The sequence below is a fragment of the Rattus norvegicus genome, chromosome 11 (genome assembly GCF_036323735.1).
Source record: "Rattus norvegicus strain BN/NHsdMcwi chromosome 11, GRCr8, whole genome shotgun sequence".
Lineage (NCBI taxonomy): Eukaryota > Metazoa > Chordata > Mammalia > Rodentia > Muridae > Rattus > Rattus norvegicus.
In genome coordinates this window covers 90,667,795-90,943,856 of record NC_086029.1, presented here as the reverse complement: position 1 = coordinate 90,943,856, position 276,062 = coordinate 90,667,795, and the positions used below count along the sequence as shown (strand labels likewise).

General features: G+C 44.0%; 3 protein-coding genes and 1 long non-coding RNA gene across 7 annotated transcripts; 2 read left to right on the top strand and 2 right to left on the bottom strand.

The window, feature by feature from the left end:
* Window positions 1-13,707: 13,707 nt before the first annotated feature.
* Window positions 13,708-16,224, top strand: Rtp1 (receptor (chemosensory) transporter protein 1). The gene is made up of 2 exons (NM_001105870.1): window positions 13,708-13,997; window positions 15,690-16,224. Exons 1-2 carry the CDS (start codon window positions 13,726-13,728, stop codon window positions 16,207-16,209), a joined length of 792 nt encoding a protein of 263 aa, NP_001099340.1. The 5' UTR covers window positions 13,708-13,725; the 3' UTR covers window positions 16,210-16,224.
* Window positions 16,225-33,934: 17,710 nt separating this feature from the next.
* Masp1 (MBL associated serine protease 1) lies at window positions 33,935-104,776 on the bottom strand. Of its 3 annotated transcripts, NM_022257.2 has the most exons (16): window positions 104,031-104,135; window positions 98,083-98,329; window positions 80,267-80,444; window positions 79,024-79,155; window positions 76,546-76,742; window positions 70,811-70,958; window positions 69,563-69,681; window positions 68,626-68,704; window positions 61,411-61,548; window positions 59,894-59,968; window positions 50,174-50,311; window positions 44,606-44,719; window positions 42,596-42,781; window positions 39,585-39,652; window positions 37,585-37,684; window positions 33,935-37,021 (listed from the first exon to the last, which is right to left on the bottom strand). In NM_022257.2, exons 1-16 carry the CDS (start codon window positions 104,033-104,035, stop codon window positions 36,831-36,833), a joined length of 2,115 nt encoding a protein of 704 aa, NP_071593.2. In that variant the 5' UTR covers window positions 104,036-104,135; the 3' UTR covers window positions 33,935-36,830. The 3 variants fall into 3 exon arrangements, with proteins under 3 accessions (NP_071593.2, XP_006248588.1, XP_008767026.1); XM_006248526.5 differs by lacking the exons at window positions 33,935-37,021; window positions 37,585-37,684; window positions 39,585-39,652; ... (1 more) ...; window positions 44,606-44,719; window positions 50,174-50,311 and adding an exon at window positions 53,442-55,826 and having other exon boundaries at window positions 104,031-104,776; XM_008768804.4 differs by lacking the exons at window positions 33,935-37,021; window positions 37,585-37,684; window positions 39,585-39,652; ... (3 more) ...; window positions 59,894-59,968; window positions 61,411-61,548 and adding an exon at window positions 64,943-65,515 and having other exon boundaries at window positions 104,031-104,746.
* Window positions 103,796-201,865, top strand: Rtp4 (receptor (chemosensory) transporter protein 4). Of its 2 annotated transcripts, XM_006248521.5 has the most exons (5): window positions 103,796-103,935; window positions 106,503-106,634; window positions 112,696-112,807; window positions 196,884-197,104; window positions 200,351-201,179. In XM_006248521.5, the coding sequence occupies exons 4-5, from the start codon at window positions 196,944-196,946 to the stop codon at window positions 200,925-200,927; spliced, it is 738 nt and encodes a 245-aa protein (XP_006248583.1). In that variant the 5' UTR covers window positions 103,796-103,935; window positions 106,503-106,634; window positions 112,696-112,807; window positions 196,884-196,943; the 3' UTR covers window positions 200,928-201,179.
* Window positions 195,981-198,516, bottom strand: LOC134481100 (uncharacterized). The gene is made up of 2 exons (XR_010056329.1): window positions 197,994-198,516; window positions 195,981-197,390 (listed from the first exon to the last, which is right to left on the bottom strand). It is a non-coding gene; the product is annotated as an uncharacterized LOC134481100 (long non-coding RNA).
* Window positions 201,866-276,062: the final 74,197 nt, after the last annotated feature.

The window sequence follows — 276,062 nt, the reverse complement described above, 5'->3', positions numbered from 1 at the left end:
ACAGTCACTCCTCCTAGCTGCTGTTCAAATGAGGGGGAGGGGCAGGCCAGAAGGCAACATGAGGGGATGCATAGCAGCATCTGCAGGCACGGAGCCTTGATGGACCATTTTTTTTTTTAAATTGGACAAATAGGAGAAAAAGCCCAAACAAACCAAGTCAAGCCAATGATATTTAAAACACAACCCAAATGGACTGAGTCAGAAGAAGCAGGATAACATTAAACATTCAAAGGCATTTCTGACTTTGACAAAGAAAGGTACAGCTATGCAGGCTTCCAATGCATCTTGTGAAGAATCTGCCTCCTTTAGTCTCTTTAGGGCTCCATTGTTTCTCCCACCCCCCACTCTTCCTTTTAAATGCACACGCAAACGCACACACACTCACGCACACACTCACGTACTCACACATACACACACGTACTCACACACTCACACACACACTTACACACACTCACACACACTCACACATACACTCATATTCACACACTCACACATACACACACATATACTCACACTCACACATACACACACATATACTCACACACATATACTCACACACACACACTCACACACAAACACACTCACACACGGACACACACACTCATACACACTTACACCTACACACTCACACACATACACTCACACACACACTCACACGCACACTCACACACACATTCACACACACATTCACACACACACACTCACACACACTAACACATACACACACATATTCACACACACATACACACTAACACACACACATATACTCACACACAGACACACACGCACACACAAACACACTCACTCACACAGACACACACACACACTCACACATACACACACTAACACACACACTCTCACACACATTCACACACACATTCACACACACATTCACACACACACATACACACACACACCTTCCTTCCTTCCCCTCCCCCATGGGTCTCATTTGCCCTATTCCTCCTGCTCCCGCTTTGAGGCATATAACCTTGTTATGGATGGACATGGGTGTTTTATCACGAACTCCTCTCATTTTGTACTCTGTGCTGTGGCAGAAGCCACAGGGACTGAAGCTGTAGGTCCTTTTGGTTCCCAGGCCTCCCCGGTGAAGCTTGTCCTTGTGGCTGGCTCTCTTGCAGCATCTGTGCTCACATCTTACATCAGCATCCCCTTGGTCCTGTGTTCATTTGCTGGAGCTTGTTAAGGAAAGCAAGGTGCAGCAGGTGTGTGGCAGTGACAGCATGCCCTGTGCAGTCTAAAAGTGCCACCGTTGAGTTTCCTGGACCGGCCTCTGGGACGAGGATGCCAGCCAGCTGGGAAAGTGCTCTGGAGAGCGTAACCCTGCGAGATGAAGAAGGCAGGATGGCTGCCAAGAGCTGAGGTGCAGTATGTTGCAGCTAAGCCTCAGCTCAAGCAGTGGGAAAAACTGAGATAACACTTCAGGGTCACCCCTAGTTAGGCACAAGGAATGCTCCCATTAGCCACAGGCCTTGTGGGGCTCTCACAGGAGAGCTGTGGTGGGCTCTGGAGGAGCTTGCCTTCACTTTCCCGGTAAACATGGCTGCCCACATACCACCTTCACTTCTATAGTTATAGAGTTTCTAGAGTCTGAAATCTCAACTTCCCAGCATGCCATCGGACGAAAAGGAAATCAGCACACAGGTATGCGGAAACAGGTGTATTTACAGTTTGGACCAGAACTAGGGAGAGAAAAGTTCTTGGTTTCTCTCCATCTTCCCAGGAGCAGCACTGTGATGTTTAAAAGCCAGGAACACACACATGTAGTTGTAGCTATAGGCTGGTCCATCAAGGTGGCTTATGGTGCTGCTCCTCCTCTGGTCCCCCGGCTTCAGCCTCTTCTCTCTCTGAGCATGGGGCTCTGGGGAAATTCTGTTTTTCATCGCTCCTATTATGGTGACTGTGATGAGCGAGGTACAGGTTTATCAGACATGCACAGCACAAAGAGATAATGACGAATTTAGTAAAGCAAAATATGGGCAAGTCTATGGGGTGTTGTGTGGCAAAACTATTCCTGGGATAATGCAACACAACAGTCTACTCAGCCCAGAAAGGGACCGCACAACAGACCAAAAAAACGGCCATCACCGAAGTCCAACCTGGAGAACCAATATGTTTTATTAGGGTTATTTACAGGGATCTGGATGGAGGGATACAGGAACGGAAATGACTCAAAGACAGCTACATCACCAATGCCCATCCTAGCATGGCCACTAACTCAAAGAGGTGGGAACCTGGAGCACACTGCGTAACCTGCAGGCCACTCAACAAGTGGGAAAGTGTCAAAGTTACTTGTCAAAACCTCTTCCAGGAAGGTTGGTGGTTTCTGTTTCTTCCAGGTAGAGGGTCTTAGAATCTTCTTTGCTGCTCAGCTTCATTTAGTCTGAGGGACTCTCAGCTTTTATTGTTTCATCTGGGAGAGAGGGGCCTAGTGAATCTAGTCAGTTTCAGGGACTTCCTTAAGCTATTTTGAGTTGTTTACTTTCCTGCTTAAGTACCTTCCCTGCTGTATGAAATGTTTTATTCTGGGAGGAAACTTAACAAAACTTGAGGAGATAGCTTTGTACTTAACCTGACAGGGGCATTTTTCAAAGGATAAAGATGAGAAGTCAGTTAAGAATGTAGACAGAGAGACTTGTTGAAATTCTCTGAAGTTGTATATAATCTCTCAGGAGCCAGAACACTATGAATAGGGAAGCCCTACTCTCTTAACAACTTGGGATAAAGCGTAGAATGAATAGGTCTAGGGTGGGTGGAAGAAAAGTGTCCAGTGAAGGTGTTCTCCTGTGTTAAAACTATGGCAGGAGGCTGTAGGTTGGAAGTGTTCCCCCCATAGGCTCTGTGCTGCATAGTTTTATGATAACTTGACACAAGCCATAGTCATCTGAGAGGAAGGAACATTAATAAAGAAAATGCCTTCATTAGATCAGGTTGTAAGCAAGTCTGTAAAGCATTTTCTTAATTTGTGACTGATGGGGGGAGGGTTCAGCCCATCATGAGTGGTGCCATCCCTGGGCTGGTGGTACTGGGTTCTATAAAAAATCAGACTGAGCAAGCCATGGGAAAAAAGGCAGTAAGCAGCACCCCTTCATGGCCTCTGCCTCAGCTCCTGCCTCCAGTTTCCTGCCCTGTTTGAGTTCCTGTCCTGACTTCCTCTAATGATGAACAGTGAAATGAGAATGTAAGCCAAATAAGCTTTTTCTCCCCAAGTTTCTTTTCTTTTCTTTTCTTTTTTTAAAGATTTATTCATTTACTATATATAAGTACACTGTAGCTGTCTTCAGATACACCAGAAGAAGGCATCAGATCTCTTTACAGATGGTTGTGAGCCACCATGTGGTTGCTGGGAATTGAACTCAGGACCTCTGGAAGAGTAGTCGGGTGCTCTTAACCACTGAGCCATCTCTCCAGCCCTCTCCCCAAGTTTTTTAGGTCATGGAGTTTCATCATAGCAATAGTAAATCAAATACCTCTCAGACACTCCCCGGTCTCTAGCATTCCACATTTTGTGGAATTTAGTCGCAGCGATATTTTCTGATCCTGACTTGAACTGGGGGTCAGGAAAGCTCTGAGCACCTTCACTGATTCTACCTTTAAACACTCAAAGCTCATGAAATAGTAGAGCAAGAGGGACTGTAAGTCAGACTAGTCCAGAAGGCAAACCTGAGGCCACTCTATACCTGAACTGGCAAAGCAAATGGTGCGACTCCCTGCGAGAGTTTAATAGGAGGTAGCCTGTGTCTAACCCTGGTAGCTTGTGAAGTCACGAGGGGCAGAAACTGCACACAGCCAAGTTTACTGATCTCACTCACTGTGATCAGAGTTGACTTAGAGATTTTAAAGCTCATTCTTGCTCAGAAGAAATGTAATAATAATTCATGTATACTTGACACTTCTCATGTAAGTCAGATATGATTCTGTGTATAGTCAAGACAGTTTCAAGAACTGTGTTTCTTTATTAAATACATGTAAGAAAATTAAGAGGGTCCTGCTTCCCTCCCACCCCCAAGACAGGGTTTTTCTGTGTAGTTTTAGCTATTCTGGAATTCACTCTGTAGAACAGGCTGGCATTGAACTCAGAAATTTGCCTGATTCTGTATTCTATGTGCTGGGATTCAAGGCATGGCCCCGTCACTGCCTGGCTGATTTGTTGGTTTTATAGGTGGGACATCATAGTGTAGGGAGATTATTCTAGTTTGTTTTCTACTGTTGTTTTTACCATGGCTAAAAGTAGCTTGGAGAGAAAAGGGTTTATTTCATCATGAGGAAAATCAGGGCAGGAACTCAAGGTAGAAACTGAAGCAGACGTCATCAAGGAACACTGCCTACAGTCTCGCTCCCATGTCTTGTGCAGCCTGCATATGTATATAACCCAGGACTACCTGCAAAGGGGTGAAGTTGCCCACAGTGGCATGAGTCCTCCAACATTAATCATCAAAGGATAAAATGCCCCGCAGACTTGTTACAGACCAATCTGATGAAGTCATTTCTCAGTTGTCTCAGATGACTTAGCCCATGTCAAGTTAATAATCAACTAACCAACACAGAGATCAAGTTAGCCAGTTGTCACATGGCCAGTAAAAGATAAAGCCAAGACTTAAACACAGACAGGCAGATCCCCCAGCCTTCGTGTTTTGTGACAGGTGTGAAACAGGAAGAACATGTACTAGGACAAGATCAGAAACAACGATAGACACTGTTGGCCGATTTCCCATCTGCTCAGTGACATACTTAGCTCAGTAATCTATGAAGTGTCTACAAATATTACCGCCCAAGGGACACTTCATTGCCTATTACCTCAGAGCAAAGAGATAATCAAACCCTTGACAGTCTGTTTCCAAGAAGCTTGTTCCTCAGCACGTACAGAATGTTTACAGATACCCTTCTTTGCTTCTCTTGTGAGGAGACACTCTTGTGAACATGTGATGCCATTTTGTGATCTGATGGGAGGGTGTCTGAAGGAAGGAAGTATAGTTGTGTTTCTACAGGTCCACCAGGCCCCTTTATGGCCCCTTCAAATTACCGTGGGTTTATTTATATTCAAGAGTACTGAGACCACATGATCCTGTCGTTAGATATGTGAATTATTGTTACCGTCATAACTCATTCATATCTGGCAAGTGTAATAGGGACTGCAGTGACCCAGGAGAGAGAAATTAGGTTTTCAAGGGACAGCTTTGTTACTCCCTCATTCTGTGACAGCCTCTTTGTATACTGAGACCCCACCAGCAGGTAAGCTGATATGGAATCTGTCCTCAGTGTGTTTACCCTTTCTTGGGGAGGACAATAGTTAATCCTGACATTACACGTCCCAGTGGTTAAGTGGGCACTACTACCAGAATGGCCCAGGTTCAAATCCCTCCAATTGGCCCATTGTCAGGTGACCCAAGGCAAGTTACTCAATCATTTCAAGAGGACATGATTGAATCACTCAGGAAAAACAAATGAAAGAAAACCAAAAGCCAACATCATAGAATTGGTCTGTGGAAAGAATATAAACCCAACAGAGTGACTGCTAGGCACAAAGACAGCGTTCAATAAGTACTAAAATGCTTTATAAATGCTGCAGTACAAAAACCAGAGTACTATAGAAAAACATAGGGGTTGGGGATTTAGCTCAGTGGTAGAGCACTTGCCTAGCAAGCGCAAGGCCCTGGGTTCGGTCCTCAGCTCCGAAAAAAAGAAAAGAAAAAAAAAAAAAAAAGAAAAACATAGGCACTCTCCCGTGCCACCCAACTCCAGTGTAGGAGAGTAAGCCTGGAGTAAGTGTGGAGATTCTGTTAAGAGGGAAACAAGTCAGTGAACAAAGGCATACACATAGGATCCTCCAGGTCTTCTCCTGGGCAAGGGAAGGCATCAGTGAGGTGGTTTGAATGAGGATGGTCCCCATAGGCTTATTAGAATATTAAGTTCCCATTTGGTAGAAGTATTATGAGATGTGGCCTTGTTGGAGAAGATGTGTCACTGGGGGTGCACTTGGAGGTTTCAAAGGACTCTTGCCACCCTCTAGTTTTCCTTTCTCTGTCTTTTGCCATTGGATGAGGAAGTAAAGCTCCAAGTTATTTGAGTTATTTTTGTGGCCATCATGGATCCTAACCCTTTGAAAATGAAAGGCGGAAATTAAACACTCTGTTTTACAACTTGCCTTGGTCATGATGTGTTATCACAGCAATGCAAAACTAACTAGTGCAGGTGTGTGTGTGTGTGTGTGTGTGTGTGTGTGTGTGTGTGTGCGTGTGTGTGCACATGCGCATGTGTGAAGTTGGAGTGAACCCAGTTCATGGAAGAACTTGAGTATCGTCAACACAAATGGAATGGGCCAGTGGGAGAGTCGGGTCTGGTTTTCATACTTAGGTTTTACCCTTTGCAGACCCTGTTGGGTTTCCATGGAACCAGAAAAGAGGCCACTTTAATTCAGGTAAAAATGTAGCCAAGAACTGTACCATAATGTGTTTTTTTATTATTATTATTAATTTGTTCATCTGAGAATTTGAGACAATTCAGAAAACTCTCTTTGCTCTTTGGGAAATACTTAATAAGAGAAAGTGAGTGATCTAGCGATGGAGGAGGGCCCAGCCACTCTCCCTGACAATAGTTCCGGCTGTATAAGAAAGGCATAAATATGAGCTGCAACTGAGCCAGCATGCAGCCTTCCTCCATGGTTTCTACTTCACGTTCCTGCTTGGGTTCCTGTCTTCCCTCAATGATGAACTGTGACCTGGAAGCTTAAACAAACCTTTTTCTTCTTGCGTTGCTTTTGGTCAGTTGTCTTAGGGTTTTCATTGCTGTGAAGAGACACTATGACCAACTTTTATAAAGACAACCATTTAATTGGGTCTGGCTTGCAGTTTTAGAGATTTAGTTCATCGTCATCATGGCTGGGAGCATAGCAGCATGCAGGGCAGACATGGTGTTGGAGGAGCTGAGAGTTCTACATTTTGATCTGAAGGTCACCAGGAGGAGACAGATTTCTGCAGGTAATCTTCCTTCAGGAGGAGGGTCTCTTCACTGGATAGAGCATGAGCATGGGACCTCAAAGCCTACCCACAATGACACACTTTCTACAACAGGGCCACACCTACTTCAGAAAGACCCTTAATAGTGCCATCCCCTGTAGGACAGGTATTCAAACACATGAGTCTATGGCGGCCAAACCTATTTAAATTACCATAGGAAGCATTATTTTTGTTGAGTTTCTTTAAGGATGTTTCCAAGTGGGTTGAATACTGTAATCTCCATTTGTATGGGCATCCAATCCTTTGAAGGCTTTACAGCCTCGAGGCATTATGACATGGTATTATTATGTACAAAGTTTGCACATTATAATTGAGCAATTGAGTTACAGAAAAAATAACCAAAAAGTTCTTTATGTTTTAAAGGAGTTTGTGGCATTTGGGGGCACAATATTTACACATGTCCTAGGGTATGTGCAGCCCTGTGTGCTGTAGATTAGACATGCCTGAGCAATGATAGCTCTAAATGGTAAAGGGAGATTCACTGTATTCCTTGAGGACTTCAGTTGGGTCTTCTGCAGCTCTCACAGTGACCCTCATGCCATTGATGTTACCCATTGCCCAGCATTTAGATCTGGAGGAAAGCCGTGCCACCAGTCTTTGTGAGTCTACATTGCCAACTTCTCAGTTTCAATAATCATATGGGCCGATGTTTGTTAGCATGGTAACGAATCATGAATGAGTTTCCCATGTGAAGTGGTCAGTATCAGTGATCACTGGCAACATGGCCTTGAAAGTAGAGGAGAGAAAGAGACAAGAAAACTGGGAAAAGAAGGGAAAGTTCTGGACCCACATTCTCTGTGAACACTCAACAATTCAATGGGAGTCTTTTTTTTTTTGGTTCTTTTTTTTCGGAGCTGGGGACCGAACCCAGGGCCTTGCGCTTCCTAGGTAAGCGCTCTACCACTGAGCTAAATCCCCAGCCCCTCAATGGGAGTCTTGATAGAAAACTAATGTTTTTGCTTTTTTATTCAACCATAATAAGACAAAGTGCCTTTACTCCCACCGAGACATTCCACAAGTCAGGTCATGAGAGCTAGTCAGCTGTATGCTCTCTTAAAGCCACCAGGGGAACTAATCTCCATGGGAAACTCACCTAAAGTTTAGGGCTTCATCGCAGCTCGTTTGGAGGTTCTAGCGGATGAGGCAGTTACTCATGTGACGTGGACTGGAGACTGATACCCCCCTATTATTGAGGTCTGCTTCTTTAAATGAACGTGCAGCTCTGTGGGGAGTATATACATGGAGTAGTGAGGCCAGAAGGAGACACCTGCCTACCCAGCCAGAACTGCCAAACTAACCCGGTGATCAATGGGGTGACGGACGTCATAGCCAGACAATCCTCACGACTGAAACTCACTGGTTTTACAATATGGAAGCAGCTAGCCCGAGTTTACACTGGGCCTGTCTTTGGGAGGCTCGTTAATAGATCTACCCGGGTGAGAATATCTTGTCAGGCTGGCACGGTATTCTCTGAGGTGCGGGGCATGCTCTGAATTAGCAATGAAGATATAGAGCTGCATTTTGTTGCTGTTGAGTCCCAAACGATTAAGGGACGAAAAAGGCATTCTCAAAGCTAGCTCCAACAGTATGCTGGAAAGGCTTTTCTCTGGATGGTGTGGAGAGCTCGATTCCCAGGAATAGGCTGTTTCTACTGAGGAAGAAACGTGATTCCTTCAAACTGAAACTTGAGAGTACTGACTGCAGCTTCCTCCTTGTGTCACCGCTGTGAAGAGGCCTACTGTTCTGCCTCAGTACCTGTGGAACTTTGGGGAGGGGAGAATCTTTGCTGCAGGATATGATCTTTGATCCCTGGCCACCGAGTGCCAGGATTAACTTTTGGTCTTGGGTACAGTCCCCAAATAAAGCCCCCAAAACCTTTATGTCCACAAATGCCATATAGAGATGGGAAACTTGTAGAGATGGTCAGGAGTTTGTTACGTTAAAATGGACAACACTTATTTTTTTATAGAACCTTGATGAACAATAGCAACATGATAAGCTGCATATTATATTTTCTGTTAAGCCTAATAAGTCAGAGGCACGGTTTTCTTTCTTTTCTTTTAATCACTGTGTTTTCTAGTAGGGATTTAATTTTAAGTCATCCGTGTGCTTAAAATATTACCATATATACTCAAAAGCTGAACCGAGAAGCTAAAGACTTCAAAGACCTTTAAATCCATGATCTGTGTGGACTTCATAGCATCAGAGCATATTTAACAAGGGCAAGGTACAAGATGTTATTTTATTTTCTTTTTGTCTTGGTAGGTTTTTAAAATTATTATTAAGCACTCTGCTGTACAGAAGGGTGCATTGGACTAGCCTCTGCGTTGTGAGCTCAGGTCTCAAATTAAACTTAATTTGTGCCAATGGGGATTGCATCAGCTGGCTAAGTGCACACACACACACACACACACACACACACACACACACACACACACTCCTGGTGTCTTATTTTTGGTATCCTTGTTTTTATCAGAATGTTTACTGTAGCAACAACTGCAAGGTACTTGTCCAAGGTTCATTCTGGATGTTGGTTAACATGCCGCACACTTCTCTTAGCTTTAGGTGATTTCCTAGGATCTTCTCCAGCCTCCAGCTCACCTTGGCCAAGAGCTGTCACTTCTAATGCTTCCATCACACTTTAGACGTGGGGTAAACCAGTTGATTTGTCTGAGAGTTGACCGCCTTAATCCAGAGACAAGAGCGCTGATTTAGAGTTAATTTGAGGAAATATCCCAACGCACTCAGAAGTCATTTCCAGTGTTACTATTCAGTGGTTCTAGCTTTAATTTCCACCCCTCTTGCCGTTTCTAGTACAAACCCAGTGAGTTGACATCTGCAAGAGAGCAGCAGCCTCTGGGTGGCAGGATCTACGCAGCAGACTCTATGAGGTAGGCTGCATATGGCAGGTTGTGTGTGGCAGACTCTATACTAAAGGCTCTGAGAGTCATCCCCTGGCTCCAGGCACCCCTGCACCCACCCTCTGAAGCTTTCTCTTCAATCCCATGACCTCACCCAACCTTTTGTCCTCCAACTAGTCAGGTTTCTAAGTCTAAAACTCTTTAAACCGTGCACAGCTGTAGTCAGCGGTATGACAGGTTCCCCACCTATCCTAACTTTTCTTCGAATGAATGCACAAATCAAGGTCAAGAGAGAGCAAGTAACTCACACAAGACCACAAAATCAGATGGCAGAAGGTGCTTGAATTCCTGACTCCAGACTCACAGCTCTTTCCACTGAGCCTGAGACCAGGCACCAAATGTCTATGATGCCACAGGGTTCTTGTGCACAGAGACAACTTTTTGCATTACATTTTCCTTGGAAAGGCTTCAGACTCTTTGCTCCCTATACTAAAATTAGGACCTTCCAGAGAGGGTCCCTAAGCAAGGGTGACATACGAATTGAAGAATCGTTCCAAATTTAGAGAAAGATTTTGGACTATACCCTCCTTTGTCTCCGAACTATTTATACTGAACATTGTGCGCTTGTGAATGCAAATGCTCTCTTGAATACAACAGTGAAGGCTGAGCCCTGGTAATACCAGAGAGCCTGGGGGATCACTTGCAGCGCGTTCTTTCATCCAGAGGAGCTCTTGCCTCAGTGTACCACGGTGAGCCTTTTGCTGAAAGGACACCGATTTGTGGTGTCTCCAGTCCTTGGAGACTGAAACAGGAACATCCAGTGGTGAGATGGGAGACACACAGATTAATTAGCAAGTATTATGTTCTAGATTCTACACTACACGGCACACTGGCTGAAACAGTCATCCTCATTCAAACCCAACTTCAACCGATGCTGAGTGATGAACTGTAGGCAGCTTATCTAACCTCTCAGTCACATAGGGATATAGTCACACAAAACAATGACACATTTTGCTACAATAAAAAGATAATACGACTATAACAGAATGCCTATGTAAAAGATATAAAGGGATTCAAGCCAAACCGACAACGAATGAGCATGGGTTCTGTGCTCGCAGTATCCCGTTGCTAACCAACTGAGGTTAAGCAGCATTCATCGGATCATTCTTCATTCAGGGTCAGTGGCACCTAGAGGACTGTGGTATCAGACAGAAAAATCTAGCTTTCAAGCCTTTTTTATTTTAATTTTTAAACTACGTTCTCAGTCCCCACTACCACTTTTTACAGAGCGTGCCAGAGCATGCATGCGGAGGCAGAGGACAGCTCTCAGGAGGCAGTTCTCTCCTTCAACCCTGTAAGTCCTGGGCTTGCAACTCAGGTTGTCAGGTGCGGTGGCAAAAGCCTTTACCACTGAGCCATCTTGTCAGCATAGGCCTTTCTTAACCTCCGATTTCAGGATTTGCAGGCAACCTGTATGTAATTCAGACCATTTGAAGGTTCTATAGCCCCAATGACACTTTGTGGAACAGTAGGGGGATGATTTTCTTTAATGGTGTCTTAAGACAGGCTGACCTTGAACTCCTTATATAGCTGAGGATGACCTCGAACTCAGTCCTTCTGCCTCTGACTCCTCAGTGTTGGGATTACAAGTGCATGCCACGATGCTCAGCTTAGAGATGTGCACAACGCTTGATTGAGAAGCATCGCTTCTGTTTCACTTGTTTGTTTTTCTGTGTAGCCCTGGCTGTCCTGAAACTCACTTTGTTGACTAGCCTGGTTTTAAAACTCAGAGATCCACCTGCCTCGAGAGGCATTGTTTCTGATGCTTGGAATTCAAGTTTTCAACACACAAGGGCTCACCTGTGCAGGGCTGAACTAAACTTTACTGCTCCCAAGAACAAGACGGGCTACATAAATTGTGCCCATTCATATAACAGAATATGTGCAACCTATAGAATAGTATTAATGACCTAGAAGAATATTCAAGGTAAGTTATCCTTTATAAAACCTATCAGAATGTCCTGTGATATTTATCTTAATACTAACAACAGTCATCTTGGGTATTATGGAAGAGTATTACCTTTGTTGAATTTTATCTTTACTTTGTAAGTTTTCTGTAATAAGCACACAATGAATTTTTAAAGGAAAACCAACTTGTTAAAAACTACAAACATGACCCCTAACAAACAGTGTGAGAAAGGCCCTAAGTTCCCACTGGCCATCAGAGGACAAAGGACCAACCATGTGCCCTTGGGAGCAAGCAACTGAAGGACAATGGGTTTCATCATAAACACCTGCCTTGAGGAAGCCCGGGGCTGCTCAGCCATTGCTGCCCACCTGGCAACTGTTGAGATGGGATCAACTACCCTCTTACTTGTTCCTCTTTGGAGCCTGGGTTGCTTCTTGATACCTTCTGAAGGCTTGGAGGACAAAGGGAGAAGGCAGAGATCAGCAGAGCAATATGTCACTCTGCCAGCTCAGGACACAGCAACTATGCCATTACCCACAGAGCATGTAGCCTCAGCCAGGCCAGGTCCTGAGCCCAGCTCTATCTGCTGATCTCTTTTCATCCAGGGTGGATCCTGTCTCCACCTCCCAAACTATCTGCACACTTAGCCTCTATCCTGGTTCTCCCTGCACAATGTCTGCCCCATGGGGCCAGCTTTAACCCTTTCCCCAGAGCCTGATCCAGCTCTTGCTTTTCCTAGCAGATGGAACTACCTCCCACCCTCACGCCCTGCACAATCACTTTAACCATTTCCCAAGTCCCCTTCAGAGCCTAAGTCCTTTGAGCACATTTTATTCTTTGCCTTCCTTGCACCAGCGTTCCCTGTTTAAACTTTGCCTTTTCTCGCCCCATCTTGTATTCTCCCCAATTGGTCTGAATGCTGTCCCAATTTGATTAGTGAGTTTGCCTTCTTTGGCTCCTGCTCTGTTTTATTTATCATCGAATATTTCCAATGCTCTAAATCAAAGCAAATAAGAAGCATTATTTTACTGTTAGAATGTAAACAATCTACAGGTTCATATGTGCAGGCAGTGTTGCCTCAGATGGTTCTCTTCTGCTGCTCTTCTGTAATCGACTTGGAAGGAGCCTTGTCTTGCTGCCTGGCTGATGCAACAGCTTCTACCTTGGTGCACAGGTGGCTGCTCTTTTAAGTGGTTCACACACTATGGAACTCAATACATTATTGTTACTTGCTATACATCCAGTTACAAGCACCTCGTGTAGGGCCTGACACATTAATATCCTTGAACTAGAAGAAATGAATGGGTTGGAATGATTCATCATCAACTCTGCCCTTTATAGGGTAAGGTAAGTCTGAGGCTCCATATTGGTAGTATGAATATGACTTATGAGATCTCAGATGATGTGTATCAAATGGCGGTGCTTCAGGTACAAGATGGGTGGCTAGGCAGAGGGAGATTATATTATGGTTCTACCTACTAACAAGTGTACATCTTCCCATCCCTTATTTCTCCTTGGCTCCCCAAGGCATAGTGGTTACCATAGCAGCCAGGTGCTGATGATGCCTCCAGGGGACATCAAGGTAAAATTGAGCCAGCTCTCAAGTCCTTACTTCTCCATGCTCTTACAGGCCAAGGTGAGATGGTCTGAAGTCTAGCTGTTTGTCAGGCCCCCAACCTATCTTGGATCATTTAGACTCATAAACCTTGCTTCTGTAGAGTGCAATCAGGGCTCTGAAGTACCCTTCCAGAGACTCTCCTCCCCAGGTTGTATCTCCTGGCACCTTGCCTGGTTGCCTTGGAAACAGGTTCCACTGCGGACAAAGGAGGGAGCTGGGTCCTGCTTCCTCCTGGTCCTGCCGATGAGGATTTTTAGACCGTGGAGACTGCGTTGCCCTGCCCTGCACTTACCCTCTTTCCCTACATTCTCTATAAAGTGGAGTTTGCCTTCTCTTCCCACTGACGAAGACATGTGTAAGAGTGTGACCACAGGTGAGTGGAAGAAGGTGTTCTATGAGAAGATGGAGGAGGTGAAGCCAGCGGACAGCTGGGACTTCATCATAGACCCCAATCTCAAGCACAATGTGTTGGCTCCAGGCTGGAAGCAGTACCTGGAACTTCATGCCTCAGGCAGGTGAGTACCCTGGAACTAAGGAGCCTATAGGCAGCCTGTGGAACCCTACCTAGCCCTGGGGCATCTTCTAAGGGGAAAGGACACGCAGAACCCATGTTTCCTTAAGTTTCACTGTTAGTCCAGTGTAAACTAGAAGACAGGTAGCCCCTCAAAGGGAGCCGGGGCACTCAGTTTGAATCTAGGTTTTCTGCTGATTGCCGTAGAACTTTTTCTTCTTGTGGCTTCTCCACTTGGCAAATAAAGAGGTAGATTACATTTATTAGTGTCTGACTCTGACAGCTTACACACTTTAGATTTTAATAATGTCTTTAAAAGTAGCTGTGACCTGAGAGAAGAGAGGCTTAGGTTCACCAGAGGACAAGGGATCTGTGCTCTTGTACTGGGGGAAGCTCAGTTTACATCTGGTTAATTCAGCTCCATTTGGTTTCAAGCAGTGAACACACGAATTGTACTAGAAACAGACTCTTCTGTTGGCTCTGCGATGTTGGGGCAATCCTCTCCTGCCTTTGGACTATGCTCTCCCCACTTGCTGAATGAAGGGTTAGCCTAGAGCTTCCCCTTGTACTCCAGGGATGAGTGACAGTGAGATCATCTATTGGGCCCCTTCCAGGTTCAGCTCTGTACCCCAATTTTAGAAGGCTCCCAGGTGATTTGTAGCTACAGAGATACTCATGAATAGCTACCTTCTAGCCCGTGGGCACAGTTGATGGGTCTTATGTTAAGACTTTACTTTGGGGACTTGAGTGAGGGCAGATAGGTAGTGCAGGCGACTGGGTCAGAAGCGAAGGCCTCCCTTCTTAGCTTGGCTCATTCTCAAGTTGTCTCTGACAGCATTGCTGATTCTGACTCTCACTAGCTGCGTGCACACCAAGGTCTCTTTTGCTGTGTCTTATACACAAATAAGCGATTTTCTGGGGCTTCTCCTGTTCTGATGTTTTTAAATCCAACTGAAGCTGGAATGAGAGAAAGAGCTGTTAAAGATCTGGATAAACCTAAAGGCTAAAATGTGGGGTGCCTTAATCAGACTAAGTTAGGAGGGCGCTGCTTCCTGGAGGTTCTCATGGGGTAGAGTGGGAGGGCTTTGTAGTTGAGACTTGGTTGCTGACTCGTGATCCCCTGCTGGCCTCAGTCAGGGGGAGACTCTGGCCCTTAAGGGAAGGAAAAATCACTTTGGGCTCACATGGCCTCCATTTTCAGGACGTGGGAATGCATTAGCTCTGGACCTGCTCTAATAGCTAATGGTGCTAATAGTTTATTTTCTCCCGATTTAGGCCTAGCCTGTTCAGTGTTGACAAATAGGCTTGTGTATCTCTTAGCCTGCAAAACTCTAATTTGCTACCAGACTTTCACATGGTGTGGGCACCCAGAGCATTTTATAGACGAGGAATGAGTTTGTTAGAGTTGGAATGAGGGGTAAGACCTGAAGGAACCAGGCTGAAGGCAGACACGGACTCTGGAAAGCAACCAGAGAGCAGACCAATACGAGATGCCCTGTGGCAAGTCTGGGAGACTGCTCTTGTCCCTTGGGCACTCACATAGAGCAAGGAGGAAACTAATAGACCCTGGGGACTGTCAGCACACTGCCCTACCTCCAGGCTCTGTTTCTTCCAGCCTCAGCATCTCCTCATTCTTTCCTGGCCTGTTTCCTCCCACCACATGATCCTCTCTTCTTTCTCTTTTCACCACTGGCAGGTTCCACTGTTCCTGGTGCTGGCACACCTGGCAGTCGCCCCACGTAGTTATCCTCTTCCACATGTACTTGGACAAGGCTCAGCGTGCTGGTTCGGTGCGCATGCGCGTGTTCAAGCAGCTGTGCTACGAGTGTGGCACAGCACGGCTGGACGAGTCCAGCATGCTGGAGGAGAACATCGAAAGCCTGGTGGATAACCTCATCACCAGTCTGCGCGAGCAGTGCTACGGCGAGCGTGGTGGCCACTACCGCATCCATGTGGCCAGCAGGCAGGACAACCGGCGACACCGCGGAGAGTTCTGCGAGGCCTGCCAGGAAGGCATTGTGCACTGGAAGCCCAGCGAGAAGCTACTGGAGGAGGAGGCGACCACCTACACCTTCTCCCGTGCTCCCAGCCCCACCAAGCCGCAGGCCGAGACAGGCTCAGGCTGCAACTTCTGCTCCATCCCCTGGTGCTTATTTTGGGCCACGGTCCTGTTGCTCATTATCTACCTGCAATTCTCCTTCCGTAGTTCTGTCTAACATTCCCATGTGGCTAGGAGTGGGGAGTCAGTTGGTGGGAAGGAGTGAAGTAAGACTTGACTTGGGGCCAGTCACATTCTAATGCGATGCGGTTATCGATTTAACGGGAACCCTGATTAATTTATCCATTTTTTCCTATATGTAAAATTAAGAGTATGGGCTGGATGGTTGATTTCTCAAAAGGGTTCCAAAGTCCTTCTAGGTACCTCAGGTATGTTCGATTTGGGAAGTAGACAATGAGTGAGTTGCTTTCTCTTAGTCCAATATCTGCCTCACCCCCAACCTCTGCCTTCTCCCTTGCTGTTATTAGAAGAGAACTACTTTCCATGGTGTTCCATGTAGGGCTTTGGTATGTACACATATAAAAATATATATATATGTATATATATATGTATATATACACACATATATACACACATGCATGGTATATATGTGTACATATATACATACATATGTGTATATTCACACAAACTTATATATACACACACATATATATGTATATATATATTTATATATGCTTAACTGCTTTAAAAAGAAAACAAGCTTGGAAATTATAGGACTGGGCTATCTTAAAGCCAAGGGATTGACTTTGCTCTCTTGGTATTCTCACCCTGTCCTCATCAGCTGTAGCTTTAAAGAACCTCTTTGCCTTCACTCTGAGCCTGCCTCGGGCACACACAGAAGTTTCCCTAAAGGTAGAGAGGTGGGGCCACTGGGCTGCTGGTTCCACTGCACACTGTGTTTCCCAGACTTGAAGCTCCTGGCATCATGTCCTTCAGGTGGATCCCAAGGGCTGCCTGCCTGACAGAAGAGTGGCAGGTGAGGTAGAGCCACAGGGTGAGGCCTCACACTCAGTGCTTGTGAGGTGGTACAATTTAGAGAGGTTTGGAAGACAAAAATCATATAGAATGGCTCCCCGTGGAGAGCCCCGTTGTCGTGGAGAGCTTTCAGGGTTCAGACTGTCAGGTTGCTAATGTCGAGAACAGGGGAACAGGGGCCTGGTTGCCTATGATTTTGCTGAAAGGGTAGCTGACTTTTTTTTACATTGGCTTTCTGGTCAAAGAGGCTTTCTACCTGGACCACAGGAATGGGACATCTTAGCAATAGTGAGTGCATTAAAGGTGCAAATAACTTGTTCGTAGAGAGTGTCCAGAAGCTCACCTTTCTTTCAAAATGGGGAACATTACAGTTTGCAGCCACGGTGGAATCGGAGATGCCCAATAATAGAGGGTATGGCTGGTGGGGAGAGGCAAAAAGCTGGCATGGGATGCTCCCTAGAGGCCCTAGAGGCCCTCATTCACTGTCTGTGTTAGTGACCAGCTTCCTCTCTCCTCTAGCCATGTCTATAGAAAGTCACACTGTTCGTACTGTGGGAAATAAGAAAGCCACTTACACAAAGACCTTCGGGGTGTCTGTCAGTAGTGCACCTTTGATAGTGACCCTACATGGTCCCTGATCTCTATCAGCCCTTAATGTCCCTTCTCAGTGTCCTGTCTTCTCTCTTACTGAGACTCTGTCCAGCTCCTGCTCTGGTAAGTGTCACCATGACCCTCGCTCTGACAGTAGCAGCTGTGACTTCTTCCTTCACAGTATTAATTTCTTTAGCCAGCCACACATTCTGGCACTGCTCTCTAGGAAGTTCTGATCTGGGTCAATACAGTTAGCACCTTGAGCCAGGTTTAGACTGTCAGAGTCATCTGCTCCCTTCAGGGCTTCTGCCCTACCTGGAGTTTAGGAACCTTGGGGAGCTTTTAAAGCCACAGTAGTGACCCAAACATCCAAGTTAGAACAAGCCTCTGCCCTGCCTCTGCTGCCTGCTATAATACCTCTAAGAGAGGGGCAGCTTCATTTGTCTCCAGTTTATAAATGATACCTGGCAATCTCCTCTGATGAACCTTTCTAGATTCTCCAGAACTCTAGGGCTCAGTTTCTCTCCTCAGTTGCCTTACCTCTCCTTCTGTGCCCTGGGAATACAATCCTCCCTACCCTTTCCCACCACGGAGCTGCTACAATGGCATTACCCTGCTCTTTGGTTTCTATCACTGAGTCTTTCTTGCCTTGCTAGAATACCTACCCATCTGACCCACTAAAATCTCTTAGTTTTGGATGTACTCCGCAATAGAATGTAAATTCCAGCCAGCACAGTCTCTGTATTTATTTCATCTTCACTGAGCACAGAACAAGAGCTCAGTAAGATTTTGTGGAATGACTAAATCAATAGCTAGACTATCTCTAGCCAGATCTTTGTTTCTGTGTACTGTTTGCTCATGGTAATATGTATAGTTTCCCTTTTCAGAGCACTAGCTATTTCCCTAGATCTTGTACCCACAAACTCCAAATAAAATATTTAAACCAAAACACTTAGAGGACAGGGTTGGTTTGTTTAAGATGGTAACATGGATTTAGACGAGCGATGCTGGACTTTCCAGGACCTGGAAGCTAGCGTTCTGTTGTAACTCTGGACTGATTACTCTGGGGGCTTTTAGCTATTCATCTTGTTTCTACCTCAGATGCCCTTTCTTGGACATTAAAACATCTCTAGTTCTTTCCTGGTCCCACCCTGAACCACATGAAGCCTTGTTCTTCACATGTCCTAATGCCAGTTTTCCCAGACTGCTTCTGAGCACCCAGATGACAGGGAGATCATCATTGTTCAAGGCAGCTCATACTGGCTTTGACTAGCTCTGTCCGGTAAAGAAGCCTGCTTCTTTTTGAGCCTCTTTCGAGGGATTTGTGCTTTTCAGTCACCAGTTCACAAGTGGAAGGACCCAGGAAATGCTCCTTCCTTCTCCCAACCCAGGTCTTTCTCAGCACTGCAGTTAGGGCATTCTTTTAATCCCAGTCAGGCTCTGCCATCCCTCCCCACTCTGTAAAAGCCAGAAATGGTGTGGTTCTAATGGTCTTATAACCCTTTTAGCATTTCCCCCCTTCCAAGACTGCACTGGCTTCCGGCTGTTCTTCAAACATGACTGTCTTTCATACATGTTGAAAACCCTCTTTCCTAGGGTCTGTTCTCTATTCCATCTGCCTTGGATATTCTCCAGAAAGGCTCCTGGCTCACCCTCTGACCTCTCTCAAGTCTTTCGTGAGTGTCACCCTTAGTCAGGCCTCCTTTGACATGCTATTTGATGCCATAACCTGCATTGGCGTCTCACTCTCCATTCATGATCTGCTTGCCTGTACATTTTGCTTTTTAGACATTTATTTATTTACTTTATGTTTATGAGTACACTGTGGCTGTCTTCAGACACACCAGAAGAGGGTATCGGATCCCATGACAGCTGGTTGTGAGCCACCATGTGGTTGGCTGGGACTTGAACTCATTTGAAGTATGGTGGCCAAGCTTTTCCATTATCTCTGATCTCTTTGGCTGAGCATAACTCCATGGAGGGTCAATTCACTCTAGGCAATGGCATCCTGAGACAATGGGTGCTGAAGAGATCTTCAAACAAGGTTTGTGTTCTTTCTCTAAGTTTCTTGGGGGTAAAAAATTCTAGTTTCTGATTTTTTCAAGCCCTGATCATGTCATGCTTCTTTATGAATTGGGTCCAGCTAGCACTCTGACTTCTGTCTTCAGGGGTAATTTGTCCCATATGAGATATAGTGCTAATGATGTTAAGGAGGTCTCTCTTTGTCTCTCAGCTGAGGAACATGTGAACAGACAGAGAGTGATCGGTATCTCAGTGACATTTAAAGGAATTTTTAAAAACTTGAAAAAGAGTTTATTTATTCCAGTGGTGGCCCCCATCATGATTTTAAGAGGTCTTTTATTCACATGCTGAGCACTGTGACTGTGTGTGTGACTGTGTGTGACTGTGTGTGACTGTGTGTGTATGTGTGTGTGTGTGTGTGTGTGTGTGTGCACGCACATACTTTCTGAATACATTCCCCTTTATCCCTATCCTTAGATCAGCTGCTCTGTGCGTTTTGATTAAGAGACTCTGACATGGGCACCAGGCTTATCCCCTGTGGAATGCTATGTGACATCTCTAAGAATGGGATGCAGCAAGGAGCTTTTGATGGGGACAGAGTTTCAGTGTGGGATCATTAAAAAGTTCTAGGAATAGCTAGTGATGGGGATTCCATAGGAATGTCGATGCACGTACCACCGCTAAATGGTACAACAGAAAGTAGTCAGGATGATAGACTTTATAGCCTTCCAGAAAGGAAAACAAACTTGCAATCCATGTGAATATGTTGGCTCTGAGAGTATGGAACTGTCACATGGAGATGCAGCGCAAGAGAAACGCCAGCGTACGAGTCATATGGGCTTCAAGACACAGCTTTTCCTAAGTCAACGGAGGCCTCAGAAGAGATGAGACGGTCCAGAAGATGTGGACAAATGAGAGAAGGGGGAAAGAAGGAAACTTGAGATGGGACCCTGAAGAATACCAACTCAAGAGGGGACCCTGCACAGCACCCACTAGAGAAGGGACCCTACAGACTACCCATTCAAGGGGGACTCTGCACAGCACCCACTCAAGAGGGGACTCTGCACAGCACCTACTCAAGAGGGGACTCTGCACAGCACCCACTCAAGAGGGGACCCTGCACAGCACTCACTCAAGAGGGGACCCTGCACAGCACCCACTCAAGAGGGTACCCTGCACAGCACCCACTAGAGAAGGGACCCTACAGACTACCCATTCAAGGGGGACTCTGCACAGCACCCACTCAAGAGGAGACCCTGCATAGCACCCACACAAGAGGGGACCCTGCACAGCACCCATTAAAGAAGGGACCCTACAGACTACCCATTCAAGGGTCCCTGCACAGCACCCACACACAGAAATCAGGGAGAAGCAGGAACCCTACAGAGAGGAAGGAAAGAGGAAACAGAAATGATAATGTGAATCAAGAACCATGTAGCCTTGAAACTAAGCTGAGATCAGGTTGGTCATTAGTGCTGAACTCTTTGGTGTGGAGTTACAGAAACAAGGTTTAAAAGAATGCGTTGTGTGTAAGATATCTGCTGGCGAACCAGGCGAGAGCTGCTCACTAGAGCTGTGGAGGTATAAGTTTCACATTCATGAAACATTTGGTCCTAAACGGAAGAAGAGACTGCATCTGGGAGGGTAGCATAGGCCAGTGAAGGAAATGAGAGAACACCGAGGACTCAAAGCCCAGGGCCCACGCACAGACCACATTTTTGTATGTTCTCTGAAGGACAGTGCCTTGCTTCTCATGTGTGTCCTGAATAACATTTCTGTGTACAAATACATGCTTGAATCCTTCCTTTAATCATTTTGGTTATTTCCATTGCTAAAAATGGAGCATCTGGTGCTGGCAGGATGGCTCAGTGGGTAAATGTGCCTGCCCCCTGAGTTTGATCGCCAGTACTTACACGAGAGAGAGAGAGAGAGAGAGAGAGAGAGAGAGAGAGAGAGAGAGAACACTAGAGCTGACTCTTGTAAATTGATCTTTGACCTGTGCTGGCTAGTTGATTATTATTATTATTATTATTATTATTTATTATTATTATCAACTTGATACAAGTTAGTGTCATCTGGGAAGAGGAAACCTCAATTGAGAAAATGCAGATTGGCCTGTAGGTAAGTACAGGGGGCATTTCCTTGATTAACAATAGTGTGGGAAGGCCCAGCCCAGTGGCTGGTGGTTCTGAATTATACAAGAAAGCACACCCAGTGAGCCATGGGGTGCAAGCCAGGAAGAAACATTCCTCTATGGTCTCTGCTACAGTTCCGGCTTCCAAGCTTCCTGCTTGAGTTCTTTTCCTGACTTCCCTCAGGGATGAACTGTGAGCTGGGATGTGTAAGCCAAATAAACCTCGGAGTTGCTTTTGGTCACGATGTTTACTGCAGCTGTAGAAAGAAAACTAGGATGGACCTCCATATATGTACTGTGACACGTGCTTGTGCCTTCACACACATCCACACACACACACACTGAATAAGCAAACAAACAAATAAAGTAATAAAGTCAGCATTTGGAAAAATAGCTCTACCGGTCTTTGCAGACTGACTTTGGGCCACAGAAGTTTTCCACTCACTGAGCATGTGAGACGTAAAAGCTGGGGTCTCCCCGAGTCCTCTCTGAGCACCCCTGACCTGAGCTTGTGGCCTTTCGAGTCCTTCACACGCACAGTTGCTGCCGAATCCCTTCATGTGGCAGCGTGTCTAAGTCAGGGTTGTTCCGTTTGATAATTCCATCTGTAATATCTTGCCCTGAGAATCAGTGGTTCTATAGTCTCTCTTCAGCCTTCCAGGGTGGCACTCCTGCTAAGACCCTAGCAAGACCAGGGCAGCTCCCAGACTGATTAGAACACTGCACATAAAGTGCTTGCTTTGTTCTCACAGTCCATTCCACTCCCTCTGGGAGAGGGGTGAGCTGAGGTGAGAAAAAACATGTTTCCTCCGGCTTCATAGGTTTGCCGATATTTGACTGATCTCAGCATGACGATAAGGTTACTTTAGTCATCCCACGGTCATTTTGTAATGTTCCTGAGGGGGAGCACACACTTGGAGCTGCCTGGTATTGTTATGCCAGTTTGCTACGATGGCTTCAACTGCTCCTCTTGTTCCTCGACTCAATAGAACAAGTGTTTGCACAGGACAGTACGGATGCTGCCACAAAACCAGACCCTGCACAGGGCAGTAGGGGAGATGCCATGGGACCAGAACCTCTACAGGCTGGTGGGATGCTGCCATGGGTCCAGCTTAGGATGTTGCCATGGGACCAGCCTCTGCACAGGATGGTGAGGATGCTGCCTTGGGACCAGTCTTTCCCCAAGGCAGTGAGGATGCTTCTATGGTCTCATTTATTTCCCTCTCTGCAGGTGAATGCCAACAATCTCTCATAGTTTCTGGTTTACATCTCGTCCTCTCCATTTCTTTCATGTGAGGATAGACTCAGTGTTTCTGATTAGAATGCTTGCTGTCTCCTCTGCTTTGGGTCTCATGGACCCTCTTTATAACTCTAAGGCATTATGTATGATTCTGAAAGGCTATTTAGCTGTGGGGGTCTCTGTAGACAGCATGGCCAACAGAGTGATGTGAGAGACAAGAAGGCAGCTTGCCTCAACGTGACTCGGTAGCTGATGTTGGTTCAAACTCTGAGAGTCTGTTAATTTTGGGCATTTTTAAGCACAGCACAATTTATATTAAAAAAAAGTTTCCTAGTGATAATTAACTCAATCCCATGTGCAAAGCAGAGCTTAGCACTTAACTGCAATGAAACTCTGTAAAGTACGTGGAACAACTTCTATAGAGACAGGTTCTATATATTAACTGAGAAAATAAGTTCAAGTTAAGGGAAAGAGATGTGGGGGGAGAGAGATCAGGTGTTGTCTTGCCATATAGACAGAACACAGGTCACCAGGGTATTAACCATGGCTGCTCCCGGCCTTCTGGGTGGAAAACAGGTTTTATATCTCTCCCTTTGGAGAGACAACCCTGCCTGCTTTGCATTCCTGTTTTCCCCATGTTTATCTGCGAGTACAAGGACCTGCATGCCTCCTACATTTAGGAAAGTAAACATTGGCAAAGCCTTGGGTGTGAGAGTTGCAAGACCCATTAAAGAATCGATTGCTTTATTAACCAGACAATAAAATGTCATCAGACTGTAGAAGTGTCTTGTGTCCAAACACGCAAAGAGATGCAGAGCAAGGAGACTGTCTTTTCCTGGAGAGACACACAGACAAACATCTCTTCAGCCCAGAGATGGCACTGAGGGCAGCCGGAAGGAACAGGGCCACCCAAGACTAGCTTAGTGAAGCACTGAGTTTATTGGGGAATTCCTTACGGAAGTGTGAGGGGCAGTTGCAGCTCTGAGAAGCCTGCTGCTCCATGAGGATGAGGACTCACAAATGCTGCGACCCTAGCACTACCTGGAGGCCCTTTGGCATGCCTTCTCCCCAGCACTTACTACTGCTTAACAGCTTGGCAAGGAGCCTTGTGCATCTTGGCAGTTTCAGAAATTTCCTGAAATTTGACAGTTTTGTCTACTTCCCAAGTTTGTACGTTTCATTTCCTTCCCGAGTTTCATGGGGCCTCAACTCCTAGAGAAAATGTTGGAGTTAGGTCAAAACCACTATCCACCAGAGTCCAACCCTTACCTACAGCTTTAGTCTGGACCTTTCCTAGGACTCTTCCTGCCATAGGAGATGCTTCTGATTTTCTTATTCAACCCTCATCTGTCTCCCCTGTTGTCCCCTGTACTTGTGACAGATAAGGAATTTCAGACTTGCTTGTGGAATGTTTGTCTCTGTAGAATTCTCCAGGTTGGTTCCACATGCCACACACCACATGATGAACTTGTTAGATGTACTCAAAGTGTTATAAATAAACTCCTCAGGGGACATTCCAGAAACATGGCCCTTTTCCCACTGGAGTGTTGGAGCACACAGAGTTTGGTGCTGTCAGTCAGAGGAGACCTGCAGGCACCACACGCAGCTCTAGAGACTGGGATCCTTAAGGTTCGGTCAGCAAGAAGTAATACTTGGTTGCATCCTGAAACCCACTGAGGGACAGGGCACTAGCCTTCTGGAGAACTCCCCTAAAGTCTTGAGAACCAAGAAACTTAACAGAAGGAAAATTAAGGCACCTGTAAAATAAATCAAAGATACCGGACTCATATCATATAGTTGAAGATCCAGACTGTAGACAGATTAAGAGTCTGACCAGCACAGTGCACCAAGGGTTCACAGAAGGTCAGGAAACACACAGGGCTGGGAATCACTTGAGGGCTAATCCTGCCTCTTACCAGTCAGTACCTGAGTACGTTGAGCTCATCCCTCCTTCCATCAAAATGAGGATAATGTTATATCATTCAGTATTGCTCGGGGCCATGCCTGCCAAGTGGCACATGGCGTACTAAATGGTCGTGCCCTTTCCCCCTTCAATTAAACTCCTCTCCTTTGAGCCCCGACAGACTCTGCCATGTGACTTCAGATAAATGCTGCTATCAATGCTTATGAAAAAAGAAAGTGATGGGGATTGATCTCCCAGCCCAGGTTTGGACCGGTGGTTTGGCTTCTTGACTTTCTATTTCACAACCATGACTTTGCTTTTCCAGAAGCATGGTGACCATACTTCATTCTTCAAAGATTGCTATTTTAAAAACTCAAACAGAAAACACCAGTGGTTTTCGGGCTCTATTCCTACTGGCTAGAATACCCCAGGAAGACTTTAATTCTTTTCCAAGTCTCATTCTGACTCTCTGTAAGACTCCCAACCAAGGAATTTCCTTTGGAGTCATTTCTGGTATTGTTTGTGTCCTAGCACATGCAGGGAGTAGATGAAAGCTGATTTTATTTTTTTCCCGAGGACCAGGTGGATGTGTGTCTGTGGTACAGAAGTCTCACTGGTCCAGAAGGTAGACACCTTTGCTCTACTTCTGTCTCTCTTTTACCTGTGCTGCTGGCCTCAGCTGACCTGGGTTTTCTCCTGCATAAAATTTCTGGTGTGGGCAATAACTGAAGGGTCCTACACATGTTGACCTTGCTCTGCTCTGTTCAACCATCTGTGTTCTTGGCCATTTCCAGGGGCATCTTGACCCCGACCTTTCCAGTGGCCTATAGAACTGTTACCCCAGGATTCCCTTATGCCTTTGTCAGTTTGGAGTTTGTCCTTCTTATCAGATAAATTCTAGCTTCTTCCTTCACTTTATACTTTTGATGCAAACTTCCATCAACCCAATGCCCCTGCTTCCTCTAAGGATGCGTATTTTGAAAGGCACATCCCTTGGAAGGTTTGGCCTCATGCAAAGACTTGGGTGGTGCTGGAGTTTCAGCTTGTGTTCTGTCCTCTCATTTCTTTTTTTTTTTTTTTAGCTCACTAAAAACAATTTAGAATTTTATACTCAAGAACTTTATTTATGTCATTTCCACACCACTCGTGTCCCCAACTCCTGCCATGTCTTCACTCCTATTCAAATTTTCTCTCTCTTTTTCAATTACAGTCACACACATATGGATATATAAAGGTAGCTTGATGAGTTCATTTAATGTGGCTCATATGCACTCATGTTTAGGACTGACCACTTATGAACAGATACTGTACTAACTAGAGAAGCCATTGACTTCCTATAACTCTTCCTGTAGGGGAAGGACCTTCTGAGATTTCCTACATCTATGTTGTTTGTCTTAGTTAGGGTTTTATTGCTGCGAAGAGACACCATGACCACAGCAACTCTTATAAAGGAAAACATTTAATTGGTACTGGACTACAGTTTCAGAGGTTTGGTCCCTTATTGGCACGTTGGGAAACATGGTGGTGTCCAGGCAGACAAAATGATGGAGAAGGAGCTGAGAATTCTACATCTTGATCCAGGCAGCAAAAAGGAGACTGTGTGCTACACTGGGTATAGCTTGAGCATAGGAGCCCTCAAAGCCTGCCCCCCTAGAGTGATACACTTCCTCCAACAAGACCACACCTACTAATGGTGCCACTCCCTGTAGCCAAGAGTTTAAACACATGAGTCTGTGGGGGCCATTTCTATTCAAACCACCATGGTTGCCATGCCTACCAGTGTTGTCATTGCGCAGGCCTTGTTTTGATGACCATATTGCTGAGATTTCACGGTTGCAGCTTCCCTGTCCTACATAGAAGATGCTACCTCACACAGGCATCCTGATCCTCTGTATCTTACAATCTCATTGCCTCTTCTGCAATGGTCCCTGAACCTTAGGTGAGAGATTGTGTTGCAGATGTATCATCCGGGGCTGGGCACCCTATGGTTGCTGTTCTCTACAATTTGACCAGCTGTGAATTTTGGGGATCATCTCTGCTGAAAAAGGAAACTTCTTTGATGAGAGTTGAGAGCTTCACCTGTCTGAAGGAAAAAGATAAATATTTAGAATGAAGTTAGAAAGTATATTAGTTTAGGAAAGTGGCAGTTTTATCTCCTGCCTGGTAAAGACTTTTACTTTGCCCCTCCCCACCCCCCCACAATGGATGTAGAAATACTCTGAGGTGTAATAAGGTATTTTTTATATGCAGGATTCATTTACTTAACACATGACTATTGAGTATATATTTTAATGAGCTAGACATTGTTCTAGGCATGCATTATGTTACAGAGGACTACCAGACCAAGTAACCCTTGTTGTTGATAGTAGACTAACTAGATAGTAAACAATATTAGATTTATTGTTTGGCATATTAAATAGGACTTTAAAAAACTATTAGAAGGATAATTAAGTATCATGAATAGGAGAAGAAGATGGAGTTACAAATTTAGGTTGTATAGCTAGGGAGGGTCTCAGTAACAAAGGAACATTCCAAAGAAAAACGATGGAGGCACTGAGAACACAGCTTGTGCCAAGGCCTCGAAACAAGAGCAAACTCAAATGCTCACTGTGATTGGATGGTAAAAGAGCTAGGAGTGGAGGGAGCTCTGAGCAAATAAATCACAGATCACAATCCCAGGTCACTGCTGGCATGATAGACAGGAATCCCCTGGAGTTTAACAATCAGTGTGTACATTATTTTCCTATTGTTGTGATTAAACACCAGGACCAAGGAAACTTACAGAAGAAAGGGTTTATTTGGGGCTTACAGTTCCAGAGGGATGAGGCTGTCACCATCATGACAAGGAAGCAGGGTAGAGGGGTAGCAGAAATCAGGCATGGCAGCAGGAAGATCTAAGAGCTCTCATTTCAAAAGCAAGCAGAAAACAGAGTGAACTTGAGAAGCCCACCCCCCCGTGACAAGGTTCTTCCAACTGGGCCACACCTGCTAAATGTTCCCAAGAAGAACCAACTGGTCCCTGGCAGGGGCTGTGTTGATGTCTGTGGCCCAAGTTACCACTCAAGGCCAGGTAGATGTCTATTGCCTGTGCTGCTGCCTGTAGTCATGTTGATGTGAATGGCCTGTGTTGCTACCTGAGGCAATGTTGATGTCTGTGGTCAATCTTACAGTTTCAGATGTGTGAATGCCCAGTGGTGCTCCCTCTAGAGGCAATGCTGATGCCCATGGTCCATATGTGTTACCACTGAAGAGCATGTGCATGTTCATGATTTGCGCTCCCACAGGAGGCCGTGTTGATGTTCATGGGCCTGGCTGCCTTTGGGCACCATATTGGTCCCCATGGCCCATGTTGTTCCAGAGGCCATGTTAATGTCTGTGTCCTGTGCTGCCCCCAAGGGCTAGGATTGTATCCACGGCCCATGCTGTGGTAGAGGGCAGTGTTGATGTCCACAGTAGGTACGATCATCAGAGACCATGCTGAGGTCTGTAGCACATGTTTATGCCTGTGGTCTGTGCTGTCACCAGAAATCATGTAGAAATCCACGATCCATGAACCAGCTGGCTGTAGAGGGCAAGGGAACTTCTTTTGCAGAGGCACTAGATGCTGTACACTCAAGCATGAGAAAGAGAAACATGGAAAGTTTTTCTGTGAACCCCTACTCCTCCCACCCCCCCTAAAAGTAGCAGGCTAGACAGGAAGCCATTGAAGAGAACTATTACAATGTGTGATAAGGATGTTGAGGTGATGCTCTCCACAGTGGATGGCTTCTGGTGGGGGTGGGTATAGGCTCAGTTTTCATTAAGGGTCTGGCCACTGGGAGTTTGACCATATTTCAGTGAGTATACGGGCAACACAGATTGGACTCTTTGTTCTTTTTCTTTTTAGGGAAGGAGGGGTGGTTACAAGGTGGGGAGCAGACCTGAGAGGACTGAGGTTGGGATGCATTAGGTGAAATTACCAAATAATCAATAAAAATATTGTGTTGGAAAAAGAAAAAAGAAACGGCAAGGTATAGGTAGTAGATCAGAGCTGGCACAGGGCTCTAGGCCTTCACTGTCAGCAGCAGCGCTCTCTGCCCTGGCATAGCCCACCTCCCCTCATGGCACCACCTCGATGCTTGGCTTGGGACCCTGTCGGGATTCCTCACACAGAGCACTATTTCATCACATCTGAGCAGGACATGGACTTGCGTCTATTTTTTTTCCCCAGTGTGTTTGAAGTATTTCATAATTTCAAAATGTACTGAAATAAAAAATGACTTAGTGGGAGGCCTAGACTGCCAATTAGGAATTGAGCACACAAGGTCACACAAAGACAGGAATGTGGAGTTGTTTAAAGGAACAAATTCAGTTGTCATGGGTCCTATTGGCAGGCCTTGGGCATGTATGGCATTTAATAGACATGGATTAAGTAAGCTGCATGGTTGTAGGAATTGGGAAAGATAATGTCACCTGATAAATAACCCAAGGGAAGATAAAAGTCCCCATTGTCTAACTGGGTCAGCAGCTTCAGAGACCTTGAACCTGGGCTGAGTCTGTATGGAGCCTGAGGACTCCAGGGGCTCACTCTGATTGGTGCTGGATTATCACTATAGACTGGAAGATCATAACTTCTGCATCAGCTAGCTTCATGTTACTGTAACAAAGTATATGATACAGGATACTTAAGAAAAGAAAGGCCTGGGGTTGGGGATTTAGCTCAGTGGTAGAGTGCTTGCTTAGCAAGCACAAGGCCCTGGGTTTGATCCTCAGCTCCGGGAAAAACAAAGACAAAATAAGAAAGGAAAGGCTTGTTTTGCTTAAGGTTCTAAAGGCTCAAGGGCATGGTGGTTCCTTTGACCCAGTTCTCACAAGGCAGTGGGCGACAACGGTAGAACATGTGTGTTAGAGTGAGTGCAAATATCTTAAATCGGCAAACAGAGAAAAGAGGTGAATGGATCACCATAATCTTTTGAGGCCACGACCACTGACTGAAGCATCTCTCACTAAGCCCTACCTCTTACAAATTCTCCTCCCTCTGAACAATGCTCCCCTGCTATCTCTTTTGTCTGTGTTTTATTGAGTAACCTCAATCCAACCCATAAGCCTGGGACAATCAGGCTCCCACATTCTTCAGAGGCTACATTCTGGCAGAATAGTCTAGAACAGTGGCTCTCAAACGATGTTCATTAGAACCACATGGACATCTTCAGAAACCTCCAGCCACCCCAAGAGCGAGCATGTGAGCAGGGCATTCTACCCACATCTACTCCACAGAGACCCCACTTTTGTAGGGGCTAGCACAGGACAAGCATAAGCAGTGGGGGAAGGGCATTCCTGTTTGTTCTGACCTGTTTGTCACTCAGCATGTGTGCCCTGGGCACCACTTGGACTAGACACACCTTCTCTTTGTCATAACATGCTTTGTCCCCTATTTCTCTGGGGGAAGTCCCTCGGAGCCTCTGTGATCTGCCCTGATGTTGAAACAGCCCTAGCTCTTCTTCCCTGTGATCAGAAGCGCACTGCTGGGAATTGAGCCTGTGCTTTTTGCATCCAAATGACATTTTCTTGATCTCTTTGAGGAAAAAGACCAATGCATACCAGATGCAGGAGAGCACTACAAAGGCCCTGTTTGTCTCCTTGTCTCAGGCTCAGAGTAACCCACCCTTCCTTTCTAGCGTGATGCCAGGAGACAGAGAAAAACCAGAGACCTGGAAAGCACCATTCCTCTTGGGGTTTGGTCCCTGCTCTGTTTCTACTTTTGCGAATTCTCTCTGAAGTATTCACAGAGGGTGAGATTAGCTAAAGACATCTTCTTTAGGACTGGCCCTAGGTTCTCAGCACTCCAGGTGCCCCAAACTCTCCTTCCTGTGGATTTGGCTTCACCGAGGGACAGTAGGTCTCTTGTCTGATGGTCTGAGGCCATCGTGAATCTGAGTTCATTCTTTACAGTGACACCTCATTTGAAGGATGAAATGATCATGCATCTCCTTGGCTCAGAAAGCTCAAGTCTTTCCTTCCCCCAAACCCAAAGCTTCTAGGGCCGTTCATAACCCCACAGCTCCACAGCCTCCCCAGACGGTGTGCTGTTCTTTCTTCCGTCATGTCTGTCTCTCAGGGGGAACTGCCCCAGCTATTCAGGGACACCATGTCACTCAGCTTCCTTCAGATATCCAGGGCCCTGTCATCTATTGTTCTCCAATATGTTGCTCTCCAGTTTCTGGGGTGGTTTCCTTGCCTTAGTTTCTTACTGTAAAAGAGTTCTGTTTAGGAAACACTACAGCAGAAATAGTAGCAATGACATTGTTATTGAGTCACAGCGAGGTCCTGGATCACAGGCTAGAACACCAGGGGATCTTGCCCCATCTTTGTTTCCTATCAGCTGAGTAAATGGAGTCAAAGGCTGAGGCCTGGGAAATAGTGGCTCTCATATTCTTCTGGGAGGGGCATGTTGTATGGACAGGAAAACTCAGAACAGCGATTCTCAGATTGGACGCCTGTTAGAATCTTGAATGGGTCTTCTAAGAAGCAAGTGTCAGACCTTACACCAGACAGGAGAAGGACCTGGGAGTCTTTGTGTCCTTAAGCCCCCACTTTGACCCCTGTGTGTTACCTCTTCTCAATAGTTGGTGTTCCTGTGTAGGGATTAAGTAAGCCCCAGAGTTCACTGGAAACTGGTTTTTCTACCTGTTTCTTCTACCACCTAGCTGACAGGTCACATAACGTTTCTGTTTTAGAATTGTTTTTCCTTTATAAAGGTTGTGATGATGGCACAGAGAGTTATGGTGTCTCCCACACTAGTCGTATCTGTTTCTGACACACGCGATATCGTTCAGAACAGTGGTTTTGCCCTAGTAAATGAGCCAACAAAGACAGATCGCTCACAATCAAATCCATACTTTGTTTGGATCTCAGTGTTTGCCTCCCCACCCCCACATTTCAGGATCCCACACAAGATGGAGTTTTTTGTGATGTCTCCTAGCTGAGGGTTTCAAACTAAGTGTTTTAAAGTGACAGGCCTTTAAGGTATGGTAAAGCCAGAGGCCTAAAATCAAGGTGTTACCTGTCCCTACCTGTTCCTGTCTTCTGGGATCTTAGTGGCAATCCTGGGCACTCCCCGAATTGTACCTGCAGGATTCCGTAGTGACTGACCTGGAGTTTTCCTCTGTGTGTTTGTGCCTTCTTCTCCTATGAGGATAATGGTTGCTCTTGCTCTAGGATGACCTCTTCTTAATTAATTACATTGATAATGATGCTATTTCAAAATAATTCACATGTGGAAGCACTGTAGTTTAGAGGTGTCAATATCTTGTGAGGGAGTGGGGCACAATACAACCCATTCTAAACTTCTGTGGGCGGTGACATTTTTTAACGACATCCCTGCCCCCCTCCTTTTGATATCCTGAACAGTTTGGGGCCTTATTGGTCAGATACCTTGCAGAAGACTCTTCAGTTGCAATTTGTGGAGAAGAATGGAGAGGTGCAGAGCCCTGTTCGGTCTCGCTGTGGGTGCTTACTGTTGGTATCAACCTTGACTTCCTGCCTGGGGTAGGGTCCATTGCTGTAGGCTCTGTGGAGTAACGATGTTTTCCTCCCACACTGTTCTTTAGCTTCCATGTGTATGGTGGGGGATTGGACCTGATGTCTTGTGCATGTTAGATAAATGCTCTTCCCCTGAGCTGCACCTAGCCACATACCGTGCTTTCTGGGAGAAAACTATTGTGTACTGCTCACTCTCAAGGGATGGACAAGTTTCTTCACAGCAGGCTTGTCTACTCTCACAGTTTCTGTGTTCATTAGACGATTTGTTCATAAAGTATGTGCTCGTGATCATTTGTTTTATATTTTGGATTATTCTTCAATACGGCTTTTGTTCTGTGGCTCAGATTGTCCCAGCTTCGTCCACTGGGGCTCTTTGCGTTGGGTCTTTGCCATTTGGAGGTCCCCACTAGGGAGGATGTTTTTGAATGCTTCCTTAGTTTCAAGCACTCCAGGCTTGTCTGGTGTATTTCATGCCCAAGTTCTAGAACGAACTTCAAAGGGGCCTTGTTTACAGAGGATTATATGATACACCGGAGGTCTGGGCCTTGGCGTGTTTGTAGCTATGCAAGTTTTTGCTTCTAGGGTGCTTCAGTTGGCTTACCGTAAAATGGGGATCAGAGGAGTAATGTTTACCATGGGTTATTGTTGGAGTTCAACTAGAGAATGTGCATGGAAAAGCTTCATCATCAATGAGCTCACTTATGCTAACATTGTCTATGATTACTTCCAAAAGAACTTTTATATTTGGACTAAGTTTACAATTTCTCTGTATTTTCCTTTTCTGCTGACTCGTGGATTTAATAATCTCAAACAAAAGAAGGCAGGCATTTTTTTTTTCAGTTTAATGAATAGACTGAAGTCAACCTTTGCTGCTTCAGAGCTTGTCTCTTGATTTAAAGACCCATTCTAGACTGAGATTCACTGTGCTTCTGCTGTGAGTAACCCTGATTTCCTCTCTCTATAGATCTTGCTTACCTCTTGCATGAAAAACATCTTAGAGGTGATGAGTTTTTTGTTTGTTTGTTTGATGTTTAAGTCATGCCTTTGTAGAATAGATTAACTTATGGCAGAAAGAAGGTACATATTCCAGAATGTTGACTATGCCAGAGTAGACAGACATCAAGCATACAAACTAAAAAACAAAAACAAAAACCCTTTCTTATCTGGATGTGGGTGGTATTTGAGAAATATAATTTATGTGCTGAGGCATCGGCTTTATAGTATCCTGATAATTTGCAGGGACAATGATGTAGCTTGCTTTCTTTCTTTCTTTCTTTCTTTCTTTCTTTCTTTCTTTCTTTCTTTCTTTTTTTGTTTCAGAAAGAATGAATTCATAAAACCAGAGACATGCTTTCAAATCTACAAGTCAACTTTCCCATCAGTTTCTCTCTTTTCATGGTACACTGATCCTAATCAAATAGAACAAATTTTTGAAACATGTAAACAACTTAGCAGACCCATCAGTGCATGAAAAAGTACACAAGCCAAGCAGAGCTCTTTGACTCAATGCAGATGTTTATTGGAACGAATGTGTAGTTTCCCATAAGAACAACAACTTCTTTGACTAATGAATCCCAGGCACGATCATCACTGCTAATACCAGTACTCACGGTGTGAAATCACAGCTCTCATTATACAAATTAACTTCTCGGGAGGTAGATTTCAGTTGCCTGGAAGGCGGGCCTTCTTATGGGCAGCACATTTTAGAGTTGTTTAGGAACTGGCTGGATTCGAAGGTAGTGAGTTGGTTATGAATTTAGACAAGGAAGTCTCCATGGTTATACCATTCTTCCGTGTCTCTAGTTTCAAGTCATCAGTTCTCTTGGACCATAACAGCAACTAGACTTCTGTCTTAGTGTTCTATTGCTGTGAAGAGACACTGTGACCACACAACTCTTACAAAGGAAAGCACTTAGATGGGGTTGGCTCATCCCCTCAGGAGTTTTGTCCATTTTTCCCATGGCAGAGAGCATGGTGATAAGCAGGCAGACATGGTGCTGAAGAAGTGGCCAAGACTCCTACATCTTGACCCACAGGCAGCAGGAAGAGATAGCCTGCCTTGGGCTTTTGAAAACCTCAAAGCCCACTTCCAGGGACACTTATTTTCCACAAGGCCACTCCTACTACAAGGTGACATCTCCTAATCTTTTCAAATAGCAATACTCTCTGGTGAGCAAGCATTCAAATATATGAGCCAATGGGGGCCATTCTTATCCAAATCACCACATCATGTAACTGGTACTTGTGGGACGATGTTCAAGTTCCACGGGACATTTAGTTATTTTTTCAAGATAAAGATTAAGTCATAATTGGAGGAGAATAAATAGGATAAACTGGGCTCAGCCAGAAGTTGGTATCTGCATGGTAATTCCGAGGCATTTAAAGTGCTGAATATTCTGATAAGAATATTTATTTACTCTATTTTAGTTCCTGATGAAGAATTTTGGAAAGAGGCCGGTTTATATGTTGATTCTCATGCTTGAATGCTGGTTTCCTGGAAATATCATAACTGTGGGAGGAGCTGGTAGTATCTGAATGGAAGTGGACTCCCGTTCTTCTTCTAGAAGAGTTTCCTTGGCTTCACTTGTAGAAATGCACACTCTCCGAAGGTCAACTCCCTCTAGACTGATTCTTGGCATTCCCCTTCAAGTTACAGACAACATTAGGCTTTCTTCTATCTCCATGCCTCTTAAAATAGACTTGTCAGGGGTCATCCGCATATCGAAGTCACATGTGTGCCACAGCTCCACTAGGAATATCTTGAAGCCATGACCCGTACACTCCTCACTGCAGCAGGCTGCAGCAGCAGTCAGCATGACCTGGAACAGCAAGCTGTTCAGGAAGTGCTGGCAATGGGCAGGCTACATCAAAATTCTTCATCAGGAACTAAAATAGAGTAGCAGCTTGCTTGAGAAGTATCTGATTCCTGGCTCTGTGCCATCTCTTTGCATAAAAACCAAGCGTATAGAAATAGAGTGCCTTGCTCTGAGGGGTAGAGGGGTGAATTGTTGTCCCTGAGTGTGCAGCCTTGGGCTGAATGCCCACAAGTCCTTATTCCCCACTGTCTTCCTCATTTACCAGAGGTTCTTCTGGACTCTAGCAGCAGCAATGCAGGCCAAGGGGCAAAGTCTTCTATGAAGAACAATTCTCATACACAGAAACTCAGGGCTGGGCTTCTGTTTGTTTGAAAACCTTGTCTTGGATGAGGTCTCTAGAAGCTTCTTCAAAGACAAGTGTTCTCAGGTGGATGAGACAAAGGGGCAGGAATCAGAGAAATGGCAGGCTAAGCTGAGCTAGGATGTGGCGAGGGTGAAGGAGAGCAAGAGAGAGTCCAAGTGCTTGAGGCTGAGCCTGCCAGGGCCTGCCTTGTGCAGCCCATGCCTAGAGGGTGAAAAAGGGGATGGGACTCAGGAAAGCCACTATACTTAGAACAAGGGGAAGATCTTTGGCTGCACTTGGCTTTGGTTATGTCCTTTGGGACATGAGTATGCTGGATCACTGTGGGAATTTCAGGGTCAGGAGAATTTTGACCTTTGAACCTAATGAACATTTCCCTTTTGGATTACTTTGAATCTAACTCATCATAGGGGACGTGACTCCATTGGATTCTAGCGCTAACAAGCACCTTCAAAACAAGAAGAAAAGACTTATAGTGAGGGTCACATGAGAGATGGGGGCAGATGTCTGACTTCACAACCCACCATCCACCCAGCCCCTGCTTGTCTCAGACTCTTACCATTTGGTACTTAGCTCAAGTGCCAAACGACATTGCTGGGTGTGTCACTGGGAATCATGTCATAGGGCTAAGAACTTTATTTAGTTTACGTTTTTATGGGGGATTGGGGCTGGGCTTGGGAGGATGGTATTTGGTGATGAAGCTTAGACTCTAGGGGGCAGATTAAAGCAAGGGCTGAGGGTGAGTGGAGAGGTGGCACTAGTCTTCCCTAAAACCCAACCAAGAGTTTATAAGGGACCTCTACCTGCCTCATGGGCACAGATGTCTTTTGCTAAGTCACAGTTTTGGAACACGTAGTTTAGGTCAAACACCAGACTAAGTACTACATTATTATTAACTTTCTCCTCAGCATGCTTTTGTGAGGTAGATAAGGTCTGGGCCTTGCTTCTCATTGTTGAAGAATAGGCTCAAAGAGGCAGTCAGCTGTCTGTCATTATGAAAATCTTAAGTGATGGATCCTGGATCCAGCCTTCTGCTCTGACCCCACTATGCTACTCTGCCTCTATAAAGAGCGAGGAAAGGGGGACTCAATGAATTCCAGTATCACCCAGGAATGGACAGGGAAGACCGAGGACCCGGGGAGGAAAGGTTGCTTGCATTTGCTGATCTTCTGTTGGTGATTGACCATACAGTAGGTGCTGGGCTGGGATTCAAACTCAGTTCCTCACCCCAGTGACCCTCTGGATCCAATCCTTGTTGGGATAGATATAAGAATAAACTCCATAGCGATCTTTCTTCCCGCAATCTTCACCCCAGGACACCACGCCCACCAGGTACCATTGGTCTCTCTCTGCATCTTTGGTCACCATGGGGCCTCCAGAGTCGCCAGCACAGGCGTCTTTTCCCCCTAGATAAAAGGGAAATAGATAAAATAGAAAGCCCCTTTCCCAGAGCAAACCTGTGTCTGAACTTGTAGTTCAGACAATCGACCACTGGAGGGTGCAGCAGACCATTGGATCTAAACTCGTGCTCTGTAGATCAGGCAAGATGATTCCAGTAAGTGTGGGTTCAGGAAGGGATGCCAAAAGTTCTGTTTTTCCCCCATCTCTTCCCACTCTCCCACCCTCCCTCCTTCTCCCTCTCCCTCTCCCACCCTCCCTCTCCCATCCTCCCTCTTTCTCCCTCTCCCTCTCCCTCTCCCACCCTCCCTCTCCCTCTCCCACCCTCCCTCTCCCTCTCCCTCTCCCACCCTCCCTCTCCCTCTCCCTCTCCCTCTCCCTCTCCCTCTCTCCCTCTCCCTCTCCCACCCTCCCTCTCCCACCCTCCCTCTCCCTCTCCCTCTCCCTCTCCCTCTCCCTCTCCCTCTCCCTCTCCCTCTCCCTCTCCCTCTCCCTCTCCCTCTCCCTCTCCCTTTTTCTACTCCCTGTTCCAGATTGAAATCCCAAGATGGCTGTTGGGATCTTGTCTTACCTTCCTTTTCTCCAGCACAGATCATGTCCTGGGTCACTTTCTTCCCCAATGGGGTGTAGGCCTCTTGGCAGGTATGGTAGTTTACAATTGGGATTTCAATCTGGAACACAAAGCTGTGGTTGGTTCTCACACCTGGCCAAGGAGCCCTTGCTGTTTTGACAGCTCTGAGAGGGCCTCCAGCTACCTTACTCTTGGTTTCAGGAACTGCTGTGTGGTACAGGTAAAGGCTGAATGGAGAACTGGGGTCACCTGCTACAGCCTCAGCTATAGACTTGCTGTAGTTACAGACCCTGGTCAAGCAGCTTTGCCTGATTGAGATTCACTTAACTTGTCTGTAATGTGGAGACAATACTTGCCTAGCGTATACCAACTTCAAATATGACAGCGTATAGAAAAACCATGTCAGTTTGTATATGTTTCCTCCATCTCTGCTCTGGAACCTGGTGCATATGACTTTAAGAAAGAGAGATCTTACTTAGACCACTGAGACTCTCATACCTTATCTTAAAGACGGACCTCATGGTTTTTTGACAAACTAGTCACAAGTGGTTACTCAAAGGAAATGAACAATCGAGTGCTTTGACAGTGTATAGGCTTAAGTACTATATGCTCGGTATTTCTGAACATAAAGAATATTGTTTTTTGACACATGTGTGGTTTTGCCTGCATGTATGTTGTGTGCCACATGAATACCTGGAACCTGTGGAGGACAGAAGAGGACATTAGGTTCTCTGGAACTGGAGTTACAGACAGCTGTGAGCCAACAGGTGGTACTGGGACTTGAACCTGGGTCCTCTGCAAGAGTAACCATGTCTTTTACAGCTGTCCATGCCAAGTGCTAGGTACTTTGACAGCTTATCACACTTGCTCTGTAGCCAACTCTCATTATTTTCCCTCATTACAAGAACCGAATGGAACCTGTGCCCCAAGCACACTCTGTTGGTTCTTGTTACTATACTCCATGAAGATTCTCCTTGGGCTGGCCTTCCTAGGAAAGTGGAAAAAGGAAGCCAGGTCATGAGGACATGCTGTCAGCATGTGCTGGAGTCCCTGACTAACTACTATTCATCATATGACTATGGTCCTTTGGGAAGCCATCTTGAACCATCTCCCTTGTATATCCCAGAGCACCTTGCCCCTCTTCATCACCTTCATTGTACCAAAACTACTTCCTGTCTGCCCCCTGTGACTATAAACATAAGAAGCCCAGGAGACAGACCACTCCTTTTGTCCCCTCTTTTCCCTGGCAAATCTTGTAGCTAGTTCACAGGAGACAGCAAGTGACTACTTGGGAGTTCATGGATAAAAACAATGGATGGTTGCTACACGTTCAAATTTTTAAACTGTAATAAAAATATATGCTCAAGGATTTAAATATGCTGAAGGATTTAGAACCCAGGCCCATAATAGAACCCAGGAATGTCAGAGCCAGGCAGTTATTAGAGGAGATTTAGTAAGTTTGATGAGATCTCTAATCCCCTTCACCTAGAATGGTAAAATGACTCTTTCAGGGACTAAGGAAGTTCCTAGAGCCCCAGACTTGGAGCCATGGCTCCTTAGGTCAAGCTCAGGATTCATTTCTGAAATTACAGGGGAGTGGCTTTCAAGTGCAGTGATCGAATCCTCTACTGCAAGGGCTGTGCTTCTTGGAGCCTGGCCTGCTCTCGCTAATTTGGTGCGTAGTCTTCATGCTGCACGGATGAATCCGAGCCTGCTGGGTACCCACACTTGCTGTGTGCCGGGACAATTTCTGTATTCTGAGGTTTTTTTACACGCTGCCAGACGCACAGAGTGGTATTTAGAAACTGGAGCCTGTGACCAGTTAAACAAACATATCAAACTTCCTGGGACTTCGAGTCCCATTAAGTTTTGGAGTTGAGTCCCTGTCTTTTATCGCTTCCTTCCTCCAAGCCTCCAAATCCCAGAGCAGGCAGTACCCAGGGAAGAGACCCGACACAGGCCAGGTGATGGTTGTTTGTAGGATGTGAATTAAACCCCACCTCCATCAGGTTCTCTGGAAGCCTCTGTAGGAACTGCTTCCCCCAGCCGCTGACGATGACCATGGTTCCTGGAGGAGACAGTGTGAGGAGAGAGACTGAGGTGAGTGTGCTGAAAATTGCCCTGCCAGCATCATCACCCTCTGCTGGAGGAGAAAGGGCTGAATCCGCTACCTCAGAGAAAGGTAGCAGGCAAGGAGGAAGAGGGCAGGAGAGCTGCTGAGGTTGGGGGGGCATTTGCTCCTGTGATGGGTTGCCTGGTTTCTTTATCTACCTCACCCTCCTGGCAGCTGGCAAGGCACCGAGGCTGTGTGAGAGCTCTCATTTCACCCACCCTGTTCCCTGTTGAGTCCTCATGTGTGCAGTAGTGTTAGGGTGTAGGAAGGAGGTGCCTGGTCAGCAACTATGAATAAGTATGGAGCCCACCCAGCACACAGTCAGCAATGGGTTAGGCTACATTTTCTCTCCTTGCCTTGCTTTAAGCCTCAGACTCCACATCCAGGAAACGAAGGGGCTGGACTTGGTAATCCCTTAAACTAGCCATGATATCCTATAAGTTTATGAAATCACAGATGTGGGGACAATGTGGAACTGGCTAAGGGTAGAGAAAGCCAGTGCACTCTTATTTAATAAGGAGCCTTGGATACGGAAAACACTGCTACATTTAAGTTCTGAGACCCTCCACATCTGCAGCTAATGACACGCTGTGCCTCAGCTTTTCTCCTTCCTTTCTTCCTTTCTTCTCCCTCTCTTTCTTTCTCTATTCTCTCTTTCTTTCTTTTCTTTTCACATTGTGTTGGTTCTTTTTATGTCTTTTACAATGCATTTCGATCATATTCATCTCTCTCCACGTCCCGCTCACTCAACTTTGATTTCTCTTTTCCTTTCCTTTTCTTCTTTCTTTTCCTTCATTCATTTCTTCCATTCTTTCTCTTCCTTCCTTCCTTCCAGTCTTAAACCTGACAAATCCAATCTGTTTAGTCTATGCTACTCTTGGGTATGTGGCCTTACACTGGAGTGTGGTTGACCCTCCAGAGGCCACACCCTTAAGTTAAACTGACTCTCCCTTTCGCAGAAGCTATCGCTTGCTAATATCTCCTCAGTTAGGGGTGAAACTTTGTGCCTAGCTCTCTCCCCATGGTGGGATTTTGTCTGACTTGGGCTTCCAAAGGTCTTATGCATACAATCACAACTGCTGGTTCGTCATGTGTGCAGCTGCCCTGTTATGTCCCCGAAGACAGCCTCCCTGTAGGCATCCATCACATCTGGCTCGGACATTGTTTCTGCCCACCTCTTCCACAGTGATCCCTGAACCCTGGAAGGAGGGGTATGATGTAGATGTCTCATTTAGGCCCGGGCATTCTCCCAGCCTCTTACTCTATGCAACTGGACCAATTGTGGGTCAAGTTTTGGTTGATCTCTATCTTCTGAAGAAAGAAGTTTTTCTGGTGTGAGTTGAGAGGCGCAGTAATTTATGGGCATAGCGGTAAGCCATGCCAAACATTCTACAAGGCCTAGGGGGGCGTAAATAAGTTAGTGAGTGCCAGGAGCTGGTATGTGTGAAGTACACAGTGCCTGATTAGTGAGAGCCAGCTTTACCTACACATTTCCTGCTGGCTCACTTCTCTTAAACACTTCTCAGATTCCAGCTGTGTGTGTGTGTGTGTGTGTGTGTGTGTGTGTGTGTGTGTGTGTGTGTGTGTGATCTTTAAGCCTCAGGAAATGAGTGAGGATATGACACACTGAATTCCAAGGAAAAGGAGGCCAGTGGCCTGAGTTGGCCTCCTGCTCTGCTCCGGGTTGGACATGTTCTGATTATGGTATTTCATTTTAATAACACAGGCAGCCTGCTGGGGTTTTGTGCCCAATTTAGAGGTGAAGGACTTAAGCTTACTGAGACTGGTGGCATCCTCAAGGTGACTCACCAGGAAAGCCAGCGTTGTGATTGGAACTGTGCTGGTGATCAACTACTGTCCCTTAGCTGCAGCTTGTTCTGCCACCGTTTATTGGTTGTGTAGTGCTGGGGACTGAAGCTTGAGCCCAGAGCATACAGGGCAAGCATGCCATGCAAAGCTCTGTTGCCAGCTTGAGCCACACCCCCACCATCTTTCTCTCTCTATGCTACTTTGTCATACTGGGGCCTGACAGCATAAAATGGCAGGTTTTCTTGACTAACAGGACTTTCAGAAAAGGTTGACACTTTCTACTCTTCTACTCCCTAACTCCAGCCTCCTCCTTACCCTCCCCCAGACTACATGCAATAATTTCTTCCTGCAGGCACGTGTCTCCTTTCTCAGAATCTCCCCTGAACTTATTTAGCTCACTAATACAATAGGATGCTGCATCCTCTATTGTAGTCCCTAGGCTGGTTTTGTGGTTCCTATATGGAAAACACATATGCCTGTTTATCTTGTGCCAGATACAACTTGTGTCACCATGGAATTAGTTCCAATTTTGTTGTTGTAGGGGAAGCAGTGGGAAATCACACACACTCTGAGACAAGGTATCTGTCCTTCTATAGCCTCCGCAACTCTGGAGAAGATTGCCTGGCTATTGCTGCAGCTTCAGTACAGGATATGGTCACGAGAGAGATACTATGCTGGCTAGTCTTTATGCCAACCGATATAAGCTGGAGTTACCAGAGGGGAGGGCGTCTCAGTTGAGAAATACCCTCTATAAGACTGAGCTAGAGGCAAACTTGTAGGGCATTTTTAAAATTAGTGATTAATGGGGGAGGGCCCAGCCCATTGTGAGCGGCGTCATCCCTGCATTGGTCCTGGGGTCTATAAGGAAGCAGGCTGAGCAAGCTATGAGGAGCAAGCCAGTAAGCAGCACCCTCCATGGTCTCTGCATCAGCTCCTGGCTCTAGGTTCCTGCCCTGTGAGAGTTCCTGAACTTCCTTCAGTGAAAAACCAGTGATTTGAAGTGCAAGCCAAATAAACCCTTTCCTTCCTGGGTTGTTTTTAGTCATGGTGTTTCACCACAGTAACAGTAACCCCGACTAAGACAGGTACCTTCAGTGGAAGGGTGCTCAGGCAGACAGACAGGCATCACAAAGTCGTTCAGCCTTGGACTCTCTGACAGTTCCACCAGACCCAAGTCGTTCTCAAATGTGCTGGGGTTGTACAGCGGGTGGAGCATGATGTGCTTTACATGCAGATGCTGTTCGTCTTCATCTGAGCGGCGTCTCCAGTGCTTTCCTGGGCCACAGAAGGTGTGTGAGGCAGGAGTGAAGTGGGTGCTTGCTCCCTATCAGCCCCAGTCCCATCTAGTACCTGGTCCAGCCTTAAGACCTTCTTTCTGCTACTACCCTCTCAGCCATCCTGTTCTACCTTCCATACCCCTCATATTCTCATGGTTCCACCTCTAACATTATTATTAACCAGAGTGTCTTGTTGATAATAGTTACTCTTTATTGTCTGGGTCATATGTTGCCTGCTTAGGGAAGCCTCTCGGGTACTTCAGTTAGAGGATTTCCCTATGTGATAACCCAGGTTGAGAAAGACAACTACTGTATACTCTCTCTCACATGTATGTCCGAGCCTTGGACTGTTACATATGCATGTGTAGATAGGAGAATATATCGGCAAAGACCAGGAAACTAGAATGGAATCCACATGAACAGAAAAAGCCTCTAAGGGGATTGGGATAGGGAAGACAATAGAGCAAAGTGGATAGAGGAATATTGGGAGTAAAAAGGCATAGCAGGGAGACAGGTGAGCAGGGTGAAGAAGGGCAAGAACCAACCAAAATTGCGCGCGTGTGCGCACACACACACACACACACACACACACACACACACACAGCTTTGTAAACTAAAACTAATCTTAAAATAGAATAATAAATAAATAAAAATATTGAAAATATTTCTGAGCTATTTATTCCTGGTGCTATGTTTTGGGTTTTTCAAAAAGATTTTTTTGTTTTAGAGTGTGTGTATGTGTGTGTGTGTGTGTGTGTGTGTGTGTGTGTGTGTGTGTACACGTGTGCCATTCACATGCCCATGGGTACCTGTGGCGGTCAGAAGTGGATGTTCTGGGACTGGGGTTGCTGACACAGAAAAGGAACTCTGGAGCCCTGCAAGGGTGGGTGCTCTTACTGCTGAGTCATCTTTCAAGTCCTCTGAGACTGATTTGTAAGGCAAGTTAGGTCACAAAAGGAGAGTCTCTTAACTCCAAAAACAAAGTTTTAATTACTAAAGGTCTTGATGTGCATTAAAAAGTTATTTCCCTGTTGGGGATTGGTTCTAATGATTTGTCTTACTCAGCTCCCAGAATTACATGGGAATCTGTACATTCAGATGCTAAAGGAAGCCTGCCCTCAGTTGACTCTGATTGGGAAATAAAGTTGCCAACAGCCAATGGCTGGGCAGGATGATAAAAGCGGGACTTTTAGATTTCGAGGCCAAAGAATAGAGGAAGGAGAGAGGAGAATTGCCACGACTCAGAAGAACTGCAGGAAAGAGAGCTACCAGCCATGTAAGAATGTGGGAAAGTGACCAAAGGGACCACTCCCCCAATTGGGTCTGGCGTAGCAGAAATGAAATGTTGACTTAGCAAGTTGACTCAGGAAAGTTGGAGGGGTGAGTGTATGCTAGCTGCAGAGAGGATTAGAAATGCTCAGCCATTGAGCTAGTCAAGGCATACCAAAATTAGCTGATGTGAGTGTGTGTGTGCGTGTATGTGTGTGTGTCTCATTCACAGTCCAGAGAGTTCTTAGGTGCATGCTCTGCATGTGTGACCTGCTAGGAGCTAAAGTGGTTAACTAATTCACAGCTACATTTTCCTACAAATTCCCAAGGTTCAAAAATCCCTGCTTCCCTCTTGCAACAGACTATGCTCCCCTTATAACGTTTACAGGCTGCTATGTGTAGCCTTAGTTCTTAATTGGACCCGGACAGAGCATTAAATTGATTTGAGCCAGCAGGTGGTCTTTAGTCTGTAAAGGAGAGTCTTGAAAATTGTGGCAGTTGGACTCTCTTCCAAGAACCACAGCTGGCTTTAGAGACTTTGACCCGGACTCACCCATGATAATTTTGAAGTCAGAAGGGCTGAGCAAATGTGAGTTGTGTAAGATTGGCTCTTCTGGATCAAGTGGATGGTGGAGACAGTGAGCAGCCGTCAAAACCCAGTTGGAACCTGAAGAATAGAGCACACACATCCTATGTCCTGCCCTGTCCCATCCCACCTCCCAGTGAGTCAAGCTGAGGTCCTTACTGCTACTCAAGAGCACCATCTAAGACCCTGCAAGTGTCCAACCCCACCTCCATGTGTTCATGGTCCCAAGTCAGACACTCACTTCCTTATTTGAAGAAGAAGAAAAGTTGAGACTGTGATTCTAATTCCCTATTTCAATCTAGGCCAGGACTAGACATTTTAAAGAGGTTTTTGGGCTTTCTTAAAGCCCATGGCATGGGTAAGTATCAGCTAGTCATAAGTGGGTTCTCAAAATTCCGGGACAGGCAGTTTACAACTGTGCCTGGGAGCAAATTGTGTGTTCCAGCTCCCCATTCCTCCTCCACTCAGAGACAGCTTGAGCCCCAGGAATTCTGATACCACCAGGCTCACAGGTGAGTCCCATACCTCCACCCCAATACCTGGCCAAACTGGCACCCACGCCCCCACCCCAGGGTCTAGAGGACATAGGACCTCCTGCCCTGCTGTGGAAGATCACATCTTCCTTCTGGTCTGCAACTTCACCTGGGAACAGATTGGTTGCTCCAGCACACACTACCCTACCTACATCCAGACTAAGCTTGACTCCCAGGAGGTCTGCCCCAGCCAGGCTCACAGATTAGGCACATTCCTCCCACACTCAGAGGCAGCCAGATCCAAGGAGGACCAACATAACCAGGCTCATAGGAGGGATAGACTCTAGAGACAGCAAGGCCAGTTAACACCAGAGATAACCCGATAGCTAGAGGCAATCATAAGAACACAAGCATCAGAAAACAATTCCACTTGGCAGCATCAAAATTCAGCTCTCCTACCACAGCAAGCCCTGGATATCCTAACATACCTGAAAAGCAAGATTATGATTTAAAATCCTATCTCATGAGATGATAGATTACATTAAGGAAGACATAATTAACTCCCTTAAAGAAATACAGGAGAACTCAGGTAAACATATAGAAGCCCTTAAAGAGGAAATACACAAATCCCTTAAAGAATTACAGAAAAACACAACCAAACAAAGGAATTATCATTTTATAAAGGAATTAACAAAATGATCCAGAATTTAAAAATGAAAAAAAGAAACAATAAAGAAATCACAAAGGAAGACAACCCTGGAGATGGAAAACCTAGGAAAGGGATCAGGAGTCACAGATGCAAGCATCACCAACAGAATACAAGAGATAGAAGAGAGAATCTTAGGTTTAGAAGATACCATAGAAGACATTGAAACAATAGTCAAAAACAAACAAACAAACAAAAAAGTGCAAAAAGCTTCTAATCTAAAATGTCCAGGAAATTCAGGACACAATGAAAAGATCAAACCTAAAAATAATAGGTATAGAAGAGAATGAAGACTCCCAGTTCAAAGGGCCAATAAATATCTTCAACAAAATTATAGAAGAAAACTTCCCTGACCTAAAGAAAGAGATGCCCATAAACATAGAGGAAGCCTACAGAACACCAAATAGATTGGACCAGAAAAGAAATCCTTCTTGTTACATAATAATCAAAACATCAAATGAACAGAAGAAAGAAAAGAATATTAAAAGCAGTAAGGGGAAAAGGTCAAGTAACAGATAAAGGCAGACCTACCAGAATTACACCAAACTTCTCAACAGAGATTCTAAAAGCCAGAAGACCTTGGCCAGATGCCATACCTTAAGAGAACACAAGCACCAGCTCAGGCTACAATATCCAGCAAAACTCTCAGTTACCATAGATGAAGAAACCAAGATGTTCCATGACAAAACCAAACTTAAATAATATCTTTCCATTAAACCAGCCCTACAGAGGATAATAGAAGAAAAACTCCAGCACAAGGAAGGAAACTACACCAAGAAAAACAAGAAATTAATCTTCTCACAAGGAACACAAACAACAAAAAGAACAGAAACCAACAATCATTGGTCTTTAATATCTCTCAACATCAATGAACTTAATTCCCCAAATAAACAGACATAGCTTAACAGAATGGATACATAAATAGGGACCAGCATTTTGCTGCATACAAGAAACACACCTTAGTGACAAAGACAGATACTACCTCAGAGTAAAAGACTGGAAAAAAATTTCCAAGCAAATGTCCCAAGAAACAAGCTGGAGTAGCCATTCTAATATTGAATAAAATTGATTTTCAACCAAAAGTTATCAAAAAAGATGAGGAAGGACATTTCATAGTCATCAAAGGAAAACTTTGCCAAGATGAACTCTCAATTCTGAACGTCTATGCTCCAAATGCAAAGGCACAAAATTTGTAAAAGAAATGTTACTAAAACTCAAAACATACATTGAATCTCACAAAATAATAGTGGGAGATATCAGTACCCCACTCTCACCAATGGATAAATCATAGAAGGAGAAACTAAACAGAGATACAGTGAAACTAACAGAAGTTATGAAACAAATGGATTTAACAGATATCTACAGAACATTTCATCCTAAAACAAAAGAATATACCTTCTTCTCAGTACTTCATGGTACCTTCCCAAAAATTGACCATATAATCAGATACAAAACAAGCCTCAACAGGTTCCCAGGACCCAACAGGGATGACATTAGCTGAAATACCCAACAGTGGGGAGGTAGAACCTGAAGAGATCACCTCCAGTGGAAAGGCATGGACCCCAGTTGAGGGATGGGGCCACCCACCCATCTCAAAATTTTTAATCCAGATTGTTCCTATCTAAAGGAAACACAGGGACAAAAAATTGAGAAGAGACTGAAGGAAAGGTCAACCAGAGACGACCCCACCTAGGGATCCATCTCATCTACAGACAACAAACCCAGACATCATTGCTGATACCAAGAAGTACTCGCAGACAGGAGCCTAGTATGGCTGTCCTTTGAGAGGCTCCACCAGCATATGACTAAGATAGATGCAGATATTCACAGCCAACCATCAGACTGAGCCCAGAGACCCCACTAGAAGAGTTAGGGGAAGGACTGGAGGAACTGAAGGGGATTGCAATCCCATAGGAAGAACAACAATATCAACTACCCAGATCCCCCAGAGTTTTCAGGGACTAAACCACCAACCAAAGAGTATACATGGATGGATCCATGGCTTCAGCCACATATGGAGCAGAGGACTGCCTTATCTGGCATCAATGGGAGGAGAGGTCCTTTGTCCTGTGTGATTTGTTGCCCCTGTATAGGGGAATGCTAGAGGGGTGAAGTAGAAGTGAGAGGTTGGGGAAACACTCTCTTAGAGATATTCAGGAGGGGAGGTTGGGATGGGAAGTTTGCAGAGGGAGGACTGGAAGGAGGACAACATTTGAAATGTAAATAAATAAAATAATCAATTAAAAAAATTCTGGCGAGGACTTCCTTCATCCCCAGCCTTGCTTGTTTGGGTGTGGCCCTGATGTCAGTTTTAGCAGCACCTGGAGGTTCCCCAGAAATGAAAAATGTCTTTAGCAAGATCCCCCAAGTAGTTCCTGTGTACATGAAAACTTGGCAAGTCCTGAGGACTATGTTAGCAGCCGGCTAGATGATTGCACACTGGAATCACCTGGAAAATTAGGAAAGGTGTTAGCATTGTGATCTCTATCCAGGCCATAAACAGCAGAGGCATATGATAGGATCCTACCACAGTCAGGGCTGAGGACCACTGTTCCAAGCCAGCTCTGTTATTAACAACTATGGTCCCTCAGAACAATGGTGTGGCTGGAGTAACAGTGAGCTAGCGACTCTTGATTAGGGTCCTAGTGCACTTCTTGGCTGCCATCTTGCCCTGGATGATTGGGCTCTCGATCTTTGTCTAATGCAGAGTCAAGCTTTTAACCTTCCTTCAATGGAGATAACAGCAATAGCTGAGGCCTGGACACATCCAGTGGGAGCCAAACAGAAAAAAAAAAAAAAAGCATTGTAGACTGAGCTGGGCTGGGTTGGGGAGTGTGGATCAGTGATCTAGGCTCTAGTTCAGAGTCGAAGGTAGAAGGTTCTTTCTGGAACAGCTCCCAGAATCTACTTGTCCCTCTCAGAAGGAGTCACATGTTCTGGTTTCTGGTTCTGGACAAATCTCAGCACAGAACATCCTCTTTGCTCAGGCACACCCTGAGCCAGCCCATGGCTAGGGATTATTGGAGCAGTGGGTAAGGTGGGCTGAGGCACACAGGTTAGGAAATCCTGCTTTAGAGCAGGGCTTTCTGGATGAATCTATGTGTATGCTCTGGCTTGCCCAGAGATTAACTAAAGTTAATCTCTGAACTCTGCCAGCTCCCCACCCCCACTGACCCTCAGTGTGAGCACAGCCACAGTGTTCTGCCCCTTCCTAATTCTATTAGAACCCTTCTGGTCTCTGCTCTCTCCTGTCTACTCCACCTCTGTTCCAAAGAGGAGCAGCAGCAGAGATTGCAGATCTACAGAGCTGTGGTCAAGTGTGAAGTAGCTTTTTGCTGGGTCTATGGTAAAGTGAATTTCAGCTTTCAAACATAAACGTACAACCAGTTTCAATACTGGATGAACATTATTGACACAAAAAGTCAATGCTTGGAAAGCTACTTCAAAGTCTTAAAGCAATGGGTGAAGTCTGCTCTTCACTCCTCCTAAAGAAGTTGGGAACATGACAATTGGTCTCCCTTCCTTCCACCACCATGACTCTTGCTCTCTATCTCTGCCTCTTCTGTCCCTTCAATAGGATTCCGCCCTCCCTTTCTTCTTTCCTGACGTTTCCTCTCTCTTGGGTATCTCTTCTCATTGTCAGTTATCACCTTTATTTCTGTCTTATTCTATCCTCAGTTCTCTCCCTCTTACGTTCTAGGTCCCATGTTTACTGCCCCTTTTGTCTCAGTCTGTCACTGGTGTTCTCTGATTATCTGCTTTCCCTTCTTTCTTGGTCATGTCCTGTGCCCTGATCCCCACTGAACTGGCCAGAACGTGCTGAGAAATCTGCCTGTTTCTAGGATCTGATCTGAATTCTCAAGTACACATCCAAGGCCCTTTAAAGCCCGTTGTCCTTGATTTCCAAGGCTGCTGCTGCTGCTGCTGCTGCTGCTGCTGCTGCTGCTGCTGCTGTTGCTGCTGCTGTTGCTGCTGCTGCTGCTGCTACTGCTGCTGCTGCTGATGGTGGTGGTGGTGAGGGGGGTTGGGAGGGTGGGAGGGTAGGGGTGCATTTCTGGTTCTCTCTGCTCTGGCAGCTCAGCCACATTCCAGCTCTGTGTCCCATGTATGTGCATTGATTTGCAACTCACTTTCAACAGTCTGTCAGGAGACTGACCAGAACCAGGAAGTGCTCCATAGCTCAAGGAATTAGAACAGGCATATACCTGCCTCTGGTTCCAGCTGCAGCCTCCCTTGACCACACTTTTGGGGCAGTGATTCTTAAGGAAGAATCAGTCAGTTTTCAAGGGAAGGTTGTTCCTTAGTTTCTACCCTGTTTCCAGCCTTGGGTCTTTTGCCCCTTTACTTTCTTCTTACCTAAAAGGCTACCCCCACAGAAGGGTTGCCCATTCAGTTGTGACAGCATGGCAATCCATGGAGTGGTACCCTTCTGGGCTGGGCGTCCATTGAAGATCCTGGAGATGTGCTTCCGGGAGAACTTGGGGAGACCACACACTGTAGCCAAGGGAGGGAGGAACAGGTCATACTTTGTACTATGCCTTACCCATTGGGGTTACCAGCTTATCACTGTTGGATGGATGGAATGGAAATGAGGGCTGAGGCCAGTGTCACATCCCAGTGCTGAGCTCTGATAAGAAACCACCCTACTGGCTTTGGTCATAGTTTTTTCAGTTCTGTGAACGTGTAGATTCACCTCCCCCTTCTTTTTCTCTCCTCTTCCCTATTGATGTTGGTTTTCTGTGACTCAAAAATGTCAGACTCCTAATAAGAAGCTTTGTACTCCATCACTGGGGGCTCTTCCTCCGGGTCTGTGGAATTACACACTGCCACAGTGATGGTCTTTTTACTTATTCCCCTCATCCTCTGCCTTCCTTGCTGCTCCAACCTACGGCTGAATGCCCTTAGAAACCACCCAGTGTCTTCTTCCTATCATACACTTCAAGAAGTCAAAGTCTACAGAAAGTTTCTGGCTTGCCAAAGGTCACTCCATGGGGAAATGGCACAAATATAATTCTGGATCACCTGACCCCAACCCTGGGCTTGCTCCCCTCCAGCCAGCATCTTAACTCTGAGCAATACGACTTCCAGGACCCTTAGAACTCTCTGGATCCAGGCAGCCATGTGCCACTTTCAAAGCGAAGATTGGACTGAATCACTGGCAAATATCCTGCCTCCTTGCCAATCCTTAGCATCCCCCAGTGCTGCTTCAAGTAGTTTATGCACCAGCCCCAGCCAACATCCTGCTGCATTCCAGCAGACACTCAGGGCCCTAGGGATGGATGCCCTTCTATATTTTCCATCTCTTCTTCTTTTACAAAACAGGGTCAAGGCTTTTCATATGTGTGTGTGTACATGCACGCATGCACACACGCACGCACGCACGCACCCACACGGTATCAACCTCTCTTCATCTCACAGTGTTTCTTTTCCCTTGCAATCAAGCCCCTCTAAAACCCTTCAAATTCTTTCCTCTCTTTGGACCTGGATTTAGATGAAAGTGCTATTAACTGATTACACTTAGAAATAAGGCAGCCATTGGAATAATCTGTACACATATACTCTGGTAGCTTTGGGTCCTAGATAGAACCTCAACACCGATATTTCCAGATGTGGGAGAATGCTGGTTTTAAGATTGTTGTCTGATGTGTTCTCTCTATTCTTACAACTTCTTATCCCTGGATCCCCAACCACCTGAAGCTGGCTATCCTTTTAAGTGAAGGATAAGTTGACTTCAACTTCAAAGAGCAAAGGAGAAACAGAGGGAGGGGAAAACAGACCCTTGTTTGAAATTAGGAACTGTGGTAAGATTAAAAGATTTGTGTGTTTGAAGGAAGCCGAGCCGAGCCTGGGTACTGAACAAGACTTTTTCTGGATGCCACGGGGAGGGGACAATGCTACTGCAGCTTCCTGCCTCTGGGGGAAGAGTTGAAAGCCTTTCAGACTGGAGGGAAGGAAGGAGTTGCCTGAGAGGGAGAGAGAGGATAGAGGGAGACTGGGGTGTCAGGGGTGTCAAGCAGTTCAAACACAGGCAGCTTGCACCCCGACAGTCCCTCAGAAAGGACAATGGCAGTATGGATCCTACCTTGATGACTGTCTACCCCCGAGGCCTTTGCCAACACCCTCAGGCCACACCACATGGGTAACTACTTCACAGCTCTCCAGTCTCTCTCCTTGGCTACTGAAGCACTTTTCTCTTTGCCTTTAATCTTCTCTTTCATACCTTTGGCTTCATTTTGTATTTTGCAATCTTCCACCAGACAATACCTTCTATCTCCAGGCCTTACCCCACCTACTGCTAGTGAGTATCAATTCACGACTTCAACGTGGCCTCTCTTCTGAAGTTCCTGATTCCTTACCAGCTTCAAACTTTGCAAAGTTGAGTCCTCAACCCCATCGCCCACAAGCCTTCCTCCCTCTCCTGGTTAATCCAGACCTCTTCTGATGTCCGAACTGGCCACATTCTTGTCGCTTCCCTTTTCTTTCATGCCTGTCTCTTATCAGTCATTAAGATGACGGAAAACTAATAGATGTAGGCTAATATATCTCCCTGTTCCATGGCCCAGCAATAATGCACCAACCACAATACAAAGTCAACATCACTAATGGAAAATACAAATCAGAAATGCAAAGTTCAAGACATGGCAGTCTTTGAAACCAGCAGTATGTAGAGCTTTCAAAGGCTGATTTAGAATTGTTTTAGTTCTCAGCAGCATATAAAAGCATGACACACACCCAAAAGTATGATACAAACCCCAAATTAAGGCAAACCATGTGTACGCTCCATGAAGAAGCACCACTCTCACAGTGCACGATGCTGGCCCTGCATCCCCATTTGTGCAGTGTCTCAGGAGATGCCCACTGCTCAAGCTTTGCTAATGAACCACTTACCCAGGCCTAAGCCGCCTTGTCTGCATTATCATGCATGGTAGGATTCGCTATGTCTCACTAAGACACTCAGTAGCCCAGCCTTCTGTCACTTTCCCTGACACGATAGCTGTACTCAGATCTGCTGAACTTGAATTTCTGGGGGTGGGGGGTTGGGTATTCAGCAGTTTGCAGAGTTTAACAACTAGTACCACAACATGAATCCAACAGGATGTACTCAGAACCTCTGGCTAGAGGACAGGCCAGAGCAGGGCTTTTAAGCCTATGTGTCACTGTCCCCTGCATCTTTAGCCAAGGTTTTTCTCTCTTGTCCACTGTGCCCCTTCTCTGTCCTCCCCTGTGGTCTCTTTCACGTCTACTAAGTCACTCCGAGTCCCCATAGTTATACAGAGTTGTCCCTTCTTTTAATTACATCCTCACAATACTCAAATCTCATTCCTCTGGTGAAAGTTAGCTCACTTCACTTCTGTTAACATCTGTGAGGACATAGGCCTGTTTTGTCTGCTAGTTCGAGCTCTTTGGAGCCATGGGTATACATTGTGGGCACTTAAGTGATGGGAGTTACAGCCTTACTGCTGAGAAAGAAATATGTCAACAGATAGCAGGCACCACCTTTTCCTCCTTACCCTAGATGCCAGCAGCTGTGCCTGCAGTGGGGGTGGGGACCTAATGAATGTACTTGTCTTTTTAAAAGCTCAAAATGAGTGAGCACACTTCACAGCAAACTCTCAAACCAGGGTTGTTGGTTATCCACAGATTTATTGCCGCTGTAGACCCCTGACAAGAGAAAAGGAGTGCAGAGGCCCTTGTAGAGTAGCGGAGCCCGTGACATTAAATATACAAAATATAGTATCATTTATATGTGCCATTCATGGATATCGGAGTGTGATTTGATGACCCCAGTTCCCAGTTCCCTCCACATTCCCTCTCCAGGCCTTTCCAGCTGCTTCTGTCTGACGGACATTCCTGGGACGGTGAGCACTCAGCCTGTGAGGGCCACGGCCGATGCTAGCGATCAGGGAGGTGCCCGTTGAGAGCGTAGGGATCTTCTGATCTCACCTTCCAGATGAGCAGACTGAGGTTTGCAGGAGAAAATGATGGCAAAGGTCATATGGGCAGCTGAAGGGGGAGTTCGTGACAGAACCCAAGACTCAGGGCTCTCTATCTCTTCTAAGTGAGTGAGACTCTGTCCCTCAACCTTGACCCCCAGAACACCAAGGGGTAGATAGATTGGAGTACGCCACTTGGTACATTCTCCACCGAGCTCAGGCTCTGGGTTAAGTATAGTCTCAATCACATACTGAAGTGACCTGTCAAGTCTTGTGTCCATATTTCTTCTCTTTATCTGCTGAGAAGCAATGGGCACAGTGGGGCACCATGGGGCACTGTGGGGCACCGTGGGGCACAGTAGGGCAGTCTTCGCTTTCTTCAAGTAGTCACCAGTCGTCATACATATGGCTGGGGGGTAGGTCGTCTGTAGCTGACACTTTCCAGAGCTGGAAGGTTGCTCTGTGTTTGTGTGGAGTGGAAGGTGTTGAGGCCTGATGTGTCCTGAGTGGACAGCGTGTGTTGAACGGCTTTCGAGAGCTGCTGCTGCTGCTCTCCTCCCTCAGTCACCAGAGTCCTCATAATACCCTCTTGGTTGTCTGAAACTAACGGAGGGCACGAGGCACAAGCCTTGCACTGCAGGAAGCTTTTAAGAGACGTCCCAGGAACAAAAGTGCTCCCAGATACTGTTCTCTGGGGGACAGCTCAGGCTCTGATCTTGGTCTCCCAAACCTGAACTGTTATATCCTAGTTGAAGAACCAGACTCAGTGCAAGCCTAGAAACCAGGGCTGGGCAAATACACGGATACAGACTTTAGCTGAAGGAATCGTTTCCTAATTATCAGGACCAAGGTTTCTTATACATCAACACTGGGCTCCATGACCTTGAAAGGTGATTAGGAGTGGTTGACTCTTAGAGAGGATCCAAGCCTTCTGGAACCCCCAGCCCCACTGGAGAGGAGAAGCTAAGAGAGAGGAAGAGGCTTGGTTGAAGCTTTGGGTTGAATTCTCTTGCCTAGAGATTTCCCCTGCATATTACTCACCCCAGTCTTGGGGGTTGGGGCTATCTCAGGGGCACGAGTGCACTGCAGTTTATTTGGTCTGGTAAGTAACGTGGAATATACTGTTGGCAGTGTGTGGTACAACCTCACTTGAACTGGGGCCGGGTGGCAGCCCGGAGGAAGTGCTTGCCTTCACCGTTCCACCTGGAGCTCCCTGACACCCCTGGGGGAGTTCATCTCCTCCAATAGCCAGTCTACATAGTTGGAGACCTTTGTGTAGACTCCATATACTTGCTTGCTCCCACATTCTTCAGGTCCTCCCCAGGACACCAGGCCTTGGGCTACCCAGCGCTGGCTCATCTCATCGAAGATGACGAAGGCCCCACCACTATCCCCAAGGCATGTATCCTTGCCACCCTCATAGTAGCCAGCGCAGAACATGTTCTCTGTGACGCTGTAGTTGCCCGAACGAGATTCATAGCTGGCTTTGCATTCCGCATGTGACACCACGGGTAGTTTGACATACTGTAGGACATCTGACAAGGTTCGCGTGCCACTGATGATGATCTCATCCACTGTCACATTAGGGTTGGAGATGCCCCAGCCAGCTACCAGTCCCAACATGTGAGGGGCTGGACCCTCAGGCTCAGGTCTCGGGAGACAGATGGGCATGACGTGGGCTCCCAAGGGCACAGGCTCCTGCAGTTGTACCAGAGCTATGTCATGGTTGTAGTTCTGGATGTTGAAGTCTGGATGGAGTACCACTCGGGCAGCAGAGCTATTGACGGCTCCTGACTTGTCCCGCACATCATGTAGGCCCAGGTAGACAGTGACATGGTCCTTTGAGACAGGTATGACTGTGTTGTCTCTGCGCTGGGAACGCAGCACGTGGGCTGCTGTGAGTATCCAGGATTCAGAGAGCAGGGCCCCGCTCCCAAACCACTTGTCGTTTGGTATCCTTGATGTGTCTTCCACCACTATGAGGGCCTGCCACGGGAAGAGGCCAAGCTCAGCGTTCCGACCGCCGATAATTCTCTTCACCAGGTTTGGCAGGGCGCGGGAGGGCTGCCCACATACTATAAGAAGGAAGAAGTGGAAACAAAAGACAGGAACAGAGTCAGCCGTGTGAAAAGAAGCAAGAGAAATTCACACTGCCCCCACTGTGGATTATGCCACCGTGGAACCCCCACATGCCCGAGTCCTGCTGCTTTGGGAGAGCCCAGCTAGGATTCAGTTGCATCTAAATCTCTCTGAGTTGGTCTATGTCTAGGTTGGAACCTCATAACCAGAACCATTCCAGTACCGGATCATTTTATGTTTTGACCTCGTCCAACCTGAGCCACTTATGGCTAAGTCATTTTTGGACTGGACCATATTTAGCCAGATCACCATTAGCAGAGGATACCCTATACCCTTTTTTTTCCTCTAGAAAGGTATCTTATCTCTCAGAAGCCATCTCCCTGACAGGTACTTTCAGAGAACCACCTGGAGTTTTCTTTAGATGTCCACAGAGAAACCGAAAGAGCCTAAAAGGCCATCTATCAGACTATAGTAGTCAGATATCAAGCTTCTAACTCCCATTATGAGCTAGAGGACCTTAGGCAAGTTGTTCGACTTTCAGAAACTCAGTTTCCACATCTGTAAAATGGGCGTATTAGTAGTGTTTATTTTATGACTTATGCAGCATGTGGCACAGTTACTGAGTTCAGTGAGAATCTTGCAGATTTCATGCTAGACTGGAACACTTGGGTTCTTGACTTTTCCATGTTCTCGGTGAACTACATCAGAGCTCCTGTTTCTGGATTTCAACTTCTGAAAGATGATCTACGACTTTCAAATTTCTTGAATTACTTCTCTCTTTGCTGTGTCCACAGCTTATACCTAATTGCCATTATCTAGAGGTTGAAATTAGCTCAAGGTGACGTGGCTGTAAAGTCAGGTAGCAGAGCCTAAACTATGCTATGAGAAAGATGCTTCATTTGTGTCCCACACTGCCTTATCGCATGTCAGATTATGGTAATAGGCTTACATCCTTTCTCTGGCCTAGAGGGCTCTCTGGAGCATGTGCATTACGGCTCAGTGTTCACAGGGCATGGACACGGTGGCATAATCCACAGGCAATGATGCATGAGCCTTGCTCAGGATCACCCATCATTGCCCCCAGGGGTCCTTTAGTACCTTTAAGAGAGAAAACTTCGCTCATCTGAGTCACACCCTGAGCACACATGTCACCAGGCTCCCACAGCCAAACCCCTCTGGCTTATGAGCAGAGAGTCTTCAGTTGCAACCCCTTAATGGCTACGAACAGCCCCATATGGGCCTTCCCTGAGAAGGGTGTTTGAAGTCGGTGTGAGTTTGCGTCTCCTGTTGTCATGGTCAGGTTACCCTCTTGGGCTCCGAGCACTTAGAACAATTCTTTACAGACCAAGAGGCATCTGGGTTTCCTTGTGACTTCGGGAGGGTCACAACAGGCTAATGCTTTCGGATGTTCTTCTTCCTAGAGCCAAATGCTTCATCCACGATCCTCGGTCATCCTGCTATTTTCTCCAAGTCACATGTAAACAGACCTTCTAAGTTTCTCACCTGGTCTTTAATGTCGAGTGCCAGTCTCTCATTACAAAGAGCAGACAAAGAGGTGACATTGCAAGGCAGGTCTGGGACATGCTTTACATAAAAACTCATCTAGCAGACAAAGGCCATAATCGGATGAGGGACTAGATGACTCAGGCCACATCACAACAAAGACCATGCCCAGCAATGAATGATACATCTCCCCAACCAAGGTGTCAGTACATTCTGAGGTCACGGAAGGTCAGAGCCCAGAGAACATTAAAGGACAGCTAATTTATATATGGGGAAACAATGTTTAAGAGAAGGCAATTCACTTACTCAGAGTCACTATATTAAGAAATGAAAAGTATCTCACTTTTCTGAACTACCTTCACTTACCCATTACAATGTTTTACTTCTGATTTATCTTTGATTTTTCAGGGGGCCAAAATGATGCACCAGGTCTTTGGGGAAGTTTTCTAAGACAGGACTGTCTCCTCCTCTAACCCAGCCCCCTTCCCTGCCCTCTTGATTTTGCTTGAGCTTCCTTAGTGGGTGGGACTCAGCAGGTATGACTGAGACACAGCTGTTGGTGGGGATGGTCTCAGGTCCCATGCTTGGCGTCTCCCATGTTCCTCACAGCTACTCTTCTGCCAGTAATATTTTGGACAAAGGATGTTTTTAGAATGTTCAAAGCTTTGGCTACGCTGAAGCCAGATTTTTTTTTTAAGGTGGGTACTGAAAGAATTAGGTTCCTTAAAACACGAAGGTTATGTTCCAGATTCTGTATGCCTTTAGTTGAAATAAAATATGCCCTACCAAGGAAAGTGCAGCCCTGTGCATTAGACAGCAATGTTTCTGTTAGCTTCCATGTCAGCAAAAATAAAGTGGTGAATCCTGTCAGCTTACGACCCTCCACTCCTATAGGGTAGACACCGTGGTGCTAAGTGAAATGGGCTTGTCCACTCTGGCTCGCTACTCAGGCTTTCAGAAGGAATGAATTTGGAAAGTTCTAGTGAGGTTCAACGATACATTACAGTTCTGCCCAACTCTTCATGTTAAAAGAATTTCATAACTCAGTGTAGCCAAGCTGCTCTTTACACAGTGAGGTTGATGGCCACGAGGAAGCACAGTGTGAGCTGTCTCTTGGTCTTACTCACCCACCCATGAGGTATGGAATCCTAGCCACAGATAACACGATCACTTACTGAAGATGCCACCTACAAGCAGCAGCATTGGGCCTGGGGCCCAGGCTCTCGACTCCCCTCCTGGCATGTGTTCTCCAGTCACACATTGCATTGTGGCTTCCCAGCATGGGGACTGAGCTTGGTTCTCTTGGGCACAAAATCTTTCAGGCATATGGACATTTGAACCTCCAGCTTGCCACAGACCCACTCTTCTGCTCTTTTTTAAAGTCCTCCCAACATCGAGACCTTGATTATGCTTGTGGTCAGGTAAGTGAAACTGTTAAGTGTGGATGGTATGGCGTCTTCCTTGTCTTACCTTGCCTGCTGATTTCTGGGTGTCCCCCCTCCTACCCCCCGCTCCATTCCTGCACAAGCATATATCTTGACTTCTGCTTTCTAGCAGGCCCAGTGCACCCGTGATGGAACTGACTCATACACTGTTCTCCTCTTCAGGTCATGAGGGTCAATCTCAGGGACCTCCTCAGCCTAGCAATTGAATGTGTAACTTGCTAAGTGAATACCAAGGGCTACTAACATGCGCCACTCATACAATGTGCTCTCTCAGCTTGCTCAATATTTTCATTCAGCACAATGTAAAGGCCACGGGATGCAAAGCTGCTGCTCCAGGAGAGGCGCAGAAGGACTCAGGAAGGACAATAACATCTCAATGTCCCTTCGCTGCTCTCTTAAGTGCCTCGTCATTTAACAGCTGCTATTCTCGATTTTTAGAAATTTGAAACGTGTACATTGCAGCACTGTACATGTTGAAGTTAATGTCTGTGGGTTGTGTTTAGCCCTTTGGGGAGTCATTTTGGGCTGTGGTTCTCTAGTTGTTCATGGATGCATTCTGAGTGCAAAGCAAAGCATCTATACTTTTAAAGTCAAAGCAAATTCCCCAACATCTACACGCATTCAAACATCTCCTGCTACCACATAAACCTTCTTCCCACTTTCCAATGGAGACAGTGGCTGAAACACGGAGGTGGCAGAATCACAACTATTTGAGCACATTTGAGCATATTAACACTTTTGGGGTTCAATAGCACATTATAGATCAGTCTTACTTTGACATCTTCTTTGGGGTTTGGTGTGTGCCTAAGGACAGAGTGTCCATTTTCTTGACTTTCCTGACACAATTTCAGATGCATACATGAAGTGTTTTGGAAGAAAAACCTAGTGGAAAGGATTATTCTTGAACAGCAGAGAGATGGGGGAGGGAGGGCTTCTGGGATTCTAAAGTGGGCCAGAGTTAAGACACTGGTTAGTTTGAGAAGACCAGGTTAGACCTTTCTGACCTTTCACCTTCTGATGACATCATTTCAAAAGCAAAGCATTTCCTTCTCAACTTCACAGTAACAGACCTTGGGTGGGAGACTGTGAGACAAAGGACTTGGTGGGTGAGGTACCTGGAAGGCAGGTGGGCAGGCTTCTCTTGAGCACTTCATTTGTCCAGGTCCCATGAGCAGAACATGTATATACACCTGAGGGAAAAGGTAGGAGAAGGGAAAGAAAATGATTATTTGGAATATATAATATAGTCCTCTTCAGCTATGAATTACTGTCCCCAGAAATAAACACCACAGTCTTTGGCATGGCTCCATAGGTCCTCTAACTCTGACTTTGCTTTCCTGAGGGTAGTAGGTGCCGGTTCCTACATTCCCAGGCCCTGGCAGGTCTCTCCTTTTCATGGGTCATAGAACCTTCGTTCATAAAGCTTCGTGCAACACACATGCCTTTCTCTCCTTTCTTTAAACTCTGTAATAAGTCACTTTCATGTCCATTGGCCAATGTGGGCCTGAGGATAGCCCTGCGAGCTATAGCATGCTCTCTTTTTTAATTTATTTATTATCTGTAAGTACACTGTAACTATCTTCAGACACACCAGTAGAGGGCATTAGATCTCATTACAGATGATTGTGAGCCGCCATGTGGTTGCTGAGATTTGAACTCAGGACCTCTGGAAGAGCAGTCAGTGCTCTTAACCACTGAGCCATCTCTCCAGTCCTTGCATGCTCTCTTGTTTAAAGATGAGATTTGGAGACACAGGGAAACTATAGGACTATTCCTAGTATGCATGGGCAGAGGGTAGGTTTTCTGCTGGGTTGCTTTTCTGATGGAGACCATGAGTGTATTTAAGAGTATTGACAGTTTGAGGCCACAAGGCCTCACTCGCAGGAGAGGTGAGGTACGTTTCTAATGAACTTTCCTCTTGTTTCCTCCCACAACTTCACTGTGACCAACAGACTGGCTGTTCCTAATGCTTTAACCTGGGCGTACATGCTACCACCTGACCCCTGGGGAAGCCAGGAAACTCATCCAGAAATTGTGGAGAGGTCTGAACAGCAACAGCTGTGGCCGTGTTTGGGTCTCGGTCTGAGACATGTTGGATTTCCTGCTAAGACATGTCATCTGCTCGTCCTTCTCTCAGTCCGTCTGACTTTTGTGTGAGACCTGAGAATAAGCCTTGGAAAGGAGCCCTATAGCTCTACTCAGTGGATTTGGCCTGGTCAGCCAGAGGCAGAGACTGAAAATGGTGGGGTCAGCAGTAGCGGCCATTTTCTAGAAATCCTAGCCTTACCTCAGACATATGAAGGGATTTATTTTGGGAGGATCCAGACTTCCCCCAGGGTCTCAGTTCTTCTCTTGGTTCTGTGATGTGTGATCTTCCACCAACAGGCTCTTATTTACTAGAATTTTCTCAGAATTTCAAGTTAAAAAGGGGAAGCACTTTTGCTTTTGGTCCTGGAACTATTCGGTGTGTCGGAATGAACCTATTCACTTGAGCATATCGGGAGCAGGGATCAAATGATACGCCTTATGAGAGAACACTTTGTATCATAAGGCTTGGCACACATATAGGCAGCCAAATCCTAGAGTGGCTTCAGGCCCCAGCTCCGAGGCCCAGTAAGTATGGAGAGCTTACCTGTGGTATTGTGAAGCATCTTGTAATAGGGTTGCTGGCAGGAGTACCTTATCTCAGATTTGTACGTGGTGAGGTTGTTTCTTGTGGAGAAGGTTACTAGCCCATGTTTCAGCACTGCTGGAACTCCACAGTCTACAACTGAGAGAGAAGTGAGGCCACTTAGCTAATGTTTGCTCTTCCTCTTGTAGTCAGCAAGAGATCTGTCTTCCCTATATGCATAGTTTATACACTATGCATAACTCCAGGGAGAAATACTATTGTCTATTTGACTGGTGCCCCTGCAACTGCACAGTAGGCCACTAATAGGCTTTTCTGCTTTTGGCATCACTCCACTATATTCCTACAATATGGTCAACTTACCTACCCTGGTCAAATTCAGGGCAGGGACAGGTCTGTTGAGATTTATGCAGACCAAAGTTTCTGCCCAACTACAGCTTCTTTCTTAGACTTCGAGTTTGTTTTGCAATCTCCTCTGGTTCTGTTGTCTAGGCACGAAGCCCATAGCTCAATGAGAAAATTCTGGCTGACCTGAACCAAATAACCTTCCATTTTTTCCAGTCCCAACCACAGGCTGAAAAAGAACATTTAATGTGCTCACATTGGAGCTTAGTACTAAAATAACAAAACCGACCAAACAAAGAATCCTTAGTTCCTACGTAAGTATACAGCCCTACCCCACCCTGCTTCCTTGCTTCAGGGAGCTCATGAATCTGTCCCCAGAATGCAGGGAGAGTCAGGGGTAGACAGATTTCCAGACTTCACCGACTCTTTTTCTCCTTTGATGGTGACAGGGATACTGGAGCTGGCTATAATCTCAGTATAGGACATGACCAAAGATGCCTTGTCCTTAGGACACACTTTAGGAAGCTTGCTTGTCTAGCCACATCGTGGGTGAGTCGCTAGCATGGATGGACTCCAGCATGAGCTCAGTCAGTGTATCTTTCATGGCCTCTGCATCAGAGGCTGAGTACCCAATCTATTGGTTTCTATTTCTGTTAGGGAATAATGCTTGCTTTTAAGAAAACCCTAATCTTACATATGATAGTCGGTGCTAGAATTGGGGAGATATGAAATTCCACCATTGGAAAAGACACCAAAGCAGAGCATGGAGACATACTCTTTATGTGACAGATGACCCTAGAGAGGAGACACTGTTGGTCTAGAGTTACCTGGTGAATTATTCTTAGTGTGAGAACTAGACCTGACCTCGATTTCGGTGTTCTTCCAGTAAATGGTACTAGCTGTTCCTAGGTTTGTTTGTTTTGTTCTGTTTGTTTTTAATGTGTTTTCCAGTTAAATAGTAAGCATTCCATGGCTAGCATAGATAATAGTAGTCAATATTTCCAGAGTTCTGGTAGAATTTCCAAAATCTCTACCTCCCCTTAAATTTTACTGACACCTCTTGAGAAATACAGGAGGCCGTTAACCTCTCAGAGCCAGTCAGACATTTGGATCTTTAACCTAGAACTTCAAACTAACCTTTAGGATTGACTAGAGTTATCTACCTTACAATTTGTCTGATTCCAGAACCTTCCAGATTAGAAGAGAGGGGGAGAGAGGTTGAAGGAAGGAATACCATGTATTTCTTTCCCACAGGGCTCCTTGCCTTCAAGATCCTTAAACAAATCACTCAATTTGATTTGCTAAGCCAGAATATACATGCTCTTGTAGTTTGTGAAGTAAACTAAACCAGTCAAACCCATTAAACCTAATCCTAATTCTAACCAAAACCCCAATCCTAACTGTTACCCTGATCCTTAAATCTAACCCTAATTCTAATCCTAATCCTAACTCTAACCCTAATTTAAATCCTAACCCTAATCCTAACTCTAACCCTAATTCTAACCCTAACCCTAATCCCAACTCTAACCCTAGCCCTAACATAATGGTTAAGACTAGAATAACGTAAGATAGTAGTTGCTATTTAAAACTATAAGTAGACTTAAATGTACTCTCCTGATGAGACATGAAGATTTTTTTTTTTACCTTCAGGAAATCTCCTAAACAGGATACTGGTACTACTGGTGCTCCCCTGAGCTGTCTAGAAGTTCTTTTGGCCTCAATAATCCTCATGACCCAACTCTCCTGTCCCCAGTGGAGGAACTGAGTGTTTGACCCTGACCTTGAATGGTTGATGCTAGTAAGAGATATTTTCTAGGTAGAAGGCATGCTTTCTTGTCACCCCAGATAAGTCACAAGTCACTCTGCCCACTGATATGGCTGTCGGGGTGGGGGGTGGTGACAAATGGAAAACAAAGGGCTATATCAGCTTGATATTAGTCAGTGTGGAAGGAGCATCCTTCTTCCCATGTGCAGAATGACAGGAAGAAAGTCATGTTTCTTTGAGAGGAGACAACTTTCCCAAGAGCAGTCTTTGGTGACCAAATCAGTATGTGTCAGAAACTGTTCCCAGTTGACTTAGTAAGGGTATATCGCTTGTTCTATGTTTGTCTTAGGCCCCTCCTACAGCCTGGAGTCAGAAGGCTCTTCTCTTTCTGCAGTCTGCTCTGCTCACCACTCTCTGCCCCGTATCTTGTCTCTAGCCATTTCTTGCTGCCTTTTATGTTTCTTCTAATACATCTTTCTTGGCCTGAGCTCTAAACACACTGTTCTGCAAATCAAGGGCTTCTTGAAGAGCCACATGTAAGCATTTGAACCCGGTACTCAGGACCAAGGAGGAGACCCCCATGACCATCCTGGCCTCGTTCTCTTTCCCTTGGGTCACCTGTATGCCAATGTCATCAGACTCTCTCGAATGTCACTTTCCTCTTACAGGCACTGCCTGGACCATCCCTGAAATCTGGGCACTTTGTATCCATACCACCACCTCATGAGGTCTCGAGCAAACACTGCTTCTTCCTAAAACGTTTGTGAGACTGCTAATTGGGCGGGTCATGTTCTAGTGTCCTTGAAATCTTCATTCTTGTCTCTTAGGTGGTGTGTACCTTATGTTGTTTGTTTTTACAATTGTTTGGACACATATCAAATCTCCTTAAGCTATGAGTCCCTCTATCACCTTGAGCAAAATGATGATGAATACTCTCTGGGCTGTCAAACAAATGTTTGCCCAGTTGACATTTGTCTTTAGTGTCCATCTCATCTCCCCCATCAAGGGCATCTTTACCTCAAGATAGCAAGCACCTCGGTCTCCAGACTGTTCCTCCCCGACACTCATGGGATTCTGCCCTCACCAAGTGACCACCTGATCATCAAATTGGGTGTTCACTGACTAAGAGCTGGTCCCCCACGTCATGTGTGAACTCAGACAGACATTGCCTTTTAGGTACCAGGATGCACACTGCTGTTCTCCCGCCCTTTCTTCACCATTGTTTATGACCTAGTTATAGCCACGAGCCCAAGCTGAGGGCTGCTGCTTCCAGATGTGACGCTCATTTCTTTAAGGTTCCTCATAGTGGGTTTTAAAAAAAAACAAAGCTTGTAAACCCCAATAGTAAAGAACCTCAGATAGCAGAACTTCATCCCAAAAACATGTGAACGGGACACACATTCTCTGAATAAGAAAACACGCGGATTCGCCAGCATCCACACTCTGTTGTTATTATTCATTTTATAAACCCATGGTTGTGAAGACAGTAGCAAAGCCGGAGATTTGAAAGTCATTAAGTTGTTAGCACCCTGACCCATTTAAACTTATAGTACGGAGTGGACCAGTCACCAGGGCCCATATTGTTCTAGGTCATATGGTTGTATATTAAATTTGTGTTTTTTGAGCCAAGGGCCTATTTTCCTCTGAGAAGAGCACAGTTCACTTAGAGATTAAAATAACCACCCATGGTCTTTCATTGCTTTTGGGAGTAAGTTTGCATGGTGAGCGAGTCCTCGGGGGAGAGAGTTTGTTCCTAGGCAGGTAGCTGTGTCTGCTGAGGAGGCTCTGGCCTGGCTCAGCATCCGTTCTAATTCACACTGGAGTGGGCAATGGAGTGTCGGTGGATGGGGCAGGGTGGGGCGGCTCTGTAAGGGATTGGGTTCTCTGTAAGGAATCCGTTCTCAGATGTCTGCACTGTGTGGGGTTCCCTCCAATGCCAATCTTTTCACTCTGCCACTTGCTCTGACTCCAGCTCCTCCTCCAAATCGATCTCGCTTTCTGTCACCATGGTGAAGGCAAAGGAGGGTCAGGAGGCAAAGGGAGGAGAGCGGAGAGAGGGAGGGGGAGGGAGAGAAAGAGAGAAAAAAGGAAAAGAAAGAAAAGTTAGCAAGCCAAGCAGAAATAGTTCATGCAGGAAACACAGAAACCATTCCACCAGAACCGACCAAGAGTGCAGTTTGGGCACAGCCAGTGTGAAGGACAGTTTGGGACCGGCTGAATTTGTATTGTTCTGAAAATTTACACAGTCTTACATCCTGGCTCCCGAAGAAAGATACATTTCTACCCCTGGCTAGGAGCTTTGCATTCATCCAGCCCAAATGCTTATTTGACAGATGGCATTCAGAATATAGCAGGACTTGTCACCACTTTGTGGTGACAGGGCCAAGATTCCCATAATTCCCACTTCCTGTTCATCTTCATATTTTTTTTAATCATCTTTCTTTCTCTTTTTCTCTCTCACCCCCCTTTTTTTTCCTTTTGGAGACAGGGTGTTATGTGGCCTAAGGCTGGCCTCGAACTCACTATATAGCTGAAGATTACATTACATTTCTAATCTTCTTGTCTCCACACTCTTATCTCTGAAGTGCTGGGGTTACAAGCATGTGCTACCATGGGAGGTAGCACATTCAGTGCTGGGGACTGGATCCAGGGCCTTGTGCATTCTAGGCAAGCCACCACCTGAGCTACATCCCCGGTCTCTCTGCTGCATGGTCACGCCTTGCACACTTTCTGTCTGTCTCCAACCCCTCCCTTCACATTTCCAAGGACTCAACTTGTCAGTCTTCCCTAGGACCTAGCAGAGTACAAGGTACCCACAGATGCTCAACGATGCTGGCTGTGTGTTAACATGGGCTGGAGCAGCCCTAATATAGTTTAATGCAAATGAATTGGGTCAAATTTTCAGTATAAAATGTTAACATGTTCTGTGACTGTCTAGCATAGGTCATATAAAATAATACTATCTGGGGGCTGGAGAGAGGGACTAGCGGTTAAGAACACTGGCTACTCTTTCAGAGGATCTGGCTTCAGTTCCCAGCATCCACATGGCAACTCACAACTGTCTGTTACTCCAGTTCCAGGGGATCTGACACCCTCACACCAATGCACATAAAATAAAATTAAATAAATTATTATTTAGAAAAAACTATCTGATGTGGTAGTGACTTTCTCTGCCAAGGTGCCCATTATTATAACCTGCGTGTGTTACCAGGAAAAAGTATTACTAGAGCTTTCTGCTTTCCAAAACTATAAGGCAGAGCTACCAAGCCCCACCCACTGATGGGGACAGGCTGAGTATAACTAAGTGCTTACTACACTTGAATGTATTTCTGGCTCTTTACGGGTGTGCTGGGTGTAGGAACCCAGTTAGTTGTCACTACAATCTTGAGCAGGGAGGATGAGGCTAAAAGAATATGAGCAAATTACCTATGGCTAGAATCTACATTTAAAGCCACAACTTCCCACCAACAGAGTCTGTTTCAGTCCTGAACACTGAAAACCTCTGTTGATCTTCTTCAGAATGACCCTTGCTTTGTCCCTGCACAGACCTTGCTAGAGCCCAGGCACGCTGCCCACTGGGCCACCTACTGCAGGAACACATGAGGTCCTCAGGCTGGGACCTTGTCTTCTTCATCTGAATTCTCTACAGAACTCTGCAATGGCATCCAGTAAGTGCTGGGCTTATTACTGAAGCTATAAAATGGCAGTCTTTTCCCCTCCTGGGGGCCCAGACCACAGCCCATCACCATATGAAAAAGAACACAAGCTCCTTCTGATTGTAAATGCTGCCTGGGGTTTGCCTCCAGGGAGCCCTGCCACCAGGATTCCTTGGGCATAGTGGGAAAGGATCTGGCTGAAGGCCCTGTGGCAACTATTTATGGGAAAAGAAAGGGGACAGAATCCAAAGTCATAAAACGGGCATTGGGGTGGGGGTGGGGGCTATAATATCTTAATTTCTCATTCTCTATTCTAAAGCAAGTCACTGAGTCCTCCTCCCCTCCCTGGCTCTGCCAGCACGCTGTTACTATATATAGCTGCTGAAATCATGATCCTTAAAAGTTTTACATTTGAAATTACATGGGTATGAGAGTCATGGAGTAGTAGCTGGAAATCTATCTATCATCTATCTATCTATCTGTCTATCTATCTATCTATCTATCATCTATCTATCATCTATCTACCATCTGTCTATCATCTATCTATCATCTATCTGTCCATCTATTTATCATCGATCTATCATCTATCTATCCATTATCTATCATCTATCTACCTATCTATCTGTCATCTATCTATTTAATCTATTTTCTATCTATCTGTCATCTATCACCTATTATCTATCTATCTCTGTCTATATCTATCTACCTATCTATCTATCTGTCATCTATTTATCTAGCTAGTTAGCTAGCTATTTATCATCTATTACTTATCTGTCATCTATCTATTTTATCTATTATCTATTATCTATCTATCTATCTATCTATCTATCTATCTTATAAGACCCAATAGTTTATTTATGATCATTTCTCTTTAGAACAAGTGGCATATATTCTAGAATTAAAGTTACTCTAAATGCTCTATTTTACAGTCACAGTAAAAGGTCATGTAATGTTAAGAGCACACAAGGCAAGAACTCTGGGTCACCAGAGCTAATGAGGTTCTCTGTGCTGACCACACAGCTCTTCCTACACAGCCCTAAGTCATCAGCTACCCAGAAGACTTAGGAGTTGAGTGACTAGCACACAGGCACTCAAGACCACTGGAGTCAGAGCATGAGTGCCAAACTAGTTTCTCAAAGTAGCAATTCCTGAGCTCAAGCTCATTTCAGACACTGAGACATTCTTATATTCCTTTGGCACATTTGTACCCTGTCTGAAAGGTGTGTGTGTGTGTGTGTGTGTGTGTGTGTGTGTGTGTGTGTGTGTGTATGATTTCAAAATCTTATTTCTGAAATGGGCTCTTATATTTCTTGGTCTAGCTATTACCCAGTTATTGATTTCTGCCCACACCTCTTAGAGAGCTCTGTCAAAGCTTTTAATCCCTGGTTCTCATTACTTCAAGCCCACCATGAAGAAATGCATCATCGTAATTAATCCCTTTGGTTTCCTTACTTTTACAGGTGGGAATCTTGTTACTCCATGCACCATCCTTCAGACACTCAATTTGGAATGTGTCCATCACCTCGTTATCCTGAAGAGAAGCCAGAAAGGCGTGGGAAGGAGGAGGAAGTCGGTTAGTACATATTTACTAAGATAACTCAAACTTCAAACTTGGCTATCTTCAACTGGGAATTACCCCCATGAGTCTCAAAGGCAAACTTGCCCATGAACGTGTTATATGTCACATTGTTACCCGTGTTTACACTCTAGGCATGGGCAATTGTCTCTAAAGGAAAAATTATAGTTTTGACTCGAGTTTTAGAGCAGTGGTTTTCCAACTAAAGCAAGCAGTCAGCATCACCTAGAGAGGGCTAGTAGAGCCAGGCTGCTCGTCCCTGCCACCAAGATTTCAGTTCAGTACTTTTGGTCTACCCAAGGATTCATAGTTCTAACAAGCTCCCAGGTAATGCTGCTGCTGCTGCTGCTGCTACTGCTGTTGATCAGGCCCCTTCCCAAGGGCAATTCCTGCAGAGCACCGGGCCTCTAGCTTGGCTATACATTGGATTCACCTGGGGAGCATAACAATACCAATCCCTCGTTCCAGTCCCAAGTGCCCGCATGTGGGAACTTCGTTTTCTTACTCTGAAGGGTGGCTAGGTGGACTGCCACTTTGGAGGGAACAAAAGGGGTACCCATCTGCCACCTTTAAACCTGCTTCTCTTTTGGCACCATCCTCCTTCACCTCTGAGGAAGTTCGTTAAGGTTGTAGTCCCTAATTATTGAGCCATATGAAACCCTATTTAGAAAAATTCAGGGCAACGCATGCTCTGATAAACAACTTTTGTGTTGTGTCTTGAAGTGAGAGGTAATGTAACAGGATGCTTGGAAACACTTGACTGGCAGAGGTTTTCTGGCCCACTCGCTCCCCTTCCCAGGCAGCATTCTTCACCTTTAGCACTTTGTAGCCCGTGTCACAGCTGATGAGCACTTGGTCTTTGAAGGAGTACACGGCTTGCGAGGGTTCAATTTTCCCATACACGGGGGGTTGTAGCTTTGGGCACTCATTTCCTGGCAGGAAGCAAATGAAAAGACAGCAGGTGAGAAAACCAAGAAAAATGACAGCAAAGGGACACTGAGAAAATGACACCGAGGAATTGAGGCCTGAAATGAGGTGGAAACAACGTGGCGGGGTGTCTAGAAGAAGAGTTTTGAAAGCAGGGGCAAGTCAGTTTGTAACGTGGCCTTCCATCTCTTCATTGGTAAAGTGAAGGGGTCAGCCACACAGTTTCTTGAGCCCTCAGAGACTGGCCATTGTCTTACAGCAACAGGGCGCTCACCCCCAGGCCTGTACTCATGCATATTCCTATCCCAGTTTAATAAGCAAGGTCTTCCTAGTCGGTTGAAGTTTGTGCCCTGCCATTTTTCACTCATTGGCTACTCAGGATGACCGCAGCCTCACGTTCTTCCTAAGGCACCAAGGGACTGTAGTGGGATGCTTCTGCTTCTCCTCAGAAGGCTGGTCCTGACAAGTACCTCAGTGACAATGCCTGGCCCTGACACTTTCTCAGGGACAAACTTTCTTTTGTTAATTTTCTCACATCTCTCCTCAGGGTGCAGGCAGAGCCAGGCCTCCTAGTCCTATGAAGATGACTGGTCACTACTGGCTGGGGTTTACCGTCTTTTTTCTTCAGTTATTACAGACATATTGAGTCATATGACTCTCTCTGGGTTTGTTTGAGGACTAGCTGCCATGAGGCACTTGAAAAGGCTGTGCCGTGCCAGAGGCCAGCACAGAGACAGAACTCTACAGTGAAATCTCCACAGATCCAGAACTTCCAATCCACAAGCTCCAATCCCACACTTGGAGACAATCAGGGTTGGGAGGTTTTCTTAGCCTAATGAATCTCCATGTGAGGGAAAAAGAGAAGCAAATTTATTTTCAGTCTCTACAGAACGAAGCACAGCCAATCTTGAGTTTAAGTTCAATCTCTTTGGTGCCCACTCCCCATGTATAGATAGATGGGAAACTCACCCAGGAGAAGTATCTTGGTTCCCAGGTTTTCAGTCAGAGTTCTACTAGGTTCCCAGAGGAGTGATCCTCTAGCTAGGACTACATCCTGAATCCCTCAACAACCCTCCTTGTAAGCACAGAGAGAGCATAGTGGCTCAGTGTGGCCTGGGAAGGGGATAAGGTTACCTGCAGCCCTGTAGGAGAGCCTCCAGCCTCGGTTCTCTCCTGAATTGTCGCTGCGAAATAGGATCTGGATGCTATGACTCTGGGTGCTGATTGGTTCTGGGGATTTCTCTCCACAGAAGGGTCCCCATACTTTTGAACCAGCTTTAATCTAAAAGAGGCAACATATATGTAGGGAGAGAAAAGTCACATCTGAGTGGTGTACAGTCCTGCTTCAAGCAAATTAGTTCTAGAATTTTCTGGAAGTCTTAATATAAATCCATAGTATACAGTCTTGTTTTTTGTAGAATTACCAGTTACCAAATTTTTTTTGCCCATTTTTTTCATATTTCAGTGGTCTTTGGAGTTAACAAAGCAAATTGATAATGCTGTGATTAAATATAAACATTTTTGGGTGGTCCTGAACAGTACACAAAACAGGAGAGGTTCCCACTCTCAAAGAGTCTATAGTTTACTGGGGTGACTAACAATAAATAAACAAAATGACTATAAGCAAAAATATATAGTAGGAGCATGTACTGCATTTTACAATTCTAGTATTGAAGTATATATAATCTACATACACATATATAGACTATAATCTATAGATGTCATCATTTGTATGATAGAAACATAGTAACTAACAACTTTAGCTGATAAGAACAGTCCTACATAAAGTAGCATCAGATCTGACACATAAGGTGTGTAGAACTAAAAGAAGACCACTTTCCATGCAGATAAAACCCAGCATATGTAAAAATGAGAGGCAGCAGTGGGAAACGCCTTGGCAGGCGTGAGGACCAGGAGAAGCCAAGTGGCAGGAACGGAGGGAGTGGCATACCGTGAGATTGGAAAAAGTCATAAGGGTCTTGCTTGTTGAGGAATTGAGCTTAATTTCATGTATGGTCTTGGTCTGATTTCCTTGCTCTAACCCTCTACACTGTGGGAAAATAGATGAGGCAGGAGCAACAATGGAGGAAGAGCACCAGTTGGGAAAGATGCAGACGGGCAAGGCAGAGGTGAGAGGTTCGGACTGTAACGGAGGCAGTGGAGCAGAACAGACGGCAGGAATCACCACTGAGTTATTCAGAATCCCCACCTCCCAGTGCACCTCACCCCTTCCCTTCTCTCTCTGAGAGCCAGGACTCCTTTGTAAGCATTTGGTAGTGTCTCTAATCCTGGGTGACATCATTTTGCTGGTACAGAGGACAGGATACTTCAAAACACTCAGGACCTTGATGTAGATCCCATGCTGAGCTCCTAGAATTCAACTTGTAGTGATCCAAACCAGTCACCAAGTCCTGCTCCCCAAGCCTTTCTCTGTGACTAGAGGGACTTTGACATATTAAGGTTTTTTCCATTGGTAGAGAGTTTGACATACATGCAATGTGTCTTGATTATGATTGCCCCTCACATACTCTTCCACCCTCCCCAGATCCACCACGTCCCCCTATATGACCAATGTCCTCCTTCCATAATCGACTGCGTCACTTCACTTCCTGGTACCCAGGTAACGTAGGTACCGGGCCACTTCTGCAAGGAACATTTTATCACTGTATCTTTATCACCTGCTGAAGCTCCTCAGCTGGGAGCGAGCCTTTGTGACCCCCTCCCTCATCTATGCTGAGCTTTTGACTGGCCTGATATTGAACAATTCTTCTAGAGGCAACTACAGCTGCAGAGACACCGTTTGACGGGAGTCCTTTCAGAACTCTCTTCTCTCAACCCTTCCGTCTCCTTTTCTGCAGGGTTCCTTGAACTCTGTGAGGAGGGGTGTGATATAGATGACCATTTAGGGCTGAGGACAATAACTCATTTTCTGCAGTCTGACCAGGTGTGAGTCCACGTATTTAACCACAGGCCATTGTAAAACAAAGCTTCTTTGACACAGGTTGAAAGCTTCATTAGCCTCTGGGTGTAGAGGTGAGTGTTTAGAAGGCAGTTCGACAGTCTATCCACTTAGCGAAATGATAGCAGTGGGTTCTTTCCTGAGGTCTACGACCTACCCAGGCATAGGTTCTTTGCCAAATCTATAGGGCCAGGCATGAGTATTGTCCTGCGGTGTGGGGCTTAAATTCAACTATAAGGCTGTGGGTCACTGTAGGAGGAGTGAATCAGCAGGTTCTCACTAGCGCCCCCCCCCCAACAACAGCTCACGCATGAGCAGCAGGTGTTTCCACATTTCGCTAACCCCGGAATCTGTCTGACACCCAGAGATGAACAAAGACAGATCACGTGACTGGTGCTGGCTGGGCAGGAGAAATAGTTGGGGACCAAGGGGAATCATTAAATTCATTAAAAGAGTCTGCCTCTGCTTCTTACCTGGCTCCCGGGATCTGGGTCATTGATTCCTGCACTTTCTTACTCCCTATCCCCAGGGATCGTTTTTTGCAGAGCTCAGGGCTAGGGCAACAGGTCACCCCATAACTTTTATGCCACTATTGCACCCAAGGGCATATCTTGCAAAAATCCTATTATAGATCACAAGGCTTACACCTGGGTATGCCTATTCTCCCTCAGCAACCTCAATGGCACCACAGGTACCACGAAAGCTAGCCAAAAAGAAACTACTAGGTCAGGACCTGCTTGACTTCTCCATGACCTGTGAGTCAAGTGTAGGGTGTCTTCAGCAACAGAGTCTTACCATTTAGCTCTGATGGGTGGCAAAGAGCAAATGACAATAGCTTGTTTTGTTTATCAGGGTTCTAAGGGATCTCTCTGACTAACAACTTGAAGGGTAGTGTCCTACACCCGCCACTGGGTGTTTTGTTTGATAACCATGGCTTCTGGGAGGAGCATTATTTTCCCATTTGGGTGACTCCAAATGTATAAACCAACCAAACAATCAAACAAACAAACACACAAACAAATAAATAAAACCTCTAAAATGGCTCTTTCAAACATCTTTAGTGTTGGTTATTCCTCCTGTCTTAGTTAGGGTTACTATTTCTGTGCTAGCAAATCACCCCCAAAAGCAAGCAGGAGAGTAAAGGATTTATTTGGCTTATACTTTCATATCATTGTCCATTGTTGGAGGAAGTCAGGAATGGAACTCAAGCAGTGCAGAAACTTGAGGCAGGAGCTGATACAGGGGCCATGGAGGTTTGCTGCTTATTGGCTTGCAACCCATAGCTTGCTCAAGGCTGCTTTCTTATAGAACACAGGACCACCAGCCATTCACAATAGGCCGCCCATCAAACACTAATTAGGAAAATGTTCAACTGACTCGCTTACAGCCCAATCTCATGGGAGGCGTTTTCTCAGTTGGGGTCCCATACTTTCAGATGCCTCTAGCCCGTGTCAAGGTGACATAAGATTAGCTGGGACACCTCCCTAACCTCCTTTGCCTTACCCTCCTAACCCAATGCCCACTTGAACCTTTCTAGAACCTTCTTTCATCCCATACCACCTGTCCCCTGTTATCTGCCCTCCCTTAAAACCCCACTTCTCACCCTGCCATGGCCTCTTTCTAGTTTCCTGGCTTCTACAGTTACTCCAAAATAAACACGTACATCTCAAAATTCTAAGCTAGCATTCACAAGTGAGAGTGGACATGTGATACTTATCTTTCTAGGATTGGGTGACTTCACTCAATGATTATTTTCCCCCAATTCCATCTATTTACCTGAGAGTCTCACCTTTCTTTATTACTGAATAGAATTTCCTTGTATCTATGTCTGGCATTTTCAGTACCTACTCATTAGTTGATAGACATCTAGGAGACCATGTCCTCCTAGCTACTGTGACTAGAGCAGCAGTTGAAGATGGGCGATCGGTTATCTCTGTAGTAGGATATAGATCCTTTGAGCAGATACCAATGAGTGATAGATCTGGCTTGTTTAGTGACTCTGCTTCTAGTTCTTGAGGAACCTCTAGATCAGTGGTTCCCAACCTTCTTCATGTTGCAATCCTTTAATCCAGTTCCTCATGGTTTTTGTTCCTACCTCATAACTGTAATTTTGCTGCTGTTATGAATTTATGCTCCTGCTTTCTGTTGCTCTTAGATGACTCCTGTGAACCGTTGTTCAACCTCCAGTGGGCTCTTGACTCACAGGTTGAAAACCTCTGCTCTACACTGATTTTTTTTTCGACAGTGGCTGTATCAATTTATGCTCCCACTAATGGCTAATAATCTCAACCTCACAGAACTTGCTGTCACTTGTGTTCTGGATCTTGGCTATTCTGACTGTGGCAAGATAAAATCTCAAAGTAATTTTAATTTGCTTTTCTCAATGGCCAAGGCTGTTGAACACTTAAAATTTTTTTTGGTTGTTTTAATCACTTCTATTTCTTCTTTTGAGAGTTCTCTGTTCTGGTTCATTTTTTAAACATTGGGTTGTTGCCCTTTTTATGTTTAGTTTTTTGAGTTCTTTGAATACTTTAGACATCAGTCCTCTGTCAGATGTATAGCTGTTGGATGCCTCTTTACTATGCCTATGGTTTCCTCTACTGTACAGAGGCTTTTGAATTTCACAAGGCTAACAAGAGAGACTCCTCAGGGAGCAATACAGAAGAAACTGGGAGCAGTTTCTGGTACCAGTATGACACTTGAGTCCTGCAAAGGTCAGGAATAAAACTCTGCCACCAGCTCAGATAACCTTGGAAGTGGTTTGTTTCTCAGAGCCTCAAGGTAAGAGTCCCATCAAATCGATGTCTTGAATTTAATCCTATGGGACTCCAAGTAGAGAGCCAATAGAGCCTACTTGGGACTTCTGGTCTACCGAAGTGTGATAAGAGTCAATGCATGCTGTTGTGTTGGGAGCGCCTTATCCACAGCAACACCAGCAGGCCCGTGTTTCCTGCTGAGTCAGCTGCAGCCATGACCCCTCTTAGCTTCTGATTCACTAAGGAGCAAGCCAGATATCAAGTTCTTGAGCTTTCTCACAGGGGTTCCTGTGCTTCTCTGCTTCTGCCACTGCTCCCTGTGTCTACGTCTCAGAACTTGTGGGCCCCAGTTCCCATCTCTTTTGTTTTCTTGAACAGCTCAGAATCCACACAGCTTAAACCAGCACCTGTCTACACAGTCAGGGGCACCTATATTTCTCTTGGGTTCAGCATCTCCTGCGAAATCAAAGCCCAATATTCTGCTTCACTCAGACACTTCATGTAGGAATTTCTAGGTACTTCTAGTGCTCTAAGAACTTCTGATCATATTCCCTGCACATCTGAAAACCATTTCTCTTACCATTCCTAGCCAAAACTCAAACTTAAGTTACCTTGTGTTTGGCTGATACAATTAGAATAACTTCAAATGTTGCAGGTATTGGCCTTGGGCTCTTCTCCCTCATTATTGCCTTCATAATTATCTCATCCCTCAAACAAAACCACCAGCATAATGTGTGGGATCAGGTACAAACCAAAAATGTGAGCACGTTTTCCAGGGTGTATCATGAAGTTCAAGATGGCAACTACAACCCATTAATCCAAGCATGAGTCCTTTTTGAGGGCAAGGCCCCATGTGACTGCGCAGGGTGCACACTATAGTGCTGAATGTGTCTCAGGGGACATTCCTTAACTATTTGACTTTGTGATTCTTTACCTCATATTACCCTACTGGCTAGGGAGCCTGTTTGGGACCGGAGGAGATCCCAATCTGCATCTAATGACACCAAGATATCACTTTAAATAATCATTCTGGAAAGCAAGTGGCTCGGCTTCCAGACCTCGGAGAAGCTGTGAAGAGCCAAAATCCTGGCACTCTGACTTTTCCCAGTTGAGCCAAGATGCACCCTTGGGACAAACAGCTATTGCACAATTACCTTAATGTAGTCATAGGGACAGGGCACCTCGGGATGGTCTTCAATGTCAAAAATGTCCTCAAACTGCAGGGTAACCATGAAGCCCTCCTCCAGGTCAATGGTATAGGAACATTCAGAGCTCTTGGGGTAAGGGTTGGGGTAATCCGGGCTGGTGATTGTGCCTGTCCTCTGGGTAAAGAGATTGCCACTGCATTCCACTGTGGAAAACACAACAGAGAAAATGGCACACTACTGATACAGATCAAACACACACACACACACACACACACACACACACACGCACCCTGCTTCTCTGCCACTGTGTAATCTTTCCAGCGTTCCCAGGAGGTGGGCAGATAAGGAATTCCCATTTTCCTGGGACCCTGAAACTCTGCGGAAGGTTATGGTTCATCCACCATCACCGGTGGGAAAATCTGCAGTCAAGACTCAATCACAGACTTTCTAAGTCTCTCTCCAGGTGGGCTTACACTGGATGATGACCCTTGCCATGGGATCCTCTGGCAGAGGCAGGCAGCCACTCTGAGAAAGAACAGTTTTGAGATGGAGGGGTCAGACGCTGTGTCCAGACCTCTTTGGGTCTTCCTTCCTCCTTTGCCCACACTTCTTTCAGATTTCTGTTCAAAGTCACTCTTGGTCCTCATCTAAGAAAAGTCCTTCCTACTCTCTACTCCCCTCCACCTTCCCGACTCCCCTCTACCCCCACACCCTCAATGCCCAGCTCCTGCCTGTCTCTGGTTGGTCAAATAGCTCCGTCTTCTCTGACATCACGTCATACATTCTTTTACTGACTCCTTGCCATACTTAACAGAGCTTTCTGAACTACAGGATTCTGCTTTGTTCTGGCTATCCAATACCCTGGGAACCTATCCATGACTTAGCCCACTCTAGACTTCTGAGCCTTGGTCCTTTGGGCGGGCCCCTCCCAGGCCTGTCCTGTTCATGTTTTGTAAGCCTTTGTTCATTCGGTTCATTTTGCAAATGAAGAAACAGTAGCCCAGAAGGGCAAGCATGACTAATGTAAAGTTCCACCAGGAGCTGCAGAAACAAGGCTGCTTGACTCTCCATCTGTTTTCACTTTCTACCTCTAGCATCTTCATAGGGATGTGTCACCCGCCTGGGGGTTAGAAATGATTCTTGGGAAATCTTAACTCTCCTTATTCCCTGTGCACAGACAGATATGTAGTTCATAAGCATAGACTGATACCCGTAGCTTTCTAAAAACGGTTCTTGGGGTCAGGATGAAAAAAAGTCAGAATCCTTGACCCTGAGCTTTCATAATTTTCTTTGTGAAAATTTCCTTTTGATGCTACTACTTTATGATGATGGGCTAATATAGAAGGCATTCAACTTTAGTTAGCAAGTTTTGAAGGAGGAAGTAAAGAACTGTTGCCTGCAGCGTTGGCTTCCTCCAGTGAGCCCTCTCTAAGTTACCAGGGTCTTACCAGGGTCGTTCTAACCCATGGGCAAGTCCCCTAAATGTTCTAAGTTCTACCACCCCTCTGAGTTGCTTTAGAATCTGTTCTCCCTGTGTTGAGCGATGCTCCACAGTCCTTCACTTTGGGCAAGGGAAGCATCTCAGCTCCAACCTGAGCTGGCAAGCAGAAGCCACGATGCTAGAAGGTGATACAGCGAGAGAGCAAACGAGGCCCTTTTCTTGCTGTCTTTATCATCTTCCCTCCTCCGTCCTGTGGTCTGTGGTTCTCTCTGTTAGAGAGGGAAAGAGGAGCTGCTGACACCCAAAAGGGAAAGGCTTATGGCTCAGAGGGAATGGGCTGGAAAACCCATGTTTCTCATAACTGGCACAGGTTGGCTATTTGCAGGAGAGGAGACAGAAATGAATGGAACAGACTTTCTGCCCAGGAAAGACAGCTCAATTTCAGAGCCCCTCTGACAGTGGATCATGAGCTCCTAATGGGGAGTCAGTGCAGCAACTATACGGTGTATGTATTCTTGACTTCTTTTTTAAAAAATGTTCTTTGTGTTTCTCTCCTCTCTGTGTCTGTCTGTCTATCTGCGCCTCTCTCTCTCTCTCTCTCTCTCTCTCTCTCTCTCTCTCTCTCTCTCTGTGTGTGTGTGTGTGTGTGTGTGTGTGTGTGTGTGTGTGTAATACAGGGACCAGATGATACAGGGACCGGAGTTCGATGTCACTTGTTTTCCTCTCTTGCTCTCTGTCTAAGTTTGGGAGAGGGTTTCTGACTGAACCTAGAGCTGGCTCACTGTTTTGTTTCTGTTAGAGTGGGGAGCCAGCACACTCTTGGGAGTCTACTCATCTCTGTCCCCCCAGAGACATGCATCAAAAGGACCAGCCCATGAGTGCAGAGGTACATTTTCCTGCTTGTCCAGCAAGATCTTTACTCTGAGGGTTGTCTCTCCAGCCCTGACTTATTTATTTTTAATGGTTTACACTAAGATCTTACCCAACCTTATTGGAACATGCCACATAGCATGACACAGCACGGAATTATCCCGAGGCCCTACCTCGGCAGGTCCTGTTGTCTGTGTGGAGGATGTAGCCAAAGCGACAGGAGCAGTAGTAGCCGCCGATGTAGTTGTGGCAGTAGTGGTCACAGGACAGCTCCTCATCTTCCCTTTCCTTGCACTCATCCACATCTGTGGGGCAGCCAGAGCCTCCCATCAGCCACCACATGTGTGATGATTAAAGCCATATTTATAAGGGTCACACCTTTCTTGCATTTGATTCTGTGTAAAGCTCAGAGGTGGCCATTGTCACCATTCATCAAATGAGGTAAGTAGAACACAGAGAAGTTAGGCAACTTGCCCAAGATCTCAGAGAGCTAGGTTTGAACCTCACCAATCTGAGTCTTGGTAGAGGTAATTACCACATGGTTATGATAGTTGATAATTACCACCCTGGGTCACCAGCCTTATCCTGTGGATGGTGAAACTGAGACAGCTTGGCTCACCACCACACCCCATCCCCTCCGTCCCCTGATACAGATTGAGTCCTAGGTGTTTGAGCATCCGTTTCTCCTATAGGCATATAAGTGGCCAGTAAGTCTATAAAAAAGATGCCCACCATTATTAGTATCAAAGGATACAATTAAAGCCACACATATTCACCACAGTAAATAAAGATGAGGGGAAATGATTGACAGCATTTAATGTTGATGAGGACATGGAGCCACCATAAATGTCATACACTGATATTTTCTTTGGAGAAAATCTGGCAATTTCTTATAAGACTAAACACAGCTGTCCTCAAACCAGTGAGTCTCCTTATCTTATAAGGAGTGTAAAAAACTATGCAAAGCCTAGGTATCCCTCCATGGGGAATGCACAAAAGCATTACAGTGTATCCATTAACACTGTGGAGCACCGTTCTGTCCAGGGAGCTACAAAAACATGGACCAGTCTTAGCAACTTTATACTGTCCCCAACTGTATTATATTCTGATGTTCATTTCAAAATACAAGAAATGCATATGAAAGATTTGTACATTTTACTTTATATTCTACAGTGAAACAATACATTATTACTAGGTGTTGAACAAGGAAGCGATATAATGATGTCTGCCGTTACTTTGAATATATCAAAACAGGATTGTTGGCTGAGTGGTAGCTAACTAGACAAGTGGATCTGCGATACAAAAATGCAGGAAGTCACCGCAGGCAGAATCCACGGGTGGGTGTCATTAAGGCGAGAGCCCAAGGCAGTGTTCATCTCTAGAGACAAGGGGAGACCTGATGGAGAGGTGACTTACCTACAGCCATGTAGTGGGCGTCAAAACCTGTGAATCGTTCCTCATTGGAGAAATCTGACCGGAAAGTGACAGACATAAAGGAACCAGGCGAAAGAACCACTTCCTGGCCCGGGGTCTGCTCGGTATCGGTGGTCTCCCTGCCACAGAAGGTTGCCAGCACCTGGTCTTCGGTTTCTACCTTTGGGGTCAAATGAAAAGGGATAAAATGAGTGCTTTCCCATGTCAGCCTCTCTCTGGATCTCCGAGAAGACCGAGGACAGGGCTGGCCACAAGCAGATGAGGCAGCGTTGGAAACTCAAACAGAGGGAGCTAGGAACGGTCAGATCTTCAGACCACATGGGACTGGTGTAAGCGGAAATGTGGTCATGTGATCAGTTCCATTCGTTCTGTTCGATTCCCTCCGCAGGCACTTGGTGTGCGCAGCCTCACTGCCGTCTGAGTGAGTTATTCATTGAAAACAACTCCGTGGACAACTTGAAAAGAGCTAGATAGCCTCACAAGTGGATTCTACCGCGCTAACCACGCTAACAGGAAAAAGAAACACTAGGCACAGTAAGTCAGTCACAGAGCATCCAGGGTGTGCCTGCCACCGAACAAAGCGCGAGGAGACGGGGTGGTGAAAGCTCTGAGGGATGGTGGTGTTCTGCTGAGCAGACACAAGTGGGGCTGGAACCGTGTGATGAGCGAATTCACAGAAGCAGTCAGGGCTTGAAGGCTTCCCAGTGCAGCACAAGCTACTGGACAGTAAGAGTGCTTTGTTTTAATAGCCATTTCCCCAGCCCGCGGAATAGAACCTGGCACACAGTTATTTATCCAATAAATATTTGCTAACAAAAACTAAAACTTCAAGACACATTATGAGGACTCCAAGGAGCCAGAGAGTCGGTGAAAATTGCAGGAGGAGACTGTGTTGGAAAGGACATTGCAGCCCGTTGTGGTTGACCTTTGGTGACGTCAATGCTGCGAGTGGAAGACATTAACATTTTTTGAGCGAGAAGTCATGTACTCATAACTATATTTAATAGGTAGTCCTGAAACATTTAGAAACTGCTTTTGGAGGCGTCCGGAAATTTCATGCGTGTACATATTGAAATCAGACTCAATTTTTCCCTCCTTGATAAAAGAGTTCCTTACTTTGGAAAAGCCAGGGACCCTGTGAAAATATGGATAACAAAATAGAGATAATCTGTTGCTTGCCGAAAGTTGACTTTATGTGTCTGGTTTGGGGAAACAGCTGGTTGGCGGTGTTATTCGTCTATGTGCATTTAACCTGCTTCCTTACCCGAGCGACTTACAGCTCGCTTGACTCCTTTCAGCTTGTGTTTCTGTTTGTTAACATCTGCACTGATGTTTTAACCAACCTACAGGAAAAGATCCTATGGAGAATGGTTTCTGTCACTAAAAGAAAGTTCTCAAAGGCCGTCTGTCTTGAGTGGCTTCTAATGAGTCCATTGTTCTGTCCCATAGCTAGTATGGCAGAATATCTTGACATCTGACACTTCTGTTTTGAAACTAATGGTTTATTTATTTAAAATAAGAAGGAAGGCAATTTGCCCTGGCAACAAAACACAAGGACAATTAATCACTAATGTCGGGAACTGAAGTGTAAACAGAAGATGAGCTCAGGGCCTTGCTATTTGTTCTCTCCCTGCAGATAGTAGCGATCTCCCACAGACTCCAGGCTGCAGAATGTGCCTTTCTTTACACAGCTGAGCTGCCACTCCTCAGCCTTCCAGCTGCTATTGTGGTTAGTGGGGGGTTTCCAGATAACCGAAAGTTTTCTAACAGTAATCCTTAAAATCCTTTTCTATTAGGGGAGAGCGCTCGCTTTCAAATAAAAGGTTTTTTTTTATGTGAACCATTATTTTCTTAAGTAGAATACACTAAGCTCTCCTTGGTGAGCTCCAACATCACAAATGTCAAACGCCATTATACTACATTAGACTGGGACCCTCGGGATACTGAACCCATCTATTGTTTGCCCTGTTCGGCTGTAGGCCTCTGTAGGTTTTATATCTCTTTTACGAAGTGGTCTACTTAGTGTACAGAAGTAGCCTTACTTTCCATCTGCCCGTTTTTAATGTTATAAACTAGAACCCATTGATACTGCTCTTGTTGGAATTCAGTAGAAAAAAGATTTAATGGATTTAGAAGAAGGACAGGTGGAAGAGATTCTCCCATGGGTAAGTGCAAAAACCCCAATGTTCTAACCTGGCGTTAGTGGTTTCTAGCCCCGTAAGAGAATAGACCTGTAGGTCTGTGGACATCTCAACACACAGATCTACAATGACTGGTGAAGATCAGCGTGCTTACGAACCCTGTAGAAACCGTTGAAAATTGAACACCAATGAACTGTCAGGACTTAAGCAATAAGGACTCCAGCCCAGAAACCTTTCTGTAGCCTGGAAGTCCTGCAGCCTCTTGGGTTTTGCAGAGGGCAGGGCACAGGCTCTTTCAAGCAAAGTCAGCCACAGATAATCTGGGATAGAGAGCTACTGGGGACCTAGAATGACTTTCCTCCCTCCTCACAACTTTTGGGATTAAGGCTCTTTTCAAGACGGTAAGCGTTCACCACCCAAGGGCTACCCCAGGCTAGAGAACAGGAATGTATGCTCTAGCAGAAAGCCAAGAAAACTGAGTCACAGGGATTTGTAGAAGCAGACAAGAGGCAGCCTGAGGTCCTAAGAATTTAGCCTGCAGCCCAGAATAGAAGCGGGGCATCCTGCTGAAGAGGAGGACCTGCAAGAGATTCAGTTTCTCTTCTTCCAGAGGAAGCCGAGGCCCGGAGGGGAAGTGAGTGCAGAAGAGCAGAGAGATAACACTCCTGATATCATGTTTTGCTTTTGAGACAGTCCTGGGACTCAGGGAAGAGGCATCAACACAGGGAGTGTGACACAGAGTGTGACAAAGGACACAGACACTCAGCCAAACAACTTTCCTGGCTCTAGAGCCTCTTGCAACCTTATCTTCGGCTCATGTTTTTTTTTTTCCTCCCAGAGAGAATGTGGCTCGAGCCATAACCTAAATAGAAGTCTTGGTGACCCTGGTAAACATTTATATCCCACTGTTACAAAGGGCTGCAAGATCATTTGCCTCTGAGTATAGCAAGATTGAGCTGTGGCTTCTGTTTTGACTGTCCTTGTATCTGGGCTCATCGTATCAGTGTGTCGGGGGTAACTTATCATGTGAAAACATGGAATGCATAACTAGAGGCCCCTGTGACTGACGATCACAGACTCTGCACTTCCCATTTTGTAGGATGGCAACCGTCTTGTTGTGAGCCATTATTATTTAGGGCATGTGGCTGCGTGTCGTCAGTTTGGTTTCTTTTAACTTAATTGTCCTGATTTCTGTCTGGACTATAATATGAACACTGCTAAGAATTACTTATTCTGTTACATGAGCTAGCAAGCATGCATCCTGCCTTCGGGGATGTGAAATTTAGTAGGAAAATAATAGAAATGCTCAAATGAGTGCCCTATGATATTGCCAGGGTGTAATAACTGTACTTAAAACGGGCAGCCTTGGGCTTTAAGGAAGGAAAACAGATGTGTCCAGCTGAGAGGGTCCAGGAAACCTTTAGGGGCGACTAGACGTAACTCAGTTGTAGAGCACGCAAATGCGACACCAAAACCCTTCTGAAACCTACTCTGGGCCTGTGAAGAACATTTCATGATTATTTTAGGCAGACATCAGCATCCGTGCTGAAATACCTTATTAATAATTTAGCTGATCTGGGGCCCTAGGATTTCCTTCCTGTATAATTCTAGGACTGTTCCAAAGAGGAGCTTGTGCGAATCTGGAAGGCAGTAGCCGTAACTCTGATAATGTTGCTTTGGGCAAATGGAGAGGACCTAGTATGTTTTAACTTGTCTTCTTATTCCTCTACTCTATACCCAGCGCTCCCCTCCCACTATAGGCTCCGAGGAGCAGCAGGGGCCTGGAACTGCCATCAGATATGTGAATGTGGACCTTGAAAGGTGCTGTCGTCTTTGAGCCAAGAGTTCTAGAGATCTCCTTAATTAGATTCCTTTGTAGATGTCAACCTTTCCACCGAAACCAGGGCTTTAGGAGAACTGCTTGGTAGCTTCCTCTGTGTCCCTCAAACTTCCCACTCCCAACATTCTTCTCCCAACTCCCCTAATTATTCCTACAAATGAGCTCTAACATTCATGATCTTACATGCTCACAGAGACTCTGATTCAACTCTCCTGATTGAATGGTAACAGGCTGGAATGTCCATGGCCATTGGCTTGGGGGAATATAATGAACTCAAGAAGAGTGGTAAGGAAACCACTATTGGAGTCTTGCCAAAAAGAGCATGCGCGAGCCCTATGGTGGGGAATCAATTGGGAATTCAGTTGTGGTAGCTTAGAAGATGGAGCATTAGTACAGTGGGTTGGTATTTCTGGTAAGAAGACAGCAATGGAGTACTACGTGTGGGCATGCGCTGTTGGCTGTGCACGACCTAGTTATCAAGAAGAAGCAAGTATCCACTGAGCTTTCAGAAGTGTAATGACTTAGAGAAGGGAAGGGGTTGGGGATTGGTCCTTTCACTAGAAAGAAAAGTAGCTGCAAGGCAAGGGTGAGGTCAAAGGCGTGGTGTTAAGGACCTGTGTGTTGACCTCTGAAGGACTTGAGGCTGAGTGTGGAATGTCCTATCACCCAAACCAGAGGTCAGATATGACTCTTACAGACTCTGAAGTGCCTTCTAAGCACAAAAGCCACCTGGGAAAACAACCCTGCTTGTTATTGTTTGCTGTTGTTTTGTTGTTGTTTTATATAAAGAATTCTATTCTCGAATCAAGAAGACTCAAAAGAGACATTAAGGGGAATGTGCCAGCTTCAACTAGAAATGACGGGACAATTCAAATGAGATGAGGTTGGGTTCAAGTAGGTTGAGAGCTCCTGGGTGCAAACTTGAGCTCTGACTTAGGGGAAGGAAAGGATGTCGTTGAAGGTGAAGCCAGACGCAGAACCAAGACAGTAATCCAGAGCCACAGAGAGCATGGGACTGGGACTCCTGTTCAGAGAGCAGAACTGGGTCCATCCCTAAGATCTTGAGCAGACAACACAGAGCTGATATTTCCATCCCTCCCACTTTTTGGGGAGGACTTTACTATGTCCATATTCTTACATCACAAAGAGAATCAGACACTCCGGCACTGTGGGCCGAATAACTTTCCCTGCAGGTTCAGGGATCTGTGTCAAAGAGAAGCTGCACACACACGCCCGCTCTGAGTGTTTCATCCGCCCATAGACATGGTTTAGATTACGGGACCCCGAACTTCAAGCCTGATCCCACGATGCACTTAGACGAAATTCTGCTTAGTGTTTGGAAAGGGCATGAGTGGTTTTGTCCTGAGTCTGTGGTATATCGTTTCTCAGAGAACCTGCAGCTGGCGCCTCCCTTCCTGAACACAGAGCCTTCTGCCATGTGACTTTGATGCTCCTGGGCTGAGCTCCTGGACTGGTGACTGGTGCTGACAAAAGGACATTGCATGTTCGAAGGGACATGCATTTTCTAAACTGAGGCTGCACAGTTTTGTAGCTACTGACAAAGACTCTTTTCTTGTCTCAGCTTTAGTGAAGCTTCTGAGTTCTCCGTTAAGCCCATGTGTGCAAAATCCACTGTTAGCGAGATCCCTGCAAAGGCCATTTGGAATGGACTCGTCTGCCCATGCTCTTAGGTACCCTGATGCGTTTTCTTAGCCTGCACTGGTCTCCAGGGATGTTTCAGCACCCTGGCCTGGCTTCGGCAAGCAGCTTGTTCCATCAGATTATCTACAATACCTACCAACCCTGATGTTTCCCACTAATCGTTTTTTTTTTACCCTGTGAATTTCTCCTACCTCAGCTGTATTTGGAACAAACTCTAACGGTAGAAGTAGATACAATAGTTAAGTTCGTGTGAACTTAGTAAACATTCAGGAGTCCATTTGGTGTCGGATTAATTGAGAGTTAGCAAAAACCTGGAAATATTCTTAGGAAATTTTTAGCAAGGAAATCACCATCACTGTAGTTCTTAGACGGGGGTGATGTTCCTGAGTAGACCCTACATGCTATTCCTTTAATGTTATTCTTTAGTTGGTTTGGTTTTTGTTTGCTTGGTTGGTCGGTTGGTCTGTTGCTGTTGTTTTTGTTTTGTTGTTTTGTTTGTTTGTTTGCTTGTTTTAAGACAAGGTTTCTTCTCCATGTAACCTTGTCCTGGATCTTACTCTGTAGACCAGGCTGGCCTCAAACTCACAGAGATCCACCTGCTTCTGTCTCCAAGTGCTGGGATTAAAGGCTGTGCCACTGCTGCCCAGCATAATATATATATATATATATATATATATATATATATATATATATATATATATATAGTTAATTGACTCTTTTCTCTTATCACTATTTCACATCTGAAACCCTACTCTGAAGTCACCACAAGAAGAAACCTTAGGAGGCCCATTGGAGTATAAAAGTGATGGGGGCTGGCGATGCATTTTCTACAAGCAATTCCTAGAACACCCAGTTGACTCCCTTTAACCACCAGGTGAGTATGTGAGATAATTTTGTACCTATGAATCTCAGTGAATCTCTGAACAGTGTTGATGCTTAGTTGACCCTAAGCTAACCCAGGAAAGGACCATTCCACTCAGTCCAGATCAAATTCCTGACCACAGGAGTCTGAAGAAATGGAATGATATTCAGCTATGCAGGGCTGGGGTGGTTTGTTACACAGTGAAAGAGAATTTGTGGGGACAAGGCTGTGAAAGAAGTGTTTGGGGACGATGAGTAAATCTGACGTTTGTGAGTGGACATTTTGAGTATGACAATCTAGTAGATTCCTGGGGTCTTAAAAGCCACCCTCTTCATCTTTAGCCTTTTCTACACCCTTAACCATAAACCAAGGATACCCCCTATACTAGCATCTGAGGAAATAAGAAATGTGTACCTTCCAAGGCTGATCAGACCACTTGATTAAGTTATTCCTTGGTCTTCTACGTGGGATGTAACCTTGTGTACACACGTACGTACGTACACTGACTAAACACTGACTTAAACCAGAGTAAAAAGCAGAGGGAATTAGAGTCAAACTACAGGTAATTCTTCTTTGCTTTTAGACTTAAAAGAAACTTGGGCTTGAAGATACATTGCTCTAATAAGCCAGACTTGAATGATAAATATTTAATATATTTCCCTTCATAGGCAGAATATATATATGAACCCCAATGGACCCAAAAGTATAATGGGGCATTTGGTAAGAAGGGAACCATGTTCACCGGCAGGGACCAGGCCAGTGGATGACACACTAGTCTTGCAACTCTAACAAGTGGCTTCACATTTCAGTTAAAGAAAATGGTGGAAGCAAATTAAGTAAATGTAGCCGACATCAGACGATATCTTGACCCTGAAGGGAAAGGTGGTCTGGCGTGCCAGCGATCGTTAAAAGGCTCTTGAAAGCCAGTCCTGTAAAGTCACATAGCTGGGAGATTTTACTTGACTTCAGATAGATGTGCTGGGGTCAGGGGTGGACATGGGGGTGGGGGTGGGGGTGTCAATGCTTCAGTCCTGGCCCCACACCATGTGGCCTTAAAAAAACAAATGATGAACAGCCAGGAGTGGTGGCTCATGAAGGGGATCTCTGTGAGCTCCAGGATGAGGGAGCTACACAGCGAGACAACATCGTCTCAACGAATAAACAACTCCCTAAATAAAAACAAATAAGACGGTGACTCATCTTTATTCCCGTGCAACATCTTCAGCTCTGTGTTACTTCTCCTAGTCTTGAGTATGACTCAGAGAGACATCACGGTTTCAAGCAGAGACAGGTCATATGAATTCCTCAAAGGCTACACAGCCTGTGCGTAGCAAACCTGAGATAAAATTCACACGACTTCCAACTCTGGTCAAATAATTGGAATCAGACAAATTGTATCAACTGTCAGAGTTGGAAAAGAGAGTTGAAGTGTACACTTTTTATTTCCTAGGTGGGGAAACTGAGTCTGGTTTTACGTTACATCCTAATGGCCCTGGTGTACTGATATCCCCCCCACCCCTACCCCCCACAGTGGTCTTATTTTACTGTATTTTTCAGCTAACCACAGTAAAACCTCTTAACGGAGCTTGACAGCACCGCAGGAAGGTCCTGTCTCTGTGCAAAGGGCAGACACCATAAAGAATGAGGGGGCCTGAGAAAGAGCATCCAGGTCCTGAGAGACTGTGGCTGCCACCGGTGCCAGGAAGGATAGCGAACTGAAGAAACCAGCATGGGCAGGGAGAGAAGAAAGGACCGGCAGGGGAGGGGCCTGGCCCGGAGCCTGGGAATTGGTATCCGGGCTTCCCGCAGGTGGGAGGCAGCAGTGCCCCACATCTCGGTTGGAGGGCTGGAGCAGGCTGCAGTGGGGCAGGGAGGAGGTTCCGGGACAGTAGCTAGGAAGGAGAGCCATGGTGGATTTACAATCCGTCCAGTTTGTGAAGAACGGGTCAGAATCCTCCCTCTCACCTCTTCCTGGATTGGGGGCTGCTCATTCACATGCAAATCCCTGTAGTGTAGGGTGGTTGGGCCCCACGGCTCAGGGCAGGAAAACAGCTTAGGGACAGGATGAAACAAAGGACTGCTGTGTTAGATAGCACGGGCTACCAGGCTCAAGGTATGTCACAGTCTGGACTGGGGGGTGGCGGTGATCAGCCTGGCTTTGAGTAACCTCTCCAGCAGTTTGCAGGAGCGGATGAGCGATTATGTTCACTGCCACAGCTCAGAACCCTATTCCAACCAACCCTGTTTATATCCTCAAACCCTTGCACAGAAATCCTTCACCTGGACTGGCAATACCGATTCTAGGGCCCTGGGTCCTTGTCACAATTCTGCTGTGTTGTGCTGTGAATCCGGAAATGCCTATTAGCGTACAAGAGCCAACTGTCAACTTGTCTAGGATTTTGCCCAAATTGTTTAACAGTCACACAACCATCCTTAATTGCTAAGTTCCCCCAAATGACAATTAAACAAACTATATTATAAATAAATAAATTCTACGAAAACTCATTGTTTCTCATTTGTTTTACCATTGTTCCACCATTGTTTCTGGGGTTTTAATGTCCTTTGTATTCAAAAGAAGAATGAGGTGCCAAGATCCATCCCTTGTCCATCCCACGCCCCCTACTTTCCTTCAATTACGAATGCTTGTATCATTGTCCCCAGGCCTCAGCTTTCCAGAACATACAATCTGCATTAATTATTAATTAATTATTAATAAACTAATTAATATATTAGCCTCCGAGAGTCAGGGCAAAGGAGACATCGGGTGTAGAAGCAGCTGTCAGACTATTTTCATCCCTACAGCATCTTGCAAGAGCCCCATTCCCTAGCCTCCCTCCCTGGCCCATCTACCCTCTTGCCTTTCTAATTCCTTCTTCTTACACAGCAGACATTTCCCTTCCTGCGTGGGATGCTTTCTCTCCAGGAAACACAAGACTAAGATCTTCTTTGTTATCTTTGCTCAGATATTCCCTTGGCAATGAGGCTTCCCTGTCTCCCTTGTTCACGGCCCAGCACGCGCCTCAGCTTCCGCGGGCTCAGCTTCCGTGGGCTCATTACTCAGCGGATAAAATCCAGGAGCCCAGATCCTGTACCTTAAAATTGTACGCTTACCTAGGAAGCGCAAGGCCCTGGGTTCGGTCCCCAGCTCCGAAAAAAAGAACCAAAAAAAAAAAAAAAAAATTGTAGCTGCCTAGCATTTCCTGATTGCACACCTTTCCCACTTTCCTCGCCTGTAAGGAAAGTTTAACTTCTACCTTCTTGCCAAGCAGTTTCCTGTGGACACAAAAGGACACGGACGCGCACCCTGTACACAGTGCCCCAGAGAGAGAGAAAGAGCGTCTAGGTCACACGGGTCCATCCACATTCACTGGCTTTCCTGGACCGGTGTGAGGCTCTTCCTTCTGTTTCGTCTCACCACCCCAGAGCCTGCGTCGTTTGCATTTCCTGCTTAAAATAAGATCTGGTCACACTTTCTGAAGTTCATTTTCACTTCGTTCTCTTCAGTTAGCAGGCCCCCAGTGGGAAGAATCCAGCTTGGGCTACAATTATCACTCAAGAGAAACTTCATCCATTTCTCACTTCCTTCTGAGGCCAAGGCCTCCTGTTCAGTCCCAGAGAATGAGCAGAGCCACAGCAGTAGCTGGGGTCAGCATGGCCCAAGGTCATGAGCATGTTCTAAGTAAACACAGAGCTGCAATGAAGTCAGAGACTGAGGTCAGCGGCCTTCTATCTTAATTATGCAGCAGGATGCAAACTGACCCATGTGACTTGGGGAAAAAGACACTGGGTCTCAAAGCAGCAAAAATAGTAAGGTCATGGCAAAGCCAGCGGGTAGCCTCCCATTCCTGAGAAAGCTGCACCCTGAACACACTGGTGACTTGCCCAAGGTCTCGAAACCCTCGATGCCATATTACAAATTTCACTAAAATACCAGAATAGATAAACTGTTGCCTAAGAAATAAATGCATTGCTGAGAGACAAGCCTAGGCCCTTTCCAGACTAGAACCAGCCTGAGAGGTGCTCCAAGGGAAACAAAACCACATCTTTGTCCTGCAAAGACCAGGTACTGAGACTTGGCTTTTCCAGAGGGACTTGTGCAGGTCTGTTTGTGCCTAAGTTTCCTTCTTTGTAAGCTAGGTATAATACCTGTGTCTTTTTATTTCATCAGAAGAATTGCACGCGGCAGTCTACTGAAAATTGCTGTCAAAGTGTTGATGGTAATACACAGCCCCCTGCCTTTAAACAGTACTTTCAAAACACATAGTAGGAATTACCCAGAAAGCCTTGGGTGATTCAGCAAGGCAATGTGAATAGAGGATGGTTATATTCACGGAGCAGCAACTGATGCCAGATGTGTCCCTTGCTATCTTTCCTACACCATGGCCATCCCTGCCTGGCTTAGCTAATTTGCATTGGACATAGGTCTCTGAAGCCTTTTCCCCATTCACATTCCCAGTGAGCCCAGGAGAAGGGGATCATGAGATCGCCATTTTACAAGATACCATGCAGGAAGCAGCTGCCACAGGTCTCACCGTTTCTCAAACCTAGACTCAGACTACTGAGTCTCACTGCCATTTTTAGCACATTTCACTAAGATTACACCACCTCGGGCTGTGAGGAAGACTCTGTGCCCATTCTAGATTTTTTTTTTTTTAAAAAATGGACAAGCCCTAGCTAAGGGATGAAGAAGCTTGGCCAAGGGGTCTCATGTGTAGTGACTCAGTTGATTTCATTCTTATGTCTGGTTAAACCTCATCCTAAAATCTGGATTAGCACTTCCAGTTGTATTTCAGACTCAGTACTCATGCCCCATGCCTTCTAAACCTGCTGGCCCATGCAGGTTCCCAATCACCATGCCCAGGGACAGTAGTTACCGGAAGGTCAGAACCCGGGTTAGAAGCTCTCATTTCTTTTTCCTCTCCAACGTGCTCCATTTCCTGTAACGTACAGCTTTCTGTAGAGGCCTTGTGAGCTTCCTCCAGACACACGTTCTATCCAACTGACACACTCAATCTAGTCAGTAGGTTCCCATTATGGCCTCTACCTAAGTCCTGTATTTATGTATCTAGATCAAACTTACTCAAACATGCTGCTGACTATGTCACCTCCATGTCCCCTGTCCCCAGTTTATAGCTTCCCATTGGAAATCCTACACTCAGATGCCAGATGGTGTCACACTGAAAGTACAAAGGACTTTCTTTAGACAGAAACATATTTTGCACATTAAATGCAGACAGACATTCTTCATTCCACAAAGAATGTTTTCAAATAATTTTCCTTGAAATATACGCCTCTCTGGCACTTCTCTGTTTCCTTTTTTTTTGGGGGGGGTAGACTCCCTGGAGGGGAAAGTTTCACATTCTTTACTACAAGGGGGGTGCAAGCAAGAGGTGAGAATGTTTGGGCACTGGAGTGGGAGCTCTGACTACATCAACTCTATAGGCTGCCAGTCTCTCAATATTGCCAGCATTTCTAAGGGTAATGGTGATTTTTGTGTGAGATCGCAAAATCTATGTTTATATCATTTCTATTTTTGTTTTTGCTACTAATTTCTCTTTTCAAAACAGAGTGAGGTCATCTAACACCGACAAACACAATGTACTGATGAATCAAGTCAACCTGTTGATCACGTGTTTATGACCATGATGTGCACGCTAAAGTCTCCAAATCAACACAATTAGTTAGTCTTTTGTCTATCACTCTGGATGGTCATGTTTAAAGCCAAATTTACTGGATGTTTTCTTAGTCCCTCGCTACATAATTGTTCTAGGCTTTTCCTGTGTCTCTCCCTAAGACATTTCAGCCCTGACTATTCTCCCTGCTTCCACCAGTACATCCATTTCAATCTCCAAGCCCTGGTTAACTGCCGACACAGTTCTTCATGGAAGCGCCATGCTGGCCCTCTACTTAGCCTTATCGCAAACACCGAGATCTTCTGACCATACAGAAGTGGCCACTTACACACATGTGTGTTGCCTTGTGTCCCTTGTGCAGGTTTTAAAATTGTAATTATGTAATTGTCTTGTTACAGCCTTTGAAATTGTGAATTTCTGGTGGGCAGGACTATACCACTTGTCCTTGGGTACCCAGGTTTGGCAGTGTTCATCTTAGGGATAGGCTATCTATGGAATCCTTGGGCTTCAGAAGAAAATGTGTAGGTACAGAAAGATCGTGAGATTAGCACCAGCAGAGAGATACTTGAAGATGATGCCTCTGAATATCTACAGAGGGCAGACCTAGGGGAGAGATTGATATCTGACAGGTATTTAGGAGAACATTGCAATGTATTGGGGGAACCGACTTAAGGACGGGAGGCTAAAGGGCCCAGAGTAGAAGGGACACAAGAAATATTCATTATATAAGGGATGCAGGGTTAACAACAGAATGGGGCACTGCATATTTTGGACACTTAGTAGCTACTAACTAAGTTTTGGGGGTGGGAACTGAGAGAAAGCAATTGAGGAGAGAAACACAGACAGAAAGATAGATAGATAGATAGATAGATAGATAGATAGATAGATAGATAGATAGATTGATTGATAGACGCTGAGCTGAACTGGAGTGCTGCATGCCTTTTTCGTAACAAGGAATTGGTCTGAATGAACTTGGAATGGGAGGTGTTAATGGTGTGAACTTCTGTGCCTGAAGGTTTGCGTTCCCACAATTCTCACCTCATGATGCCTTTATAAGTCAATCATTTGATCTGATGCTCAGTTAAACTTAATTTGTTGCAATTTCTGGGGAAATCCTGTATTTTCTGTCTATATAATAGAATTTAACTGTAAGAGAGTTGTAACAATTTGACTACAGGTAACATTTGCTACATATTGCAACTTAAAACCTAGGTATTCATTAGATAGGACTCCTATAGCTTGATTAATTTAAAAGAAGAAAAAATAGGGTTTCCACATCTAACCTTATGCTCACCTGGAACTGGATATATAAGGCTGGCCTCAAACTCACAGTGATCCACCTGTCTGTGCCTCCCACGTGATGGACTCAAAGGTGTGCAGTACCACTCCAGACAAGATCAACAATTTTCAGATACTGCCCTAGGCCTGAGATGGGCCAGTTTATCCTTCCCCACTCTTTTGACATGATGATGATGGATTGGATTTTGGTTTCTAAGGTGTTTGAATACTGAGCTTAGGTGGATTTATGGACCATGTAAATCAACTTCCTGTTTGACAAGGGAAGGGAGGATGGACAAAGAGAGGTTCCTTCTAAAAGAAGCCACTTGCCTAAGGCTAATTTCGTAGTATGGAATGGTAAGCAGAATTGAGGCTTCAACCTCAGGGCTCAGCATCTCCACTGGGCCCTTCGTCTGCAGCACCCACCAGCTGTGAGTCATATGCCGCATCTGTGCACTGCAGGACTCCACAGTGACAGCACATTCCAAGGAAGCAGATGCTGCTGTGCAGATGTGCACATGTCCTGAAGACTGAGGACAGCAGGAAAGCAGACTGGCGAGGAATCCCCATAATTGTGAGCATCCGACTCACAGCGCTGAGGTCCTGTTTTGCCTTGGACTGATGACATGAGGTGTCAGCAGTTCCCTCACGGTCACTCTGAAGGACATGAGTAGCAAAAGAGCTCCATGGATGTGGGTTAGACTGGAAAGGGTTCATGTGAGTTGGGTGGTCTTTTAAACCGACCCCTTCACTCCAAGGAAAATTCAGCTATGGAGCAAAAAGCCCCAAAATAGTCTGAGATGTTATCTTGCCAAAGGAAACTGATGATATTTTAAGTTACTTGGTAAATATCAGCAGTGGTGTGCTATCTTTACACGTTCAATTCAGATAGTATCTCACTGAGGCATTCCCTGAAAATATGCAGGCTCTACTTGTGTACTAATAATGGCCATGGAACTTTAAGAACTGACTAAATAATATAGGATAATGAAGACTTGGAGAGGTCATCTGGAAAATTCAGGTAAGTAAGATTGGGAGGTTTAGGGATCATCTCATCCCACTTTTTTTTCCTTCAATTTTCTGCAGGCAGCAACACACTTTTCTGAAGGAAGCTCCTTAAGACTTAAACAAGTACACAAGGTTCAGGAAGTTACTGAAACTAACAAGATTCACTAGGCCTTTCAGGTCAGAAGAGAACCTCCCATCTTCTGAGATACCTTCAAGAGTCTTTCCAGCCTGTATCCAACAAGTCACACAAGGACCAAGAATGGAGCTGTCATGAGTTGTCACTCAAGCCAAAGTGGGTTTGGGGTGGCTCAGCTGCCTTTGAACCATTGTAACCCCTCCTCCATCATTCTGTAAGTAACCCCAGTGATCCCTGGTTCACCAACTTGGACTTAGGCAGAGTCATTCCTTTGATTGGTTAAGGGTTCCTAGCAGGAAGAGTAGACATTTGTTCATGCATCCCTGGGAAAAGTGATGCAATCCTCATTGAACAGATGAACAAATAGAATTTGGGAGAGTGGTGTTGACTTATCCTGGAGCCATGGGATATTTGTGCTTGCATTCAATTAGAAAGAGAAGAGACTCTGTCTCATTAACAAGTTAAACAATAAAATATGTACTGGCTATATACTAGAACCTGGGGTTGAAAGGCAGAACAGATTTCAACTCTGTGTGATACTTCTGGACTTGAGAGTTCAAAGGCAGAGTGTTAGATTTCCCTTTGAATTCTGATCTTCAATCTCTTCTTTTGGCCAATGAGCTACAAACTCAAGCACGGGGCCTCAAAGTGCTGCAGGGTGATCCAGGACAATGAGCAACTAGGGGGAGCTTTAAGGCTCACCCACACCCAACAAGTACACAAGGTTCAGGAAGTTACTGAAACTAACAAGATTCACTAGTTCCCTATCTGTGTTTTTCTGTACTAGGCAAACTTTAAGTTATTATATCATGTTTATGAGAGGACAAAATACTTAAATCACAGTAACATTCAGCATAATCCTATAAAATACAAGGATATGGACCTCTGCAGGCCCTGAAGCTTAAGTTTTGTGAGTTCTTATCTTGGAGGGCAACTCTATGGCACATATGTGGATGAGTACATAAGGCACTGTCTCTATATGAGTGCCAGCTGCGAGCAGATGTGACAGCATCTTGCAGTGGGAGACCTGTTCCTGCCTCACGAGTGCCAGAACCTCTGTAGGCCGCTGATACGGATGCTAGGAGGGTATTCCAGACAGTCAACCATGCAAACGCTCTCCCCCATATGAATCCATTTCCCGTAGAAATTAGACAAATGTGTCTATTTCACAAGGACTTCAACTCAGCAACTCATTCTGCAGGCTGTCTTAAGTACATTCCCAACTGCCCAGAGCCCATGTATTTTAGGCTGATCTTTCTTCTTGAGATGTCAGATCTTTTGCATCCCAATAGTCCTATTGTCCATAAAACAGGGCACCCACACAATGGCAACACCCCAAGCAGCAATGGTTCTGGGATCGTGTCAACATCTGTACACACTGGTGGTTAGGACAATCAGGTGAAATAACCACTGACATCTACTAAACAGAGGCCAGGGAATCTTCAGTGTTGTAAACCCTGCTTCTCAGCAATGTCTATGCTTGGCTCCAGACATCGACGATGCTAAGATTGAGAGCCTGGACATGGAACACCATGTGAACATTTGGTGCCATGCTAACGCTCTACAAATAAAACAATTTAAGGCAGGGGAGGGATTCACAGCTACTCTTGGCATTCCCTGTGCCTCTTGTGATCTTTCATATCCTGGGACTCAGGGGAGCATAGTTTGTGGACTGTTCAGTGTAGCTAAACAAACATGGAGTTCAAACTCACCTGACACGGGTTGGGATCTTGACCTGCCATCTGCCAGATGCACTGCCTTGAGTCACTTAACCTTTCTGGGTTGGTTTTGCTGTGAGATAGGATAGGTGTTCATATCTCATAAACTTTTCTGAGCTTTGAATGAGATTATATAGCTAAAGGGGGTATCTTGAAAATTCACTACTTTGCTGTTCATCGAATAGTCTGGTTAATACAAGGTTCACTGTTGATGAATGACAGGATATGGGAAGGTAAGAGTACACTAGAGTGTTAAAGTGTAGAAAGCTGACTTTGGGCCTATTTGGTGAGAACTCTTTTGAGGAAGTCAGAGAACTTTATAGGTACTTCATGAGGCCAGAGAAATGTTTTTCCAGAAGTCATGGGGCCAGCACCCACACAGCGGTTCACAACCAACTATAACTCCAGTTCTAAGGGATCCAATACTTTCCTTTGGCCTCTGTGGGCACTGCACACACATAGTTCACTTATACATAAAATACTCATACACATTAAAATATATACATACATATGTAAAAAGGTAAATCTTTTGGTTTTCATAACTTTCTGAAGTAGGTACTACCTTAATAAACCTGATCTCAGCATATTTTGAACCTTTTCACATCCACTTTATTATTATTAAAGTTTGTGGGGTTATTTTTACAGACATAATTTGAGTTTGTTCGAAGGCTTTGACCTCCCCCATTGTCCTATCCTTAGCTTCTATTATGTCCTGGAGTTAGAGACATGCCTGTCTTTAACTTTAAAGCTAAAATTTCTCTCCTACGGCAATTCCTAGGATTATTGCCCATATGTTGTGATATTTCCCTGCTTTCTTTATATATTTTTAATATTTCCTATTAACTCACTTCCCTTCTATGGCCGTGTCCTTTGCTAATAAAAGATAAACTTTTGACAAAACATCTGAGGCCTTTGGAATTACACACTAGCCTTCCTTCTTCAAATCTTGCCTCTTACTGTTGACTGCTGCATAGCCTATAATCTTAAAGCTTTGGTTGTTATTTAAGGAAGTTGGCAGTGCTTTAGAATACCTCAGTGTTGGGCTGGAGAGATGGCTCAGTGGTTAAGAGCGCTGACTGCTCTTCCAGAGGTCCTGAGTTCAAATCCCAGCAACCACATGGTGGCTCACAACCATCTGTAATGAGATCTGATGCCCTCTTCTGGTGTGTCTGAAGACAGCTACAGTGTACTCACATACATAAAATAAATAAATAAACCTTTAAAAAAAAAAAGAATACCTCAGTGTCTGACATAATTACCATTCTCTGTGGTTTGCTCATCCCTGGGTCTATACTCTTTCTTGGGAATGTTAGAGCAGTGGCTGTTGGATGCATTACAGACATTGAGATTAGAGTGTGGAGGAAGTTGTTGTGTCAGCTCTCATAGGCTGGAACTTGGCTAACCACTTCCATTACACCCTTCATTGCACCGTGTCCCTGAGAGTGAGTCTCCCTCACTAGACGCAACCCCATGAAGAAGAATGGTACCTATCCCCGGTTAGAGAGTATCGGAGGTCTCACCTTCACATAGTCATATTCACAAAGGTAGGAGGATTCCAAGTTGAAGTGCATGAAGTAAAGCTGGACCCGGAACCCCTCCGGGACAGTAATATTCCAGGTCACCTCCGAGTCACTCGGATAGGAATCCGGATAGCCAGGGGACTGGATCTGGCCAAACATTTCATTTAGCTCCACGGTATGGGCTGAAACCTCCGTCAGGGTGAGGCACAGAACATGGTAGAGGAGGAGCCGTCTGAAAGACAGGAACCTGAAAGACACGAAGGAGGTTTCACTCACATCAGTGATTGCAGGTTCCCAACTGCGGTAAACATCCGCTGGTCTACTTTTCTCTTCCAGGCCTCGCTCGCCTGCTGGCGGGATGTTTCAAGAAAGTAAGTAGATGATTTCTAAGATTGCTTCTAGCTTTGCTCTTTTGAAAAGTTGATGTGCATACTTAAGTTTTCTAGAAAGAATCCCACTTGGGCTGCTGAAGCATGCCGTCTTACTCTGGAAAGCATAACTATTACAATTAGGCGATAATTGGTATTACTTCTTCAGCTGCACCTCACTCAGGAACCATAAATTCTTTATGTAGCTTTAAAGCTATGATTAATAATTGCACTACTGGGATGAAGCTCACACTCAGTGGTAGAGTCTACAGACATTGAACACATTTAATATTCTGGAAAGAAAAGGTTGTTTCCTACAAAGCCAGTAAATGTATCCGAAATCTTGGATAAAAACAGAATGAAGAAAATAAGTCTTGGGGAATGTTTTTCTATAACAATCAAAAGTTTAGAATCCATTTTTGGAGAAGTAAAGTATCATGGACCGCTAAAAGAGAGTTGCACGGCAGGGTGGGGGATGGGAAATCCAGCATCACACATGGATGATGCAATGCTGTTGAGGCAGGATAGACAACTAAGGCTGGTCATAGTCCTATCGGTCAGGTCACAACCAGGTCACAGCATAGCACTTTCCCAGCAAGACCCAAGGACCTTGAACTCAAACAAGACTCACCCTTTAGCTTTTCTCCTACCAGGTTCCTGTGATTGTTTTTGATATTTTTAGTTCCTGTGGGTGTGTGTGCATGAGTGTGGAGGCCAGAGACCAACCTCAAGTGTTGTTCCGTAGGGGCCATCTACTCTGCTTTTGGAGACAGCATCTCGCACTGGGATCAACAGCTCACTGATTACGTTAGGCTGGCTAGCCAATGAGCCTCCCATCTTTGCCTCCCCATCTCCGAAACTACAAGCTGGTGTCCTTGCCTGTCTTATTATGTGGACTCTGGGGATGGAACTCAGGCTGTCACATTTGCACGGTAAGCACTCTGGACTCTGGCACCCCTCCAGCTCCATTTCTGAGTTCCTTTAGTGCTGTGGCTGCCTGCCAGTTCTCTGAGCCTGATGTACTACATGATAGTCACCAAGCCCTATTCATTCTATGCTTTAGAAACCCATCTCTTCTGTCTCCAGTCAATTACGTCATTTAAACTGTTACCATGACCTAAGTGATCTTTCAGTCCCTTCCCTCCTAGCTAAGTCTTCTACTCCGTTTGGTTCTAACACAGATGAAACCCTGCTGCTTAGGCACAGAATCTGCTCCTGAGGTGGCTGACCAGATCTGCAATTTTAGGCTGATCTTCTTCTGTTGCTCTCAAGACCACTTGGGATTCTTCGAACACCTCAGCCTCATGATACACATGCTCCACCCTTTCCAGACATTTACTTCTCCCTTTTTCTGCTTTCCCCTAGTTATGAACTCATCCCCCGCAGCTCCCACAGCCTGTGTTAGAGCAGCTAGCACACTGCTCTGCTTCTAACAAATCCTTAGGGGTTGAATGTTCCTGGGTACAAACCTCAGTTCCTCCTTTGTAAAAACCTAGTAACTTGCTTCCCCGTGCTCTGGTCCCTTCATACATAGATACTTCCTAATTTATAGGTCTCCCATCATTATTAAAGTTGATGCATATAAAGTATTTAGGAGGGAGCCTGGCATATAACAGATGCCAAAGAACAAGTAAAAGAAGGGCCACGGAGAGAGAGAGTCTTAAATAACCTAGACAGTCAAAGCTAGGGAACTCTGCCAAGAATTTGGATTAACAGTTATATCTTTGTTAATCAGGAAGTCAATTCTGTGCCAAGATCTCCTTCCCCTGAACTCAGATTCAGGTACATGTATGTATACTTATGAATTTTTCAGTGTGTAAATGGTGAATAAGCACATGTCCAGATTATCTAGGTGTTTTATGTAATAGATACATAAAAGGAAAACAGATGCATATAGAAAGGTCTGGAAGGACTAGCATGGCAGCCTGTAGAATATGAGTGCAAGTGTTTTCATTTTGTGTGAGTGGAATTTTATGTTGAGGGAATGCAGAGATGGCTCAGTGATTCGAAGCGCTTGCTGCCCCTGCAGAGGACCTGGCTTCAGTTCTTAGCACAGGACCTGGGTTCAGTTCTCAGCACCCACATCACATGGCTTACAAGCATTTGTAACTCGTGTTCAGGGGAGTGGAGTGTATGCTTTCCTCTGGTCTTCATGAGTACCTGAACATACTGGACACATACAGACAAGGTAGGTAGGCAGGCATATCCATCAATAAAAATTTAAAAAGAAAATATATTTATCGTGTATTGCTTTTACCCATAAGGAAAATAACATCAATCATTTAAAAATTTTCCCCTTGGCCCCTGCAGTTGCGACATGCAGGAGGCTAGTAGGAAAACATGTTTTAATCCAGGGGCCAAGGTCAATATTGTTCTAAAGCAGTCTGAAAAGGAAGGGCTTTGGAGGTAGAGGAAGGAGAAGGCACAGGTCCAAGTTACCTAGTGAATTTATAGGAAAAGGGAATTCAGGGGATAACTTTCAGGGCCCAGGTACCCCATTTCCGAATGATGAAATGTACTTTCGTTCCCTTTGCTGAAAGTGCCCAGCATGGAAAGATAGATTCAATTCTAGGCCTTGACTTCATTCTCCTACCCACTTTGGGGAAATCACAGGAACTCTCCATTTGCTTCCTCATCTCATACATGGTAATAAGAATAATGGCTTCCCACAGGACTCTGCTGCCTGGGGTCATTAGAATGAGCTTTAAGTATCCAGCCTGAGGCAAAGGCTTGTTCCGATGACTCTACCATGCCACATACTGAGAGGCATGTGCTTTGCCTCACAAACCCAACTTCTCTGTAATAGTGACAACTGGATTGCACAAGGCTGAAAGGTCGACTTTCTCCCCATGTGCCTTTTCCAGAACCCACAGAGGAGAAAGACTCTTCAGGTCAGTTCTGCTGAGGCTGACAACTGACTGACCCCTCAGCCCAGGCCTGAGGGCTGTGTGTGGTAGGAGGCTGGAGAAGTCTGTGGAGTGTTCTGTTCTTTGCATCTCGAGACAGACTTAGATTCATGAAGCAGATATCTCCGTTCGTGTGAGAGGCTGGAACATATGCTTGCTTGCTTGCTTGCTTGCCTGAGGGGCTGTGAATCAAAGGATGCGTACGGCAGCATTTGCTTCTCCTTGCCATCTGGTTTCGGCTTCTCCCGCACCAGGCTGTACAAGCCCTGACACCTGTTATCGATCCTCCAGCTGATCAAAAGAGTTGAGCTACCTGTGCTTGAAATGTCAAAAGTGATACAGAGAGCTGGGATTTTACAGTCTCTTGAGGTAAGAGCAGGCTCTCAGGGACTCATGAAGAAGCTGTGTGACTCAGACTGTAGAGTGAGTGGCACTCCCTAGCTTCTCCATTCGCTCCCCTCATTTCAATGTACATGCCAACCAACACTCCATTTTTAAGACTCAGAGTTGGAAGAGACTACAGAGCTTCCCTTACCCAACCAGGCTCACTTGACAGACGATGAAAAGTATATCCTAAGAGATGGCACATCATGCCAAATACCATATGGTGAATCAACTCCAACAGAAGAAAAGAATAACAAAAGCTCACAGAAGAAGTTGGGTCCATGCCCGTATCATGCCCAGGCATCTGGCCAAAGCAATTAATCCTGTGAAAAATAATTCTAAAAAACCCATAGCTTTATGTGGAAATTAAAAAAAAAATACTAATGTTTGATCCCCTCCTCTGTGCATGAAATTCTGTTCTCTTGCTTGGGGATTGGCATTCCTCGAGTACCATAGACCGCTGTAGTCTGCAGCTGGGAGTGAGAGCCTCATAGAGTATATCGGGAAAACCAGTGGAGCCCAAAGACACAAGAATGAGTCTGGGCCTTTTCCAGATCATCAGTGTGGCCCTGGGCAAGTTGCTTAACTGCTTCTATCTCATGTACCCATTAATCCTTAGGTCACACAAAACCGAAGTCGAGATGAAGCAATGTTCATGAAAGTGTCTTGCAAACTCTGAAGTGCTGTTGCCCTGGGAGTCCAGACCCTTTAGGGACAGGCGGCGGAACACTTTCCTAGAACTTCTTTTTGATATTCAGTCATTGAATCCGACTCTGTCAAGTTACTGAGTTTTTACTAGAAAAGGAATATTATGTTAGGTGCTGGTCACATGACCTTCTACAAAGGTGAAGATTGATTACATCCCTTGGAAGGGGAAGTGGACATTTGAATAAGTAGTTATGATGATAAGAAATATGGCCACAGATGAGAACAAAGGAAGAGGTGCCATGGCTGTGGGACCGAGATCAGAAAGGAGACAAGAGTCTGCCCAGTCAGTTTTGGGTGGTAAATACCTGGGAGGGCTGTCCCAAGCTGAGCGTTACACAGGTACCAGGGTGTGCTTGGGGCTGGCTGAGGCCCAGGTAGGGCAGGTTATCGTTCCATGTACGAAGGAAGAAAAGCCATTGTTTCAGAAGAAAGGAAAAACGAACATTTCTGGCAGGTTTAAAAACCAAACAACTTTACAAAGATCAGAATGATGGAATTAGCTTTTAGAGACTTAGTTGGCTCTTCCTCCCAGCCACAGGTAAATGGAATTTCAAAGTTACGCAGACTGAAGCCCGTTATTGGCCCCGGACTGAGCAAAGTTATCAGGTGACCGAAGAAAAGAAACAATTAGAAACAATTAGAAACTTTCCTGATTTAAAGGAAAATGAATGGGAAATAAGTGTGCAGGGACTTAACACATCTATAGAGTGTGTTTTTTTTTTTTTTTCTCGCTCCTTTTAAGTGTTTCTAGCAGCCTTGACACTTATAAGACTTAAAAATAATTAGGAATAGTTGGGGTTTCAGACTCTGGAAAAGCTTATAAGAAATGCCTAGTGAGGAGCATCAAGTAACACAGCAGACAGGAAAGGTTGAAGAGCTTCAAGCCCATTAGAATTTAAAGTGGTAGGTCTCCGAATCCCAAATGCTCCTTTAAAAAAATGTGGTGTCTCTTTAAGAGCCATTTGGTGCATTTCATAGCCTGATTCATGTCACCAGCTGCCTCTGATTTCAGTGAGAAATGCAGAATTTATAGGGAACTGTAAAATGGGGACAGGTTTCTAGTTTTCTAAATTGAGGTTTAACTGGCAAACTTCTGAAGACTCAAGAAACCACAAGCGAGGCTGTGAGGAACTGTTTTCTTTTCCGGTCAGGAAAAAAAATATAAACACACAAACACATTATCTAACTCTCAAAGTCTTGGGAGAAAGAAGTCACTGCTCTTTGCGGAGTAGCAAAAAGGAAGAATCAGTCTTGTGGGCAGGAGGAGGAGGAGGAGGATCACATTGGCCAGTAGGCAGCACCCTGTGCTGGCAGAAAGAGAAATCTGAGCCTCAGCCGCGCCAGGAACAGGCTTTGCACAAACTATCTGGTTTCAAGTTGCGAGTCTCCGGAGTCCCTGAAAAGGTGCCCCGGGAACAGGACTCCCTTTGCAGGGCCCCGAGGATTGATGAGAATCCCCCATCCCCAACCACCCAGAGGATAAGCAGGTGAGTCTGTCTAGAGACAAGGTCAGACCCAGCAGGCTGCTCTACTCTTGGTCTTGGAGAGGGAACCCGGTGTCTTTCCCAGACCGGGCACTCACCTCATTTTCCTGCCTTGTGTGCTCCTGGCTTTGGTCCCTTCTGCCCGACTTGTCTGTGAGCTCGTCCCAGTCCCCGGTGTGGTGTCAGCGATGCCTTATCTTTGTTCTGAGGTCCCTGTGTGTCTCTGGAATTGGCTGGCATTCTCCATTCAGGTCACGCCTTCCCCTGCCTGCAACAGATCCCCTCTCCCCCACTCCCTCTGGCTTTCCCTCTCTCCTCTCTCTGACTGAGCTTATGCACACTCAGAGGGACCTGACAGACTGTTTCTTTGGAAGATCTGCTAGCCAATCCCCTCCTTGGGAGGGACTGCAGCCCTTGAGAAAAAAAAAATCTGAGCGACTTAGAGGTGTGTGTGTGTGTGTGTGTGTGTGTGTGTGTGTGTGTGTGTGAGAGAGAGAGAGAGAGAGAGAGAGAGAGAGAGGGAGAGACAGAGAGAGACAGAGAGAGACAGAGACAGAGAGACACGAGAGAGACAGAGAGACACGACACAGAGACAGAAAGACACACAGAGACTAATTTCTCTTCAGCCTCCCTTGCCTGATGGCTGTAATTGTTCTACTTCAGAACCCCAGCAAAAGAACAATTAAACAGAAACAGCCAACTGAAAAGGCAATTTTAGGAGATTATAAAAAAGAATGCAGATTCCAAGCCTCAGCCTGTCTGTGGATATCCGCAGGTTTTTTCTGAAAACCTCGTGGCTGGCCCTGCCGGTGAGGGAGCAGCAGTTTCTGCAGTTGGTTACTTATTCTCCCCACTTGAAAGACTGCCACGTGGCGCTCTTTAACTGTGAGCATGCAGGGATCTAATTCACCCAGTTGGGAAAAAGGCTTCAGCAAAGTCAGAGAGCCAGGTGACCCGAGCATCTAGAAAGACCTGTGGGATGTCAATGCCCCAGGCCCATGGAGAAGTAAATCGTACAGTGGATCTCTGCTGAGCTGAGTAAGAAATAAGAGAGCCCTCTTCATAAAGACAGCACCTCATGTAACCCTCTCCACAATTAACTCCTACTGTAACTCCCACCACAGCATAACCTCTGCACTCTGACTTGTCTCCATGATGTGGCCCTCTCCACAGTAATAACCCAACACACAAAAATGGCAGCCAGCACTGAAGAGAGTGTGAGGGGTGGGGGTGTGGGGGGGTCATCATTTCATTGTCAGGCACAAATTCTATCTAAAATTACTTTCGCAAACTTCTGAGGGTTCTCTGTGATGTATCTTTTACAGGTGTGGAAATGATGGCTTAGCAAGATTATATGACTGGCCCAGGCATCCAGATAACCACCAGCACTCCCCGAGGCCATTGCCACTTCAAGCCAGCTGTTAGAATGTGTGCTAACCCTGTCCCCACTCATTCCTTCCAGCACCTTGTTCCGGTCAGTGGTGGCATTCTAACTCCACTTTCCAATAAAGAAACTACCCAGAGAAGGTGGTCATACACCTAGGAAGGGAGGAAGGAATCTATCTCTCGTGGGTTCTATGACACCACATCTCAGTAACATATCATAGTGCACGTGGCGTTTGCAAACCACGCACATCCACTGACAGAGAAATTCAGTTTTGAACCATTTCAAGAGCTTTAGACACTGATCCAGACTTCAGCTGTGATCTGTGTTTTCTGACCAAACTGCTGTGCTTCTTTCTGATCCTTGTTCTCTGTCTCCTTGTTCTCTGACTGCAAGCTGTAACAAGGCACGAGTGTGAGGGCTGCTTTTCAGTCAGGCAGCAGGCTACCTGCCACTTGAATCAAGGTGCCAAACACATTCCCCACCCTGCGATAGCTCTCCTTGACATACTTTTGGGGAGCAAAGATTTGACATTTACTGTCATCCCTGTCCATCTTTCCTCCAAGTTCTCCATTTCAGCTCTCCTGAGTGCCAGCCCTGTGTGATTGGCATGTTTGTGAGGCTCTGGCTGATAATGTAGTAAGAGTGTGTGTGATGAGGAGGAAGGTCTGAACGCAGGCATTGCCTGAGAGAAACGTTCCCTGTTGCAGGCAGGACAAGAAAGAAAAGCCTGTAAAATCTCCATTAAGTAGACTGTCAGGCTCTTTAGACATCAAATAGCCCTCACAAAACAACATTTTAATGATTTAAGTGTAAATGAATCAGAAACACATGGGCTGCATTGCTTTTGGAATACACAGGGTTTTCAAACCAAAGGAGAAAGAACTTGGCAAGATGTACCCAGTGCTCAGTGGCCTTGCCCAAGGAAGGAGTCCGGCAATTCTCCCTGCAGTTGAGTCCACCCTCTCTGGAGTTAGTGTATGTTAAAGAAAGACGTTCATTCTGGATCTGGGCACAGAGGGAAGGGTTTACAAAGGAAAGCCTTACGCTGCCCCTTGTAAAGTGTCACAGAGAGCAATTAGGTCTCTGGGAATAGCTTCCTGCTCTCGCTTTTTAAAGACTGCCAATGATCAATGGGAGACATTTGAAGGATATTCTGAGCTAACATTCTGGCAATTTGCAGCAGATCTGGTAGATGCCTTCCTTAGGAGTCAGCCAAGGCTCGGCTGGAGTTGCTGGAATGCATACAGCCACTGAGGTGCAATGGAGGCTCTGGTGACTTCTGCAGCTGCCCCCTGGCCTGCACTATGTTTTTGAGGTAAGACTCCCTGAGGTGTCCTCATCAGATCCAGGTGTGGGAGGATGGCCGAGCTGCTCTGGGGTTTGGAGCACTGGGCTCTTGGTTGGTAGTCCCAGTTGTTGCAGTTTCAGGCAAATCACCTACTTTCATGGAGTGTGAGCTCACTGAACAGGATGTAGGCTTGAGAAGATGCACAGATGGGAGGCTGCTTTGTCTGTGCTGAGGCCAGAAGAGCCTCACAATAGTGTCAGTTGCTTCCTCTGTGGTTCTGACAGTGTCGTCATTCATTATTCAGAATCCTATCACGGGTATTAAGAAAAATCATGTTTGGAAAGATTCAATTAGTCTTTTTAAAAGTTTGAAAAAAAAATGGCTTAAAATGCACACAAGGAACCAATAGTTCTTAATTCTAAGCAAAGAAACGGGGACAACAGGGGTGAGCTCAGAGCCCTAGCCCTCACATTACAGTCAGGAAGCCCTATCAGAAAGGCAGCTTTTGTGAGAATGATTCCTACAGTTCTCCTACCCAGGAACACTGGGGTTTACATTTTTTTACCAAAGTATTTATTTTGTATCATCGGAGTGAAAGTTTCTGGAATGCTACGAATGTGTCAGAGAATGTAAAGAATTTGGTCAATGGGTTGTTCTTTTGCAGGGCAGAGGTCAAAGCCTGAAATTCAGGCTTCCTCCTGAATATCTAAGAAACAAATAAAGAACTGAGGCAATTTAGAATTACAGATGTGGGGGTGCACAGCTATAGTCCCTGTTCCCAAAATAGAGGCAAGAAGACCGCAAATTCAAGGCTAGTCTAGGCTGCACAGTGACTCCTGAATCAAAAACCAACACAAAACAAAAACTAAAGGTGAGGCCGCTCCCTCAGCTCCTTGACCAGAAGTGTGCCCAATGCCATTAACTTCAGACTTTCCTGGTCTTCACAATAATGCGGGAAACTAAAAGAATGCCCATGCATCATCCAGGGAAACTCAAATTCACTTCTGCGTGGTTGCTGAATCCGAAATTGTGAGACTCTGCCTGCCCCGACTGTACCATTTTCGATGCATACTCATTAAAGCATTATTACAAGTGGGATCGTTTTTTCCTGATTCCTTCCTCAGCACATATAGGAAAGACACAGATTTGTATGTTGATTTTGCATCCTGCTACTTTGTGTTTGTCAGTTTTAAGGATTTTCTGACAAGTGCTTTGGGTCTCTCACATGTGATCAACATTGCTTGTTTACACATGTACTAAAAATAGACATTCTTCAACAAGTAGTTCCAGGAAAACTAGATGCCCACAAGTAGGGGAATGGAGTTAGATTTCATCTCTCATGCATGTAAAAAAAAAAAAAAACCAACTTCATGTAAGACCTGGAATTCTGATTCTATTAAAGAAAAGCATGGGGAAGGTGTGTCAAGATATAGACACAGGGAAAGACTTTCTGAAAAGGCCTCTAGCAGCTCAGAAAATAAAATCAAGAATTGACACATTGTTTTGAGAAATTAAAAGGCATCTACGCAGCAAAGGACATAATGTAATAAGACAGCAGAGAGAACAAGAGGAAATCTTTGCTAGCTACTAATCTGACAGAAACTCAATCCCTAGACTATATAAAGAAATAAAACCCAAAGACTATACATGGACTGACCTTGGGCTCCAACCTCATAGGTAGCAATGAATAGCCTAGTAGATTGTTGTGGGGAGGGTGGTAATGGGGGGAGGATGGGGGGGAATAGCAATATAGAGGGGGAGGGGGAGGGGGAGGGGTTAGGGGGAGGGGTTAGGGGGAGGGGTTAGGGGGATGTTGGCTCGGAAACCAGGAAGGGGAATAACAATCGAAATGTAAATAAGAAATACTCAAGTTAATAAAGATAACAAAAAAATGAAATAAAAAAAAGAAATAAAAACCCTAAACACTGTAAAGTCAAACATCCCAAGTAATCAATAAAGTGAACTGACAGTTCACCAACAGCCAAAGCACAAGTGGAGAAATATTCGGCACCCTTAGCCATCAAGGAAATTCATATTAAAATGGCATTTAGGTCCATTCTGTCTCACCTCAGTCAGAATGGTCATCATCATGAAAAGCTTAAACACTTTCGATTATTGCACTACAGTACAAAATTTATATACTTATGATGTATAATATAATTCAATTGGATATAAATATAATTAGATATGTGGAATGTATAGACTTAACAAATTAACATATATTATCTTCTAGAAGAGTACCTGAAAGATAAAAATTGATTCATGGTTTCACAAGGGACATGGAAGGTGGTACTCTGTAGTGGAGGGAACTTGCAATGTGATTTGTGACATTGGCATTCATAGGTAAAGGTAAGGGGGTCTGCCTCTATGATTGAAGGTTCACCCTTAAGTTTTCTTCTTTCAAATGTGGAAACTGTGATGGATATGGTCTTGGCCTTAGAGAACTTTTCTAATTGTCCTGGGACAGAGAAATAGGTTTCTCGGCACCTGCCTTGTCTGTAACTTTTTATTTTGCTTGTACTCTTCTCTTCATAAAGTTGCATATTTTATGTACTTTTTGCTCTATGTGTTGCTCTTTTTCACTGTACACCTGGAGAAGAGTGGTGAGCAATAACTCTACCAGAGCCTAAAACAGACTATTATTGAACTAATTATGTTGTGATTTTTGAATCCAGTCTCACTTAAGTTCTCAGGACTTGACCAAGATAAATCCAGTTTCTTTGATATAATGTAGCATGAATGAGCTCTAGTCAAGTTTCCTATTAAACACCTATTCCTCTCTGAAGCCATATGAGCCAGAACCCCTGTCATGTTTCTCTCAGAATTTGCATCTCTCAAATGCCTGTCAGAATGGAGCATTAAGCTCTGCTTTATAACACTCTAGAGTTTCTTTAGTCTGCAGCTCCAAGATCTTCCTGCTCCTCCCAGGTCTTCCTGACTCCTCCTAGGTCTTCCTGACTCCTCCCAAACCATTTTCAAAGGCCAAAGTACCATATGGTCAGATTTATGACAGCAGCAACCCCACTCCTGATACCAACTCCTGTATAAGTTACTTTTCTTGCTGTAATCAAATATTTTACAAGAAGTACTTTAAAGGATGAAGAGTTTACCTTGGCTTAAAATTTGGGGTTTACATTCACTGGGACTAGAAAGGCAGAGCCATAGGAGTTTGAGGTGGCTTGTTACTTTTTTTTTCATCTATATTAACTTTATTTACATTTCAATTGTTATTCCCTTTCCTGGTTTCTGGGCCAACATTCCCCTAACCCCTCCCCTTCCCCTTCCCTATGGGTGTTCCCTTCCCCATCCTCCCCCATTACCACCCTCCCTGCAACAATCACGTTCACTGGGGGTTCAGTCTTGGCAGGACCAAGGGCTTCCCCTTCCACTGGTGCTCTTACTAGGCTATTCATTGCTACCTATGAGGTTGGAGCCCAGGGTCAGTCCATGTATAGTCTTTGGGTAGTGGCTTAGTTCCTGGAAGCTCTGGTTGGTTGGCATTGTTGTTCATATGGGGTCTTGAGCCCCTTCAAGCTCTTTCAGTCCTTTCTAAGATTCCTTCAATAGGGGGGTCCCATTCTCAGTTCATGGTTTAATGATGGCATTCGCCTATGTATTTGCTGTATTCTGGCTGTGTCTCTCAGGAGAGATGTACATCCAGTTCCTGTCAGCCTGCACTTCTTTGCTTCATCCATCTTATCTAGTTTGGTGGCTGTATATGTATGGGCCACATGTGGGGCAGGCTCTGAATGGGTGTTCCTTCTGCCTCTGTTCTAAACTTTGCCTTCCTATTCCCTCCCAAGGGTATTCTTGTATTCTTGTTCCCCTTTTAAGGAAGGAGTGAAGCATTTGCATTTTGGTCATCCTTCTTGAGTTTCATGTGTTCTGTGCATCTAGGGTAATTCGAGCATTTGGGCTAATATCCACTTATCAATGAGTGCATACCATGTGTGTTTTTCTGTGATTGGGTTACCTCGCTCGGGATGATATTTTCCAGTTTCGTCCATTTGCCTATGAATTTCATAAAGTCATTGTTTTTGATAGCTAAGTAATATTCTATTGTGTAGATGTACCACATTTTCTGTATCCATTCCTCTGTTGAAGGGCATCTGGGTTCTTTCCAGCTTCTGGCTATTATAAATAAGCCTAAACAAAGAATTCACAGCTGAGGAATGCCAAATGACTGAGAAACACCTAAAGAAATGTTCAACATCTTTAGTCATAAGGGGAATGCAAATCAAAACAACCCTGAGATTTCACCTCACACCAGTGAGAATGGCTAAGATCAAAAACTCAGGTGACAACAAATGCTGGCGAGGATGTGGAGAAAGAGGAATACTCCTCCATTGTTGGTGGGATTGCAGACTGGTACAACCATTCTGGAAATCAGTCTGGAGGTTCCTCAGAAAATTGGACTTTGAACTACCTGAGGACCCAGCTATACCTCTCTTGGGCATATACCCAAAAGATGCCCCAACATATAACAAAGACACGTGCTCCACTATGTTCATGGCTTGTTACATTTTATCTGCAGCCAGGAAGCAAAGAACAAGCAATAAGGAGCCTGGGTTATAAAACCTTAAAGTCCACCATCACACTTTCTCCTGTGAACCTTCATCTCCCAGTGTTTCCCAGTCTTCTAAACAGCACCAAGACCTGGGGACCAAGTGTTCAAATTACCTGAGTCTATGGGTACATTTCACATTCAAATCATACCATTCATGCATTCCAAGGAGAAATCCTACCTCGTCATGTTGAATGGTCTCTTTAAAAATGGTTGAATTTTGTTTGTTAGTGTCCTGTTGAGGAGTTGATCCCTATGTCTATCGTCAATATTGGGCATATAAATTATTTTTCTTATAGTATTGTAGTCTGGCTTTGATCATAAAGAATGCTGACCCTACAAAATGAGTCTAGATGTTTTCTCTTCTTTTCAACTTTTTAGGAAGACTTTGAGGAAGATAGACATTAGTGTTTCAGTCATGAACTTTGGTTTTTATTTGTTAGGTAGTTTTTACTTATTATTGAACCTTTTTATGTATTACTGATAGGTGTTCAAAATTTCCCTTTCTTGGTATTAATTCTTTGTAGGTTGTTTACCTATTTATTTTATGTTGTTTAATTGATGGTATAAAATTTTCATAGCAGTGTCTTATGATCCTTCCTGGTTTTAGAGTATCAGAAATGTTCTGTCATCCATACTTTTACTTATTTAAAGTTTTTGCCCCTGGATGGATATTTGTAATTTGTTCACTTGTCTTTTTAGAAAGATAAATCTTAGGGCTTTTTTTTTTTTAGTTGAATGGTTTATTCCAATTATTCTTCTTTAGTATTTATTATTTCTTTCCTTGTGATAATATTGAAATTAGCTTACTATTGTCATTATTGTTGCTCTGGTTTGCTTCCTTGAAGTCTATTATTAAATCGTTTGTGATTCTTCTACTTTCCTCTTCGTTTGTTGGGGCTTGTTTTGTGTGTTGTTGTTGTTTTGCTTGCTTGTGATAAAGTCTTCCTATTCAGCACAGATTGGGTTCTGGCTTTTGAGCCTCTTACTGAAGTTTCTTCAGGGCTAGGGGGCAAGTGAGTATGATTATACCTAGTATTTATGTGACTGTGAGCACTTATTACTTCAAAATCTCATTTCAGGATCGTCTTTGTTGGTTTTCACAGCTTTGGGTATGCTTGCATTTCGTCTTCACTTTTTAGATGCTTTAAAATTTCTTTTTTGAGGGGTTGGGGATTTAGCTCAGTGGTAGAGCACTTGCCTAGGAAGCACAAGGCCCTGGGTTCGGTCCCCAGCTCCGAAAAAAATTTTTTTCTCCTTTGTCCTTTTCCTTCCTTAACTCACTGAAATTTTCATTGTTTAATTTCCACATGTTTTTGAATTTTAATTACTCCTATTATTTATAGGTTCATACTATTGTGTTTGGAGAAAAATGCCTGCTCTAAAGTTTTTTCTTCTAATTAAAAATATTCCTCTTATTTTTATTTCTCTCTCTCTCTCTCTCTCTCTGTGTATGTATGTATGTATGTATGTATGTATGTATGTATGTATGTATGTGGGGGCTCTGTATCTACATGTGTGTAGGTGCCATTGGAAGCCGGAAGAGACCCTCAGATCTACTGGGGCTGGAGCTACAGGTAGCCATGGATTGCCCCACGTGGATTCTGGGACTGAATTCCAGTTCTCTACGAAAGCAGTAAGTGCTCTCGATTGGTGAGTCATTGCTTCAGTCTCCCCAAGTTCACTTTAAAAAACATTTCTTCTCTAAGTTCTATAGCATCATGGAGAATACAACAGATTCACTTGAGTAAAAATGCATATTTTTTTTCCTTGGTGAAATATTTTGTGTCTGGCCTGTTTGGACAATGATATTATTCAAGCCATCGTTCCATTATTTCTCTTTCTGTCTGGTAATCTACCTATTGTTGGATGTGAGGCACCAAAATTTCCAGTATTATTGTACTTCAGCCTATTTCTCTCTCTAGATTTTTTTATCCTTCTGTGCAGATATTTTATGTCATCATAAAGTTTAAGGTCTGAAATCAAACTATTATAAGTTGTTGAGTATCCATATTTCAACTTGATTTTACTTTGTCTTTGAGGTTGGGCCATAATTACAAAATAATGCAGTTCTGAATATAATATCCTGAATATTGGAATCCCCAAAGATAAAAATTCTCAAAGTGTGACTTAAAATTTGTTGAGAGATTCATGTTTTAAAAGAAGATTTGAGAAACACACACAACCTTACACAGTGATATAGGCAATGAGGAAAGATGTAGATGTTACAGGCATCCTGCTCAAGCACTATGATCAAAGCATATCCGTTACCAAGGTGAGATTACAGTCACGGAGAAAACAGCTCAGAAGTGAAAGGTGTGAACAGGGATCACAGTGGCTGGTAACTGCTCATAAGGTTGTATGCACAGTCTTCTACAATGTCCTAGTGGATAACCTAAATCAGGAGATGTGTTGAAAACAGTGATTCTTGATCACAAGGCCAGCTAGCACACATCTCAGGCACTCTAAATAACAGAATGATGACTGACCCTAGACAATAAACTTCTGTTTTTTCCCCTGGTGTCGGGGATGTGGAAGTCAACCTGGTGAAGGAAAAAGTGGGAGGGAGAGAAAGGCACCCAGGCTCCTGTGACCCGTTGAAGGGTTCTGGTCTGCATTAGATATAACATGGCTCCCAGAACATGGGTGAGCCTCAAAAAGGAACTCAGGCTAGGGCGGTGGCTACTTCCCCCATCTTCATGGAAGATGCTGCCCCCAGCCCCACCCTGCCCTTCTGAGTTACCTCATCAGGCAGGGCTTTTATTGGGGCATGGTGGTGGTGTAGTGAGGTACAATTGGTGGAGGATTTAGGGGCTTAGGATTGGCTCAAACACTGTATATAATAAGCTTATGTGCTGAGTAATGAACTCAGATGTGCATCCTGATGCTGGTCTCAGGAGTCTGATTTCCCAGGATTCGTCATACCATCAAGTTGCCTCTGATCTCCCTCTGATCTCCCGTCCTTGATCCTATTCCCATACCCTCGTGCATACCTAGACAATGAATACAGCAGAGATAGCAAATGAGCCACATTCAGACCCTCCTCAGGTCAAAGAGCACAGTAGAGATTTACTGCATAGAAGGCTGGTGGTTGGGGCAAGATTCCTTTGTATGGACAATAGCAATGGCTGACCATCAGCAACCTTCAAGGCTATTGGAGCCAGTTAGGGCCTCAGTTCAGAAATGGGGCTTTTTCTGTGTTCTCTACCAACTCTCTAGTGTCTCAGAACTGCAGCTCTTCCTGCCTCCATGCAGCATTGTGTTGAGGTCTGAAACATTTCTGGAGTATCTCTTGGTTTTGGCACGAGGTTCCAACTCCTTTTGGGTAATGTTTGGAATATCAACCACATTTTGGACGTGTGAATGAGCCCACACAACTTTACTTGGCTTCTTGGCACTTGCACAAAATTGTCTCCTTCTTTCACAAAATTGCCTGGAACTAATAAAAGGAAGCTCAGTCACTGAAATAAATTCATGTTTTTTCACCACCAAATGTGAACTCAGACAAAATGTGATCGCCAGAAATTTTATGGTTCACAAATGTAGATATACAAAAAAGGCCTTTCTTTGTTTATTAAAGAGATTTCAATGTTTTTATAAACATGCAGAGTTCTTATACACAAAGCCAACTTTGTGATAATGTATTTTTATTTGTCTTCCTGACCCCCCCCCAAAAAAGAAGCATGAAATGAATTAGAACTCTCTAGAAGTCTTTACAATTTATAGTCTCTATAGTAGAATGCACAGCATAAAGAATTGTAAGACATGCTCCTTATTGAAAACAATAAAAAAAACTATGAAGTAAGATAAAGAACTAAGAAGAAATGTATAATGAAAAGTAGAGTCATAAATTGTGAGCAGTTCAATGAAATGGTCCGACTACCTAAGGCCACTGGTCAGTAGTCCTACATCATGACACATGACCATGACTGTTCTCAAAGAACATTCTCGTTCTACAATGCTGTTCTACTTGACATTTCTCCGTGAACTGATATCTACCAATGTGTACATCCCCTACATAATTTTTCCATTGTTGGGGGCACCTTTTGTTGTTTTGGGCACACAGAGACATCCTTCCCTATTTATTCATATACAGACCTCAGATTTTGTGGAAACAATACTGGTGACCAAACAATACCATTGCGCAAATGCCTTCTTGCCCTACCCTGCACATAATTACTTTCAAACTGGCCAGTGACTCTGCTGGCTTCTTGTAAATGTGGCTTGGATTCATTAAGAGCTCCTGGATTTTCATCAGCTGGAAGGAATGTCAATGCAGACCAATGACGCATTTTGACATTAAAATTTTTGTCATTATTCTATCATGTGGCCAATCCACTTATCGAAAATTTCCACCAAATGCGCTGGGTTGAATGGAAAAAAAACAAAACCCGATTGGTAACACATTGAGATTCACCTTCAGAATCAATCCTTGTTCATATCTGATTCTGTGTGTGTCGTTATAACCATGGAGTCAGACAAAATTCGTTTTCTCATTCAAAGTATGCAAAATATTTAGATAGCCATCCAGGATTCTCCACTTTCCTTTCAAATACAGAAACAAATGGCTAGGATTTATGATTTCCTCTGGTGGGACACACATTGTATGTGTCTGACTTAAGCATAGTGGGAGCAATTTTGAAAGTAAAACATGAACAGTTTGTCTGTGTTATATTCAGTGGTTATTGTAAGAAGTCTGTCTCTTTCAACAGCCAAGTCATTTACCAAGACTATACTCACTACTCAATCTGCTTTGTAACATGGGAGGAGACTCCAACTAGCAGATGTCTCCGAGCCAAATAGTTGCTACCCCTGACAAAGGGTGTGACACTAAGTATGAAAGGGATGTGAGCATGAAAGGGATTGAATGATTTGCCAGAACCAAAGGACTCATTACTTCTTCACCAGAACTCAGCTTTCTATGCCTTTTACTTTTGTTTTTCATGTGAATATCCATTTTCCAGCTTCAGGCTTTCAGAGCTTCAGCATTTGAAATATTAAATATTTTACTGTGATTTTTATCTTTAAGAGAGTTTGGGTCTCAGGACTTCAAGTTCTGAAAGGTTATGAAATTCAGATCTTTTCTTTTGGTATGTTGGTGGTTCCAGTTTACTTTCTTAGTGAGTTTTTATTTTCAGTTTTCATATTGCTATTTATTTTCATTTCATTGCAGCTCTAAGACTTCCATTTAGCATTTTTTGCATGTTAATGCCTTTCTTGTGAGTCACATAGAATGGTTGTAAACTCGCCCACATTTGTCTTTCATTCATTTCTAAAGGACAGTTTTACTGGGTATAGAATTCTTGGTTGACTTGGGTTTTTTTTGGGGGGGGGGAGTGTTGTTTCTGTTTTTTGCTATTTGGCTTTTAGTACTTTGAATATGTTATCCCATTGTCTCTTAAAATTTTAGCTGATAAACTAAGATTCTTGCATAGATTTTTTTCTCTTTTTGTTTTTTTTCCTCCATCTTTATTAACTTACATTTTTCTTATTTATATTTCCTTTCCCGGTTAATGGACCAACATCCCCCTAGCCCCTCCCCCTCCCCTTCTATATTGGTGTTCCCCTCCCCATCCTCCCCCATTACCACCCTGCCCCCAACAATCACGTTCACTGGGAGTTCAGCCTTGGCAGGACCAAGGGCTTCCCCTTCCACTGGTGCCCTTACTAGGCTATTCATTGCTACCTATGCAGTTAGAGCCCAGGGTCAGTCCATGTATAGTCTTTGGGTAGTGGCTTAGTCCCTGGAAGCTCTCTTTTTGGTTTTTTAAGATGCCCTCTTCTCTCCTTTACAATTTGTCCTGTGTCTCATGATATCACTATTTGACTCTTTTTCCTTTCCTTAGAGATATTTAAGCTTCAAGAATCTGGTTGTACACATCTCTCACACAATGTAGAAATTTTTATGTATTTTTTAAATTTAATTTTTATTTTTTAAACTTAAAATATATCCATAGTGCTTTTTACTCCTTCCCTTCTCTTCCAAAACTTCCCATAATTCATGTATTTGCTTACTTGATGTCATCCTATAAATACATTATGATTTTTCACTTTTCATTTTTGGTTTCTCTAATTGCATAATTATACTTGAAATTGTTTAAAACATTTAAAAAATGTTACTGCTCTTTCTTCTGCCTGGTTTCTGACTCTTTTTCACTGGTTTTGCTCTGTATCTTTCAGTTGTGTGGTTATGGTCTTCATCTAGGATTTCTATAAGTTTTCATATATCTATATCTATCTGTCTATTATCTACTATATCTGTTAGATATAGACAGACAGATAGATAGATAGATAGATAGATAGATAGATAGATAGATAGATAGATAGATAGATGGATCTTCTGGATGTGCACCATTTCCCTGATTTCAGTTGTGTGTAGCATCATGATTGCCTGGTTCTTTACTACCTCCATAACCTTGAGTTGGTGTCTGGTTTTTTTTTTTTTCTCTGAAGTTAAAAACCTCTTCTCTTCTTTGAAGACTGGTTTCAGCAACTAAAGGTCCCTTTCCTTTGGCTCTTTGTAGGGTTTATGGGGTAGTCTAATGATCAGTTGAGTGGAACTGAGTCACATAGCTGTTGCTGAATCTGCAGCTGGGTCTGTAGGATTTAATGCTCCTGGTAAGACACACTGTCTATTTATGGTTACTAAATTCTTAGAGTTGTAGAGTTATGAGCAAGGAGCTTCCTTTTCTCTCACTTGCCAATGCAGGCATTTACCTTTAAGATGAATATTACCATAACTGGATTTTATGTGTCATAATATTCCTTTCATTCTATCCGCCCTATCCTTTGTCCACTTCGTTCCTTCTGGGTTTTCTTTTCCTGACTTTTAGAGTAAATTAAATTAGAAATAGCATATCCATTGCTATTTCTTTCTACCTACAGCTATATTTGGTTTGTTATCTCACTGTTCATTTTATGGTTTAACTTGTCATTCTATAGCTTCTTCCTGTGTATTGTAAGAAACTTTTAATAATTTTCATTTTCTTGCTCCACATCTCTATATTATGGTGGTCATTCACTCTCAAGTATACATTATAATCCCACATCCTAGTGGTTTTATTTAAGTAAGTAGCCATCCATATTTTTAAAAACAGAAATAATGATGACGGCGATCCTAGATATTTAACTATATAGCTTCTATTTTAGGTAGTTCTGTTTCTGTATGCCTCATATTTCCTTAGATATTGTATTTCTTTGTCTGAATCACTATCTTCAGTATTTATTTTAATATGGGTTTGCTGGTAGGCAATTTTTTTTCAAATTTTATACAAAAATAAAACTTTGCTTTACTCCCGTGTTTTAAAGATCTTTTTTTTTACTAGAAGCAAAAGATTCTGTGTAATTTTGAGGTCTAGAAAAGGCGTAATTAAAGTAACAGCTTACATATGTTAAACTATAAGTAGTATTTGTGCTGTAAAGACTTGTAGACCAAGGCTCAAAGAGCCTGAGTTGTTGCTCAATTGTCATTCACCTTCCAAACAATGACATTTGCACAGTTGCATATTCTAGAACTGCAGCCACAGTGTCCTGTTGTCTATTAGAATAGAAGATATACCAATAAAGACTGTACTAATTACTTTTATGGTCACTGTAACTGTGACCCACTCTGCCCCTAGGGACCATCAGCCAGTAAGGGTCCACAAGGGGAAAGGGAGCAGAGATGATGGAATGGGGGTGGGGGCAGTTCTGAAAGCCCTGTGCATGGTAATGGTAATGGCATGGTAGATATGGCAATGATAACACCGAGACCAGCTGTAGGGAGACAGATCACTTTACTTGGAGTGATTCAAGCATTGTATAGTTTGGGGGATGGGCTCAGAATATCTAGGATGGGTAAAAAATCACTGGCTGGAGGTTTAAGGTACTGAGATGCCTCGTTAGCATAGAGAGGCATTCCAGGAATCTCAGGTGCTACCTGAATAGATTCTTATTGGGAGAAAGAAAGTAGAACTTTTAAGTTTAACCAAGGCTACATGACGTTCTGCAGGTAGAGGTGTGTAGGGATTATGGTCAGAGACAGGGACCCCATGCTAGTAAAGGAAGTCCTCGATTTTGTGTGGAGCCCAGAAGGCTATCCTGACAATGTTAGATTTTGGCCTTAATTAGCAGGGTTTTCCCATAGTAACCAAAAACCTTATGAAAGATTTTTTTTTTAAGATTTATTTATTTATTATATATAAGTAAAGTACACTGTAGCTGTCTTCAGATACACCAGAAGAGGGCATCAGATCTCTTTACAGATGGTTGTGAGCCACCATGTGGTTGCTGGGAATTGAACTCATGACCTCTGGAAGAGCAGTCGGGTGCTCTTAACCACTGAGCCATCTCTCCAGCCCCATGAAAGATTTTTGGCTCTTGTTTCAAGAGGGGAAAAGGAGAGGGCGAGCGGTAGCAGAAGTACAGGTTCTGCTTAGCAGGATTCCCTGTTTTTCTTTTTATTCAGTCCAAGATGGTGGTTCAAAGGATGGTGCTACATATATTCATGGGTTCTCCTTCCTCAGTGAAACCAGTCTGCAAACATCCTCACAGACACATCCAGAAGTATCTCTTCTGGATGATTCCAAATTGAGTTAGGCTGTGAAAGTTTACCCACATAGACTCCAGGAAATGATTCATGCTGGTATTTCTGAGGGGAAAAAAACCCCCAGCAATTTAAGTCATTCTTGAATTTATATTTGTTTCTTTTATTTTCTCTTCCTTCTTTTCTTCCTCTTCTTCATTTTAGACACAGTTTCATTTTGAAGGTCAGACTGTCCTTGAACTCAAACTGCTTAAAATGCCCCAGGGCTAGAATATCAGGCATGAGTCACAATGTCTGGCCCAAACCACTAGAGTCAAAAAGAAACTGTGGTGGCCTTATGATCCTATACCGCTTTCCCCAAATATACTGGGAATGAGCTCTTTTAAAGCTCCATTATGTAGTTATGGGGAACTCTACATCAGAAAGACACAGTGTGACTGTGACTTCCTGCAATATCAGAGTTTGTTGAATAACAATGAATTTTTACATTCCTCCCCCCACTCCCTGGAGCTGAGGACCAGGGCCTTGTGAACACTAGGCAAGCACTCTACCACTGAGCTAAATCCCCAACCCAACAATGAATTTTTAAAAAAATGTCAGTTTCAACGGCTGAATTTGCCTGATAATCTCACTTTCCTTGGTAATTTGGCTGAAGCAAATGCATCTTTTAAAATTTCAATCTTAATTACTACTATAACTCTACTATGGCATATTACATAGTAAATATCTGTCTGTCTATCTGTCTATCTATCTATTATCTGTCTATCTATCTATCTATCTATCTATCTATCTATCTATCTATCTATCTACACAGATAGAAAGACAGACAGATAGCTAGATATAGATGTCTACATGGGTTATAGACTGGATAGAAAGGATTAAAGAGGCCACAGTAGTATTTCAAGATGCTGTAGAAGGAGCCGATAGACATGTGGACACACTCTGTATGGATAAGATATGGAATCCAAGCAGCCTGCAGAAAAGAAGCTGCTGCTATGTGTTTATGTGAATGACAGGGTTGCGAGCAATGAAGCCTCGATGACTCCAGCCGAGAGGTAGAAGTGCAGGTATAGAAGGGACAGGTTGATGAATGGAGGTCTTGATGGGCAAACCGAAAGAGAGACAGATATCAGCTGAGTAAGTAAGCTATGTCAATAGTATGAACCGAGCAGAGCTGAATGCCCAGAGACAGTACAGAGTTCTCTGCCTGCTGGTCTTGGGAGCATGGACCAGTGTCATGTGACCGTCTAATGGGGCCATTGCCACTGGAGTGTTGACTGTCCCCATCTTTATGGGGTCTAGGGGAGGGGGTTATACTCTTTCCTTGGTCTAGTGTTTCCGATAAGTTCTTATACTTGTTTTCTCTGATATGATTTCAATACACATTCATGTGGCCCCCACAGTCTCAATTTACCCAAATAAATGTGAAGGGTACCTTCATATTTACTATTATAAATGGTCCCAAATCATGACCCAGCCAGTAACAAGATGGAGCAAAGGCTTGCGTTGAGGTCTTGTCTTTGGCCCTTACTGTGCTACTGTGAGAGTTTACAGATGGGGTCACCTCCTAAGTGTTAGAGCCTGTCTGTGTATAATGATAACAGCAGCTTCCCAAACACCCCTTCAGCTTTGCCTGCTCTTCTGTGGAGTGAACATTCCTGAATATTCTCTAGATTACTTTGTGGTTTGTCATCTCCCCCAGTATGCCTGTTGGACTCCTTCCTCAGCTCCTCCAGCTATAAGTATCTGCTTTGAAGTTTCAGAACCATCTTGCATTTGTTCTCTCTTAAAGTTGTCCATCTTTGTTACAGTCAATTATGTTCCGGCCTGGCACCTTCTGGCAAACTGTCTGAAGGATGTACCTATAACTACCTCATTTCTGGATCCCACGAGGAGACGTTTGTAATGCTTCACACATTCTGTAGTTCTTCGCAGTTCTTCACAGCCTGTATACTGTCATCTCACTAAAAGAATGTCTGCATGAATACTGTTGGGGGAAAATAACGACTTGAACACTTTAGAAAGCCCTTCTTGGACCCAGGTAAAGATCACTATTGAAATGTCCTTAACAGGGTTTCACGATCCTCACTTTTATTGGCTCTGGATATTTAAACAGTTGTTAGTATCATTGTGCTCTATGCTCTCTGGCCCACATCAGTACTTGAAATGCACTCTGAAACTCTTTAGGAATGTGAGGAACATCCTTAAGCATTCTCCACAAACCCAACATCTCTTCAGAATATATACTGAAGACCTCAAGAACTTTCTGTGGCATGTGTCTTCCTGTTGGCCTCCACTCCAGGTCTTAGCGGTGGGTGGCATTCATGATAAAATGTCTCCATGAATGAACCATGTCTTTGCTGTTGCTGTGATTAAAATCTTCACTGTGAAGTCTGGACCCTTTTGAGGGTCTGAACTGGCTTCTCTCTAGACTCTCACATTCTAATACGGTGTCTCTCAACCTTCCGAATGCTGTGACACGTTAATACGGTCTACCATATTCCAGTGATTTCCCCCAAACCACAACATCACTTTCATTGCTACTTCATAACTCTAATTTTGTCACTGTTAGGAATTATAATGTGATATCTGTGTTTCCTGATGGTCTCAGATGACCCCTGTTACAGGACCATGTGACCCCAAAGGGGGTTGCAATCTTTAGGTTGCTTTAGAAAGACCCACTTGGACACAGGTAAAGATAATTTCTGAAATGTCCTTAGCAGATTTAAATGATTCTCACCGCTCTAATCCACCTACTATTCCCACTGGCAATCCTTTTTAAATATATATCGGGAAGTAGTTATTGATAAGAATTGGAGACGTGGGCCTGAGGCCCAACATATCTGGTTGGGAATCTAGAGTCTAGCATTTCTTAGATGCTTGGCCTTAAGGAAGAGTCCTCCCCTCACTGAACCTCAGTTCTTACCTCATGTCACTGAGCCAGCTGAGGAAACTGTCATCGAACCCAGGTCCTGGCTTATCCCTTAAATATTGTTATTATACTACTTGTTATCTCTGTCACAATGAAATGTACGTGGCTTTTCACAAGTTACATTTTATCTTTAAATTACGCTGTTTTCCACATATGTGGATTATGATAGAATTCAGCGCTAATACTTGATAATAATTGTAGGACATGATAATAATTCAAGGGGCGAACTGTAACTTAGACTTGGACCTCATCATAAAAACCTATACAAGTTTTCTTTATTCTGACGCTCCAGAAATGCCCCCAACCTTTGACAGCTGACTCCCAGGTGCCTTTTGGTCCTCCTGTCTCTTCTGCCAAAAGCCCTGAGACTAAGTAGATGAAGTCCTCTTTAGAACTGTGACAAGAGACTCAGGACCTCAGCCCCTTCTGGTTTAGTGGGTGTTTTTGACTTATGAAACGGTGTGTGCTTCAGATCACTAGACGGTCTGCAGGGGCCCTCCCAACTGATACAATCCTTGTCAGGGCATGCTTATGTGAGGCAAGAGATGCCACCGAGGGAACAGGGAAAGGCTGACGGCATCTCTTTTCTCAGATGCCCTGTGGACATCACTTGTTGTGGGGCAGAGACCGGGGCCTGAAGGGTGGCCACAGTCCTTGTCCTTCACAATAATCAGAGCATTTTATGTAGCTTGCCTAGGTTCGTTTCTTAAATCTGCACTAAGGGAGTTCTGTTACTCCCCAGCCTACCGTTTGGCACCACGTACAGGTGGCCGATGCTTGTTGGTGTCATAGAAGTGTTACAGGATTCCACACAGAACTGTAATCAGAGCATTTTATACCAAACACCAATTGAAAAACCAATTACACCAAAATAACTTCTTTACACCAACTTAGAGTTTGGAACAGATATTATTTATAAAGTAGGGTTTGTTCCTGAGTATGTTTTGGTCTTCAGTTAAATTCTTTTTAAACTCAGGCTCCATGGTACAATGGCTCCGGAATTGGTAATAATAAAACATTAGTTACACTGGTGGGTAATGGCTTTATTTAAAATAAGATGAAATGTTAACTCAGTGTCTCCCAGGACTCTGTAAATGTCTTTAAGCAGCTATCCAGAGGCCTCAGCAGTCCTAGTACTCATTAGATGGGTAGCTGAGACACATTGACCAATTTACGTTTTGTGTCGGAGTTTCCCCTTGTTCTTATGTTTGAGCCTCACAATTCCTCTGGGGATCTTTCCTATAGCTCCTTTTACTGGCAGAGGAACTGAGAATCAAAGACATTTGTTTGCTTTAAATCCAAGCCTTCATAGGAAATAACAAAGCCCAGGAAGCTATGAAGCAACCCAGGGTTCAGGGCAAGGGTCTGCTGCCAGACATTATACCGTGTGGGCTCCATCACTACATTGAGTCAGCACACATGAATGGGAGTCAGGCTTACTTCATGGAGATAGGCTATGCAAAGTGTTTAGCGTGGGATTAGGCACTGACACGTAATGAACTTAGGCATTCTCCATCTTCCACTCCACTTTCCACTGGAGCACTTGGGTGTTGACAAACACAGCCACAGGCAGCTTACAATTTACGCATTTCTCCAAACCACCCAGGAACACGCTCCTCCTAACCCAGCCTGAAACTGGCTACATTGTCACTTCCCTCCCATCTTGTGTGCCCTGGGTGTTGGGAAGTTTTCTCCACTCTCCCTTCCCATTCCTCTGGCCTGGGAGTCAATGTTTCAACCCTTTGCCTTGCCCCAGATCTGGAACCTCTGGGAGTGGCAGGTGGCTGGGTAGGTGGGTGGGCTGTTACATTGTGTCGGAAAGGAAGAGAAGCGAAAAATGCTTGCAGTGAGAAGCTACTCATCCTCCCTGAGGCGTCTTTCCTTCACTTAGAGCCTTTGCTTCTGCCACCCTGGTCAAGCCCCCCTGGAGTAGCCTTTGTCCCGGATCTGGATAAGTACTTGTCCTGTGGGCGAGGCAGACTCCACCATCAGAGAAGCTGGCAGGAACACAAATTCACGTGTCTTCCACACTAGCCTACAGAATAAGAGTGCGGAAGCACTTTGTGCTCTTAGGAGTTCTGAGGGCAATTCTGATGTGTGTTCAGATTTGAAAATCACGCTTTTAAAGAAAGAGTGTGAAAGAAAGCAGAGAGCCTGAACATTCCACTTTGAATCCTGCTGAGCACTGGGCTAACCCTTTCTGGATTTTTCCCAAAGGCTATATGCTGGCCCTAGAGACCTGAGCCTGGAGCTGGGGGTACTCACCTTGCTAACTTTTGCTTTGTGGGACAGCAGGTGGTTAAAGAGGCATCTGGTCTGCTATTTGCCAAGGGCCGACCATTCTACACCCACAGTTTCATTTAATTTTTATTTTAACATTCTTGAAAGAGAATGTATCTGTATAGTTGGAGATGTCTGGAGTTGTGCTTTGAGAAGATTAGAGAGAAGGTGGAGGAAGTGGCGCTTCAGAGGACACAGACTCTCCATTAAGTAGGGGAGAGCTCACTTACTGACTCATGCTGCAGGGCAAACTAAGGGCTAGAAAGGAGAAAGGGCTTGCCCAAGACCATGCAGAAAGTCGATGTCTACCAATAACTTGCTCTGCCTATGCCTTATCAATAAACAAATGATTGCATTTTAAAACTGTTTTGAATTTTGTACATTAAGGTAAATTTGAGTTTATAGAAAAGTGGCAACAATAGCGTCCTCTGACTCTCCTTCTTGCCTTTTCTACCTTACCATCATTAAGACCACAGGGGATTAAGACCTTCAATCCTGCATTCTGAGTAATTGTGGATTTATGCTCAGTTATAAGAAATATTACAGATACTCCTGTGTAGTCTTAGGGATGTTTTGCCTGACAGGAACATCTCGTGCAGAACTTATATGGTTGTTTAAGCATTTTCTTTCCCTCTCTCTCTGATTTTATATTCAGGCTCAACCTTAGACCGATGCTCTCCGCACTCCCCTGAAGAGACACCTGAACTTTTCTGCAAGAATTTTCTAAGCCCCCATGGGTGCTGCTATCCATTGCACATGTAGGAGGTGGGAAGCTCATCCACACAGGGTTGTAGGAACTGACCCTTCTGAGATTGTCCTTGGAGAGATCTAGAGCCAATCTCTATGTGCTGGAAACACATCCTGTCTATACTGCTGAGCCGAGCACAGAATACTCTTTGTGCTCCCTTGTTTGATGCTGGATTCCTCCTTCCAGTAGGTGTTCACTTTAGCAACTAAGGGCATGGCTGAACGAATGAACTCCAGGTAGGTGTGTGTCACAGAGCAATCTTCATTCAACAGCAGCTTTGTTGCTAGGACACAAGGATAGCCAGTCTGGCCAGTCAGACACAAAGCCAAGAAGTGTGTGCCTTGCTGAGGGAAAGAGACCCTAAAAGCTGACATGGGTGGGTACACCAGAGTAAGTCTCTGGAACTGGGGCAATGGTAACTCTTAAGTTCTGTGAGTCCTGGGGCCCTGTGGCAACCTGTCTTCGCAGCTCTGACTTACTGTGTTCCTGAGTGAGCTGAGAGAAATTCAATTCATGCGTTCCTGGGCAATTTATATGATTTTCAGCAAAATGCCACAGTCATGTATTAGCCACTGGATGTCAACGGTAATGCTTTCTTTGTTCCTTTTGGAACTCAGTCCCCGATGGGAAGCCAGCTGGTCCATTACCGGACAATGAGCAAGAGCAGGGGGCACAGTGTCCGAGGGTGGTGTCTGCCAGAGCACTGCAGTGTCCAGTGAGAAGTGGGAGAGGTCATGAGCTGCCAGCTCTGCCAAGCAGGCTGGCAGGACCTGGGAGAGGTGCAAACAGCTTGGGGATTCGAAGGAGCTGTGAGGCTTCTGGTGCAGAGGAGAACAGGGATCACGAGGTAAACACTAGGCTTGCTTCTTGTTCAGCTTTGGTAAGTTAACTTTCTCCCCTAGGCCTTGTCTACCTCTTCTGCAGAATGCCTTACTGGAACCCATGATCTCTGTGGACCCAGATAGACTATTAACTTATTTTAACGAGACTTCGGTGTCTCACTATGAATATTATTTGGTGCTGCCTAAATAAATGTTTTTCCAAGAAATATTTTTTACTCTCACGCTCAATGAGAAATACATTTTACACAGTAGTCCGGTATGGTGCATGCAAACCATGTGACTGGAAGGAAAGTCCCATGGATCAACAGTTTCCCTTCCTGTAGGACATGTGATAAAACATTGCAGAAGCTGCCAAGCTTCTCTGGGGGAAAGAGCAGCCTAGGGAAGCTGGAACTGGTGAATTATAAGCTCCAAAGTAACAAATCTGGAGATGTCAGCACTTGGAGTGGTAGGCAGAATTTGTTAAAAAAAAAAAAAAGGGTTGCACCTGAAGAGAAGAGCTAAATATAACGAATGAATTACACATCCTTGTAAGACAGGCCAGCCACCCCCACGTTATTTTAAGTGAAGAAGCTAAACATCAAAGGCAGATATTTTATGGTTTCATTTATATGAAATTTCTACAAAAGCAAAACAATAGAGAGACTGGAAGCAGACCAGAGGCTTGCTGGGGTAAAGGAATGTGCAAAGGAGGAGGGGGTGGGTCTATGTGGGGGGGAGAGAGAGAGAGAGAGAGAGAGAGAGAGAGAGAGAGAGAGAGAGAGAGAGAGCTCTGAAACCTATGATGGCTGCCCATCTGCATAAAGTTAGCAAAGCCAGCTCACTGCACTCTGGATAAACACAGGACTGGAAGGCTGAGGCTATGGGAGGCATGGGGACGGACAAAACTATGCCTGTCACAGAGATGACAGATGATTCTCTTCACTTGTACTGTGTTCTTCAGGCGTGCTGAGTTTGGTCTAACCTCATTGTCTCCTCATACCGCATCCACAGCGTCATTAAATCACATGTGGTTCATAACTAGTTGAAAACCATAAGAATAGGTGAATGCTGCTTAGATTTATCTTGGAAGCCAAATTCTTTTATAAACAATGGGGTTTTACAAATCCAAGCAAATATTAGAGTTGGTTTTTTGTTTGTTTGTTTTTGTTTTATTTCGTAATGCTTTTTAAGGGCAAGGTCTTACTGTGCTGTCCAGGATGACGTTGAACTCTTGAGCTCAAGTGGTCCCCTTGCCCCAGCTTCCTGGGAGAGCTGGGGTTGTGACATCAGCTGCCTACATGCTTCTATACAATAACCAACAAATGCCATGAATAGACCTCAGCAGGCTGCGGTTTGGGGACACACGTTAGTCATGTTGGCGGCTGCTTCTGACTATGTGTGAAGCCCAGGGAAGGCAGTTTCTCTTTAGGCTTTAGGATGGGAACTAGCCACCTGCAGCCCAGTTTCCTGGGCTGTTCTGAGCAGCTCTGGTCTTGCTCCAGTTCCACCAAGAGCATCCTCTGACCTCCATGTCACAATGCAGAAGCAGAACTTCCCCTCTGGCATCTCAGTGCTCCATTCATACCAAGTACCTCCATGTGTCAGGATATTTATGAGCCTTTCTTGCAACCTTACCTTTTGGGTATTCAGTTTTGAGAGTAGTCCCTGTTAGCATTTCCTTTAGGCTCCTCCCAACAGTTACCTAGCAACAGCCAGATACCTCTGTATAAAAGGTACCTCTCCCTCTCCCTCTCCCCCTCCCCCTCCCCCCTCCCTCTCCTTCCTCCTCTCTCCCTTTCTCTTTCCCAGGTGTCCCTAGCCATCCTCTTCCCCTCTTTCTCTCTTCCTCTCTCTTCTCTCTTTCTGTCATTCTCTGTCCTCCTTCCTCTGCCTCTACCCCCTTCTCCAGGTCCGAAATGAACTCCCTTTTATATTTGGGCTGTCACATGACTTGATTGTTTAGGGTGCCACCTTGGTAGGGTCAGCCAAGGACTCCCCTCACTCAGCCATTTTATAAAACACATCAGTCCCACAGAACTGGCTTCGATAGTCAGGGTTTCTACTGCCGTGACAAAACATCAGGTCTGAAAGAGCAAGCTGGGGAGGAACGAGCTTATTTGGACTACACTTCCACAGCACTGTTCATTATTGCAGGAAGTCGGGGCAGGAGCCTGGAGACAGGAGCTGATGCAGAGGCTATGGAGGGGTGCTGCTTACTGGCTTGCTCTCCATGGTTTGTGCAGTCTGCTTTCTGATTAAACCCAAAACCACAAGCCTAGGGATAGTACCACTTACCATGAGCTGAGTCCTCCCTTACTGACCACTAATTGAAAAAATGCCTTATAGTTGGATCTCATGGAGGCATTTCCTCAACTGAGGCTCCTTCCTCTCTGATGACTCATGCTTGTGTCAAGTTGACACACAAAACCAGGCAGCAGTTCATGGCCCTAATTTATGATTGAAGTGCCATTGCTTACAAATTGTGTGTGTGTGTGTGTGTGTGTGTGTGTGTGTGTGTGTGTGTGTATGAGTATGTATATCAGACCAAGGGCTTTGTTTCAGTAATCACGGCCCTCATGGCTTCAAAGCTTCCGACGGGTGAAGTAGTAGATGGTAGGAAACCTAAAGCTCTGAGGATCTGTATGAGAGCCTCAATCTGTCTCCCAGACCCATTTAGTAAAATGGAAAAATGCCTCTGTTATTCTTACGTTGCTGTGATAAATTTGCTTAGAGGCAACTTAAGGAAGGAAACATTTATTTTGGTTCATAATTCCAGAGAAATCTCAATCCATCAAGGTAGGGAGGCCAGGCAGCAGTGTGGTTCTGTTTATGGGAGGAGAAGCAAGAGACTGTGATTGCCTTACAAAGTAGGAGCAGGAAATGAATAGTGTGCATGTGTGTGCGTGCACAGGCACAGACACACACAGACACACACACAGACACACAGACACACACGCACACACACAGAGACAGACACAAACACACAGAGACAGACAAACACAGACACACATGCACACAGACAGAGACAGACACAAACACACAGAGATAGACAAATACACAGAGACAGACAAACACACAAAAACAGACACACAGAGACACACACAATGACAGACAGAAACACAGAGACAGACACATACACAGAGACAGACACACAGACACAGAGATGTGAGATAGAAAGAAAGACAGAGAGGAAGAGACAGACACGGAGAGAGAGACACACACAGAGAGACAGGCACACAGAGACAGAGACAGAGACAGTCATACAGAAAGAGACACACATGCCCACAGAGACAGACACATACATAAAGACAGAGAGAGACAGAGATACAGAGAGACAGAGACAGACAGACACAGAGATACACACCCACAGAGATAGACAGACACACACAGAGAGACAGACACACAGAGAGAGACACAGAAAGAGACACAGAGAAAGAAAGACAGAGGGAGACACTATACTTTACACTTCTCAATAGATAGTGCCTTAATCTGGGAGCCCAGAGTATATAGCACGTGATCCTTTGGAGGATCTTTCGTGCTCAAACCACAACAGGGACTACCATCCCCTGATCTGAAGTTGTTTGGCTCTATTAATCAACCCAAGTCAGCCCTCTTGTTCTTGCACTTGGAACCCAGCAGCACCATTTGCTTTTGTACAGTTGAAGCCAACCTGTAGCTCTCCGCTCTAGATGCCCAGCATCTTCGAGTCTGCACTGTTATTGAATGCACACATGCCATCATTTCACCAAGCTGTGCAGCAACTCAAACCTCACTAGGTAAGCTTTTGCAGCCTGGCGTCTCTCACGCTTTAGTTAACCTTCAGATTGACTTGTGCACCCACTCTTCAATACCTGCTCACTGAAGCAGGAGCCTTTCCCTTGGGCTCAGGGTCCCTGCCCCAGCTCCAGCCCAGGGCATCCTCTTCCTCTCTGCCCTCTGCAGACACCGCTGTGGCTGCCCACCCCCACTGCACAGACACTTCGGTCTTCCTGACACAGTCTTCTCTGTCACTGTGCCCCCTTTCAGCTGCCCTGCAGCCTCCCTGCACTTTCTTCCTCAGTGGAGTTGCTGGAACAACGGTTCTCAACCTTCCTAATGCTGTGACCCCTTAATACAAGTCTTCCTATTGTGGTAACCCCAACCACAAAATTATTTTCGTTGTTACTTCATAACTGTAATTTTGATACTGTTATGACACATAATGTAAATATCTATATCTTCTGATGGTCGCAGGGGACCCCCATGAAAGAATCATTCAATACCCCTAGCGGACATGACCCACAGGTTGAGAACCACTGCTCTCGACAGAGGACTGCTCCCAGTGTTGGTCTCTCTCACCTGGATGGGAAGTAACCTCCACTTCCTGGCTTTTGTTCCAGACACCCTGAAGGATTCTGAGTTCCCAAGCTCTCCCAGTCATGTTCCTCAGATCGTGTTCTTTAACATTTCTCAACCCACCATCCCCATCACTGGTTCTCTCAAGACTTGTGTCATCTCTAGATATCACGGCATACATAGCCTATTGTAATCTGGCCCTTGTGCAGTTCTTGGATTGGCTCTCAGAGTGTTCTGTAACCCTGAGGTTAACCCTAAACACACACACACACACACACACACACACACACACACACACACACACGCACCCACACATGTGTACACATACACACACACTTACACATACACATACTCACACACACACTCATGCACACACACATGCACCCATGCTTTGTGCACACACACACACACACACACACACACACACACACACACACACTGGCTCATACTTCTGGGCATGACAGTTCCTCTTTTTTTTTTTAAACCAAAATGCTTTACACTAAAGCCCTTGTAACTCACCTTTACGGCTGTGCGTGGTGTCACATGTTTACAACCCCAGGATTGCTAGGCTACATCAGGGGGAAATGATGTAGTTTCAGTTCAACCTAGACCATACAGTGAGGCCTCATCTCAATACACCAAAAACTGAAAAAAGCAAGCAAACAATGAGAACACCCCCCCCCACACACACACACCACACACTTCGGACCTTGGAAGCTATATTGAGCTTCATAGCTTGAGCACAAAGGTCTTCTCTGTCCTTAAAGTGTCCTTGTTTAAGCCATACCCTCAGCGCTGTGGTCATCGAGGTATTTGCTGGGCTCAGGTCTGAGTGTAAGCTCAGCACACAGGGCCTCAGCCTGCTTGCCCCAGACTCCAGAGAACAGTCAGACAGCCAGCTGCACAGACAGATGTGACAGATGTGACAGCCCCTGGATGAGGGGCTCTTCTCTCACACAGGCATGCGTGCCAAGTGCAGGGTAAGCCCTGAATATAGTGTGAGCAGGGCTTCTAGGAGAGCAGAGGACACTGGAAGGTCAAGAGCGACCATTTTGAGTAAAGGAAGCTGCCTAGAGGGAAATTCCCGGAAAAGTGGGAGCAGAGAAATCACCCTTGTCCCCCTCTCTACTGTCACAGGAGAAGGTAAAGTATGGGAAGCTACAAGGAGGCACTGCACAGAACTGGAGAGAGCTGGGCAATGAGGAAGGAGATCTGGCCCTGTCTCTGTCGCCATTTTAACAGATTACAAAGCCTCTGGGCCCCAACACACAGGCTAGTACACATGAGTGGGGTTAAAAGTAATTTAAGAAAGAACTGGCACAAAGGTGTTGAGCAGGGTGCAGTGACACATGTTGGCCACCAGGTGACACTAGAGGATTTCCCTCAGCACAAAGCTGGCTTTGTCTCCGCTCTCTTTAGTGCCACTGGTGTCGCGCCTAATCTATAAGGAAGGCAATTCAGAGATTTGGAGAAAACCCTCAGTTTGGATGCAATGTAAGTATTCATTAGTTGTCTCTGAATGTGCAAATGTGAAAACCAGCCCCTTCCACAACCTTCAAAACGTGTAGAGGCTTAGAGGTTACCTCTGTGCCTTCTCCAGCAGCTTTGGCTCGGATCTCATACCCTGGGCACAGGCAAGGAAATGTTCTGAGCTGGTTCTCCCGGGACCTCTTGTTCCAGAGGGCGGGTATGGATGGCAAGATGTGGCATGGCTTGATACAGGTATCTGTCCCCTCTTCCTGAGCTCAGAGCAAAGGTGGAGCATGAAAAGGGGATTCTAGACGATTGTGAGTCTGGGTTTGAGAACCCTCTCTGACAATCTGGTGAATGCCACAGGCTCTCCCAGCCAGAATGTTCTTTATAACCATGCTCTTTTCACAGCTTCTTAGACACATTATATAGCCGTGCATGATTTCTGCCAGCTTTAAAAATGTAATGTCGGACAGTCACATTGTGTGACAGCCGCATGCCTGAGCAGCTTCCTCATTTGTAACCCGAGTCGACTGCACTCTCTAAGAAGAAGCTGGGGAGGTGAAGAGTCCCACCATTGCCTCGGTGGTGGTACCCAGTAGGTCACAGATTGGACTTGAGCGTTCCCAGGCGATGCCAGCCCGGAAGAGACGCTGAAGTTTGAAACTGCGTTGTAGCAGAAGCTAAAGACTCAGAATCTTTAGCCAGCAGCCGCCTCGGGGAATGGTACCCAGCCTGCACGGGAAGGACACAGCTTCTTATCAGCTGTGCATCTGTGTTTCTGTCTTCAAAATCCCCTGTGTCAGGGCGCTCCAGGCACTGTGCCCGCTTCTCTCTGTCTCCTAGAGCTGCGCCATACACGCACGCCTGAGGGATGCCCTGTATCCCAGAGCCAGAATCGGCATAGATCAAAGGACCTAGCAATGACCTTGGAGTTAAGAGCCTATGTTTGGTTCTCGCTGCCATTTATTAACCATGGTACTGGCCTCAAGTATGAAATGGGAATAATAACTCTTTTTTTTTTGGTCTTATTCAGTTTCTTTTAAGTACCCCATGATTATTTGTTTTCTTTAACACAATTGATTAATTAGGACATTGGGAAAGAGAATTCAATTCTAAAATGGGGAAAGTAAGGGGAAAGTTAGCTATGTAATATGGGAATGACTTTGAAAGATGGGTGTTTGAGCAAGAAGAGCCCTGAGTTCCCCACCTCCTCTGGCCATCTGTTATCCTGCTATCTTAGCATCTGGACACGAGTGCCCTACCTGGCTGCACAATGTGGTCACCAGATTTTATCTGCTTCCTGGCCACTCAGGCCCAGGCTCTATGATCCTGCTCAAGGAGAAGTTTTAACTAGCCTAGGATTAAGCTTTTTTTTTTTTTTTCTCTTGAATCCCTCTTGCCCAGTTCAAGTTTTTGCTGTGTGTTGACTTCCTAGTGTTCTTACCGCTAATTCTTATACTCATTCCCTAGTAGCAACAGTGTAGAAAACTCACTACGTTAGCTATCTGTGCCTCCACAGATACATTGGGTTTGCCTGGGAGGCTCGTAGCAGATCATTATCAAACTCATCCCCAGCAAAAGCTTTCAGACCCCTTTGCAGTTGCCACCAAGGCTGTGCTAGGCTGCGGGAAAGGTATGAGGGAAGTGTGGGAGAGACCTGACCACTAGGTTACCAGAAACCTGCAAGTTGACCATCTATAGACATAAAGTCAGGATTGGCCAAATCCTGATCAGAGTTTAACAGAAACACCCGGCTGATAGACTTGGGAAAAATCCCATAGACTTGGGAAAAGGCCCATAAACGACCAGTTTGACTACTTATAGGGTGGGTTGTTGTGTAGCAGGTCTTAGCCGATGTAACTGTGTCACTCAAGGTACTTTCCAGACACTGTTAGACTGTGGCAATGGTAATTCATGGACCATTCATTGCAGCATATCTCCTAGCTTGGAAGGTATGTTCTTCCATTTAAAACGCTATCCTGCTATCAGAATAAACGGAGTTATTACCTGCAGAGGTTAGAGAACCATCATGCCATTTCACTGATGAAGAGACTGTGGTGTGGAGAGGTGATGTGACTTGTCAACAAAGGCTCAGCACAGCGCCAGTCAGCCCCAAACAGGAAAACCAACTCTCTAGATTCTTCATGAGGCTCATCCCCTGCATGGCAGTCCACCTGGCTGTCACTAGATTGTCTGAGTCTCCTCGGTACTGATATCAGTCATGCTCCCATACTACGTGCACTCCTTCCCACAGTGTGCTCCCTCCCCTCCAGCCTAGATGAGGTTTCCTCCTGCTGCTTCATTCATTCGTTCCTGAACTTTCATCATTGTAAATATAAAGTGAAATTAAAGTAGTATCAGGCTCTGGGTGACCCTCCCATTCTTGACCCCCTTCCTGTTTGCCAAATCACCTCTTTTGGGCAAGCCTCACTGGCCAGGGTGCCGGTAAGCATCAGGAATCCTCTTGTACAAAGGGCCCCACTCATACATAGCCTTCGTGTTTATGAGTGTAAGAGATCATCCAGGATTTTTCCTGAAACCCCTTCAGTCATTAAGCTCTCCCCTTCCTCCTGTTGTGGTCACCAGGACTTTCAGACCAGCTCTTCAGGTTAAGGGTTTGTATCCATTCAGGAGGTGTGGACATGGCTGATTTGAATAACTCACTTCTGTAAAAATCCTTCAGGAGGAGTAACCTTCGAGCTTCCTCTTCCTAGAAGTGGCCAAAGGTGACCTGTGAAGATGGTTTGCTACTCTCTTGACCCAGAAAATAAAATCATGCAAAGCAAGAGGTTCAAACCTTCAGGTACACTTTAAGAACACCCAGTAAACTGCCCAGTCCATCAAGGGTATGCACATCCGCAAAGCCACCAAGTATCTGAAGGATGTCACTTTAAAGAAGTAATGTGTGCCATTCTGGCGGTATAATGGTGGTGTCTGTAGGTGCGCCCAGGCCAAACAGTTGGGCTGGACACAGACGGTGGCCAAAATATGGTGCTGAATTTTTGTTGCACATGCTTAAAAATGCAGACAGTAATGCTAAACTTTAGATTTCGATGTAGATTCTCTGGTGATTGAACACATCCATGTGAACAAGGCACCTAAGATGTGCTGACGAGCCTACAGAGCTCACGGCCGGATTAACCCATACATGAGCTCCCCCTGCCACATCGAGATGATCCTCACTGAGAAGGAACAGACTGTTCCAGAGCCAGAAGAGGAGGCTGCACAGAAGAAAAAGACGTCCCAGAAGAAACTGAAGAAACAACAACTCATGGCACGGGAATAAATTCAGCATAAATAAATGCAGGTAAAACAACAACAACAACAACAAAATTCCTTCAGGAAAGTCATTTATTCTGAAGAGAGTCAACACCAAGTCAGGGAGGATCTAATGGCTAAGGACTCTGAGGTTGGAACTTTTCTGGTTCCCAGGCCATAGGGGGAAAGTAAGAGTAGAAATGGACCTACTTATGTACAAAACAGTTTAGGGCAGCCTACATTGCTACAGCCACACAGTGCCAGGCACCAACAATGTGCCAAGGTCATGTGGGTTCCTTTTCCGTCAAATCCAAGTGCCTTTTGCCTCTTCCAAGAGCTTAGGCCCCAAACCGTGGTGTTGTGTGGGAAGCCCACGTTTTCCTCACACCAGAAAATCTCAATGGACTTTCCTTTAAGATGCATCTGGATTCATTCCAACCATTGCTTACCTTCACCATCGCATCTCATGTGAGGGTGGCTGCCGGTGCTTCTTAGCCTTCCTCATTCTTACCCTTGACTTCTAAATCCAGAGTTTAAAATCACAGTCAGACACGTTATGTAAAACAGCACTACCATTAGGCCAATTTTCTACACCCCAAAATATTAAAAATGGCTTCTATTCTCTGCTGCTCACTGGAATCCTGAGCCTGCCTGTCCTTGTTCAGAAGTGATAACCACTACCAGCTCTCAGGTTTGGGATTAATTTTCTCATATGGACTTAATGACCGAAAAACCCTAGGAATGAAGTAATAGCAAAACCAGGCTGAGGTTTCTTTGAGGTTATTAATTTTTATTTCCTGCTGGCTAAATTAGGCCTGTGGTTCTCCCAAGCAGCACAGAGCAGTGATTTCAAGTGATTTCAGCAGAACCCTGCCAGAGTGGGTTCAAGGGATTCATCCAAGCTTGGCCCAAGAGAGCAGTTGGGTGAAAACTCAAGGAGCTGCTACAGAGTCAACTGGAAAAATGAGTCTCAACTAAGCTTCATTAAACTGCAAGTGGTCCCTGCTGCTCTCCCTCACTCCTGGTCTTCACTCCAGGGTGATCTGCTAGCCATGTTCTTAGAGCTTTGCACTGCAAACTCTGGTCTGAGGAATGGTGGCTAATGATTATTAGCCATTTGGTTAATATTGACGAGTGTTAATATTGACACAGTTCTCAACATTTTTATTGTCAGTTATTCACCTGTTCTTTCATAAAACATATGTATACATCATACACACATGTGTACATATACAGCATATACATACACATACATATACTACATATATAACATATATAGAATATGTAGCATATACACATACATATACATTTACATATAAGCAATACACATATGGATATCCACACGTGTGTGTGTGTGTGTGTGTGTGTGTGTGTGTATGTTTGTATAATATTTCTTTCATCCTCAGAGAAAAGTTGATGCTGGCCCAGGGAGACAGAAAATGGATAGTAAACATAGGGAATAAATAGATGGATGTGTTGGGAGATGATGAGTGGTGAAAAGGGTGTTTGTGAGCAAAGGCTGCAGTATTAGTTGATTTCCAGTAAACCTCATTGAAGAAATGATATTGGAGTGGAGACACACGGTCAGTCCTCTTCAGACACCTATAGCAGAGTGTTTGGGGAAGAGGGACAAGCCAGAACAGCTGGATGCTCTAGGATGGTGAAGAAGTCTCGTGGCTGAAGGTGAGGGAGAAGGGGATAGCTAGGTAAGATGAGGCACATAGAGACCATGAGGTGGGTCTAGGGACCTCTCTAAGTCTAGGCTTTCTCTCTGAATCAACAAGGATCAAGAAGGAAGTTGCTAGAGGCTGCTGCGAGGGAACTGGGAGTGCAGCTTGCGTTTTACGTGATCTCTGTTGGGCTGAGAATAGGCTGCAAAGTGGCAGGGAAGAGAGGCCACACTGGTTCAGAGGCTGCTGTAATGGTAGCCTGGCACGGAGAGTGAGAAAAATTTAGATTAAAGAGATATTTTCAGTGTAGAGTGAACAGGACTCTTCTACTTAGAGAGCCTGGGGCAGTAGAGGAAGCAGATTTCAAATGATACCAGAGTATAGCTTGAACACCAGGGAGATGGAGTTGTCCTTTACTGAGCTGGGGAGAAGTGGTGAGTGTATATCCTAAGTGTCTTAGTGAGGGTCCCATTGCTGTGAAGAGATACCGTGACCGAGGCAACTCTTATAATGATAGACATTTACTTAGAGCTGGCGTACAGGTTCAGAGGTTCAGTCCATTATCATCAAGACAGGAAGCATGGCAACATCCAGGCATCCATGGTGCTGGAGAAGGAGCTAAGAGTTCTACATCTTGATCCAAGACAGCCAAAGGAGACTGTCAGGCAGCCAGGAGGAGCCTGGAATTCCACACAGGGCAGAACTTAAACCTAGGAGACTCCAAAGCCCACCCCTGCAGTGACACATGCCAATTCCAACAAGGCCACACATTCTTACAGTGCCATTCCTTGTGAGTAAAGCATTTTAACATATTAGTCTGTGGATGGAGACCAAACCTATTCAAACCATGACACTAAATTGTGAGCATTTACTAGAAGATTCATAGGCAATGTGAGCACAGGCTGACTACAGGCTTATGTTTGAGAGTCTATGAAACGTAGATAATAGGACAAATTTTGAGCCTGACTAAACTCACTAAGAAATTAAATAGGAACAAAGAAAAACCAAACTGGGGTTTCAAAAATCACTACTCTGCGAAAAGATATACCACCACCTGTTGCGGATTGGTTCTAATGTTATTTATGTTAATTTGGCTCCCGAAATCACACAGAAACCCACACATCTGTGCTGAGGGTCCCTGCCTCAGTTGGCTCTGATTGAGAAATAAAGTTGGTGGTGGCCAATGGCTGGGTAGGGAGACAGAAGCGTGAATTTTAGGATTCCTGGGCAAGAACACAGGAGAGAGAGAGAGAGAGAGAGAGAGAGAGAGAGAGAGAGAGAGAGAGAGAGAGAGAGAGAGAGAGGCAAAATCACCATGATAGAAAGACAGGTGGATCAAGCTTGAGAGAAGGAGAAGTGAGAGCAAATAGCCATCCGAAGGAGCCGAGAGTGCGGCCCAAGAGGTCTGCTCACCTGGGTCCAGGTAACCAAAGTAGAATATAGAATTTAGTAAATAATAATCCAGGAATATCAGAGGGGAGAGTGTGTTAGCCACAGGTAGGTTTGGAAGTGTCCAGCCATTGAGCTGCTTAAGACTTATTAAAATAGAAGGCCGTGTGTGTGTGTGTGTGTGTGTGTGTGTGTGTGTGTGTGTGTGTGTGAGTCTTTCATTCAGGAATCCAAAACATTTGGGTGGGTGGAGAGGAGGCATGCACTGAAGAGTTTAGAGCAGATTAAAAAATTACTGCTTCAATCACCCAATGGACAAGAGAATCAGGGCCACCAGAAACCATTGGAAGGAAGGGCCCCCAGGATGTAGCAGTGAACTATCATGTTGGATGTCCCTAGAGGAGTATGGTTGAGAACTGAAGATCATTGGTGATCTGGTGTAGAACCCTTTATATTGAGCAATGACAGGAGAACCTCATTTCATACAGTTAAGGGGAAATAGGAGAGGAACAGGAGACAGTGTGTGAATCAGCACAAGAATTATTGTTGAAAATGTTGCAGAGAAAAAAGGAAGTCCAGGGCAGAAGAAGGGTGAATGAGAGTTAAAACTTACTCGATGGGCCAGTCACAGCCCATTCAGATGCTGATGAGGACCACAGAGGGAAAGAGCTCTGTGCTGTTGGAGAAGGGCAGTGTGTAGTGCTGTGAAGGCTGAGGGTTAACCTCAGTGACTAAGGGTTAGCTTACGACGAGGCTGCCCTGTCCTAACAAAGAACAATAAACGGATTTGTAGGCACAAATTTTTTGCAGCCTATTTTAATAACGGTTCAGCCTCTCCTCTAGTCCATCACCCACCAAACCAATGCTTTATCTCCCACTGTCTGTGGGGTCAAACTTATATTTCTTCATTGGGAGTCCTTTCATGTGTCTGCTATAGTGAAAGATTCTTTCACCTCTGTGCCCCAGCAAAACATCATTTGACATAACCGACTTACCAAAGAAACCAGAAGTTGCCACTTCACAGGTTGGCCTACATGGCACCTGTCTGGTCTCCCAGTTCCAGAGGCCCAGAGGTCCAGATCAAGCCATGAGTAGGGCTGGTTTCTCCCTAGCTTCTGTTGGTTTGTTGGCAATCTTTGGTGTGCTTTGACTTTTAGGTACCTCTTTGAGATCTGAGCCTTCCTCTTCCTATGTGAGCCTTTTTTCTATGTAACTATCTGTAAAGATGCTGTCCCTCCTGGAACAGCCTTAGATCACAAGTGGACAATCCATCGTTAGCAACAGATGGCAAGGCACAGCAGTTGTTGGAAACTATGGGCGGGCCCATGGGTGTTTTCGTGAGAGGACGTAAACATCTTCTTTGGATTGCTTCAATTTTCTCCCAGTGGTGAAAAGCAGCATCCTTAGCTGGAGGTGGAAGTCATGGAAGACAGTTACAGGGACGTTGGGACATTGTTTCTACTGACTGAGAGAGGAGGCCAGAGAAGGAATTGCAATATGGCAGCCAGGCAGCCCAAAGGGCATACCCATGGTACATGGGCTTATTATGTCTGTGGAACGATGTGTGGTGCTGTATCAGTTGCTTTCCTATTGCTGTTCAGAAACACCGTGACCCCAAAAATCTAACAGGAGGAAGAGTCTAGTGCGGTCCACAAGGAGATATAAATTGTATGGGCCTTTTCTGTGTTCTCCAGGTTTCCAAATTAACCACTTGGAATTTCATTATGAATTAATGTCTAGGCCTTAAGGGAGGTTTGTTCCCCAACTAGCTTGTAAGTCAAGTAACCTGTGTATACTCTTCTATGTCTGCTACATGGCTGCTTACCTCTCCTCAGTTTCACGTGACAGCGCCCGTGCCACCACGGTACTGAGAACTGGGCGTAGGCATGGGGGATTTAGCAAATGACAGACTCGGGTCATTCGTCAAGAGAGAGTGACAAAGCTTTACTGAGGGTCGCGCAATATATACACCAAGTCCACTGGGTGGAAAGACCCTGGAGGCACAGTGGAAAAGCAAGTTTACATTTTCAGGATAAAAACAGGAGCAGGGGGATAACTCGGGACTTTGTTGTTTGGCTGTTTTAACCACAGCTGATACTTTGTGTGCTACAGCCTTGGACAACAAGCTAGAGGAGCAATTCATCCCACAGGGGTTGGGGCTGGGTCCAACATTCACATGTCGGATTTGCTCTGTATCTTGGTGGTGAATCCTCCCATACTGAAACTTTCCTCTCTTTCCTGGAAGTCCTGCCTCTACTCTCATTTTTCAGCTGGCCATTCAGCTCTTTAATGATAGGTGAATGCTTTTACACAGCACCCAAGAGATCGACCCTACCAGAGAGTCCATAACGGTGGGGGGGAGGCATAGCATTGGATGACAGAAACAGGAAGCTGACTGATCACGTCTTGACTTCACATGGAAAGTAGTTGAAAGGTGGTTGTAAATTGGAACCACGGCAAAGCTATAAACTCTCAGAGCCTGATCCCTGTGATCTGTTTTCTCTTTCAGTGTTGAACCTTCTAAAGGCTTCATAATTTTACCAAATAGTAGAAACTAGGAGTGGAGCAAGGGTTCAAACGCATGAGCATGTATGAAACATTGTTCTTTCTTTCTTTCTTTTTTTTTTTTTTTTGGTGTTCTTTTTTATTGAATATTTTATTTATTTATTTATTTATTTATTTTTTTTTTCCGGAGCTGGGGACCGAACCCAGGGCCTTGCGCTTCCTAGGTAAGCGCTCTACCACTGAGCTAAATCCCCAGCCCCAGAATATTTTATTTATTTACATTTCAATTGTTATCCTCTTTCTCAGTTTCCCTGAGGCAAACCCTCTATTCTATCCCCCTTCCCTCTGCTTCTATGAGGATTCTCCTCTCCCCACTAACCCACTCCTGCCTCACGACTCTAGCATTTCCCTACACTGGAGCATCCAACCTTCATAGGACCAAGGGTCTCTCCTCCCATTGCTGCCAGATAAGGCCATCCTCTACTACACATGCAGCTGGAGCCATGAGTCACTTCATGTGTACTCTTTGGTTGATGGTTTAGTCCCTGGGTGCTCTGGGAGAGGGGTCTGGTTGGCTGATATTGTGTTTTTTTCTATGGAGTTGCAAACCCCTTTGGCTCCTTCAGTCCTTCCCCTAACTCCTCCATTGGGGTCGCTGTGCTCGGTCTAATGGTTGGTTGAGAGTATCTACATCTGTGTTGGTCAGGCTCTGGCAGAGCCTCTCGGGAGACAGCTATATCAGGCTCCTGTCAGCAAGCGCTTCTTGGCATCAGCAATACAGTCTGGGTTTGGTGGCTGCATGTGGGATGGATCCCCAGGTGGGCAGTTTCTGGATGGTCTTTTTTTCAGTCTCTGCTCCACTCTTTGTCCCTGTATTTCCTTTAGACAGGAGCAATTCTGGATTAAAATTTTGGAGATGGGTGGTGACCCTATTCCTCAACTGAATATCATGCCTAATTTCTGGATATGGTCTCTACAGGTTCTCTCTCCCCTTTGTTGGGTATTTCAGCTAATGTCATCCCTGTTGGGTCCTGGGAGCCTCTTGCTTCCCTGTCATTTGGAACTTTCTGGTGGCTCCCCCCAGTTCCCCATCCCCCATTGCTACACACCTTTGTTCAATTTCCTGACCCTCTGTATATCTCCTCTGTCTCCTACCATACCTGATCCTGGCCCTCTTTTCCCTTCTCCCTCCTCTCTTCCTCCCAAGTCCCTCCCACCTTCTATCTCACTGAATTATTTTGTTTACCCTTCTAAGTCTACTAGATTTAGTGTATTTGGTTTATGTGGAGGTCCTTGATCCACTTGACTTGAGCTTTGTACAAGGAGTTAAGAATTTGCAAGTATCTACACTTTGGTTGTCCTTCTCTTGAGCTTCATATGGTCTGTGAATTTTATCATGGATATTCTGAGATTTTTGCCTAATATCTACTTATCGGTGAGTACATACCATGTGTGTTCCTTTGTGATTGGGTTACCTCTCTCAGGATGATATTTTCTAGTTCCATCCATTTGCCTGCAGATTTCATGAAGTCATTGTTTTTAAAAGCTGAGTACTGTGTCAATGTACTGCATTTTTCTGCATCCATTCCTGTGTTGAGGAACATCTAGGTTTTTTCCCCCAGCATCTGGCTACTATAAATAAGACTGCTATGAACATGGTGGAGCACGTGTCCTTGTTATATGTTGAAACATATTTTTGGTATATGCCCAAAAGTGGTAGCACTAAGTCCAGTTTTCTGAGGAACCACCGGACTGATTTACGGAGTGGTTGTAGCAGCTTGCAATCCAACCAGCAATGGAGGAGTGTTCCTCTTTCTCCATGACATCTGCTGTCACCTGAGTTTTTGATCTTAACCATTCTGACTGGTATGAGGTGGAATCTCAGGGTTATTTTGATTTGCATTTCCCTGCATTTCCCTGAAGACCAAGGATGTTGGACATTTCATTAGGTGCTTCTCAGCCATTCAATATTACTCAGTGGAGAATTCTTTGTTTAGTTCTGTACCCCATATTTTTTTTATAGAGTTACATGGTTATTTGGAGTCTGACTTCTTGAGTTCTTTGTATATATTGGATATTAGCCCTCTATCAGATTTAGGATTGGCAAAAATTTTTTCCAATCTGTTGGTTGCCATTTTATCCTATTGACAGTGTCCTTTGCCTTACATAGGTTATCAATTTTATGTGGTTTCATTTGTCAATCGTTGATCTTCGATCATAACCAATTGGTGTTCTATTCAGGAACCTTTCCCTTTTGCACATGTGTTCAAGTCTCTTCTTCATCTTTTCTTCTACTAGATTTAGTGTATTTGGTTTTATGTGGAGGTCCTTGATCCACTTGACTTGAACTTTGTACACGGAGTTAAGAATTTGCATTCTTCCTCATGCAGACTGCCAGTTGAACCAGCACCTTTGGTTGAAAATGGTGTCTTTTTTTCCATTGGATGGTTTTAGCTTTTTTGTCAAAGATCAAGTGACCATAGGTTTGTGAGTTCACTTCTGGGTCTTCAATTCTATTCCATTGGTCTACCTGCTTGTCTCTATACCAATATCATGCAGTTTTTATCATTGTGGCTCTGTAGTACAACTTGAGGTCAGGGATGGTGATTTCCCCAGAAGTTCTTTTATTGTTGAGATAAAGTTTTCCCTATCTTGGGTTTTTGCTTAGTACAAATGAATTTGAGAATTGCTCCTTCTAACTCTATGAAGAATTGAGTTGGAATTTTGACGGGGATTGCATTGAATCTGTAGATTGCTTTCAGCAAGATGGCAACTTTTACTATATTAATCCTGCCAATTCATGAGTATGGGAGTTCTTTCCATATTCTGAGATTTTTCTCCAATTTCTTTCTTCAGAGACTTAAAGTTCTTGTCATACAGATCTTTTACATGCTTGGTTAGAGTCATTCCAAGATATTTTATATTATTTGTGACTATTGTGAAGGGCGTCATTTCCCTAATTTCTTTTTCGGCCCATTTATCCTTTGAGTAGAGGAAGTCTACTGATTCATTTGAGTTAATTTTATATTCAGCCACTTTGCTGAAGTTGTTTATTAGCTGTAGAAATTCCCTGGTGTAATTTTTTGGATCATAAGTATACTGTCATACCATCTACAAATAGTGATATTATGGATTCTTCCTTTCTAATTTTTATTCCTTTGACTTCCTTTTGTTGTCTAATTGCTCTGGCTAGAACTTCAAGTACCATATTGAATAGGTAGAGATAGAGTGGGCAGCCTTGTCTAATCCCTGATTTTAATGGGATTGCTTCAAGTTTCTCTCCATTTAGTTTGATGTTGGCTACTGGTTTGCTACATATTGCTTTTACTATGTTTAGGTATGGGCCTTGAATTCCTGATCTCTCAAATACTTTTAAGATGAAGGGGTGTTGAATTTGTCAAATAATTTTTCAGCATCCAACGAGATGATCATGTGGGTTTTTTCTTGAGTTTGTTTATATACTGGATTATGTTGATGGATTTCCATATATTGAACCATTCCTACATTCCTGGGATGAAGCCTACTTGATCATGATGAATGATCATTTTGATGTGTTCTTGGATTCAATTTGCAAGAATTTTATTGGGTATTTTTGCATTGATATTCATAAGGGAAATTGGTCTGAAGCTCTCTTTCTTTGTTGGGTCTATGTGTGGTTTATGTATCAGTATGACTGTGACTTCCTAGAATGAATTAGGCAGTAATCCTTCTGTTTCTATTTTGTAGAATAATTTGAAAAGTATTGTTATTAGGTCTCCTTTGAAGGTCTGATAGAATTCTACACTAAAGCCATTTGGTCCTGGGATTTTTTTGGTTGGCAAACTTCTAATGACTGCTTCTCTCTCTTTAGGGAATATGGGACTTTTTAGATGGCTTATCTGATCCTTATTTAACTTAGTACCTGGTATCTATGAATAAAATTATTCTTTTCATCCAGATTTTCCAGTTTTGTTGAGTTTCATTTTGTCCTGGATTTCCTGGATGTTTTTAGTTAGGAGATTTTTGGATTTTATTTGACTGTTCTGTCAGTGTTTTCTATGGTATCTTCTATGCCTGAGGTTCTCTTCCTATCTTTTGTATTCTATGACTGATCCTTGCATCTATGGCTCCTGATCTCTTTCCTAGGCTTTTTATCTCCAGGGTTGTCTCCCTTTGTGTTCTCTTTATTGTTTCTATTTCCATTTTTAGATGCTAGATGATTTTCTTTCATTACTTTACCTCTTTGGTTGTATTTTCCTGTATTTCTTTAGGGGACTTATGTGTTTCCTCTTTAAGGGCTTTTGCCTGTTTACCTGTGTGCTCCTGTATTTCTTTCTTCCTTTTTTTTTTAATCTTTATTAACTTGAGTATTTCTTATTTACATTTCGATTGTTATTCCCTTTCCCAGTTTCCAAGCCAACATCCCCCTAACTCTCCCCCTCCCCTTCTTATAGGTGTTCTCCTCCCCATCCTCCCCCCATTACCGCCCTCCCCCCAACAATCACGTTCACTGGGGGTTCAGTCTTGGCAGGACCAAGGGCTTCCCCTTCCACTGGTGATCTTACAAGGATATTCATTGCTACCTATGCAGTGGGAGCCCAGGGTCAGTCCATGTATAGTCTTTGTGTAGTGGCTTAGTCCCTGGAAGCTCTGGTTGGTTGGCATTGTTGTTCATATGGGGTCTCAAGCCTCTTCAAGCTCTTCCAGTCCTTTCTCTGATTCCTTCCACGGGTGTCCCATTCTCAGTTCAGTGGTTTGCTGCTGGCACTCACCTCTGTATTTGCTGTATTCTGGCTGTGTCTCTCAGGAGAGATCTACATCCGGCTCTTGTCTGCCTGCACTTCTTTGCTTCATCCATCTTATCTAGTTTGGTGGCTGTATATGTATGGGCCACATGTGGGGCAGGCTCTGAATGGGTGTTCCTTCAGTCTCTGTTTTAATCTTTGCCTCTCTATTCCCTGCCAAGGGTATTCTTGTTCCCCCTTTAAAGAGCTCCTGTATTTCTTTAAGGGAGTTATTTATGTCATTATTAAAGTCCTCTATCATCATCATGAGCTTGATTTTAAATCAGAATCTTGCCTTTCCAGTGTGTTGGTTTATCCAGGGCTTGTTGTGGTGGGAGAACTGGGTTGTGGTGATGCCAAGTAGCCTTGGTTTCTGTTCCTTATATTCTTGTACTTCCCTCTTGCCCTCTGGTTATCTCTGGTATTAGCTGGTCTTGCTGTCTTTGACTGTAGCTTGTCCTCCCCTGTGAGCCTGTGAAACTGTGATCTTAGGTGTGTTAGAGATCCTGGGAGACCAACTCTCTCAGAGCGTGATTGGACTGTGGAAATCCCTGTCACTGGGTTAGCTCAGGGATGCAGAAAGAAACCAGAAGGATCATGTCCCTGGCTGCTCCGTAGTTCTTGTGTTCTGTGGGCTCTGGGTGGGTCCCACTTGGGCCAGGTATTGGAGCAGTAGTGGTGGTCTCACCTGTGATCTTAGGTTTGTCAGCACTCCTGCGAGACCAGCTTTCTCTCTGGGTGGGATTTGGTTGTGGAGAGCTTTGGCACAGGGTTAGTTTTGGGACACCGGTCAAAACATTTTTATTCAAATCACCACAAGTAATATGCTGCTTCCAAGCCCCACTCAGCAACATAGGGGCAGGAGCATCATGATTAAAGAGCTTTCGAGTCTTACAAGGTAAATGCAGCTCATGGGAGCCAACAAGAGGCAAAAGAGTTGAAAGCACATATAATAATATCTTGATGCCTTCTCAGAAATAAAAGTGAGTAATAGGGAAGAAGAGAAGTGCCCATGTGAGGATCCTGTAGTTGCTCTGGCTTTATAGATAAGGAAGCTGGTGTGTGGAGAAAGTCAGGTGTTCTAAGGTCCAAAACCAGACTCCAAACTTGAGGCATTATGGCTCAGATGTAGGCTCACTGTGAGAGATAAAGTACCAGAAGCCGTGAGAGAGACATAGGATTGGGAAGACGAAAGAACAAAAGCAGGAAGAACAGACATTGGGACAGACTGTCTCACACCGATTTACTGTGTATCTGTAAGTCACTCAGTCTGGATCTTTCCCCAACCCCCAATGTCCCAGGACCCTCTCAATATTTTCTCCTTTACTCCCATCTCATTCTCCTTGTTTGTTTTCTTTAAAAATTCCAGTGTTTCATTCTTCAAACAATTTGTTCATTTTCATCTCTCACTATGTGCCTCACTAAAGAGTTTTCAAGTCAACTGTTACTCTTCCTAACTTTATGATAGAACCATTTTGAAACAGGCTCGGAATCCTAAAGAGATGAACTGAGCAACTTGGTTAGCTGAAGGTCGGTCTGACCTTCCAATTTCAATCTCCAATGCCAGATTCAGCTCTTTTCATCATGCAAATTTCTTTAGAAAGAGGGTTCTCCTCTAGTTCATATTGGGATAATTGGAGGACAGATTTTTATTGATTCAGGGAAGTTTGAGCCTGGCATGAGCACTGATCTGAGATTCTATAGAATGCTTTCAATCAGTGATGTGCATAGGTATATGTGTTTGTCTATATGCAAGTGCACACAGGTGTAGATGCATGTGCATATGAACATTTGGTAGCCTGGGGTTCATGTCTGAAGTCATTCTCAGTCATTCTTCTACCTTTCTCATTGAAGAAGATATGTCAACCCAACCCAGAGATCATCAATGTTGTGCCTTGCTATTAAACTTGCTTTGGGGACCCCCTGTCTCTACCTTCCTGGGCTAGAATAACAGTTGGGTCATAATGCCCACCTGGCACAGGTTTCTAGGAACTCCCAACTCTGGTCATATTTTCACAGCAAATACTTAACTGCTGAGCCCTGTCCCCTGCCCACATACCTTCTGCCCTTTACTCTAGAATCACCAGGGAGTGAGTGTCTGTGTTAATAGAAGGAGCTGGTAAATGATTTAGCCATAGTGTACACAATTGTTTACATAATACTTAATGCAGTAGATCAAGCTGCCTTGTTTATTCCAGGGTCTGTATTTCTCTATCAATGCAATCACTTCTGAAATACCTGGGAGAGAGCCTTAGTGAGACTTATTATCCAAATATTGAAATTGTCACAAAGCAAACCTCTGATGGTCCCATCACTCAAGGAGTGGTCTCGCTGTCTTTAGTGTTGGACATTCATAATCTATCTGGTAAGACAGTTTTGTATATAAACAGCAACTACCTGTAAATATTGCAGGAGAGAGGTTCACTGCTGCCCAGGGAGCACTGAGCTGAGCTGGACAAACTTCCTGGATGGAGGAAGGTATTTCCTAGAGGAAGATTTTGTTCAGCACAGAGGATTTATAGCACCTGCCTAGGTCTTGAAGTTCTGGGTCCCAGAATGGTTTTGTCATGACCTCCACACATGTAATGACAAACAAGGGCATATCACACTAACTCGAAGGTGATCAAAAACCAGCTCCTCAACTCTGAGAGACCATGGAATTTAGGAGGCAGACACTACAGGCTAGGGATGGCCAGAGTAGAGGTTGGTTTGTATTGGTTTTAGCTGGCAATCTATCAGGTTTGAAGTCAATCATGTGTTTCTTCAACTAGCCGAAGAAAACATGGCTTTCTTGCTCAGAGCATACAGAGGCTCTGTGGAATGACAGTGATGTACTCCCTGCTCACTTATTGGCCCACCTTTCCTGCCCATCTTCAATTCCAAAGTTACAAAGTGAATATTTTTATAATCTTTTATTGAAAAGATAACCCAGATATTTTCATAAATTTGACCACATTTTCCTCTAGCCAGTTCCTCTCAGGTCCTTCCCACCTCTTTACCCTCCTAACTTATGCTTTTTCTTTCTATTTAAGATGAACAAAAAGAACAAAATCAAGAAACAGACACATACAAAATTACCCACAAAACCATAAAAATGAAGACCAAAACAAATAACCAAAGACTGATAAAACAAAAAAAATACTCAAACAAAACAAAATAAGACAGAAAGTGTACAAATATACTACTGAGTTTGTTATATATTGGCCAACTACTCCTAGGCATGGGACCTGCTCTAAGGTATGGTTAATATATCCATTTTGGATAAAACTTTTTCTCATTGAAGTGAGTATCGGCCTCAGATAATTTCTGAGTCCACGACAGCCCCTGAGTCTTGAGACAGATTCCTTCTGGCTTAACCATTTACAGGTCTTGTTTGTGTTGACGCAGTCTCTGTGAGTTCATGTGTGCATCAGTCCTGTTGTGTCTAGAGGGCACCGTTTCCTTCAAGCCATTCATCACCTCTGTCTCTTACAATCTTTCCATCTCCCCTTCTGGATAGCTCTCCCAGCTGTGAGGCGAGGGCTTTGTTGAGACATTCCATTTAGAGCAGAGTGTGGAACTCATACTGTTAATTGTCTCTGTTCTGTGAATTTGTGGGTATTTTCTTCAATATATTATTGTATCTTTCCCGTACTTTTCCCAACTTCTACAAAGGGTATGTGGAGTATCTGTATGGCTATTTACCATTATTTACTGGAGTCAAAAATCTCATTTGGGAACTCCAAGCTGGAACTAATTATATAGCTCAAGCTGGCCTGAACCCCAGGCCTCCTATCTCTATCTTGTGGGTACTAAGATTATTGGTGAGCAGGCAAAGTTTCCAGGTGAGGGATTGGGACATCAACCCAACCACTAAACCTTTGACCTACAATTTGTCCTGCTTGCAACATGTGCTGGGAAAAGATGACTCCAAAAGGGAATGCACAATCAATGACTGATTCAGCATGAGACCCATGCCACATGAGGGAGCCCATTTCTGACAATGACACTGCCTGGAGGGCCGGGAACCAGAGGTCAGGTAACCCAGAGACCTAGGAGAGAAGCAAGCAAGCCCAGGAAGAGGACACACACACACACACACACACACACACACACACACACACACACAGAGAGACAGAGACAGAGACAGAGACAGAGACAGAGACAGGCAGAGACAGAGAGACACAGAAAGGATTCCTAATGATATTCTGCTATACTCATAGATAGAAATCTAGCGTAACCATCATCAGACAGACTTCATCCAGCAACTGATGGAAACAGATTCAAAGATCCACAGCCGAACATGTTGGAGCTCAGAATCCTGCGGAAGAGGGAGAGGAAGGATTAAAAGAGTTGGATGGGTCATGGGCACTACAAGAAAACCCACAAAATCAACTAAGCAGTGCTCATAGAAGTTCATAGAGACAGAACTGACAATCAGAGACCCTGTATGGGTCTGACGTAGGTCCTCTGCATATATGTTAAGGTTGTGTAGCTTGGTCTTCTTGGCAGAACTCCTAACAGTGGGAGCAGGGCTGTCTGTGACACTTTTGCCTGTCTTTGGGACATTTTTCTTCCTACTGGGCTGCCCCATTCAGCCTTAATATGAGGGAGGTGCTTATCTTATTGTCATGTTTGACTGATATATCAGCGAGGCCTTTACTGAAAGGAAATGAGGAAGGAATGGAAGAAGGAAGGGGGTGAGGGACTTGGAGAAGAGAAGGGAGAGGAAACCGAGGTCAGAATGCAATCTATGAGAGAATAAATTAAAGTTCAAAAAGAGAGATTATAGGTGTGCATCACTATGCCTATCCACTAAAATCTTATTAACATTAAGCTATGTATACATCAATTAACCTTAAAACACAATGGTGTAGGAATTATAACGAATAATTTCTTTTTTTTTTTTCCTGTTGATTTGTACTTTAATATTATTGCAATATATTCGTGTTGGGAGCGATGCCCTTGAAGCCCTCCATTGTTGATGTTATTATTATGGTTAGAATTGAGTATGACTGGGCTCACGGAAAATTCCCAGCCAGCTGCAGAAGACTAATACCAATCTGGTGGTCAAAATGAATAATAATATGATACATCAAGATACCCAATGTGATGACCTGTAACCTTTCTGAAAAACCAACATCCTGATGACTAATAGATATGACAAACCTGTGACTTTTCTGACATCCTGTCAACATCAGCCGACTCCCTGACCACATGAATACTGTGTCCTTGGCCTGGGTAAATGTTTCACACTTCCCCCCTCCCTCTGTTACCCATGTTATGGTATAAATTCAGCCTTGGGAAAAAATAAAATTGTCGCCTTGATCAGACTCTTGTCTTGGCGTCCTTCTTCGTGTCTCTTGTCCCCCATTCTCTTCCAGGTACCTTCAGACCCCTTCGCTTACATATCCCTGTTTCAGTCCTATGGCTTGGTCAGCCATTCTCTGGTTGCTTTCCAGCTGTTAGAGTGTCTGAGCACTCAGGAAAGGCAACGGTAGGCAGACATCTTGGAAGTTCCCCTGTTAGTGCTGAGCTAACAGAACCAAACAGAGAAGCTAAGGGATGTAAGATCGCGGAGGTCATTGAAATGAGCCACTGACCAAGTCTTCTGTTTTCTGGGCACAATAATAAATACTTTGTTTGCTTTGCATCCATGAAATACAAGGTTCAGTATAAACTGCAAACACTCTGCTGGACTTTGCTGGCAGAAGACACAGCGTGTGATGGAAACCGTCCCTCCCCAATGAGAAAAAGCCTAAAGACCAATCAGTAAAATTGAACAGAAAGATAGAAGAAGGGAGAGAGGCAGGAACGCATGGAGACTAAGTTTCTTTCATAAATATTTGTTGAGCATAGTTGGTGACAAATTCTTTCCTTGTTGGCACAAGCTGATGTCTAGAGACTCCACTCAGAGGAAATTCACGTATGTTCCCAGACGGCACATCCATCAGGATCCCCTCTTCCCCCAGAACACGGAGACGTGGCTCACTGACAAATGTAAGAGATCAAGCTCCATCTGGGGATCGAATGATGTCCCTGGGGGATAGAGAGAATGAGATTCTTACTAAACACGTGTGATTGTCCACTGTTCCGGCCCCAGGAAAGCTTTCGGATGCACTCAGACTGTTAGTCCTGTTCCCAGAGCCAACCTGAGCCCAATTACGCGGTGCTGCCTAATTTGTTCCTCCACCACAAACTGGAGCGCAACTGTTTCTCTGTGCAATGTTTTGTGACCTATAACGAATAATTTCTAATCCCTTTACAAGTCGGTGCCAAAATTTACAATAATAGAGATACAGGAAATAGAGTATACGGTAGCCAGGCCTGTTCAATCTCAGAACTCAGGAGGCAGAGGTATTTCTCTCAGTTAGAGGCCAGCCTGGTCTAGGAGTTCCAGGATAGTAAGGGCTACATCATGAAAAGATATTGTAAAACAAACAGAACTAACCAACCAACCAGACAAACAACCCTAGACGGTGGGCAGGGTGGAGGCATGAGAGCAGGGTACAGCATTTAATGACTTGAATAACATAACTGATACTTACACCTTTGAAATAATTTCAATCAGAAATATTCCAAACGAAGATCCCAGAAATGGGGTGGGGAAGCAAGGTCAAAAGAGAATTCAGTACACGGCTGACAGAGTACACTGGATGTGAGAGGAGAGAAAGCTAGTGTGGTTGGATTGTGGTCAGACACAGTCTGGAAGTAGAGGACATGGGCCCATGCAGCATAGCCTGATGCATAGCCTGGCCATCTGTGTCCTTAGAGTGACCTTCTGGGAAAATCCAACCTACGGTTTTACGTCTTTATGTGACCAACATACATATTACGGAAACTCTGGACACTTCGGCCCATGCCTGCACCGAGGCCATTTGTTTTGTCTGACAAACAAGAGTTTATCAGCAGAAAACCATCAATAGCCCATACCCCACCGAGCAAGAAGCTCTTCTCTGCACCATCAGAGAAAGCTGGTGCCACGGCTGAGCCTCAGCTGACTATGGCTGACCCACAGCTGACCTGTGGCTGACCCACAGCTGGTGTCATGACTCCCTTGCCATGTGTGTGGATCACTTCTTAATAGAAGTCCTAGCTATTTCCATATTTACCTGTACCTCCTCACTTCTTTGAATAAGATGCCCAGAACCCAAGATACAATCGACTAGACAACAATCATTAGAAATACAAACAGAAGGAATGAGAGAGAAAAATAGATAGAATATAAGGAAATAATCTAGTGTGGAATTCTTAGAGTTGAAGACATAGACTAAAAGGGTATATGTGCGTGCATACACACACAGATATTAAGAGAAAGACACATACACACACACACACACACACACAAACGGGGGGGGGGTTGAGAAAAATCTTGGAAAAAAGAGGAGAAAAACAACTTAAAAGCTTCTGCAAAGAAAACTTCCAGAGTCTTCATCTCTAATGATAATGAGTTACAGGCTTCTGGCAATCAGTAACAGAGACCAGAGACAATGGAGTCACAGCTACCGTTCTGAACTAACCCACAGGGTCGCTGAGTTGGGAGGTCAAAAAGAGTGCACTTCGCACATATGAGGTTGGTACAGCAGCGTTAATTAATTACCAGAGCTTCAGAAGCTGCCAAAATGAGATTGGACTAAAAGGGAAAATCATCAGAGAACTTCCCCTAAGTAAAAAGCAAAACGCAAAACTTGTGATGAAATCTAAAACAATTCTTGGTAGATCTGAGACCCAAATGATCCTTTTGAAGGACGTGGGAGCCGGACTTTGTTACAGTGAATGAGAAAATTACACAATGTAACAAACCGGAAGCTGGGGCTAGCAGAGTGGTTCAATGGCTAAAGATTTCTCTGCCAAGCCTGATGACCCAAGTTCCACCCCTGGGGCCCTCACAGTGGAAGGAGAGAACCAATTCCTGAAAGTTGTCCTCTGACCTCCATATGTGCACATCGGCACTCACAAAATCAATTCATCTCAAAATACCCTGGAGCTGCAGGCAGCAAGTGGCGAGACATAGCTCGCTTTTGTCTTTTCTCTCCAGTGGAACCCTTGAACTTTTCCTCATTTCTTTCGGAAAACAAGCACAGGTTGCTTGCCGGGAACCATTTAGCGTGAGGTCGGCAGAGCTTGTTGTTTTGTTATTGACGGTTTGTCCAAAGAAGCTTGACAGAAGAGGAGCACTGTGGTTTGTGTTCTGCTGGTGAGGTCAAAGGGTAAGGCAGGATCGGTCTTCGGGGGACAAGGTTCTTGCCTCCCTTCCCTGCAGATATCGATTAGGTCAGGTTGGACCCAGTGCAGAGCACAGACCGGCCAGCTTAGAGGAGCCCTTTGTTTAGGGAAGTTACTCTTGGAGAAGAGAAAGACCTGAGAAAGGAAGAGTCTAGACTCGGGACAGTGTGACGGAACGGCTGAGGTGGGCTCTGAGTGGCCATGCCCTTGTATCCTGGCAGTCCCTGAGCTGTTGCCAGCCTCCTGTCAGATCAATGTATTTAACCTTGTGTTAACTAGATCGGTATGATATTTTAGCAGCTAAAATGTACTTTTTCAATTTCAACTCGGTTGTGACTTTAAGTTTGAAAATGTACAGATTATTTAGTTTTTATGTGTTTTTCTAGCCACCTCGAACAGCCTCGTATATTTTGTTTTTGGGAGACAGTGGTACAAGGAATTTGTTTCTGTTTTATTGCTATTTCCCACCAACATTCTAGGCCTTCGGATGTGGTGGCCAATGTCACAGGAGTGTTCAAAGTATAAAAAGTAATAAAAATAGATTTAAAAGTTCGGTTTTAGGGCATACAAAAAAATAGTTTAGTACATGATCTTGGCCACAGGATCTTGTTTGTAGTGTGGGAGGAAATTGGCAAGATGTGTCACATAGAAAAGACTCCAGTTAAAAAGGAAACAGACACACGTTAGCCGAAAGCTTAGATGCTGAGGAAATCTTATTTACTTTTTGACAGTCTTTGCCTGCATAGCCCCAGCTGACCCTGAGCTCAGTATGTAGTTGGGTCTGGCCTTAAGCTCACAGCAATCCTCCTGTGCAAGGCTCCTGGATACTGAGATTCTGGTTATGTGCTACCATGTCTGGGCGAATAACTCCTTGGTTTCTTTCTAAGTCCTGCTCACTGATTGTCTAACCCAGAGTAAGAATGGCCTCTCAACACCCAGCCCCATATTAATCAACGTGGCATCTCTGGGCATGGGGCTTATTCATCACGTTTCTAAAAATGCACCGAGGGATTCCAGTGTGTAGTGGACTTGGTCAAGCAGGAGAGAGGCCATGGGTTTAAGAGAGAAGGCTGTGTCACAGCAGAGGTTAGGTGGCAATAGCAGCCTTAGCTCCTGCACCAGCCTTTGTCTCTCTGAGAACTGTTATGGTGCCTACCACGGGCCTCACTAGAGAGGAACCGATTCTGCAGGACCAATCTCAGAAAGGTAAATTAGATCGCGTGGCTGCCTTTGTCTGTGCGCCACGCTGCATGAATACAGAGCTCTTTTCCAGGGTTCTGCCCCTGCACTGGCAGTAGAAGGTGTTACTCTTCCATTTCTCTGTCCTTTATCTCCATGTAACTGCTGGGAGGAGCACATTTAAAGTGTGTCTCCCTCACATTCCTGCCGAGCTCCATTTCCTTTAGGTTAATTTCTCTAGAGAGACCACAAGTTAGAGGATAGGTCACTGTTTTCACCTAAGACTACTACACTGCTCATGCCCAATAAACTGCCTAGTGTTTATTATCTAGCACCTTTTCTGCTGCTGTACTGAGATACTCTGATCAAAAGCAGCAGAAACAAAGGTTTATTTGGTGTATCCTTTTTAGCTGTTCAATCCATCACTAAGGGAAGTCTGGGCAGTTATTCCATGGGCTAATCTGATCTAGGTAATTTCTCCGTTAAGGTTTTCAGGTGACTCTAGGCCGTGTCAAATTGACAAGGAAGGCTAACCAGGAGAGCCAAACAAGCTTGAAGTATCCCACTTGAAAGTTCATTAAAATGTACATTCAATGACTTCAGGTCCAAGTGTTCTGAGTCGGTAGGATTAGAGCAAGGCTGTGGTGTTGAAACCTTCTCAAACTGAGGCACACCAATTCTTTCCAGGGCCTTGGAAATGTCAGTCCTTTTGCCCTCTCCTTGAGATTAGTCTAGAATGACAGGACAGGCTTCTGGACTTCTTTGGCATATTCCTTCTAGGATAGCTGAAAAGTCTAGCTTCCCCACAGGGTCCCATACCTATGTAAGGAACAATCTTTACAACCTAAAGCCCTTGGGGGTTGTGTCCTGAGCAGACTATGGCGTGCAGATGTGCAGACCTACTGTTCGGCAGATTTTCATTTGTGCTCACTTCTAAATCACGAGGAAGTGAGGAAATAGAGCCACATTTTGGCTATTGGGGTCCTGTCCACTGATTACTTTACTTTCTAATGTAAGTGACGACCCTGGTAAGAGCAGTCTGCCTTTTACCTTCAATTTTCCCTATAAATGAATACCAACACTGTTTCCTTTTAATTAATATTCATCATGGTAAAGGAATTATACTCATTCTCTTATAATTATACCCTTCTTCTGTAAACAGGCTTTTAATCACAGACCTTCTAGGGCGGGAAGAACTAGCTCTCTGCCCCCAGGTTTGTTGGATAGCAGAAAAGCAGCCTCTGCCCTGGGCCAAGGTCATCACGCGATGCTGCGCGGTGGGCACAGCTGTGAGTAGTCAGGTCTGCTGAATTCAAGCTCCTGCTCTGAGCTAATGCTTTTCCCTCCAGTCCTTCAGCCTTTGAATCTGAAAATGGAGATGGATAGCTCCCATCCAGGCCTGCACACTGGGAACATCCAGAGGAATTATTTTAAAACACCAAACCCGACTGTACTTAAAACCATTCAATGAGGGCTGGAGAGATGGCTCAGCGGTTAAGAGCACCTGACTGCTCTTCCAGAGGTCATGAGTTCAATTCCCAGCAACCACATGGTGGCTCACAACCATCTGTAAAGAGATCCGATGCCCTCTTCTGGTGTGTCTGAAGACAGCTACAGTGTACTTATATATAATAAATAAATAAATCTTTAAAAAAAAAAAAAAACCATTCAATGAAATCTCTATGGCCAGGGCTCAGCATTAAAAAAAGATTATCCATTAAAAAGCTACCCTAGCAGGGGCCTGGAGAGATGGCTCAGCAGGTACGTGCTGCTGGCCCAGTTCCATTACCATCAGACCCTGGTTGCTGTGGCTCCTGCTTGAGTTGGAGATTGCATAGGGCCCAGAGGAGGGCCAGCATGAGCCTCAACACTTGCTGGCCTCTGCCCTGTGCTTGCCTGTGCTAGGGGGTCCTCTCCTGGGATCAGCTTAGCTTACTGGGCTCTCCAAGAGGGGAAAGGAGATAATAACGTTCACTGATCCTGCTGTGTGTTGGGGAAAGCTTGTATTTTGCTGTTAGCAGTGTATATTGTAGGCCTGTTTTAGTTTACAGTTCTATTGTGAAGAGACATCGCGAGCCTGCAACTCTTATAAAGGAAGGCATTTAGCTGGGGCTGGCCTACAGCTCTGAACTTTACTCTGTTGTCATGGTGGAAAGCATGGTGGCATGCAGGCTGACATGGGCTGGAGGGACAGATCAGAGTTCCACATCTGGATTGGCAGCAACCAGGAAGAGAGAGTGAGGCTGGGCCTGGCTTGAGCATCTGAAACCTCTAAGCCCATTCCCATTGATGCACTTCCTTCAACAAGGCCACACCTACTCTAACAAGGCCACAGCCCCTAATAGTGCAAGCCCTGTGAGCTTATGGCGGCCATTTTTATTCAAACCACCACAAGGTCTAATATGCCAGGCATAGAAATTAAATAATAATGTTCAATGTAGTTTCATACCTTATGTAGCTTATGATTCGGAGAAAGACTTTTAGCCAATAATGAACAATTATTGCAGTATAAGGAGATGCCGAACTAAAATACAGATGACCATGAAACGGAGAACAGTAGTGATGGAATATTGAAAAGGGAATATTTGGGGGGAGGGGCTTCTATCCCTCCTTAGATCATTTAGTTCCCAAATAAAAGATACAAGCCATTATTTTTATAATGAGCCTTATTAGTACTAAAGCTAGGTCTCTGTGCTAGTTTGTCTACTTCCCTGTCACTAAGCCTGAGATATAACTTGCATGTTTCAGCCCGAGCTGCTTCTATTCCAACTGGCTGGCCCTAGTGGCCATATTCTCATGATCCATCTACCGCATGGCATCCTTTCTTTTCCTCTCTCTCTCTTCCCTTGTGGTCTCTGTCTCAGACCCCAAACCTGGGAACTGAAGTTCTGCCGACCTCTCTCTGCCCAGCTACAGGCTGTCGGCATCTTTGTTCAGCCAAGTTTTAAATTAAGGAGCAAGATTACGTCTCATCATTTGGTGCACACGAGGAGCTACTCATCAGGGGCAGCCTCATATCGAGAAGCCAGCATTTAGCGTTAGATGACAAGCAGCATCAGATCAACCCACTGGAAACTACCATACAGCAATGTCTAAGACCTGAGGCTGAAGGACAAGGTGGAGAGAGTTCACTTGGTAGGTGGCATGCTCCTTAGCTGTTTGTGGCTGTGAGAGAGAAAGCTGAAGAAGGAGGGGTTCCTTTTGGCTCATTTTTACAAAGGTTTCAGTCCCTGGTTGGCTGCTGCTGTCATGGGCTTGAGGTGACAGGAGTGTCTGCCTGCTAAGTGAGCACATTCGTAGAGTGGTGAGGTGCTAAGGCCTGACCTTCAATTTCAGGGGCTCTCTGTGGCCACGCAAGTTTACTTTCCCTGAGGATTCGTTCCAGCATTATCAAAGGTGCAGCCATCTTAATGAAACCTTCCAGGTAAATCTCATGTGTACTTCTGGCTGAAAGTCACTTTTGGACTGGTCTTCTTGGATATCAGATGAGGATCTAAGGCACAAGAAAATGTGGCTTGCCTAAGGTCATCGAAATATCAGTGGGACCAAGGAGATTTGAGCCATGTGTTATCCATTTACAGTCCAATACTCCCAAATGTTCACATTAGGAAATGACATTTATGGCCACAATAGCTCCTTAAGCTTCCTCACCATCTACGGGTCCCTTCTATGCATCTAACATCATCGGATCCCCATAATCACGGAGAAGCAATGGAAGGTTGTGTGAAGCGAAAGGACGTGCACACCCAAGATTGTATGTCTGAACTCGTCAGGAACTTATTCTTCATTCCTAATCCCAAGACCTTTCTCTTGCTCTAAGCACCAAATCACAAAGCTGAAACCCAGACTTTTCTCCCAGGGGCCAAGACCTGACCTTTTGTCAACCTGGATGGTCTAATGGCCTGCAATCCATTTCCTGTGCCTGTCACCCTAATGGAGTGTAGCAATAAGGTTAGAGAGGACCTCAGTAATTAGCAGCCCAGAGGCATGAATGACATTTGGACAACTGCCCTGCTGGTCACAGTGCATTTGGCACCCCAAGGACTCCAGAAACCAGAGCCAGAGTGCCAAACACATCAAACACAAGTGTCACCAAGGTCTGAGCTCAGCTGCTCCCTTAGCATTTGCAAAATGTCCCGCCCACCCGTCTCCTCCTCCCCTCCCTTGGCCATTTCCAAGGGAGTAGATGAGCTGAGGTTACTTGCAGCTGATCCCAGGGCTGGTTAATTAGCTTGGCCTGTAATTAGCTCTTCCTTTGCTGCTATGATTGCCAGCTCCCACAGTCAGTGCAGCAATTCTCCCTGCAGAGAACTAGTTGGAACGGGCTCCAAAGAGGCCATGAAATAAAAGTTTCTAGAAGTGACAACCTCTTGGAGACAGTCCATCGGCTCACTGTCCCATCACCCCAAGCCAAAGCCTTTGGTATCATCCCACACCTCTCTCTACCTCAGACTGGATATCAGTCCAAGCCAGCGTTCCCTCCTGGAGAGTTCTTAAAGATTTCTGCTCTCATCTTTGTGTTCTCTGATTTTGCTCAGTCCTCATTGTCTCTCATTTGGACTTCCATAGCATTTCTCTAATGAATCTTCCCCAACTGCTCCTGTGGACTTCTCCTCTGTAGTATAAGTAAAGTCTTTCTCTTCAGTCTAGACTTGTCACTGCGCTGCTGCTCAAATGCCAACCATGTTATTTTGGCATGCACTGTACTGGACAATACATCCTGCCTCTTTCCCACCACTTCTTGCATCTAGTGTTTAACACGAGTATAATTCCACACTGCTTTGCTTCTCTCTCACATGCACATCCCTTCACATACATACATGTGTATATCTGAAAGACTCAGTGCCTTGGCATCTATCCATCCACTCTGTCCCACCATTGTGAGAAAAGTGGGAAGGCTATGTGACTACCTTAGGCAAGTGTCCTAAGACCCAACACAAAGAAAGGCACTTGCTTGATGTATGTGCAGACAGAGCTAAAATCTATTAGCCTATCTTAACGTAGAAAAAAATGCCTGACAGCTGAGAGCGCTGGAAGTCCACTGCATCCCTGAACACCAAAATGTGGCTGCTGGAGGATTCTTCAGAGCATCTCTGAGGTGCTCAGGTGCAGGCCCTGTCAATCCACAATTGACATTTGAGTTTCAAGATTTTGTATATTAGATAATAAAACAAAACAAAACCAACTTTCTATTTCCAAAATCTTCCCTATTTGAAAAAAATCTGTGATTTCTTTGATTTATGACCCCTAATTCTATTGATTTACATTCTCTATTCTATCTCTTTGTCTCTGTCTCTCTCCTGCATGGTACCTGACCTAGGGAATCTATGAACACATTAGCTACTATCTAAATTTGCTTTCACTATTCCCTAGAGTCACACTTGCCCTTTCGTTCATTGACCCATAAGAGCCTGAGAGGGTAGAAGATCAGGAGGGTGGGGAGCAGGCCACTTGACAGAGGTGATAGGAGGGGACAGTCTGCCCCTCCCTCACCATGCCACACTCCCCATGTGCGTGGAAGGCTTCCTGCATTACATGGCTTCTCCACCCAAGCTGGTGAGTTCACCTGAAGCTTCACCCAAATCCAGAAGCCATCTCCAGCCCTGAGTGTCCACTGCTGGGTTGGTTCATTGGGAAATGTTAAGGAGGTTTCTACTATTGGGAATTCTGGGAAGAGTTAAGTGATGATGCTGAGGTGTAAGGCTACAGTTCCACCATGAAAGGTCTCTCATCACCTCTGGGGTAGATGCGGGAGGTGTCAAGTATTTCTCATGTACTTTGAGAAGACATTGTTCTGGAGAGCCAGTGCCACTAAAACTGTTGAGTCACTTTTAGAGAACAGGCTGTTGCGCTTTGGAGATTGATGTAGAGTGATTATCAATCAAGTATCAGGGATCTGGATAATGCTTGCTTAACAACCCCTTAGGGCCTTAGGCAAATCGTGGGCCCAGACCCTTCCTGTGTGAACTGAGGATGGGGTGGGATGGGAGAAGCAGGGTAAGGAGGACCTTGAATGAGTGTTCTTTCTTCCAGAAGGTGGGAAGGTTTTCTACGTTTTCTTTTTCAGATTTTGTCCGTTTTTTGCCCTATATATTTTGGGTTTTGTGGCTCACACAGTCTCAATCACAGATACTCAATGCTGTCTTCACATCAGGAAGGACAGCCTAGACAATAAATGAATTAATTAGCATTGTTTCAACAGTATGGCATTTACAAAACAAGTTGCAAGCTGGACATGGTTTGTCAGCCTCTGATTTGTCAGCCTTTCTTCTGGTACCTTCTATCTCCCCAACAGACTGGGACTTAGACTTCTATTCAGGTTAAAATAGATAGTGGGGGACTCCATTCCAAATGGAGTTGTCCACCTCTTCCCTGTAGTGGTAAATATTATTTGGGGTTTCTACCCCACCTTAAATTATTTAATTCCCAAATAAAACACAAAAATCCTTTAGATTTATAATAAGCCTTAAAGCATTTGAGCTGGGTAGACTCAACCCTCTGTGCTGTTTTATTTACTTCCCTGTTAAAATCCTTGAGATACGACTTGACATGTTTTGTTTGTGCTGTTCCTGCAGCATCAGGCCACCCCTCATGGCCATGTGCTTACCATCCACACTACCCCATGACTCCTTCCTCCCTTCCTTCCTTCCTTCCTTCCTTCCTTCCTTCCTTCCTTCCTTCCTTCCTTCCTTCCTTTCTTCCTTCCTTCCTTCTTCTTTCTTTCCTTCCTTTCTTCCCTCCTCCTCCTCTTCCCACTCCTCCTCTTCTTCCCTATCATCATTATCTCTGACTGACTGAGACTCCAAGCCCAGGCAACTTTGCTCCACCCTCTCCCTTTTGCCCAGCCCAGGCTGTAGGCATCTTTATTAACCAGCCAGGGATAACTTGGAGGGCAAGGCTTATACAACAAAAGCTGGTGCATTTGGATACATAGCAGTGTCCGACCAACCGCTTACACTTCCCTCTTTTGCACAGTTGAGGGTTTCCAACTAAAACAGGCTTTGTTTAGATCACCTCAGAATTCTGCTTAATTCAGAAGCAAGGTCTACGTGGTAAAGAAAAGTGGATCACTTGCCCTTCTCACAGCCAAGTCTGTGCTTTCCAGGTTTTCCAATCACTGTGGTGTGGTTTGGGTAAGAGTCCACCAAAAGCCCCTATATTGATGGGTTGGTGCCCAACCTGTGGTGCTATCAGGGGTAGTGATACTTTAAGACCTAGTCTGGGAAAATCTGGTCACTGGAGCATGCTCTGCAGGAGGATATGGGGTCCCAGGTGTTTCCTGCCTCTTGTTGCTTCCTGGACACCGTGGAGTGAGGGGCTTTCCCACCTGTTGCTGTCATGGTGCTGCCTCAGGGTGGGCCCAACGCTGTAAGGACTCCAAAACTATGAGCCTGATAAACAATATCTTTTCTTGAGGTGATTGTCTCAGATATTTTGTTACAGTAACAGAAAGCTGACTATCTATTTGATGAGTTTTAACTGGGAGGAGAGAGGAGGAATCTTTTTGCCATGTTTCAAAGAGGAGCTCTTAAGATAGGCCCACTTGCCTTCTGAACTTGTCACATAATCTCCTCTTGATCTAGTGCCAGCATATAATATATATGTATATATCTTATATTCTGTATACATACACACACACACATTCCAATAATCACCACCTGATATTATATCTCATGTATAAACTGTGTGACTTCAAGGAAGAAATTTAACCTACCTTTTATGCTTCACCTTTCCTAATTTTAAAAAGGCATCTGACATAGCTCTTGACATCTGGCAAAGCATTTGATAAATGTCTAGTGTTAGCTCCTTGTCCCATGAACATTCACCACATTAACCTGTCTTTTATACAAGGTGTGTGGATTATCTTCAACTTTGAGGGTCTGTGTTTACTAAAAGCAAGAAAGCCTTTGCATATTTCATTGACCCTTAGACAAACCCCCTATTTCTGCTTGCTGCACTTATTTTTCTCCTTTTCCATAGTTTGTTGGCACTTAACCTATTTATGTTGTCTGTTTATCTGTCTATCATCTATCTATCTATCTATCTATCTATCTATCTATCTATCTATCTATCATCTACCTATCTCCATCTATCATCTGTCTAATATAATCTTTATCACCTATTTATCAATTTTTATATCTATTATCCACTTACTATCATTCATCTATCTAGCTATCATCTATCATGATCTAGTTCATATTTATCTATTTCATATCTATTATTTATCATCTATCATCCACTTACTATCTCATATCTATTTAATTCATCATCTATATTCATATATTTCACATTTCATATCTATCTTCATAGTTATATCTCATATCTACTATATCTCATATCTATATATCTATCATTTATTTATTTATCTTCAGCAAAAAATATCACCAGTCTCCTTCTGGATCTCCTGTATGGATCTAGGCCAAGCGCTTCAACATATAAAGGGCATTTGCTTAATGTTGATTGAATCAAGTAAATTAAACAGACATCTAAAGTCAAATTGATTCTCCATTTATCTGAGACTCTGGTCTTCGACTGCAGGAGGAGGGGTTCTGTTCAGCATCTAGTGGACTTCCAACTGGACTCCTTTGTGTCTGGCATAAATAGCAGTTGAACAGTGACAAAGAGGCCATTTTTGCTTAGGCTTCACTTGGACCTGGGTAGGTATATTTTCCTGATAACTCATAGCCTGTAAAGTTGTACCACATGGAGGGACAGACTAGAGGCTTTGAGTTTTTCATGCTTCAAAGGTGCAGGTGGGCTTGCAGCCTAAGGCAAGAGAAAAATAATTTGGCAACTTTTGCTAATTAAGTCTGGGATCCATGTTCCCTCATCCTGCCAGGGTGATGCCAATGGGTTGAAGCTTGTTATTTCCCCGAAAGAATTCCCACTGCACCTTTTTCCTGTCATTAGTGAAGAAATCTGCATACAGCAGCCACACATCAAGGCCATCCTTCACCCCAGTTTGCGTTATATATTTGTTCCTACTTGATTTCAAATTCACGAAGTCGAATTCAACTTTGGGGAAATTTTTGTTCCCAGGTTTATGACACTTCCAAGTGCTAGATGAATCACAGACTTAAAAAAAAATTGAAATGGGGCTCTGAGATTAATGATGTTAATGTCCTATGCATCACTGTGCCCAAGCGTCCCTAAGAGGAGGTTGTATGACTTTGTGAGTCTTTCTGGTGGCGGGAGGATTGGAACTGTGTGAGGCAGCCATTCTGTTTGCATCTCAATTCTAATTCTTACTGGTATTAACAGTGATGTTAGTAATTGAGTTGCAGAAAGCATTTTCACATTATACCATCTGGTTTTCACAAGGCTGTTGGGAAGGAGGTGGTCTTAGCCTATGTTGTGGATGAGGAATACAGGCCTGTTTGGCTCTAAGCTATATATAGTACAGGGTGTTCTATCTCCACATATGCAGCTATGGCAAGGATCCCTTTTAAGGACAATGGAATTTTTACTTCTCGGTTTTTATATGAGGTAATTTCACTACTTCCCTCCCCTCCCCCCAGGGAATAGGGTAAAGAAAATAACTTTTTTTATGTGTAATCTCATTTGGTCAGCAGTCCTTGGAAGGAGCTAAACCTCTATAAAGCCCAGGGAAGAAAGGAGCTAAGGCGAGGTGCCAGCCTGTCTGTAGCCTCAGGTTCGCGGAGATGGTCCAGGCCACAGCCTGGGCTCTGCTTGTAGTCTGAGCCTGACAGCTTGAGCCTTAGAAGGTAACAGTGGAGCCTGCGGGAGTCTGGCTTTCCAGTCTGTGGTAGTTAATAGCCCCAGAGGCACTTGACCTGGCCAGTGCCAGCCCCTTTGGTTGGGATCAGAACTGTGGAGTGGGCGCTGCTCTTCTTCGTGACCCATTTTTGTTTCAATATGCTAAAGGCAGTTCATTAATTCAATAACTTTTTAATTTTGAGGAATCCAAGTTTGTCCATCCCACAGCTGTTGGTCTGCCTGCAAAACCTTGAAGCCCCTTGAAGTTGATTGCTGTTGGTACAGGTTTATGACAAGGGGACTATAAATGAAACTGAAATGTTATGTAGCAAAATACTGGAAATTTGAAATAATGAGAGGCCTAAAGGGAGAGATTTAATATTGGCAAATTAAAATAAAGGAGGTTTGATTTAACCAAAATGAAAGGAAGAAAAAGGCAGAAATGAGAACACAGTAATGAAGCGTCTCAGAGTCAGGAAAATACTACACGAAGGGAGGACGATATTAAGAAGAAACTCTAAGAAATGAGAAAATATAATTTTAAAATAATATCTGAAATTAAAAAAAGTCCTTAGAGGGAGTGAAAATGTGTGGTTAAATTTTAATTTCAAAAAATTAAAAAGAACGCTTTGTAAGATTTTATAAGGAAGACTAGCTTACTTTCAAGGGAAAGAATGTGATTTTTCATGAGTTCATATTTATAGCCATTGGGCGATATTCAGAGCATGTAAATGGAGACTATGAACTCATAGGCCTTTTACAGAAGAACTGAAGATGCTCTTCAGGGCTTGCTCAGCACCCTTTCTTATAGGATACAGGTTACCTGTTCAGGACTGTGTCACCCACAGTGGACGGATCTACACACATCAGTCATTAATCAAGAAAATGTCTCACAGACTTACCTCAAACGGAGGCCTTTTCTCAATTGAAGTCCCCTCTTCCCAGGTGACCCTGGCTTGTGTCACATTCACAAACGCTGAGCAGCACAGCAGTATGGATAACTGAAGTTTCTTAAACTCAGAAATGAATACCAAAAAACCCCTACTTTAGTGAGGTGAATTGGAAAAACAATACGAGACAGGGCAATTCTCCTGTCTTCTGCTGAGTCCACTAACACAGGAATCAAGTGTCTTGTGTTTGAAAAAGGCTGAGCTGCATTTGCTGAATGTTCAGAAGGAGCCATCAGTGAAACCAAGTGCCTAGCAGAGATAAACAAATGCATAAGCCAGAAGAGGGAAGTGAAAACCAAGGCATGCAGAGCAAAGCAAGGTACACATTTGAGATGGTGGTGCAGGGGTGCACGTGTGTATCTCCTGCACCAGGAAGGCCAGAGGCAGGAGGCTCCCCTGAGCTCCTTGGCCGGGAGCCTAGTAAAATCCAACTGATTAGCTTCAGTGAAAGACCTCATCTCAAAACATAAGGTGGAGGGTGACTCAGAAAGACACTGGACCTCAACCCTTGTCCCTCACATACATGTTCATACATGCATATGCACACATATACCTGTGTACAAATGTGTATGCTGAACATGCACAAAGGTGCACACACACACACCATACACACCCATGCATACACACACACACGCACATACACACACACATGCATGCACACACACACGCACATACACACATGCATACACACACATGCACATACACACATGCATACACACACACATGCATACACACACACACACACACACACACACACACATACACACACACATACAGCAGATCGTGGAAGGACTGCAAGGCGGCTACATAGGCAACTTCAGCAAATTCACACACCACAGCAAAAGGCCGCAACCCGAATTTGCAGAAGTACACAGTGAAAAACACAAAACGCACACACATCTGTCCAACATTGGTTCTGTTCTCTGTGCTTCTAGGGCAATACCTCAAAGCATGCTTGCCAAGGCCAGTGATAAGAAACTTCTGTGTTTGCTTCTGGACTTTTACAATTCCAGGTTTACACGCTTCGATCTTTAACCTTGTTCTGATTTTTTTGTATATGGTATGAGCAAAATCCCAGAAATGTGAGTTTTGGATTAAAGAAGAAAATGACAATATAAAGCCTTAGGAATGAGAAAGATATTACTAGATGAAAAAAAAAAAAACGAAGTAAAATATACAATTCCTTAGGAAGGGGAAATAAACAAATTTAATTCAAGAGAATCCTCCAGGTCTCCTCCATAACTCCTCCATTACATGCTGGTGGGGGAGTAGTGGAGGGGTCCAACTTTCCAGAACCTTCCAGCCCAAGAAGTTCTATGGAAAGAGCAGCCCGTGTAGAGTGTAAGCTGTTCTCCAGGCCAGCTGTACCAATAATAAATTGTTTTTAATTTCCTCCTGGGCTGGTATCTATTTGTCAATATGTCTGACCACGGGTGGCAGAGGCTGAGTAATAACTTTCCAGCATGTTCTGGAGTGTGATGACGTGAAAAATCTTCCTAAACTGTTTTGTGGGGCTAGCTTAGCCTGGTATTAAAACTCCGTGAGAACAGAGAACAAAGGCATAGACAATCTGATTAATGAAGGTTATAACAATCCTGCCAAACTGACTTCAGGAAAAGGAATTTACTTATTCATGTTACCAGAAAACATGGCAGCGGTCCTTGGTGTGCTTACTAAAGCTTCCCTCTGTGCTGTGTTCTCCAGCAAGTTTTACCTGGCTCTGGCAAGTGGTCTGCCAGGAGACCAACTAATATCCTTTTGTCTTGGGCTTCAGTAGAATGAAGCTCTAGTTCAAATCCTGGGGAGGGGCTTGCTGGACCTGCTTGACTCCTACGTTGTCATTAGACCATTTACTGTGGCCGTGAAGCCGAGTACTCCCAACAGACTGCAGTGAAGAATTATGGTTCAGTAATGAGAATTTCATATACAAATAAAAATTTATCAAAAATGAAAAACCAATGCTGGAAGAGACTGGCTTCAGCCTCTGCCAAGTTAATTGATTCCTCTTCTGACATTATCTCCTGACCATCAATTCCTTCTAGACAGTTTCCTAGGTTTACTAGAGCAGTAACCAGGGTCATTCTGCCTTGGGGGGGTTCCATATTGGCATCTGAAGCTCAAGGGCCTGGATGGCCTGCTGGTAAGATCTTCCAAAAGCTTGCCTTCCCAGTGCTGGGATTAAAGGCATGCACTGGCCTAACAGTGAATATTAAAATATCCTAAATATAGTAAGACACCTCAGATGCTAATAGCATACTGTATGTTAAATGTTAAAGAAATAAAGATTTCCTGATTCCAGAAGTTTCCTCTTTATGATCTTTCAAAGCACATTTTAACATTTCTGGGGAGCTAATTTGGAACATGTGTGATATCTTTCTCCCCTCTGGCAGGGCAGTGAACTCGGCTTGGTAGCTTTTTCTACATTTGCAGAGTTTTTCCCATCAAACTCTGCAAATGCATCGTTTTTCTCTGAATGTAGTGAGAAATCATCGCATTTTGATTTCTTTGCAGGTAAAGGGTATCATGCCATGTTTGCCTACTCACACACGGGTTTTCCATTACCCATCCATATTTTAAGATAACTATCCAAACATGGATGGGTGTACCTTTTTGAAATTGTTTCACTTCTTCTTTGAAATCTATTCAAATAAAAAGCTAGTCTCTCTCAACTTCTTTCTTTCTTTTTTTTAATTTATTTTATGCTTGAGTACACTGTAGCTATCTTCCCATTACAGATGGCTGTGAGCCACCATGTGGTTGCTGGGAATTGAACTCAGGACCTCTCTGGAAGAGGTTAAGTCAGGGCTCTTAGCCGGTGAGCCATCTCTCCAGCCCCAATTTCTTTTTTTATTGTTTCTCTTCATTGTGTTCCTTTCTCTTGACCACTCACCACCCCTCTCTTTTCTGTCTTGGCAGCTTTTCAACCCATTTGAGAGACAGTTTACATTTGTGGGTGGCATTCACTGTATAATAGTGCATTTTTTTACAGAAATAATTATATGCTCAGAATAATATATGTACACACACACACACACACACACACACACACACACACACACACACACAAATAATTTCTTTTTTTTCGGAGCTGGGGACCGAACCCAGGGCCTTGGGCTTGCTAGGCAAGCGCCCTACCACTGAGCTAAATCCCCAACCCTAAATAATTTCAATAGGACGCTGTAGCTGTGATTCTAGATATCTGTCCCTTTCCAATATCAGACACTGGGAAAGTCCAGATCACTTAAGAATTATTTATTAACCTTTCAGGTACTTTGGTCCATGCATTGGAAGGCTGACAAGATGGATTTACAGTGTTTTCTTCTGCTTGCCCGCATTCCTAAGGCCTGGGCATAAGGCAAGTGTTGTCAGTATCTTAACTCATTTGCTGAAACAGTGGTTCTCAACCTTCCTAATGCTGAAACCCTTTAATACAGTTCCTGATGTTGTGGTGACCCCCAACCGTAAAAATACTTTCTTTTGCTACCTCATAACTGTAGTTTTGCTACTGTTATGAATCATAACGTAAACACCTGTGTTTTACAATGATCTTAGGCAACCCATATGAAAGACTTATTCAACAGCAAGTGGGTCACAACCCATGGGTTGAGAACAACTGTTATAAAGGATAGCCTTTTCCCTCTTAAGATAACATTTACTGTTTAGCCCCGACTTACCTGGATCTCTCTATGTGGACCAGGCTGATCTTAAACTCACAGAGATCCACCTGACTCTGTCTCCTAAGTCATGGTATTAAAGGTCTGAGCCATCAAGACTAAGAAACATAGCTTTTTCCCCTCTTTTTAACAGACTCAATTCACTTTATTTTTCTTGTATAATAGCCACAGTTGGAGTCCTCTGAACTGAGACTCTGATATGGGTCACATGATGGTCAGAAAATTCCTGATGAGACTTAGGGAACGTCTCTTTCCAGAGGTCAGGGGGTCAGGTAGCTGTAGGTTTTAGAGACGGCATCAAAGGTGGCCTTGGAAAAGCTGCCCAGGATAGCAGCACAACCCCTGACTGATATGTAGCAGTCATCAATGCTAACCGACCAGGAGCAGCGGTTCCTTGAGCTCAGGAGCAGCGGTGACATCAGTGCCCCTGGGTCACGGATGAGACGCACGAACGTGGAGGCACAGCGACCTGTCAGCTGCACAGAACAGCGTGGAGCTGTCAATCTTGCCAGCCCAAATCTGTTTCTGCACTGGCATGATCTTTCAAACCTTCACAGATACACCTAAGAAAAAGTTGATTATCCTGGCTTCCTTGATAGGCAGAAGAACAAGTAGATCTCTCCCAAATACTTAATCTTCAGGCCCTTGATCAGGAGGCCCTGTTTGGTGACGGGGCTCCACCTTGTCTTCAGCCTTACCTTGCGTGGGAAGCATGCTTCTTAAACTGTCGATTGCCGCCCCATATAGGGTCACGTAACTGAACGTGGTGGCCACAAAAAAAAAAAAAAAAAAAGTAGTAACAGGAAAAAGTAAGTACAGCCATTAAACATGGCAGAAGTAATATATGGGAAGTATACAATGCTGAAATTATTACATTCCTTTATAACATGTTCCCGTAGAGCTTTCTGACACGAGTAATGGAGAATCTTCCTAATGGGCCTGAGGGGCAGTGCAATTTGTGATTCAGTTAGAAGAAACCCTGACATTCTTAACATGGAGGAGTCGCTACTTTTTGAAGGAAGTGTGTCCGAGGAGCTATTGTTTGTCTGCTCTTTGGGAGGGCACACACTGGAAGACCGTGTGGAGATTGCTACGGTTTCTATGACACCTGCGCTGGAGCCAAGGTGGGGAAGAAGCTGGGCACGCTCTCTCTCTCTCTCTCTCTCTCTCTCTCTCTCTCTCTCTCTCTCTCTCTCTGTCTTACACACACACACACACACACACACACACACACACACACACACACACGGCTCTCATCACCTATGAAAGCAAGCAAGCACACGAGGAAGGCAGATATGTACATCGGCTGTCTTTGCTCTCTGGCTTCTCCACCTTACTTCTAAACCATGGTCCTCCCTGATGTCTGGACTAAACCGGCTGGAGAGTGAGACCCGAGGACCCTCTGTCTCTGCCTGTCAGCTCTGGGGTTCAGGCGTGCATTGCCATGCTCTGTTTCCACATGGCTGCTGGGATCCGAACTTGGGTTCTGTGTTCCGGTAGCAGGTACTTTACTCACTGAGCGTTCCCTGCAACCCTAGCGTACTGCCGTCATTTCACACTGTGTGGACCACGGGAAGCATTGTCGTCAAGAAAGAGCAACCCTTATTTCCAGAGTGCGATACTGAGCTTCATGATACCAGAGAAAGGATTAACTATTTTAAAAGCCATGCACTTAATTTACTTGTGTTCAAGCCTTTTGTAAAGACACAGACCCCATTCACATGAAGTTAAACAGATGAAATAAGAAGAGAAAGCTACAGGCTATTTACTTTTATTTATTTTTTGATTGAGAAGAATGCTGATTTGAAAAAAAATAACATGGTGGTTCACGTCTTCAAAACTGTGCCAATTTGTTGGAAAACAAAGCAAAACAAAAGCTCGTGTTTTATGGCAGGCGAGGGGGCTCGGCAGGGAAAATGCTCGTTGTCCAGACTGACTGCTCTGGTTTGATTCTTGGAACTGAAGCCCACGGGGTAGAAGGAAAGAACGAACTCCTCTCAGCTGTCCTGGTGCCACACACACACAAAACAAAGAAATGTTTAACACATTCAAAACTTTAATATTTAAACATACCACTTCAAAGCAGAAAATTTAACAAATTCATGTTAAAAAAATTAAAGTTTTACTAAAAATGTTAAGATTTGAAAGAAAAAGGTAGGGTGGAAGAAAAGCTCTTTGGATATGTTGCAGCAACATGCGATTTTTCTTTTTTTCAGTTGAAAATAACCTTCCTGAAGATTTAATTGCAAGAGTTATAATTGATTATCTGAGTGCCTGGAGACATAGTTTCAGAAATATTTCATTTTAAAATTTAATGCTATTTTTAATTAGCATACAAATTAATAGGTTTCCTTATGGCATTTTGATACATTGTGTTAGTAGATTGTCCTGCATAATTCCGTCTCATTTCTCTACCCCTCCCTACTTGTATACACACACACACTCATACACACACAGACTCTCACACTCACTCACATACACACACACTCACACACACACACGTACACACACACAAACACACACACAAACACACACAAACCCAGTATTTCTCTTTCTACATTCACATTAGATAGATTTCCAAGCCTCCCGACTGCTCTCCCAGAAGTCATTTCCCTTCCATGTTTTGCTTTCTAGTTTCATGACCTTAAGACACACTCCGACATAAGTAAATATACATAAAAGTGTGTAGCCAGGGTTCATATATGAAAGAGAGCATTGGCATGGTCTTCTGAACTTAAGTGCTTAGTTGCTGTTTCTAATGCTGTCATAAAAGATTATGACCAAAAGCAACTTGGGAGAGAAGGGGTTTGATTTTCCTTACAGTGTAGTCCATTGTCCAGGCAAGCCAGGGTAGGAGTTCAACACAAGAACCTAGAGAGATTGATCCAGAAGCCATAGAGGAATGCTGCTTACTAGCTTGCTCCTCGTGTCTTACTCAGCCTGCTTTCTTATCCAAGACCTCATGACCAAGGGCAGCACCTCCCATAGTGGGCTGGGCCTTCTCACATCAATCATTAGTCAAGAAAATGTCCCACAGGCCAAGCTGGTGGGGATGTTATTTCAGTTGAGGTTTCCTCTTTCCAAATGACTCTAGCTCATGAGAAGTTGACACAAAACTTGTCAGCACACAAGCAAACTAACTTGATATGTTATTTTCCAGTTCCAACCATTTTCACACGTTTCGTTATTTGTTTTTCTTTGTGGCTCAATAATATTCCCAGTGTATACATACTACGTTTTTATTATCCATTTATCAGTTAATGGGCTTGTCAGCTGATTCTGTTTTCTTGTCCTTGGGACAGAGGAGCAGTAAACATGGATTCACAAATATCTCTTTGGTAGGATAATGAGTACTATGGGTCTAGGCCCAAGAGTGGTCCTTTTAAAACTTTTTGTGCGTTTGTTTTATCCACAACAACTGTCACAGTTCTCATTCCACCACAGTGAGTGAGGGCTCCTCTTTTGGGCAGCCTCACCAGAATCTGTTGTCATTTGCTTTCTCAAGGATAGACGTCTGATGAAGGTGAGGCAGAATTGCAAAGTAGACTTGAGTTTACATCGCCCCGATGGCTGGTGACGTTGAACATTGTTTACATTATGTATTAGTCATCTATTTCCATTGTCTTAAGAGCAGTCTTTTCAGTTCATCTGGGGTTTTCTTATTTTTAATTTTTGCACTCCTGACATTAACCCACCATCTAAAGTAGAGCTGTTGAAGGTTTCTATTCCATTCTAGGGCCTTTCTATGGACTCCGGTGATAGCTTAGTTTGCTGCGGATGCTTTTAATCTTATGTCAGTCTATGGGTTTCTTTCCTCTGTTATTGCGTTTCTATGCAGGAACTTCTTGCCTATATCTGTATCCTGATGAATTTCTCCTGTTTTTCTCTCTAGCATTGTGAGTATTTAAGCCATTCAACCAGTGGTCCTCAACTCGTGGCTTGGGACCCTTGTAGGAATCAAATGACTCACACAGTTCCCACCTAAGGCTATAGGGAAACATAAATATTTACATTATAATTAATAATTGACACAACTACAGTTCTGAATAGCAGCAAAAATAATTTTTATGTGGAAGGGTCGCTGCAGCACAAGGAACTGTATTAAAGGGTTACAGCATTAGGGAGGTTGGGATGCACTGCTCTAGATTAAGGCTTGAAATGGCTTTTAGGAAGGGTGAGAGTGATAGATGTAATCTCACTTCTGCAGGTTGTTTTTAGAATTTTGCAACTACCATTTGTCAAATATGCTTTTGACATATTAGTCAAACGTTAGGCAATCGCAGATGTATAGACTTTTGGGGGTCCTTTTTCTGATCCACTGGGTTAGGTATCTGTTTCTACACCAACAGTAGGCTCTCTTTATGAGGCCTACTGTTTAGCACCATGAATCTGTGGTATAGTGTGAGGTCAAGAAATGCGTTACCTCTGGCAGTGTTCTTGCTTCTCTGGATTGCTTTGAAGATCTGTGTTTTTTTGTGTTTCTGTATGAGGTTTATTTCATATTTTTCTAATCTGTGAAGAATGTCATTGGAATGTTTATAGGTACTGAAGTTAATGTGCACATTACTTTTGGTTGTATGGCCATTTTCACAATATTAATTCTGTAATCTAAGAGTATAGAAAGTCTTTCCAGTGTTCAATGTTCTCCTCTGTTTCAGTTTTCAGTGTCTTAAAGTTTCACTGCAAAGTCTCTCACCTTCTTGACCATGCTTGTTTCTATATACTCCTCTCAACATAGTCTATATAGTAAGCTATTGTTTTTTGAGACAGGGGTTTTGTGTAGCTCTGCAGACCAGGGTGACCTCCAACTCACAGAGGTCCCCCTGGTTCTGCTTCCTGAGTGTTGGGATTAAAGGTGTGGGCCCACCACCCAGCATATAAAGCTATTGTTAATGGAGTATTTTCACATTTTTTCTCTGCAAGTTTGTTATTTGTATATGTATGTTTTATTATATATATACATATATATATACATACACACACACAAATACACACACACACACACACACACACACACACACACACACACACTGAAAGAGTTTACCACATGTAAAACTTTTATTGTGGATTGCTGTATCTTGCTTTTATTATATTTATGTATGGACCTTAAATTCATAATCTCTCCAATACTTTTAATATGAAGGGGTGTTGTATTTTGTCAAAGGCTTTTTCAGTATCTAATGATATGATCATGTGCTTTTATTCTTTGAGTTTGTTTATATAGTGGATTACGTTGATGGGTTTCTGCATATTGAACCATCCCTGCATCCCTGGGATGAAGCCTACCTGATCATGGTGAATGATCATTTTGATGTGTTCTTGGATTCAGTTTGTGAGGATTTTATTGAGTATTTTTGCATCAATATTCATGAGGGAAATTGGTCTGAAGTTCTCATTCTTCGTTGAGTCTTTGTGTGGTTTAGCCATCAGTGTAACTGTGGCTACTTAGAATATATTGGGTACTGTTCCTTCTGTTTCTATTTTATGGACTAGTTTAAGAATTATTGATATTAGGTCTTCTTTGAAGGTCTGATAGAATTCTGCACTAAAACCATCTGGTCCTGAGCTTGCTTGCTTGCTTGCTTTCTCTCTCTCTCTCTCTCTCTCTCTCTCTCTCTCTCTCTCTCTCTCTCTCTCTCTCTCCCCCTTCCTTCCTTCCTTCCTTCCTTCCTTTCTTTCTTTGTTTATTTTGAGATACTTTTAATGACTGCTTCTATTTCTTTAGGGATTATGGGACTGTCATGACGGTTTGTCTATCCTCCACCCAGGGAGTGGCATTATTAGAAGGTATGGCCCTGTTGGAGTAGGTGTATCACTGTGGGCGTGGGCTTTAACACCCTCATCCTAGCTGCCTAGAAGTCAGTGTTCTCCTAGCAGCCTGCAGATGAAGATGCAGAACTCTCAGCTCCTCCTGCACCATGCCTGCCTGGATGCCCCCATGTTCCTGCCTTGAAGATAATGGACTGAACCTGTGAATCTTTGTCCCAGCCCCAATTAAATGTTGTCCTTATAAGAGTTGCCTTGGTCATGGTGTCTGTTCACAGCAGTATAACCCTAATATAGATGGTTTGTCTGATCCTGACTTAACTTCGGTACCTGGTATCTGTATAGAAAATTATCCATTTCATCTAAATTTTCCAGTTTTGTTGAGTATAGACTTTTGTAGTAGGATCTGATAGTTTTTTGAATTTCTTCAATTTCTGTTGTTATGTCTCCTTTTTTATTTCTGATTTTGTTAATTTGGATACCGAATCTGTGCCCTCTGGTTAGTCTGGCTAAGGGTTTATTTATCTTGTTGATTTTCTCAAAGAACCAGCTCCTAGTTTTGCTGATTCTTTGTACAGTTCTCTTTGCTTCTACTTGGTTGATTTCAGCCCTGAGTTTGATTATTTCCTGCCTTCTTCTCCTCTTGGGTGTATTTGCTTCTTTTTGTTCTAGAGCTTTCAGATATGCCATTAAGCTGCTAATGTATGCTCTTTCTGATTTCTTTATGGAGGCACTCAAAGGTATGAGTTTTTCCTCTTAGCCCTGCTTTCATTTTGTCTCATAAGTTTGGGTATGCTGTGCCTTCATTTTCACTAGATTTTAAAAGTCTTTAATTTCTTTCGTTTCCTCCCTGACCAGGTTATCATTGAGTAGAGTCGTTCAGCTCCCATGTGTATATGGGTTTTCTGTTGTTTTTCTTATTATTGAAGACCATCTTTAATCCTTGGTTATCTGATAGTATGCATGGGATTATTTCAGTCTTCTTGTATTAGAGCTCTTGTCCAAGGGAAATTAAGAACAAAGAGTGAAGCAAAGACTGAAGGAAAGACCATCCAGAGACTGCCCCACATAGCAATCCAATCCCCATGCAGACACCAAACCCAGACAGACACTATTGCTGATGCCAAGAAGCACTTGCCGACAGGAGCCTGGTATAGCTGTCCTCTGAGAGGCTGTGCAAGAGCCTGACCAATACAGATGCAGATGTATGCAGCCAACCATCGGACTAAGCATGGGAATCCCAATGGAGGAGTTAGGGGAAGGACTGAAGGAGCTGAAGGGATTAGCAACCCCATAAGAACAACAACAATATCAACCAGCCAGACCCCACAAAGGCCCCAGGAACTAAACCACCAACCAAACAGTGCACACGGAGGGACCCATGTCTAGAGCTGCATATGTAGCAGAGGATTACCTTATCTGGCATCAATTAGAGGGGATCCCCTTGGTCCTGTGGAGGCTCGACGCCCCAGTGTAAGGAAATGCTAGGGCACTGAGGTGGGAGGGGGTAGGTGGGTAGGTGAGTACTCTCATAGAAGCAGGAGGATGGGGAGAGAATAGGGGGTTTAAATGGGAAGGAGGATAACATTTGAAATGTAAATAAATAAAATACCCAGTAAGAACTTTTATTGTAGAGTCATAGAGTTATGCATAATGTACAGTCATGCTGTCTGCAAATAGAGATAGTTTAATTTTTCAAGTGTTATTTCTATTTCTTTTATGTCTTTCTCTTGTCTTATTGCTCTATCAAAATATGTGCACACCATATTGAATGAGAGTGGAAAAACTGGGTGCCCTTGTTTCATTTCTGACAATGCTTTTAGTTTCCCTCCATTTAGTATAATGCTAAGTACAGCTTTTGCCATATTTAGTCTTTACATACTGGGGTATGTTCCTGTTGGTCCTAGTTCCTTCAGTACCTTCATAATGGTTAGATGCTCAACACGTTAATGATTATTCTGCATCTACTGAGATGGCCAGATATTTCTGCCCACAAGTCTATTAAGATGGGGTACTGCTGTCAGTGCCTGGGGCCTGATGAATCAATCTTGCTCCCTGAAATAAAACCAATTTGGTGTTTAATGTGATTTTTGATTCAGTTTGCAAGGGTTTTTTTATTTTTTAACGTTCACATCCAGGTTCATCAGGGAATTTGGTCTTAAGTTTCCTTTTCTGTTGTGTCTTTTACTCCATTTTGTTATCGGGATAATGCTGGCCTCAGAGAATGAATTCAGTACTATTTCTTTCTTTCACATTCTTCTGGATCAGTTTGGGAAGTCTTGGTAGTGCACATTCCTCACAGTTTGGTAGGTGAAGGACTTTCTGTCCTGTGCTCCTTGTGAGGACCTCTTCACCACTGCTCAGTGTCACCTGTCACCAGGGGTCGCACCTGTCACTGGGGTCGCACCTGTCGCCGGAGTCCTCTATAAATTGCTGATATCATTTGGCTTTAACTTTGTGGGTCACATGCATTTAGAAATGTATCCAGTTCTTTTAGGGCTACAACTTGTTAAAATATAGTTTTGCAAGTATTCCTAATACTCTGTGAAGCTTAATTGGAGTCTCCTGAAATACTTCCCTTTCCAGCCCGAATTTTACTAATCTGGGACTTCTCTTTTCTTTCATAAGTTTGGCTAGGACTTTGTTGCTGTTGTTTATCTTTCCAAAGAAACAACTCTCTGCTTTGTTGATTTCATGTATTGTTCTCTAGTCCCAGTCTTTATTATTTCTTTCCGTCTGCTGAATTTGTATTTATCTTCTTGGTTGTCTATGCCCTGATGTCATGATTAGGTCATCTGAGACTACTCTAATGTTTTTTTAATATAAACACATATAGCTATAATTTATATACTGCTGTGGCTGTGTCCCAGGGGTTCTGATGGGTTGGGTGCTTATTTGGCTCTAGGAGATTTTGAATTTCCTCTTTGATTTCTGATTTCCTCCAGAACCACTGTTTGTTCAAACGCGTATTCCTCAGTCTCTCAGAGTTGTGTCATCTGAGGTTGGGTTAGTACTGCTACTGCCTCCTACTTTAGCGCACTGTGGTCTGATAAGGTCTGCACTAAAAAAAATTAAAGATGTTTTGTGACCTATGAGGTGACTAAATTTAGAGAGAAGTCCATGCTCCACTAAGATGAGTATATACTCCATGTCTTCTGGCTGCGGGGAGATCTTCCAGCTCACTTCAGTTCTGTCCCCTGGGAAACCACCCCAAGCCCTTCAAACTTCCTGTGCTTTAGTAGCTCCTTTATGCTGTGGGGATGGGCGAGAAAATTAGATTCCCTGTCCACATCTGCTGCTGTCTTCATTTTGAGACAGTGGACCTTACCAGGAAACTTGGTAAGGTACACGGGTCTGAGTCCCTGGAAACTTGGGTGCACACCTGAGACGGTAGGCTGCTCCACGCTCCCTGCCAGATTCCTAGCTTGGAACACGTGCCACACTTCCCACATAAGAAGATGTGATCTGTGGTCAAGTACGCACAGGACAGAGTTCTCCATGCTAATGGAGCACCTAGAGTCTCGGAGGGTTTAGCCAATAGGCTCCCCTTCCCAGACATTCCTCCCTGCAAAAGGTATTTAATCTCTGGTCCACCCAAGAAGTTAGGTCCATTCCCACATCCATTTTCCATGATGAACAACCAATAAACAGTTTGGAACTAAGGACTGTCTGTTTCTTTCATCTACCACTGCCATGGGGAGCATGGACAAGCCCTTCACTACACTGAAGTCTCCCATGGAAGGTCTTTCTGCACTTCCAGCCACAAACAGCCACCAAGCACAGGACAATCACCAATGAGCTAAGCCAGAGATACCATTTTCCGGGCTGCCATCATCAGTACAGGACACCAACTGCCACCCCTGCCCAACTCCTTGTGACTCAGAGACACCTAGATGTCTTGGAGTTTGTGAGCCCATGGTCCTGGCCTCATGGGTGAGAGGCGTGGACCCCCATCCTTCATTTCTGACTCTTCTGTGTGGGATCCCAGGAACCACTAGGTTCCCGGGGGTCTGGGAATATCAGCTTCAGCTTCCTACATGTTAGACTGCATTTTTTCCACCCTCAGAGCAGTGTCTTGGTGCTTCCCTGAAGTGCAGTATCAGTCAAACTCCCTGCATTTTGCCTCCCCAGTGGCCGCCCCCCAGTGGCAGTGCAGACTGCAGACCCACACTCCATAGAAGAGGTTGCAGGAGTTCTGCTGTTCCCAGTTGGATGCAGGACCACGGAGTTTATCCTCCTTCATTCTGTTCCCAAAAATCCCTTGTTCCCCTGGGTTATTGAAGGAGTTGCAGGGTAGAGTGCGGGATGAATATCGTAGATTTCTCTATACTTTTTCTTTGCAGCTATATCTCTGGGTTGTCAGGCCACTCTACTCTGCTATGGGATTGAGGCACACTGGTTCAATCTTTGATGGTCTCTGCCTTTGGTCTCAGGCCCAGTCACTTGCTTCTTGAGGTAATGGCAAAGGAAGAGAGAGGGGTAGTCGGAAATCTCTTGATCTCAGATTCCTGTAACGTCTTCCTGTTGGGTGTGTTGTATTGTGGTTTGTTCACTTTTCTCTCTAACTTGTGAGTTAGCTCTCCATTTGTTCAGTAGTGTGTCATGTGCCTCTCAGACTTTCCCATGCGACTGCCTGAAGTCAGTCCTTCAGGGTCCTCTGGTGGCAGCTTTCTTGTGACCACTCGGAATGGTTGGGGATACCAGACTGTGAAAAACGCTCCTGTTTGGTCTTCCTTCTGCTTCTAGGCTCCTCTTCTATCCCTTTATCATTGACTCTGCCTTTGCTTTCTCCTGCCTATGCACGCAGGTACTCGGTGAACTGAGATCAACTGTGCATCATAAGGGATGTAGTTCTTTTTCTCCCACAAGTGCTGCACTGTTTGACTAGGTGTGGCACCCCCCACAGAGTGTTGGGCCTACCCATATCAATTCTTAATCAAGAGGGTACCCCTCCCTCACCATCTTGCCCATAGGCACTTATTAAGGAGGTGTTTTGTCATTTGAGAAACCTTCTTGGATATGTCTACCTTTGTGTTAAATTGACAAGACATCGTCATTTGTCCTGACTTCATAGAGAGAAACGCACCAAAATCTTCTGGTGGTGCTGTGACAGCTTTTTACTGGGCTGATTCATAGAGCCTCACGGTTTCTTCTAGATTGACCTGCTATTGCTGATTTACAAATGATGTTTGTGAGTGGATCAAGTTGCTGCTGATTATTTGTGTGAACTCAACTGTTGATATCCTGACAACCCAGATTAGATTTGTTCCAAGAACTGTTTCTAAATAGGTCCACATCTTCCTTTGCCCTATAACTCTTTCCTTCCCACTTCCTCTGTTGGATGGTAGGCTAGAAGGGAGGTGAAAGCATTCAAGAACCCTTATTAAAAGTAGCTTTTGAAAAAAAGCGAAGGTGGTTGGAAGGGAATTTTGGTAATGTTTTGAGCCAGGAAAGATCCAAAACATTTAAATGGAAAATGCTAGTGGCCAGGCAGGGGTGGGACAAGATTACTGATATGGAAAAGGGGAAATTAAAATGCAAAGATTTGGGAGAAAGACGGTGGAAAAAAAAAGAGGCAGAGGAAGAAAGAACAGGTACAGACTTTGGAGGCTCCCACAGTGTTACCAGGAAATGATCCTCTAAGAGATGAGGACTGGGGTCAAAGGCAGCCCCTGCTCAGGCTTTAGGAGTCACACATGAAGATCCAATTGCATGCCTGTTTCATACATGCAAAGGGCCTAGGTCTGTCCCATGTATGCTCTCCGGTTGACAGTTCAGTCTCTATGAGCCCCTATGGGCCTAGGCTACTTGATCCTATAGGGTTTTTTGTGGTGTCCTTGACCTATCTGGTTCCTTCAGTCCTTCCTCCTCTTCTTCCATAGGATTCCCAAGCTCCACCTAATGTTTAACTGTGAGTCTGCATCTGTTTTCATCATTTGCGGGCCAAGTGTCTCTGATAACAGTTATGCTAGGCTCCTTTCTGGAAGTATAGCAGGATATCTTTAATAGTGTCAGGGGTGGGCTTCCTCTCCTGGCAGGGTCTCAGGTTGGGCCAGTCACTGTGTATTTAAGATTTTTGTGGCAGGGTTGGTGTCGCAATCCCTCCATTAGAAGTCTTGCCTGGTTACAGGAGATGGCTAGTTCAGACTCCATATCTCCATTGCTAGGAGTCTTAGCTAGGGTCACCCTCATAGATTCCTGGGACTTTTCATTGTCCTAGGTTTCTAGCTAGTTCCTGAGATGCCATGACCCCATTCCAGTTGTCTCTCCCAGTATTGTCTCCCTCTGTCTTTCCCTGACCTCATCCCTTCTCTTCCTGTTCTCATCCCTTCTCCTACCCTGTTGGACCCCTTTCCTCCACCTGGGCTGCCTTGTCTAGCCTTCATAGAAAGAAGGTTTGCCTAGTCTTACTATAAGGCTGGTTGACATCCGTGGGAGGCCTCTCCTTTTCTGACGGCTGTTCTCTGTAGTGCAGATTCTAAATAATGTCTTCTTTCAGTTCTTGATTGTTCCAGCCACAAAGGAAAACTCAAGAGTACTTGTTACACTTCAAACCTGTCTACCATTTGCACTTAAGGAAATCATGCAGGGAGTGACAGCTCTTTAGCTGGATACAAATGATACTGATCATTGTGTGCTCATTGGCATGAGGGTCCACTTAGCCATTATAATGCTTTTCAAATAAACACCTGCTAATCCACTTAGGCTAAGAGTTTTTGACTTGCACCAGAACAAGAAAATGCTGGGTTTTTTTTTAAATTTGTTTTGTTTTGTTTTCAGGTTTAATTTTCAGTTTGGAGAAAAAGAAAGATGTGCGCCCACATTTCAGACCTGGGATTAGAAGGGTCTTAAAAGAATCACCTCCAGCTGACAGTGGTAATTAATTATGCAACATACTGTCTTACTCACTACGACCCATTCCTGGAAGATGTCCAACTCTGAGCTTTCTCCCAATAGCGCGTTCAGAATTCCCGGGTGTCACTACAGAGATAAGGCTGGTGGAAGAGTTAACCCATGTCATTGTCATTTAGCATTGAGTGTTCGTTTTATTCAGTTGTCCCTTAGGATGAATGAATAGCTCTGGTAGCTTCTCTCTCTTGCCTGTGTAGCTCTGTGCTTTGGTGACATCAGAGATAAAACTGATTCCTCTTGCAATGAAAAGCCGTTGGCATTACCAAATAGCCATCATTCTGCTGAAGTTTCCTTTCTTTCAGGAAATAGGTAAGTGAGTGGTTATTCCATATCTTTCCTCTCCTTGGAAACTGTTGCCCACACTGTCCTCCTCTTTTAGTCTTGGACTAGCTTCCTAGCTTTTTCTGAGAGCTCAACCATTGGTTGGCATTCCATCTCTTGGAGTCTACACTCAAGGTCACTAGCCTACTTCACACTTGGGGCAAACTGAGTTCAGGAAACTCAGTGGGCTCTTCTGTGCTGGTTCATGTAAACTCAAAGCCCTGGAGCCCTTATTCATTCACAAGATGCCGGTACTCCAACTGGATTTGAAAGCTAGCTTTCTCAGTGATGTACTTTGCAGAAATTGAAATAGAGGCAGAGAAGCCAGGGGACTCAGGCAGATAATGGCAAAAATTGTGCTCAAATACAGATCTATTCTTGCCAAGCCAATCTTCTCATTCATCCATTTACCTTTTAAAATATTGTCTGTTCTTCTCTATATATCAAAGTCAGGATAATTTCTCAGATCAGGAAGGGGAAGGGGAAAGGAAGAAGGAGAAGGAGAGGGAGAGAGAGAGGAAAAGGGAGAAGGAGGAGGGGAGGAGGAAGGGGGAAAAGAAGGAGAAGGAAGAGGAGGAGAGAATTTAAAAGTTTATCTGTTATTGTGGGACATGGCTTATAATAGATACAATGTAGGAGAAAACTCACACAAGAAACTCATCGTGTCCAACCTTATGACATTCATCAGGCTGCGATCTGAGTTGGACGGGACAGCATTATAATACTGGAGCTGATAGAGAAGAGCAAGGAGAGAAAATAGCACAGCCGTGCTGCCACTTCAAGCAGCGTTCATCACCTATGCTCGCCCTGCTTCTTTGTCTTCAGAACTTGTCATCATTGCTCTGAATTGTTTTCTGAAGCACGTAGCCCTCAGTGACCTCCCTCTGTGTGTTCTTACCATATGTGAATGACACCCAGTAATTAAAGTTCATGGGGAGCAAGTAGCCCCGCCTCATGAGTGGGGCTCCACGTGGATTTTTAAAAACAGAAATGGAAAGAAAAACTGTCGATAAAGAGTTGGCAAGGAGAAAAGGAATTAGCTTCTTTTCTCCCTACAGCAAGGGGAAATGAAGCCCAAGGTCCTGTGGCTGCAAGGGAAAGGCGCTCCTTCTCAGAATGGAACAGGACGTAGGGTGCGAAGGTGACCTGTGAGAATGGACCTAGGAGAAAGCAGCAATGCCAATAGAAGACTGAGGGTCAGCATGCCAGCATGAGCCGCATGGATTGTCTTTGGGGACTGGGTTGGAGCCCAAGTTTGAACCTCTGCATGGAAGTCACTGTTAGGAGTACTTTAATACCTGCTCCTAGGCTTGCTTGTTCCTTGGGCTCTTGGCTTCATTTCATACAGACTGAAAACTCTGATGTCAGGAAGAGCCATATGGTTACTGCTGGGTCTCCTGCAGCATTTCCAGGCTCAGCATGAGCCTGAAAAGGGAAAGAAGGGATCATTTATTAGTGGTGTGGTAGCAGACCCTGTGACATCTCCTCAGCTCTGCATCAGAATGGCCCCGAGTGGCCTGTCTATTTTTTATAGCTCTCCTTTCCTTTCAGTGGGGTTTACTGTTAATTAAATTCAAGCATTATGGCTGTAGCTGCTTCAATCCATCCAAAGGCAAGCCAGGTCAACGCAGCCACAATGACTACAAATGCTGGCTGGTCTTATCTTCCAGAATCACAACGGAGAAAAATGCACACAGGTGGAAGGGAGTTAAAGGACCTTGTTTCAGCACTGCCTCTGCCGTTCATGTTGGTAATGGCTTTACCCATTGTATTGTAATATTATCTCAATGTCTTTCAGCAGTACAAACTTCCAGAGGTGAGGCTGGACATGTGATTACCAAGGTGCATTAGACGTGTCCAATCAGAAACACTCTTTGATGAGCATTGTTGGCCAATGGGTTATTCTAGGAACCACGTGGCCATGGGGATAGAATATATTATCAGAGATAAAGTAACAGTACCAGTTTTGTTATCCATTTTATCTTTTGTGATCTTTTTTCTCTCTCTCCAACCACAGAAACACGTTTTCTTGCTCTAAACATCTTTCTTCATGAATGAATCTTCAGATCAACCATTCTCTCATCCAAATGCTATTATTTCAAGACTTTTACTATTCTTTCTTTCTTGAAACAATACTATCCAAAGATTCACCATCCAGTCCACATCTAAACCATACTACTGCGCATATTATTGAATCTAATGGAACATGCGTTATTCTTTTTTATATTTTGGGCAAAAACACTAAGGCTCAGAAAATGTAAACAGCTCAGTAAAGTGGGGTTTAATGCCTGTGACTTCTAATTAAATGCCAACAGGAAGCAGGGACCTTAAACAAGATTTAAATTATTTCCCATGCTTTGATGGTTTGATGAATCCATTTATATGTTAAGACATTTTCACAGCCGACTGAGTTCTTTATTTCATTCTCAGATATTATGAGCTGAATAGAAAATTAATTGTCACTCTGTAGGACTCAACTCATGACCCAGAGAAAAGTACCCAGGTAGCCCGCTACCCCTGGCACTGCCAGCTAGGCTACCAGGCAGGCAGTAAACCATCCTAGAAGACATAAGGTAGCTTCCCCATCATGGCTATGTTGAAGGCTGGGAGAAGCTAACATTGCTTATTTCCCTGTCCCAGGTTAGACTCGGAATGGTATTTGGGTCTAGCACATTTAGGGATCTCTTGAGGGACCTTGTTAATGAGAAGAGGGATCTGTGTGGTTTTTATTGTTGTTGTTTTAAATTCTCTTCTGTACAGAGCACAAGATTTTTCTCCATCTTCACAATGAGAACCCAGAATAGCTTTTACAGGTAAAACTTAAAAGTGAGCTCCTTTGGGTTTTGTAATTTTCTATCTTGTCCCTATGGGCAGGTGTAAGAAAACCAAGGGCCTGCTTTTGACCTGCTTGTTTTCTAATAATGGCCTGGGGTGGTGGTGGTGACACAGCTCATTCCAGATGTATGCACCTGTTCCCCACAGTCTCGAAACAGTGTGCAGACAGCTCTCTCTCTCTCTGGGTTTAAGGCTCTGCACTGAAGACTCCTGTGACTGCCAGCCAAGTCTGTGTATGTGGTGGCCTTGGCTGGCCAGAGAGTCCAGATAGAACTTTCCCCTCTGGAGCTAAGTTTGTTCCAGCTCATGAAAATTATTTGTAGCCATAAAGAGTCATGTGTTTCTCTATTGGAACTGATCCCAACATTCCTGGGACCAACCTCGCTAAGTCTGAGGCCAAATGGTTTCTATGGAAGAGATAAACAGCCTGCGTATCTGAAGAGCTGAGAGCTCTGTCTGCACTCTTCCTCAGTTTATTTCTGCCTGGTCTTTGTCTTTGAACAGTCTTCTTAGCAGCCTCAGTTCTCAGGCTTGGAAGCTATTTAAGGCTCTGGATCATCAACTCCTTCCTATTCTTGGTCACTCTTCATGGAAGGTGGACATCATGAGAGAGATGAACATGCTTCTGGTGAAAGTATGGGGTGAGGTTAGACAGCAAGGTGGGAGAAGAAGTCAACACTTCTAGTAAGTTTGGATTCCTAGATGACCACTGTGCTCCCTGAATATTTGATATATTCCTATTCGTGTCTTTTAAATGTTTGGAAGATAACCAAATAAGAGACAGCGTACTGTGTTTGTGTGGCATTAAGGAAAGACAAGTCAGCACATCCCTTTGGATTAATTTGACCAAGGTTGAATTACCCACTGCTCTTCCTGGCTCTTCTGTGTGTCTACAGTTTGTGGTTTGTGGCTTGTCTAGAGAATCTCTGTTGTGTCTGTCTGTCTGTCGGTCTGTCGGTCTGTCTGTCTGTCTACCTACCTATCTATCTAAGTCTGCCTGGTGGCTGACCATTCGTCTTCCTGTGTCCCCAACAAAAGGCTTTGCTCTATATGTATTGTGCAATACAGAAAGCATCACAAGGGTAAGCGACGAGGGACATTTTACAGAAATAACTTCAATGGTTTTTACAAGGGAATAAATCACTGACTCCAACTGACCCCACAGCACTCAGAACTGCAAACCTACCATTATCTAGCAATATCTATCTATAAATGTTGTTTGTGACATTTATGGTGGCTATTTGTTGTATAATATTGCTTTTACTTGCTATCATAACACACATACAAACACACTTGCATTGCTCTCTGGGTCCGGGGCTTGGAAAAGTACATCAATTAAAATTAAAGCTGTGCTTCAGTGTGTGTTATCAAAGCTAATTACAAGGCAAGGAAGGTTGGTTGCTACACTGTTCTCTTGAAGGCAGAATAAACCAGCAGACTGAGTACACAGTGGGATAGCAGGCTAAGTCTGAAATGACCTCACATTATATTAGTTTTTCTATGAAGTCCAGCAAAATTTCCAGTTACTTTGAATGTAGGAAACATTTTTATAAAATTCTATCACATTCGTATTCATGATTTTTTCTCTTTATTTTATAATATTGTAGTTTTGCCATGTTACATTCCCAAGATGTTTTACAGAGCCTTTATAGTACTTCAAAGAAACATGGGACAGACCCACAGCAGCAATAAAAATGTAAATACTTCTATATGGTAGTGCTGCCATTTTAACCACTGATTCTCACAACAACCCTGTGAAATGGTAATATTCTTATCCTGGGTTTAGATAGGGAAACTGAGGCACAGAAAGGCTTAGGAGCCTGACCAAGGTCACTGTGGTGGCAAGTGAGAGAACTACAACACAAAATGGGAAGTCTGACTCCAGCTCAGTGGTCCAATGATGTCATGAGTGGACCAAGGAGAGAAGGGGTGAAGGAGCCACAGGTGCAAAGAGCAGGGAGCCAGAGAGGGGAGGTGATTGTAGCTCTGAAAAACAAGGGTATAGAAAAAAATTGATTCTCAGGAGTTCAGAGGAGGACTGAATCTCTGGGATCAAACTTGTCTTCTTTGCAGACCTGGCATTTCTTGAAATAAGGATTATGGGACTAAAAGATTACAGGTATTGACTGAATGTGCTATTGGTCTTTTAAAGCCAACCCCTTAATTTTCCATTTCCTTAAATCTACTGGTTCCCTGTCATGGCCATCTATAACAATGCTGGGGTCCTTGGGTCTGGGTGGTATAGTTTCAACACCTCCTTTCCCTCCATGCTGCCCTTCTGCTGAAAAGCAGTGCTAACTAGAGCTGTGGTCTATCTGAGGATATGCTGTGTGGCTCTTGAAAGCGGTTCTCAGGGAAGCAGTATAAAGACACCCATTCAGATTCCGTATACCTCTAAGGCTTTGGTTGCTGCTGCCAACTCTTCCTGTCTTTGAGAGTGTATATACTTCCCCAAGAGTGTGGCAGAGAAATATGAGCACTTCTTTACAGCTTAGCAGGCTCCTCTGGGTCAAGAAGGAACTGCAAACTTATCATCATGAATAATGAAGGAACTCCAGCCCAGAATTCTTTACTCTCTACCCTAAAGGGGTGAAGCATGTTCCCATTCAATCACCTTTTTGGCAAATCCTGTGGAAGCAAGTGCCAACTAGCTAATGAGATTTTAAAACTGTAAACAAGATCATGATTGCTCTCTCACTTCTAATTTTCTCCTTTAACCAAGCTATAGCCTTCCATCCCATTCTGCACACAAACTAGAGTTACTGCAGAAGTAAATGGATAGGCAGTGTCTATCTTGGGCATCACTTGACATTTATGAACACACTGGACCCAGTCCTCAGAACTACTGAGAGTCAAAATGTTTTCTTTCAGAATTGATCTGTGTTTTCTTCCTGAAGACAGGAGGCTTCCTTTACAGCTGCCTCACTGAGATTTTCAATCTATCTTAACCAGTTAGGTGGCTAGTCAAATATTATCAGGCTTGAAGGTCATTGAGGATGGATCTCCGCATCCTGTGTTTTCGTTAACACATTATTTTAAAGAAGGGGGAAAGGTCACAATTGCCTCTTGTCTTCTATTACTGTGAAGAGATACCATGATGACAGCAAAGGAAAACATTTAATTGGGGCTGGCTTACAGTTTCAGAGGTTTAGTGTATTATCATCATAGCAGGAAGCATGGTAGCTTGTAGTCAGACACGATGCTGAAGAAGGAGGTCTACATTTTGATATACAGACAGCAGAAGGAGACTGTGTGCCACATGAGGCATAGCTTGAGCATATGAGCCCTCAAGCCCGCCTCCGCAGTGACACACTTCCTACAAGGCCACACCTACTTCAACAATACCCTATGTGTCCTATGATATTCCCTATGTGCCAAGCATGAGACAGAAGACATGAGTCTGTCTATTCAAACAGCCACACCATTCCTTATAATTTAAAATACAAAGGAGAAGGAGGACATCAGGAGTGTTTTGGATTTGCTAAGGCCCATTAAAGGAAGGCCATTTCCTCCTGGTAAAGCTAGACGTTTTAACTGTTCTTCTTTTAACTTTATTATTTTTCTTTTAATTTTTTTAAATCTACTGTTTCTTGATATTTAGTTGTTTTTTTAAAACATAATCAGAATTGATTGGAGAGTGATTTTCTCAACCACCAGGAAGATTTTAATATTACCAATTAGCTAGAGACTTTCTGGTCAAGAACAAAGAGTGTCCCTTCCTCTAAGAGTCAATCCACATGGGCGCATCAACCTCTTAGACAGGAAAACAGCCACCAGGAAAGCTTCATGTTCCTACACAATTAGGAACATAGCGTGGAACCTGCCTAAATATATATGTGGTTCAATTGTCCCTTTGGCCATTGCTCACTTTCAACCCTCAATAGGATGGCCACACAGTGGTCAACTTGATAATCACGAAAAGATAGGGACACTGTAATGGCTGGTCTTATGTCAACTTGACATAAGGTAGTTATCTGAAAGGAGGGAACCTCAACTGAGAAGATGTCTGTATAGGAGCCAGCTATAGGACATTATCTTATTAGTGATTGATAAAAAGAATCCAGCCCATTTTGGGCAGGGCCATTCCTGGGCTGGTGGTCCTGGGTTCTATAAGAAATAAGGCCAAGCAAGCTATGATGAGCAAGTAGCACCCCTCCATGGCTTCTCCATCAGCTCCTGCCTCCAAGTTCCTGCCCTGGTTGAGATTCTGCCCTCACTGCAGGATGATGAACTGCTATATGGAACTATGAGCAAAATAAACCCTTTCCTCTACAAGTTGCTTCGGTCATGGTGTGTCATTACAGCAATGGTGACCCTAAGACAGCCATTGTCTATTGTACAAGAACACATTTGTTGTCCATCCAGTAGACAGGACTCTTTGTATACACACTGCTGCGTATGTCATTTGCTATGAGCTAACCTTCAATCTAGATGTCATCAAAAGGTCTGGTTCAGGGGAGCAGCAGCCTCTGTGGTCTTGGTATTAACACTCATCACCCCCTGCCTGCTACTGGAGGAGACTAAGGAGAAAAGCAACAATGCCATAAATCTTAGAGACAAGACTGACCCCTGACAGGAGCAAGTCTGGAGGACTGTCTGCCTTTGTTGTTCTTCCCTCTGTAATCCACTGGCTATAGCTTAGAAACAGACCCATCATTAAGGTATTTTCAGGTTGCAGGCTCTCTGGATAAAACAGTTTAAAGATTTCACTCTTGGGTTTTGCCTGTGACAGTCAGAAGGGCTGGCTGCTTGCACACTCTCACCTTGTGAGAATGCATTCTTCCACAATGGCTCCTCTTGTAGCATTGACAGTCACATGCTTGAGAGTGCTTCCTGTTATTCTGTTATAAATATTACCTGTTTTCTACACCATGCTTGGTGTTGTTAGACTTCTAAGGCAAAAAAGAGACAGGAGTCTGACCTTCAACAGGTAGGACTGTGTTTATTAACACACACAAAGAGGGCAACCTCTCTTCTGTGGGAAGTTGAGGGGTTGCCAGGGGAAAAGGCTGGCTGTGACCCTTTATATTAGTGGGGTAAGTGACTTGAGGATGAAGAAATTGAGGAACTTGGGAATGAGGAAATTGTTGGAGTCATAGTAGGCTAGGTATCTCTCCTTCCTGAAACTGCTAAATGTGAGGCAGACTATCTTTGGAGACAGTCTGTCTCAACAGACATTCCTTTCTAGGCTAACCAATAGGGTTGAACATGGTCATCTGTAATTCCAGGAGAATCCTGTTTTACTACTGAGGTACTCTTACCAGGTGTTACATTGGAAGTCATTTGAAAGAGACTACATGGACTGTGGAGTCAATGGGAGAAAGTGAAATACTGGAGTCAAGGAAGCTAACAGCAATAGAAGCTTGAAGTTTCCCATCATCACATTGTATGGATTGGGTGAGCCTTTCCCCCCCCAGTTTTAGTGAAGAAGTGGTAGGTATAATTAATGTGTTTATAAAAAGATAAAGAGAGGGGGGTATATTGTTTTATGGAGGTGTAGTGAAATATGGGGAGGCAAGAGGGTAATAGGAGCAGAGAAAGGCAGAGAGAGAGAGAGAGAGAGAGAGAGAGAGTATAAAGGCTGGCATGAGCACGTGGGGGAGGGGGGCAAGAGCAAGAGAAAACAAGAAAGTAAGAGAGTGAGGAGGGGACAAGCATCCCCTTTTATAGTGTTAGGCATACCTGGCTATTTCCAGGTAACTGTGGGGGTGGAGCTTAGACAGAGTAATGATAACATAAGCCAGACAACATCCAAGCATGGAAGATGGGAGTCAATTGTCCTTAGTGATACGAAACCTGATATATATGTATACGCATGTGCACATAAATGTACGTGTATATGTATATCTCACTCTAAGACATCTCCATGCCCGGTAGTATTTAGCCAACACAAACTGGATTTGATGAAAGTTAGGGGCTGAAGTTATAGGAAGCTCTGTGAGTAGATGTAAAAAATATCAAATGTGAGTCTTTCCCATCAAATACTATAAAACTTGTGTTTAGGACAAGCAATTCAAATCCTTATTATCTTCCCCCACCTTGTAAGACTCTCATGCAAATGTTTCACACACACACACACACACACACACACACACACACACACACACACACACACCATTATGGGGAGCCAACCGGAGAAGAACACTCAGATGCAGTCTAAAGCAAATTGAAACTCTTTATTCCAACTAGCTGGAACTACACCCAGTTATTCAGGACCTAATGTAGCACCAAGCATTTAGAGAAAGGGACTTTAGTGGCAAGATCCACAACCTGTTGCCTTCCTCCACTGCTTTGATGGGAGGTTTTATGCAAGCAAGAAGTTTAGCAGAAGCTATGACAAGCAGTTAGCTGTTGGGGGGAAGATTTGCTTAGGCAGGCAGTTTGTAGAAGCTAAGTTAACTTGGGCATCTTGACTTTGGGTTTCTAGAATAGAGTTGGAGTTGGGTAACTTTCCACTTGATCTCCCATCAAGGACATTGAATTCTCATTAAACCTGAAATGGCATCATCAAGAATATGAGATGGCAGAACGTCTGTAATAACTACTATGTCATATTCTTCACTGGGTTTATGAGCATGAGTCAAATTGTTGATCTATCCTCTTCTATAGGGGCATAGTTGGTCTTAAGGACAAGTAGCTTACCTCAATTTATTTTCTGATCTACTTATCCATGTAATTGAGTATGCAGGGTCCCCCCCCATAAGCTTGATTATGATAAAAATTAACTGTTTGACTAATACTGTCAGTAAAATAGTTAATTATGGTAACCATGCAAACAGAGACTGATACTAGTTATCTGATTTATGTCTCCTTTCTTCTATTTCTTTGATGCTTTCTCTGACCATGACATTTTTTTTTTCTGATTACCTGTGATTGGTTGGCATAGAAACTACAATGTTTTTCCCTAAGGTTATATAACATCCTCCATGTTTTATAAAATGGGAGGGGGGTTGCTTCTAGCTATCTTTAGTTCTGTAGGATTACTTTGGCAAAGTGGTCAACTTGGCTTTCCATCCTGGAAATAGAATTCTCCAAATGTCCTAGGTCTAAGTCTATCTGGGAACTGAGTCTCCTAAAATTTTGGTTCCCAACAATCAAGGCTGAGGTGCCTAGGGCACTTGCACTGGCTATTCCCACTCCTCTTAGGATTGTGTCTTAGTTAGGCTTTCTATTCCTGCACAAAACATCATGACAAAGAAGCAAGTTGGAGAGGAAGGGGTTTATTCAGCTTACACTTCTACATTGCTGTTTATCACCAAAGGAAGTTAGGACAGGAACTCACACAGGGTAAGAACTTGGAGGCAGGAGTAGATGCAGAAGCAATGGAAGAAGGAATGCTGCTTATTGGCTTGCTTCCCTCTGGCTTGCTCAGCTTGCTTTCTTATAGAACCCAAGACTACCCAGGGATGACACTGCCCATAATGGATTTTCCTACCCTGTATCACAACTGGATCTCATGGATCCATTTCCACAAGGGAAGCTCCTTTCTCTGTGATAACTCCAGCTTGTGTCAAGTTGACACACAAAACCAGCCAGTACAGATTGGGAACAGAATTGGGACTTGTTTGACCTTCATTAACATTGAGTCAAGGGCAGTATGAGCTCTCCCCTTTTCTCCATTAAAGGCATATATCTGGGGAATGACATAGAACAGAGTGTATGAGACTATCACAGTGAGTCAAATAAGGCACATTTAATCAAACCATTAGTATAAATAAGGCAGTTAGCTTCAGGGCATGAAGGAATATTCTGTCCTCTAGGCTAGCTTTGGTTAGTTGGTGAGCAAGTGTCATAAAGTGAGGAAGTAAGATTTTAATTTGAGGACATGATGTTGATACTTTGTCTTTGGCAGGATGATTCACCACTGGCAGAACATGCATAAAATTTTGGTTCCTAAAGACTTTTTTCTAGCCAGTCTTCTCCACATCCTGACTAGCTAAGCTCTGTCCCTTCCCTAGACAGTCACTGTTTTTCATCCCTGGAAGAGACATAGGAGATCAGAGGTTCACCTGAGTTTCCCATCATCAGTTTTTCTGAGTTCCTATGTCTAGGTTTGGAGTGGATGAGGATTGTGTATCTGGTCAGTCTTATCATTAAAGTATCCAAAGTCCAAGTGATGGTCTATTTGTCATTGTCTTCAGTGATGGATCAGGAGATGACGACAACCACTTTCATAGCAGTTGAAGTGAGAATACTTGAGAATCCCTTCCGACAAGTTTCAGGGTTCAGGAAGGAATCCTCTTTATCTAAACCAAGTCTCCTGGGTGGAACTGGTGGGAGATGGCAGGACTCCCTTCATAGTCTGGTCAATAGCCTGGCAAACTTCTTGCAAAGCATACAGGGATTTGAGAAGGAAATGATTATACATTTCTGCCTCAGAGTATGGGGAGGGTAGGAGGTGTATCTGAAATACAATTTCAAAAGGGGACAGCCCTTTCTGGTAAGGACCTCATTGGGCCCTGAGCAGGGCAAAGGGGTGGAGGTTGGCCCAATTTTTGACAATTTCCATGAGCAATTTGTTCAAAGTCTTCTTAAGACATTTACTAATCTGTTCTACCTGACCTAAGCTCTGTGGCCTATATTGGCAATGCCATTTCCAATTACCTTACATCTTTTTTTAGATTTTGTGATACTTTGGCCATGAAGGCCAAGCCATTGGATCCCAAAGCTAGAGGCAGTCCAAACTTAGGAATTATTTCCTGAAGAAGTTTCTAGTAACTATTGAAAGAGTCTCCATTTGAGTTCGGTAGGTTTCCATCTATTCTGAAAAGGTGCCTACAAACACTTGCAAATATTTATAGTCAAGAAGAGTAGGCCTGACTGTACTCAGGTATTCTCTACCAGAGTACTTAGAACAAAGGTCTTTTAAAGGTAAAACCCAAGTCCTGTTTGTTTGATCAGCAGCTGCAGGGGGTAGGTTTTGTTTAAGCAAGCAGTTTAACAGAAGCTGAGGTAAGTTAGCTGGGTATCTTGACCAGTTTTAGGGTAGACTTGAGCGATTTTTCCTTTTCAGAGTCCCAGTAAACCACCCGGTACAATCTGTTTACATAGAGTTCTCAGTGCAGGGTTTGACCTAATGCTGCTTGTATTCTAATGTTAATTTGGGTCCTGAAACTGCTTACTCCAGGATCTAAATGCAGCTTCTGATAACCTACCCCCAGTTGGTTCTGATTGGTAAATAAAAATGCCAACAGCCCTTAGTTTGGAAGGACAGACAAATGAGATTTTGGAATTTCCTGGGCGTGGGACCATGCTAGGAGAGTGTGGAGGAGAGGAGAGATACCATGCCTGAGAAGAGAGCAGAACAGAGAGGCAAAGGATGTAATCACTTACTTGAGTTAGAGTAAAAACCAAGTGTACTTCAGTCTCTGTGTTCTCTCTTCGGTTCACACCCTCTTGATCGAGAGCAAAATCTATTGTGCAGACGCTTCTGTTGGAGTGATTGTTTCTTACCCCTGAATTTTTTTCTAACATTAGGGATGGGGGGAGTTTCAAAGGTGGATAAATGTGATTAAAGTCCATTCTATGAAAGTTCTCAAACAATTAATAAAAGCATTATTAAAAACTTAAAACTAGAAGGAAAACAAAATCGAACAAACCAATTCTTAAGAATGTATCTAATTCCAAGTTCCCAGAATTCCCTATGTTCCCTGTCTAGACATAGATGCTTTCCTATGTTATGAAGGAGAGAGTTACAGAATAGAACATACAGGTCTGGTCCCCAAAGAAGTCACATCGTTAGGGCTTAGAAGATAGGCAGTTTCTGTTTCCAAGATAGAAGAGGTAATGGGGTTCTAAGGATCAAGTGTCCTGCTTGTCATATCTTTTCCATTTGACTAAACTTCAGAGGAAAGAAGTTTCCTGTCTGGAATTAGGCATGCCTTTTAAAAATCTAGTTCAATCCCAGACCCTCCAGATAGCAATTCACTGGATTCTATCTGTGAGCTGCACCCCACCTGGGCTCCAGTGTTTCCTGCTGGGTAATTTGCATATGAAAGTAGAACTTGATATGCAAACCCAAGGCTTCAAAAGCATCAAGAGTCCTCTTTCTAAATGTCGGAGAAAGAAGTCCACAGTCTGGACATTTCTACAGAGATCTGCAGAGACAGCTTGGCTAACTTCCAAAATGGTTCTCACCAGGCTTGTAAGCTAAAGCACTTCTCATACACTTGCAAAACCAAAGACCAACAGGATCCGAGGGGAAAAAAAGATGCTAAGATCTGGTATATGAACACCGTGCACACACTGGAAGTTTGTTACTGCAGTCCAGATCTGGTTTCTTAGCTTGGCTTTGATTCTATAATTACTGCTGTCGCTTATCAGCTTTGCACTTTGCTCACAAACACCTCCTTGTACCTGCTTTAACTTGTACAATCTGCAGAACACCTGCAACAACTGGGTGATTGTGCCTGTCTCTCTCAGGAGTAATGCTCTGTGGGAACACACCAGGGTAGGAAGCAAGCCTGGGGATGGTGTCTTTCTTCCCATTGGCTGGGATCTGACATCATGGTTTAAAGATTAGCCTGTGTAAACCAAAGAGCATACCATAGGCTGGTCGGAGGCCCCTGGCACATAAGTAGCAGAGGGCTGCCATATCTGGCCTCTGCGGAAGAGGATGTGTCTAATCCTGCAGAGACTTGATACACCAGGGTGGTGGGGAGGAACTGAGGAAGGGGGGTTGCCCTGTCAGGGGTAGGAGGGAAAATGGAGGAGGAACTCTGGAAGGGGAGGGATATCGGGTAATGAGGGAGTCCTGAGTGGGGGCAGCATTTGAGATGTAATAAAATAAATTAATTAATTTAAAAAAAATAATAGCTGGTGTAAAAAGAACATTTGGGAAGGAAGAAAGACAATGAGAATGGGGTCAGCCACTTCATTCACTTAAGCTCCCAGAATGGAGCAGGGCCTTTGTATAAAAGGCTTTAGTGGGTGGGAAGGTGTTAATATATTTGCAGCCAATGTGCAGGAGATAAAAGGAGTTGGATTATTTGTTGCGAACACAAGAAACACGTTTTTTCAAAGAAAATACTCATATTTAATTTGTTGTGTTTTAACACCAGGAACATTCCCCTGCTGGTAGATTGCACTGCGGATTTCTTAAAGGTCACCAGGTGATTGGGAACACAGCCTCCTACAATTCTCTGATCTCCATCCACCAGGTCACTAGCATCTACTGGGGCAGGCACCGTTTCTCAGTCACTGGGCACTCGATTTCAATCTCCACACTGATGCTTTGTTTACAATAAAAATTATGTGAAGACAAAATGAAAAGGTCCACATCCACGAGCCACTAGAATGCAAACCGGAACTCGGCAATTTCAGCACGGCCCTTTAACACAGTGGCAAGCCTCAAGGGTTCCTGCACTCTGGAAACCGAAACTTAGAAAGAGGGGAAAAGGAAACTGAAAGAACTGGGAAACTGAAACTGTTCTTTGTTCTCTCTCTCTCCCAGAATTGAGGAAGAAGACAGAGAGCTGCCTACTAACCAGGGTCTTAGCTTTCACCTCTGAGAATGCTGTTCTCCGATGACTTCAGTACTTGGGAGCAGAGATTTCAAGAACTGATCCGGGAGGAGAAGCCCGGGGCCAAGTGGACCCTGCACTTGGATAAGAACATTGTACCAGATGGTGCAGCTCTGGGATGGAGGCAGCAGCAGCAGACAGTAGTTGGCAGGTGAGTGGAGCCTGGGCAGTGGGTCCCTTAAAGACCCCACTAAGCGCAGGGGCTCAGCTGCGCTGTGCTGACGCAGCCAGCTTCTGACTGCTTGTTAGAAAGAACAGGTGTGGCCAGCTAGATTTTCCCAGTCTTTGGTGGTCACGAAGCTAAACTGGTTAGGGTCCCCTGAAATCCAAGCCTTCATGTTGTTTTGTTTGTTTGGTTTGGTTTGGTTTGGTTTTGTCCCCAAGACAGGGTTTCTCTGTGTGGACCGGGCCAGCCTGGGACTCAGAGATCCACTTGCCTCTGTATGTCGGCGCCAGCACCGACCTGGTACCGAGAATCGGGCGAAAGCCTACGGGATGAAAGAAACACACATACACACACACAGGTTATCGTGTCAAGCCAGGAGAGGAAGAGGAAGAGAGAGAGAGAGAGGAAGAGCGGAAGGAAGAGTGAGAGTGAGAGGAATAGTGAGAGTCTCCTGTAGCTTTATTCACCACTTATATACCCAAGTCTCCAGGTAGAAAATAACTGGGAAGCACAGTGGGAAACCCTGGCTCGTGACTACCTGGCTCGTGACTTCGGTAACAAAAGACCAACTACGAGACCTGAATTAATTAGGGAGAAATCTCAGAAGACCAGCCTAAATCTCAAGGATAAAGGCTGAGGAAGTAAAAGGCAGAAGTGAATTGACCACCCAGGTGTGGTCCAGGTGTGTCAGTTCCACATGCATCAGCCGGGCTCAGCAGAGGTCATGCAGTGGAGATATCGGGTGTTTACTACTTGGTCTTTTCTTCCTGTGCCGTAAATACATGGGAGAGGCCTCTGTCCAACAATCCCATGACTTCTTAACTGTGGCCATGCAGTTACAAAGCAGCCAGGCCCAAATCCAATATGGCACTACATCTGTATCCTGAGGACTGTGATTCAAGGCGTGCTCCATCCTGTGTTGCTCTGCCAGGTCTCCTTATGAAAGCATTTCAGGAGTCCTTGAAGAATGACCTCAAGTTCCTGCAGTCTTCCCTCCTCTGTGCTACTGGATCCCCAGGCAGAAAAGGCCTGCCTTTGATTCCAGCCGCTCAGCCTCTTATCAAGAGAAAACAGTAAAACACATAAAGTGGAAAAATGGATTTGTCTACAATTTGGGTCCACACGCAGGGGCCGGGGGGTGCAGCTGTGTAGAGACCAAGTAAACAAGGGCGGTGTCACGGAAAGCATACTTAGAGCAGAGGTTACAGTTTCCCAAGCGTTTGGTTTTAGACTCAGGGATGTGGAACTGAGGTGCATATTAGAACTGACCTCCAGTTTCTCCCAGCATCCCTCAGTCACTACCTGAAATCCCCAGCCCCAAATCCTGAACTTTTTTGCCCTGGGGCTGGACCTCCCTTCTCCCCCAGAGGCTCCTCCCTATAGATACACCAGATAGTTTGGACTCTCCCTCCTCTCCCTCCTCTCCCTCCTCTTCCTCTCCTCTTCCTCCCCACTCTCTGCAATTGTTCTCTCTCTCTCTCTCTCTCTCTCTCTCTCTCTCTCTCTCTCTCTCTCTCTCTCTCTCTCTCCCCCTCCCTCCCTCCCTCCCTCCCCACGGTGACTTTCCTGACCTTGGCCCTTGGGGCCAGTGAACTTGCCCAAAAGCAGCTTACCAATAAACCTGCGTTTCATATAATCTAATCTGGTTTGAATTGGCTCGTTTCACCGGTGGAGAAATGCACTGAGCAATTCAGAAAAGTCAACAGACATAAAGCCAGGCATGAGAGTTGCCATGCTGGGTCACATAAGCCCCTGCTATAAGGAGCAGGAATCCTGGGAAGGAAAAGTACGATATCATTTAAAGGGTATCTCACCTATCTTTTCCAGCATTGCTTAAGGTGAACTTGTCTTTGTAGGGGTTGCCCCTCCTTGAAGGGTTGTCAATTGGTCAGGTGCTTAGCCAGTCCAGTTAGAATGTTAAATATCCACCCAGGCAAAAAATTCTATTCTCCTGACCCAAAGGTGTTTGCCCTTAATGGGCTTTTATTGCTATTCTAAGGTGTAGAGTTAGTCTTGGGACCTTTGAGATTTGACATTCTCAGGAGATATGAATTTCTTACTCAAGGGCCAGAGCTTCTCAAGCAGGCCTTTTCCACTCCCGGAATTGTATTTCCTGTAGGGAGCTGGAGAAAAAAAAAAAAAAGAGTCCTTTAGGTCCTGACTAGCCCCTCCAGGCTGCAGAACTCTCGTGGTCCAACCCCTGCTCAGCACTAGTTCCTAAGGCTTGACTATGATCAAGCAGCCACTCTGCATGTCATGTTACAGACAGCTTGTGGAGAAAAAGGAGCAGGCTAAAACCCAGGTCCTGGGAGTGTCTGAGGACTAGCCCTTTGTTATTGGCTACCTTCTCTGTAGTCCTAAACCACCTTCAGGTATCCTCTCCTTGTCAGAGAAAATAAAGATGGCTGCCTGGGAAGTCAAACCCTCCTTTTTCAGAACTCTGGGGACTTTTCTAGGGCTCCTAGAACCCTGGGTTTTTTGGTTTTTTCCCCTCTTCAAGGGTTCCTGCCCACCCTTGCCTTACCTCACTGTGTTGTATCTCTTATGAACCCTCAGCCACAGGTTTCCGCATGTTCTAATCTGTTAGTCACGTTGCTCATTAGAGGTGATGTTCTGCAGTAGGTAGATGAACAAGGCTGCTTTTAGTGGCCTGCATAGCCCAAGCTCGCTGTGTATATATTGTACTGTTCACTTTTGGCAGGCAAGGGACTCGGTGATACCTTTGAGGAATAACATAAAGAGAGAAAATACTGAAAGGTATCAGTAGTGTCTGTCTCAAAATAGGCACTTTACAGACCTCTCATGTTATAATGAAGAAGAAAGTGTGCATATAGTAGAATTCTCTCCCCCTCCTCCTCTTTCTTTTTTAAGACAGTTTCTCTGTGTAGCCTTCAATATCCTGGAACTTACTCTGTAGACTTGAACTCGGAGATCTGCCTGCCTCTGGTCTCATGAAGCGATTAAAAGCATGTGGAGTGCCGTTACCACCAGGCTAACAATTCTCTTCCTTTTAAGACTTCCAGAGAGGCTTTTCCTATCCCAAGAGGCAAACTCAGTAGTAACAGGAAAGTATCTAAAGGAGATTGCCTCTTGTTCCTGTTACCATGTCTCTCAAAACTGTGTAAAGTTCTCCAACACCAAAAGGGAATTCCTAGAATCCCTTAGCTGACCCTTTCCTCTCGGGTCAGTGGTCAGCAAGGGACACAGAGGATTTCTTTCTTCTGCTTGCAGGTTCCAGTGTTCCAGATGTTACAGAAGTTGGACCTCTGCTCAAGTGAAGATCGTATGCCACATGTTCCAGGATGCTGGGAAAACACAGGGCCGGGTACTCATGAGGATCTTTGGTCAGAGGTGCCAGAAGTGTTTTGGGTCTCAATTTGAGAGCCCTGAGTTCTCCACAGAGAGCATTGAAAGGATGCTGAATAACCTGGTTAATTATATTCTGCAAAGATACTACGGACATAGGAAGATAGCATCAATCTTGAATGCATCTTTGGATGAAAAGGTGCTTTTGGATGGGCCCCATGACACATTAAATTGCGAGGCATGCAGTCTGCACCCCCATGGAAGGTGTGCCGTTGCACAGAGAGTGAGGCCACCCAGATCCCCATCTCCATCTCCATCGCCATCACCAAAGAGCCACAGTTCCTCTCCATCAAGGAGCCACCCTCCTTTACTTCAGACTGAGATTACAGGTTTTAGGAACAGGCCTTTTCAGGAAGTCAGAGAGCCCGGTGAAGCAGCATCACCACTATTAGTGATTTTGTCTGTCGCTGCGCTTGCCCTTATTGGTTTCTTCATTAGATAATAGGTTTATCATCTTGTTTTAATCCCGTGGTGATCAATAAAATGGATGTCATTTCAACGTGACAGTGAATTCATGTGGGATCGTATAGAGAATAAACCTGCTTTCCTGGGCATGCTCTGAAAATGGCCTAAAACATGGCCCACACATAATGGATCCAATAACAAATCTGTGTTGAATTGCTGAACTGTCTGTACTAGCTTTCACACTTACTGTTCTCAAGCAGTGTTGATTAAATCTTGATGATAACTAACAGTCATGAGTGTTATGAAGTACAGAGTGGTGGCAGGAGTAAGGGGGCACCTAGTAGGCCCCTGCCAAGGAGTCCCCCTTAGAAATCATGCCATGTGACAGATCTGGTGTAAGGGAGTTTTCTTGAGGGGGAAATGGGGAGCAGGGACCTGGAGAAGAGGGGAGCAGAGCTATGAGGACAGAGAAGGGGGGACAGGGAAAGACAGAGAGAGAGAGAGAGAGAGAGAGAGAGAGAGAGAGAGAGAGAGAGAGAGAGAGAGAGAGAGGCAAGCCAGGAACACATTTGGAAAAAAGAACCAAGGGTTCTAGGAGCCCTAGAAAAGTCCCTGGGATTCTGGAAAAAGAGGGCTTGACTTTCCAGCCTGCCATCTTTATTGTCTCTGACAAGGAGAGGATACCTGAAGGTGGTTTAGGACTACAGAGAAGTTAGCCATGAAGGAAAGAGGAGAAGGGGGGGGGGAGAAGGAGAAGGGGGCAGGAAGTGAGCCTGAGGCACCTGGCTCCCACCCAGTGGGCAGCAGGTAATGATGTAAGCCTAGGTCCAGGGGAGAAGCTTAGTGTAATCTTCTGTTAACCAATGAAGAGTATTATCATAAATTTACTGTGGCAGACTGGGTAATGCTTCCCCCACCAAAAATGCCCTTCCCCATATCCTCTAGAATTTGTTAATAAACTGCATTTGTTGGAAGAATGGACTTTGTAGACATGAGCAATTAGGAGATTTTGAGGTAAATTATCTTGCTTTATAGAGATGAAAAATAGCAGAAGGTCCTGTTTTGTTTTGTCTTTTTCATCAGGGTTCATCAAAAGCTCATTGTTGAAGGCTTGGCCTTCAGGTGATGGTGCTGTGGGAGGTAGTAAAAGTTTAGGACATGGGCTTAAGGAGGCGTGGACTGCAAGGGCATGGTCTTCTAAGCACATTGAGTACTTCATCTGTTCATTTCCTTCTCTTACTTCCCGGTTATCATTAAGTGAACATTTTCTTGTTCCCTCTACTTAACAGCAGTCAAGTAGACACATTAACACCTGCACTGTGGTGCCAAAATAAATATTTCCCAGATATTTTGTCAGAGCAAGGAAAATCCAAGGAATATATCCCATAGGAGAGAGACAACAGGATCAATAGCAGGAGAGGGGATTTGAGGACAGAAGCACAGGTCAGAGCAAAGTGTTTCAAAAATGAAGGAAAAACCCAGCAACTGTTGGAAGTTAGCTTCTGAAAGGTGGAATAGCAGAAATGGGCTCTTCCGTGAAGTCTGGCATCACATGACTTTCTATTTTAAATCATATTTAATATATTTTTAGAGTATGTGTATGTGTTTATATATGTATATGTGCATGATATATATACATATATTTGTGTTTATGTGCATGAGTAAGTGTGGGTACGTGTGAGTATATATGTGTATGTGTGTGCATGTATGTGTGTGTATGTGTATATGTGCACGTACGTGTGCATGTATAGGTATATGTGTGCATGTGTGTAGTATATGTGTGTGTATGCATGTGTGTGTGTATGTGTGTGTATGTGTATGTGTACATGTCATGAACAGGACACATATGGAGGTCAGAGGAAAACTTTCTGGAGTCTGTTTTCTCTGTCCATCATGAGTTCTGGAGGTTCTGGAGCTGAACTCATGTCAGGTTGGGCTGCAGGCATTTCATAAGCTGTAAAAGGTGTGTACATGGTGTTAGCTCAGTGAGGATGACTTCAGACAATTGACTTCCAGAACTCTAAGGTAGTAAATCCATATTGAGGTACCAAGTTTATGGTCATGTATTCAGTAGCCATAGGGAACCAGCCTCTTTGAAGGAATAAGCTTCAGGTGTGCCTCAGTTTCATGAAAAGATAACATTTCTATGTTAGAAACATGGACCCTTCCCATTCCTTGTTGTCCCTCTGTCCTATAAAACCCACTCCAATTGCCCCGTCACTAAGGGAGTCCCTTGGATTTAATACTTCCTGCAGCTATCATGTTTTCCTGTGGCTTTCAGGAGTCACCTGGGAAGTGCGCAAGAGTTTGGAGACCTGGGATTCCATGACATAACACTGCATCTTTCATGCCCTTGATCCATCTGTTAGATGTTTCTGTGTGTCTGCCATCCTGCCCTCACTATATGACCATGGTCTAAAACAACCCCAGCAGCACAGGTCGAAGTCACCTGAGCTCATCACCTCCCAGTTACATTTCATGCTGTCACCTTTGTCATGCTCTCTATTGGCAAGTTGTTTCCATCTCTACCCTCCATGTTTCACTGTTGTCCTTGTTCCCTCCTTAGGACAGGATTGTTCATAGGCAGGAAGGAGTTAATTGAAATGTGTAGACAATACTGTACACTTCTGGGAAACAGTGGCAAACAGAACAGTCCAAGATGATTACTCTACAAGTCAGCGGGAAGCACAGAAAGGTCGCTAGGAGACAATGGCTATGCTCATCAGTTGTTATTTATCATTGCCACACATACACACACAGTAATTTGATCATTTGAAGTAGAAGAGGCCAGAAAACCGAGGATAAAAATGTCTGTTTCCCTTTCCTCTCAGGTTACACTCTCTCTCTCTCTCTCTCTCTCTGTGTGTGTGTGTGTGTGTGTGTGTGTGTGTGTTGTTTCCATGAACCTTGGGGGATTGACTTCAAAGCTTCGTCTGTAGCCTGGCTATGCTATATAACCGGTTCAAGCCATTATCCTCTGAACCTCAGTTTCTCTGAAAAATAGGTTGAGGTAAAGTATAGGGGATTGATGTGTTTAACTCTGCAGAAAAGATCAATGTGCAAGAGTAAGTGTTAGGGAACCGAGTCAGCAGAGTAGGGAGACGGAAAAGAAAAGTTAAGTATGGGAAGAGCAAGATGTAAATAGCAACCAACAATGCTAAGGGAGGTGCTAAGAGGATCTCCTTGTGAGTATCCCCTGACACCCCTGCAGCCTAGCAGGTGCTAACTCAGTGAATAGATCAAGGGCTTATTCTTTGAAAACTGAGTTACAGAGACTCTGGGATTTGTGGATTCCCAAGGCATAGGGTGCTACCCACTTCTGTTTCCTTCTGGTGATCACATTTCTTACTTTATTTTACCTCTGGAAATCTTAGGCTGGTTCTAGCTGGACATGGTACTCTTGCTGAATTCCTTGGTAAGAACCATTTGACATTTAGGATCTTGAAGCCTGCAAGAGTCTTGAGATTTAGCTATGGGAAACACAAAGATAGCAACTGAACTAATGTGATTGTTGTTAAGAAGGACCATTTCTATTTGTACTCCTTGGTTTCTAGTACTATCTACATTTACATATCAGAACCGCATAGTCCAGTCCTTAGCATTGCTTCAGTCTCCTATGGCATTCTTGAAGGTGCTTTGTCCTCAAGGGAGCATGTCTGAGCTGTACCCAGTGTGAAACCTTTAAGATATTGATCTCCCACTGACTTACTAGGATGGCAGTGCCTGTAGGATACCATATTTGATAAAAGTTGGGCTTGCCACAGTCATACCACTGCACCTGTAACTCTATTTCTGAAAGTTCAGTTCCTAGATCTGAAGTGATGTTTTTTTTTTTTTTTGGTTTTTTTTGTTTTTTGTTTTTTTTTTCTTCTTTTTTCCTTTTTTTTCTTTTTTTCGGAGCTGGGGACCGAACCCAGGGCCTTGCGCTTCCTAGGTAAGCGCTCTACCACTGAGCTAAATCCCCAGCCCCCTGAAGTGATGTTTTATAACTTGCCCATTTGCTATGACAAGAAGATAGATTATTTCATACCTGTTTCTGTTGGTGCCCGCACCGCCACTATAGGCCTGCAAGGTTTAAGAAAACACACATACTCTGGTCATTCGTGTTACGTGAATGCCAATCCAAGTTCACTGGGTGGAGAAATCCAGGAAGCACAGTGGTAAAACAGGCTTATGCCCTCTAGAACAAAGAAACGGGAACAAAAAACAGGAGCCAATTTAACAGTGTCACCGCCCAGGTGTGCCACCCAGGTATACCCCCCAGGGCAAACAGAAAGGTCAGGGCATTCCTTTGTTAGGAACAAAAGACTTCCACATGCATCAGCAAGGCATACTGCCAGGGCCTAGGAGGGTCTGACGTGTTGCTCACCTTCTGGGTGTTTGTTAGTAATCATTATGTTACTCCAAATATAGGTAGATACATTGCCCAGATCATTCCAACTCCTCCATATGGAATTTTCCTCTGTGTGTATATGCATGTATTTCCATTTTATATGAGGATATATGTGTGTGTGTATGTCCTGGTCATATATTTGTATACACACATACACATATGTACACACACACACACACACACACACACACACACACACACACACACGAAAATCCCTCCATCAGATTGCCTATAGGCACGTCTGTAGGGCATTTTCTTGATCATTGATTAATAAGAGAGATCCATCCCACTGTGGTGGTGCCACCCCTGGGCAGGTGACCCTGGATGGTATAAGGAGGCTAAGAGAGCAAGCCCTCAGGAGTAGTGAGCAATGGGCAGTGTTCCTCCATGGCCTCTGCTTGACTTCCTGCCTCCAGGTTCCTGCCTTGACTTCCTTCATAATGAGTTATCAACTACAAGCTGAATAAGCCCTTTTCTCCCCAAGTTACTTTGGGTCACAGTGCTTTATCACAGCAGTAGAAAACAACCTAAGACAGTCAGTCATATTGGGTGAGGAGCCTGCCGACTCCTTTATGATACATCTCACCCGCAGGGAGTAAATGAAGTCCCGAGTGAGTGGATATTGTTGACAGGAGCATAAGCCTGGGAAGAAGTCCAGTGATTCAGCCCCATGGAACTGGCAAAGCCATCTTCAGGCAAGGCTCAGAGGGCTGGCAAATCCTTCCTCCATTCCAAGTGTGAATGTTGACAGTGCGTGCAGAAAATACTCAGCCTAGTTTCTTCCCACAGAATGAGCTACCAGGTGTTAGTAATGTACATTTTGGAGGGAGAAATGCACAACTAAATTCCCAGCATATGAGACCCTGCATTTATGGATTTACTGAGCCATGGGCTCTTGGTGAGTTGTTCTGATCAAAGTCCTCTAAGAAATGCAAGCCCACATCAGAATATCTGCAGGATGAAATCTTCACTTTCTTTGTTATGATGTGTTGTAAACCAATTGCCTGGATTGTCTACTCAGGGTATACTATGAAGGCTCACATGTTCATGGTAAACTAAGAAGTCAGCAGTCACATGTAAACCAATCTTATTTAGTAGAAATTTATACTATGAGACCATTTCATAGCTTCTATCCCCACTTACATGTGACCAAAGTACCAGTACTGAAGGGTTCAATGACAGAAAATTCCCATGTCAATCACTCTCTCTATTTGCATGGTTTAGGGTCTTTTTCTGGTGGGTACTTTCTGGTAGGCATCATCATAACCCATGTGTTTTGTTTGTTTGTTTGTTTACATTTTGTACCCATCTTATAAATCCATTCACATTTTTCTTCCTCTAATCTCACTGTTTCTAAGCCTTCTATCTGTTATACTTTGAGGGGATCCCTGTAAAGGGTTGGTTCTCAACTGGCAGGTCAGCTCATTGAAAGAGGATAGATTAGGTCCTGAGGTCTGACCTAAAAATATTATTGCCACAGACAGGGCTTTGGTTTTTACTTGACTGAAACAATGAGGGAATAAAGAAAGGAAAGACACATAGACAGGTATACAGAAAATCTGGGATTGGGTGGGCAGCTGAAAAACGTCTGTTTATTTTATACTGCTAAATAAGGAGGTAGATTTATTGTAATATGAGTTGTAGGACAATATATATTTTCTTTCTCCCTCCTTTCCTCCCTCCCTCCCTCCCTCCCTCCCTCCCTCCCTCCCTCCCTCCCTCCCTCCCTCCTTCCTTCCTTCCTTCCTAATTAAGGTTCTCACTATGCAACTCTGGCCATCTGAACTCCCTCCCTCTGTGGACCAGGCTGACCTCTAGCTCATACAGTTCTGCCTACCTCTGTCTCCAAGGGCATGCTTGGCTATGCAAGGCAAAATTACATTTCATATATGTATATATATGATAAAAATAGCCCTTAAAAGTGATAGTTCATGTTTCCAGATCCCCCTCATTAAATCACCCCTATTCTGTATTGTTTGCACTCTACTATGCTTCTCTATTTACTTACTGGAGGATTGACCTGGTTCCTACAGTAATGGACTGGAACAGAACTAGAAGGAAAAATTTCAGTGATAAACCCTGGTTCCCCAGTGAGCATTATCAGTCTGCCCAAGCAGCCAAGTTGGAGTCTGAAACAGAAGCACATTTTACTTGGTAAATATTATAAGTTCTGAGCTGATTCTCAATCGAACAGACATTTAACCTGAGCAGACTCAGTAAAAGCTACTGTTAACAAGATCAGGCATCCTCTGAAATGGAAAAAACAGCTTCCCTTGTGTCAGTCAGTGATTGTAGCCCCAGGCTAAAAGCTACATATTTCAAGGATGCTAATGCATCCCTGGCCTCTCCTCACCCACCTTTCCTGTTTTCTGGCCTCTAACACCCTCCACATACTCACTCTGGGGAAGAAAACAGAAGACCTCAAACATCCTTAGGCCAAACAACAGAAGGAGAGATGCCTCTGGAGATATGGAAGGACAGAGCCATCTGGTGTCAGTCAGAAATGATGTTCCAGTGCAATCCAGAGCCGTGTGCTTTTAGAGAGTAAAAGGAGTAGCTGTTTGACCCTGGCCACAGCTGGGACCCAAAGGCACAGACTTCCAATTAAGGATGTCAGAGCTGTGAACACTCAGGGTTATGACATGGCTTCAGGTTTGAACGATGCAGATCAGAACTAGAAATATCCCTGTTTTTGTAAGGAGAAGATTGAGCCGCTAGAAAAATGGAATGAATGGACAACTTGAAACAACATACTCTGACTCTTAGGAACTTCCAAATGACTTCAGAGTTGCTAAAGGTCTTCAGTATTCTAACATGCTTTAGGGGGCTAGAGAATGGGGGACAGCAAGGAGTGGTGTTGTAGCCAATAATTCTCATCACTAAGACAACGAATGAATGGTCTTTCTCTGGAGATCCTGAGATGTTGGGATCCTATCAGTGGCGGGGGGAGGGGTGTGTGTGTGGGGGGGCGGTTCCGGGAGGCTTAATGACTCCAGTACCTTAGAGTATCTCTCAGGGGTCCTCTAGGCCTAATGCATCCATTGTTCAACAGATGAAGAAGATCAAATCCTTGGAGGCAGAACTGAGTTGCTTGCTCATAAAATCATCTGTCTTACACAGATAGCAAGTCAACCTTCTTCGGAAATTTTGTTAAACTCCTTAATTAGTGAGGAGAGAATAAGACTTAGGACTGTCTCAAAGAGCATTTCAGAGCTAATATTCAGGCAATCTAATGACCTGTCATGTTATAAACTGTACCAAAATAGTTTATATTTCTTAACAAGATCATGTAGACTACGAGGTTTGGAACTATCAGTAATGATAACCAGAAATTATTTGTATTTCTATGGAACAAAATTTATAAGTGATCCTGTATAGTTAGGCAAAATAGTCTGGTACATGGAGGGTTGAGACCAGCCTTGAAAAAAAAAAACAGTTATCAATATCTCTGGTCTCTTTCTAAGTATGTTAGCCAGATTTCCAACAGTTTGAATAATATCTGAGAGAAACCAGCTTAAGGAAGCAAATATTTATTTGTCTTGCAGTTCCTGGCTGCACCTCTGTAATCTGGCTTCCCTGTTCATTGTAAGACAGACCATCATGGTAAGGAACATGTAGTCGAGTAAAGTTGTTCAGCTCAGGGTGGCTGTGAAAGGGGAAGGTGGAAAAGAAGGTCTGGGGAGAGAAGGGGACAAATGGGTAAGAAAGGAAATAAGGACAGATGTTCCTAGGTATGGTGGAGGAGACGGTTTACTGTAGGTAAAAGGTGCACAATGCCAGAGGCATCTGAAATGGTCCAGATCGAACCAGGCCATGAGAGGAGTGAAGGAGGAGTTTCATTAAGTATATAGTGAGAGAGGAAGAAAAAGGAACCAGGAGCCAATAGGCCAGGAGCAAGCCAGGAGACCAAGAAACCATTATAGCCGACATGGCTGGGTTATGTAGGAGTCAGAGAAGCTGGGGGAAGGGAAGCTCAATGTAGGCCCTAAGTTGTAGAGTTCAGGGTATGGGGTGGACAATGCCAGCCAGAAGGACCTGCAACAGGTAGGGACTAGGGGAGACTGGAGGCCAGAGTCCACTTTGATATGTTAAGAAGGCACTTCAGTTAGCCATTAGTCCTGAGTTTGAGCCCTACCAAGAAAGAACAAAATATACTCTTGGAGAACACAAACTTCTATGCATTTTTGTATACCTTGTAAAATGGTAGGTCATTGAGTTGCCTTTTCTTATCTAGCTGTGAAATGCTCTTTGGGACAGTCTTAAATCTTATTCTCTCCTCATTAATTAAGGAATTTCACAAAATTTCCGAAGCAGGTTGATTTGCTGTCTGTGTAAGACAGTTGATCTTTTGAACAAGCAACTAGTTCTATCTCCAAGGATTTGATCTTCTTCACCTGTTGAACAATGGATGCATTAGGGCCTAGAGGACCCCTGAGAGATAGTCTAAGGTATTGGAGTCACCAAGCCTCTTGGAACCCCTGACTGATTCCCAACATCTCAGGATCTCCAGGGAAAGCTTGTTCACTCTCTGTGTCAGTGATGAGAATTATTGACTACAACATCACTCCCTGAAGGGCTCTAGCCCCCAAAGGTCCTGCTACCTCCTAATAACCTGTTATGCTGAGAATCCATTGATGAATTAGTCTGTTGATACAGTGGAGACCTCACGATCAATCACTTTCTCAAAGGCTCCAATTCTAAACAGTGATGTTTAGAATTAAACCAGGGGCCAAGTTATATTAGGGGGACATGATATATTAAAGGGAGGGTACATTTCAGATCTAAGGTATAACATGTTTTGGATTTTTTAAAATTTATTCAAAGTTGTAGTGATGATTAAAAATGTATATAGTAGTCAAAATACTATTATATTTAACCTAATAGTTTTGTTGTTATGAGGCAATGGGAAGGCCCAGATGTTGAAGAGCTTAAGTAGTCACTTACATGGTGGATTGCTTAGAGAAGTGGTAAGTCCTTACTCCTTTGCTCAGCCCACCTACCCTTTCTCTGGTGTTGTTATACCAACCCCGACCTGTTCAAGCTGGATCATTATTTCCGGTCTCCAAAGCCACAGTGCCTCCTCAATGCTCCTTTTTTCCTTCCAGCATTCTACAGGACCTTGGAGCATCCTCCAAACTCACATATTCTCCATTCCCACACTCACCTGTCTGGGAGCCTTGCTGGTCCTGCAGCTCCTTTCTGCACCTGTGAGATCCCAAAGCATCTCACTCGGTTGGACCCCTCAGAGAAGATGTTCAGGAAGTCAATGACGATACCTCTCTGAGATCCGTAACCAGCCAGATACAAGCCCTGAGTGTGCTTGGTTGGCATAGGTGTCCTTCCAAGTCCTTCCAGTGTTTAAGCTGAGGGATTTGTAACAGTTGGGAGAGATGAGTTTCACATAGAACCTTGAAAGCCGGAAGGGTTTGTTTACAGTGCTCACAGTGTGTTTGGGGCTCCGGAAAGTTCCAGTTTCCTGGCTCTTCATCAGAGCCGACATTAGCTAGCTTTTTTTGTGGCAAGTACATCGGGATGAGTGAGCTATTTGCCAAGTGATTTAGATTTAGGAGCCTGAGGCAAGTAACACTGAGCTGCTTACTGACTATGCCAAGGCGTCTGCACAAACACCCGTTTGTTCTTTTGTTCTTGCCAGATCTGTGTGGGTGGCAGAGGTTGAAATAATTTCATTACCAGAGTCCATCAACCTTGACAGTGCCTCTGCAAGACTGTCTTTTTCATGATCACTTTATTTGTCTGAGATGGAATTCAGGTGCTTAAGGAACGGGGGTGGGGGGAGCACAGGGATCGCTATTAACCACTCAGTAGAGCAGAGGAGCAGAATGCATCAGCTGCCCCACACCCAAATTCAGAGTTTGTCACTGTGATCTCGTTACCTGACCAATAAGAAGAGGAAAAGTCTTGGAGGATAACTGCTTCGTGAACAATAAAACTGAGAGCCATCATAGTCTTCTGTATTGGGTTAGAATGGGAACGAGTTGAAAAATGCTGGACCCAGGTTTCAACAATTTTCCTCCTCATTACAGTCAGGCCCATAGCACTGAAAGACTGGTATTCTACACCTTAGATATGAAGTCATACCTACTCTGAGTAGAATGCTCAGAGAGAGAACACAATTTACTTACATTTTCACAGCAGTTTCCCGTAGCGTATGGATCATTTGTAGGGGACAAGGTGATAGAGAAAATGCTCTAAGATGAGTCAGCTCGTATCCCACTTGCTATGATGCTCCAACAGCAAGGTCAAAGAGAAGAGACAGAGGCAGATAACAGGAGCCTCTCAAATCAAACCCTTTCTCTGGAACCTGCTGCTGTCACTTTCTGACAGCATGACCAAGCATTTCCCTCCTGTGTTCTCTCTTAGCTTCTCCCCCAGATACTGCAATGTTTCTGGAAAGTCCATTGGAAGTGCTCAGTTCTATCATAGTATCTCAGTTTTCACATCAGCACCAAGGCTAGAATAGTCAGCTTAATAACAAATAAGGGGGGAACTGAGGCCCCGTGATACAAAGTACTTGGTCAAGATCCCATGACAGATAACCACAGAGCTGGAAACCACAGAGCCGGAGACATTCAGACTCTGTGCTGTGCCGTATGATCACTCCCAGGTAAGCTCCTCCATGCTTTCTCCTTACTTCCCTTCCTGGCCACTAAAGTTCACTTCTCAATGTGCACAGGGTTTTTTTCCTTGGGCCATGTTAAAATCAGAAAGTCTCAGACAGGGAAGGGGTTAGAGCAGTTGAGTTCAGAGCCAAGAAGAATGGAAATACTGAATTTAGTGGGTGTTTGCCCCACATCCATTTTTCATTCGCCTTCATAGGACCTAACACTTGTCAGATGGTCATCTCTCTTTTATAATTCTCCCATGTACTTCCAATGTATGCCCTTACTTCCAATGTAAACCCTAATTGATCTAAGGAAAAACATATCCTTTTGGGCAGTGATTGGTTCATAAACAAGCATCAGGTAGAAAGTCACTCAGCCACAAGGACAGGTTTGCAGACATCCCTGGGAGAGTTTTCAGGTAGAATTTCCAAAAGGCTTTCTAATGTTAATCTGATCAAGCTGTCCTTAGATTTGAAGTCTGCAATGTTCCTAACTTCCTCATTCAAAGGCTGAAGGCAAAATCCCAGATGAAGCCAGGGTTATAGGCCCATGTAGACCTTGAAGTTTGACCTACCTCTGTGCTTTGGTAAGGAGCCCATTGAGTTCTTGTTTGTTTAAGCCACATAAAACCCACGGGTGAAAAGCGAGCAGATTCAGGCAGATAATCTAACAGAAGCTTGGTGTGAGTATGTCGGAGGTTCTTGGTCATTTGGAACTGTTGACCGCCTTGCCTGATGCATACTACTCCCTTAGATTTAATCCGGATTTCTGGAATACCCCATTTTTTTCTTTAATCTTAGTTCAAATCCAACCCAGTTTCAAGTCCCAGATAAGACTTAGCTCCCTTGGTAAGTTTTTTTCCCCATCACTTCTGAGTCTTTTCTGCTTCCTTCCTCTAGACATCTTCTCCACACAAAGCATCTATCACTCACTATATCCACAGGTCCACGGAGGAGGCATGTTACTTAAGGCCAGAAAGACAAATGTCCCTTAAAATTTGGAATTATGTGTTGGGTGTGTATCTCAGCAGTAGAGTGCCCACCTATTACAAACAAGGACTTAGGTAGGATCCCAAGCACAATTTCACTTTTGAATGGATAGGAAACATATACAAGTTGACCCATCATTTCATTATTTTACTTGTTAGGATTTTTTTTTTAAATCACCAAAAACCAGTTAAACTTTTACTATAGCTGAAAAAATAAATAAATAAAAGGATTCTAAGTAAGTGGACATTTAAAAGCAGCAGCTCTTCCCCAATGCCAAGATCCTTTAATGTGCCTCCTCATGTTGTGGTGACCCACACCCATAAAATTATTTTCATTACTACTTGATGACGGTAATTTTGCTACACAATATAAATATCTGTGTTTTCTGATGGTCTTAGGTGACCCCTGTGAAAGGGTCATTTGACCCGTAAAGGGGTCATGATCCACAGATTGAGAACCACTATTTTAAAGGGACCACTAATCACTTTGCCACACAACTACAGTTTAAAAACCATTTTATAATCTTCCTTAAATGTGCACTGTGGAGGTGGAGATCACTGTTTTTATTTCAGAAGACCAGAAATGGGTCTCAGCCTCTATGTAGGGGTTACTCCTGCAGACGCAGGTCTGAAATCTCTGTCTCCTTTCACCTGCTCCTACAGACTTTTATTTCTACTCAAGAGCAAGGGAAAACATGGACGTGAAACTGCAGCGTGTGTCTCTAGTGTGTCCAGTCCCCGTGTTCCCTTCACAACAGCAGAGCACCCGCCCAGCTCAACACGTAGACTTTGGGCATAAAACATGCAGTTGGCAGGGGAGTTTCTTTAATGAGGTGACCCCAAATATACTTCCCAATGTCTTCAGATATTAACAACCTCATTTGTTTCCAAAACACAGAAAGAGTGTCACGAAAATTAATGAATGTGATTGTGGGAATCAATTCTTTTTTTGACCAAAGGTTCTCTGGAGTTCTTGTGTAGGAAATTGTGTAGACTTCCTCCTCCTTCTTTTGAATATGGGACAATATGTTTCTAGCTAAAGGGCGCATTCTGATTATACTTACAATAGGAAAAAAAAATAGAGACTTGGTAGGAGCTTCCTGGCTCTTTATCCTGAAGAAAAATGAAGTTCAGAGGAAAATAATCCGAAGGAATGAAAAGACAAAGGCATCATGACAATCAAATATTTCTCATGGGACCCTGGACTTTTTCCAGCATTTTTTATCTGTGAAGAGGTGAGTTTTGACTGAGCAAGGGACACAGTTCCAGACCTCAGAGAGAAAAGGGGTCCATAGTAGGTTTCACAGTCTAGTTACTGATTCCTAGCATGTAATGCCTGTGTCAGCATATTCACTGCCTTTCCTGCCTTTCTATAAACAACAGCAACACACACACAAACAGTTCAAGAGGGCAGACGTTGGCAATGTAGTCACATGTTATGATAAAGTCTAAAACATGAAGGCAGTTTTAATTCTATATGATTCAGAGTAATAGTTTTTCTGCTCTGTATCTGTTATCATTTAATATTCAGTAATGCGACATGGTTTTAGTTAGGCTGATGGCATTTTTGAAGTACAGCTTGAGAAACTTGAGTCGGGGGTACATCTAATCTGCAATCAGTTGGATACCTTTATATTGCATATGTCAGGAAAATAGTACTATTCACAATTTTATGCAGAAAGATTGGGTAATGTTTAAATATGCTATTCCAACCAAAAAGATACCCAGCAGTGTTTTTGGATATCAAATGGAAGTTTACTAACTCTCTTGATCTGGATGCAAATAAAGAATATTTTAATTTTTTTTGTCCTTAAAAAGTATTTCTTAAGGAACTGAAGAAAAGTCAGAAAAAAATAGATATGTACCCTAGCATTTAAAATTATTTTTGTATATTTGAAATTTTCCATCATAAAAATGCAGGAAATGGATTACAAATTAATGGAACATGAGAAAAACAGTGATTAAAATGAGTGGGAGAAGTGGCTGGTTTTCTTATATTGAGAGGCAAATTGTGATAAAAGTCAAAAACAACCAAAGGAAGAAGAGATAACTTCCATAGTAATAACAGACAGGCTGTGCATTTTTTGGTGTTCAAAACAATGACTGAAGCACATCAGATAAGCACACTGGGGTGCTGGAATGCTCCCCAGCTGTGATGTGGGAGGCTTATGTTGATGGAGGTAATTCAAAACTGATAACTCAGCCCAGGGAAACAAAGACAGCTCGTCAATAAAGAGTGTTTAAAAATCTCATTAGCAAGCTTGTTACTCCTCGATTCAGAGTATTTATTTAAGATGAGTCAACCTCATCCTTGTCTTAAATTGTCAAAGAAACAGGGAGTGTCTCTGAAGACCCACTGCTAATGTGTGAATGAAACTTCACAAGGGTTGGCTCTAATTGGCCAGTAAGCCTAAAGTTTTCCATGATATTATTACTGCAGCCCTGTAAAGCTGAAAGCGACCTATCAAAACATCAGCACTTTCATCTGCTTGGATTAAACACAATTAAACACAGATTAAGTCTGAGTTACCAATAACACGTTGGAATTGTATTAAGGAAAGAAATAAAAACACTTCCCCTTAGACGTGTTTAATCAAGAGCAAGTTCATCTTTGAACTCTACTTCATGCTCCCCGTGTCTTCTGCCCTCTGTCTGTCAGATGAATCTGAATCTGTGCCTGCCTGAAAGCTGTCTTGTGAATCTGTCCCTGTATGTTTATATGTGTTGTATGATGGTGTGTTCTGTCTGTCTATGTCTTATGTCAGTAGGTCTCTGTTCCTCACAAAGGGCTTTCCTTTACTGAACAGTACAGAATGTACCATGTGGGGGAAGGAATGGGATGTTTTACAGAAATCTAGACAGAGTTTTTCAATGGATTGAGTCACTGGTCCCCACTGACTCAACTTACCCAAACAGTATTACAAACATTGTTTATCAAACAATATCCACAAATGGGTGTTCATTTTAGAAAATTGCATTCAACCTCTGTATTTGCTGCTCTCAGCAAAAAGCACATATCCATTACTCTGGTCACGAGCATGGAGCAGAACATAATTTAAGATTACATGATTGCAACTGATCAACTGATTACATGAGAAATTCAAGGCAACGAAGGTTGGTTGTTGCATCATTCCTAAGAAGGCAGGTCAAACAAACATGCTGAATACACAGGAGGGCAGCAGTTCTAGGGCTTAAGTATGTTATTAACTCTGGCCCAGCAAAAGTCCCAGGCTTTCAAAAAACACCCTAAGAGATATTTTTATAATATTGCATTACCTCATAGTCAAACTAGAATAAACGTGCATCAAAATTTAGAGGCATGAATATACATCATATTATAAAATAAAGAATTCTTCAGCAAATATTGGAAAAAAAGTATTACAGAGATATCAGAGATGCCAATCACTGTCACCCCTACTGCTCCCCCTCTCACCAAAGCTGCTGCAGACTTGGAGTTAGAGTGATGGTATTAACTGGAAAGCCAACATTTGGGTACAAGTTTGGGGTCCAGTAGAAATGGGGTAAGCATAAGGGGGTAGCAGCTTCCTATTGGGTTCTGGACCTTCAAGGGCTCCATCTGTGAAGAGAAGGGACTTTAGGTCAGAGGCTGTGTGATTCCCAAAGGCTCCCAGTGACACTAGCAACAGCAACTGCTGTTGTTACTGAGTTCATCATCCATCATGCCTGCGTCTGAGATCAGTGAACTGCACCCCATGGCCCAATCCTGTTCTGCTCCTGATTTTGAACTGAAGTTTTGATGGAAAGCAGCTGTGACCACTTATTTGATATTATTTGGGACTATTTTTGTACATAGCAGAGTTGAGTAATTGTGATGAATACTATATGCCTCAAGAAAGTCTAAAACATTTATTCTTCGGCGTTTTTAGAAAGTTGGCTCGCCTCCGCTGCCCCCTACACTATGTGGCCTCCGTTTTGCTGTAGTTTCTAAATGTCTGTAGTGTCTCTTAACCTAAAATACTCTTGGGAGATGGCTTTGCTCCATCCCTAGGAAGAGGTGGAGTCTGTCTGTGTCTGAATAGACCTTGATATTTCCTCCATTAATAAAAACCTTCCTTCCTGAGCTCACCTGCAACCTTTGATCCATGTAAATAAGTGAAGAGATAGAGCTCTTTGAAACCATCTTGAGAGAATCTCAAACTCTATGAAAAGGTCCTGGTAGGTCAGATGAGAGAAAGAGAGAGGGAGAGAGAGAGACACACACACAGAGAGAGAGAGAGAGAGAGAGAGAGAGAGAGAGAGAGAGAGAGAGAGAGAGAGAGGGAGAGACAGAGACAGAGACAGAGAGAGAGACAGAGAGACAGAGAGACAGAGAGACAGACATAGAGAGAGAGACAGAAAGACAGAGACAGATGGCTCACAGGAGAGCCAGATATGAATAAAGAAGCTGTCTAGGAAGCAGCCATACAAACTCCCAGTTGACTGAGCAGATATCACATGATCACATACTTAAGCCTTTGCAAAAAAAGCCACAGAACAGTTAGTTATGATGATCATTATAATTGAGTCATCTTATATGATCTCCATTATACCCCAAAGAAATGTGATTAATTTATCCTAATTTATGTTTGTGAGAGCCACAGGTCTGAGATCTCAAATTACACACTCCACCCCAAGTAACACAGCCAGGGTACAAGCCCATGTCCAGGGGACTCCTAAGCCTATGACCTGATACGCCTTCCCCATGTTGACACTGATGTGTTGAAAACATAGAAGCTGAGAGACAAGAAGTCAAGTAGGCCACATTTCTAGTGGCATCAGGTGGAAGGAGAGGAAGCAGTGACAGGATGATCCCATCAGAGTAAAGACCATGCCAAGTACTGTTTCCATGGTAACTAGTGCAACAATGTATGTATATGTACATATATATACATATACATATTCATGATATGTTTTTGTATACTTTAAGGAACAACTGTCTTTTAAATTGCTTTATGTTAAGAATGGCTTTATTGGCATGTAAAACAAATTCTATAAAACTCACCAATTATTAATAAACCATAAACCAATTTCTAGAAAATGTATACAGGTATACATCGATCTTTACACTCCATTTAAACTACCTCCCGCGCCCACAGAAGGTTCCTCATTGCAGACCGTGGTCAGTCCCGGTTTCTCAGCTGTCCCCTACTCTCAACAGCTGTCCTTCTTTCTGCCTCTAATGCTGTCTCTTCAGAGTCTGAGAAAACAGAAGTGCACCATGCACTGTTGGTCATAGTCTCTCTCTCTCTCTCTCTCTCTCTCTCTCTCTCTCTCTCTCTCTCTCTCTCGCTGAAGAGTGTTTTTTCCATGAGCTGATGTGCCATACTTGCTACAGGCTTCCCATTTGGTAGGAGTATGGGTCATTCCCAGTTTGGGGTTTTACCTACCATTTGGTTTCACGAGTATCTGGCTGCTAGAGAAATCGGATAAGAACAAATTGGTTTTGTTTACAAAGCCTCATTACCACAGCAAAGGGCTGAGAAGGTCCCCACAGCTCGAAAAGTATTGTGGGGGTGAAAAACAATTACTTTAGGCCCAGGGACTCCATCCTCCAATGACACATGCCTGTTAGACTCCTAGGACCTTGGATTTTCTCGAGTTCAGCTCTCATATTAGATGGCAAGTACTGTGTATAATATACTTTTGGCCGCCGAACATTCAATTCCTGAAGTTTTAAAAAAGGAATGTCCTCGGTTAATCACGAGAAATAGCACAGATAGAGAAGTTCATGATTGCTGTATCTGGTACCAAAGTAATTACTCACTGAAATGTTCTTCAGTGAAACTTGTGAATAAAGTGCTTTTCTTGGTTGTGGAAATGAGTTCAGAGAACCCTTTTAAAGGGTCTTAGAGTAAATCAAATGTTTACCTTCTTCCCTTGATTAGTTGTGTCTGTCCCGGGAGTTGACTCACGTTAACCTCCCTCCTCCTGTCTGACTAAGCTGTGTGTCTGGCACACTAGAAACATTCAGAAGATATTCTTGCTGGCTTGAGTTGTCATCAGCAAGTGTTTTCACTCCTTCTATTCTTCTTCACAAAGAGAAAGACCCCATGCCTAACTGAGCTCAACTGATTTGCCCAAGATGCTTTTATTCTACCAGTGAAAGGCAAGCTTATGCCTCAAACCCGGCCTCAGTTCTGTGAAATCCTTCTGTACAGATAGAGACCAGCACAGAAAATTGATCAAAGATGAAACACCAAGTCACAGTAAATCCCACTCCTTTCCCTCCCTTGATTCTGTGGACTTACTGTATCATGTTCTTCAATTATAGCTGTCAACGCCCTCCTACAATTACTCTGTATTTGGAGCTGTAATTGCTCCTCAAACATCCTCAGCCCACCTGACTGCAAGTTCTCCATCAAGTCAGCAGCTTCCCGAGGACTAAGGCCAACGCCGCCCACAGAGCGATGATACCCGTGATCACTGCCGTTTCTCACTTGCTCTGTTATCCCAGGAGAAGCCGTTGAGTGCCTGTAAGTGCCGTGTAGTGACAACACTCTGATGTGGGTAGGTGGACTAGAATCATTATCTTTCATGCTCTTATTATAAAGCTATAATCTCAAGGCAGTGGCGGCGGCGGCAGGGTGTATAGGAGTGGGGGGGTGGTGGAGAATTGCTGGGGCCCACAGGCATGGCTGAGGGAAGACACAAAGGAAAGTTTCCGCTGCTATTCCTTTTTCCAGATTTATTTATTTCAGTTTTCTGTTTGAGTGTTTTGCCTACATGCATGTATGTGAACCACCACATGCTTGCCTGGAGCTCTAGGAGGTCAGCGAAGGTATCGGATCCTCTGGAACTGCAGTTATAGGTGGTCGTGAGCTACTGTGTGGGTACTGAGAGCCGAAGCTTGGCCCACTGCAAGAGCAAAAAGTGTTCTTAACTGCCGAGCTGTTTCTTCAGTCCCAGGCCCTCTGCTGTGAACCTCTATTTCTTGTGTCTGAGGGCACAGTTCTCCTCCTAGATAATAAATTAAGCTTTTAGCAAAATAATAGTACCAACACTTCAGATGACTGATCTAGGTCATATAAGGAGAAAAAGGAACTGAGAAAAAATACGGAATTCCTCTGATTTTTGATGCATAAGAAATTTTAAACTGCCGGGGGCTGGAGAGGTGGCTCAGCATCGAGGGCACTGGTTGCTTTTCCGGATGATAGGCTATCAGTTCTCAGCATCCTTGGCAGCTCGCAAGCCTCTGTAAGTCCAGTTCCAGAGATCGGATGCCCTCTTCTGGCCTCCATGAGCACTGCACACATGTGGTGCACAAATAGACCTGCAGCCAAAACATGTGCTCAAAGTAATAATAAAATAAAATAAAATAATAAAATAAAATAAAAACTTTAGGAAGAATTATTGCAATGCATTTCTAAATTGAGTTGTAAGAACTCAGAACTGAGAACTAAGAGGCCTTGAACATATAGGGAAACTGGAGTTTAAAGGAAGCCATGACTTGTCCAAGACACCTTCAAGTGGGTGGGTAATTCCGCAATACCAAGATGCCCCATAAGGGCATCACAGAAAGATTACTAGTGATGTGTTTAGGTTTATGGACATGTCCTTTAGGGGTAATTGTGGAAACCACAGATCCCCACGACAGTGGCCTTTTATCAGACCAAGAGTTCTGGCTAGGAAGCTTGGTCAGGAAAGAAAAAAACTGACAAGAACACAAACACTGGAAAAGACAGGAGATGGAGACCAGCTCTGTCAAGTGAAACACCAGAGCCAAACTACAGCAGCCTGAACCAAAATGGTCAATCAGCTGCAGGCACAGCCACACGGGGGCTTGTGCTTCATGCCCTGTGCTTGGGTTACTATCGAGCCCCATGCAGACTTGAAGAAGAAGCAGAGGATGAAGTAGGGCTACTTCAAACAGATCTGCAAAGGATTAGGGTAAAGCCAGACGCTGCCACCTTTAATATTCCATGAGACCATAGCTTTTGTTGGGCAGGCATAAACAATGTCATGTTTGTACACATTAGTCTGAACCAGGGGAAGTGGCTAGTTTTGTAGATCAAGAAATGCTTACATGTTAGACATTTCATACACTTAAAAATTATACATAAATATATTTTTTATGGGAAACAGCCAGCAAATATAATAGCATGAACTAAGTATGAAATATGAAGTAGATACTGTGTTAATTTTAAGGTTCTTGACCACCATCAACCCTCTCCTTTCCCTGCACCTTTGTGTGATGTCTAGCCCCACAGTCTTCTTGGCATCAGGGGCCCTGGCTATGCTGAACAATGGCTAGTGGAAGGCAGGCACTAACAGGTACCCAGAGGGTGATTTTCATCACCAGCAGCTCCCTTCCTTGCTCAGTCCCAGCCACCCCTAAGGAACTCTCGACTGCTACTTAGAAACCTTCACAGAAGCCAGAGTTGTTAACTCTGGGCTCTGACAATTTAATCTGTCGTATTTTATATTCTGTCTTCCATCACTTCTGTTGTACACACGGAAACTTGGACCTACAGGAGACAGAGAGGCAAGTAAAGATGCACAGGGAGCATCCAAGTGCTTGCCAATTGCAGCATTGGCTCCTGTGCCTGAGCTCCACAAGCGGATGTGACAGGGTCTCGATATTGCTTCCATTCTTCCCTGCAAAACAGAGCAAGCCAGAGGACTCCATTGTTGGTGGAATGCCAGTTCCACTTCATATATTGTTTTACAGGGGACCTTTAGGTTGGCTAAACGTCGTTGTTTCTAAGTTTGCATAGCGTATGCACCAGAAAAATGTAAGAAATCTTTTCTGGGTCTATCAAGGCAAAACAAACACAGCTGTATGGAATGGTGCTGGTGCAAGCCCTTTTGAATGTCTCGCCAGCTGTGCCAACCTCTAGGCTGATATAAGGTAAAAAAAAGATTACATAGAAGGAACTGTAGAAAACTTGATTGGAAGGTCCATTCTCCCTTGGGGGCACTGGCTCTGATGTCCACGTGAAGGACATGTGAGAGATAAGCAATGCAAGGTTATATTAAACAGTTGCTCTCCGCGGGCATTAGGACCACTCACAGGGCATAGTTTGGCATTCTGTAGACTGCGCATATGCCACTGGCACGGGTGAGCAAGATCCGAGAGTGACAGACACATTACATTGCCCTGCGTGATTCCAAGTTACTCAGAATCGAACATAACTTTTAATAATACCCTTAGCCTCTATTTTATACACACGCAAAGTGCTAATGGTGTTTAAATAGCAATATAATATCAGTGCTTGTCTGTGCTGGGAGCTATGGCCACTGCAGGGCTGCTTGGCTGAGGTGTAACACTTAACTGCTTGAAGGCATACTGGACTCATATCTCTCATTATTATTATTATTATTATTATCATTATTATCATTATGTCTCAAATGACTTTCTCACATATTGAATTCAAGGCACCACATTGCTTTTGGGGAAATGATATAGTCTGTCAAATAATAATATCTATGACTTTGTAGATGTGACGTGAGGCATTGTAAAATAGAGGTTTTATTTCTTTCCTTTTCTCCCCCCCCACTCTTCTCCCCCATTTTTTTCCGAAGAAAAACAGCATGAGACTTAGTGGTGCTGAAGACAAATGGTTTGGATGATAAATAGTGAGAACCTGGACGACAGCCTGAGGGGTGGGGAAGAAAGCTGTTTTGATTGGAGGATTAAATGAATTTGGAAAGAAGCTGGATTCTGTGGATAACAATAATTAAACTCCCTTTCAACCTCTTCAGGCTAATCCAGCCCTTCATCATCTTTTCTGCTGTCTCAGAAGCCCTTCTCTGGCTCTCCAAACAGTCCTTAGCTGTGAATTTCCAAATGCAAGCTAAACATCCTGTATAAAAAAAAAATCAGGTTTCCTGGGTTCCACACAAATCTCTCACTAACCCGTAAGTCTGGCTGCTATGTAGACAAACCTTTACTGTTCACAGCACTGGTGTCTTGTCCATGTTCCCTCAGCTTGTGATGGACTTCCAAATGCGATGTCTTTGGCCACGAAAGCCCATCATGAAGGTTGTTGGAAATGATGGCTTTAAATATCTTACTAGCTCCCAAAGTGCCCCTACCTATGACTTGCAGGAGTTGAGATATGAGTAGTCCGGCTTCCTCGCCTATGTGTGGCATGATTCGTAAGCCTGTGTCCTATGCCGTCCCCCAGAGCAATACTGCTAACCTCTCCTCCTCATCCATAGTAATCGCAGATTCTGTAGTGTGCAGACTGGCTGCTGAATCTTGCCTCCTCTGCCACCTGCTGGTGTTTTTCTCCCTCCAAAATAAAGTACTTTGCTGTTTTTCTGTCTTGAGAGCAGTGGCAGGCCATGATTGTGGAAAAGCTTTCCTTCTCCCTGAAGAGAGTGTGGTTAGAGTACAGGCCTGGGAGACAGAGCTGGTTCCATGATGTCCCAGCTCTGTCTGAGTTAAGGCGTGCTACTTCTCTCTGGATTTCGTTTTCTCACATTTTAAAACCAAAGGATTGAACTAGATGGACAGCTTTCAAAATTTATTCAACTACCGGAAAGTTAATCGCCGTCACATAGAAAGGAAAGATGGTGGCAATCTGCTTCACGGGACAGTCTCTGAAAATGCTAAGCCCCTAACTCAGTCCCTGACCCTCACAGCAGTGATCCAGCTTTTGCTCTTTTCCCCCTCATCCTTCCATGTCTAAGCAGCAAGCTAGGTCTTGGATTCAAATGCTTGCCCAGCCACAGGCCTTCCACTGGATCCGTGTGTCCTGGTGTCCATTAGGAATGTGGTTTACTCCTTCAGCCTGTGCATCTGTGACTCTTTATACAGCCTTTCCAATCTGAGATCTCAGCAAGTACCTCTAAGGCTGTTGTGTTCTGCAGCTCTCCAAAACACACAGCAGCTTTGAGAGAGCTCAAGTCCACCTCAAGGAGAATGAAAAGAACCTGAGAAATGTTTCTGCCTCTGAGTTTTCAGTTTTCCTCTCTACATAGAGCCAAATAATCTCCAATTACTGTTGACAACTGGTATGACCACATTTGAGTAAGGAGCTGTGTGGCAGGAGCATGGGAAGGCAAGAAAGGAAGGGAGGGAGAGAGGGAGGGAGGGAGAGAGGGAGGGAGGGAGGGAGGGAGGGAGGGAGAGAGAGAGAGAGAGAGAGAGAGAGAGAGAGAGAGAGAGAGAGAGGTGGTTAGTTGGCAGAAATTATTTTTAAAGGCGCATGCTAATAAACTCTCTTAAATTCGTCTATATAAAGAGAGGGTAATTTTCTTGTTTTTGAAAAAAATAAATCATGCCTCACTAGAAAATAAGTGTATTGGCCGTGGGTAACAGAAAACACGTTATCAAAATAAGTGCTATGGGAGGTAGAGCCTGGTTCTAGCAAACTTCTATAGGTCTCTCAAAGACAGGGGATGGCCTTTCGGTAGATCACATTGTGAGCATCATTAGTACAGTGCTCCACTTTTCTGTGTCAGCTACCGTTCCTGGCACAATGGATTGTCAGTTTTTATGAGTGTCTGGATCCCTTTCAAGACTTAGTTTAGTGAGGGCCTCAAGTGTTAGAATTATTTTTACTTCCCATGGAAGGGGAAGAACACAGCATCATAGTAGTTTACTGGTGCTTAACAAACCACCCAGTGGCTTAAAGGAGCATTGAATTGTTGGGCTCATGCATCAGGCTTGGGGTAGGTGTTTTGACAATTGATAGCTGTTTTAACCACCATTGAGCTGAGCTGCTTGAAGACCGCAGTCCATAAGCCCCTGACATTCTCATGTCTAGAGGCTGATTCTGATTGTGCAAAGTTCATGTGTGGCTTCTCCACATGGTCCTTTGGCTGTCCCATGGCATGGAGTTCAATGAGGACAGGAAGGCTCTCAAGAGAAGCAGAGGCAGACACATCACTGTGGGTTCGAGGCTAGCCTGGTCTATAGAGAGAATTTTAAAACAGTCAGAGCTACACAGAGAGACCTTGCCTCACCCACAGAGAGAGAAGGGGAGAAGACGAAGGAGGAGAAGGAGGTGGAGGGGGAAAAGAAGAAGGAAGAAGGAAGAGAGACAGAGACAGACAGAGACAGAGAATGAGCTTCATTACCCTTCCTTATCTAGGGACTCGGGTCACAGGTTTGCCCCACTGACAAGCCTAACCAGATGTGCTGGTGAAGGTCAGCATTGCAGTTCCAATGGTTATAATCGAGAACATGATGGTGAGACTATAAAGCAGTCATGGTCAGTATGAGAAGCAGTCCAGAGGTTCCTCAGAAGAACTAAAGGTTGATCCAGTTGTGGGTAGATATCCAAAAGAAATAATTACTAGTGAACCAAGAAATATCAGACACCAATGCTGACTGTGGAACAACCCACTATGGAATATGCATGCCTAGGTTCTCATCAATGGTTGAATAAAAGAGATGTGGTATATATAGATAGTAGAATAGAATTTAGCCATGAAGAATGACATTCCGTCAACTATAGTAAAAACAGGTGGAGCTAGGGCAAATTATATTAAGTAAAAAAAGACCAAACACAGAAGCATAAGCAGTTTATATTCTTTCTATAGGACATTAAAAATAAATAAATGAATGAATGAATGAATGAATAAATAAATAAATAAATAGTCTTCAAATAATAAACACCCAGAAACTTTAACCTTAGCGTAGAATAGTAATTTCTAGGGGCTAAAAGGGAAGAGAAATGAGTAAAGGCAGGCTGGATTTGATAGTGCATGTTACATGTATGTTGAAATGACAAACTGGGCCCCTCAGTATCTGCACATGTTAATCAGAGAGAAGATGAAGCACAATATGGTACTGAAGTGGCAGCACAATGATCTTCATGTGTGCAGTGGTACAAGTCACGTGTGTGCTACACACCATAAGATGTAGGGCCCAAGTTTGGCTGTCAGTCAGGAGGACAGGAAGATGTGAGGATTACAAATACGTAGCTCATCTAAAAGGTACAGAAAAGTTGGGTCACAAAACAGACCCCCCCAAGGGAGAAAACAAATATACACTTGGTGTCTAAGCTCAACATTACAACTACCTTGAATGTGAATTAGTCCACAATCTAAACAAAAAAGAAATTGCTAGATTTGAGGTATAAAGGAAGATTCAGCTGTATGCTGTTTATGAGAGAAATACATTAAATGTAGAAGTTGAAATAAAATGTAAGGTAGAGTAAAGCAAGGATCTAATGATCGAGAAGCAGACTAGTGCAGCATAGAACATCTCGAGATGAGAAGAGACAGTGCTCCCCAAACACATGTGCACTAGAATAGGGCATCCAGAGGTGAGAAGAGATAGTGCTCCCCAATCACATGTGCACTAGTGTAGGACACCCAGTGATGAGAAGAAAGATAGTGCTTCCCAAGCACGTGTGCACCAGCATAGGGCATCCAGAGGTGAGAAGAGATAGTGCTCCCCAATCACATGTGCACTAGTGTAGGACATCCAGAGATGAGAAGAAAGATAGTGCTCCCCAAGCATGTGTGCACCAGCGTAGGACATCCAGAGATGACTACTGGTACTCCGCCATGCTTGCAGACAGGAACCTGGGAAACTGTCTCCTGAGAGGCTCCATTCAGCAGCTGATGGAAATAGGTGCAGAGAACCGCAGCTGAACGTCATGGGGAGCTGGTGGAAGACTCAGGGAGAAAAGTGAGTGAGCAAAAAGGGTATAGGACACCACAAGAAGACCTACAGAATCAACTGACCTGGGACCATGGGGCTCACAGTGACTGGACCACCAACCGAAGAGTGTGTAGGGGCTGGACTTAGGCCCCTGCACACTCACAGCAGTATTGTTTCTTTTGGTTAAGACGGCCTGGGCTGTTTGTTATCCTTTAGGCCTCTATGAATTTTAGGATTGTTTTTCCTAATTCTGTGAAGAACGTTGGTGGATTTTGATAAGGATTGCATTGAACTGGTAGGTTGCTTTTGGAAATATAACAGATTTACACTATTAATCCCTCTCCTCTATACACAGGGGAAAGCTCTACCCTCTCTGGTCTTAAACAACAGTTTTCAGCGTTTTAAAGTCATTGCCATAGATGCTTTTCACCTTCTAGGGATTATTTCTGGGTGCTTTTACTTTGTTGAAGTAACTTTTTTTTCCCCATCTTTATTAACTTGAGTATTTCTTATTTACATTTCGATTGTTATTCCCTTTCCCGGTTTCCGGGCCAAGATCCCCCTAGCCCCTTCCCCTCCCCTTCTATATGGGTGTTCCCCTCCCCATCCTCCCCCATTACCGCCCTCCCCACAACAATCACATTCACTGGGGGTTCAGTTGTGGCAGGACCCAGGGCTTCCCCTTCCACTGGTGCTCTTACTAGGCTATTCATTGCTACCTATGAGGTCAGAGCCCAGGGTCAGTCCATGTATAGTCTTTGGGTAGTGACTTAGTCCCTGGAAGCTCTGGTTGGTTGGCATTGTTGTTCATATGGGGTCTCGAGCCCCTTCAAGCTCTTCTAGTCCTTTCTCTGATTCCTTCCATGGGGGTCCCGTTCTCAGTTCAGTGGTTTGCTGCTGGCATTCGCCTCTGTGTTTGCTGTATTCTGGCTGTGTCTCTCAGGAGAGATCTACATCCGGCTCCTGTCGGTCTGCACTTCTTTGCTTCATCCATCTTGTCTAATTGGGTGGCTGTATATGTATGGGCCACATGTGGGGCAGGCTCTGAATGGGTGTTCCTTCTGCCTCTGTTCTAAACTTTGCCTCCCTATTCCCTGCCAAGGGTATTCTTGTTCCCCTTTTAAAGGAGTGAAACATTTGCATTTTGGTCATCCTTCTTGAGTTTCATGTGTTCTGTGCATCTAGGGTAATTCAAGCATTTGGGCTAATAGCCACTTATCAATGAGTGTATACCATGTGTGTTTTGTTGAAGTAACTATTAATGTTCTTCTTTTTCCTGCTTTGTTTCTTGGCAAGCTCATTTCTAAGGAAGCAATTGGTTTTTGTACATTGATCTTGCACCTTGCCACATTCTTGAAAATTTTTACCATGATATGAAATTTTCTAGCAGATTCCTTAGGGAATTTTAGTATAAAATCACATGGTAAGCAGGAATAATTTAATTATATCCTTTTATAACTGTATCTTTATCACTCTTTTTCCTCCTTACTCTAAATAAAACTTGAGGGACAAAATCAAATCTGCATGAAGAGGCACCCTTGTCCCCCCCTCTCTATATATATACACACATATATGTATACATACATATATATACATATATATATGTATACATACATGTATACATACATATATATACATACATATATGTATACATACATATATATACATACATATATGTATACATACATATATATATTGCCAGCCAACCCCTAATACTATTAATGCTACTTTGCCATGCTTGCAGACAGAAACCTAACATATACATACATATAGGTAAATATATATATGTAAATATATATATCCCTAGTTCCTCATAATCCTAGGTTTTTCAGAACTTTTCCTCATCATAAAGAGGTGCTGAACTTTGTCATAGGTCTGCTTGCATTTATGGAGATAGTCATGTAATTTCTATCCTTCCCTTTGTACATTGCTTGTTGCTTATTGTTTGACGATGTTGTATGATCCTTGGATATGTTTTATTTGCTGTCTTTCTGTCTGTGTGCATATTTGTATGTATGTATGTACATAAAGGATACAGAGTACCCATGAAATGATGAGCGAAGGAAAGGGAGTCTAAAAGAGGATGGGAGAAGAAAATGGGAAAGGAAGACAAAATATTTGCATGTGTTTTCTCATATGTGTCATAGACTTAATCGTGTGTGTGTGTGTGTGTGTGTGTGTGTATGTGTGTGTGTGACATAAAGGCAAAAGAGGGACTATTTGAAGGAAACTCTAGAATCTGGTGTTCAGTCATCTGGGTTTTGTTTGATCTGACCATTTCCTGCTCTCTCTCCAACCCTCCCTTTTGGAATGGGAATGTTTTCTCTGCCCCGTTGTGTGCTGACTTGTGTAACCTAGTTTTTTATATACACGGGCTCACTCTTCAGAAACTACTCAAGTCTCAGAAGTATCCTTGCACTTCGTTGCTGATACAACTCACTGTTATTCTTTTCAAAATGTTTTCTGCATCAGGGTTCTTGTTCTGCTAAGGATGCTGAGATGGAGTGCAGAATAAGGGTGGTCTGTCTCAGGGGGGCCTTGCCCTATTTGTTGAAAAAGGAAAATGATCACAGCCTTTGACAAAGAGCCAACAGGCTACTCTCCCCATTAGAGCATTAAAGAACAGCCATACTGTGAGTGTATCTCCATCCTGCAGCCTTAAAGGGAAACCTGGAGGGGTCTAAGGCTCTGGAAGAAAATAAGACTTTGCTGAGGGGTCAAACACACCCTTTGGTATTTCCCTGACACTTATCATAGTGACAGACCTGTGATGCAGGGGAGGAGGTCAGGGGGAGTAAGGGTGCTTTTGCTGAAGTTATTATTATTGCTGGTTCCGATTATGCAGCATATCCAGTTAGTGGTCACAACTGAGTCTGGTCTAAACGGAGACTCAGAAGCTATGTAATCTCTGCCTGGAGGCCTCATTTTTAAGATCGATGTTTACAGGGCAATCCATTCTTACAGGCCTCCAGTGCCTGCTGTGTGTCTGTTTTGATCTAGCCAGTCCAGTCACATTAATATTTATGGACTATTGTTTCTCTCATATTGCTGATAATGTTGATTCTCAAGGCAACATAGCAGATCTGATGTAATTATGCATGTGCTGCCATCTCAGATGCGACTTGGGGAATCGAAGACATTGCCTGCTGGGAAGTGATCTCAGACATCCAGCTACACAATGTTCAAATTCTTGTCCTGCTTATCATAAATACCTCCAGCACATCCCGAAGCAGTACAGAGCTTGGAAGTTTCTGGAAATCACTTCTCTTAGCCTTAGGTATCTTCTGGGCCACCTTCCCTTCCTGTGAAAATCAGCATTCTTCCCAGACCTGCTTAGGGCTCTGTGTCCTGGGAATGCCCCTAGTATTGGCTTACATTCCCATGTTTCTGGCTTCTCTATGGCAGTGCTTCACTTCTAGGCAAATCTATTGCTCACACACTAGTACATGGTAGTCTTAGTAAGTACCGTGAATTTACTCAGTTAAAACAGTGGTCTAATTTCCATTTGCTGTACTTCTGATCACTAGCCAGGAAATGGCTTTGCTGATTTCACCTGGCCTCTCTATGGGGGACAGTCAACTGGAAAGATGGACAGGGCCAGAAGGAAGAGAACCACATCATTCCTGTGTCTGGCACTCGGTGTTGACAGTTGCTTGAGACTCCTGTATTCTTCTGTAAGCTGACCATCCTCCCCAGATTGGGTTGGCCTTTTTACATGGTGGTCCTGGGTGATCTCCAAGAAGGCGAACACAGGACATTCAAGTCCTCCTTTATCCTATCCTTGGAAATGACATGTTATTTCTGTAACACTCAACTACTTGAAGCCAATCTCAAACACAGCTTGGATCTAGTCTAGAGAAATAAGCTCATTGTTCTGATGTGGCAGTGATGCACAAGTGCTGTCTCTTGTGCTTCCTGCTTTATTTGTCTCAGTTACTCTATCTCTGGGATTGTCAATGCATTGGAAAGGGATTATTACAAAGGAAGAGTTTGCTGAAGCAGACATGGATGCTGTCTTCGGTCTCTTCACTGGCTTATCATCTTTATTCATACTTTCACCTTTCTTTCTAGGAAACCTTTACCCCTCATGAATGATTCTTTACCCTTACATGATACAAATGCCTTAAGTTTGCATCATAGGATCCTAGAACCCCAAGCTCTTACCATGGTCATCAACCAAACAGGCAAACACAGGATAAGGTCTCTGGGGGGAAACTGAGTCTGAAATTCCCATTGGGAATTTCTCTATATATGCTGAGGCTTTCAGTTCTGCAGTCCTGTTAAAATAAGATCTGCTCCCAAGAACAAACATTAGTATACCTGGTCATGCCTATGTACCTACTCTTGTGTGTTTTATGTAGTTCGAGATGGTTCTGATAAAAAAGGTTTGTCTCAATTAGAGTGGATTCAATTGGTTAACTCAAATAGGAATCAGGGTGGCTGGAGAGATGGCTCAGAAGCTAAAGTGCTTGCCACACAACTAAGGGTCTGAGCACAGATCCCTAGCATCTACATTAGAAGTCAGATGTCTCAATGCTTACCTAAAATTCCCGTACGGGGAAGGTGGCACAGAAGGATCATCTGGATTTGCTCTCCAACCTCTCTGACCACATCAGTGAGCTCCAGACTCAATGCGAGACTGTCTCGGGCAAATAAGATAGAGAGTGAAATGGAAAGACATTTGATATTGACCTCTGGCCCTGCATATGTGTGTATATCCACTAACACACATACACACACTTAAAACAAAGTTGGGGTGTCTAAGACAATACCTGCCTTGGAAAGTGACCTCAGACATCCAGCTACACAGTGTTCAAGTTCTGTCTTGCAGTAAAACCTCTTGCCTATCATGAGTACCTCTAGCACTAGAGTCTTCATCACATCTTGAAGCAGTACAGAGCTTGGAAGGTTCTAGAAATCACTTCTCTTAGTTTTAGGTGTCTTCTGGGCTACCTTCTCTACTTGTAAAAAGCAGTGTTCTTCCCATACCTGCTTAGGAATCCACCTTAAGAAACAGTTTCTTCTCTGCTGTGCTCTAATCCCTGCCATAATCATAAAAATGTTGTGTCTTAGACTACTGAGTCAGTGGTCACCCAATCATACACACACATGGTCACAGGTGCTGTCCCCTCTATGGGCATGTGATGGAATCTTCTAGAATATCTTGGAGAAAATCTACCTTCTACCCTCTATCCATGAAGCCTGGTTGTTATTTATTTATTTTTCTGAAAGCACATGGATGATCTCTATTACGCGTTTGTATGAGAGGCTTTTTGTATATTTCAAGATAATTATCATGTCTTTCACAAGTCTACTCTCTTAACTAAAAACCGAGGATGGTTTAATAAAATATGCCCTAGCAAATGCCACTTGATTGAAACAAAAAGAAGAAAACATTCTCAAACCTCATACTTGCTAGTTGTTTTAGACGTTTTTATGGTCCATCCAGAGAGAATGAAATGGTTGACATGAAGTAAATATGACAGATGGGAACTAGAATACAAGAATTAGTCTAATTGTGTCTCTGTTCTCTCTCTTTCATGTTCACTGTATTGTGAAAATTAAACATGGAGAGAATAAGCATATGGAAACTGATCTGTTTAATGTAATAATTATTTTCTCTAGATGAATAAGTTCCATAAATCAATTTTAAATGTACTTAGTAATATTGCATAGTAGTCATTAAACCCAACTAGAATGTATAAATCACTGTACATCTGGCATTTGAAATCCCTTAGTAAAAGTCTCTTAGGTTAATGTTAGGTATGTCTTAATTTATAGAATTATGAGTGGGCTAAGTTCTTACACTCAGCAACTGTAGAACTACCTAGATATTTTCCCTCCTAGCCTAGTAATTCTTATTTAATTCAGTTCATACCTGTCTAGGTCTCTGGTGCAGAAACAGTACAAGTGATTTCTTTGTAGCTTTCATTCGCATGTGACGAGGGACACTCAGAGGCCAGCTGAGAGATGAGAGTCTCCTGGATAGAGATTGCTGGAGTCTGTAGTCAAATTAATAGTCAAATTAATCCTCAAATGAGTATTCTTCCATCCAGTTTTACCTGACTCTGTGAGTACAGCAACACAGTTGACTTCCTCCTATGCACCTCCTGTTGCCTCTCCAATCCCTCCCAGCCAAGTCTGGGGAGTGTTTAGCTATGATTTGGTTGTAGTATGACTGCATCGTTCATATGTTGGTGTCTTAGTTGGGGTTTCCACTGCCATAAAGAGACACCATGACCAAGGCCACTCTTATAAAGGACAACATTTAATTGGGGCTGGCTTACAGTTTCAGAGGTTCAGTCCATTATTATCATGGCAGGAAACATGGCAGCCTACATGGTGCTGTAGAAGGAACTGAGAGTTCTAATTTTGATCCAAGGGCAGCCAGAGACTGAGCTTTCTGCACTGGGCAGAACTTGAGACTAGGAGCCTTCAAAGCCTGTCTATGCAGTGAAACGCTTCCTCCAACAAGGCCATGCATCCTAATAGTATCACTTTCCATGGGCCAAACATATTCTAGCCATCACTGTTGGCATTTGGATCCCAATATATCGACAGCATTGATGGGTGGTGGATATTAGAAAATGGAGATCAGTGGAAGATGCACCGGGCCAAGCATGGTGATGAGTACTGTGGTCTCAGACCTCAGGAGACAGCGGCAGAGAGGACATAAACCTGGGGCCAGCCTGGGCTAGCCAGGGAGTTCAAGATCAGCCCAAGCTATATAAGAAGACCCTGTCTCAAATGAAACAGAATTGCTCAGAGTTCTTGCAGGACTCCAGATCCTTCCCAGTAAAAACAAACAAACAAACAAACAAACAAACAAACAACAAACCAGCCAGATCCTTCCCTATTTGGGCTTTATTTCTTTCACGTGATTGCTTCCTCTTTGAACACTCTTTCATCATGGTATCACCTGTTAAAATGCTCTCACAGTTCGGTGAATCGAGAGTAGGCCATTTAATCTCACACTTTCAACTTTCTAAAGTATGCGCTAAATAAGCCTCTGGACCTCTTTACTATTCAAAACACGTAGCTTTAGGTATTTTGTTATAAGATGGGAAATAGATCCATACCAAGATCTTTGCATAACAAAGTATCATGTCTGTCTGGTTAGATCATGGCAAAGAACTATGATTAGCCATATGGGGGCATCTCTGCAGGTATCAAGGCAGTGAGCAATCCACAAAGAGGTGAGAATGCAAGCCCAGTTCAGACTGGCTTTTCAACTTGGATCAGATTTCACGGAGTCTGAAGCCAGATTGTTTATTGACAGTATATTTAATACAATGTAATTTGGAAAAAATCCTTGTATAATACAATTTTTGGTGCATAAAGAAGCATAATCATTAAAACTCAACTCAGGATGTATGCCATTTCCTCCAAGAAGATGGGTTCTGGAGATAGACTTAAGGGTTTAAAGAAGTATCTGGCCTGGTCTTGGTCATACACATACACCTAAACGATATTTGGGCTATTAGATACCCTTGACCTTGGTTGAGGGAGCTTCAGGGAGCTCCTGGCTATACAGGTAATGTAAAGGTCATTTAGATTATTGGATATCTCTGGTCCTGGTTGTAGAAGATTGATGTGGCCTGGCCCAACAGAACCACATAGATTACCAGATTACCATGCTGTTATTTGCATGTAAGTCCCAGCTTTCTAAATGGAAGAATAGATTTAGCATATTTTCCATTGACAAGACAATCCTACATACTTAACATTCCTGGTTTCCCTGGAGATTTATGGGTACAAGGACTTTTGTGTTTCCAACACTTAGGTGTGCTTGATCGTTTTATGTCAACTTGACACAAGCTAACATCATGTGAGAGGAGGGCACCTCAATTAAGAAAATGCTTTTATAAGATTTGGCTATAGGTAAGCCTTTAGTGCATTTTCTTAAGGAGTCATTGGGAGGTCAAAGTCTATTTGTGGGGAGTGTCATTCCTAGGCTGGTTATCCTGAGTTCTACAAGAGAGCAGGCTGACCAAGTCTTGAGGAATGAGCCACTGAGCAAACCCTTCCATGGCTTCTGCATTAGTTCCTGCCTCCAGGTCCCTGCCTGCTTTATTTTCTGTCGTGACTTCCTTTGATGATGAACTGAGTGTAGAAATGTAAACTAAACAGTTCCTTTTCCCTATCAAGTTTCTTGTGGTCATGGAATTCCATCACAACAATGGTAACCCTAACTAAGACAGTTGGTAACCCTATGGGAAGGAAAATCATGTCATATTATTGTTCTTGAAGTCACTCTTTGGTGGGAGGATCATTCATCCCTTTGGGTGATTTTCATGTTGCTATGATACAACACTCTAACAAAAACAATTTATAGACTGGTGAGATGTTTCAGTGAATAAAAGAAATCACCAGTTCTGATGACCTTAGTTTGATTTTTGACATTCACATTATGGAAGCAAAGTTCTGAGTCTGGTAAATGTCCTCTGACTTCCACACTCGGCCTTCTATTGAATGTATACACACACACACACACACACACACACACACACACACACACACACACACAGTATAATAATTAGAAAACAATTTATTAAGAAAGTTCTAAGTTATAGTCCTTTGTGACAAGGAAGTCACAGTAACTATTGATTGAAACAGCTGGTTACATTGTACTCACAAGCAGAAACGGAACAAATAAAAAAAATGTCTGCTGTTCTTTGCTCTCGCACAGTCCATAATCCCTTGCCTAGGGAATGTTGCCACTCGCACTGGGCAGATCTTCAGTTCTCAGTTGGCATAAGTTAAAAAACCCACAGACAAGGACCCTTCTTCCAAGTGATTCAAGATTCTGTTAAGTTGAAAATTAACAGTTATCATAGATCATCAACAAGAGGTTTTAAATTCGAGTTTGAAATAGGAACAAAGAAGCTCTTTAGATATGTCTATTTGGAATCAGAATGGCATTGGTATCTTTGTTGGAAGTTTCCAGAAACAGTGGGCAACTGATTTTAGAATCTGGATCCTAAAATAGAGCCAAGTTACTCAATCTGGCCTTCATCCCAAATCTAACAAGAGAATCAACAAATAGTCCTAGCAAAACTATCACTTAATTCATCTCCAATGCGACAAGATTTTGAGAAGGTTGGTGGTTACAGAATTAGCCTATCCAGTAAAGGAAAATCTGTTTGATTATATAGTGATATCTTTGACTTTGTCTGTTGAAACATCTTCCATGAAATAGATGTAGAATTTGTGTTTGCAGACAGAGATCTGCTCTATGTTTTTTATGGAATATGATCCTATAAATTAAACCAATTATAGGTAGAAAATGTTCTAATAAAGAAAAACGATATTTTTAGTGTATTTGGACATTATTTTTCTTGTCATGATTCCCTAATAATATTGTACAATAAACCGTTTATGCATCATTCCATTTAGGTTTTATAAATAACCTAGAAATGATGTAAAGTATGTTGGATCAACAAAAATAAATTTTGTTTGAAAATTCCATAATTTGCACTGCAAATGCTGATTTTAATTTTTTTTAAAGAGAGAAAAAAATACGATGATGGAAATCGGATTTGAATCTCCAATCCCCAAGCTGTTCTTGTTAATACCACTGTACCTATTATATTACCTCATATTGTGATATAATTAAAAAACATGCACGACCAGTTCCCACGAATTCCTACTCTGCACTGATCCATGCTCTAGCTAATTCGTTCTCAGCCCCACACCATGCTAGCTCCAAGCATTCTATGGCCTAGCACAGCTTTCTGTCATGGACTCAGGTCACACTCCCAACAACCTAGTGAAAACATGACTCAACAAATTGTAACCCATCAACCAAATTTATATGTTAAATACTCAATGTACAATACATCCACACAATTAACTTACAAGCAATTGATAAGGATATAAACTGACTACCTAGATAAGACATAAATTGTTCATCTAGACATACAAAATCCTGTACACATCCAACCCTTAAGAATAGTCATAAGAACCTGTAAATGTACAGAGAAATCTCTTAACATCTGCTGCCATGTTCTCTCAGCTGCTCTCTCCTCTTGCTCTGATCTCCTCTGCCTCTCTAAAACTTTTCTCCCACCCATCTTCCTTCTCATCCAATGACAGGCTTCGTTCTATCCTGTACCTGCCTTCACCTGCATAATGACATCAACCTACAACCTCACATTCCAGTAACCTGTTCTTGTTAATACCACTGTACTTACTGTATTACCTCACATTCCAGTAACCTTTTGGAAAACCTTCCCTTTCAAATTGTTTTTAAACTAAAGGAAACTTCTCTCTCACTACATTATAAGCACCCAGAAACACAATTCAACCAGAGGCTCAGTTCCTCATCAGTGCAATGTGGCTGTTTTAGAGAGTGTTGTAAGAATTTAACAGCAACGCAGAAGTATGCTGCCACAGAGTTCCTGGTACCTGGTTGCCTTCCAAACTCTATTCCAAGAAAAGTAAAGCACTTTTAAGAAATGATACAGGGGCTGGATCAATGTCTCAATGGTAGAGCACTGGCTGCTCTTCCAGAGGATGCAACTTTGATTCTCAGCACCTATATAGTGAGCCACCTCTCACGGCTATCCGTATAGCCAGTTCTGGGTTGTCCAACCTTCTCTGACTTCTGCAGGTACCATGCATACACACTGTACACAGATATACAAGCAGGCAAAACACCCATAGGTATAAAACAAAATAATAAAATAAATACATAAATGTAGTGGTTTTACAAAAGGCACATTCTGGGGTCGGAGTGCTACCTTAATGGTGAAGAATCTGCTGCTCTTCCGGAGGACCCCAAATGGATTCCTAACACCCAGATAGGCAGCTCACAGTTGCCTGTGACTCCAGATCCAGAAGTTGTCTTCTGGCTTCTGGGGGTATGAGTACATACATACACATGAATAAAAGTAAAATTTAAAATATCTAAAAAAAAAAAAAGAAACAAAATAAATAGTAACCTCGGTTTGTCATGTGACCTTTGATGGGAGCAAAGCTCCAAGCAGACAGTGAAGTAGAACATCCTGTGTACATAGCTGCATCCTCCAGCCACGCCAGAACTTGAGGAGACAAATGTTTGTCTAGTCACAAATGCTGATGCCCCAGGCCCGCCTCACTGCAGGAAGAGACCTCATTACCAGCCTCCATGGCGTCTAATGATGTCCACGAGCTGTCTAAAGGGGGCTTTTCATCATCTGGCCTTGCCCTCGTCTAGTCCAATTTGTGCAGCCTGCAGGCTGCCCTGCTTCTGCAAGCTGGCCCCGGAAGCTGCTAACAGGCAGGGTCACCAGAGAGACCCTCTGCAGGTCTGGCCAAGTACAGTGTGGATCTAACTTCACTGGAGAGGAGAAGTGAATGAGAAGCTCATAAAGGCCAGAGATGCTTCTAATTAACCTGGTCACAGAGGATGGAAATGGTACCTGCCTTACCTTCAGATGTCATCTCTGGATGTCTTCAAGGATGGCAACCTGTCTCGGCAAGACACTTCTCAACCTATTTCCGGAGGCATTTCTGGGAGGAGCAGAGGCAAAGAACCTTAATGCCATCAGACCTGTGACTGCACCACAACTGTCCCCTTAACTAGGAAGAAGCCCCTCAGCCTGTACTGTTCTGTTTTCTTTCTTCTGGTGCAGGGACACGCTCTTTATTTATTCATTTTCCTATTTTTTTTTCAGGGAACAGTGAGTGGTTCCTAAATTTCAGCAGAACGACATGGAAAACCTTAAAAGTATGCTGAGTTGAGGGAATTTGTGTGTAATCAGTTGTCCAGGTGACCTTGCTGGCAACAGCTTTAGACAATGATTTGAGATGTTCTATTGTAGAAATGCAGGCTTTATTTCCTAACGTGCTCAAATGGGGATAGGGAGGCCTGGAGAGCCATGGGACTTGGGGAGCTGGCCGGAAGCAAGAGTGGGTTTGAGGCATGTTCAAAGCATGGAAATATTGCCCTGAGATCAGCAGGCATAAAATGAATCCCACCCCAACCCCAGGTCTGCATTCCTGGCACACATAGATAGCCCTGAACCTCATCCTTGATTTCCTGGAAGAGCTCATATAGCCTGGTAGTCTGGTTAAACTTGTTCTTCCCTTACAAGGTTATGTCAGGCAGCCCTGGAATTCCATCTTCTGCAAATGAGTCATCCCCAGGACTCTGGCCTCAGGGAAGAGTGTACACTCACCAGAAAGCCCCTACCAATTCCCTAAAGAGTTAGGTAACTTTTGTTCCCCTCATTAAAATTGCTTTCTCACTGAAGCTGTCTCCCAAGAATCTGTTCTCAGTGCTTGTAGTTTCCTGAGGTCTCTTTTGCTCCGCTGTTCATGGCTATGGCTTCTCCAGTTCCACTCGTAGCAAATGCTGACTACAGACCCTGAATAGCACAAAAAAGATATACATCAGACAAATATGGCACACATAGCCCAAAGAGCCCTATTTCATGGTTCTCAAAATTGAATTACATGGTCTTCCAGAAAACTTAGCAGTCTCAATCAGGGTATCTAGTGGCCAGATAAGTCACTCGTACTACACTCCTAGAACAGAAACAAAACAGAACATAATAAGACCACCTCATTTGACTGTGTCACTATTCTGCAATGACTTAAAAGCCCCTAGACTTATTTTTAGCCCAGCAGTAAAGAAAATTGGAGGAGAGGTCCTAGCATTAACCTGAGGTGCCACCATTGCCACCATTCCCTGAGTCAATAGACAGAGTGCATTGAACCTGTGTTCTTAGTTGATACAGTCTTAAGCCACCACATCAATTTCTCTAAATATTTACCAATAAACTACAGCACGGATAGTAAGGTCTTCATGGGAGGTCACCTGGCTACCTTATGGTGGAGGAATGAGAAGGGCTGGGCCTATGCTTTTCTGCTTCTGTGTTTAAAAGCACTTGAGATACATACATACATACATACATACATACATACATACATACATACATATAGTATATATATTATACACACATGTGTGTGTATACTCACACATATATATGTATGTACACACACACACACACACACACACACACATATATATATATATGTATATGATATAAAAAATAGAAAAAAACCTAAGGAGATGGTAGGTTTGTAAGACTGGAAGAGAGGAAGTGAGTCTTAACTACCGGGAGATCCCACCAAGTGAGACACAAAAACAGAGTTCAAGAGTTCAATGCAAATGCAAAAGGTTTATTTTCCAGCATGTCGGGGTTGACAATCAGCCCCTTGTGGCGAGTGACTAGAAGTGACCCTGAATGGCTATAACAAGCAGTTTTTATACATTTTAGGGGTACAGTTACATTAGCAAGGTTACAGTTTAAACTTATTGGCTAAGCATATTGACCTTCGAATCTATTGGCTAGCAAGCATGGGCAGACTATGGCATGCATTCGAACTCTATCTGGGACTAGAGGGTCAGTTGACTACCAATCAGTACATTCTTCAGTTTTTCCAGAATGTTCCTGCTCCTAGAGAACTGTGGGTGGAGAATGGAACTTGGCTTAGCCTTGACCTGAGGTGGGGGGTGGGAGGCTAGCAAAAGCCCCTAGACTCCTTCAGGTTTACATTCTCTGAGGACCAATTACTGTTCCTCAGTGGTGCACAGTACCAATAACTGTGTTGGCCAGCACAAGCAAAGGCCAGATACACAAGTTCTTTAAGAGAGATAAAATGGTGGTGTGTTTTAGTGTAGAGCTCATGAGAGTGGATGTCAGAGTAATGCCAGGTGCTCATTACCTAGGATCCCCCAAATCATTCCTGACACCCAGTTTTTCTGTCTTCTTATCCCTTGAAGTTACCCAATGAAGCAGGGCATGAGGGCGATTTCTACCAAGGCTCCTTGCTGTCATTAGAGAAAGGGTTCTTTGGTTTCCTCCAATGTCTGTCTAAGGAAATCAAGCTAACTTAATTCTTCACTGCAGTAGCTGCTCCAAGGTCTTCAGATCCAAGCCACTTGGTTCATGGCATTGCCTGGGCAGCAGGACTGTGGTGGGAGGACTGTGAAAACCAAGGCTTTGACTCGGAGGTGAGAAAACATTAATTTCCTTTGCTCCTAGTTAGTAGATGGCACTGTAGCACCGGCAGTGAATGGCAGCAAACAACAGAGGAATCAGTTGTGGCATGAAGTAGACACTACATAGGGCAAAGTAGATAAATGCAGTTTAGCCGCCATCTGAGTCTGATGCTGGCTTCAAGTCTGTACCCTCTCATTGACTGAGTCAGTGGATTTCCCAAGGGCAAGACAACTCGAGTTGAGCGTTCCTGTCATTTCTTATTGAAAACATCCTCAGATAAATGGGCTTTTAAAGATGCTAGATTTTAGTCTTTTCAAGCAACAGAGCACCTGAGCTGATCTAAGAACACCCATCGTTCAAGAGCTGTATCCATTCTTTAATTTACCCAGAAGTCTTCATTGTCTATTTCTCAGGACTATACCAATTCTGACTCCCTCTGGGGTGGTCTTCCACAAGCATGGACATACAGGGATCTGTTGCAGTAAATATTAAAAGGCCTGAACCTTTTATCCTGTGCTAGCACTGGTACCCATGGGGCGGCATGGCACTGCGGGGTACTATCATCTCAGAGGCTCCATGCTGCCCCACGTACTCTCTAACCCAGGTGGTCTGCAGGCTGTTCCAGCATGGCACCTTGCCACTCTGGTCTCTAGCACTAGTTTCAGCACCCGTGGGGCCAAATGGAACCAACCATAATTTATCTCTGGTTAGTATTTCTCCTGGTGGCTCTCTATTAGCTGCGAACTCTCTGGTTCCCACCTCCTGGTAAAATCAGGGCTGTAGAAATCTAGCATGAGCTGGCCTCTCATGACTCCCTGCCACAGACTCTACTCACACTCTCAACAACCCAGTGAAATCAGGACTCAATAAGCTATAATTTATAATCAGATTTATATGTTAAATTCTCAATCCACAATACATCCCAATAATAAACTCAGAACCAATTGATAAGGATATAAACTGCCCACCTAGATAAGATAAATTTACCTATAGAAACCCATCCCTTAAAAAATGACCATAACTACCTAGGGCCATTCAAGATCACCCGGATCTGGGTCGTCCTTCCCCGTCTCCATCTTGTTTCTCTTCCTACTTCCCCTTCTCTCCTGCCTTACAAAAGCTTTGTCCCTGTTTTATTTTTTTTACTGTTCAATCATGGCCTCACCTGTATATAGACCTCAACTTACAGGGATTGATGGAAAAAGGGGATAAGGGTAAATTGTTCAACATAGTGGCCTAAGAAGATGTGGTGTGGCATGTTTTCCAAAGTGCCCGAGTGTAACAATTCCATTTCTATTATACTCTGAGGATTCAGATAGCTTCCAGAAGGCTCTCTAAACGGTCTTTTGGCCTCAGGTTTCCAATCCCTCACCAGGATTATGCTATTTCCATAGTTCAGTGGCTCCTATTGGCCCTGTTCTGTCCCTCCTCTCACTATATGCCAGTAGTTCATTTAATCACCTGCCAGGTAATTACTGAATGTGTAGCAAGTTCTGGCACTGTGAGGGATGCTCAAGATGCAGGATGAGAAAGGACTCTCAGGGAGGTTACAGTCTGTCATGGAAGACGAGAATGTAATAAATGGCCTGGGCAGTGGAGTAAGTCCCAAAGAGGATGTTTGTGCAGAAAAATCGAAGTACAACTGTAGTCAATGCAGCCCTGGTGGAGACCAAGAAATGAAATTCCATTTCTGCCACTGACCAATTGGATGAACTTGGCCAAGTCTCTTACCAGCTGCAGTTCTGTTTTTTTTTTTTTTTATTTTATTTTATCTACAGGCATAAATATGCAACCAAGGGCCTTGAAGAATGAGTTATGGTCTGTTGGCAAGAGAAGTAGAAAGGGAAATTCCAGGAAGAACAGTGTGAGCAAAGGCAAAGGCCACACAAAGGAACATAGCAGGTCTGAAGAGCAGTGAGGCCAGCGTTTGGAGCTAGTAAGAAGAGGAAAGCATATGAGGAGTTCGCCAGCCCCAGCATTCAGTTGTTACCAGAACTGTGGGAAATATCCCGTAGTAGCTCACTCCCCAGGTGGCAGTCACATGGGCCAGCCGGGAGCCCAGCTAGCTTTTGCAGACCTGAGCTTTCCTGGTCGCTGTGTTTCCACTGTTATTCCTGGATGAGGAAGGAAAGACTTGTCTAACTCATCGTGACTGTTGCCAAGTCTTATCAAAGCAGATGGCCCATAGTAAATGGTGCACGGGAAGTGAGTACAACCAGGTTTGGAATGAGATGGAAAACTCATCTTGGCCATGAGGATCAACTCATGAAAAAAGACATGGATTCTCTGGCTCTCAGTTCTGGTCCAAGTCTCATGGCTTAGAAGTACCTAGTGGCCAAATCCGGGCAACAGTCTAGCCTTACACTCAGCTCTGACATCCTCTTTAACTCTCCCAGCTTCCCCAGTGCTGTCAGGCACCACTGGTTTGGGGTTTATGTTGGGTTTCTATGACCTTTGGTTTTGAGTCACTGCTGTCTCCTTACTCTTGTCACATCTGAAGAGGATACCCACAGAGTATGCAGTACTAATGGAGACAGAAGCAGGACCCTAAGCAGAAAGGAAGGCATTGGAGTCCAGGTTTGGTTGTGTGGCTGAGACAGCCATTTAACATATCACTCAACTCTTTGGAGGGAAAGTTTGGAATAGTCGGGGGGTTCCTGTCAAGACCCTTAGGTTCCATTGTGCAAACATCACATCACATGAATCACTCTCCGGATCTACCAACCAGGGTCTTTGTTTGGCTTGCACAACTAAAATTAGCAGCCTATTCACAATCTTCGATGGTTGCAGAATTATCTCATCCACATGGGACAAAGGAGAGGGAGCCGAAAAGGGGCGTCTTCCCGAAGTCTCATCCATGTTTCTTGTGAAACAGGCACTTGCAAGCATCCAATTTACCGCAATTATAGCAATCAAAAAAGCATTCAGTCTCTTTCCGCACCTGACAAGCCAGCTCATTCGTTCATTCTCCCTCAGTGGTGGTGTGGATGCTAATGTAGCTTCTATCCCCCAGGTTCCAGGCGCAATCTCCAATCCTGTCCGTACTCCCAACCCTGAAATGAGTTAGTGCACAGTTCAAGGAACCGGGTCATGATGTCACACGATGGACCTGGACCTGTTCAGAGCCCCTGCACTTCCTGGTTCTCCAGAGAATTTGACTGCTTAGCCTTGCTGATGGTTTATATATGCATAGCCCTGAAGGCTGGAAAAGAGCTGATGAAAGACGGCCTCGTCCCTTTGATAACTTTCTAAGGGCTGATAAAGTAGTTCCTGCCTGACAGCAGGTGCAGGTGTAGCACTGCAGAGAAAAATCTCTGCCTGATTGCTGCATTGTGCCAGCCTCCATGCCTCGTGAATGGGTGCTTTGTGAAGAAACAGTCTCCCCAGATTGCAAGCATGGGCTGCTGGTGGTACAGGAGCTGGGGGCTCTGCTGATTAAAGATTCATTAGCAAAATGCAAATAGCCTTCAATTTCCTCTTCTCACCTGTTCCTTTGTTTAGTCCAATGGCTCTCAGGAAGGCTGAAATGTTATTTAATTATTCCTAACCCCCACATCAGTGCTGCTGTGGCCCCTTCCAGCGTATGCAAGGCTCACCATGAATGGCTTGCTAATAGTTGAATGGTATCTGCAGTGGCCCTGTCAGGAATGTTGAGTCATCTCTGTGGACCAGCACTGTGCCATCTCCCAGGATACTGGCTGCCCTCCTGAGGCATGCTTCCTGCTGCCTTGCCAGGTGGCTCTGGCATTAGGTCACTGCACTCACACCTTCCTTTCATGACCCTTTGAGTCTTCAGAGACCAGCAAACGTTTTATGTGCTTATCACCTGTGTTGATTATTCACTCCACTGAGAATTTCTAGCCTATTCTAGGTTTATTGTTTACAAAGTGAAGCTAATGGGGACATCTAGACCTTCTAAGAAGGCTATTATGCTCTGAACAATTTAATATCTGCTGAGTATTTAATACCTAATGTCAACTGTTGAAGTATATTCAAATAGCATTCTCCAGGTATCCTGTCTCCCTATGAGGTAAGCTGTCCTACAAAATGGTGCTTCCAGATTTTTCTATTCATTCATATACTCTGTGAGGTGAGGGCATGCATGCCACCCTCACATCTATATCTCAACCCTAAAACTGGCAGGAGCTTAGGGCTGGAGTTCTGATAGCCCTGGTGCTACCAGTCCTCTCTGTGACTACCAGGAAGGTGCCTTTGTTCACTTGCGGTCTTCCTCTTCTTCCTCTTCTTCCTCTTCTTCCTCTTCTTCCTCTTCTTCCTCTTCTTCCTCTTCTTCCTCTTCTTCCTCTTCTTCCTCTTCTTCCTCTTCTTCCTCTTCTTCCTCTTCTTCCTCTTCTTCCTCTTCTTCCTCTTCTTCCTCTTCTTCCTCTTCTTCCTCTTCCTCTTCTTCCTCTTCCTCTTCCTCTTCTTCTTCTTCTTCTTCTTCTTCTTCTTCTTCTTCTTCTTCTTCTTCTTCTTCTTCTTCTTCTTCTTCTTCTTCTTCTTCTTCTTCTTCTTCTTCTTCTTCTTCTTCTTCTTCTTCTTCTTTGATCCTGTTATGATCTCGGCTCCACACATTTATGTAAAAGATGTCACATTTCTCCCAAAAAGTAAAATTGCAGTGTTCATTCCATTTTTTTTTTTTTTTGCAAAATTTCTCTCTCCTACTCTGTTTTCTGCATTTAAACTACTTTGGGCCAAACATGGGCCTGCTGGCCAGATCTCACTTGCTTTCTATTTTTATATAGTGTAGTGCTAAAAATAATTTTTCATACTTTAAGTGCTTTCTTTCCAACCATTTAACCTGTTAAATCGAATGATAAATAATATTTCAGAAAACTTGAAAATCATGTGGGAATTTGAATCTCAGAGTCTATAAATCAAGTTTTACTGGGTCACAGCTAGGCCCAAATTGTGAACAGATTTGCTGTACACTAGTCACCAGGCTGTCTGAATCTGGAGGCACAACATACGCATGCTCCATTGTATGAAGTGGGCTCATTACTTATAGTGCTAACGGACAGCAGAAGGCCAAGCTTCCTTATAAATCAATCGATCCCCTCAGCTCAGGAACGCTGCCAGGGAGACAGCCTTTCATCTCTGCCATTTTCCTTCCACAGCTTTAAGAATCCCTGAAGGAAGGCCAGCTCTCATTTTATGCCCCAGGGAACATGAGCCTTGGGCCAAGATATTGAAGGGCATTCTGTTTCTACGATAAGGACAGAGTCCACAGTGTTATAACCAGTTCCTCCTTTCCTCAAGATGTTGCTTCCTATAGATTGCGTTAGAACACTTCTAATCCCAGCACCAAGGAGGTAGAAGCAGGAGGCCTGCAAGCTGAGGTTGACTGACATTTCCTAACAAATTTGATACTGAACAGCTAGATAGCAGGGCCCTGTTTCAGGATAAATAAATGAGTAAACAGACAGACAAACAGATGCTGCACTCCCAGCATACTCTATCTCTCTTGAGAAGTACACGCTGGGTCAGCAGGAGGACTGTCTGGCACCGTTGGTCACAGATTGTGTGAGGCTGATTGCACATTACAAAGGCAGAGGTGGACAGCTGCAGAAGATGCTGGGTGATCCCCAAAAGTCACAATTCCATTCTCTGACCTTCTACAGAAAAAAAATAGTTTTGCTGACTAGAGCTTTAAAGTATTAAAAGTAGCTGACATGCATACCTCTATTTAGTAGTCCTGAGAGTTCTGTAGTAACATCTCAAAACTGTACGTCTCTTGCCTGAGGTAGCATAGCTTTGAGGTAGCAGAACTGATGGTTTATAACACATTCTGCTGGCAACTAGACGCATATCTTTCTTCAAACCAGACTCTGTTTCAGGAAACGCTTGTCTTATAATCCATTCCTTAGTAGCCCCTGCGAGGACCTTTGGCATATGGTAATGTGGCATTGAATGATTGGCTACTAAACTCCGTACAATGCAGTTTAAGTCATAGCAAAAACTAACAAGAGCTACACTGCTCTGGGTGGTATGAGAGCAGGTAGAGCCACAAGGGTTGGATCCAGGTAACCATAGCCCCTTCTTTGACTGACTGTAATGTAGGAAGACTTGACTTGTTGCTGGCAACTAACTGTTTTACAAATGACAGCGGCTAGTCTCCAGAAGGAACAAACAATAGTGCTCTCTCACCAAGGATGTCTAGCTAAGACAGCCTCGGCCAGCAGCTTTGTCTGTGTGGACCCTTCCTTAACCTTCTCCCATCTTCCTTCTGGACCCCAACTCACAGGAAGAGTGTCCAATAACTGGCTTTAAATGACTCTAGCTCTTTGAGCTTTGGCAGGTCCGTTTCTCTAGGATTCCTTTCTCAGGGGCTGGGTGCTTCAGGACAGATTAGGTTCCCTTGGGAAAGCCAGTTTCCACATCCACTTGATGGGGATGATGCTTGCAGTTTTTGCCATAGATGAGTTATGGTTTGAGTATGAACTGTCCCCAAAGGCTCACAAGATGAGTACTTAGACCCCAACTGTTATTTTCCTTTCTGTACTTTGTGGGAGCTGTAAGGGTTGGAACCCAGCTTGGAGGAAGTAGCTCGTGGGGGTGTGCGTTTGAAGAGCATATGAGGTCCCGTTCCCTTCCTACTGTGCCCTGCTTGCCATGAGATGAGCAGTCTCTTCTACTGCCTACTACTGTAAGACTCAACGTGAGACCGGGAGACTACCCGAGCGAGACATGAGAATGGGATTCGTGCAAATGCAAGAGGTTTATTTTTCTGGTGCGTGGGGGTCAACCCCCAATCAGCTCCTCATGGCGTGTGACTAGAAGGTGACCCCGAGAGGCTATAACAAGCAGTTTTTATACTTTTTAGGGGTACAGTTTACATCATCAAGGTTACAGTTTAAACGTACTGGCTAACCATATTGACCTTTGAAACTATTGGCTAGCAAGCATATGGCGTGCATTCGAACTCTATCTGGGACCAAGAGGGTCAGGTGACTACCAGTCAGTACATTCTGTGGGTTTTTTAAGAATGTCCTGGCTTTTCCCGAGAACTGTGGGTAGAGAATGGAACTTGGCCTAGCCCTGACCCAAGCTGGTATTTGGCCTAGTCTGGACCTGAGGTGGTGGATGTAAGTCTGGCAAAAGCCCCTAGGAGCCTTCACTATCATGATTTTCCAGCTTCTCTTGGGTCCAGAATCAACATAGCCAAGAACTGTGGATGGAAGTCTCCCCAAACAGAGACAAAAATAAATGATTTCTCCCTTTAAGCTCTTTTTCCTCGAGTATTCTGGGATACTTGTAGCTCAGGTACATTGCTCCATTCTTGCTCTGTGGTCTTCAACATCCCCAAAATACATTTATGAAGAAACCCAGTGTCTCTCATTGTGAGTCCTGGTGTGTATAGGCGATGGTTTTAAGAAGAGGTTTCTTGATGGCAAGGACAGACTCCCCAGTGATCATAGGCCAGCTCTTGCTCTCTCCTAAAGTCCACATCCTGGATATTCACTGAGAAGTTCCTGTCAGAAGCTCCATGACAACATGGAGTACAGTGAAATCTACACATGTCTGTCTATGTGACTCCCATGTAGGTGATGCATATGGTAGTCAGGGTTTTCTACAGAATCAGAACCGGTATGTATAAAATACATACATACATACATATATATATATATATATATATACATACATACACACATATATACATACATACACACATACATACGTACATACATTTACAATAATGGTTAAGCTATTGTCATGGTGGTGCAGGACTACAATCCAAGCCCTTGGGAAACAGAAACAGGAGGATAACAAGTTCAAGACCAGCTAAAACTACTTGGTGATATCCCTTTTCAAGTAGTCAGGTTAGGACTACAGTGCTAGTAGAATGATTTTCTGCTTTCTAGCATGACAAAACCCTGTGTTCAATTCCAGGGTTTACACATACACACACACACAACACACACACACACACACACACACACACACACACACACAAAGTATAAGGATTTGACTCATGACTATTATATTTGTTGGGATTCTGTAGAGCTGTGCTTCTCAATCTTCCTAACGCTATAACCTTTTAATATATTTCCTTATGTCATGCCCCAATTATAAAATTATTTTGTTGCTACTTCAAAACTGTAAGTTTGCTATTGTTATGGATTGTAATGTAAATATGTGGTACACAGGCTATCTGATATTCGACCCCCACAGGGGTTGCTACCTGCAGGTCAAGAACCACTGCTCTATAGGAACAAAACTATTTATCTCATTTATCTCTTATTCTATCAGAGATGGGACTTTTAATGGCTTAAAGTCCGTTCTCTGGCCAATCCAATAATGGCTGTCTCCTGACTGAAAACCAAGAATCCAATAGTGGTTCAGTCCAGGATGCTGGGTGTCTCAGCTGGTCTTCAGTACATGTTGGAATCCCAAGGAAGTAGGTTCTAATATCAGCAATCTTGGCAGCAAGGTAAATAAATTTTTCTGTGTTTGCTGAAGCCAGGATTCAGGATGTAACACTGAGTAGGGCTGGGATTCCTCCAATTGAAGGTCTATTAGAAAAACGTGTGAATAGCTACAACATTTCCTAGCTAGCTCACTGGCCGGATTTAATGCTTCTCTTGCTTTAACTAAGTCATTTTATAACTCTTCAGACAGAGACGGACATACAGAATAAATAACTTGGTGAGTTAACTTTGCTCATGCAAAAATTGAATTTTGACAGAACACGACTGATTTTTGTCCTGCAGTTGTGACACCTTTTCCACCTTTTCTGATTCAGTGTTTGGTAATTCAAGAAAAGTGTGTGGCCTTTGAGATCACTGTACTGTCTACCAGATACTTGGTTATTGACAGATTAACAAATTCTTTAACAATGTGATCACTTTATATCTTTCTTAGGTTCTTTTCTACTATGTATCCTCATAATGGCTCTTAATGTAAATAATCATATTCCTTATCTTTCTGCCGACACTTCCCTCAGTGAAGGAATATAAGATTCCTATGAGCTTCTTTTCAGGTATAAATTGGAGCTTCTACCCTCCCCCACCAAATGGCAATGCTGGGGACAATTTCTTAAACAGAAGGACACTCACCAGAAAAGCAGAGGATTGTTATTGGGTAAAGAGAAGCCTGAATTCATAATTCCTCAGGAATCTCCAAAGGTTTTATAATTCCTCAGAAACCTCCTTTAATCCATACCAGAGGTGTTAACCGTCTTTGGCAAGGGCTTCTAGTCAGTGCAAAGAGTGCCAGCTCGAAGACCTCCACCCTGAGGACCATCATAAAATTCACTTGCTGCTCTGCCATTTTGCTTCCTTGGCAGTTTAATCTCCAATAAAACTATCTTTCTACACACAGAGCAGTCTAGCTCAGTGGTTTTGCACCATGTTCTCAAAGCATAGGAAAGAAGGTGTCTGCATAAACTGATAGACTGGTCAAAGCTTCACCAACTGGGCAGATTTTTGAATGTTGCTCATGCAACAGCCTAATTAGCTCCCTTAGAGAGACTCCTTGCTCATCTCTGTATAAACTTCCCCAAACCCTATTCTCTGCCAATGTGTTTTAAGGTAGCCTTGATTCATGAGTTTCCTTCTTCTGCTAATATACAACTTCAAGAAACCACATTGGACTGTGGGACCTGGAATAACCCAGCTCCATGTTCCTGGGCTATGGTCACTCAAATTTGGCTCTAGAATAAACCATCTCTTGTTGCCTTTGAGGTGAGAGCTGTGTTTTCTGTATTGATCTCCTGGAGCCTGTGAGGAGGCCAGGAAAGCGGACTTCATCCTCATTCTCCAAAGGTGAAATGAAGGCTGTGAAATAACAATAAGGCTCTACAGCTATTCCCCAATATGAGGCGGGGTAGCATCAGACTGTGTCCAGCTCTGCTTGAGTGTTTACATTCCCTTCTGAAGTCATTCTTATTGCACAGCCTGAAGCACAGCCCCCAGCAGGAGAGCCAGCCACTATTGCAGACAGAAAAGGCCAAGAATGTGGACATAATGAAGTTCTGAGAAATGGAATTCTGTTGCCAAGAATGTTATTCAGGTCCTCTCTTCCTTCTCCCCCTGGAGAACAAAAGCCAGTTTTACATGTTAATGCATTTAATTACTGTACGGAGATCTGAGCAGATAGGAAAGTCACAGGCAGCGGATGACGCAGTGATGGTCTATTGAGCAGCGGTTGAGTTAATTTGGAGTTTTCAAACCTCTGATTAGTGTACTTATTAGTGTTAATACTTGAAGTTCGTGTTAACAGGGTGTTGTTGTGAATTTGAGGCATTAACGCAGGCCTGATTTCCTTTTATTTGTTTGCTTATTTATTAATCAACCCTATTCATAATTGCACGGTGCTGACATTTAAAACACCCCCTGTATTCAACTTCTCAGCGTGACTTAATAGAGGATGATATTGGGTCTCATTTAGAAATGTTTGGTGCTAATAGGTTGCCTCATCTATTCCAGTACCTTCCCCACTGTGGACGTTCTCTCCTTTGTCCTCAGCCTACCACTGAGAGGCAGAGAGGATCTCAGAGTTCACGGAAAACAGCCTCAGCTGGGGCTCAGAAGCGCTCTGTTCTCTTGAACTCCAACAGGATTCTGGGAAAGGCTGCCCTTCCCTGGCTTCAGTGTTGCCTTTGTGAAATAAGAGGTTTTGATTAGATGACCTCTATGCTGGGGTTCCATTAGCAAGTCAAAGCAGAGAGAGCCATGATAATGTGCACTGTGTCTATGGGGTTATTTGCACTAATTATACATAGTTTCTGCAGCACAGGCTATCATATAGGATAGTGAAGGCCAAGGAAGGCTCTATGGCAGTGCATGGCAGAGCCTGAACTAATCTTTCCAATTCCTGACGTGCTGCTGAGTGATGCTTTTCTATGGAGCTGCAGAATGGGGCCTTTTACAGGTCTTTGTTTTTGTTGTGGTCGAACTTTACTGAGCCTTGCATGGTTTGGAAAACTCTCTGGAGTTTTCTCCTGATCCAAACTTCTAGCCTACAAAATATCTTTGAAACAGGAAATCCTACGTTAGACCACAAGGCTTCCCTAAGCTTCCACCATGTTAATATAGATATTAGTCAGGCTGTGCTCTCTTTCTCTCTCCATAGTATAACATTAAAATCCACCAGAGGCCCAGTTCTCATGCAGCCACAGCTGATGCTACGCCTTGTTGTTAGGAATATTTATTTGTATGCATCTGGATGCATCATCTTCAATCGGATTTGTTGAACTTTATCCTTTTTTCTTCTTTAACCTCTTTTGAATTTTATCTTCTATCTCCCTTCTAAGTATTACCTAGACATGTTAACAGACCTATTGACCATTAATAGAGATTTCCATCTCACTGGACTCTACTCACCGGAGGCAAACTGATATTGTTTAACTCTTGTCTCCAATCTTGAGTGCCATTGATGGTTGGCTTTTCTGTTCTACCTCTCCTAAACACTGTAGTTATTTACTATATTTATGTATATGCATGCCCTGCCTGTGTGTCTGTACTGTTTGTGCACCATGTGCGTGTTCCTAGATACAAAAGAAGCCATCCAGGGGGAGCTAGAGTTATGGGTGGTTGAGACACATGTGGACACTGGGAGCTGAACCCAGGTCCACTGCAAAGACACATGTTCTTTCCTGCTCAGCCAGCTAGCCAGCCCTTCCACATGACAATTTTAAAAGCAGTTTTGTTTACTTAGATTTAGACTGAGGTTTGAAGCTCACTTATTTTTCTTCTCATTTCTTATAACTTTAGCAGAATAAAGACAATAGTCTGTTGACTTTGCGTTCCCAGTTGGCAACTAACAAGTTTGTTGTTAGTATAACTCATTTCTCCCCATGGGTAATTTCTCTTTCTCTCTGATAGCTCTTTCATTTCTAAGTATCTAGATGTAGATTCATTTTCCCCTGCTGCTCTGTATACATTACCAATCCCCCATCTGAAGAGTTTTGCAATTCATTTACAAATACAAGAGAAGATAGTAGAACACACATGTTGTAAAAGAAGAAAGGTCTTTGGACTAGAGGTTAAAAGTTTCCATGGGGGAAAGGGGAGGACGAAAGAATGCGTTAGCCCAAACCAAGGATGAATGGAAAAGCTTTATGGGGACCACAAGCTTGTGATGTAATTATAAAATATAATTCAAAATGTAAAGAACTATGAATGGAAATGCCCTGTATGGGTGGACAAAGCTGCTCCCTAACGCTATGGATTATTATTAAAATCTCCCCACAAGTTATTGATCAGGGAGGTCCCAGAGGTCTCTAAAACAACATAGGCTACTGTCATCAATCTTGGTTGCATTGGTAAGACCATATTGCTGAACATACCACACACTTTGGCTACAAGACAGAGAGAAGTCAATCCTGGAAGCACACTAAAATAAAGTGTGGGCTGTAGATGCTCTCTCATCTACACTTGGCCAATCCTTTTCCTTTGAAACATCTGTATGGAATGGCTATATGGGAAGCTCCCTTTCAACACAGAACTTAGAATTCCAGGGGAGACAAAGCAAGCCTTCGATAAACTCCCAGGTCTGATCTTTTGTCATAATCTGAAATGGAAAAACCTGGTAGATGGGGTGAGAGAGAAGTGGGAGGGGGTGGCTTCTACAAGGTAAAAGGTAACCACCCCTGAAATGTAAATATAATAAAAATATAAAAATAATGACTGAGAGGCTTCAAGAAGTTGGAAGGTTGTGATGGCCTGTCAGTGTCTGTAAGGTTCTATGGAGTGGGACACACAAACATTTAAATTTTCCCCCTCGAGATGTAAACCTTGTCATCCCAGTGTGCTACAAATGATGTCAGAGATGTCAGTGTGTGGCATTGTTTGTGTCTTTGCTCCACAAGTTCTTATTGTTCGTCAGCCACTCTCTGTTGGAAATTAATCACAGTGAGGGAAACGAAAGGCAACTGGGCACAAGCCAGGTTCTGGGAGCTACACCTGTCACTCAGAGGACGTAGTCCATCCCTGATGCCCCAGAGACTTCATTCCTTTCATGTAATGCTCCTTGGCTGCTCTGAGGAGGGCACCACATATCAATGCCGTCACCCTCTTCCATTTTCTGCCTCTTTCATTGTCTTGTCCTCCCAGCCATCCCTTCCCATCTCCTTGTTTGGGCAGGACCCCTCCTTCTCCCTCTCTTGGTTATTCTCCCCCTCACTCTCAGTGTCTACATCTTTTCTTGCTCATTACCTAAGTACATGTAAATTGGCCGTGTTGCTGATGCGGAAGCAATTTCTTAAATTGGTTAAAATGTGCCAACGTCAAACATGACGAATTCTTCCATTTTTGGACTCCTCGTGATTTTAATCAACTGAAACCATCCAGTTAGTTAAGAAACAACAGCACAGGCACCGGATTCTTTCGGCGGTTTGTTTTGTCCTTTGATGATGTATGTGTATTTATGTGTACGTGTGTGCGTTTGTCTGTGTGTGCATATGCATTTGTATGTGTGTATGTATCTATGCATGTGCGCGCGCGCGCGCGTGTGTGTGTGTGTGTGTGTGTGTGTGTGTCCCTCTAAAGTTTCTAGAGGGTTGGAGTGACATTTAAAACTCATAAAATATATGAGGTCTGGCTTTGTGTGGCACTGCTCAGGCAGCTGGACGTAGGAAAGATTAAGAAAGAATTAGAGTTTAGAATCTGTATCTACACTGGGGCTTGAGGGCTTAGAGGAGGAAAACGTGCACACAGATATCAAGGAGGAAGCTTTGGCTACAGGATGATAGAGTTTGGTCTGTACATACAGGCTGCCCGAATCCTGGCTTCAGCATAAGATTTTCAATGTTGCTACACACGCTATCTCACAACAGCTTGTGAATCAAATAAGGCTTTGCCTCCAAGGCCAGAGTTTAATAATTTCAGATAAGGATTGTTTGGTAAAAAGCCAACTTAGAGAGTATGACTAGGCATATTAACTGCCTTCCTGAGACCAAATTTCCACGTCAGGACCCTGCCACTCAGAAACACCCACTGAAAGAGAGAGAGAGGAAAATGAGCCGACAAGGATGGCAAAGTTGTTTAGCTGGCCATGTCTATAATGTAAAAATTACCCGAGCTAGGCAATGTAATCTGGATCCAGACTTTGCCTGGGTTTTAGGGCAAAAAAAGGGGGACGCGGAGACAGATCATCCTGTGTGGCTTCTGCTTGAACACCTACAGTAAGCCAGGTAAAGAAAACCAGGCTCACCTAATGTCCTGGCTTGTACAAAAACTAAGTCCCTTGGTTTGGAGAGTGCCTTAGCCAATGTTCCATTTTGGTGGAGAGATGCCATGACCTTTTAAAGGAAAACATTTAATTGAGGCTGGCTGACATGTTCATGAGTTTAGTCCACTATCGTCATGGTGGGAAGCCCGGTAACATGGTAGACAAGGTGCTGAGAGAGATAGCTGAGAAGTCTATACCTGTATCCACAGGAAGCCGGAAGAGAGAGAAGCACTAGACCTGACTAGGGCTTCTAAAAGCCCCCAAACCCATCTCCGGCGACATGCTTTCTTCAACAAGGCCACACTTCCTAATATGGTGATGACACAGGTATTCAAGTCTCTAAGCATATCGGGGCCACTCTCATTCAAACTTCCACAGGGAGGTGGGGATAGCTGGAGAGAATGCTCTCCTCATCCTTTGCTTCTGGGAAGAGGGAAGCCACTTCTTCCTGGGGCATCAGGCAGGGGTTGAATATTGATAAGTGCACTATAAAACATGGTTGAAACCAATGCTCTTGTTCCTGGGCTCTTATTGCCAGTTCTCTGAATGTTTATTTTCCTGTGAATAAGCAAAATTACTGGGTATGGCATGAACAAACTCACCAATGGACAGCTATGGGACACTGTGCTGGAACTTTGGCTGCTTTGAGCACAGGCTTGTCAGTCTGACTACCTCAGCAGCACCTGCCCCTTTGCTCCTTTATAAGGGTCCTCAGGAAGCTACAGGGCAGTGACACCTGCTGTTGTAGCAGGGCAGTCTCCTGGAGGCAAACTTCTAGCCATAGCCACTTCAAACAATTTGCACCTTATTGGGAATTTCACCCCCCCTCCCCCCGTCCTCACCCCTACTATCATAGGCTGTTAGACAACATTATAGATTTTCTACATAAACCAGAGAGGAGCCTTTCCCCTGGTGGCTTAGTACAGGGACTGTTGTACTGCAGTGGGAAGGTCAGCGCCATGATTGGTGTAAACACATACTTAGCTTTCGTGAAGGGTTGCTGAGATTGGCGTACTCTGTGGCTATATAAGTAGCTACTGGGCTCCCCCTTAGGCAGCTGCCTGGAAGATGCTCGCCTGTGTGGCCTCTTCTAGGGATCCAATATTAGGCTTAATGAAAGCCGTCTCTCAATTGGTCTTTTCTTGACTACATTAAAAAAAAACCATTTTAAATGAAAGTAGAATTAAACAACTTTCTTCCTCCCTCCAACTCCTCCCATGTCCCCTCCACCCAACTCCTTCCACGGCTCCCAACTCCCAAATTGAGTTTTGTTGATGTCCATTGCTAGTAGAGTGAGCTGAGTCAGCAGCATGAAGAAAGAAGAGCATTGACAAGGACAAGGCAGAGCAGGCTATAGGTCAAGGCAGAGCAGGCTATAGGTCAAGGCAGAGCAGGCTATGGTCAAGGCAGAGCAGGCTATGGTCAAGGCAGAGCAGGCTATGGTCAAGCTGCAGAAATGGGCAGGGGCATCCATAGACGAGTCACATAGAAACTGCATCCACCACAGGAGCCAGCAGCACCCTGAGAAACACCAGCAGCAAGAAACGGCAGTATACAAACCGCATCTTAGGTTGACACACCTCAGTAAGCAAGAACAGTTAACCAGAAGCAGAACTACAGAAGCCAAAAGGCAAGGTTAGAGCATTTAGGGACTGTCTCAGAACTATGGGCTTTAATGGATCAGATGTGCCTTCTTGTCTTGTTAAGTGGAGCTGCCTATGGACTGGGTTCCAAGGGCAGAACGGTACTTCTATCATGGTGTCCATTGTGCTAAGGTCTTTGGGCCTACTGAGACCTGAGAGTTTGTTACAAGGGCAATGCCATTCTCTCCTCCAAGAGGATTATCATAGGAAATATTGCTGAGAAGGTAGTCTGAAGTACAGTGGTGGAACGGTGTCATACACACTTGAAAAGGAAAATATTGCAATCTACACACACACACACACAGACACACACACAGACACACACACACACACACACACACACTCATTCTATGACTGGGGTTATATTAGTAGTCAGGGTTCTCTAGAGAAACAGAACCGATAGAATGAATCTTGTTCTCATCTATCATTTGTCTGCACCATCTATCTATCTATCTATCTATCTATCTATCTATCTATCTATCTATCTATCTATCTATCTATCAGAGTTATTAGAATGGCTTATAAGCTAAAGTCCAGCTAGTACAACGATGGCTTTTTATCAATGGAAGCTCCAAGAATCCAGCAGTTGTTTAGTCCATGAGGCTGATGTCTTCAGTGTACACAGGAATCCCAAAGAGATGGGCTCTAATTCCAGTGAAGGAATGAACTTGCCAGAGAGAGCAACATAAAATAAACAAAAAGAGCGGCTTTGTCCATGTCCTTTCTATAGGCTGCCAGCAGAATGTGTGGCCCAGATTAAAGGTGGATTTTCCCACCACAAAGATCTGGGTTAGAAGTGGGTCTTCCTACTTCAAATCATTTAATTAAGAACTATTCCTCACCGTTGTACCCAGTCACTTGGGTGTTAGTTCATTTTAGATGTAGTCAGGCTGATGACCAAGAATAGCTATCATACGGGTTGTTTGTACCTCACCACATCAGCCAGAATAAAACAAGGAATCATTTAGGCACCTGTAGAAATGGGAACAAGCAGAAGGGAGAGTGTGGAGAAAGGGCTTAGCATGAGAGAGGGGATCTTTGGAGAGAGAGAGAGAGAGAGAGAGAGAGAGAGAGAGAGAGAGAGAGAGAGAGAGAGAGAGAGAATATGAGGCAAAGTGAATTTTGATTACAAAAAGCAGCCGCAGGTTCAAGCACGAGTAACAGAGCATCTGCTGACATGCCTTGGGCTGCCATATAAATTCATGAAAAATGTGTTGTTTTCAATTGGACACAGACCTCCGGCTGTGCTTAGCTGTGGGCAGAGACGAGTTTAAGAAAATCCCAATTACTTGGGAGTTGTGTCTTTTCATCTCTGGTAAGTCCTCGGTAAACTCTGATCTGGTCCGAGTTACCCCAGAGGAGATATAAATGTACCCTGTACACTGGCATCAACCCCAGGGGCTGTTATAATAAAACAAATGCAGGAGTAGGACAAAACCTGCTCTCCTGAGAGACCTTCATGCTCACAAGCCACTAAGCTTCCATTCATGATCACAAACACAGAGCTGTAACTCTGGAGTCAGGCGATAGCTTGAAGGGTGGCTTTTGCTCTTGCTTGTTTCTTTCTGATGGGGTTTCACTATGAAGCCGAGGGCATCAGCACACCAGTCCTGAAGGCTGACTTTACTACTCACCAGCTCTATGACTCTGAATGAGTTGTTTAACTCAAACTTATTTTGTTTATCTATGAACTACAAACAAACCCTGTTTCAAAGTGTTGACCTAAGGCTTCAATGGAATCTGTGTACACAGCGTTCAGACACACCAAGGGCTCAGCTTGAAACGTCACTAATCTCGATGTTGTCACTCATTGTCCTCCATGGTATAAAATATACAAATCTATGATAGGAATAAACTCAAATAATAGTCTATTGAGTTGGGATTGTTATCCCACTCAGCCTGAAGTGGCTCTAAGATGCTGGTCTTAAATATGTGTCTTAATAAGCAGCTTGGGGCTGATTCTGAAGAAGTCCTTCACTGGGCCTTTGTCAAAATGTGTTCCACATCCCCAGGATTTCTATTTCTTGGTTCCTCTTTATTAATCACTGCCTACAGCAAAATGGAGGCACAGGATCGAACACCAGCTCCTACAGTTACCAGCACTCACTAGCTTTGGAAATGCCTAGAAGAGTCATTTTCAACTTCGGCAGCCCATAAAATTCACCATTCGAACAGTCACCTATCCTGATGTTTAAGCTGTATCCTGGACCAGTAGGGCAGGGTCTCTGGAGCAGCACAGCCATGGGGTTTGGGCAGCTCGCTCCATAGTTTCAATGTGCAGCGAAACACTTGCAGTCTTCTCCCTGTCTCACATTGCATTCTATCTTATTTCTACAGTTCCCTCTCAACAGGTTTCCTGACTTTGCTGTTGTTTGATGCTGATGCCTTTTACCCAGCCTGAGCATCATCCCGCTCAACCTCCCAGACACAATGCCTAGGTCTGAACATTGCTTTCTCTCACCATCAGATGTGTTGGCCATTTCTTCCTCCTGGAACTTTTCTCCCTCTCTGCTCAGATGCCAGCACCCAAACAGATATTTGATCCCCTTCAAAGACACCCATGACTTTCACAGATCAGCCTGGGCAGACCATTGATTCTCAGTTTCTTTAGTGGCCCTGACACATCCTAGTAGATGTAGCTGTTAAGGATGTCACAACAGTCTATATTTCCATAGGAAGGGAATTATACTTATATAGAAACAATGTGAGGACTTTAGATATAAGTTTATATTTAGAGGAATAAAAAACAGACCACCACCTCTCTGCTCAAAATGGAAGAATAGTGGCTTATGATTCCAGAGACTCCTCTCTGAAGGTCATTCAATCTATAATATATCTGCATAAGATGATTCTGAGTCAAGCATGCAAAAACCTTATGAAATATGTAACAAGTGACTTCATGGGCATTGCTAAAGTCTGTGTTTGGGATAGTAAAAGAATGAAAGTCACACAAATTCTGGTGTAGGAGGAAAAGAAAGAAAGCAGGACCTGGCATATGAACAGGGAGGTCTTGGGACAACATAGGTCACCAGACACCTACAGAGAGGTTATCAGCTTCACCCAACATCTGGTTTTCACTTCAGCATCATCTGTGCCTGCTTACTTTGAGTTGTCTGAGCCAGGACCAGCCTTTACAATCTGACTTTTCCTAGTGCCTTGCACACTTCTTGGTACATGGGATGCTCTTCATTGTTCAATAGAAGGAGGAGTATACTATTATATACTAGGCTATTTTCCTCTTAGGTCAAGAGAACTCCAAAACATTGCTGGGGACTATTTTTGTAGCTCAGACTAAACTCTCTTTCAGCAACCACTTAGATGGTATTGGATTGTTTCTCCAGACTATGCTATTCAAAATTTGATTAATTTGAGCTCAAAATGACATTTCGAAGCCCTTATTCCCAAACACATAACTTATCAGAAGTACCTCCCACTATTTACAATTTTGCTTCATTGGAATCAAATGATTCCAGGCAGACAGCAGTGTGTATTCAGCGGAATTCAATTTTCCTGATCACTGGTTCCATCGATCAGTCTGTTTGCAAAGGGCTGATGCTGCATCATCTGCCTCCTGTGGGTGGACTTCTCTCCTGCTGGTTCTGTGTGTGAAAATGGTTGTTAAACTCTGATGATAGGATTCTGTGGGATTACGCTTTCATTGTTGATGAAGCTTTATTGAGTTCCCACCATGGGTCAGCAGTTCTTACTATGTGTTCATATTTAATCTTCAGAAGTGACATTTTTGTGAGTGAAGATTTGAGCCTTGGAGAAGTTAGGAAAATCGCCCATGGCTACAGAGCAGGTAATTCGTAGGGGTAAGATTTAAACACCGTTCTTCTTCTGGGGGAATGCCTTGGGACTCAGGGAGTGCAGGTAGAGAGATATGGTTTAAGGGAATGCAGGGCAATCTGAAGGGTAAGATCACTAAATTTCATGAACAGACTTATTTCCTGGTGATGTTCTTCAATCCACATTGTGCTTATATAGACTGCTGTCTTATAGCCAAAGGCTCATCTCTCTGGCATGCCCCCTGTAGGCAGTGCACACCAAACATCTGTATTCCAGGCAGTGCGAGGCCCAGATATGCTGGTGGAAATATACCAAGCAAAGGCAGTGCCCAGAGGAGATGCCCTGGGGGACAGGCCTACATAGTCGCTACAGGAAAGCAGCTCTCTGTGCTGTCGTTATTAGAGGTTTTAGTTGGTGAATCAGCTCAGACAGGACTAGAAACAGCTCTAGGAGAGGATCTTCCAGAAAGCCAGTCTACCAGAGGATTGCCAACCCAAACCATGAGGTTACATGCTTAATTCTACAGTTGGGTAGAGAAAGGAGATCCCTTCTGTGGAGTGCACCCCACCTCTGGTACATTCTAAAACCATAGTTACTGTAGAGGCCTAGCTTCATAAGACTTCCTTTGTTGCACCTAGCTTCCTGAGCAGGTATCTGTTACCTTGCAGCCATTCTGCATTTATGTACATGGAAAAATATCTCAAAGGGAATAATGGTTTTAATCTAAAGGGGAAATTTCTTTTAATTAGAGACAAACTGGGGACAAGATTACTTTGGGGGTAATAATATTCTATTTGGCACCAAACCCACAATTGATTAATAATTATCCTTACTTTTTTTCAAAACTGAATTTACATAGACTGCTGGTCATAGTTATTTTTCTATTGTTGTGACAAAACAGCAAGCTCAAGGCGACTTACAGAGAAAACATTTAATTTGGGAGCTCATGGTTCTAGAGCAGTGGTTCTCAACCTTCCTAATGCTACAACCCTTCATACAGCTGTTTATGACCCCCTAACCATAAAATAATTTTTATTACTACTTCACAACTTTAATTTTGCTACTGTTATGGATCATGACAGTATTAACATACACATACACATTTTTTGGAGATAGAGGCTTAGCAAAGGGGTCATGACCTGTAGGTTGATAAACATTGTTTTAATGGATTAAAGTACATGGCCATCATGGTGAGGGCCAAGGAAGTAGCTTAGCGCTTACATCTGATCCACAAAAACAAGGCAGAGAGGCAGGGGAGAGGGAGAAAATACTGGTAGTGGTGTCACCTTTTAAAACCTTAAAGCCCTAAGTTGGTTTTGGTCATAGTCTCTATCACTGTATTAGTTAGGATTTCTATTACTGTGAAGAGACACCATGACCAAGGCAACTCTTATAAAGGAAAACATTTCATTGGGGCTGGCTTACAGGTTTAGAGGTTCAGTCCATTATTACCAAGGCAGGAAGTATGGCAGCATCCAGGCAGGCACAGAGCTGAAGGAGCTTAGAGTTCTATACCTTGTTTCAAATGCAAACAAGAAAAGATTGGCTTCCAAGAGACTAGGAGGAAGGTCTCAAAGCCCGTCCCTACTGTGACATACTCTCTCCAACAAGGCCACACATCCTAATAGCACCACTCCCTGGGTCAAGCCTATACAAACCATCATCATTAACTTACTAAGGCATTGTTAATTATCTCCAAGTTGCATACGTTTATTACAGTTTATGAAACATATTCACCTATGAGCACCTCAACCCTGACTTCGACAATACCCTATACATGAAGGATACAAGATAAGAGTAGTAATCAACATTTGTAAATGACCTTAAGCCCAGGCTACCCGGGCTGGCTGACTACCCTGGAATCCTATCAACTTCCTGCTTGTGGTACTGCAGACTTCATGGAGATTGGGAAGATGTTCTTTCCACTGGGGGGTGTCTGAAAAGAAAGTGAATCTTTGGCTATGCAAGGGAAGCTGAGGCACTGTCTGTGGGAGCTCCATCCAATCAGCAAAGCTCAGTGCTGGCAGCAGCGTGGTAGGTGCTGTGGGAACTATATTGGTCAGAAGGAGGAACAATAAGGCAGGGTATGGATGACCCAAGGGGTGTCTCAGAGGGGAATTCTCCAAAGCAAACCATCTGACTTAAAGCAGTAAAGGATGAGGCTTCCTTTGGCTTTGTGCTTCTGCTCTTGTCTCTCTTCCTTTCCAGATGTTCACCCTGTTATGTGCCAAGGAGGCTGCATGCTGCAGATACTCTTCTCCCAGAGCCTTCGGGATTTCACCTGCACTCATCCCTCCTAATAAAAAGAGTCTGGTAAGGCAGGAAGTAGAAGGGCGGCAGCTATTGTCTCTCTTGGAAGCCCACTGGCTTAGGATGATTTACAAGATGCACAGCTGATGTCTGTTGTGTACTCTTAATTCATAGTGACATCCCTGTTACTCCCGTGGCCCTGGAACCACCCACCATTTGGTGCTGGTGTCTTGGTTCAAAGCAAGGTTATTGAATTGCAACTGCCACTCAATCAAGTATGCCCAGCTGTTTCATTTAATTTTCACAGTAGCAATCACTCATGAAACACTGAAAGCCAGCACTCTGCCAAGAGCTGGTGACAGAGGTACACTTTTTGCTTGTTTAGCAAACATTTCTTCAGTGTTCATTGTATGCTAGGCACTGACCTAATCACTTGTGAGTAATTTAATTTTTTTTTATCTAACCATAAGAGTAGTCCTCATATCAAAGATGAGGAAGGGAAACCCAGATGAAGAAAGCTATCTTAAAGTCACAGTCAACGAGAATTAGGGATGGAATTTGGTTTACCTGCATGTGGATGCTATTTACCGCTGACACTCAACATCTCTCCTTTCAATATTCTGTACCCAGAAGGACAGACACATACATAGGCATGATAGGTTATGATTATAGGACAATAGGATTCACTACCTGGGCCCTTGCACCTTTCTGATCACGATAGCTGCTTTCTTTACCCATATTCCACTCAAAGAAGCAATCCACACACACACCTGAATTCCTATCTGGTTCAGACACCAATACTGCCACCATCAGGGGTCATTAAGAGCTTCTGTGGTAGCAGATACTTGATGTCAACACAGCCTGGTTGCTGATCCTGTTTAACTTCATGATCTCTAATCATGTAGGTTTTGCCTATTATTTCTAAGTTTTAAAATGTATTTATTTGATGTGTATTGGTGTTTTGTCTCCATGTATGTCTGTGTACCATATGTGTGCCTGATGCCCATGGAGGCTGTAAGAGGGCATTGGATTTCCTGTATTTGGAGTTACCAGTGGGTGTAAGTCACCATGTGGTAATAGAAATCAAACCTTGGTTCTCTGGAAGAGCAGCCAGTGCTCATAATTGATGAGCCTTCTCTCCAGCCCTTTGCCCTGATTTTCTTAACAAGACCCATCTCCATCATTTATCTGGAAAGTTCAGCATCTTCCTTGGTCCCTGGTCAGACTTTCTGGACAACACACTGGTTTCTCTTAGCTTGGCCCAAAGAAGAGCAGCAGCTATAGAATAAGACCTCCCCTAAGGTTGTCTCATTATATTTCAAGGTGATACAAGTATGGATCCTTACCCTCTCATTGCTTTCAATACATTCTCCCAACTCTAAGACAGATGATATCTGCTCTGTGGCAGGACCCACGTTTAAGTTCCAGGGAAATTAGAGAAGTTTTCTATTGGAGCATCTGTGTAAAGTCTAGAGGTCTTGCATTCCTTTAGATAGAAGGTAGATCATCTCTCTGTTTCCTTCCACCAATTCTATAGCTGAGCTCCAAGACTCGTAGACTGACGGCATCACCATGTACTGCCTGTCAGGCACATTGCTTTCTAGTTCTCTTTACCAGGGACAGCCCAGGACCACCATTGTCTCCACATCCAGTCCTCCCTTTAACCTGGCTCTTAGGCATTTTGCAAGTACTTCAGTAAGATGAGCCTCTTGTCTCTTTCTGCAACTTCTACAATTACAATTTGGCAGCTGACTTCATGCTCTGACTGTTTGAATGTAAGAAACTCTAGTGATTGGTCTCACCTTTTAAAACACCTTTCATCTCAAGAAGAACAAGCGTTTCTGACATCCCAAACAATGGTATTTTTTCCTTAGCTCTTCATTCTGCATCTATAAAAGAAAGTCTCCCACCAGGTAATCAAGTGGAAGATGCTGGCCCCAAAACACTACAGAAATACACATTACCTTCATCCAGTAGAGCCACTGAGCACTCCCCTATTCTTTTTTTTTTAGAATAAATTCTCATAAATCTTTACAAAATTGTCAGTTGCTATCACCATCATATTAATGAGAATAATGATGTAAATGATATAAAATATTTAAATGAGTTGATAGCAAATACAGTGTAGATATAGTTCTCAGTCCAACCTAACCTTCAACTGCATTCAACCAGTGATCTAGCACTGGATGTCTCTTCTGAAGCCCAAATTCCTGACTGGATGATGGGCTTTCTATATCATAGACTTCAACCATCTCTTTCAGCAATTCAAGATTTTAGGAAGACTTTGAGTGTCTGGTGGGGCTCTCTTCTATTGCTGTTCTCTCTGGGGTGTTATGATCATGTTGAAAGGGTTTTCTGTGACAGAAAAAGTTGACTAAACCTTAGAGCACCAAACTAATGTATGTGAGATGAAAATTATATTCAATTCCAAAGTCATTTTCAAATAAATGCAATAGACTTAGAATCTTACATTTGTTAAGAGTTTGGTGATGTTTTGGAGATAAAGAATTTAGAATTTGGGAAGCTTGTCGCTAAGAATATATAGTGTGAAGATGTAGTATCTTCATCTAGTGTAGTGACCAATTCCAGTTAGGAGTTAAATGAATGCCTCATGGATTCTCAGTTGTGAAACCAATGAAAAAGAAAGGAAGATAGAAAGAACAAAAAAAGCAAAGAAACAAAAAGATGGATAGACAGATGGATGAAAGGAACAAAGGGAGGAAGGAAATCTTAGAGTAGGAATCTTGAGAGTTCAGTGTCCTATGTCTTCCTTCGATGTATAAATAAACTGTGGTACCCAGAGGGTGAAGAGCTGGGTGGTGGCTTGGTCACAGGACATTTCCTTGAGCTGTGATAATCATCTTGTCTAACAAGTGAAAAATTGAATACCACAAAGCTTAATGGTCAATGGGCTTAACTGGATTGTTGTATTCCACACAAAGGGAGCAATAATTGACATCTGAATTGTAATTCTTCCTGCTCCCCATGGAGATTTAAACAGTGTTTGCTGCTGCAATCACTGGGTACATCTTCCACTTGAACGCTCTGCAGAGTAGCTCCTCATCTCCAAGGCATTAGTTCAAATGACACTCTAATCCTCTGTACTCTTAGCTGATGCCTTTGCTATTATCTCATCCTTTGAAGAATATTTTTAGCAGTGTTAACTCACTAAATTGCTTAGCTCAATCCAATAAGTGGATTGACTTAAATCAACCAGCATTCACTATTTTAAGTATAAGACATGCGTGTTCAGCAATGATGGTGGTATGTATCAGAATACAAAAAGGCATTGAATTGCCTTTCAGATTTAGATTCTCCCATTCTTGTGGAAAAAAAAAAAACCAGAGAGCAAAGATGTGTGGACTGAGAAAGCCAAGATATCCCATTTTCTTTGTGGAAGGATCATAGGTCTAAAGCAATGAGGGTAATTCATTTTTATAACATTTCTCAGGATTGATTCCCAGAAAAAGTTGTGAAAGCAGATGGTTCTTCCAAACCAAGATTTTGACAAGCTTATTTTGAAATCTCAGGGTAAGATCCCCATGAGAAAGCACAGGGGGACAGTTGAGACAGGACTGTGAGAGCTTTCCTTACTTGTAAGCTGACTCTCTATGTGGAGGCTGTCAGATCAACTTGCCAAGTGCAGGGAAATATGCAAACTCAACTGCTTCTGCATTACCACACAAAAGTTCCAGTCGTGGCCATGAGGTGTGAAGCAGAAGTGTCCAGGCAGTGCTTGCATAGGTACCATAAGTGTAGCAAAATAACGTAGTCCAGATAAACAATCTGTTCGAACAGGACATCAGGACAAACTAGGAGAAGACAGAAGAAAGAAAATCCAATGATTCAAAAGGAAGAGACTAACAAGATACAGACTTTATACACATTTAAATTATTCCAGCAGCCTCAGGAGAAATGTGGTGCGTATACGCCTATTAAGATTGGCTGAGCAAACACACAGGAAGCAAATAACGACTATAGCTTGGGTAAGGGAGCCTGTTGGGCCAGGGTCCACAAGGTCAACAGACATAGGTATGGCTGACTACCAAACCTAAAAAGCAAAAGCTATTCTTCACCATTCATGGCAGGTGTGCCAGACTCTAGACTTGACTTTGCTAAGAGCAGGCAGGACTTTAAAGCCTACACTAAAATGAAGGCAAAAAGATATGGGCTGAGGCTCCTGCTTAGAACTCCTCTGCTATCCCTTTCTATGCAACTGAATATCAATGAAGAGATGAACTCCGTCTCAGGCAGAAAGAGAGCATCCTTCTGACCTGGTATCCAGCCTCCTTCCACCAGTCTTCTGGGTAGGCATGTTGCAGCTTTAGAACTCAAACAGCGTAGTAGTGTAAAGTATAGTTTACAACTATAAAAATGAAGGTTTCCCCAGATATTTGTTCATAACTATGCCAGAGGAATTTGATCCACAGTGCGTTCCTGTCTCCTAAACACCCAGACTCTGTATCCGTCACTGCAACACATGGCTTCGAACCAATGTGTTGTGGAATGAGTTTAAGGCTTCCAGAAATATGTCTCTACCATCAGCAAAGTTCATTCTTTTCTTGGAATCTAGGAAAGTCTAAGTTACCTGTGGGAGCTATGGCTGTATTCCAGGATTTAGCTGAGAATTGCTCTCTGCTCAGCATTAAAAAAAAAAAAAGGGACTAATATCCAATATCTACAAAGAACCCAAGAAGTTAGACTCCAGAGAATCAAATAACCCTATTAAAAATGGGGTACAGAGCTCAACAAAGCATTCTCAACTGGGGAATATTGAATGACTGAGAAGCACCTAAAGAAATGTTCAACATCCTTAGTCATCAGGGAAATGCAAATCAAAACAACCCTGAGATTCCACCTCACACCAGTCAGAATGGCTAAGATAAAAAACTCAGAAAATTGGACATAGTACTACCTGAGGACCCTGCTATACCTTTCCTGGGCATAGACCCAAAAGATGCTCCAACATATAACAAGGACACATACTCCACTATGTTCATAGCACTATGTTTATAATAGTCAGACACTGGGAAGAACCCAGATGCCCTTCAACAGAGGAATGGATTCAGAAAATGTGGTACACTTACATAATGGTGTACTACTCAGCTATTAAAAAATAATGACTTCATGAAATTCATAGGCAAATGGATGGAACTAGAAAATATCATCCTGAGTGAGGTAACCTAATCACAAAAAAATCCCACACAAGCTATGCACCCACTGATAAGTGGATATTAGCTCAAAAGCTCAGAATACCCAATGATAAAATCTACAGACCACATGAAAATCAAGAAGAAGGATGACCAAAGTGTGGGTGCTTTTGTCTTTCTTAAAATGGGGAACAAAAATATTGATAGCAGTAAATGTGGAGACAAAGTTTGGAGCACAGACTGAAGGAATGACCATCCAGAGACTGCCCCACCTGGTGATCCAGCCCATACACATACAGCCACCAAACCCAGACAATATTGCCCATGCAAAGAAGTACATGCTGACAGGAGCCTGATACAACTGTCTCCTGAGAGGCTCTGAGAGAGCATGACAAATACAGAGGTGGATGCTCACAGCCAATCATTGCACTGAGTACAGGGTTGCCATTGGAGGAGTGAAAGGACTGAAGGAGCTGAAGGGGTTTGCAACCCCATAAGAACAAACATACCACCAACCAACCGGAGCTCCCAGGGAGTAAACCACCATCCAAAGAGGACACATGGACAGACCCATGGCTCCAGCTGCATATGTAGCAGAGGATGGCCTTGTTGGGTATCAATGGGAGGAGAAGCCCTTGGTTCTGCCAAGGCTCGATGCCCTAGTGTAGGGAATGTCAGGGCGGGGAGGGAGAAAGGGGTGGATGGGTGGGGGAACACCCTCATAGACGAAGGTGGAGGGAGGAAGGGATAGGGGGTTTACAGACAGGAAACTGAGAAACGGGATAATATTTGAAATGTAAATAAAAAATATCCAATAAAAAAAAATCCAAAAGGACCCTTCCCTTCTTGTTTACTCCCTTCTGCCTTGGGTCTAAGGAGCACCATCATCCCATGACTGCTAAGAGGAAGTCGACCTTTTCGGTAAATTTATCCACTCTAAGTTCTTGCTTTAAACCCAGTGAGAGAGGGAAGGCTTTATTATTATTTTCCACTGTTTGCTTCACGTAGCTTTCATTAGATGATTATAGCTGCTTGATGGGTGCCACCGTCTGTCTTGTCACTACATTTCTGAGCCGCTCTATAGCCACTCAATAATTACCACACAGCCAAGGGAAGGCAAGCTCAAGAATGCTAATGAATTATCAGTTTTCTTTGAGCCTCATTAGATTTCTTGATAGCAAACCCTCCCATTGACAAGTCCTCGTCGAATACAATTTTCCAAAGTCCGCAGTTGTTTGTCAGTTGTGAGCCTATTCATGCGTGGCACAGTTCGGAAACTACTTCGATGTGTTGTGATGACATTGTCTCTTGAGTTTGTTTTTGTTATGGTTTTTCATGCATGCATCTGTGATGTTATGTGGGCTGGGCAAGCAGGAGGAGGTAGCTTGAAGTCTCTGGAGCGAGTAAAACCAACAGAATATTTAAATCTGTGGTAGAATTGAATTGTCTGTCTGGAAAAAAAATTAAAACTCACCTTGGGCTACTACATATATTCTCCACATCTGCTTTTCTCTGCTATAAAATGTCAAGATGAGCCACTTAGTTCTCTGGTCCCAATGCCTTAGCACCAACCTTCAACCCTCCCCCTCTGCCCTCACACTTAGTCCATCAGCAAAGCTGGTTGCTTCCACCCTCAAAACACATTCTAACTCTGTCTGCTCCTCTCTACTCCCATTCCACGTTGTCTAGGCCAAGCTGTTCCCACTGGCTTCCTGCATCTGCCTCGTCCCTTAGCTTCCAGCTCCTGATCTTAGCCCTTTGAAATCCCTTGCCTCCGTAGCAATAGGTATGATCTTTATAAAGATAATTTCCACTACCGCTCCCTGGCTTCGAACTCTCTAAGGGCATCCTGTGCAGAGATAATAATGCTTGAACTTTTTTAGGTGGTCTCCACAACCCTATAGGAACTCCTTAGTGTCCATACCTCAGGCTTCATCTGTTGGTACATCCTCCCCGTGATATACCACGCACCATGCACGGGGGGTTTCTTTCATTCTTGGAGCTCCTACACAGTTGCCATCTCTGCTTGGGCCATTCCTTTTCTAGGCTGTACACAGATGACTCCTTCCTCACCTGTTCTGCTCGATTGTCCTCTCCACATCACTTGAGGGAGGCACATCCTGTGAGATCGCTGCTTTGTCTCACTCGCAGAACTTTTACCAGGAACTTTTTTTCTCTTAACGTGACTACTTGCTTCTTGGAAAGCAAGCGACGCTGGCCAGCATCCTGCTGTCCTGGCTCACTGAGCTGCCCTGGTAGCTATAGAAGTGTTGGCACTAGCAGAACTGTCTCTGGAGAGGTTTCATCCTGCAAGGGAATGGAAACAGATACAGAGAACCACGTCCACCTGTCAGGTGAAGCTGGTGGAGTCTTGTGGAAGAGGGAGGGAGGGATAGGATGGACTGAGCTGCAGGGGTCAAGAATACCACACGGCCTACAGAGTCAAACAACATGGGCCCATGGGGGCGCAGAGAGACTGAATCACTGACCAAAGATCATGCAGGGGCTGGACCTAGGCCCCCTACACATTTGTAGCAGATGTGCAGCTTGGTCTTCATGTGAGTCCCCTAACAATTGGAGCAGGAAGGAGGCTGTCTCTGACTCTGTGGCCTGCCATTGGATCCCTGTCCCTTAGCTGGACTGCCTGCTTGGGCCTCAGTGGGAGAGGATACACTTAATCCTGCTGTGAATTGTTGTCCCAGGGCAGGCTGATTCCCAAGGGGTCTTTCCCTTCTCTGGGGACAAGGGGAGGGGCAATGGGGGGATTTGTGAGGGTGTGCCCTGTTCTTTCAGCTCTCAGTTTATTTTTACTTGAATACTGACCTCGTGTTCTTAATCTCCTCTTGAACCTGCTTATTAGTTACTTGAGGGTATGAGACATGTCCCCGGGACAGTGCTCATTGCACAGTGTCGCTCAATACATTGTGGAAGGAAAACACCATGTGTGTCCTTGGCTGTTTGTCTATCCGGAAATAACCAAGAGGAGCTTGCAAACGAGCACTGCTAAGGAAAGGGAAGATTTCTCTCTTTCAGTCAACCTAAAGAGAGCTGTGGGGTAGACCTATTAATGAACGTGTCCTCTCTTTCACTGAGGTCCAGACATTCTAATTAGGTCATTGGAGCAAGCACTGCCTCCTGCCCCCACTTCTAACTGTGGGGCAGGTAGTGCTCACAATTATCCGCCCATACCTGGTGAGGAACACAGGAGCGGGATCAGTCTGGATTCTGTGAATCACTAAACCCTAGACAGCCTCAGGGCTGGAGGCAGGCTGAGGCAGGCTGCCTTATCCGCTCTGGAAGGGAGATAAGGAGAATTAAGGCAAAGCTGCTTTGCTGAGAGACTGCTTGGGGGGCTGTGCTAAGCTTGCTGCGCTATTTAACTCCACACAGCTGCACATAGAGTTGGAAATGAGTGATAGATTTCATGTTCTAAAATGGAACATAAACAAAACGGCTTATTTATTTATTTATTTATTTTTTGACACTAAGAGCAAAGAAATAGAAGTGCCTGTTCGAGGAAACCAATTCAGTGCACCGCCCCCACAGCAGCCGCCCACCGTTCCCCCTCAAAGCACAGAAAGGCAAACCGAGAAAGGCTTTAGACCCATTGTCACATTACCGTTCTATGGATGAAGAGATTGAGACCTGCAGAGAAGAGAGACTTAATTATTTATTGTTTCTTTGTTTTTTTTTAATTGAAAGCATTTTTTCCATACAATATATTCTGATCAGGGTTCCCCTCATTCATCTTTCCTCTTAGATCCTGTCCACCTATCCAACTCTACGCCCCTCCCACCTCTCTCTCATCAGAAAACAAACAAGCAAACAAAATCCAGAATGAAACAGGAAAAAAAGAAAGAGCAGTGGGAACACCAACACACACACACACACACACACACACACACACACACACACACACACACCACAGAAACACATCAGAAACCATAATATATAAGCAAAAGTGAGGTTGAAAGAACATTCTCACACAAGGTGTTATGAGATAAAGTACCAAGGGGAGGACTTCTAGTCACACAGAACCAATGGCAAAGCCAGCAGAGAATGGGGTTCCCTGTGTTCCGAGCCCCCTTTCCGGGGTGATATAGAGATGGGGTGATGAGTGAACCACAGAGTCTGAGCACCCACATTTAGAGCTCATTTTATTGGATGACAGACCATGATGCTGAGCAGGGAGCGTCTCCCTTTCTCATCCCCATCCATGGGATAATGGCCTCGTCTAAATGGCCTGTAAGGGCCCCTCTGCTCCTAATGATGTGCATGTATGGCTTCATTACATGACAGTGACATGAAGTGATGTGCTATTAGTAAATTAATTTAGATCATATACTGTGTATTAGTTACCATAGTGCGTAATTTTATATAATAGTTAATCTCCACTTCCCTATGCAGTAGGCATGTTTATCCCCACTATCCATCCAGGGGGTAAGAAAGTTGGATGGAGTTAAGTCACTGGCCAAGGGTCACACATCTGTGTGGACAGTGGGGGCTACACACACACACACACACACACACACACACACACACACACACACATATCTGCCTGATTGCAAGATGGAGATTCTACGGTTGGTAAGAATTCTAATGTTTCCCGTCTCCAGTTCAGCCCAAGTTAGAATCTCATGTCCATTCAGAGATCCCTCTGCTTTGAACTTTGATCGGAACCCTGCCTCTCTTTCAGTCCTCAGATACCCCAGTTCTGCTACTCATCTTCTGGGGCGGTGATTCACACAAGTAGGCTAGCCATGTCCCTCCATGAGCCTCGTCTTTTCTAAACGAGCATCTGTATTCACCTCTTCACTTCCCCTGTGTTCTTCCTCTCAACTCCATCGCAAGCACAGAGCAGTCCTGTCCCATTTGAGTGCACCGCACACTCGGCCTTAGTTAAGATGGCTACGGAACCCCAGTGAGTGTGAGTGAGATGGAGCAGAGATGAGGACCTCAGCGCCACCTCAGTGCGAATCTGCACACGGACTCTTGCCTTTCCAGGCCCTGATGGAACGACAGGGACCCAACCATTTGCCCACCACAAATAACTTAAGCACTAGCCTGAGGGAGACATGAGGGAGGGAATGAGACAAAGGACAAAGATCGAAGTGGAAATAAAGGAGACAGAAATGGGAAAATAAGGAAGAAAATCGGTGTTTTGAGATGACTAACATCAGGAACAAAAGGATGTCATTGTCAGGCTCCTAATTCTTAAAATGGCAAAATAAATATTATGAATACTTATGAACCAATGAATTCTTGATAGAAGATGAATTCAGGTGGAAAACATCTTAAGACAGAAGACATCAAAGGACATATGCACATGTAAAAATAATCTGAGAACCTCACATCCAAGGTTAACAATTATCAATTATTAACAATTATTCAACAATTGTTCTAAACCTCACCAAGCTCAGGTGGTTTGACTGGTATGTGATGAAGACAGTTATACTAATAATCACTTACTTAGATCAGTACAGAATAAATAGATTAAAATAGACTGATATTATTAGATTAATGAATACTAATCTCTATATTTTCTCCCAGAAAACTGCAGTAAAAAGACAGTGCATATGCTCCATGAAGCCAGCAATGCCTTTAGTATTCAATGGACAAAGGTATTGCATAAAAATGGAAACCGCAAACCCCCATGGCTGCTGGACACAAACACCAAAATTCATAATTCAACTTTAACTTACTGACTTTAATAATATAGAAATTAGTGAACATTTTCAGATTGGAGTTTATTACAGGTACAGGTTTCCTTTAACAGTTGAAAACAAGTCAATGGAATTTATCATTTCATTAAACTAAAAATGAAAGTCCAGCAGTGTGGGAACAGGAAAGAATTCAATATCCACTCATGATAAAATGAAAACTCCCAATAACCTAAGCCAGAGAAGAATGTCACCTCATAACATCTATGACAAAACATGGCTGAGGACAGAGTTAAGACTGAAGGGCCGAGGGCTTTACCACATTTGCAATGCTCTTTGACAATAAAAAGGTACAGAATATTGACGCTTCAGTAAATGTCAAAATCAGTATATTGATTATTGAAAGCCAGTTCAAAAAAATAGAAAAGTCCCTATCCTGCAATCCCATTGTATTAAGGTTTTTGTATTTGATTTTTATTATATTATATTTTTATGACTGAAAATAAATTCTAAATGTAAATATGTTTTGATCATATTTTCCCCTCTCCCAAGTCACTCCTGGTCCTCTCCTCATCCCTAATCTACCAACATTGTTTTTTCTCAAAAAACAAACAAGGGTTGGGGATTTAGCTCAGTGGTAGAGCGCTTGCCTAGCAAGCGCAAGGCCCTGGGTTCGGTCCCCAGCTCTGAAAGACAGAAAAGAAAAAAAAAATCCCAATATAATTACAAGTGCCCTCCAAAACAAGAAAACAACCTCTTCCCCCTCAAAACCTGCCAAACTATAACAAACTGAACATACACACACACACACACACACACACACACACACACACACACACACACACAAACACCACTATGGAGCTCATGATATGTTTCCCACCTATTCCTAAACATAAGGCCTGTCCTGGGGTGGTTGATATACCCAGTGCCGCTCTAAAAGAGTGAAAGAAGGAACTGGACTTTTGCTCTCCCAGCAGGTCTAAGTAACAGTGCAGTTGTTTTTTTCTTAGTGGTTAGGTTTTCATTCATTCATTCATTCATTCATTCATTCATTCATTCAAAAAGTAACACAACAAAATTTAATATGATAAAACAAAAACAATCACTATGGAGCTACACAAGCCAAGCCAAAAGAAGTAAAAGAGCCCAAAAGCAGGCACAAGAATCAGAGACCCAATCCTTTGCACACTCAGGAATCCTCTAAAAACACTAAACTGGAAGTCATCATAGATATACCAGAGGACCTAGTTTAGACCTGCACAGGCTCTGTGCACACTGCTTCAGTCTCTGAGTTCACGTAAACTTTGCTCAGTTGACTTAGAGGGTCTTGTTCTATTGTTCTCCAATCCCTCTGCCTCTTATGCTCTTTGTGCCTCTTCTTCCATGGGGTTCCCTGAGCTCTGAGGAGTGGATGGAGACATCTAATTTAGGGATGAATATTCCAAAATCGCCCTCTTTCTTTATGTAATGCCTGGCTTGGATCTCTCCATCTGTCGCTGTCTGTTGTAAGAGGGAACTTCTCTGATGACGGCTGAACAAGACCTATGAGGATAGCAGAATATCATTGGGAGTCATTTTATCACTTCCTTATTTTTTTAAAGACCAATCAAGTTGGTTTCCCCCAGGTCCCTGGGATGTCTTGTCTCAGGTTCTTGGTCACCCAAGCATTATCAGGTACGCAAACTAATCTATGACAAAATAAAAAAAAATCATTGAATCATAGAAACAAGGAAACAGATAAAGATATTACAAATTGATATGTAGAAACTCTTGGAAGTTAATGGGAATCTCTGTTACCTGAGATACAGTTACTAGGTACGTGCTCAATACTGTCAGCCCTCTTGCTTTAAGTATATTTATTAGATTTCTATTATACTTCAACCAAGTTGCAAATATTTCTTAAAGAAAACAAATACGAAGACTACACATTCTGTAATTGAAGATGAGACTCATTCTTAACTTAATGAGATTAGAATCATCTTGGAGACAGACTCTGGGTGAGTCTATGAAGGTGCTCCAGGAAGGTTCACTGATCACTTGTTCCCATAAGCCCAACAGGGTTCAGGTGCCAGAGGCAACAGCCATGGCATGTAATGGTGTCACAGGGGAGCCCAACAGAACAGACCTCATTCCTGGGTTGGTAGGAACTTTACTGCCTCAGACTGGAAGATATACGCAATGCCCGAGCAGCTTGTGTCTTTAGTCACATCACGGAAAGGTCAGTGAGCAAGGAAAGACAGACAATAGAACACATGACTGCACAGGGGAAAACCTTTCAACAGAGCAAACACCTACAGAAGGGAAAGATTTACTTAGAGAACTTAGAAAGCTCATGTCTGTTTGAGCCCTGGATAACTAAGGAGAGGTGGTTTAAAACTTCCCTTTTGGGGCTGGAGAGATGGCTCAGAGGTTAAGAGCACCGACTGCTCTTCCAGAGGTCCTGAGTTCAATTCCCAGCAAACACACGGTGGCTCACAAGCATCCGTAATGAGATCTGATGCCCTCTTCTGGTGTGTCTGAAGACAGCTACAGTGTACTTATATATAATAAATAAATACAACTTTAAAAAAACAAAACAAAACAAAAAAAAACCCTTCCCTTTTGGCCTGAGATTGACCATTGGTAGGAATGACCCAGGAGAGGCATGCATACCAGTGACAGGTGATAAATAAGGTTCTCTTGTAGTTGTCCTTGATTAGGGATCACCAAGGAAGGGGAGGATAAGAATCAAGAACAGCAAGGTACTTAGTTTCTGGAAATACAAATGATGTGGCTTTGGTAGTTACCATCAAAAATAAGAAGCTTTACAGTGTCCTGGCGCTGACTGTTCCTCAAGTCTTGACGTGTGCAGTACAGACTTGGTCGCTCATACTCATGCCCCACATGTATGTACAGTACAATCTTGGCTTTAAATGGGAATGATTAGTCTGTGGAATCACATGCTGGAAGACA

What these genes read in the sequence shown, in the direction of transcription:
- Rtp4 (XM_006248521.5), top strand. Translation starts at nt 196,944, where the DNA reads ATGCTGTTCTCCGATGACTTCAGTACTTGGGAGCAGAGATTTCAAGAA. An exon ending in CAGCAGACAGTAGTTGGCAG is followed by an intron (nt 197,105 to 200,350) that starts GTGAGTGGAGCC and finishes TTCTGCTTGCAG; the next exon opens with GTTCCAGTGTTCCAGATGTT.
- Rtp1 (NM_001105870.1), top strand. Translation starts at nt 13,726, where the DNA reads ATGAGGATTTTTAGACCGTGGAGACTGCGTTGCCCTGCCCTGCACTTA. An exon ending in GAACTTCATGCCTCAGGCAG is followed by an intron (nt 13,998 to 15,689) that starts GTGAGTACCCTG and finishes CACCACTGGCAG; the next exon opens with GTTCCACTGTTCCTGGTGCT.
- Masp1 (XM_006248526.5), bottom strand. An exon ending in AGACAACAGGACCTGCCGAG is followed by an intron (nt 76,743 to 79,023) that starts GTAGGGCCTCGG and finishes TGTTTTCCACAG; the next exon opens with TGGAATGCAGTGGCAATCTC. An exon ending in GCTCTCCTACAGGGCTGCAG is followed by an intron (nt 69,682 to 70,810) that starts GTAACCTTATCC and finishes GCTTCCTGCCAG; the next exon opens with GAAATGAGTGCCCAAAGCTA.